Genomic DNA, 288,358 nt, shown 5'->3' with positions numbered 1-288,358 from the left:
GCAAGGGTCTCACAAGATTTTTGGCGCCTGCAAATCAGTGTAAATCAGGGGCAGCCGGTGGCAATTCGATGAGCTGAGGTGATGGGATGGAGCGCTGGGGAGCTGCCTAGATGAGGCTAGAAGATCTTTGCCTAATTTTAAGACTGGAGGGAGAGGGAGCTCCTCCCTAGCTGGGGGTACTACAGACAGTTTATTGAAAGAGGCTTCAAAATATGAATAACTATTAATCATGGATTAGCAAGAAATCTATTACTTAAATACTAGATGAGTCCTAAGCAATGGCTCTGATACCATGTTAGAATGCAAGCAAGAGTGGGCTATGGTGGATCAAATTCTAGAATCAACATAATTAGTAAATGATTAAATAATGATTAACAAGAGATTAGTGAGCAATTAATCTAATCAGATAATGTAGGCATGGATACTTAAAAACTAGCAAATACTCAGTCATTAGACCAATGCCTCAATTTATAGGGTTTACATCCACAAGATGCCAAGCATCTAATCCTAGTGATTTTCCCTTGATTTATGCCACCTCCCCTAGGGGCACCTTTTCCTAGAATCTTTTCACACCCCTATATTCACTCATGCTACCCTTGATTATCTCATCAGTAGATTCCTCTCACCTTTTCACTACTACCCACTTAATTACAGACTCCCTTTTACAGTCTTTTGCTAAGGGCTTATTCCCGCACACACCCATTCACTTGCATATTTCAACATACCTTTGCCTTTCTGATTGGCAACAAAAGCTTGGTCACCAACTCGCATAACAGATCTGTTTTGCCTAGACTACTCTTCTTGCAAGAGTACTGAAACCAGCTCATCAAATAATGTAAGGGCATTTGGATTTTCCTTCATCATGAGTTTAAGGGTAGAGGCAAAACTCTGATAAGAATCCGACAATGCATTGAGAACTATGGGCACCAATGTACTATCAGGATATATCTCGTCCACACTAGCAAGCTGCTCCTTAAAATCTTTGATCTTGGTCCAGAAGCTGTCCATTGAGTCTCCCTCATTCATGTGCTCAGACTCCAATTGTTTGTGCAGATATGCAATACGTGCTTCATTATTTTGCACCTGGTATAATGCAGTACATGTATCCCATGCTTGTTTTGAAGTCTTACATGACCGAATATGAGGAATAATGCTTCGCTTCACAGAAAGTGCAAGCAATGCACGTGCTTGTGCATCTCTTCCATTAGTGGGAGGTACTGGTGTGGTGGTACATGTGGAGGAGCCATATCTGTATTAGATTCTATTTCAGATGGATCTGCAGCACCTGGTTGCACTGGTAGTTGTGAAACAGGATGATTTTCACTACCACTTGAGCACATTCCAAAGGCCTTTAGCAACCAGTACATGCCTCATCATACAGGACCACAATGGGTAGTTAGTTTCATCAAGTTTTTCCTCAGCAGAAAACATGTTGAATACATCACTACTGCCAGCCATGATTGTCTACCAAATGCAAAATCTTTCAACACAGTGCAAGTACTCATTTAATATTCACTGAATGTAATGCTGGATGGCTGCCAAATGGACTGAATCACGTGCAAAGTGTATGAAAAATAACACAGAGTAGAGAATAGAGTGTTACTAGCAAAAGTATGATGGTTGATATTGTTGAAGACACTTTAGATGCTGCTATACACCAAATCTTTGTCGCTGCATAGTCCAAACACCCAAAATCAAGTAGAACCAATCCAAAATGATGCCTCTCTAGAATGTCTATAGAAACCTTGCGGTGCCCAAAATGTGCCCCAAAACGTGCCGAATTGCACCGCGGACCCCGAAAATTTTGTATACAGCACACTATAGTATGTACCTTCTTCTCCTAATAAGAGGGTATCTCAATCAAAGACAGAAAAACAGGATTATGAGGAGGGAGACAGACTACTAGATCAAGTGTCAAGGAAGCTAGCTCTGATACCAATTGTTGGAATTAGGGTTAGGGTTGCAACAATGCACACACACAAGATAGAGAAGCTTGAGAGCACACAAACTCACTAGATTAGAATGAACAAATGTGTGCCAGATACAAAAGATAAGTACACACCCCAAAATAAGTAAGAGGGTGTACATACACACGTGGAAAAAAACCTCCTAGTGAGGGAAAAAGTACCCCAACAGTCCTAAGTGTGTTCACACACATCACTACCATATAACGCTACAATGTTAATCATACTATGGCGTCCCTGCCGCCGCTGAGGATGAGATCTAAATTAGGGAAGGAGGTATGCTAGTTAACATTACTTCTGATGCATGATTGTGCTTTTTTGTAATACTTTTTATAGTTGTGTAATGTGCTTCATGCTATATAATTTTGGGATTAGCTCGAGCTTGAGACGTGTGATGCCGACTAACTCATTTTTCATACATTCATAGGCTCTCTATCAGTATACATGACACCATGATTGGGCACATACAGGATGCCAAGTCCCCCAAGGAGGCGTGGGACACCTTGGTAAAACTCTATGAAACGAATACCAAGGTGTGAAAGATACAGTTAAAGAATGAACTTCATACTGTGGAGAAAAAGAGTATGTCTGTGAATGACTATGCATTAAAGATCAAGGGTACTATGGAATCCCTTGCATCTATTGGCGTTTTAGTAGATGATGATGATAAGGTGGAAGTCTATCTACGTGGTCTCGGGCCACAATACAAGGCGTTCAAGACGTCTATTCAGACTCGGAAAAACATTCCCAATTTTACAGATTTGGTGTCTATATTGATTATAGAAGAGAAGAGCTTGGGTGAAGACTGTTGGTCTTCACAAAACAAAAATAGTTTAGAGAGCAACATGCCTTCTACACAAGTTGAGGAAGAGGACGAGGTAGAGGAGGCCGTGGACGCGACCAAGGAGGTGGCCGAACAGGTAATCAGAATTATGGCTAGCAACAACAACAACAACAGTCCCATAATTCACAACAACAACAACACGTAGGTGGAAGAGGCCAATTCAGAGGCAGGGGAGTCAAAGAGGTGGTGGAAATTGGCAAAGGCCGTATAATGATACACGTGGATGCTTTTATAATAGTAAGCCTGGACATGTGCACGCAGATTGTTATAAGAAGCAGGCTGACATGCAAAATGGAAAATTGCAGCAAAACAACTATGCATCCTCGAGTGGAAACAATGAGGATAATGAAAGGTTGTTTGTTATGCAACATGTCATTAATGCCATGTTTAAAAATGTTGAAGCAGCACATATAAAGATGATGTATGATATGTTGATTCAGGTGCTTCGAACCACATGACAAGTCATGGGAAGTGGTTCAAGGAGATGAAAAACCTTGAAAGACCAGGTTTTGTGGAAACAGGGGATGACATTGCTCATCCAATTGCCCATGTTAGAGATGTGTCATTGTCTATGCAGGATGGCAAAGTGAGGTACCTTGCAGATGTACTTTATGTTCCAAACATAACAAAGAATCTGGTTTTAGTTGGCTAGATGATTGAGCAGGGTTTGCAGGTTCGGTTTAATCCTGATGGTTGTTATGTTGAAGACTATAAAGACAAGTGTAGGTTGGTTGCAAAAGGCAATAGAGTGGGCAGAATGTTTACATTGACATGCCTGAAGTGAGTGCTGCGATATTTGCAAATGGTTCAGGAATTGTTGCAGACACAGACATTTGGCATAAAAAAATTAGACATGTGAATGTGCAGAGAATGAAGTCTATGCAGACTAAAGGAATTATGATGACAGGGCTGCCAAAGTTTAAAGTTGAAGGTATGCAGAAAATATGTGAAGAATGTCAATTTGGAAAGCAAACAAAGCATGTATTTCCACGTGATAGAAATGTGAGAAGAAATGCACTAGATGTTGTGCATTCAGATGTATGGGGTTCTACGAAGACCATGTCTATGGGAGACTGCAGGTATTATGTGACATTTATTGATGACCACACAAGGAAAGTGTGGGTATACTTCATGAAGGAGAAGGGTGAGGTGTTCACTCATTTTCAAAATTTCAGAGTTATGGTCGAAAAGCAAACAGGGAAACATGTAAAGTGCCTAAGGTTAGATGGAGGGGGAGAGTACTTCTCCAATGAGTTCTCTGAATTTTTGAGGAAGAATGGTATTCAAAGACAGTTTACATGCAGATACACTCCGCAGCAAAATAGAGTTATTGAGCGGAAAAATAAGTACATTGTTGAGATTGCACGAGCATTGATGGGAGAGAAGAATATGCCACATAGCTATTGGGCTAAGGCTATTTATACAGCAGTTTACATCATGAACATGGCTCCAACTGCAGCCATACATGATGTAACTCTAGAGGAGAGGTTTACTGGCAGAAAACTTGATTTGTCTCATCTGAAAGTCTTTGGATGCATTGCATATGTGCATGTGCCAGATGAGCTGAGAACTAAGCTGGATCCAAAAGCTAAAAAATGTGTGTTTATTGGGTATTCCCTTGAGCAAAAGGGATACAGGTGTTATAACCCTGTTACACGTGAGTTGAGGGTAAGCAGGGATGTTGTTTTTGATATGCTGCTGAAAAAGAAGCTGTTGTTGGGACTGATGTGAGTGGAAATGTGGTTGCACAGAATGCAAGTCAACAATCACAGTCTTTGAGTGGACCAGGAGAGTCCTCATCTAGTGGTTCAGTTGATTGACCATGGAGTGGCAGACCGTGTCATAATACCAGTCCTGCAAATGTGATTAGTACATCACATAAAGATAAAAAGAAAGTGATTGAGCCCCTTAGTATGCATGACATTTCTGCAGGGCATTCTCATGTTGATGGAGATTCTAGTGGCTCAGAGATGAGCCTTGATGAGGATCTTGGGATACCAGCTATGAGAACACCTCGTGTAAAGAAGGCTATGGAAGCCATGAATGCAAGCTACAAAGATCTGGGAGAGTGAAGAATCCTGTGTAGAGGTTTACCTATGATGGTTATGTGGCACATCACTATGCATACATAGCAAAAGTTGTACACGTTGTAGAGCCCACATGAATTGATGAGGCTGTTGGAAATGTGTGTTGGAAGAAAGCTATGGATGAGGAGATGGATGCACTATGGAAATGAGACTTGGGATTTAGTGCATCCTGAAGGCAAGAAAGCCATTGGATGCAAGTGGGTTACAAAAAGTAAAACATAATAGTGATGGAAGCATAAGCAGGTATAAGGCTAGATTGGTAGACAAAGGATATACGCAGACATATGGCATTGATTATGAGGAAACTTTCAGCCCAATTGCCAAGATGGCAATAGTGAGAGTTGTGATAGCAGTGGCTGCATCAAAGCAATGGTCTTTACATTAGATGGATGTAAAGAATGCATTCTTGCATGGGGATTTGCAAGAAGAGGTGTATATGTTGCAGCCACCTGGTTATGAGGATGTGAGTCACCCCGAGCATGTTTGCAGGTTGAAGAAAGCCTTGTATGGGTTAAAACAAGCACCAAGAGCATGGTCTGACAAGATTTCTGAATTTCTTGTCACTATTAGCTTTCATGTAGCCAATGCATATTTCTTGCTATATATGAGACACAGTGATAGAGGGGTTGTGCTTGTTGTCATCTATGTAGATGACCTGATCATTACGGGGGACCATAATGTAGAGATCTTTGATGTAAAGATCTTGCTTAGACAGAAGTTTGAGATAAAGGATCTGGGGGGGCTCAGATATTTCTTGGACATTGAGGTGATTAGGTCACCACATGGTATTGGATTACTACAGAGAGTATGGCTTGGACATGTTGTCCAAGTACGGTATGACAGGCTGTAAGCCTATCTCAGTGCCATTGGATCAGAATGGCAAGTTGAGTGCAAATTCAGGAGAGATTTTGGAGGATCCTACTATGTATAGGCACATAATAGGAAGCTTGATCTACATGACGATCACCAGGCCAGATTTGAGCTATGCTGTTGGGTTGGTGAGTGAGTTTATACAGGTTCTCTCGGAAGCCGCATTTGGATGCATTGAGACACATATACTGAGGTATGTGAGGTCTACTCTGCATTGTGGACTATTTTATGAAACTGGGATAGAGATGTGTACATGGGTACACCTATCTACTTTGCATTGTGGACTATTTTATGAAACTTGGACAGAGATATGTGTACACAAATGCTGATTGGGCTGGTAGTATCTTAGATAGAAGATCTACTCTAGTGGCATCATGTTTTCTTTGGGAGTGCTGCTGAGACTTGGAGTAGCAAGAAGTAGCCTACGGTTGCTCTATCTAGTACAAAGGCCGAGTATAGAGGTGCTGCTATGGGAGCATGTGAGGTAGCTTGGTTGAGAAAGCTACTTGCAGATTTGGGTCTATCAGTGGATAGACAAGTTGTCATTTTCTGTGACAACATTAGCAGTATACAGTTGGCAAGGAACCCAGTTTTTCATGCTCGCACGAAGTATATAGAGGTCCACTAACATTTTGTCAGAGAGAAGGTTTTGGCAGGAGACGTTGACCTTGTTTATGTCAGCACACAGGATCAGGTCACTGACATCTTCACCAAAGCATTGAGTACAGAGAAGCTCCGCTTCGCTTGGTGTACATGAGTTGGTGTACATGAGATGGAGTTGAGCTCGAGGGGGAGTGTTGAGATATTGAGCTCATCTGTGAGGCGGTGGACACTGATGACCCACTTGGGGGATAAGCCCCACACTTACACCACTGGCATGGTTGGTGAGATCATAGGTGATATGCGACCAGTGGGATGACAGGCTGTGTGACAGCATTCTAGAGACTGGCATAGTTATAGCGCCAGCTCATTTAGTTGGATTCACACTATAGAGAACCCTAGTATGTATTTGGTTGAGTACCTTTTCATATAGTGTGTACTCTTATCTTTGTATATGGTGTGTTGAGTGTTGTGTGAAGAAGAAGAAGATTTTTAGCCTCACCTTGTGTGTGCTCTTTTAGGGTTTTGTGAGTGTGCGTGTGCTTGCAAGAGCTCAAGCTCTCTTCTCCCCTGCATCTTTTCAGTGCATACTAGTATTGACCATTGTATTCTCATTTCTTTCCCTCATGCAAGCTAGATTTTTCTTGAGAAACAAGCAAATAATGTAGCTCCTTCAAGAATGGGGCTCTAAAGGTACAAACGTTTATCAAGGCCCTTTTTGGAGTTGAAGGACTTGTGAAACATGACAGAAGAGGAATGTGTATGTTTCAGGTTGTAGGGAATGCCAAAAGCAATGCTAGAAAAAAACTGTCCTTTAGTGTGTTTTGCATTGGTTAAAATTATAAAAAATCAATTGAATTTGCTCTTGTATTTACAAAAACCTATAGAATTCCTAGGTTTTTAGTTATAAAAACTGGTGAATAATAATAGGGAAAACCGATTGTACTCCAACTTCTCTTTTTTCTCATTGACTGGGAAAAATGTTTTTCTCTAGCAGTGATGTTAAGCCCCTTTACCAAGCTCACTTGGACAAGACAAAAGGTGCTCCTTCTCTTGAGATTTTAGAGGGTAGCAAACAAAGTAGCAACTAAGCAAAATTGAGGTCTTTTTCCTCCAGAATTAGAGCCCTGACCCACGCTGGTCCCACTAATGTAGAAGCAAAATTTGTACCGTTTTTAAAAAATTCCAGTCTCACCCTTCCACGAAAATCTGACCCACGACTTGCAAACCTGTAAAAGCAAGAAATAAATAAAAACCTTCTCATCCCACTGAGCTAGTGTGGGCACCCACTTAGGGGCCAAGGTGGGGAGCCCCACTTAAGTGAGTGTGGGGTTGGGCATGGTCACCTACCCACACTAATCACCCACATGCAAGCGTGGAAAACACTAAGGTTAAGCTTCACTTTAATTTTTATAAAAAAAACCTTCTCCTTCAAGCATAGAGATCACCGCTTTCACCTTGTTACGTAAGACAACCGGCGCTTCATCTCTTCGCTCCTTGCTTGTACTCAGTCAGGCAAACTGCTTCTGCACTTCTGTACGGACTCCTTCACAGGCTGCACTACCCTCCGTACAGGTGACTGTACTTGCAGCAGGTGTTTACTCTGCAGCAGGCGGCCAAAATAGGCTGCGCATGCTCTACCTATTCAACAGGCGGCTGCCCCACGTGAAGCAGCCAGGCGGCTGTGGCTGTGCTCCTCCAGACAAGTAGCCAATACAGTAGCACCTGTGTGTGTACACGACTCCAGACGGGCAGTCAAATAGGCTGCACTGCCCACCACAGCAGGCGATTGTGGGCTCATCTCCCGCGGCGGTGCTTTTACAGTTAGGTGACTGGCGGCCGAACTCTGCAAACTTTGTTAACAAGCGGCCTCATCTCCATCTTCTGCAGGCTGCTCATCCTCTCCTCAGGTGGCTGTATCTTCCATACGTGGTTGCTGCTCCTCTTATTGATGTTTGGGCTCCTGTAGCCAAAAGGCTATAGTCTATTCCAAGCAGTCACTTCCCTCGACATGCTACTATATCTCGGTATCTTTCTCAAGTGACTGCACACATGGGTATTGGACTTCCTTCTGTCATCCACAACAAGTAAGTGAATTTTCAGATTTAAATAAAGTACTGTGTGTTAAATCTGCTAAGGGATTCATTCCCCACGATAACACCCGTTCGGTGCCGGGTTGTCCAAGCTCTATTGGAGAACCTCGGTCCAAAGGTGTTGAGATCGGGAGAGCCAGGCGTTAGTACAAGAGCGCCTGTTTGTGCGTGGTCTCGGAACACAAGTGAGGCGCTCTCTGCGGTGTCCAGTGAAAGCACAGGACCGTAGAGACTGGACCATGCTAGTGGTCATTCTGCTTTGAGCATCTACATTGAATTTTGACTTCGAGCCTATTTGTTTGGTACTGTTTTCATATGTACATGGACATCATCTGGTTCTTGGAACCCATGGAGCATTGTATTTGTTAAATACTCCCAAAAAATATATCATATATTGAGGGGGGGTCGGCCCGTTCTGGCCCCAGTGCTGGTGTCCATCTTTCCATTTCATTTCATTTCAATTTCAAGTTGTATTAAGTTGTCCATTTCAAATTTGTGGTTTTAAAGTTGTGCTATTAAGCGTGTGGGTGTCCAATGTGGGTGTCCAATGGAGTCTTCCCACTTGATGGGATCAGTTTCATTGGTATCAGAGCACAGTTGTTTTCCTCTTTCTAGTGGGGAAACGAACCTGTGTAGTGGACATCCTGCTTTTAGCAAACTTTAAACACAATGGACAGCCAAGGCAACCCTTTGGAAGTGCCAAATTTCGAGGGGTCCATCTAGTGCCTCTCGTGGGTCTGACGCCCCTGCGAGGAAGACACAAGCCCCTTGAAAGGATTAATGATAGTGAATCAAAGGCTCAACTGTCTCCAGGAAAGACAGTCATGCTTGAACAAGAGCCTGATGTTATGAGGGCTGAAATGGAACATATGAGAAAACTTCTGCAGGCTCAAGAGCAAGAGTTAAAGTTTCTGCATGAAGATCCCCATGTGCAAAGTGCTATTGAAGGCTGATGCTATGGTAGATGTAACTTTTGAATCAATGGCACGGGAAGTGGGCAAGAAACCAAGGGAGTTGGCACTTGCCTATCTCCTCCGCAAAGGTGATATCAAAGAGGGGGATGATGGAGAGCTGAAATTCAGAAATCCACCTCGTTTGAAGCATGGAGATCCCACATCTCAAAGGCTGAAATCTTTTATGCAAAAGGAAGAGGTGACAGTAACCTCTCGTCATGCATCTTCTCCACAAGGCACTAAGCCTGACAGATATATGTATGCCAGTGCTCATGGAGGGCATGAAAGTCACATGCATGCAAGACATGTCTCTCATGGTAAGGGTGACAGGCCTGCTTCCAGAAAAAATTTGCCTTCTGAGTTGTCTCATGGAGAGACATTGCCATATGCAGGTAAGTCACATGCATTTGAGTTTCGAGTTCGTGGAGCACATGCCACCGTGCCCCATGAAACTTCTATAACGGCCCATGAAGCCCATGCAGATAGGGCTGCCTCATTGGATAAGGGGAAAAGAAAAAGAGAAGACCATGAGCCTCATGTCAAGAAGCTCAAGGAATTCAAAGCAGGTGACAAATCTGTTAAATTTGATGTCTTTCATGGTGAACATGATGCTTCTAAGGTGTTAGCATTTGTGGCACAGTTCGACATTGCTTTTAGCGATGAGGACTTTACTGAAAAGTCAAAGGTACGCCATGCTAGCATGTTTTTGAAAGGCACTGCTGCTCATTGGTGGATCACGGAAAAGATCACCAAGGATCCCATTTCCACTTGGAAGGAATTTAAAGACAGATTCTATGCTCAGTTTTTGCCACTAAATGCGGAGCAAACTCTCACTCAAAAGTGGGACAGGCTGGAACAAAGAGACAATGAAAGCGTGCAACAATATGTTAACAAGTTCTGGAAAGTGTTGCTGGAAGTGACTCCCTTTATGCAAATCACTGAGGATGAAAGAAAGAGGAAGTTTCGTTTTGGACTGCAAACCAACATATAGATCGGGCATTGAATTGCACCCGAAACATATTTTGCAACAACTCACAGCTTTTGCTCTTGCTATGGAGCAATTGGTGCTCAAGATTAAACAGGATCAAGGAGGTTCCAAGGGGAAAGACAAGGCTGTCCTCCCAAATCAGCAAAAGGGTGGACAGCCACCTAAATAGAACTTCCGGGGAGCCCTACCAGGGTGGTAAAGCTGAAAACAACACATCTAAAGATAAGGGCCCAAGGAAGAACAAATTTGGCTTAACCCCGGAGCAAAGAGAGCAATATGCCAAGGATGGAAAATGCTTTTCTTGTGGTAGCAAAGACCACATGTTTCAACAATGCCCAGATCGCAAACCAAAGCACGAGGACAAGCACACCAAAGCTAATGTACATGCAGTTCCTGATGTGCAAGGAATTGATGTGCAAGGAAATATAGGTCATGATGCAAAAGAGCGAATGGTTTGCAAGGCTTGGGGACAAATCAAGTATCAACCCGCACTATTCATGTTTGATGACTGTGCAACTGACAACTTCATCTCTATGCAAACGGCAGCTGCATTGGGTATTGAGGTTGAGAACATGGGACCTCAGATTGAAGCCGAAGCTGCATTTATTGGTAAAGAGGTGCAGGTTACCCCATTGATAGGGAAGTTGCGTATCCATATCCAGGGCTACCTTGATAATGAGCATTTCCTAGTTGCTCCACTGAATGGATGTGATGTATTGTTGGGCAAGCCATGGCATCATAGGCTTGAGCCCCGCAAAGACTACAAGTCCAATATGATTTCTTTTATGCATAAAGGCCGCATGCATTTTATTGATGCTGGCAAAGAAGGGGATTCCATCCCACTTGTATCACACATCCAAATTAATAAAGCAATGAAAAAGAGTCTTTCAACGTACTTGGTTTTTGTTCGTGATAGCCTTATGCCAAATCATCAAAATGTGGATGCTATGTCTAATGATAGGCTGAATTTTCTTTATGCATTCAACGACTGTTCTGCTGATTCATTGTGCCAAGTGAATTACCTCCCCAAAGGCCCGAAGATCATCGCATAGATCTTGTGCCAGGTAGTTCTCCACCCAACAAACCCGCATACCGAGTGAGTGCTGCATAACAAGAAGAAATCATGAAGCAGGTAAATGAGCTTTTAGAGAAAGGTTTGGTTCAGCCCAATTCCTCACCTTACTGCTCTTCTGTGCTTCTTGTTCAAAAGAAGGACGAATCATTAAGTATGTGTGTGGATTATAGAGCTTGAACAAGCTTACCATCAAGAACAGATTCCCAATTCCACGAATTGATGATATCTTGGATAAGCTTGATGGCTCAGCTTGCTTTAGCAGACTTGATTTGAAGAGTGGTTATCACCAAATACGCATGGTGCCACACGATGTCCATAAGACTACATTCAGGATAGCCTTCGGATTATATGAATTTTTGGTAATGCCTTTTGGTCTTACAAATGCTCCTGCTACGTTTAATCGTATGATGGATAGGATATTCCAACCCCATCGTAAGTTCATAGGAGTATTCTTTGATGATATCTTGGTTTTCTCCAAGAATGAGCAGGAACACAGAACTCATTTGCTCACAGTGTTCGAAGAGTTGCGAAAGCATAAACTTTTCATCAATGCCAAGAAAAGTGAGTTTTTCCTTTCAGAAATTCATTATTTGGGACACATTGTAGCCAGAGAAGGAGTAACAATGGATCCTGCAAAGATAGAGAGACCATTCGAAATTGGCCCGAATTGCAAAACGTACATCAAGTACGTAGTTTTCTGGGATTATGTTCGTATTACAGGTGTTTCATAAGGCATTTTGCTATGATTGCCACTCCTCTACATGATCTCACAAAGAAGAAAACTGCTTTCAAAAGGACTTCAAAGAAACAGGATGCTTTCTTGCAGCTCAAGCATGCTATTATATGTGGTCCAGTATTGATTGTTCCTGACTTGCACAAGTCATTCGTGGTTGAATGTGATGCTTGTGGTGATTGCATAGGAGCTGTCCTAAATCAAGAAGGGCATGCATACGAGAGCCGTCGTTTGCATGATGCTGAGCTTCATATGGATATCTATGAGAAAGAGCTCTTGGCTATAATTCACGCCTTAAAGATATGAAAACATTATCTTCTTAGGGCTGAATTTGTAGTCAAGACAGATCATCAAAGCTTGAGATATTTTCTATCTCAAACAAAGCTTTCAGAGAAGCAGATGAGAATGGCAAACTTTCTTTCCATGTTTCATTTTCAGATTGTGCATACTCCAAGAAAGAAAAATGTGGTGGCCGATGCACTATCTAGGAGGCCTTATGTTGCTATGCGAGAATTATATCATTTGGATGTTGATTTTTGCCATATATGCACTGATTTGATGGTTGGTCACTCACATGCCTCTTATGTTATCAACGAGGGTTATCTTATGAAGGATAATTGCCTATGTGTGGTGAAGGATTTGCGTCCAAAGGTTATGGAGGACAAATGTCACGCTCCACCTTATGCTGGTCTCATCGAGGTATTATGCCTACTACACGCATGATTTAGAGGTATTTCTTTTGGCCAAGCATACGTAAAGACATTGAGGCTTATGTGCGTGCATGTATTACTTGCCAAAAGGTGAAATTTGATAGGCAAAAACCTCTAGGTTTGCTTCAGCCATTGCCTATTCCCTCGCAACCTTGGGAAAGCATTACTATGGATTTTATTATGGACTTGCCTAGATCCCAGCATGGGAATGATGCTATATGGACTATTGTAGACAAGTTTAGCAAGCAAGCTCATTTCTTGCCTGTCAAGAAAACCATGGTAAAGCTTTTTCTTGCAAATATTTTCAAGCATCATGGAATGCCTAAATCCACTGTTGGGGATAGAGATCCCAGGACTATGAGCCTCTTTTGGAGGGCTTTATTTGATAATATGGGTACTAAGCTTGAGTTTTCATCAGCTTATCATCCCCAAACGGATGGCCAAAGTGAAGCTGCAAATTCAGTCGTGTTGGATTTGTTGAAATGTTATGTGGCAGATCAAAAGACTGCATGGGAGAAGTATCTTCCACTTGTTGAGTTTGCCTACAACAATACGATCCATGCTTCCACGGGAAAGGCTCTATTTGAGATTATCTATGGCAGAGTGGTATTGCCACCCATCCTTCGTACCAAGGATGAGATTTTTGCAGTTGTTCGTGACTTGGATGTTTGCCTTTGGTCAGGTGCGGACAGCCATTGCAAGATCTCAGGATAAGCATAAAATGGCTGCTGACAAGCATAGAAGGGACATGTAAGTCAAAGAAGGTGATTGGGTATTGCTGAAATTTGAGAAGGCTAGGCTTCGGAAGAGCCCATGATGAGAACGATCATATCCTAAGCTTTCTCCTCGCTATTATGGACCCTTCAAGGTGATTCACAAGATCAGTGAAGTGTCATACCGGCTTGCTTTACCTAGTCATTGGAAGATTCACAATGCTTTTCATGTGAGTTTATTTCGGAAATATGTGGAGCCAGATCCTGATGAGCCTGTCACAGAAGATCCGCCAGAGATTGAAGAGCTTGAAGAGATCCTCCAGCCAGAACAGATTGTTTTTCACAAGGAGAGAAAGCTACCTGCAGGAAAGCTTTCCAGGAGATACCTTGTGAAGTTTAAGAATTATTTGCCTATTGATGCCAAGTGGGTAAATGAGGATTATTTTGTTGATTATCCACAGTTGTTGCAGGCATATCTTGAGGCTTTTCAGTTGAGGTCAACTCTTTAGAAGCCCGAGGGGATGTCACCAATTGGCCGACCATTTGGTCCATCTCCAGATTTTGAGTCTCGTTCACTTGAGGCCAGGCCGGTGTCTCATGTGAAGAGGCCAGTATTTTGCTGACATGGACGGGAGCCAGACTGGTGCCACCCGTGTATGACTTGGACTGTGTTCGACCCATGGGATTGTCACGCCATGGAAGAGCTAGTATTCGTGCTGTGTTTTGCCTATGGGATTGTCACACCATAGGGAGATTCGTGCTTGGAACTGCGTCTTACCTATGGGACTGTCACTCCATAGGAAGACCAAGTTTTTATGTTTTACGTCATGCCAGTTTTGTGCCGACAGATATTTTGTACTTGTTCCATGAACGGGAGATATGTCCATGTTACTATTTGCACATGCACACATGTTTTGCATGTTTGAAACTGTTTTCGCATGACATGTATTTGTGTGTTTGCCTACTTGACGTGTTACTTACTGAGCGACTGCCAGTGAGTCATGAAGTCTGCTCTGTATTCTGACAAGTTTTGGTGCATGTGAACAGGTGGTAAGTATATCACACATGTTGTTTTAATGTTTCATATTCTAACCTTTTATTTTATAAGGTTTAATGTTCACACACACTTAGAAGTGGGCACCCCCTTTGGGCACCCACGTAGGGGCCAAGGTGGGGAGCCCCACTTAAGTGAGTGTGGGGGTGGGCATGGTCACCTACCCACACTAATCACCCACATGCAAGCGTGGAAAACACTAAGGTTAAACTTCACTTTAATTTTTATAAAAAAAACCTTCTCCTTCAAGTGTAGAGATCACCTCTTCCACCTTGTTACGTAAGACAACCGGCGCTTCATCTCTTTGCTCCTTCAGGCTGTGCTTGTACTCAGGCAAACCGCTTCTACACTTCTGTACGGACTGCTCACAGGCTGCACTACCCTCCGTACAGGTGACTGTACTTGCAACGGGTGTTTACCCTGCAGGCGGCCAAAACAGGCTGCGCATGCTCTACCTATTCAACACACGCCCACCTGAAGTAGCCAGGCGGCTGTGGTTGTGCACCTCCAGACAGGCAGCCAATACAGTAGCGCCTGTGTGTGTGTACACGACTCCAGACGGGCAGGCTGCATTGCCGACCACAGCAGGCGGCTGTGGGCTCATCTCCCGCGGTGGTGCTTTTATAGCTAGGTGACTGGCGGCCGAACTCTGCAAACTTTGTTAACAAGCGGCCTCATCTCCATCTTCTGCAGGCTGCTCATCCTCTCCTCAGGCGGCTGTACCTTCCATACGTGGCTGCTGCTCCTCCTATTGATGTTTGGGCTCCTGTAGCCAAAAGGCTATAGTCTATTCCAAGCAGTCACTTCCCTCGACATGCTACTATACCTCGGTATCTTTCTCAAGTGACTGCACACATGGGTATTGGACTTCCTTCTGTCATCCACAAGAAGTAAGTGAATTTTCAGACTTAAATAAAGTACTGTGTGTTAAATTTGCTAAGGGATTCATTCTCCACGGTAACACCCGTTCGGTGCCGGGTTGTCCAAGCTCTATTGGAGAACCTCGGTCCAAAGGTGCTGAGATCGGGAGAGCCAGGCGTTAGTATGAGAGCGCCTGTTTGTGCATGGTCTCGGAACACCAGTGAGGAGCTCTCCGCGGAGTTCAGTGAAAGCACAGGACCGTAGAGACTGGACCACGCTAGTGGTCATTTTGCTTCGAGCATCTACATCGAATTTCGACTTCGAGTCTATTTGTTTGGTACTGTTTTCATATGTACATGGACATCATCTGGTTCTTGGAACCCATGGAGCATTGTATTTGTTAAATACTCCCAATAAATATATCATATATTGAGGGAGGGGGGTCGGCCCGTTCCGGCCCCAGTGCTGGTGTTCATCTTTCTATTCCATTTCATTTCAATTTCAAGTTGTATTAAGTTGTCCATTTCAAATTTGTGGTTTTAAAGTTGTGCTATTAAGCGTGTGGGTGTCCAACGGAGTCTTCCCACTTGACGGGATCGGTTTCAAGTACCCTTCCTACTGTAGGCTGCTCTGAAACAAGTCTAGTTCAAACAAGTGAAACAATGCTGTAAACAGCCCCATACATGAGTTTATGCTGTACATTCCCTTGACATATGTTGTAAATGCATGCTTAATGCTTGTTGATCATGAATGCTATCTAATAAATGCTTATGAATGCTATTAATAGCCCCATGCACATGCTCATGCTGTACATTCTCTTGTAATATGCTATAAATGCATGATTAATGCTTGTTGATTATGAATGCTATTTGATAAATACTTATGAATACTGTAAACAGCCCCATACACAAGCTCATGTTGTACAAACTTAGGCATGGTATTGGAAAGTAGACCCAAGAAGAAGTTATATTAAAAGTAAAAACAAATCAAACTACAACCACAAATATTTCATCACATCTTCTCAACCATTTCCATCAAAGAGACCAAAAGCCCATCGATTCCAGCTGTTGTGAACCTTTCCCCAACCATAATTTTCCTGCACTCAAGTAGCATTTGGTCTTTGTGTTGTGTGGACTTGCCTTCCTCTGTGTTCTTGTGCCTCACGGCTTTGGACTCCTCAGTTGCTTTGAGGGCCCTGGACATGTCCTTTGCTGCGTCCTTCAAACCCACGTCAAATGTGTGGGTGCAAATGGAGCCATGGTAATTTTTTTTGTAAATCAACTCCAATTTTTTCGGAGGTTGTATATATAGAATCTATTGATATATAACATGATGGGGTTTGGACATGACCCATGGAAGATGTACAAAATGTAGGTTCAAAAGTGATGATGTGGACCGTTACGGTAGCCTTTAAACTTGATTTTGAGGAAAATGGTATATCTTGAGATTAGCAACTCCAAATGTTTTGAAGTTTGAAATTATAAGATCTACTTTTCATGATCTTTCTAATGATGTTATATGATAGAGTTTTAACCTAAGGTAAGAGTGGCCCCATTTTCAAGGCAAAGATGGTAAAAAATCCCTTATAGGGCAGCCCAAACACCACCAGCAAACACGTGTACAACCACCCACCACACACCCAAACGTTTGTGTGTTGAAAAAAGTGATAAATCTTTTGATATCGCTTGTTTGGCTGTTCATTATTCCAGGGTGACCAAAAATCTCCAGGGATCATATCCTGTGGCCGTGAAGGATGTATTTAGCTTTATTTAGGGGGGAGAGGTAGAAACACGAAAAATGAAAAAGTGAAGGATGTTTCAGTGAGGCCATGGCGTACCTGGTGGTGCGATTGAGCAGGAGGAGCAGAGGAGTTTGCACGCTGTACTGACCTTCTGAGGCTTATGTAATGGCGAGCAGACACCATAGCGCGTTAGGCTGCAATGGGCGATGAGGAAGCATGTTATCGTTTGTGCCACCATCAGCACCATCGTCTGTGCCAACAGTAGCGCGGGTTGCATACAGGTGACCTGCAGTAGTAGGGAGTAGCCCCCCGAAAATGCGAAGTGTCAATGTCCTCGCTAGTTCCCCGGGCAAGTCGCCTTTGATAGTGTGGGACTACCCACTTATACGATTAGTGGCACCGCCGCTAATCGACCGTGGGTCGGGGCTCTTGCTCGGAATCTCCAAAATTAGAAGGTGCTCCTAGTGTTCAAATAAGTATAAGCTAAAACAATGTCAATATTTAAATTAGAAAATTGTTCCAAAATCTTTGTTACCATACCCCTTTCAATAAAGTGGAAACTATTAGCTTGCACTTGGAGGTCAAGCGAGCACACCACAGCGCTGACATCTTTTCCACTTTTCTCCCTCCAATCAAAAGGAGGCTGCCAGTGGAGGAAGAATACAAACTGGTTTCCACAATCTCTCTTTTACGCATGGAACTATTGTACTCAACCTAAAGAGAAAGGAGGACTGGGACTCACACAAATGGTTTCCTCTTTAAAAAAAATATGCATTTCTATATAGTGCCAGCGCACCGTTGGAGTTTAGACGTTGTGTATGACACAAAAAGAAGAAGAGAGAGCCGTTGGCGAAGTTCAAATTCCAAAAATAAGGCACCACACACCTCCTCGGCTCTTGCTAGTTGTGGAGCTGCTTACAGGGTAGCAATCTCTGTTGCAACTGACGAAATGCATAAATCTCTCTCCCCCCCCCTGTCTCTCTCTCTCCACGCTGTGGGCAGCGTACTGAGCTTGTAATTGATCGCTTCTGCAGACTGCGTGTCGGCATTCTATGCGTGTAAGCTTATCCCAGGATGCACGAAGAAGGTTTCCTGGCGCAGACATCGCCTAAACCAATCGCCACCAGGTAATTTATGCTCTCTCTTATTCCTGCATCTGCGAGCTCCATTGGATCAACACTGGCACTTATTGCAAGCTTGTTTCCTTGCAGCTACCAGGCGCACCCAACCGCCAAAACCATGGTCAAGGGAGCCCAATCCAAGCTTCTCTCGCCTTCAAATGCTGGTTCGGAGAACTGCAACCCAAACTTCAGTAGTGGCTCCTACAAGCGTAAGGTGAACAATCGCCCCAAGGCCAGCGCCACAGACACTTCTAATTCACCGCCGTTTGAGAACGATGACCCATCCACGACGCATACTACGGGCCAAGCCTGCGAATTCACTCTGGTCTCGCCTCCCCGCAAGCACATGTGTAGCTCAAGAAGATGCGCTTCCAAGAACCCCGATTACGCATTGCCCGTGACTGTGCATCCAAGAAAGTACTTGGTTTCGAAGGGACACACCTTGCCGGCACAAGAGGCGGGGGTGTGCACATGCTGTCTTCGAAAAAGGACGGGAGTAGGCAGTGCTGCTGACGACCAAAGCAGCACAAAATGCTGCAGCAGATGCTCTGAAGCTCATCTACAGCAATGGAACTCTGATGACAATGGGTCCACGGCGAAGAAAGATTCAGCAGGTGTCAAAGAGAGCGAAAAACAGACGGTGATTTCGCTATGTTCTTCAGAGGCACGTGGTTCGGAGGAGGAGCTCCCCTCTCCTTCTGCCGGGAATTGTATACCCAGCGCCGACGCTCCAGAGGTACATGCTTCCAATCCTGCCGTTTTTCTTCCAGCAGCAGAAACTGCTCATCGAGTTGGTCCGACTGACGTTCCGATATCTCGGAATCGCTCGATCGATGTGCCGGAGTTGGACCAGACACAATTCCGACAAGAGCATTCAGAAGGCAATCCTCTGGAAACGGCAATCGATGGTCAGCTTGTAGAAGAAGAATCGAGCTTACCGGCAGCCATGGTCGACAGCTTGAAGAAATCCATCGATCGGCACCATAGCCCGATGGATGGCTGTTGCGACTCTGACAGAATAGGGTTCTTGGATAATTCTGGATTGCAAGCGTCTTCCTCGCCCAATGGCGAGTGCAAAAGCTACGAGGCAGAACGCCTTCTTTCAGAACCGGAAGAGCGATTTCGGGTAGATGACACGGCCGATCTACAGGACGGAAGCCCCGGGCTGATGCGGGAGAAAGACGAGGCATCCCCGACGACTGCGGCAGTTGCTTCTGCCACCCCAGAGAAAACAGGAAACTGGAGGCTTAACGCCGTGCTGGAAGCATTCGAGAACCTGTCTCCGACAAGGGAAGGTCGGGTAAAGACGCTGGTAAGAGCGTTCGAGAGCATCATGTCCCTCTCAGAAAACAAAGACGAGCAGCAGCAACGTAAACTGCGAGGCCAGTTTACCTATCTGAGCTCAACTGCAAACTCGACCCAAGGGGATAAATCTCAGGAAGATGTCCTTCTCCTTCCTGAAGGAGCGGAAGATGAAGAAGAGGAAGAAGGGGAGGGAGAGGAGAAGCAGCCGCTGCAAGAGCAAGAAGAAGCAGGGCACGTATCTTGTCAATCAGTTGAGGAGAGTGGGGCGTCCTCCGAGGCCGAGACTGGAAAACAGATTCAAGATGAAGGAACCCGCAGTGATCTGCACAAGCATCCTCTCCATGAATTTAGAGTCGGCGATTTTGCATCCGCTGCTGCACGGTTTGCTTCTAACAAATTTGACCTCTTACTAAGCAACAAACTGGCACACGTGCGTTTCCTCTTACGTTTTTGCTCTGCTGACATCTCTCGTGGTTTTTTTGCCTTCTTCACTTCCGTGCAGGAAAAAACCAAGCAACAGAGATCGCAAACCTCAGGTCAGTCCCAGCTTCCTTCCTCTGACTGCATTTGGGATGCATCTGAGTCTCTTGTTTTGAGAAGCTTCAAACTTCTCCTTAGATGCATTTTACAGGGCTCCAATCACTCGATTGCTCCCAGTACACGGCCGCTGCTGAAACCTCACACACAACCTGCCCAGCTGAAAGCCCATTTTTCAAAGCCACAGCCTTTCAAGCTGCGCACTGAGGTATGTAGTGATGCTTTTTGCTTATTAGAACCTTTCTTCAACAACAGTGCTTGCTTCGTGCGCTGTTCACTGAAGTATTTGCTTTGTTGTGCAGGAAAGGGGCCATATGAAAGAGCAGGAGTTTTTGACGAGATTGAGAAGAATGTTGGACGAGGAAGAAAGGCTTCGGGTTCCTCTGGCACAAGGGCTCCCCTGGACTACAGATGAGCCAGACGTGAGCCGCTTTCTGTCTTCAAATAGCTGTAAATGTAAGAAGGTAGTGCTGATGCACAACTGTGAATGTGTGCAGGTTCCTTACAAACCACCAGTGAAGGAGCATACGATGCCACTCGATATTCATCTGAATTCTGATTTAAGAGCCATGGAACGAGCAGAATTTGATCACTTTGTAAGCCATAAACTCAAGAGTTATTATCTGGATTCTTACCTGACCTGCTGCGCTGTTTCACCACTATACTTGAAGAGATGCAGCTTCATAACAATTTCCTTTTGTCTTTGAACTTCTGGACAGATTGCCGAAAAACTCCTATATTTGGAGCAACGAAGATTAGAAGAAGAAAGGCTTCGCAAGGTGAGACTAATTCAACCCAAGTCTTGAAAAACACCTTAAACCTTAAATTCGAAGGTTGCGGTGTATATCTCCAAGCACCCTGAGGATGATCTGACGAGGTCTCTAATTCTAGCAATTTCAAATGGATTCGAGGCCCAAAGAGAAGAATGAAGGAACCTTGATTTTGAATATTGAGCGATGTACATTCAAAGGTCGAAGTGATGAGATTAGATTTGCGATTCTCCTGCTCCTTAATCTAACGTGTCAATTCCAACAATGATCTTGTAGATAGCTGAGGAGGAGGAAATCAAGAAGATGCGGCATGAGATGGTTCCCAAGGCACAGTTAATGCCGTACTTTGATCGACCTTTCCGCCCAAGGAGGTCCGTGTGTGGGTGTGTGTGTGTGTAAACATGACAAGCAATGACGGGCATGTTTTGACTTTAGAGTTAATCTTTCAGGTCCTCTAAGCGCCCAACAATTCCAAAGGAGCCACAGTTTCATCAAAATAAGCAACTCAAACGACGAAAATGTGTGGCCACCGATCAGTAGTTTTTCTTCATCCGGGCTCCTCTCCCACCTTTGCAGTGTCTTGACCAAAATATTATTGTCAGCTGCAACCTTGAAGCTCAATATCCTTATCCGATGAATTTGCCATTTTGCTGAGAACCCTCTTTGGCATCCGTTAATATGAAGAGAATTTCTAGTGCGACCTGTTGTACGAGGAAGTGGAATCTTTTTACATTCTTGTTCTTAAACCACCATAGCTGTGTTTTGCCTTCAGTTATTTATACCGAGTACAACGGTCATTGCACAAGCAGGTGAGTGCGCATCCAGGATTGCAGGTGTCAGTTAGCCTTTCCGGGTCTTAACTTTTCTAAGAGCATGTTGTATTACGATGCTCTGGTGCCTGGCACGGTGAATTGAGGACCATGGGATCAACGGTGTGGAGGGGCTGGGAGAATCGGGTAGAATCTGGGCCGTCCAACTGTGTAAACTAAGCCTTCATATAGTAAACTCGGCCTGTTTCCTGACGTGGCAGAAATTGGGGTGGCTAAAAAGATTAAAATGTGGCAGGAAGGCAAGCCAGCTTGGCAGTTTCACAACGGGGATTTGGAGGGACCTGGGGAGAGATTTGAATTTGAATCAGAAATGGCAAGGAGAGGAGTGATGAGACAGAGCGGTTCAGGGAGGGTAGGGTTTGGGGCATCCAGCAACCATTGAGCAACTATGCAAGGTAGGTGCATGCTTGAAGTAGAGAGGGATCACACAGCCTGCAAGAGGGCTTGCCTAACATCCTGAGCCTTACCTAATTGAAAGCATAAGAGCGAGCATAAGGCCATGGACTTGTTGAGGCTTCCAACAGGATTTAAGATATAAATCGGGTAAGCTATCTTTCTGTCTCCTGCTTTGTCCACACATCTCTCTCTCTCTCTCTCTCTCTCTCTCCCCTGCGTGCGCTTGTGTCCCTCAACCTTCTGTTCAATTTTGTTGATGGCTGCAATGAATGCCAATGATGTCTCTATCCCCATTTTGAATGAGATATGCATGGTCAACGCAGAGGGCTTTGAGATCTTATGTTTTCCTATAGTGTTCAACATCATGAGCTTCTGTAGGCAAGGCTCCGCATACCTAGTTAGGTGTGGTGGGGGGCAAGGGGCGGCACCTAGCTAGGTATGTGGAGCCTTGCCTACAGAAGCTTATGGTGTCTCTATCCCCATTTTGAATGAGATATGCATGGTCAACGCAGAGGCCTTTGAGACCGTGCAACTATTATGTTGGGATAGTAATCCGGCTTGCTTTGTAGGTTCCTATAGTGTTCAACATCATGAGCTTCTGTAGGCAAGGCTCCGCATACCTAGTTAGGTGTGGTGGGGGGTAGGGGGCGGCACCTAGCTAGGTATGCGGAGCCTTGCCTACAGAAGCTTATGGTGTCTCTATCCCCATTTTGAATGAGATATGCATGGTCAACGCAGAGGCCTTTGAGACCGTGCAACTATTATGTTGGGATAGTAATCCGGCTTGCTTTGTAGGTTCATTGCAATGCAACAACTGCTGCCAACACTACGGACTTGCTGATTGTTGCAATGAATGCAAACAAAGTCTCCATCCCCAATATGAATGAGGTATGCATAAGAGAGCTTTCACAAGAAGTTTTGGGCATTTTTCCTTGTTGAAAAGAGGCCCCCTTTCCCTTATGTTTCCCTACAGTGCTCAACATCATGAGCTTCTGTAGGCAAGGCTCCACATACCTAGCTAGGTGCGGTGGGGGGCTAAATTGAGACCATGCTTCTATCACGCTAGGATAGTAATCTGGCTTTGCTTTGTAGGCTCGTTGGAATGTAACAACTCATGCAAACGCTACGAGCTTGCCGATATGGTGGCTACAAAGAATGCAAGCAAGGTCTCTATCCCCAATTTGAATGAGGTATGCATGGTCAAAAGAGAGGGCTTTAAGACTGTGCATCTATCATGTTGGGATAGTAATTTGGCTTTGCTTTGTAGATTCATTGGACTCAACTCAAGCAAACGCTATGGACTTGCCAATGGCTACAATGAATGCTAGCAATGTTTACATCCCCAATCTCAATGAGGTTATGCATGGTCAAATGAGAAAGCTTTGAGACCATGCAAACTATCATGATGGGATAGTAATGTGGCTTTGTTTTGTAGGTTCATTGGAATGCCAAAACTAATGCAAACGCTATGGACTTGCCAATGTAGGTTCATTGGACTCAACTCAACAAGCAAACACTATTATGGACTTGCCAATGGCTACAACGAATGCTAGCAATGTTTACATCCCCAATCTCAATGAGGTTATGCACGGTCAAATGAGAAAGCTTTGAGACCATGCAACTATCATGATGGGATAGTAATGTGGCTTTGCTTTGTAGGTTCAATGGACTCATGCAAATGCTACGGACTTGCCAATGGCTTCAATAAATGCCAGCAAGGTCTCTATCCCCAATTTGAATGAGGGTATGCATGGTCAAATGAGAAGAGCTTTGAGACCATGCAAATCTCATGGTGGGATAATAATGTGGCTTTGCTTTGTAGGTTCATTGGAATGCCACATCTGATGCAAAAGAATTCAACTTGGAGTTTTTTTCAGATAGTACATCGAGCGGCAACACATCAAGCGACGACATGGACATCGATGAGTTCATTCAAGATGAGAAAGTAGTACATCCCTTGGCATAGTGTAAGGGATATGCTTGACCCACATTGCTACATCTCTAGCACCTTTTTCTCTTTTGATGACAAGGAGAGCTACAAGTTGATGGAAGCAGATCTTCGAGGGGAAATTCTGGTGACCCTTAGTACATTAAAGGCCCATGATGTACAAGGTGTGCTGAATTTGAAGAGGTGGAAGCGGATGAAAGAGGCCCTCTCTTACTCTTAGCAATGATAGCCGTCAATGCATTTTCTTGAAATCACCACCCAACTTAAAGATTGGAGCAATTGAAGAGGCCTTCTCTCTTACTCTTAGCAATGATAGCCGTCAATGCATTTTCTTGAAATCACCACCCAACTTAAAGATTGCAGCAATTGAAGATTGGAAGCACATTGTTTGGGCATCCCATTTCCATCTAGATGATGGAAAACACCTAGGAGAGAAGGACACCATTAGTTCAATCAAGACCCAATGGTGCATAGATCTTCAAAGCCATGGAATCCCAATCAACTATATCAAAGACTGGATCATTTCTTGTGGATGCCAATTGCATGATAGACATCAACAAGAGGTTGTTTCGGTACACGCAAGTGGGAAACAAAGAAAAACCTCACCAACAATTATAGTCACAAAAATGTCCGGTGTTCAAGAAGACTTGACTGACATCATGATCAAGCACAAGGTAAGGCTTGTGTTGCTTCGCTCTACCAGGCACACTGGGTCTTCCAAGTTGGTGAAGGAGTACATATGCCATCGAGGGCAAAAGACCCATCGAAGTGGTGATGATAAGCGAAGATTGAGAGAGTCTAAGCAGTGTGGTTGCCCTTTCAAGGTTGTCTTGGAGTATGCTAATGACACAGACAATGTCAACATCTTTATACACAGTGTCCATGAAGGACATGTTCCAGGCTCTCGGGGTGACCTTTATTATTTACCTATCCACCCTTTTGTCATAGCATGTTGCATGGATGACTTGTTTGACATTGGAATATGTCGCCATGTAGCCAAGATGTCCAGAACAAAAGAGAGCTTCCATCTACAAAGATCCTCCCCCCTAGATCGTGTGATCTTTTGCTTCTTCAAGATTCCCAAGGAGGTTTAGATGCTCCCCTACCAAATGCACACTCAAGGTAACATGCTTGATAATGATGATGCATTTGGGAGTCGTGGGGCCTTGGGGTATTGTGCTTATTATTGGTTATACATGTTGCTTTTTGCAGGGAAAAGCTCACCTGATGATTGGGCATCAAGCAAAACAAGGTAGCTTATGCCCTGCAAATTTGACCAACACTATCTATGTTAGAAGTATGCTCTTATGTGGCTTGGACTTGTTGTAGGTCCATGTTCAGCTATATAATCCACTAGGAGACGAGGAAAAAAGGCCTTTTGTCCTTATCATTCAAGACAAATGGATGTTGGAGATGGCAATGCGTTTTTCACGACATAATTCTTGGGCTGTGGACAAACACATTTAAGACAAATGTTTTTGGTCTCCCTCTCTATGCAGCTGTTTTGCCCAATCAAAATGGTGTCAGTCTTCCAATTTGGCTGATGATGTGCACGACATATGTTGGTAGTAATCAGGAGAGCATAGCTTTGGAGTTTACTTTTAAGATTAACTTTTCAAGAATGTGTGAAACTCGCCCTGCTGCCATTGTCATCGACAAAAACCTAGTGGAGTTGCAAGCCATTCAAAAGGTTGTTGATGCGGATCCTCATTGCTGGGCTCATGACCAACAAGGACAACGTCAACAGATTGCTTGTCATGTCCTTTTATGTTGGTTTCATGCCAAGAAGGCATGGGTAGAACTATTGTGATTGTCCAGATTGGATGCCCGAGTGCAAATATGTGTATGGGATTTGGCTGATATTGCAGCATCACTTTCCACATCTGAATGATGTATTGCCCACAGTTGATAGTGTGTGTGCTATGAGGCAAATGATGTATTGCCCACAGTTGATAGTGTGTGTGCTATGAGGCAAATGCAACACAATACTGAAGTTGTTGGAAATTATCATAATACAGGACTAAACATTGAAGGGCATGATCTTGATGTTGGTGGAAATGATGACGGCATGGGGCTAAGCAGCGAGGAGGGCAGCTCAAAGGGCCAACTGGTATTGATGAACAAATACATATGTGTCTTCAGCACTTCAAAGGGCTGCTGTGCAGGATCTCCAAGAGAGTCTCCCTACTTGCGACTCCCTCCATACGAAAGGGGCTAATTTCGGAACAGTTAAAGATATCAAAGGAGAGTGTTGCTACCTTGTTAGCTCCAAAGAAGATAGATCTACCTTTAAAAGGCTCTGTTCGCCAGATTCAGGCTCATGTGACACTCACTTGATTTGGTCATGGGAAATGAAAAGAGATGACTACCACTCCTATTGAGGAAAGGGGAGCCCTATCGCAGCCACCACAACATGGAAGGTTCACAGGAGTGCTCAGACGTAGGCATCAGCATGGTAGATATCGGGTGTGGTTCTCGAGAAGAGGGTTCGAATCATTTGCCCACATTGCTATAGCAAGACTTTGATGATTGACCCTCTACAGACACACAATTGCCATACATGTCATGCATTTCTCCCCTTGTCAAGGAGGCATGCCCCAGTTGGTTTTGAAGCCCACCTTATTAACAAAGTTGTCAAGCTATGTGCTGACACATCCGAGAAGGGTGTGATTACAGCTTGTGTATATGGGCTGCAAGAAGATGATGAGAGGCACTTTAGCGTGTGCCTCCAGAATGGAATTGTGCTTCAAACATCCATGCATCTCAACATAGGATCATCCTTCTATATAGTGGTTCTTGAACAACAATACCGCTCTTGGACTGGAATAATATTACTTAATTGGGAACCTCAATAACCTCTTTAATTCTTGTTTCTTAATAATGCATTGGTTGCGATTTTTGCCATTTTTTTTTCAAATATGTATGTCTACCGGTTTTCAAGTGTTGGAAACCGCATTTCATCTAAAAAGAGTGCATTTATTCATGCTAGTGTCATTTGAACTAGTGGTGGTAGTTTTTTGTGAATGCTACGAATTTGTCTCACTTTTTGTAAGGACAAAGGTGTCTTTTGTGAAACACAATTGGTTTGCAAATGCGTTTTGAGCATGAATCAATCTAGGGGCCCTAATGAAAGTGGGTATATATACAAGTGTCTAAGGACTATTGAGAGGGTTGATTTGAGAGCTTAGGAGTGCCAACCTTAGTGTAAGCAAGCAAACCATTGACCTAGGCTCTAGCATTTTTGCAAAGGCTGTACCAGAAGGGTATTTAGCAGTGAAGGTGACCATATAACCTAGCTTATCTCATCCTCAATGTGGTAGCATAAGGGAAACTTCTAAAGGAGCCATTGTCAAACTTTTAGGGTAGCTTTAGTGCACCGCCCGAGGGCTGTTTATAGCCTATAGAATTCATCTTCATCATCATTTTCAGGGTAGCCATCAAGGTGATCCTAAGGGAGCAACAATGAGGGCTTTTAGGGGCCAAGACAGGCACTCATCCAAGGCTGAACATCAGCATTTTGAAGGGTTGAACATCAACGTTTTTTAGTAGCCTAGAGGATTTATTCATGCTAGTGTCATTTATGGTAGTTTTTTGTGAATGTTACGAACTTGTCTCACCTTTTTTAAGGACAAAGCTGTCTTTTGTGAAACAATTGGTTTGCAAATGCGTTTTGAGCATGAATCAATCTAGGGGCCCTAATGGAAGTGGGTAAATATACAAGTGTCTAAGGACTATTGAGAGGGTTGATTTGAGAGCTTAGGAGTGCTAACCTTAGTGCAAGCAAGCAAACCATTGACCTAGGCTCTAGCATTTTTGCAAAGGCTGTACAAGAAGGGTATTTAGCAGTGAAGGTGACCATATAACCTAGATTTTCTCATCCTCAATGGGGTAGCATTAAGGGCAACCTCTAAAGGAGCCATTGTCAAAGTTTTAGGGCAGCTTTAGTGCACCACCCAGAGGGCTGTTTATAGCCTACATAATTTATCCTCATTAGCATTTTCAGGGCAACCATCAAGGTGATCCTAAGGGAGCAACAATGAGGGCTTTTAGGGGCCAAGACAAGCACTCATCCAAGGCTGAACATCAGCATTTTTTAGTAGCCTAGAGGATTTATTCATGCTAGTGTCATTTGAACTAGTGGGGCTTCTTATGGTAGTTTTTTGTGAATTCTACGAATTTGTCTCACTTTTTGTAATGACGAAGGTGTCTTGTGAAACAATTGGTTTGCAAATGCGTTTTGAGCATGAATCAATCTAGGGGCCCTAATGGAAGTGGGTATATATACAAGTGTCTAAGGACTATTGTGAGGGTTGATTTGAGAGCTTAAGAGTGCCAACCTTAGGGCAAGAAGCAAGCAAACCATTGACCTAGGCTCTAGCTTTTTGCAAAGGTTGTACTAGAAGGGTATTTAGCAATGAAGGTGACCATATAACCTAGCCTTTCTCATCCTCAATGGGGTAGCATAAGGGCAACCTCTAAAGGAGCCATTGTCAACGTTTTAGGGGAGATTTAGTGCACCGCCAGAGGGCTATTTATAGCCTATAGAATTCATCTTCATTAGCATTTTCAGGGCAGCCATCAAGGTGATCCTAAGGGAGCAACAATGAGAGATTTTAGGGGCCACGAGACAGGTAATCATCCAAAGCTGAACATCAACGTTTTGAAGGGTTGATCATCAACGTTTTTTAGTAGCAAGTTGGCAAGTCAAGTGGACAAGGATTGGCAACAAGAGATCCTTGTTGCACTTGGGACCTCACACTCATTCGAGGAGTTTGCCAATCGGGAGATGCTTAGCTCAGATTTAGGATGCCTGGTGATTGTGTGAGATGTCATGTGTCGGTTGAGGAGACCTTGAGCCATTGCATATGGCCATGTGGTTGTGCACGTTTAGTTTGGAGAGACATTTGCAGGATTTTTAAGATAGTCACCCCTGATTTAGGTTACATAAGTTGGGTACTTTTTGGTTGATGATGCCTAGATTGGGGAGACATGTTTTGTATAAGGCACACACTTTGGACGTAGTTTTCTAGCTTTGGCGAGGTTCTTGTGCCTTTGAGGATATAGACAGCATTTCCTAATCAGCCCGCCTAGAGGACCGCTCAGAGAGTGCACATAGAGAATTTCAGCATATTGGTCAGCATTACAGGGTGGTGTATGTGGAGAGATAGGTGCATGTAGTTTTGGGAAGGCAGTCTTCCTCTTGTCGCATGTTATTGCTGAGATCTTGGGAGAGAACATTCATACTCTCCGTGTGGGTAGTGGGACTACATGTTGAATCTTTCTTCTAGAGCAAGGGAGGTTTGTTTTGGGAGCAGTTCTTATAGATGCAGTAGCACGATAGCTTCTCTTCAATCGTGCGATTGGATTTGCACCCTATGGGTCATATTAGTGCAACCTCAGAAGGATTGCCGCAACTCTATTGTTGTTTATGCCAAAGAGAATTGTAGCTCATGAGTTTCATAGGCAGCTTGATGCTATACTCAGCCATCAATTTAACCATGCACTTACATAATTTCTCTTCATAGATCTCGGCTAAAGTCATAGCCTCCTTGTTGAGAGTGGTTGGCTGTTGAGCTTTGACATCCTCTCCAATATTGTTCTTCAAGCCTTTTGTATACTTCAAAATTTTGAACTCTTCACTAAACCCTTTCACATGAAGCATAACCTTGAGAAACTTGTGAGTGTACTCCTTTACACTAGAATACCTTTGTTAAAGGTCATCCCACTCACAAACCAACTTGTCTTTATGCAACTTAGAAGTGAATGCATCCTTCATGTCATCCTTGAAAGCATCCCACATTGTAATCTCATTATCTTATGATTGAAGATGCCTCCACCATCATGCATGAGCATACACATCCACATATATTCATGTCACATCACATTCATACATTCATATCTATCACTTAATATCCACATATATTCATGTCACATCACATTCATACACATCCATCCAATCGTTCACCTGTACGACCACGCACATCTATTCATACATTCATATCTATCACTTCACATCCACATATATTCATGTCACATCACATTATTTTTCATCACATCACATTCCTTCACATACACATCCACATCACATTCTTTTACATACATTCACATACATCCACTCACATCCCATATCATTCATTTACATCTTGATTCACATGACATCACATCTCATCATATCTTTTCACCTCACATCTCTTCACCCCTATTTACATCACATCCATCCATCCATTCATGCACATCTATCTGATTCACATCACACATCTCATCACATCTATTCACCTCACATCTCATCACCTCTATTCTCATCACATCTATAAATCCCTTCATTCACATCTATCTGATTCACATCACACATCTCATCACATCTATTTACCTCACATCTCATCACCTCTATTCACATCACATCTATGCATCCCTTCATTCACATCTATGTGATTCACATCACACATCTCTTCACATCTATTTACCTCACATCTCATCACCTCTATTCACATCACATCTATTCATCCCTTCATTCACATCTATCTGATTTACATCACACATCTGATCACTTCTATTTACCTCACATCTCTTTCTCTTCCTGAATTATCTTTCTCAAAAAGGGGGTGATATTTCAATTACTAATTTACTGAATTTCATTCATTGAATATTCACTTAACTGATTTCTAAATTAATCACGAATTTCGATGAGGAATAAGTTAATCATTTATCTGAATATTTTGACTTCGATAGATTTCTTGAATTTTCTCTTTGCAAACCAAGTGAATATGAAACGATAGAATTTTTCCTCTCAGAGTATTTACTTTATATTCATTTATCAAATATTCATGGAATTTTTCACATAGAATTAAAGATAATCTAATTTTGATATAAAAATTCTTTATGCATCTATTTATGCATAAAATCAATTTAATAAGAATAACACTTTTAAAATAAAAAGATTTTCAATATGCATCTTTCTATGCATAGAAATTGAATCTAAAGAAAATAACACTTTTATAATAAAAATATTTCTATTATGCATCTTTCCATGCATAGAAATTGAATCTAATGAAAATGACACTTTTATAATAAAAATATTTCTATTATACATCTTTCCTTGCATAAAAATTGAATCTGATGAAAATGACACTTTTATAATTAAAATTTCCAATATGTATCTTTCTATGCATAGAAATTGAATCTACTGAAAATAACACTTTTATAATAAAAAATATCCAATATGCATCTTTCTATGCATAGAAATTGAATCTAATGAAAATAACACTTTTATATAAAAAAAATATCCAATATGTGTCTTTCTATGCATAGAAATTGAATCTAATGAAAATAACACTTTTATAATAAAATAATATCCAATATGCGTCTTTCTGTGCATAGAAATTGAATCTAATGAAAATAACACTTTTATAATAAAAGAATGCAAAAACGGTGGGGATTATTCTTTTTGAATAACATAAAGATAAAACTTATTTCCACAAAATTTAAGAAAATTTTGCCATAACCTCCTTTTTATGGCTGACCATTTCTCAATTTTTACATTCTAAATTTACTTTAAAATTTATCCCAAGATGAAATAAAACACTCTAATCTAATCAATTTTTCACTTCTAAAGAGTAATCAATAGGAAAAGTTTAACTCAATTTATTTGTTACTCATTTTAGGATAATGAAAGGCGAAAATTCTTAATGAAGAGAAGGGGGAAGCCTTTTCATCAAGGCTTATAATCCATAATCTAATGAAGAGAAGGGGGAAGCCTTTTCATCAAGGCTTATAATCCATAATCTAATCCATAATCAGAAAACCATAGATTAGAATTAAAAAAAAGTAGAATTAATAACTTACATGGAGTTTTGTGAGCTTTCCTTTGGCTTGAGGGATTGAGGGTTCTACTCTTGTTTGGATCAAGAGTGGCCACCAATTCTTTGTAGAAGAGCGATTAGTCAAAAACAAGTGAATTCAATGTTTTTGGCTCTGGGGAGGAGTAGAGTCACAATGCATAAACACTATTAAGCTTTTACAAAGGTAGAGGCTTTTATTTATAGGAAAAAGTGAGCCTCAAACCAAGCAAACTGATTCTAAAATTTTTCAAATCAGTTTGGTCAATTTTTGACTATTTTTGGGTCAGTTCAGCTTACTTTTTGAACCATAACCTCCTTTGTATGCCTGACCATTTCTCAATTTTTACATTCTAAATCTACTTAGAATTTACCCCAAGATGAATTAAAACACTCTAATCTAATCAATTTTCACTTCTAAAGAGCAATCAATAGGAAAAGTTTAACTTATTTTATTTGTTTCTCATTTTAGGATAAAGAAGCTGAAATTCTTAATGAAGAGAAGGGGGAAGCTTTTCCTTTAAGGCATTACATCCAATTTCACATTTAAAAAAAACAAGAAATCCGAAAACCATAGAATAGAATTTAAAAAAAGTAGAATTTCTAACTTACATGGAGTTTTGTGAGCTTTCCTTTGGCTTGAAGGATTGAGGGTTCTACTCTTGCTTGGATCAAGAGTGGCCACCAATTCTTTGTAGAGGAATTAGTCAAAAACAAGTGAATTATCAAAGAATTCAATGTTTTTGGCTCTGGGGGAGGAGTAGAGTAATAGTGCATAAAACACTATTAAGCTTTTACAAAGAGGGAGGCTTCTATTTATAGGAAAAAGTGAGTCTCAAACTAAGCAAACTGATTCTAGAATTTTCCAGATTAGTTTGGTCAATTTTTGACATTTTTGGGTCAGTTTAGCTTACTCTTTGGAACGAGACTTGAATTAGGAGAGAGGAGAGACTAAATATCTCATTTTATTGATTTGAAATTGAAAGCAATGATGAGAAAGAAAAGTGCCTCCTTCATGAGGGGGAATCCCCATTTTGAGGTGTCAAAAATTAGTTTTTTAACTATTTTCCTTGGTCCTTAGTCCACTCTTCATCTTATGTGAGTATTTACTCATTTTTAGGGGGTTTTTCTTTATTTCTTCAATTTATCTTCTCCTTACATTTGGATTATTCTAATTGGTCCCTCAGAACCTTAATCCAAAATTTTTAGAAAATCTGGACCCTTAAGCTAAGGCCTTTTAAGCAGATTATAATTTATTTCTAATGCACCTTAGGAAATTCTTTTTAAACTTCTATTTCGGGGGAATTTAGTTTAATAAGAAAGGATATTTTTCCATCCAAAGATATCTAAAAATTGAGTTACCTCTCTCTAGAACATTTTCTCTTTAAGCCAACAGATAGAAATAAGATCTTTTATTATTTTGAAAAGGGGATTGATTATAGGGGAAGAAACTAGACATCTTGAGGGGCTGGGGAGGAATCTTACATTCTCTCCCACTTAAAAAATGTGAGATGTCCGCATCTCGCAGGTGGAGTATGATCTCTTTCTTCTTCTTCTTCTTTAATTACTTCCAGCGTTACTGCCTTGGAAGTGGATGATCGATTTGGAAATATCTCTTTTTGCCTTCCCCTATTCTGAGGCGGAGGTCTTGCATTACTTTGGATTGAGACTGCGGGTTGGTTAGAGGGTCTACCTCTAGGATCTTCTTGATTTTGGCGGAAAGAGACCTGATTACTCTGGAAGGAAGGAGCTAGAGTCTGGAATCTTGATCCCTGATTTCTCGACCCCGAAAACCTTGATCCAAAAGGTGTTGGGCAATCTTTACTGTGATGTCCAAATCCTTGACAGTTATAGCATTTCACTCCCTTGTTCAAGGGTGGAACTTTTGAAGTTGAATTCTAGGGAATTGAGTTTCGGGAAAAGGACATTTCTTCCATTCTAGAACATCCCATATCCTGAACCCCGATATCTTTTAGGCGGCGGAAGGTTAAAATCACCTTCTAGAATTAAAAACCTTTTGAAAGGTGATGGTGTTCGCGTCGGCGAGACTTTGACATCAAAGGCCTTGGTGAAATCCTTCGCCATCTGCACTACTTCAGCCCCATGGAAACTGGCTTGGCATTCTTCACCGGGATATTCAAAGTTCGTTCAACAGCGAATGAACCTGGCCATCAGCTGTTCTTCATCCAAAGGTGGCGAGAATTTGAGGAGGAGAGCGAACGCTTGGTGATATAATTCAATAGTTCTGCTTCCCTGGGTTAACTCTAAGAATTCGTTCATCTTTGTTTCCAAAAAGCAGGGAGGACAGAACCTCATCCTTAGGTAATTTTTGAGATCATTCCATGTCTGGGTATTCTGATCCACACGGTTTGTCTCGCAGTGGTTTCTCCATGCCACTCTGGCTGTTTATACTATCTTCAGTCTTGCAAGAGCCATTTTACTCTTCTCATTATACCTGGTGACATCAAAGTACTCTTCTCATTATACCCGGTGACATCGAAGTACTCTTCCATTGCTTTGATCCACTTTTCCACAGCCTCACCCAAGTTTTCCCCTTCACCCTTGAAAGGTCCAGGCTACGATCTATGAAGAGTTTTACGAACATCCAAGTCGAGCCCTTCCTCATCGAGTTGGGGGTTATCATTTCTACCACGACGACCTTGATCCATGCTCCTATCAATACAAAAATTCTTGTTAAGTCCCTTTATTTATGACTCAAATCCGATTTTAGATTCAACTCATACTAGGGTTCTTTAGATTGGTCAATTCCTCACAGAATCATGGGATGAAGATATTCATATAGAACTCATTATCGAATAACAATTCATTCAGAATATCCCATTCATATCTTTAACACAATAATGGTTCATTAGACCAAAATTTCCATCTGAACAGTCCTCCATGGGGATTTCAATTATACAAATTTTTAATTTATCATCCCTTAACTTGATCCACTGGGTCAAGTGTTAACAGTAGCAATTTGTCAGCACAATCCACTAATCTCATAGTGATTTGCTAAAGTCATTATTGTCATTCCAGTTATGAACATCATCACAGGGACTCTTCCCATTCATCCTCACTGAGGTTTTTGCTCAGCTTATTACATTTCAACCAAAATTCAGGAATCATCAATTTTCAATCAAAATCCAAATCAACTCATCAGTTCTCAACCATAATTTTAAAATCATATCAACCACATTCGAATTCATCATCTAGATAGCATTTATGCTTATAATTTCAAGGTCTTAGATTTACTCGTATATACTGCCAGTAAAGAGCTGCAGTTATACCCTCCGTATATATGGGTAATCACGGCCCTTGGAATTATAAGGTAAATACCATCATTTCTAGGCCTCAAGCAAGTTAGGGATTCCATATAATTGCGATATTTCTATCTGAAGACCCAATTACCAATTTATGAATGTCAGTCTGTATAACAATTTGTATGAATTTATTACACAATTTCAATCTTTTACTGTTACTTTATCAATTTTTGACATTTTTGGCTTCTCAGTTGATCCACTTTAGCCATAATTTGCTCTGATACCAACTGTAGGGTCCCTGTCCCCACCGCGCAACGAATTCAGGGTCGCTAACAGTGGAAGTAGCACTTCTTGCGCGGGCCAGGGTCCCTCACTCGGGGCCTCGCCCCACGGATATCATGACAAGACACTAATCCATCGGTTCGGTTCTTCAAAAACCAAACCCGAAAAAACTTCCCATTACCTGAAAACCATGGGCGATTCCTCCTGGATAATTTTTCTCTAACGTAGTCAAAAAAGTCTTAACTAACTGAACTGATCTGACCGAACTCATAAGTCCCATAATCAAATCAGGAAAAGATTGCACTTGGATCATAGAGACCAATGCTTTCTTCCTCATTACGAGGCACAGCCGTTGATTCTTTTCCATAGAACAATTTTTGTCCGGGATCTACTTCCTCTATCATACAGTTTCAGGGAATCAGCTGTCTTCAAAACAATCATTTAATGAAATCATAGTGTCACTGATCATAATCCTCAAAATCTCCAGTTGAATCCTTATTTCCAAACATTCTTTCATCGATGTACCTATGGCATCATTGGCAACTAAAACACTCACCACCTATCCACTTAGGGGCCTTTTCGATGGTTCCTAGCTCATAGTACTCGACAATATATTCACATATCAAAATGGAATCTCCGTTGAAGATCAGTAAGATCAACCAACGGATCCGTATAAAAGAGCCATGGACTCATCCGTTGAGGTCCAGCAAGGTCAATCAACCAGATCCATGCCCGAATTCAGAAAACAACTCTTAGTCCTTGTTCCAATATCTTCCACGACGCACGTGTGGATATCTTCGGCGACCCAGAGCACGAGCACCGTATGGTCAGCACCCTCTAGGATCCTTCGCAGGTGACCTAGCACTTCACTCATAGACCGCTTCCTTGGCCGAACCTTGCACATGAGACGTCCTCCATTGACTCTCTGTTAGCTATTGTAACTTAATCAAATTAGGTCTCCACGACATCAATCACAAGACGGTCAATATGCTTCCCCAGACTTCTTGACATAAAATAGTCATTTAAAAATTATGTCATAAATACAGTTTCTATAACGAACTCTCGTCTTTCGACATTGTTCCATTATCAATCCACATTATTTAATTCCACAACCATTTCATAAGTATTCCTATAATTCCCATCCAATCATAATCATTCACATCACAATTCACATGACACCACATCAGTTCTTGTCCATCACATTCAATTACATCACATCCATTTACACCCATCACATCTCATTCATTCATATCCATCACATTCGTTTATTCATACCACCACATACATTCTCATAACCATCCCATCACATACATTATATCCACATTATATCACATCACTTCTGTCCACACCATATCTCATTCATACACATCCATCCAATCGTTCACTTGTACGACTACCCACATCTATTCATACATTCCTATCTATCACTTCACATCCACATATATTCATGTCACATCACTTCATTTTTCATCACATCACATTTCTTCGCATACACATCCACATCACATTCTTTTACATACATTCACATCCATTCTTTCACATACATCCACATCACATCCATTCTTTCACATACATCCACTCACATCCCATATTATTCATCCTGATTCACATCTCATCACATCTATTCACCTCACATTACATCCATCCATCCATTCATGCACATCTATCTGATTCACATCACATCCATCTATCCATTCATGCACATCTATCTGATTCACATCACACATCTCATCACATCTATTCACCTCACATCTCATCACCTCTATTCTCATCACATCTATCCATCCCTTCATTCACATCTATCTGATTCACATCACACATCTCTTCACATCTATTAAGCTCACATCTCATCACCTCTATTCACATCACATCTATTCATCTCTTCATTCACATCTATCTAATTCACATCACACATCTCTTCTCTTCTATTTACTTCACATCTCTTTTTCTTCCTGAATTATCTTTCTCAAAAAGGGGGTCAATTACTATTTTACTAAATTTCATTCATTAAATGATCACTTAATTGATTTCTAAATTAATCACCACGAATTCCGATGAGGAATAAATTAATCATTTATCTGAATATTTTGACTTCAATAGATTTCTTGAATTTTCTCTTTACAAATTGAGTGAATATGAAACGATAGAATTTTCCCTCTCAGAGTATTTCCTTATTCATTTATCAAGTATTCATGGAAATTAAACATAGAATTAAAGAGAACTCTAATTTTGATATAAAAATCATTTATGCATAAATTCAATTTTGATGAAAGTAACACTTTTATAATAAAAAAATTCTTTTATGCATCATTTTATGCATAAAAATCAATTTTGATGAAAGTAACACTTTTATAATTAAAAAAATTCTTTTATGCATCACTTTATGCATAAAAATCAATATTGGTGAAAGTAACACTTTTATAATTAAAAAAAATCTTTTATGCATAAAAATCAATTTTGATGAAAGTAACACTTTTATAAATAATAAAAAAATTCTTTTATGCATCACTTTATGCATAAAAATCAATATTGGTGAAAGTAACACTTTTATTTAAAAAAAACTCTTTTATGCATCATTTTATGCATAAAAATCAATTTTGATGAAAGTAATACTTTTTTAAAAAAATCTTTTATGCATCACTTTATGCATAAAAATCAATATTGGTGAAAGTAACGTTTTCAAAATAAAAATATTTCCAATATGCATCTTTCTATACATAGAAATTCATTCTAATGAAAATAACGCTTTTATAATAAAAATATTTTCAATATGCATCTTTCTATGCATAGAAATTAATTCTAATGAAAATAACGCTTTTATAATAAAAATATTTTCAATATACATCTAATAACACTTTTAGAATACACAAACGGAGGGGATTACTCTTTCTGAATAACATAAAGATAAAACTTATTTCCACAAAATTTAAGAAAATTTTGCCATAACCTCCTTTGTATGACTGACCATTTCTCAATTTTTACATTTCTAAATCTACTTAGAATTTACCCCAAGATGAATTAAAACACTCTAATCTAATCAATTTTTACTTCTAAAGAGCAATCAATAGGAAAAGTTTAACTTATTTTATTTGTTTCTCATTTTAGGATAAAGAAAGGCTGAAATTCTTAATGAAGAGAAGGGGGAAGCCTTTCCATCAAGGCATAACATCCAATTTCACATTTTAAAAAAACAAGAAATCTGAAAACCATAGAATAGAATTTAAAAAAAGTTGAATTTCTAACTTACATGGAGTTTTGTGAGCTTTCCTTTGGCATGAGGGATTGAGGGTTCTACTCTTGCTTGGATCAAGAGTGGCCACCAATTCTTTGTAGAGGAATTAGTCAAAAACAAGTGAATTATTAAAGAATTCAATGTTTTTGGCTTTGGGGAGGAGTAGAGTAAGAGTGCAAAAACACTATTAAGCTTTTACAAAGGATGAGGCTTCTATTTATAGGCAAAAGTGAGCCTCAAACCAAGCAAACTGATTCTAGAATTTTCTAGATTAGTTTGGTCAATTTTTGACCATTTTTGGGTCAATTTAGCTTACTTTTTAGAACTAGACTTGAATTAGGAGAGAGGAGAGATAAAATATCTCATTTTATTGATTTAAAATGGAAAGCAATAATGAGAAAAAAGGCACCTCCTTCATGAGGGGGAATCCCCATTTTGAGGTGTCAAAAATCAGTTTTTTAACTATTTTCCTTGGTCCTTAGTCCACTCTTCATCTTATGTGAGTATTTACTTATTTTTAGGGGGTTTTTCTTTATTTCTTCAATTTATCTCTTCCCTACATTTGGATTAATCTAATTGGTCCCTCAGAAGACTGTGGGTTGGTTAGAGGGTCTACCTCTGGGATCTTCTTGATTTTGGCGAAAAGAAACCTGATTACTCTGGAAGGAAGAAGCTGGAGTCTGGAATCTTGATCCCTGATTTCCCAGCCCCGAAAACCTTGATCCAAAAGGTGTTGGGCAATCTATACTGCTGTGATGTCCAAATCCTTGACAGTTATAGCATTTCACTCCCTTGTTCAAGGGTGGAACTTCTGAAGTTAAATTCTAGGGGATTGAGTTCCGGGAAAATGACATTTCTTCCATTCTGGAACTTCCCATATCCTAGGCTTGACCCTGATATCTTTTAGGCAGCGGAAGGTTGGAATCACCTTCTGGAATTAAAAACCTTTTGAAAGGTGATGGTGCTAGCTTCGGTGGGACTTTGACATCAAAGGCCTTGTTGAAATCCTTTGCCATCCGTACTGCTTCAGCCATGGAAACTGGCTTGGCATTCTTCACTAGGATATTCAAAGGTTCATTCAGTCCCCGAATGAGCTTGGCATTCTTCACCAGGATATTCAAAGGTTCGTTCAGTCCCCGAATAAACTTGGCCATCAGCTGTTCTTCATCTAGCGGTGGTGAGAATTCGAGGAGGAGAGCGAATGTTAGTGATATAATTCAATAGTTCTGCTCCCCTAGGTTAACTCTAAGAATTCGTTCATCTTTGTTTCCAAAAAAAAGCCGAGAGGACAGAACCTTGTCCTTAGGTAATTTTTGAGATCATTCCATGTCTGGGTATTCCGATCTAGATGGTTTGTCTCGCAGTGGTTTCTCCATGCCACTCTAGCTGTTTCTACTATCTTCAGTCTTGCAAGAGCCATTTTACTCTTCTCATTGTACCCGGTGACATCGAAGTACTCTTCCGTTGCTTCGATCCACTTTTCCACAGCCTCACCCAAGTTTTCCCCTTCACCCTTGAAAGGTCCAGGCTGCGATCTATGAAGAGTTTTACAAACATCCAAGTCGAGCTCTTCCTCGTCGAGTTGGGGGTTATCATTTCTATCAAGACGACCCAGACCTCAATCCATGCTCCTATCAATATGAAAATTCTTGTTAAGTCCCTTTATTTATTTTATGATTCAAATCTGATTTTAGATTCAACTGATACTAGGGTTCTTTAGATTGGTCAGTTCCTCACAGAATCATGGGATAAAGATATTCATATAGAACTTATTATCGGATAACAATTCATTTAAAACATCTCATTCATATCTTTAACACAATAATGGTTCATTAGACCGAAATTTCCATCTGAAGAGTCCTCCATGGGGATTTCAATTATACAGATTTTTAATTTGTCATCCCTTAACTTGATCCACTGGGTCAAGTGTTACCATTAGCAATTTGTCAGTACAATCCACTAATCTCATAGTGATTTGCTAAAGTCATTATCGTCATTCAAGTTATGAACATCATCACAGGGACTCTTCCCATTCATCCTTATTTTGAGGTTTTTGCTCAGCTTATTACATTTCAACAAAAATTCAGGAATCATCATTTTTCAATCAGAATCCAAATCAACTCATCAGTTCTCAACCAGAATTTTAAAATCATATCAACCACATTCGAATTTATCATCTGGATAGCATTTATGCTTATAATTTTAAGGTCTTAGATTTACTCATATATACTACCAATAAAGAGTTGCAGTTATACCCTCGGTATATACGGTTAGTCACGGTATAAGGTAAATACCATCATTTCGAGGCCTCAAGCAAGTCAGGGATTCCATATAATTGCGGTACTTCTATCTGAAGACCTAATTACCAATTTATGAATTTCAGTCTGTATAATAATTTTATGAATTTATCACATAATTTCAACCTTTTACTGCTACTTTATCAATTTTTGATATTTTTGGCTTCTCAGTTGATCCACTTTAGCCAAAATTTGCTATGATACCAGCTGTAGGGTCCCTGTCCCCACTGCGCAACGAATTCAGGGTTGCTAGCAGTGGAAGTAGCACTTCTTACGCGAGCCAAGGTCCCTCACTCAGGGCCTCGCCACACAGATATCTGGACAAGACACTAATCCATCGGTTCTTCAAAAACCTAACCCAAAAAAACTTCCCATTACCCGGAACGCATGGGCGATTCCTCCTGGATAATTTTTCTCTAACGTAGTCAAAAAAGTCTTAACTAACTTAACTGAACTGATCTGACCAAACCCGTAAGTCCCATAATCAAATCAGGGAAAGATTGCACTTGGATCAGAGACTAACTCTTTTTTCCTCATTGAGAGACACAGCCATTGATTCTTTTCCATAGAACAATTTTTGTCCGGGATTTACTTCATCTATCGTACTATAACAGAATTGGGTCTCAATTTAGGGATCCATCAGTCCAGCCTAACCCCATCTAGTCCCATGGGTTAGCCAACCGCCCAACCACTGTATAGTGATGGGATCCAATTAGGAATTTGGTTAGGTTTTGTCCCGGGTACCAGAGAAAAGAGTTCCCAGGCCCCCTAGCAGCCGGATATTCATGCAAAGTTAAAACTAGTCACACCACTAAATTACCAAAATTAATTTAAAGATATCGATTTCATTTTTTCCAAAATGAATGGATTTTTCCAAATTTCCTAATATGGACTTAATAGTTTTCTTGCCAAGTGGTAGATCCACTAAATCCCAAGTTTCATTTTTTTAAATGGGATAAATTTCATCTTGCATCACTTTAACCCAATTTGGATCTTCTTGAGCCTCTTCAAAAGACTCAAGTTCATATCTACATCATGTAGAGAACTAAGAAATAAAAACTTAGAAATAGCTTCTAACCTCTTTAGGCATAACCCTATATTTATTTATTGTTGATCTTTCAATATTAATTGCATCTTCTTGTTGATCTGAAGTTGGTGCATCAAATCTTTGAGCATTCCCCCCCTTGCAAATAAACAAGGATTGGAAAAATTTGCTCAGGATTAGCAAAAACTAGCACATGTAATAAACTATCAAACCCCGAGAATTTGCATAGACATGCTTATTGAATTCCATCAAACCCCGAGAATTTGCATAGACATGCTTATTGAATTCCATCAAACCTCGAGAATTTGCATAGACATGCTTATTGAATTTCATCAAAGGATATGTAGAATTATCTGCAAAAGCAACATCCATACTAATAATAATCTTCTTAGTGAGAGGATTATAAAGACAATAACCTTTGCTTTTGGCACTACAGGTAGATAAAAATGCATTACAAAATGTCTTGTCACCATCAAGCTCAAATTTATTTTTTGCTGGCACGTATGTAAGCCAAACAACCAAAAACATGTATTATATGATGGTAGTGATGTGTGTGAACACACTTAGGACTGCCGGGGCACTTTTTCCCTCACTACTAGGAGGTTTTTCCCCCCGTGCGTATGTACACCCTCTTATCTACTCATTTTGGGGTGGTGTGTACTTATCTTTAGTATCTGGCACACATTTTTTAATTCTAATCTAGTGAGTTTTTGTACTCTCAAGATTCTCTATCTTGTGTGTGTGCATCGTTGCAACCCTAACCCTAATTTCAACAATTGGTATCAGAGCTAGATTCCTTGATACTTGATCTAGTAGTCTGCCTCCCTCCTCATCATCACTCACGACCTTGTTTTTCTGTCTCTGATTGAGATACCCTCATAGGAGAAGAAGTTATATACCGTAGTGTGTTCTATATGGTGTATACAAAGTTTTCGAGGTCCGCGACACGATTCAGGCGCGTTTCAGACACCACAAGGTTTCTGCAGATATTTTGGAGAGGCATCATTTTGGATTGGTTCTACTTAATTTTGGGTGTTTGGGTTGTCTAGCGACAAAGATTTGGTGTGCAACAACATCTACAGTGTCTTTAACAACATCCACCATCATACTTTTGCCAGTAATACTTGATTCTCTACTCTGTGTTATTTTTCATAAACTTTACAGGTGATTCAATCAATTGGCAGCCATCCAGGGTTACATTCAGTGAATACTGAGTACTTGCAATGTGTTGAAAGATTTTGCATTTGATGGACGTAGTGATGTATTCAACATGTCTCTGTTGTTGCTGCTGCTGTGCTGAGGTCAAACTTGATGGGACTAACTACCCATTGTGGTCCTATATGATGAGGCATGTACCGGTTGCTAAAGGCCTTTGGAATGTGGTCAGTGGTAGTGAAACTCGTCTTGTTTCACAACTACCAGTGCCACTGGTGCTGCAGGTACATTTGAAGTAGAATTTGATACAGATGTGGCTCCTCCACATGCACCACCAGTACCTCCCACTACTGCTCAAACGATGAAAGAGACGCATAGACACATGCATTGCTTGCACTTTTGGTGAAGCGAAGCATTATTCCTCATATTCGGTCATGTAAGACTTCAAAACAGGCATGGGATGCACTTACGGAATTATACCAGGTGCACAATGAAGCACGTGTTGCATATCTATGCAAACAGTTGTAGTTTGAGCACATGAATGAGGAAGACTCAATAGATTAGCTTCTTGACCAAGATCAAAGATTTTAAGAAGCAGCTCACTAGTGTGGATGAGATATATCTTGATAGTACATTGGTGCCCACAGTTCTCAATGCATTGCCGGATTCTTATCAGAGTTTTGCCTCTACCCTTAGACTCATGATGAAGGGAAATCCAAATGCCCTTACGTTTGATGAGCTGGTTCCAGTACTCTTGCAAGAAGAGCAGTCTGGGCAAAACAGATCTGTTATGCAAGTCAAAAAGTTCAATGTGACCAGGCAAAGCCCTTGTGTATATATACAACTTTTAATAACGTGAATAGGGAGAATCAATCATTTTTTAGTCAGAAAGGCCAAAGGTAAAGCTTCTTCGCATGGTGGCTATAAGCCAAAATCAGAATCCTCAGGTAAGGACACAGAGAAAGAAGGTGATAAGCCTAAAAAGAAGGGCAAGTGTCAATATTTCAAGAAACCAAGGCACTATATAAATGAGGGCAAGAAAAAGCTAGAGAAGGAGAAAAAGAAAGAATCGGGCATGGTTGTTGGCTGATGCATCTGCACCAGTGCAGAGAAGAAAGAATTTGAAAGTTTTGCTCAAGATGATTGGGCATGGACTATACATTACAGTTTTGCTCAAGATGATTGGGCATGGACTATACATTACAGTTATGACCCTTCTGTTCATGATGTATGCATGTCAGTGGCAGAATCGGATGCTTGGTACTTTGACAGTGGTGCTAGTAAGCACATTACTTCACACAAAAAAATCATTCTCATCTCTAGAATCTGTCCCAAGTGTAGGAACTATCACATGTGTAAATGGTTCCTCATATCTTATCAAAGGAGTTGGTAGAGTTGTGCCCCACTGCTACAAATGGGGACACATTTACTCTTTCAAAATTTTTATATGTGCCAGGCATTAAGAAGAACTTGTTGTCAATTTCAGCCTTAGCCTTGTCAAGCTTGATGGTGAAATTTATGGGACAGATGTACAATTTAGAATAGAAATGATGGTTATTCTATCATTTCTTCAGGTACCTTGTTTCATGGCCTATATAAGATGGATGTATTTGATAAGTTGCTGCATGATGCTTGCTCAGTCTCTATGACTCGTGCTATGAGTGATGCAAAATTATGGCATGCACAGTTTGGCCATTTGAATTATGGCAGTTTGTTATGCCTTCAAAGGCATGATATGGTGTCTGAGTTGCCAACGCAATTATTGAGGATGTAGTGGATGAGGAGAGAGTAGCCATAAAAGAATCTAGGTGTATGCCAAAATGGCTTGTGTGCAGACATTGAAGGATAGCAAGTTGGCAACTCCTTTACTTAGCAGAATTCATGCAGGTTCTCATCGTCATACACACATCTAAACACACACACACACACACACACAAACATATATATGTATATATATATATACATACATATGTATGTATGTATATGTAAATGTAAATAAAAACACACACACACACATGTATGTATGTATGTATATGTAAATGTAAATAAAAATACACACACACACATGTATACACATATATACATATACGTTTTTTATTTAAGTTATATTTTATTAAAAGATACTTTTTATTCTCTCTTTCTCTCTCTTTTCACCCTCCCTCATTACATCTCTCTCTCTCTCTCTCTCTCTCTCTCTCTCTCACACACACACACACACACACACACACACACACACACACACACACACATGTACACACCACACATACACTAATCTAAACGCACACTCTCTCCTCCCACACAAACTATCTCCTACATAGAAATTATCTCTCTCTCTCTCTCTCTCTCTCTCCCTCTCTCTCTCTCTCTCTCACACACACACACACACACACACACACACACACACACACATGTACACACCGCACATACACCAATGAAAACACACACTATCTCCTCCCACACAAACTATCTCCTACAAGAAATAGATAGTGGGTTGCAGAGAGAGCTGTTGTTTTCCAACCCCGAAAAAGAGATTGGAGCAACACAAGATGCCACTATCAAGAAGCTGGCTGAACGGGTGTCTAAAACAACAACTGTGCAGCATGACAACAAAACAAAGAGATTGAACTTGTAGAATATTTAAAACAAAAAATGATGCAACCAAGGGAAGAAGAGGGTGGGTGTGTTGGGCTACCCACCACAAAGCGATCACAGAGAGATTCGAAGTCTAAAGGTGTAGCAACATGGGAACGCAACAGCAGCAGGGTGAAGATGTGGGATAAAACCCTGTCTGCACAACGGCCAAACTGATTTCCTTCGTGCTCTGATACCAGTTGAAGGAGTTATGGAAGCTCAGCTGTAGAGAGTTAGGGTTTCATGTGGGAGACACACACACAGAGAAGAAGGGAGAGAGAGAGAGAGAGACATGTGGGGATAAGTCAACTCACAAGTATGAGTGTGTGACTCCCCTATCACACATGTATATTTGCTCTAGTACACAGTGCACTTAGTACATTAAAAGTACTAAAGTGTACTATGTACTATAAAACTTATGGGCTTGTACACACTATAAGGGTGGGCATAATGCCTTTACCCCAACATTGGGGTCCAATCAGGTGAAGGGACATGGGGAGATGCCCATTTATGAGTAAAAGGGAGGATCAGGTCCTGGACATTGAGTCTTGTCCGCCTCAGGCGCTTCCAGGCAAGTATATGCAATACCAGACCTAGTGGAAAGCCAATCCTCCAGGCGTTTCCGGGCATGTACACAAAGGCACAAGTCCCAGCGGAAAGCCAAGTCCTCCAGGCGTTTCCGGGCATGTACACAAAGGCACAAGTCCCAGCGGAAAGCCAAGTCCTCATATTCCGGGCATGATAACATCAAGTCCCAGCGGAATATCATATCCAACTATACAGCATGACATGTGTCAATCACATGCATAGGCACATTCCATAAGCCATGGACACCAATCCAATATGTACATAGTGTGAAAGCAAGAGTGAACCATTCGGGTGGCCAAATGGTGACATTAACCCTGACACTAAATACTCTCTCTTCTTCTCTCTCCTCTGTCTTAACTCATTAATTAGCATCAATGTTCTTAATCATGCTTCGGGCTATGGATCAGTCCATAAGGCTTCCACACATGCAACATTGGTATCACAGCATTCAAGCTCAGCCCACTAAACTATGTCCCAAGGAAGGTGCACAGTTCCATCAAATTGGATGCAGCAAGGTAGTAGCAGGAGTGGTCTGCAAAACAGGTGAAGCTAAAGGAAGCATCCCCTGAGAGTAGGTACGCATACCCAGTACCTCATTAAGCTAAAGGATCATTTCCAAAGGCCTAGCAAAATAGACATGATCAATTTCGACAGGTGACCCATCGTTGTGTCAAGGTTAAGGGAAGGCAGGCATGGGGACAGCAGTGAACATATGCTCAGTTCTTCATAAAGACTTGGAAGTGGAGATCAAGAGTGAAGGTGTTCAGACCAGAAATATCAGTCAATCGGTAGAAGTCAACGTCAATAAGCAGTAGCAATTCAAGGTCAATAGAATTCCAGGGAGGAATGATGACAAAATATTCACCCTGTCATCAAGTTTAGTAGAAGGGAATGTCACGTGCACGCCGGTACCATGGCTAACCCTATGCAGGAACAGTCTTAATCCCTGATTAGTCAACATTTAAGTCAATATCAGAAGCATCAATAGCCTCAACATCATCAGTAGCTAAGCATCAGGACCATCAAGAATTAGTTGTCTTTAAAACAATCATTTAATGAAATCATAGTGTCACTGATCATAATCCTCAAAATCTCCAGTTGAATCCTTATTTCCAAACATTCTTTCATCGATATACTTATGGCATCATTGGCAACCAGAACGCTCCACCTGTCCACTTAGGGGCCTTTTCGTCAATGGTTCCTAGCTCATAGTACTCGACAATATATTCACATATCAAAATGGAATTTCCATTGAAGATCAGTAAGATCAACCAATGGATCCATATAAAAGAGCCATGGACTCATCCATTGAGGACCAACAAGGTCAATCAACCAGATCCATGCCCGAATTTAGAAAACAACTCTTACTCCTTGTTCCAATATCTTCCACGATGCACGTGTGGGTATCTTCGGTGACTCAGAGCCCGAGCACCATCGTATGGTCAGCACCCTCTAGGATCCTTCGCAAGTGACCTAGCACTTCACTCATAGACCGCTTCCTTGGTCCCTCATCCACCATTCCGGGAAGCTCACCATTTTAATTGAACCGAGGCTGGTCAAGACCTCGGCCGACCTTGCTACGCGCAAGAGGTTATCCATTGACTCTCCGTCACAGCTATTGCAACTTAATCAGATTAGGTCTCCACCACGACCTCAATCACAAGACGGTCAATATGCTTCCCTAGAATTCTTGACATAAAACAGTCATTTAAAAAAAATGTCATAAATTGGAAAAGGGGCCAGAGGGAAAAGAGAATGTGTTGGGAAAAGGGGTCATATTGTTGGTCTTTCCATATATGAGGCCATTGGTTTTTGAAGTTTTTAGGGGGAGATGATGTGGCGATGGTGGTTGATCAAGCCATCCAACAAGTTCAGTCATTACTACGCTCTTCAGATAATGGTGTTAATCTCATTAGGTGGCATATTAAAAGACTCACATTTGAGGATGGTTCAATGCTTCTCGTTAAAGAGGATTTCAATTCATATGGATGGCCAATTCATCGATAAAAGTCTTGATGCTCCAACTAAGAAAAGGAGGTACTAGGTGGTGAAGAGGAGATACTAGGTGGTGAAGAGGCAGCCCAAAGTGTTGGGCATAATAGGGAATTCAAAGAGGACAAAACTAGATGTTATTTTCCATGTATCTATAATTGATTATTGTAAGGAAAAATGTTGCCAATTGCTGACCATGATGCAATGATAGAATTGCACAAAGATTTTTAGAAGCATTGCTTACAATCTCTTGATTATGTGTATGATTCCATGGAAATGACATGTTGTATAGCTTCACATTCAATGGTGTGGAAGTATGTTCAAGGGTATGGTATGACATGCATGGTATTCCAACTATAACATTTTATAGGTATAGGGGTCAGTTTGAGAATGGTATCATACAAAGATCAATGTGCATGAAAACAAGGGGATTATAAGAAAGGCATGGGATCACACTAAACTAGGAAGGGAAATAATTAAAGAATGTACACAAATAAATTCTAATAATATGCCTCATAGAAGCAAGACAATGGCATGTGGTTCTAGGAAAACTCTACTAGTAATCCTAGATGTCTACAAGTAGGTGGACACTTTTTAATGAGGTTAATATGACATTGAAGCATATCAATTAGAAATAAATATCAACATCAACATTTGTTAGGATTTGGAATATAGCATTCAAACATGTTAGCCTTTCCAAAACAAGCGAGTTTTCAAAGTGCACTATATACATTGGTATAAAGGATCAGTTGGGAGCCACAAAGTGAGTTTTCAAAGTGCACTGTATGCTATGGTATAAAGGATTAGTTTGGGAGCCACAATTTTCCAAGATGAATGTAATAGATTGATGCATCAAAGAAAATCCCACATGTTGCAACAAGTTGCAGGAACCTCTACTAGGCTTGGAGACTGACCTCACAATTAAATCCTAATAAGTACTTATGCATAATACATGATAATATGGACCAGAAGAAAACAATGATCCCAAGATTGAAGGTGAATTCCAAGAAGACTCACAAGTTAACATAATTTCTAATGTCACTAACGGGAATGATAACCCATGGACATGGACAAGGGCACTAAAGACATTTTTCTATGAGCTTCTGGCCATCTGATCCAAATTTCACAATAGTTTCTCTTGCCTTGTGTCTAAGAAACCTTGAGTGGTGTGATAGATTTCCATTGTATGGAGATCTTGCCAATGATGGTATGCCCAAATCTACTAGCACATTGTTGAATGCTTTCAACTCTAGAAAGACTCTTGATCACCATTACCTGCATGTTGGATACATGGATGCTTGTTCAACTACATTTAATGATGTTGGGATGCAATAAAAGTATTGAACATAAATCCTAGTTTAGAATTCAAGAAGTTGCTAGAGAATTTGATGTTGTAATTGGACAATTGTGTCTTAGAGAACAAGAATTGATATTTGTTTGCCTATCTATCATTATTGGTTGGCCAGAGGAGTATTTAAGATGGTCCAGTTAGGATTTCTGACGGTTGGTCCTACACATGAGGATATTGATACAATGTTTAGTAGGCTTTCAGACTAAGAAATTGAGGGCTAGCTAGATGTTCACTTTCCCACATTTAATGAAAATATTCAAGGATAGCGAAGTATTTGCTCCAATCCCATTCTTGATGAATGTCCCAAAATTCTATGGATTCATTCGATGGGTACTTGTCTAATGTACAAGTTGTGCTAGAGGGAGTTACTCAAGGCCATTAAAATTTAGATTCTTTCATATAGGAAACGGTGGTGGTATTGAATTATGGAAGAAGGACAGTGATGGTTTATGGAGACTAGTATGGTCAAGGACAACCTATATGCAGTGTTGAAGGCATGTTTTACTGAACTATAAAGATCCTTTTTTGGGGATATTTTGCCACAAGAGAGATGCCAGGTTGCACCATTCACCTTGAGAGTTGTGACAAGTATCCCCATCTCTAATTCCACAGACAAACCAATATTTTTGAAGGTGATTAAGGATGACTTCTTGTTATGGCACACCCACGGTTTTCTACCCAAGAAACTTTGTTGATCGATGACACATGGTACAAAAGCATGAAGAACCCCTGGGAAGCGGAGGCTGAATCTCAAGAGCTAGAATTTTTTACAAGGACCTTGTTTCCATGGATGGTCAAGTGCTAAGGATCCCTGGCGTTATGCATGAGATAATATGATGTATAATCCTAAGGATAAGGTATCTACTACTATCATCGAATACTATGTACACTCATAGCAATGAAGGCAATGAAGGCAATGAAATATGCAAGCGCTAACCAAACCCTGCATGGGCAGGCTTTTTGTATACACCCCCATTATCCTTTTTGTATACACACTCATTTTTGTAACAGCCATTAACTTGAATATAATACAACTAGCAAAGTTCTTATACGATTTATGGCTCAACTAGAATTGGACACAATACTATGACACGGGTTTCTTGTTTTGTTCTAATGTTTGAGTACATTAAAGATCACTTAGAGGTGGTAAAAGTAATTAAGGCTTACATACGATATTGGAAAAATGGTCTCAGTGTTCAAGGATCTGATGTAGCTTTCTCCTTGTATATATGTCCTATGATTGAGTATTGGGAGACCATGCTTCAGGCATTAGAGAGACCAAGTGTTCTATTAAATGTTTTGGCCAAGAACTCTATGCAGACATGTGCATGATGATATAAATATTAATATTTTTGATGAATTCTTGGGATTGGAGGAATTTAAAGATCACTATTGTGGAACACAAAGTAAAAGGCCGAAGTAAGCTTTTGAGCCCATAGTTGATGTTAAATAGGGAGACTTTGTTCTTGTTTGACATTAAAACCAATATATCCTATATGGTTGGGTGTATCTTATAGTAACATAGATGTGAACAAATCATTTGAAAATTATAAGAGGATTTTAATATAATATATTGGTAACTTTCATGCAAAAAGAGAAATTGTTAGTGATGCTGAAGAAGAATTCTATGCGTTGGGAACTATTAGACACGATAGTTTTTACATAGATCACTAAGGGAAAAAATTACCACAAAAGAATAGGATTCTAGCAAATGTGTGTGCTAAGACAAAGGAGAGTTTAGCAACATCTCAGGATTATGATGAAGGCTAGTGAGTTTAGATTTTTAGAGTACTAGTTAGGATCTATGTTGGTCACTTTTTGTTTTATAAGTTGGTGTATGTTAGTCCCCTACTATTTAGAATTTGATTATTTTTTATGCTTTTCTTTCAAATTTTATGGATCTTTTTTGGGCTACATTGTAGCTTAAATGGTGTTTGTAAACACCCCATATATGTTATTATCAACCTTGAGTAACAACACTTTCTATATTATCATGTGGATCATGTTCTCATTTCTACTTTATGTAATGAGAAGGAACCTATTTCCTTTGAGAAACCACAGAATGATCATTGATGCATACTATGCAGGATAAGTATAACTCTATACTCAATAATGACACCTGGTATTTAATAGATCTACCTCATGGCAAGAAGGCCATTGGTACTCAGTGGGTTTACAAGTTGAAATGCATACCAGATGGTAGTATTGATCGCTACAAGGCTAGACTTGTTGCAAAGGGGCATGCCGAGCAAAAGGGCAATGGTTATGCGATGAGATCTTTGCACCCACATCTCGTATGACTACTATTAGGTGTCTCATTGCTTTGCAGCACATCATGGGTAGAATGTACATGAGTTGGACATTAATAGTGCATTCTTGATGAATGGTGATTTACATGAGGTGTATGTATCATATCCTCCTGGCTTTGCATGTGAAAGGAGAAGAGTCTAAAGTATGTTGGTTGAAAAAGGCTCTTTATGGCCTTAATAAGGCTCCTAGAGCATGGTATGAGAAGATTCATGAATACTTGGTAGTTGCAAATAATTTTTGCAACAGTTCAATAGAGAGTACTCTCTATGTGAAGAGGAGTAAGGACACATTTTTGGTCATCTTTCTATACGTTGATGACATGTTACTCATGAGACTCGATATAGATCAAATTTGAGCCTTTAAGGCTGATTTGTACTCATCATTTGAGATGTCAGATTTGGGGCCCTTGCATTACTATTTGGGGATTCAGTTTATGCAGCGTAATGATCGCATTGTTATGCTGCAGTCTAAATATATACATAAGCTATTGAAGAGGCTTAATCTTGAAGACTGTAAACCTGTGGGCTACACCTATGGATACAAGTACTCGACTTAGTCTTCAAGATGCAGGAGACTCTTTTGATGCTAGTTTGTATCCAATAGGATATTGGATCCCTTATTTATGTGTGCAACATGAGGCCAAATATACAGTATGCAGTCTCATAATTGAGCAGATTTATGCATAGCCCAGGTATGAAGCATTGGTAAGATGTTAAGCGATGGTGATTCTGATTGGGCTGGATGTTATGACACATGAGTGTCCACTAGTGGGTTTTGCTTTCGCCTTCGTGATTCATGTATATCATGGCTCAGCAAGAAGCAGCCTCCTAAAGTGGCAACATCCAGCTGTGAAGCAAAGTACAGGGTAACTTTTATAGCTACAGTTGAGTGTGTGTGGCTCAGACGTCTTATGGCTGATTTGGGTGTTGGTGGACAGTCGTCTAGCACTATGATTTTCACTGACACCTAGAGTGCATTAGCAATTGTGCGACAAGGAACCAGTGTTTCATGCTCACATTAAGCACATTGAGGTGCATTACCACTATGTCAGGGGGGAAAGACTCTCTACAGCAAAGATTAGCTTGGTCTATGTGCCTACATGACAACATGGCAGATTCACAAAGGCTCTTCCTCGAAAAGTTTGAAGCTTTTCATAAAGCTTTGGGCTTACTTCCTTTTCAGGATTGATCGGCCATAGCCTGTACATGTTCACATCATCACTCAAGGGGGGATTTGTAGCATTATATGGTTGTGATGTGTGTGAACACACTAGGGCACTTTTTTCCTCACTAGGAGGTTTTTTTCCCTGTGTGTATGTACACCCTCATATCTACTCATTTTGGGGTGTGTACTTATCTTTAGTATGTGGCACACATTTGTTTATTTCTAATCTAGTGAGTTTGTATGCTCTCAAGCTTCTCTATCTTGTGTGTGTGTGCATTGTTGCAACCCTAAGCCTAATTCTAACAAAACATGCATGTGTCCAATTGTAGGTTTTTGATTAAACCAAATCTCATAAGGAGTGATAGTATTCAAAGATTTAGTGGATCACATATTCAATACATATGTAACACATGGAACTGCTTCCATCCAAAACTTGTGGAAGTTGTTGACCTTTAACCATGCATCTATCATCTCCATGAGAGCCATCTTGTGGAAGTTGTTGACCTTTAACCATGCATCTATCATCTCCATGAGAGCCATCTTGTGTCTCTTAGTAACACCATTTTGCTTTGGTGTATAAGGAGTTGTATATTGATGCTTAATTTCTTTTTGTGCCAAAAAAATCTTTGATATCTTGGACATATATTCCCCCCCTTTGTTTGAACAGAGTTGAAATTATTAAGCCAATTTTATTTTCACCATAGCAACAAAGTGTTGACATGTATAGTCCTTATCATTGGACTATACATGTCACTGTGTATGAGCCACAATTTGTGATCAGATCTATCAGTTGCATTCTTTGGGAAAGGTTGGCGAGTAAGTTTGCCAAGGATGCATCCTTTCACCAAAAAAAAATATTGATAGTGAATCAAGATGAGGAAGATCATCTAACATCCCATGGTGCTGCAAAAGCATCAAACCACCAATAAAAGAGTGGCCAAACCTAGCATGCCACAACTAGGCATCTTTCCAAGAAACATGACACTTTTCATACATGTCTGATTTGTACAAACCACCTATAGTTTGTATGATCCAGTAAGCATAATTTGTTTATCATGGATAATGCATTTATCATCTGTAAATTCAACATTAAGACCCCCTTGCTAGAGTGGGTATAAAAAATAGATTTTTTGTGAATTCTTGGAACAAAAAGTATATTTTTAAGACACAGATCCTAACTAGTAGTGAGAAAAATCTCACCATTACCTTTGATAGGGTAAGAGGCATTATTGGCACACATAGTTCAATGTGGTCAGTTTGTGCATTCTCCAAATTTTTGACCAAACTTCTTTGAGAAGTTATGTGCTTAGAAGCACCCATTGTCAAGAAAATAACTATTAGCGATACTCTTGCACTCAGACATGCATCCTATTTACTCATATTAACTTTGCAACCAATCCATCATGGCACAAAGCATAGAACTATCACCATATGTGGATATGCCCACCACACACTGCAAATCAATCCCTTTTGCATTTAACACCTCATTGACAAGAAAGGCATTGCATTGGACACTAGGGGAGGAGATATGATGTGTGACTTTGGTGAAAGAATTTGTGCAAAAGGTTGTGGATTGCATCAATGATAGGTTTCTAGACATACACTGCTCCAATGCAACCAACCTTTTTAGTTGTCAAATATTATCCACAACCAGGAGAGGAGAAAACTTCTCTTACGTTGAATAGACTATTATAGAAATTTGGAGGTCATGTGGTGGATGTTCAAGGATACAAAAATGAGTTGAACACATTTGTGAACACTATGTACTTGGGACATGATGGAATGGCTTTGAAGGATGTACAACATGCATTTTCTTGTGCTTCACATTGGCATGATGGAAGGTTGTTCTAGTTCTTCCCATTTCGTCCATTCCTTGTAAAAGGGGCTTCTCTAAACAAAATATCATCAAAGATGATCGTCATCAGTGCTTGAAAGTTTCTATATTAGAAGCACTAATGACGTTAAGTGAAAGTTTCTATATTAGAAGCACTAATGACGTTAAGCAAACCTAGAAATGGCAAGCTAAGTGAACCTAGAAATGTACTCAGCTTCAATGGACGATTTTTGGGATCGTTGTTTGTAGGTTGCTGAAACTCGAGTTGTTTGAGCCTTTTTGAGAGAAGAGAAGCCAACGGAGAGGAGGTCATGGTTTCATTGTTTTTTTTCGACTAGCCTTAGGCCTTGGCCTGCAACAAGACAAAAAAATTACCCTAAAGAGGCTAGAGATTAGAAAACACCCACTACCTCCTAACGCGGACGTTTGAAAATCTTTTCATGGCAAAGACGGTTTTACTTGCATGGTAATGGTCCTTAAGAAACCATCCCAATCTAGGGGTTAATCTAACTCTATGGCATCCTTAGTTTAATGGTCAAAAGGTGAGACCCTCTAAACTTCATGTTTGGATTGAGTTCCCAAACCGTCCTATCCCTATTTTGAAATGCTTTGTTAACAAATTTCTTGGTTGAAAAACTTGACAATGTTTTAGTTATTAAGTTTGACTAGAAATTAATCTTTAGGATACATTCTCAAGTATGTGTAGACATTAATCTTTATGAGAAGTTCCATGATTATCTCTCTATCAATTATGGGTCTAATCACAAACCCCCGTCCCCCCAACCCCCTCCCCTTGTAAAGAGAAGATTATTCATAAAAATATTCCCAAATATTGTTTCTTTTGTAGCATCACAAAGGTCACTTTCTTAAGTGTAGGGACCAAGGGCTTCAATGAATTTAAACATAGGCCTTAGTATATAGGACATTTGTAAATTTTTAATCATAATTAATGACTACTAATCATATTTACAAGCTTTCAAGCTCTCATGGCCTTCTTGGCTTCCCTTCTCCTTAGGATGGTGAACTACACCCATTTCTACTCCATGCCATGAGTAGCCCCTCTCTTGCATAGAGTCTATCTATATTAAAAGCCTCTCATTGTATGGTTTACAACTCTCTCTCTCTCTCTCTCTCTCTCTCTCTCTCTCTCTCTCTACTTCAATGCATGTGTAGAAAGATACATCCAAAACATCCTCTTGGAACTTTTTATTCAATATATCTAAGTCATGTAACACATCAACAAGCATGTAGATAAAAAACAAAACATTATATATTCGCAACTTCTCATACCAAGCATGTCCCTCCTTCCAAAATCCCAAAATAGCAAGCATTGATTTTGTCAATCTAACCATGAAACGTCCTTGGGCTAACCATCTCACATAATGCACTTGCAAAAATTCTAAAAATTAAATATTCCTTTCACGAAGAAGGTTGTGAAAATCTGTCTCAAATTAGACCCATTTATCCATGAGTAAATTTTGTTAGCAAAAGCAAAACCAAAGGTTCTCTATGTGCTACACAATGGATACTAATGAGATGAGGAACTACTCATGTTAACTTTGCAACCAATCCATCATGGCCATATGTGGATCTGCCTACTAAGCACTGCAAACCAATGTGTTTTGCATTTAACACCTCACTGACAATAAAGGCATTGCGTTGGACACTAAGAGAGGAGATATGATATGTGACTTTGGCAAAATATTTTGTGCAAAGGTTATGGATTACATTACTGATAGGTTTCTAGGGATACACTTCTCCAATGTACCCAACCTTTTTAGTTGTCAATACTATCCCCACGACTAGGAGAGGAGAAAACTTCTCTTTGGTTGAATAGACTATTAGAGAAACTTGGAGGTCATGTGGTGGATGTTCAAGGATGGAAAAATAAGTTGAACACATTTGTGGACACTGTACTTGGGATGTGATGGAATGGCTTTAAAGGATGCACATCATGCATTTTCTTGTACTTCACATTGGCATGAAACATTTTCAAACTTGATGAAGTTATGGAAGGTTGTTCTAATTCTTCCCATTTTGTCAATTCCTTGTGAAAGAGGCTTCTAGTGCTTGAAAGTTTCTACCTTAGAAGCATTAATGAGAGTCTCATTGCTTGGACCATAATTGGCAAGTATTGATTGGGAGAACATCTATGGAGAGCTTATAAAGGTGAGAGAATATATGATTTGTAAAGTTTCTTGGCAAGGTTTTTTTTTTTTTTTTGTAAGAGAAGCATTTATTTGTTGTTTAAAATCATTCTTCACTTTAAAAAATTATGTCTTAGGATTTCCTTCGTCTGTCATTGTGAATTCATGAAAAAGTGTAATTAGCATCCATAAACCCAAGAGTGAAAAACAATTGGAGATTTGAATCGATAGCAAAGTGGCATATTGATGCCCAACTTTAAGGGGGGAAATCGAAAAAAAAATGAAACCTTACCTTGGGCTTCAAATTTAAGCACTAGCTAGGAGCTCAGGGAAACTATGAGAGTCTTTCATCGAGACGTTTGGGAGCTTTTATTTATTAACATTGCAAAGCTAGTGAACTCGTGTTGCTTTCAGAATGATTTCTTTTTTACCATAAAGTTAAAGGCTTTAGAAGACCCTCAAGTGGCTCAAATATGTCTGAAAATGGCAAGGTAAGTGAACCTACAAATGCACTCAGCTTCATGGACACTTGTGGGGATCATTGTAGATTGCTGATGCTCCAACTGTTTGAGCCATTTTGAGAGAAGAGAAGCCAATGGAGAGGTCGTGGTTTCATTGTTTTTTTTTACTGGCCTTAGGCCTTGGCATGCACACCTTAACCTGAGGAAGGGTACAAGACAAAGAAATCACCCTCTAGAGGCTAGAGAGTAAACCCCCACTACCTCCCAATGGCTACATTTGAAAATCTTTTCATGGCAAAGAAGGTTTTACTTGCATGGTAATGGTCCTTAAGAAACCATCCTAGTGTAGGGGATACTCTTACTCTATGGCATCCTTAGGGTTACTCTAACTCTATGGCATCCTTAGTTTAATGGTCAAAAGGTGAGACCCTCTAAACTTCATGTTTGGATTGAGTTCCCAAACCTTCCTATCTCTCTTTATCCTTGTGTTAACTCCTAGGCAAAGTCCTTGGTTGAAAAACTCGACAATGTTCTAATTCTTAAGTCTGTATAGAAATTAATCTTTAGTATGTGCAAACATTAATATTTATGAGAAGTTCCATTATCATCTCTCTAACAATTATGGGTCTAATTACAACCCCCGCCCCCCCGCCCCCCCCCCCCCCCCTTTTTGCAAAGAGAAGATTATTCATAAAAATCTTCTCAAATCTTGTTTCTTTTGTGCATCACAAAGGTCACCTTCTTAAGGGCTATCCTACGAGGATAGCAATTCAAAATGATGGGAAGGAAAAATGTTCAAACTATTCCCACTCCACAATGAAGAGGACTTAACATTATTAAGAGGCATAACACCCAAAGAACTCAAAAAGATTGCCTCTAGTATCAATGGCAAGAAACGTAAACCATCTAAACTTAGGAAAGAAATGGAAATAAATCTCATAAAAAAATAATCCCCTTCTCCTAGTTTAAAAGTGAGAGAGCTACTCCTTCCTCAGCCAAGCATTAATGATGAACCCTCTTTCCATTGACTTACAACACTGCTAGCTATTGTTTATTATTTTTGGTTGAATCAATGTAATGTAGCCCCACACTTGATATATTTTCAAAGAGCTTAAAGTAGGGGGGGAATGAATTTCATCAAAGACTTCTCACTATCATGATTTACTATATCTAGTTCTACACTAGCCATTTAGAAGGGCAAAGGGGGGAAGGGCTACTCTTAGGATTTGCCCCAACAGGAAGGACTTTATCACTCCCATGGGATTGTGTTTTTATTGCCATCCCCAATAGAGTGTTTTGCCTATTTTTCTAATAAAGTAAAATTAACCCAAAAAAAACAAGAGAAATCCCCAATAGAGAGGTCTACAGAATATTACGACCAAAACAAGAGACATCCGCAAACTTGTTTGGAAGGTTCATGGACAAAAGTTTCTTTGTAGGGACTGCACAATTTTAGTGTTGATAAAAGCATTGTTATCATGGGATGGATGGGCTGCATTTTGGTTTATTTAGAATCAATCCAACGAGTATTTGTCAACTATGCACCCTTTCGCTTTTCATGCTAAAAAATGAATAGAGCGGCTAGCCTTTTCTTCAGCTTGCAGTGCAAAATGTGGGGGCAAAAATAAAATAAAATAAAACTTACCAAAATTTACAGAACCATGTGATGTTTGGTACATCTGGAAGGCATAATTTATCAGTGTCTCATATATATCTTCAGTATGAATTCTACCATCGAAACACCACTACACTAATGCTAGAAAAACCTAGCAGTCAAATGTGTTTTCCCTCGACCAATTAAGATGGGTTAAAAGTCGGGCTTCTTTCCACTTAAAAGTGAGTGTTTTCTGTCAGCTGCCGTGGTTGCTACACTGATGAGTTTTGATACAGGCAATGAATATATATATATATATATATATATACAACAAAGAACGAAAAAGAGTTACGTGTCATATGTTTGATCATATGAAAGTTTAAGAAACAATCAACGTTCATCGTGATTTCTCAGGAGCCCTTGGACCCGACCCCCTATTACCTACATGCATTCACACCCCCACTTACACACACACTTTTTTTTTTTTGGTAAAACCAGTTGAAATTGCATAGAACTTTTTTACTACTGTTTTTAAGTTCTAGGGTTTAGACATCCTCTTTATGTCAAACCCCTTTGTACACACACACACACAAGCACACACAATAAAAAAAACCATGTTGAGACACTACAGTCTGCTCCTGATTGCTTTTGGGGTACATTATCTGAAAAAAAGCATCATTGTTGTACATTTGATTACATATTTCTCAGGTGACAACATATGAAAACTGATCTTATTTTGGTTTGAATGTGATAAGTAGTGTCCTTAAAAAGCGTTCCACCCTCATGCAACCTTCAAGCTACTCCCTTGACAAAACTGTGAACTTCATGTTCAGTGACTTTTTTGTGCTCTTTTAATCAGTGTGTCTATGCTCTCAGCCTCCTTTCAATACAATATGGCTTTCCCATTGTCATTCTCGGTCATGGTACCTTTCTACCGTCTCACTACCAAAAAGGGTTGCCATCCATAATGGCAATGCTTGATCAACACTCCATTCAGCAAGCATTTGGTGCACCCAGGTAAAGGTTTGGGAAGCTTACTGGAGCAGAGGTGCAAGTACTGAGAAGATGATAAACCTTCGAGAGATCTCTACGAGACAATTCAATGACGATAAAAATAATCCCAAGCCCCCAGAGACAAACATGACTGATGACCTAGGTAATCTGGTGCCTCTTAGCATGAGTGCAGTGGAGCTTGCCATATATCCAATTCTTCATAGCGCCCAACACTGTTGTCATCATCATCTGACTGTTTCTGAAAAAATACAATGTTTAACACACCAATCACAATCATATACAGCATCCCACTTGCAAGAAAAGCTCTTTCCATCATATGAGATTATCCTCCCATTATACAAGGTTCTCTTGTGTTAAACATCAAAAACAGCATATATTCAAACATGAGATGCCTTGTTTGCAATGTTTTTCTTCTTTTCTTTGTTTTCCTTTTTTGGAGAGTGGGGTAAGAAGGGAGACGGAAGAAGGGAGCGGGGATGAGGGGGGGTGGCGATGTGCACCGTGTTAAGGGTTTAACTTTGATCATTATAATGGCCTATTCATAATAAAAATACATTACTTTAACTACAAAATTTACCAAGGACTAACAGATATTACTGCTTCAGTTATGAACTATATGAATATTAAAGAGAGAATTTACCACAGGATCTGTCTCCAGGTTTCTTGCCTCCAAATAATCCGGAAGCATTATAGGATTCATTGAGTTAATTAAGTCTGCAATCTCCTGTTAAGGTGGTAAAAACAATCCAAGTTTGGGATATTTAGAATAATACAACAAGGAGACGTGCTGCATGGCCATGAAAATAATGCAATAAAACGCAGACCCATTGTCATGAGAAAGATAAAGCACTCAACAAAAAAAACTCCCTGAAGAAATAAAAACAAGAGAAGCCTCCTCCCCGTCCCCCTTCTCAATTTTCTTGCCAGGAGAAATTGTGCCGTTGTTGGGGAACTTAAAAATGCAAGAATATCAGAGAAACAAGCTCAATTGTTCAATTTCCAAGTGGATGCATTGATTTTTCAAAGATGGTAAGGTTATGTGACGATGATATCATCCATACATCCAGCAGACAGGAATGCCTCAGTCAGCCAAGGCTTATGAATGATTGGGATGTGTAGAGAGCTGCGTTTAGTGGACCCTGCTTGCCACCCACCTGGAGGTAAACAAAGTGTTGTTGACTATTTTACTGAGTCCTCTGCTTCATGGAAGAGCTTTCACAAAGCAAAAAAGCATAGCTCTGCTACCAACTAAAAAATCTCAAAGAAAAAGAATAACACATCAAAACGTGAACTGGAAAACCCTTGACTGGTGTATGGTCCCCATCCCCCCCGAACCCTTGTGCCTTCTGCCCACCTGTTGCAAGTTCACGTCCACTACCCTTCTTTGTTTGCCCTTTACTCCTCCCCTGTGATGTGCTGAAAGCCCTCACATGCTACCCCCTCAGCCATTCTCCATCTCAGCTGCTCCCTTCTTCCCATCTCTGGTGTGACGACAGCATGATCCCACTGCCCTGAGGGTGTCGGGTGCTGCTGCTTGCACCCCTGTGCAGCTGAGGTGAGCAGCCCCCTCCTAACGCATAGCTTGAGCAATTTTTCAGTGCCCATTCCCAGCTTGTGGGCCCCATCTGGTGGTTTTGTAGCCTTCATCCATCATTCAGTTCTTTGGCATCTTCAGCCCCTTGGCTCACAGACCCTTCCCTGCTGTTTGTCCTTCTCTCCCGCGCCTTTTCAGTTTTTTCTCTTCTTTTCCTTCATAATACAAAGATGACAAGGCCATGGCTGACATCATCATCACATGGCCTTATCATCTTTGGAAAATCAATGCATCCACTTGGAAATCCAACAAGAGAGCTTGCTGGATCTCAAGGTGGATGCACTGATTTTCCAAAGATGATAAAGTAATGTATCAGCCTTGCATCCGGCAGACAGAAATACCTTAGTCAGCTGAGGTTTATGAATCTTTATCGGAATGACTGGACAGCTGCATTTAGTGGAACCTACTTGACACCCACATGGAGGTAAACAAAGTGTAGTTGACTTTTTCATTTGGGTCCTCTGTTTCATGGAATAGCTTTCACAAATTAAAAGCTCACTAAGGTATTCTTGCAAAGGTCCCACGCTTACACTCCACACATCAGAGAGAGATCCACGAAGGATAATAACAGTTCTCGAAGGGTAGCTCTGCTACCAACTAAAAAATCTCACTGGAGAATCTTAAAGAAGACGACTAACACACGAAATTGCCACCTGGAAAACCCTCGACTGCTGCACGGTCCCCATCCTCCAAAAACCCATGTGCCTGCTGCCCACCCGCTGTAAGTTCACATCCACTACACTTCTTTGTTTGCTGCCTTGCTTCCCCTTTAGTCCTCAAATGGTACCCCCCAGCCATTCTCCATCTCAGTTGTTCCCTTATTGTCATCCCCGGTGTGATGCAGCATGATCCCGCTGCCTTAAAGCTGTTGTGTGCTGCTTCTTGTACCCCCCTGCAGTTGAGGTGAGCAGCCCCCTCCTAATGCATAGCTTGAGCACTTCTTCAGTGCCCATTATAAGTTTTTGAGCCCCACCTGGTAGTTTTGTAGCCTTCACCATCCATTCAGCTCTTTAGCATCTTCAGTCCCTTGGCTCACAAACCCATCCCTGCTGTTTGTCCTCTCCAGCCCCCTTCCATTTTTTCCCTTCTTTTCCTTTACTATGTTATGCCCTTTCCCAAGGCTCTTCGCCACTTCCTTTTCAGGTTTTTAAGACAGCCCCTCAAGGTTGCATTCTGTACGTGTACGAGACAGTTCATGAAGGCTTCCATATGGGTAGGAAAACAGCACAAAAGTTCAAAATATTAAAAAAATAAATGGCTGCCTTAACCCGTACGCTTGGTTCTTGGTCCCTGCAACTGACCCAAACGCATGCTCCAGCCTGCTCGAAGCTGCTCTATGTGCTATGCAGCTGCTCGCCACCTCTCCAAGGCATGTCCCCTCTGTCTGCGTCGCTTTCTCTCAGACGGTGGTGCCCATCTTGCTATATGCAGATGACATAGTCCTGATTTCCGATTCTGCAGAGAGGTTACAAAGACATCTAGGCGCATTGCAGTTTTCTTGTGCCAAGAGAGATCTCACGGTCAACCTCACGAGAGGATACGCACCCCTAGCATTCCTAGATAGACTGTTTACAGGCCCACTACCACGAGTGTTGCACCAAGTGTTGGTTGTTCAACACTTTGGTACACCCTGCAGGGATACACACTGCCCCTTTTGAGGACCAAATCTCAGAGTGGATATTTCACAGAGTACAGAGAGACTGCAGGTGACATGAGATCCGGAGTAAGCCGTCGGCACCGCATAAGATCATCTTACCTGAGTTCGGAACATCCCACTCTTGTCATAGATGCACGCTTTCAGACCATCACTTACATACAGCATGTATATACGCTGGCTGCCAGATCCTCTCCCATGCTTGGCTCTCCATTCCCCCATGCAGCTTACCCGAGAGGGGTAGAGGTGGTCTTGGTATTCACACGTGGTTAGCTGGCTTGACAGACATTACCTTCAGATGGAAAGCCTCCCCCTTCGTGTACAGCCTTGATTCACCATTTCCTGATCTCTACTGGCAGGCAGATCAACTGCCTTTTCTGCCTTGATCTGTCACGGCTTTACACGAGCCGCACATGGGGGTACAAAACTCCATTTCTACACAGAATTTTTTTACATGTTTCAAAGAACAGATTTATTGTGAGCTCTGGTAATCTTAAGAGGCACAAGCCACATGCCATACCGATTCCCATTGGTTAGCTGCGGGTATCATCCCATTGTCTACGGATGGAGTCTGGTAGAGCAGACCACACCCCTCATGAGGCGGGGATATGTAGGGTATGCACGACAGATACCCATCTTACTATGATATTGGGGGGGGGGGGGGGGGGGGGGGGGGGAGGGATTTGCCATGGTGACACCATGCTCAAACAGCACCTAGGGTGTCAAAGCCAGCAAGATGCCTCTCAAAACTGTTGAGAGCTTTGATAGCCCAAGCTCATCTACATCTTCATCTATGGCAATACATCATGAGCTTGAGAGGGGCTGTTGAGATTCAAGCTCGATGTCAGCTTGTGCCAGTTGCACTATGTGCTGGCATGTTAGGTAGTAACATGTGTGAGACATAAATGACCGCGTCCAGCTGGTCATAGTGTGTGGACATTAGCTAGGGTTAGCTGTGTGTGGACACAACACAAGTAGTGTGCTGTAGATTATGGATTATGGCTTTATGCATTGTGTGAGATGGGATGTGCTTCCCTCTTTGGTTAGGGTTTCCTTAACACATTAGGGTTTGCTTCTGTAGGTGTGTCTCCTCTCCCTCTACCTGTTTTTCATCATGGTATCAGAGCCTGGTGCTCTCTATTAGGATTTATAAGTGAGTGAGAGAAGAGGAAGAAGAAGCTGTGGAGCTTGCCATTGGAGCTGTGAAGCTTGGAGCACACCGATTTTCACCAAATCTGAGAGCTTGGCCTACCGGGTAAGGAATACTAAACATCCTTGAGCGGATTGCAGGTGCAAACAACATCAGATTTGAGTTGCCCAAAGTAAAGAAAAATTATGTTTTGCAAGCTCTCCATTGAAGCTTGAGTGTAGTGAACGTATGAGGCAAATGGATGCAAATCTGACAAAGAATCATGTATCTGGCAAATGGAAATGTATTGGCAACTCATGTGCAAGCCCTACAATGAATTTGAAGCAAGTTTGATGCATTTGAGTGATTGAAAATTCACTGTTTTAAAGCCCTCACAAAAACAGAGAAAAGAGACCCATTGTTGATGAAATTGGAGCCGGTCTTTTGCAAAAATCATTACATTGGTAGCTTGGGTGCATGCCTAGGAGTGTTGGGAACCTACACATGCAATCAATAGCCACAACAAACCACCCAGATCCCTCCTACAGCAGGCGGCGCAACATGAAGGCCAGAAACAGAGCAGAAAATACATTACATTGCAAAGTGGAGGCCAAATTCAGACTTGGTGCTTGATTAACTTCAAAGTTTGCTTAGCAATTTTGTAGTACACACATATGAGAAGGTTGCTATGTGATTGGTTGGAGCAATTATGCATTTTAGAGCTGATTATGAGCTGATTAAACAGGCTGTATACAGTGATTAAAGAAACAGAGGATCATTAATTGGCTAATTACTCTCAACTTTTACAATTGGTCTAATTCCTTTTACATGGAGTTAGTAGACATCATTGCTAAGCTAATGAATGCCTAGTCTTCCAATTTGGACAAGAATTGAAGAAATTAGAGCACTTTTTCTACTGGTTTTACTGGTTTTTCTCAAAACAAAGAAGGGGATTTCATATTTTTGGTATGTACGCACCTTGGTTGGTGTTAATATGCAACATTGAGCTTGTTTAAGTGTCAATGCAAGTTATCCACACTTGATTGAATCACTACATTGCAATTTGAAGCCTTGGAAAGCACGCCAAAACAGGATACTTTGGACTACGTATACCAGTTCAATTTGAATGCAATTAGAGTGATTTTCTACATCAACAGTGAAGTTCATTGAGTACTTTGGAGTGTCTGGAACACTTATTAGTATGTGGTTGAGCTGAGGAACGCTCATTTACAGAATTGGACGAGTGCGGAAGGTGCATTTGCATTGAGCAAATATGTAAGACAACCCAGTACAGATTGTGGATGAGAAGTTGGATAGAAAGAACTTCCAAGCATGGAAGTACAGGATTAAAAGCTTTCTGAAAGGAAAAGGTTTTTGGAATCTTGTTACAGGTGCGGAGCTAGAGCCGGAACTACCCCGACAACCTACACAACAACAAGTTGTAGCTCATAAGCAACGGTCAAAGAGAGCATACAAAGTTTTGCATTACTTGTCTATATGTATCTCGGATGCTATACTCATACATATACATGATGTTGAGAATCCCAAGGATGCATGGGATACGTCTCAGTTGAGACAACAAATTCATAATGTGAAGCGGAAAGGAAGGAGTATTCATGATTTTGTACAAGAGATAAAGAAGTATGCAGATGCATTGGCAACTATCAATGCCCCCATGCCTGATGATGATTTGGTAGACATTACCTTGCGTGGTCTTAGCAAGGAGTACAAGTCTTTTGATACATCTATCTCTGTTCGGAGTACAAGTTTACTACATTTTGATGAGTTGGTTTCACTCTTGCTTGTTGAGGAAATCAAACTTAGTGACTCTTTTCATGCTGTATCCTACTAGCCATGATGATAATGACAAGAATCAGGCTTTCTATTCACAAAGGGGATTTAGAGGCCAGGGGAGATTTGCATCACGAGGTCGTGGTAATGGTCGTGGATGGCCGGATAGGTCACCACAACAGAATTTTCAACCTGCATATGGTGCTAGAGGTGGTCGTGGATATACACCTCAGAGAGGCAAAGGTAATTCTCGTGGAAGAGGACGTTGGCAAGGCCAACAAGCATCTATGCAAAATGTGGAATGCCATTGCTGTGGAAAGCTTGGTCATATGGTACGTGATTGTTACCGCAAACAAAATGATTTGAGAGGGGGTAGAGCACAACATGGTGGACATTATGCACAACATGGTGAAAATTATGCAAATGGTGAAAATTTTGCATCAAGCAGTAATGATGGCAGTGCAAATCACTTGTTTGTCATGAAACATGTCGTGGGATCTATGATGACAAATGGTGACAATGATGACACTTGGTATATGGACTCTGGAGCATCAAACCATATGACTTATCATGGCGAATGGTTTGAACATATGAAGCCAATGGATGTGAAAGGCTATGTGGAAACAGGTGATGATTTCCAACATGCTATCACTTATGTTGGAAGTGTACCATTGGTGATGCACAATGGTGAAACAAAGTCTATGGCAGATGTCTTGTATGTGCCTTCTATTACAAAAAGTTAGTTGGTCAAATGGTTAAGCAAGGTTTACAGGTTCATTTTAATGAGCATGGTTGCTTCGTTGAGGATTTCAAAAATGGATGTAAGAGTCATTGCCAAAGGCAAGAAAGAAGACAAGTTATTTAAGTTGGATGCTGGGATTCCTGAGTTGAAATCAGCCATGTTCTCTAAAAGCCGAAATGTGGTACAAGACATTGACATGTGGCATAAAAGGATTGGACATGTGAACATACAAAGGTTAAAGAACATGCAGGCAAGAGGCATTGTTAGTGGGCTGCCTAGATTCAAGTATGATGGGAATATGCATGTCTGTGATGCTTGCTAGTTTGGAAAGCAAGCAAGGTTGCCATTTCCTAAAGAAGGCAACATGAGTAACATGCCACTTTAGATAGTTCATAGTGATGTATGGAGTCCTGCTTGCTCAAAACCCATCCATTAAAGGGGCAGCTTGTATTATGTGACATTCATTGATGACTTCAGTAGAATGACTTGGATTTACTTTCTCAGAGAGAAAAGTGAAGTGATGGGAAAGTTTATAGACTTCAAAGCTTTTGCAAAGAAGAAATATGGCTCTTGGATAAAATGTTTGAGGACAGATGGAGATGGTGAATACACCTCACATGCTTTTGAGAATTTCTTGAGAAAGCATGGCATAAGAAGGCAGCTAACTTGTAGGTACACACCTCAGCAAAATGGTGTTGCTGAGAGGAAAAATAGTCATTTGTGATGTGGCTAGGACAATGCTCAATGAAAAGAGCATGCCAGACTATTATTGGACGGAAGCATGTGCCATAGCGGTGTATGTACTTAATAAGACACCCACAACAGCCATACAAGGAAGTATGCCAAAGATGCATCTTACAGGTTTTAGGCCAGACATTGGACACCTCAAAGTGTTTGGTAGCATAGCTTATGTGCATGTGCCGGATGAGAGAAGAAGGCAGAAAAGTGCATTTTTGTTGGGTATGCACAGGATCGCAAGAAATATAAATGTTAAAATCCACAAACTAGGCAAGTGGTTATCTCACGAGATGTGGTGTTTGATGAACTTGCTAGTTGCTACAAGGCAAAGGATGAGGGTCATTGATTCTGTTGATGCTGATGTGCATATGAACTTGCCACAAGCAAGTTCTATTTCTATGTCTGGGCCAGCAGAGTTTGAGAGTAGCACTATACGTCCATGGTCAAGACGCTTGAGACATGAGAGTGTGAGCACTGGGAGTAGTGCTGTGGATAAAGGGAAAAAGAAGGTTGAAGGAATTGGCATTACAGGTTATGAGTCGTCAAGTTCAGAAAGTTTGGATGAGAAACTTGGCATACCAGAAGCTTCCGCTCCCCCCCCCCTTGCTCGCGCTGTAGCCTGTACGCTCACCCCTTCCTCGCCTCCTATCTGCCCTCGCTTCTCCCCCGCCTCTGCGCTTTAGCGCCCCCCTGCATTTGCTCTCTGCCACCTGTGCCCCCCGCCAGTACTCATCTCCCCCCCCCCCCCCCGGGCCTGTGTTCTTTCGCGCCCCCCCCCCCCACCTTTGCTCGTTCGCGCCAACCCCCCCCTCCACTGCTCTCTTTATTCACGCCAGCAGCCCCCCCCCTACTCCGTCTCTCTTTCGCCTCCCCCTGCCCTTGCCGCCTGTATCTGTAAGCCCCTCCCCTCTTTTTCTTTTCGCCCCCCTTTGTTCTCCCTCTCCTCCGCCGTTCCTCACTCCGCCGTTTGTGCAGCTCGGTTCCTGCACGGTTTTTCGTTTCCGCTTCACCTTCGACAAAGCTTCAGACACTGATGGAGGCTCCTCCTGCCTCACCTCAGAGGGACTCTTCCGCAGCCCCCTCGCCCGCCCCTGAGGATACCCCCATCAGGCTTTCTCTTTCGCCGAAAGAGGAAGCGAGCCTCGCCGCAGAGGTGGAACGCCTCTAGGCACATTCCACCATCTGCCGTATAGTCGGCACTCGCCCCAGCAGAGGGGAGATCCAGGATCTTCTCCAGGCCCGCCTTCTCGCAGATGTGGACAAGATCCTGGACGTTCAGCTACTGGGCCGCGGACACTACCAGATCGAGTTCGAGACAGCCCAGAGCGCGGCCCAGGTCCTAGCCATGAGTCCCCTGGACATCAAGGGCACTCGGGCCTTCTTCAGACCTTGGCAGCATGGCTTTGACCCAACAGTGGCCGAGCAGGGAGAGCGCCTTTTTCATGTCACAGTTTGCTTCCCTGGACTCCGCCGCAAGTACCTTCCGCTCCTTTCTAGGATAGGGGCATTGGTGGGCTCGGTGCTTGAGACTGGCCCCACAGCAGCTTCAGTGGTGGCTAGAGCAGCTGGCCTGCCTTCAGTCAGGGTTTTGGTTCCTGACATCTCCTCCCTTCCGAAGGTCATTCAGCTACCTAGGATAGGGGGGGATGGATTGATTAGAGAGTGGAGTTCTCGGGGCTCCCGAACCAGTGCTTTATATGCAGGCAGGTCGGTCACCTGGCCAAGGCCTGCCCTCGCAGGAGACCCCGACCTTCACCACGGCAACAGCATGCCCGCGATGGCCCGCCCACAGATGCGGCTCGGCAGGCAGCCTCCGGGACACCTGCTCAGCCCACGGAGACCTCAGATTGGTAGCTTGGACAAGGGCGTCGTAGAGGGAGACAGCCAGAGCAGCAGGCCCAGAGGCCGATGCAGCAGCAGTCACAGTCTCAGTATCACTAGGTTCCAGTGAGGAACAGTTTTGCTCCCCTCCATGAGGAGACCCCAGCGCAGCCTGAGGATCTGGAGATGCCAGCACCCCCTCCTTCGCCCCCACCCCCACCCTCCCGCCTCGCTTCCGCCTTCGCCTCCTCCCGTTCCCACTCCGGTTTTGTCAGCGGCTCCTTCCCCACCCCCTTCTCCCCCCCCCCTCCCCCTCCGCTCGCCTCAGCTCCCCGGGAGGCCCTGGCAGTACCCTGGCGCTCACCTGCTGTCCGGGGGGCATTGAGCACCGACCTTGCTCGAGCTCCGCAGAGGAGACCTACCATGCCGATTCCGGCTTCACAGATATCTTCTATCCGCAGTCGGCTGAGTAGGCTCGACGCTCGACAGCGCTCGGAGGCTTTTGACTACTCCTTCACACGGCTTTTTGGAGCGGAGGGCCCCCATGAGCCAGCACCCATCAGAGTGCATGTGGTGATTCCTCCGGCCCGAGGGGAGGAGGCACTTGATTCAGCGGTGGCCTTCTCCTTCCCTCTTTGCGGCACTAGTGACCGGGAGTGGACTCTGGATCTCGCTCTTAGCATTCTGAACACTCAGGCAGTTGAGTTTTCTCACCATGTGAGCGATCAAGAGGTGACAGACGTGATAGGCCGACTCTCGGAGCTGGCTCACTTCTTTGATTCCGGGAGTGCGGATGCCTCCGGGGTTCGCCACTTAGTGGTTCACATAGTGGCGGACCTAGCATGCGACCCTGGATATGTATGTATACACTCTCTCTGAGCGGGAGGCAGTCGCCATGGGACAGCCAATGGCGCCTGATCCAAGATTCTTGCAGCACACCGGGTGGGCAGATTCGTAGCCGCTCGGATGGGGAGTATTCTCCATCCAAGCCGCTTGCGAAGGCCCGCCGTATGGCTCAGACAGCCTCCACCTCAGCAAGTCATCCATGAGGATCATCTCATGGAATGTACAGGGCCTTGGCGGCGCACACTATGTACGCTATCGTGGATGCTTGAGGCAGGAGCTTCAGAGATGCCTGGTTGGGGGCAATATTGATATTCTGATGATGCAGGAGCACCATTTGAGTGAGAGCATGATTCGGAGATATGGTTCCATGATGCCTGGCAGATGGGACACATTTTGTTCTGCAGGGTTTGGCCCCTTGGGTGGGCAGGGAGGAGTATGTATGGTCATTGCAGATGCATGGCGGCAGGCCATTGTGGATCGTGGGGTCATTGTGCCGGGTAGAGCATAGTATGTTATTCTGAGGATATATGATGAGCTCTTTGGCGTGCTCAATGTCTATGCGCCTAACTATGCTAGTGCCAAAGCAGAGTTCTGGACCCTTGTTACAGATGCATTGCCCGAGGCCGCACGTTGGTGTGTTGGAGGAGACTTCAACATGCTTGAGGACCCAGCAGATAGGATGGGAGGCAGTCATGTTACTGTGCACGGCACGGAGCTTGCAGCTTCGGAGCAATTCTGCATGACACTGCGGATTACTGATGCATGGCAGCATGAGGCTTTCTCTCACTCTCAGGACAATCTTAGTTTCTCTCGGTCGGATCGCTGGCAGGGAGGGACTAATCTATCACGGATTGATCGCTTCTATGTGGGCGACAGGTTCGCGGAGTGTGGGGGCTCCCCGTTGGCATTTTCGCTAAAACTTCTTTTTCCGACCATGCGCCAGTTATTTTGACACTCGAGGAGGGGACTAGGGAGACCAGCTTGCAGTTGAGGATCCCAGAGAGGATACTCACAGATTCCAGTCTTTCTGATGACATTGAGAGGATATGGCATGATAGCCAGAGCTCTGACGTGGATGCAGCATGCCAGTGTGCCCAGGGACTCATTGAGCTCAGCTCTTTTTTGCACGCTGTAGCCTTGACACGGTTGGGAGAGACACGAGAGCGGGAGCATCGTTTGAGGCGTAGCCTTGCTTCGCTCCAACACCTTCAGGAGCAACAACCTACAAGTGAGTGGGTAGCGTCCCAGCTGAGCCAGGCACGCCAGGAGGTTAGAGAGGCAGAGGAGCAGAGACATGAGTTCTACTATCATCGCCAGGCCTCACAGTGGACGTAGCTTGGTGATAGAATGACTGGGAGTTCTTTGAGATTACCAAACCCCGCCATGCTCGAGTAGGTGTACAACAGCTCAAAAGACAGGACGCCTTGTTAGCCACTGAGCCCGGGGAGATTAGAGCCATTGCCACTGAGTTCTATAGAGACCTGCTCTCAGCGGAGTCAGCTCTACGGAGGCACGTGATGCTTGCAGACAGACTGTGTGGGCCCATGTACAGAGGAGGGTCACAGATCGTATGCGCACAGTTCTGGGTGAGCCTCTTTCAGAGGATGAGCTTGTGAGTGTGAGAGACGGTGTGGAGCACACGAAGAAACAGAACAAAACGTGTGGAGGCAAGGAGCAAAACGATGGAGCTCAAAATAATGAAGATAAGTTTGTTACAAAACTTAGGGCATATAATAACCCTAACTGGTGCCCGTTTCACATAACGGTAAGTTGGGCGCCTTATTGGGCGCGGGGAAAAAACCTCACTTAAAGTGAGTAAAAAGTGCCCGGCCGGTCCTAATACATTGGCCACTGCCCATAATAATGTCAGGACATTATTTCTAACACCCCCCTGCAGTGCCAATGTGGGTACAAGGCATGATGTCAATCACCAAAAGGAAGTAAGCCTAAAGCTTTGCGGAAAGCTTCAAACTTTTCTCGAGGTAAAGCTTTGGTGAAAATGTCTGCGACATTGTCATGTGTTGGACAATAGATCATGCTGATCTCCCCTGCATGAAGTCTTTCTCTGACATAATGATAATGTATCTCTATGTGTTTCGTTCGTGCATGAAACACAGGATTCCGTGCTACTGCAATAGCACTCTGACTGTCAGTGAGAATCGGAGTAGGCTCCTCCAATAAAGGATGAAGATCTGCCAAGAGTCTGCGTAGCCAAACACATTCCACTGTCGTCGTGAAAGCTGCCCTGTACTCAGCCTCACAAGACGAGGTAGCTACTGTAGATTGTTTCTTGCTCAACCATGAAATGCATGAGTGTCCCAAAAAGAAACAATTACCACTGGTAGACTGCCTTGTGTCGAAGTCACCAGCCCAATCTGAATCACTGTATGCATGTAAATGCAAGTCACCCCCCCTGGGAAACATCAAGCCATAAGACTTGGTGCCTTGCAAGTAACGAAACACACGCTTTACAGCTTGCCAATGAAGCATCCGTGGGCTGTGCATATATCTGCTCACCTGGGATACTGCATACTGAATATCCGGTCTTGTGTTGCACAAGTAAATCAGGCACCCAACAGCCTGACAATAGAGAATAGCATCAAAAGATTCACTGCCATCATGTACTGTAAGTTTCAGCCCTGGTTCCATAGGAGTGGAAATAGGCTTACAATCTTGAAATTTGAATCTTTCCAACAGTCTCTGTACATACTTCGACTGTAACATAAAGATACCCTTCTCACTTTGTATGAACTGTATGCCCAAGTAATAGTGCAACATACCCATATCTGACATCTCAAAAGCAGATTTGAGTTCGGACTTAAAATCTGAAATTTTATCCGCATCAGTACCTGTGAGCAACATATCATCTACATAAAGAATGATTATCAAAATATCCCCCCCATCTTTCTTGATGTAGAGGGTGCTTTCAGTTGGACTGTTGGTGAACCCCTGGCTAGTCAAAAATGCATCAATCTTTGCATACCAGGCACGCGGTGCTTGTTTTAAGCCATACAAAGCTTTCCTCAACTTGCACACCTTGTGCTCTTGACCAGACATAGCAAAACCAAGAGGTTGTATCACATAAACCTCTTCCTCAAGATCACCATTCAAAAAGGCTGTTTTTATATCCAACTGATGTACAAACCAGCCATAATGTGCAGCCATAGCAACAACACGGATGGTGGTCATCCGAGAAGTGGGGGCAAAAGTTTCTTCATAATCTATGCCCTTTTTCTGAGCATAGCCCTTAGCAACCAGCCTTGCTTTGTACCTGTCAATGGTACCATCTGGTTTGCGTTTAACCTTATAAACCCACTTTGTACCAATTGCCTTCTTGCCAGGAGGCAAATCCACCAAATCCCATGTATGATTCTTAACAATAGAATCCAATTCAGCTTGCATGGCTTGCATCCAATGCTGATTTTCACTTGCATCTTCAAAACTCTCAGGTTCCTCTTCATCCATAATAGAACTCACCCAAGCTGACTCTGAAAAATGAGAGCTTTCAGCCTCACGTGTACTCCTACGTGTCCTACCTGGTAATGGAGCAGCAAGTCTACTCTCTTGAAGAGTCTGTATAGCCCAACGAGGAATGGTTCTAGCTTCTTGCAAAGCTGTCCTCTCTTGTACAACAATATCCTCTTCTGCTTGCTGTATGTTAGGCTCAGCCTGGGGCTGATTTAAAGCATCAAACACACGAGGTGGTGGCTGCAAATTCTGAAATTCAGCCGGTATATCAGCTGTGGTTCCTATGCCAATGGGTATCAACCCTTCAAATACATCAAAAGACTCCTGAGGTTGCTGAAATTTAAATCCAGCAATGGGTTGTGCTGAATTCTCTGCAAAAACAACATCTCTGCTCACAAAAATCCTGCGTGTGACAGGATTATAGAGACGGTACCCTTTACTTTGACTGCTGTAGCCAACAAATATGCACTTTATGGCTTTATCATCAAGCTTCCCACGAAGCTCCTGTGGTACATGTGCATAAGCCAAGCAACCAAACACACGAAAATAATCAACACTAGGTTTCCGATCAAACCAAGCTTCATAGGGTGTAACAGATCTGAGTGCCTTTGTAGGGCACCTGTTCAACACATGAGTGGCACACATAAGAGCTTCCACCCAAAACTTATGTGGCAATCCCTTTGCTTTCAGCATACACCTGGCCATCTCCATGAGTGACCTATTCTTTCGTTCGGCCACACCATTCTGCTGAGGTGTATATGGTGTAGTACACTGGTGTACTATGCCCTTCTCTAAACAAAAAGCATCAAATACTTTAGATAAGTATTCCCCCCCTCTGTCAGTTCTGAGAGTCTGCACTTTTTGTCCTGTTGCATTTTCAACCATGTTGACATAATGTCGGAAATGCATAAAGACATCAGATTTGTTCTTCAAAGCATACACCCAGGCATATCTGGAAAAGTCATCAATAAAAGTAACAAAATACCAATGACCTCCCAAGGATTGTGTCCTCATTGGACCACATACATCACTGTGAATGAGCTGCAATTTGCGGACAGCTCTAACAACTCTATCCTTTTTGAAAGCCTGACGATGCATCTTTCCCAAAATACATCCCTCACACACATGTCTGGGAGGAGTCTCTAAATTAGGTAGGGCATCTACCATTTTCAGCTTCTGAAGTGCCATGAGACTGCCATAATTTACATGCCCAAACCTGGCATGCCACAACTCTGCATCCTGCATAGCAGATGTAAAGGTAGAAACAACACATGCACTGTGCCTCTCATAAGGATCAAGACGGTACAAACCGCGACATAAGGTCCCTGTAGCAACCAAAGCAAAGTCACTTTCCCTGTCACGGACCATACATTTAGTATCCTCAAAGGAAACAACCAGCCCTCTCTTTGCAAAAGAAGACACTGAGAGAAGATTCTTCTTTATCCCAGGCACATACAATACATCCTGAAGGAGAAATTCTGAGCCATTAATGGCTGTAAGCATAACATCCCCTGTGCCCTGAACTGGATAAGAAGCATTATTTGCACACGTAACCTTTCTGCCACATGAAGAAGGTACCATCTTGCCAAACAAATCCTTTCTGGACGTGATGTGCCTTGAGGCACCACTGTCAAAGAACCATACATCACCACTTTCACTCACACTGAGTGAATGAACCTCATTTAAGGGATCATAGCTGCAAGTAAAGAAGCACCAATCCTCTTCCACAAGATTGACTGTGGCATCATCTTTCTTGTTATCCACATCTGAAGAGTCTTCAACTGAATTACCAGACTCTTTCTTCTTTTCCTTGGCTATCCTCTTAGGACATTCATGAATATAGTGACCTGTTTTCTTGCAGTAATGGCACTTACCCTTCTTTTTAGGTTTCTGTGCATCATCCTTCTCTTTACTAGATGGCTGTCCTGATTCTGACTTAGGCTTATATGCACCAGATTTTCCTTTGCCCTTGTTCTTGGCAAAGAGTGCTTGCTCACCACTTCTTTGCATGACATTTTTCCGAGTCTGCTCTTCCTGCAGCAGCAAAAGTCCAACCAAATCCTGAAAGGATAGAGGGACTGGATTACCCCTCATGGACAAGTGAAGAGATGTATGAAAACCCAAATAAGAGCTCGGTAAAGAGTTAAGTGTAGTGGTGACCATCTTAGCATCAGAAATGATTTCATCAATATTCAAGAGCTGTTCTCTCAAATCCTGAATCTTCGTAAGATGATCCTGCATAGAATCACCCTCATCCATGCACAAGTGTGATAGTTCCCGCTTCAAAAAGGCAACTCTAGCCTCATTGCGAGCCTGATACATGTGCTCCAAAGTATCCCATGCAGCCTGAGATGTCCTGCATGAACGGATATGCGGAATAATGGACCTCTTAACTGAAAGTGCAATCAAAGAGAGTGCCTTAGCATCCCTGGAATCCCACCTAGTTTGTTCCTGTGTAGGTGCCTGAGGAGCTGGTAGTACAACCTGCTGCCTGCCATGTTGTGGAGGGGTAGCTGGGGCCACATGCATAGGCCTTGCCTCAGCTCCACTTACATAATTCCACAAATTCTTTGCAACTAGCAGATTCCTGAGCATAAAGCTCCACAGGGAATAGTTGGTTCCATCCAACTTATCTTCCTGGGCTAAAAACCCAAACACATCAGCAGTGTTCTGTGCCATGAGAGCAAACTGTAACCTGCAAAAGAGACTGACTGCACAAGAGTCCACAAATATTGCTCGAGACTGTCTGTTTCACACAGATAGACAGCACAGCAACAAAAGCCCCAAATTTCTGGTGGCTCAAATTTCTCTGATTCCCACAAAAAACCTGTGGGAGCTGTCACAGATTGTGCAGCAACACAAAAACAGCAAAAGCCCCAAATTTCGAACTTGATTTGCTGACAAAATTCACAGTTAAGCTCCAAAATACAGCAGGTAGACTCACCCGAGTTGCTGCTGCAGATTGCTGAGTACGAACTGATGCAGAAGACGGTACAATGCTGTACGGAAGGCTGTACGGTCAGCAAACAGCAACCAGCAGGTGCTGTACAGAACTGTACGGACAGAAAACAGCAGATAGAGCTGTACGACAGCTGTACGGCTGCTGTACTATCAGAAAACAGCAGCAAAACTCGTCGTACAGACCTGTACGAACAGAAAAACAGCAACCAGCAGCCACACGTGCTGCACAGATGCTGTACGGCCTGTAGAAAAACGACCAGCACTGCTTTTTGCACCAGAACAGTGCCCGAGACACACAGAAAGCAGTCGCCCAGATCTGTAGAAGGAGGGCGACCTGTTTTTCAGCACCAGAAGCAGGCGACCAGCACAATAGAGGTGTTTCTTCGCGACGAAAGTGCTTCACCAGCAGTAGGGAAGGCGGGAGCAGGAACAACAACCTGCTCTGATACCAATTGTGAGTGTGAGAGACGGTGTGGAGCACACGAAGAAACAGAACAAAACGTGTGGAGGCAAGGAGCAAAACGATGGAGCTCAAAATAATGAAGATAAGTTTGTTACAAAACTTAGGGCATATAATAACCCTAACTGGTGCCCGTTTCACATAACGGTAAGTTGGGCGCCTTATTGGGCGCGGGGAAAAAACCTCACTTAAAGTGAGTAAAAAGTGCCCGGCCGGTCCTAATACATTGGCCACTGCCCATAATAATGTCAGGACATTATTTCTAACAGAGCTGGTTGAGGCTTCGAGGGTCCTTCCGCGCCATAGTTGCCCTGGGGAGGACGGTTTGACGCCAGCCTTTTTTATGCGTTATTGGGACATTTTGGGGCTAGGTCTCCGCACGGGCTTTCAGTATGTTTTGGACACTGGGGTGATGCCACAGAGCTTTTCAGAGGGCTTGATCTTTCTTATCCCCAAGGGGGAGGAGTGTCTGATGATATTCGGCAGTGGAGACCTATTACGATCCTCAATACTGTCTACAGGGTCCTGGCCAAGGCCTTGAGTTTGAGGATCTAGCCCTTCCTTGGGGAGTTGATTCATGCTACCCAGACAGGATTCGTGAAGAAGCGCAGTATCCTTGACAACATTTTCACCTTCTGGGAGGCGACGGCCCGAGCTAGATTTCTCGGCGAGGACCTAGTCGTTATGCTTCTCGACTTTGAGAAGGCATACGATAGAGTCGATTGGGGTTTCCTAGAGGGCACTATGCTTTGCCTGGGTTTTGAGCCAGTCTGGATTCGAGGGGTGGCGGCTCTATATTCCACAGCCCGTAGCCAGGTGCTGATGGCAGGAGGACGGGGGCCGAGTTTTGAGTTGACCAGATCAATCCGTTAGGGATGCCCTCTCGCGCTGTTTTCTTTTTCTCTTCTTTGCTGAGGCCATGAGTATGTATCTGACAGCAGAGGAGGTTGGTTTGAGAGGACTCGAGCTCCCAGTTCGAGGAGAGGACCTGCTCGATTCTGAGTTTGCTGATGACACGGGATTATTTTTGCATGGCCAGGAGGCCAATCTTCAGAGGGCAAAGCAGTCGCTATAGGTTTTTGGGACAGCTTCGGGAGCATTGATCAATTGGCGCAAGACAGTGGCCTTTTGGATCAGTAGCGCTCCCACTCCGGCATGGAGCCCAGACCCGGGTTTTAGATGGATTCCTCCTGGCACAGCAGTGCTGTATTTGGGATGCCAGATTGGACTTGATTTGTCTCCTGAGCAGCAGATCGCCCCGCTTCTTCTGAGTATTCGGAAGAAGCTTTTGTATTGGAGTACAGCTCGGCTATCCTTGGCTGGGAGGGTGGTGGTGACTTTGACAGATAGGTCTCCATGACCTCATTCACAAGACGGTCAAAATGCTTCCCTAGCATTCTTGACATAAAACAGTCATTTAAAAACAGATTTCACATACAAATACAGTTCCAACAATATTTCCATCTTTTCTCATCACTCCACATCGTTTCACATTAGTCCCCCATCTTTTCTTATCTTCCCATAGTATGAGATCCAGGATGAGGGCAGACTTCAGAGAGTGGAGGCGGAGTCGCCTTTGGTTATAGAGTGCATCTTTCAGAGGATACGGGTAGTGGCCGCCGCTTCCCGGAAGTGGCATATTGATCCAGACCCTGCAGATGTGGACTCTGATTGGCGCATTTGGGTATATGATGCGCGCCCTTTGGCCCGGCTCGAGTGGGACCCTGGCGAGTACGAGTGGCATGATCCTTATGCGTCCCCCGGGGCCACAGAGATTACCTTTTTCCAGTACACTGTTCGGTTGGGGAGGCATATTCTGATTGCGAGGAGGATGGTCTCTCCAGCCGCAGCGGAGCATTGGCGGCTGTAGGGACTCTCACAAGAGTTCCTGGAGGATTTCTGGACCAGGCTCTGGGCTAGTCGACAGGCACGCAGGATCTCGACTTTTCAGTGGTTGGTTGCCCACACGGGCTCTGCAGTTGGCACCTGGCTTGTCTACAGTGGTCTTCCGGTGGCTTGTGGCCAATGCGGCCACCCTTTGGACACACAGAGACACTGCCTATGGGACTGTCCACAGGCGCAACAGATTTGGCTGAGGATGGTGCGCATTTTGGTCCTCCTCTCTCCAGAGGGCATGTATACGTGGCGTGCCGCTGCTTGGTCGTCATCGTCAGGGCCTGCTCTGGGATACGAGATGGAGCAGGACAGCCAGGCTATCAGATTCATTAGGGACCAGCCTCGCCTTATTCCTTCACTTCTCGTCCGTCGTCTGGACACAGGAGAGGAATCTACGATGGGAGCTCCTCAGTAGCCTCACCATCTGGTTCACCTGGAGAGTCCGGTGTTTCAGGGCCTTTGAGGGGAGACTGGAGCCACCAGCAGAGACCGTTCGGGGGATTTGGCAGGAGCTGATCCACACCCTGCGCGGACATCCGGGGCGACTCGGATGCAGTGATCTTGCGGCGCCAGGCCTTCCACACCACTTGGCGCAATGGCCTCTTCTATATGCTACACGCGGGACTCCCCCGCTGGCATTACAGGCCACCTGTTTGGCTTTTTCCCCCTCCTATTGTATGATATAGCTCTCGGTTTTTTTGTACTGATCTTTGTACCCTCTTTGCACCTACTACGGAGAGTCTCCCTAGCTGCCTTGATTGGATCTCTGCTCTGCCTTCTTATGAGCCAGAGAGGTTTTTTTGTAGCCCAGTGGGTGGGTTTTTTTAACTAATGAAAGGATCTTTTCTTGGAGGGGGGAAAAAAAAACTTGGCATACCAGTTTTACACACACCAGGTGCCAGGCAGGATAGATATGTGCCTCCACATGCTAGAGTGACAAGTATTCAAAGTCATCCGTGTGCATTGCGGAGGTTCCAAAGGGTCAGGTATCCAGTTTTGACAGGTTTATATATCGTGACTTTGCTATGCATTACGCATATATAACCTCTTTGGTGAAGCATGTGGAACCTACATGCTATATAGAAGCTATTGGGAAGCATGTATGGGGGAAGGCAATGGATGTTGAGATGGATGCACTGGTTCAAAATGAAACTTAGGATTTGGTTGCCTTACTACAAGGCAAAAATGTCATTCCTTGCAAATGGGTTTATAAGGTGAAATGCAAATCAGATGGTTCCATTGAGCGCTATAAAGCGCGGTTGGTAGCTAAGGGTTATGCACAAACCCAAGGCTTGGACTATGATGAAACATTTAGTCCAGTTGCAAAAATGGGAACAGTGAGAGCAGTCATTGCTATGGCTGCAGCAAATGGTTGGGAAATGCATCAAATGGCTATGAAAAATGCATTTCTAAATGGTGATTTACAAGAGGAAGTTTATATGGCACAGCCAGAAGGATATGTACACCCGAGGTACCCCACTCATGTATGCAGGTTAAAGAAAGCATTATATAGTTTGAAGCAAGCACCTGGTGCTTGGAGTGATAAGATAAGTCGATATCTTATCTCCCTTGGATTTCAGGTTTCTTCAGCAGATTCTTCACTCTATGTGAAGAAAACAGATCATGGGATTGTCTTGCTTGTCATTTATGTGGATGACTTGATTGTCACAGGAGATCATGCTACAGATGTTATGCATGTCAAGAAGGCATTGAGTGGGCAGTTTGATATGATATTTTCTTGGGATTGAAGTGATCAAAGATCATGCAGGGATATGGTTAGTGCAACGCCTATATGCATTGGTTATGTTGGCAAAATATGGGATGACAGGGTGTAAGCCAATGAGTACATCTTTGGAGCAGAATGTGAAGCTGCGGGCTGATTTTAGTGAAGAGTTGGATGATCCATCTATGTATAGAAAGATGGTTGGCAGTCTTATTTACATGACTATCACACGACCGGATCTCAGTTATGCTGTGGGGCTAGTAAGCCAATTTATGCAAAGCCCCAGAAAACCTCATTTGGATACAGTGAGACGTATTATGTGCTATGTAAAGACCACTGCACATTATGGTCTTCTTTATGAGCATGGTAAACGCTTGGATGTACACGGCTACACAGACGCAGATTGGGCAAGTAGCTCGTATGACAGGAGGTCTACTAGTGGTTATGCCTTTACATTTGGAAGTACAGTGGTGAGTTGGAGCAGTAAGAAGAAACCTACTGTTGCTTTATCTAGTACAGAGGCTGAATACAGGGCTGCAACCATTGCTACATGTGAAGGAGTATGGTTAAAGAGTCTCTTGGTTGATTTGGGTGAGCCTATTGATGGCAAGGTTGTCATTCATTGTGACAACATGAGCAGCATACAGTTGGCCAAGAATCCAGTTTTTCATGCACGGACCAAACGTATAGAGGTCCACTATCATTTTGTCAGAGAGAAAGTGTTCGATGGTACAGTGGATTTAAAGTCTCTCTCTCTCTCTCTCAGGACCATTTTCTGTCACGTAGCCTGTAATGGCATGTGTGCGTCGCCCATAGCGGCAGCAAAGCACAACTAGACACGGAGTCCACACGTCGGAGCGCGTGGCGAGTGTGCCCAGGGTTCAGGGGTGAGGCGCCCGGGTCGGAGGACCGTGGGCGGCCGGGCTATTGTGGGCAGGCAAGCCACTATATAAGCTCGGCAGTGTGGACACTTATCCACATTCCTCTATGGTTGGGTAGTGACCACGAGCTCAGAGCCCTCCTCGGCTATGGCGGGGTATGCAGCGACGTAACATTGGTATCAAGGTTGGTGTAGTCCTCTCTCTCACTTCTTCTCGTGCGTGATGGAGCTCCGGAAGAGATAAGCCTTACCTTATCTTGGTTTTTAAAATTGTTTTATTTTGGATCTCTCGTTTTTTTCTCTAGCTGTGTGTGGAAGCTCACTTAAACGAGAGCTCTCTCGACGGGAGGGGGGTGGGGGGTGAGAAAAGGCAATAGCGCAATTCTGTGGATATGCGCTACTGTGGATAAAAGCATTGCAGAAAAGACTGTTTGGGGAGACGTCAACCACATGTGGCAAAGCATACGCACACGGGAGCGTACGGGACCCAGGCACCGTAGATCCGAAGGACACTGATCTGGCAAGAGCCTCTACTACGATCGGTGGTGCTCCCATCTCGGCTCGGATAATCTCATGGGGTACCGAGGCCTTAGGCCGAATCATCCTGGAGATCATGGACACAAGTGGTCTCTCCATCGATCTCCATCCATCGTATGTGCGTCCTGATCCACTGTGACGATCTAGGCTAGGCCCCCAGATCTGTACTCCATATAGCATAGCCGATGTGACCGTGTCAAAAAGCCACAGCTTAGTGCGTGGCTCCTAAAACTGTACCTGTGAGCACATCCTCTCTCGACCTCCTAGTGTTGTATATCCTCTAGTCAATCTGGCCTCTGCTGCGCCCCTCATGGAAAATGTGGGCCCAATAAACACCACTCCAAGATATGTGTATGAGTCAACATACTCCACTGTCTCCTGCTCATATGTGAAAATAGGCACTGATCTCCAGACCCACTGAGCTGTAGTGTTAAACACCATAACCTTGGTCTTACCAAGGTTAACTGAGAGCCCAGTGTCCTGTGCATAAGCATGTAAAGTATCCAAGTGCCTCTGCATACCCTCTGGTGAGTCTGCTATAAGCACAATATCATCAGCATATAAGAGCAGAGGTATCCAAGTGCCAGCCAACTGGGCTCCTCTATCCCCTCGTGTCCCAATATAATCAGAGATCTCATCAATGTATAGTCCAAATAGAGTCGGAGAGAGCGGGCAGCCTTGTTTCACCCCTATAGTGGAGTGTATTGGCTGGGAGAGACCCTCTGAAGTCCGCACCTGCCCAACTACTGTCTCATAAAGTGCCATAATACCCCAAATGAGCTCACATGGAACCCCCAAGTCTTGCAGCCTGCGCATCAGTCTAGCTCTGGGCACTGTGTCAAAGGCCTTGCGGAAATCCACAAAGCCACAGTAGATCCTCCTCCCATGTGCTCTGCCCTCCTCAATGATAGCCCTGAGGGTAAAGATATGATCCAAAGTAGAGAATCTCCTCCTGAAACCGGCCTGTCCCTGAGCTCGGACCCCTTGTCTCTCTGCCCATCTACTCAACTCATGCTCAAGAGTAGAGGCATATAGCTTGACCAGCAAGTGACCAATCATAATGGTGCGGTAGTTAGTCGGCAGGCTCGGATCTCCAGACTTGAGTACCGGCACAATCGTGGAAGTACTCCAAGTCCCAGGAAACCCCTCACACATGGCTCTATTAAACATGAGAGATAGCAAGTCTGCAATCATATCTCTAGCATGTATGAAATGCTCGGCTACAATGCCCTCATGATCCTGTGCCCTCCCTGTATGCAATCTGTTGATGGTCCTCCTCACCATCTCTGCTGTGAAAAAGGCAGCAGTGGGTGGGCAAGGCTCTGGAGGGTTCGGTAGTGGTGGCTGCTCTGGTACTGTGTAGAGGGAGGCTGCATACTCGCCCCATGTATCTGGAGAGGTAATGGCCGGAGGCGGGGGGGTGCACTCTAAGCAATCTCCAGGCCTCCCCAGAATCCTGACTCAAAAACAACTGATAGATGTCTCTCTCCAGCCGAGCTAAGAATGCTCTCTTCTTCCGCCGAATGAGGGATCGGAAGATGATGCGTGACTGTCTATATGTAGTAACACGTGTGGCCACCTCTCTCTGTAGCCGGGCTCTGAGATCCCTACAGTCATCCTCATACCAACTATTCTGGGGCATGCTCCCAGGACGTGGTCGTACTGTGGGCTGCGTGTGGGAAGGCTGTCGCTGCAGCTGTATGTAAAGCCTCTGTCAGGATCTGTGTGAGCTCTGCTAATGGCTCTGCTAATGGCCTGCGTGTGTGGGAAGGCTGTCGCTGCAGCTGTATGTAAAGCCTCTGTCAGGATCTGTGTGAGCACTCAACAAGCTGTAGATCTCTGCGGTGTATACTCCATCAGTCTCTCTACAAAAGGTATATCTCGGGTGATAGGAGGACTGCCCAACCTGGCAGAGGTATTGTAGTGGAAATCCACCGTAAAGGAGAGAAGTGCATGATCCACCGTAACTCCGATGGGCTTGGGGCCAATCGCAAAATCCTGGATAGTCGGGATGAAGGTTGGCGAGGCTAAAACATAATCCAATGTGCTGGCCCCATGTCTATGTGGAAAGCAAGTAAAGCCACTGGCAAGTGGATACCTCTCTACGCCATTTAAAATGGCCAGCCCATGTGCCGTCCCCATCTCCAAGAGGTATCTCCCATACTACCTCATCCTGTGATCTCCGGGTCAAACACATCTCCTCCACATCTATCTCTCTCAACATCTCCTCCGAAGTGTCAAAGAAGGAGGTCTGGTACTAAGCCGTTCGAGCATTAAAGTCCCCAAGTATGATAACATCTCCCTCCCTGGAGAACTCCCATATGTCCTCATCTAGAATCATATATGGAGATTGCCCCTTGGGCGCTGCATAATGAGATGTGCTGGGTGGAAAGTAACATATAGCAATATATAGGGGTCTACCCTCATCTGCCCTCACTCTGACCCACATGTACCTCGCGTTCTCATCACGGCGCATAACATGGATGAGTGGCTGAAGCTCCTCTCTAAAAAGAACTGCAACTCCTCCGAATCCGCGACCACCATGCTTCGAACGGGCCTCGTGTCTACAAGTCGTCTCCCATCTGTATCCCGCCACTCTGGGTAATGTGCTGCCTGGGGCCTGATGTGTCTCCGAGTAGAAGATGAGAGAGAGACAGAGAAATGAAATGAAATGTTATATTAACATCTTCAAAAGGCCAAAGTGACCTATGAGACCAAAGTTACAACCATGTGACATCTGATACACTGTCTAGAAAAGAAAAGAAAGAACTGAAGGTAAGTATCTAGCCCCACAATACATCAGTAGGGGGCATCCGGAAGCAGCAACTAGGGGAGAGAGAGAGAGAGACGGGAGAGAGAGAGAGAGAGAGAGAGAGAGAGAGAGAGAGAGAGAGAGAGAGAGAAATGAAATGAAATGAAATGTTATATTAACGTCTTCAAAAGGCCATAATGACCTATGAGACCAAAAGTTACATCATGGTGGATCTGATACAATGTCTGGATAAAAAAACCCAGAAAATGAAAAATAAAGATGATACTACTGGCACCTAGAAAATGAAACTGGAACTGGAATATAGCGAGGGGGGGGTACGCTATGGAGGTGAGTGGAATATAGTGAGAGGATACAATATCATGTGGGACGGAGGGGTACACTATGGAGGTGCCTCCATCTCATAATATGTGCCGCATCGGACACTGGCGGACTCCTCAATATACTCTGTGGTCAGCACCGTGACTGGGTGTCCCGCATGCCTCGCAAGAATAATCCGAATCTACCGCTGCAACCTCCGTCTATGCTGGGATGCCCCCTCCGTAGTCGTGGGCATCTGGACCACCCAAGCTCAATCGCACGATCAATCAGTGTACCCCTGGTGTGGGCGGTATCCATGTCCTGCTGCTGCTGTGGTCCATCTGGCGCAGTGATGGCTGGACTAAAGAAATCTGTAATGTGCCTCTGAGTCTGGCTCTCTGTGCGCCTAAGCAGGCTATCTCTATGTCTCCGCAGCTCAAGCAAGAACAATCCCAAACACCTCTGGTCCTGGTATCCCATGACTCTGGAAAGTGGTCCAAAACCCTCTCTCAATAAACAGTGGAAACGACCACGCATCTCATAGTATGCAGTACAATGGCATATATAATGCAGCTCTGTCTCTAGCTCCCCATGGCATACTCGGCATATCCTGGCCTCAGCTGGTATACCTCTATATCGGCCAATCTCAATCTCAAGCTGGTGTGAGGATGTGCGAATCTGACCAATAGCACATCGTACTGCATGAGACAAGTGTACATCCATGTAACTGGGTCTGATCACAAAACCATCTGCTGTGAGCTGAAGAAAATGCTCTCTGTAGAAAGCCATCTTCGTGCCCAGCTCCTCAGTCGGCTGTATCCATGTCCTCCTAATGTCTAGCTGAACTAAATCCTGACGGATGAGTCTGGTAATCTCTGTCCATGTGAGAGTGAGAGAGGGTGCCTCCAGAGAATACTGGAAGGGAGGCAATCTGTCCATGCTAAAACCATGTGCCTGGAACCAAGATGTCATCTGTCCATACCAACAAGCCGTGTCTCCCTGTAAAGCTAACTGTCGGGAGGACTCCAGGGCGAGGCGTGCATATCTGTCTCGGGGGAGATCCCACAAGCCATGTATGTAGGAGACTGATCTCGTAAGAGCCTCAATCACCAGAGGGGCAGCCGCCAGCTCTGCTCGAATAATCTCATGAGGTACCACGGCCTTGGCTCTAATAATCCTAGCAATCATAGATACCAAAGGCCTCTCCATACCTCTCCACCCGCCTGCGCTGTGATGGCCCACTGAAGGTTCCCATATCTGCACTCCATAAAGCATAGCTGATGTCACTAGTGTCAAAAAGCCAAAGTTTTGTTCGAGGTTCCTGAAACTGAACCTGCGAACACATCCTCTCCAAACCACCCAGGGCTGCATGTGCTCTAGTCAATCTAGTCTCTGCTGCTCTCCTCATCGAAAATACCGGCCCACTGAATACTACCCCAAGATATGTATATGCATCTGTATACTCCACAATCTCTTGCCCATATGTAAATGTGGAAGCTGATCGCCTAACCCACTGTGGCGTGGTGTTAAACACCATAACCTTGGTTTTGCCAAGGTTGACAGACAATCCACTATCATGTGCAAACTTATGTAAAGCATCCAGAGAGAGAGAGAGAGAGAGAGAGAGAGAAAGAAAGAAAGATGTATTAAGTGTCTACTAAAGACCCAATGGGCCTATGAACCAAAGTGGTACAATAATGTCCATGGCATATCTCATCATGGAATGGAAAATAAAACAGAATGAAAACATAAATGTAGCTATCTCACAGGGGTGATACAAAACTGTCCATGGAAACTCGTCATGGAATACTAAGAACATAAAACATGGGAGCAACCTCAGCTCCGAGTAGATGGTATACCACTCTCCAAAATGTCAAGCACGGGAGAGAGAGAGAGAGAGAGAGAGAGAGAGAGAGAGAGAGAGAGAGAGAGAGAGAGAGATGAAATGAAATGTTATATTAACGTCTTCAAAAGGCCAAAGTGACCTATGAGACCAAAGTTACAACCATGTGACATCTGATACACTGTCTGGAAAAGAAAAGAAAGAACTAAGTATCTAGCCCCACAATACATCAATAGGGGGGGCATCCGGAAGCAGCAACTAGGGAGAGTGGGAAGCTAATGCTACTAGTCAAAATGGGGTACATGAGTACATGAGTACATGGATACATGAATACATGAATATGGGGGAGTACAAAAGTGACAGTGAGTACAACAGTATATGGCTAGAGTCGTAATCATCCTAGGAGCTCTAGCATGGATCTCTGCCGGATGTCCTTGATATCTGCCATAGAGAGAGAGAGAGAGAGAGAGAGAGAGAGTCGAGCCGCGAGCGTGTGCGGGAGGGGGGGAGGGAGGGAGGGAGAGAGAGACAGAGAGAGTTGAGCGTGTGCGAGAGGGAGAAAGAGAGAGAGTTGAGCCTAATGGCCTGTGCGGGGGGGAGAAAGAAAGAAAAAAAGAAAGAAAGAAAGATTTTATTAACGTCTTCCAAAAGACCAAACTCGGCCTGGCTCCACCCAATCTTCCGAGCTCGCTGAAGCTTTCCCCTCCCCCCCCCCCTCTCCTCAAGTTGCCTTCGCCGTTTCCCCGCCTACTCGCACCCCCCCTCCCCGCCCTCGTGACTTCGCTCTCCCCGCCTGCTTGCACCCCCCCCCCCCCCTCTGCGCCCCTGTGCTTCTCGCGCCCCCCGCCCTCCCTCTCGTACCCATCGCCCCCTGCCCGCCTGCCCCTGTCTCCTTCGCGCCCCCCCGCTTCCCCCCTTCTTCTGCGTCCCGCCCCCTTGCCTACCCCCGCCCTCCCCCCCCCCCCCTTCCCCCCCTTTCGTGTTCTTCCCGCCCCCCCTCCCCTTTCTTTCCCCACTGCCCCCCCCCCTTCTTTTTCTCCGCCTCTGCCTTCCGCCCCCCTCTATCCTCCGCCCCTCCCCCTCTGTCTTCCACCTCTCCCCCTTTGTCTTCCGCCTTTTCCCCCTCTTCCCCTCCCTGCTCCGCTTTCTCGTGCAGCTTGGTTCTTGCAGGACCCTCCGTTTTTCGCTTCGCCCTCGACTCAGCTTCAAACTCTGATGGAGGTTCCTCCCGCCCCACCTCAGAGGGACTCTTTCGCAGCCCCCTCGCCCACCCCTGAGGATACCCCCATCAGGCTTTCTCTTTCGCCAGAAGAGGAAGCGAGCCTCGCCGTGCGCAGAGGTGGAACGCCTCCAGGCACATTCCACCATTTGCCGTATAGTTGGCACTCGCCCCAGCAGAGGGGAGATCCGGGATCTTCTCCAGGCCCGCCTTCTTGTTGCAGATGTGGGCAAGATCCTGGACGTTCAGTTACTGGGCTGCGGACACTACCAGATTGAGTTCAAGACAGTCTAGAGCGTGGCCCAGGTCCTAGCCATGAGTGCCCTTGACATCACGGGCGCTTGGGCCTTCTTCAGACCTTGGCAGCATGGTTTTGACCCAGCAGCGGCCGAGCATTGAGAGCGCCTATTCCATGTCACAATTTGCTTTCCTGGACTTCGCCACGAAAACCTTCCGCTCCTTTCTAGGATAGGATCATTGGTGGGCTCGGTGCTTGAGACTGGCCCCACAGCAGCTTCAAGGCATTATAGATCCAGCTGATCACAGCAGAGCCTTGTTGGGGAAGCTTGTTGTTCGGGGGCTACTCCCAGGCGCTAAGCCATGGAAGGAGCTTCTTTTTCAGCGGCTGCAGGCTAGAGCTCCCCCAGCAGGGGGCACTTGGGCACCAGAGATATGGTGGATCTTCATAGAGATGAGGACAGGCCTCAATAGAGGATGGCAGGACAGATTTGCCTTGAGCATCCTGCGAGCTTGGGAGCTGCTGCGACCGGGGCTTTCTCAAGGACCTCCCACTTGTGATGAGGAGCGGGCCAGACAGCCGCTCATCTGGAGCCCCGCAATACGCACAGAGCAGGGTCATATGCTGGGTTCTCGGCCTCGTCTAGCCTGGGGACCATTGGCGGCAGGCCCAGCACGCAGTTTTGGAGATTGGCAGGCCTTTTGCAGTCTCCCGGAGGAGATCCAGGCGGAGAGGCTGAGTCACTTCAGAGGGGGGCTGATTATGAGGGATGAGATTCAGGAGGCACTCTCACTGAGGAGTGGTTCATGCCTTTCGAGCTAGCGGCCCCACAATGGATGGGAGCCTCTACACAGGTTGAGATCCTGATTACTGTCAGAGCTTGCACTGAGGATGGTAGATGCCTCTACTATGAGATACAGGATGAGGGCAGACTTCAAAGAGTGGAGGCAGAGTCGCCCTTGGTTGCAGAGTGCATCTTTCAGAGGATACGCGTAGTAGCCGCCGCTTCTCGGACGTGGCATATTGATCCGGACCATGCAGATGTGGACTCTGATTGGCGCATATGGGCATATGCTGCGCGCCCCTTGGCCCGGTCCAGTGGGACCCTGGCGAGTACGAGTGGCATGATCCTTATGCGTCCCCCGAGGCCACAGAGATCACCTTTTTCCAGTACACTGTTCGGTTGGAGAGGCATATTTTGACTGCGAGGAGGATGGTCTCTCCAGATGCATCGGAGCATTGGCGGCTACAGGGACTCTCACAGAGTTCCTGGAGGATTTTTGGACCAGGCTCTGGGCTAGCCGACAGGCACGCAGGATCTCGCCTTTCCAATGGCTAGTTGCCCACAGGGGCTCTGCAGTTGGCACCTGGCTTGTCTACAGTGGCCTTCTGCCGGACTGCGTCCGATGCGGCCACCCATTGGAGACACACAGACATTGCCTATGGAATTGTCCACAGGCGCAACAGATTTGGCCGAGGATGCTGCGCATTTTGGCCCCCCTCTCTCTAGAGGGCAGGTATACGTGGGGAGCCGCTGCTTGGTCGACCTCGTCAGGGCCTGCTCGGGGATACGAGACGGAGCAGGACAGCCAGGCCATCAGATTCATTAGGGGCCAGCCTCGCCTTGTTCCTTCACCAGATTTCTCGTCCGCCGACTGGACACAGGAGAGGGATTTACGATGGGAGCTCCTCAGCAGCCTCACCATATGGTTCACCTGGAGAGCCTGTTGTTCCAGGGCCTTTGAGGGGAGACTGGAGCCACCAGTAGAGACTGTTCGGGCTATCTGGCAGGAGTTGATTCACACCCTGCGAGGACACAATGACCGCATCCGAGGCGACTCGGATCGAGCGACCTTGCCGCGCAAGGCTTCCCACACCACTTGGCGCAGTGGCCCTTTCTATACTCTACACGCGGGTACCCCCCGCTGGCACTACAGGCCACCTGTTTGGATTTTCCCCCCTCCTATTGTATGATATAGCCTCTCAGTTATTTGTACTTTTTTGCACCTAGGGAGAGTCTCCCTAGCTGCCTTGATGGATCTCTGCTCTGCATTCCTATGAGTAGGAGAGGGTTTTGTAGCCTAAGGATCTTTTCTCGGAAAAAAAAAAAAAGACCGAACTCGGCCTATGAGACAAATCAGTATACCTGTGTGGGGTATCCTCTGTCATCCCAACAAAATGAAAAAGTACTGAACTAAAAAACAAAAGCTGAATCTGGGTGTGCAATAAGTACAATGAGTGGGGGAGGTGATGGAGCTCTACTACTAGGAGAATGCAAAGCTATATGCATGGAGTATACAATCATGATATGCAACCTAGCTAGCTCCATCCTGTACCATACTGGGGGTATAGAATGGTATACATCAACGAAGGGGGTGTCCACAGCTCCCTGAAGAACATGCCTAGGTCTGCTCTGAAGCAAGCCAGTCGCTCCGCACCCTCTGTGAAACTGAGCTCTCATCTCTGTCATCTCTCTCTGGTATAGGCGTGGTGTCCGAAAGCCAGGTGTCCTCTGTCTCCTGCGGGCTCTGAGTGTCTCTGCTCTTTGGAGAGTAATTCCCTGCTGTGTAGGGGCTCGGAGTGGGGTGGATCTCTGAAAAAATGTAGCAATCTGTGTCTGTCGTCCCCCCTTTGGAGCTGTCTGAGCCTGTAATGATGTCTCTCTGTGACGCTGTATGTCTAGAATGAATCTCCCTAGTATGCGCTGGTCTGCTGCCTCAAAGATCTGGTGTAGGGAATGTGGCTCTCTGAATAAAATGGGATATCTCTCTCTGATGGCTGTATATGCTCTGCATCTGCATACATAATGCTCCTCACTCTCCACCTCCTCTCTACACAATCTGCATACCCTCTCCTCACGGGGGATCCATGCTGCTCTGCCAGTCTCAATCTCCAATCGATGTGATGAGAGTGTGCAATAAGCTCAAGCGCAGCACGACCAGAGAAGCCCCCTCAAAGTGCAGCACAACCAGCACGAGATGGTTGAGCGCCCGCCGCCGAACAGAGGCTGCCACACACACATAAGGAAGAGCGAAAAAAAATTCGATTTTGACGTGCGTCGAATTTTAACCTACATAATCATAATGCCACATTCACTAACGTTTCCAAACGTTAGTGAACGTTTCAACGTTCCGAACGTTTCGATCAAATCCAAATGGCGTTTGGATGCAACCTTGGTGGGTGATGGCTGTCCAAATGGCAGAGAAGGCTGCACATAGCCCATACATTGATGATATGGCTGTGAGTTTTGAGAGAAATCAGAGTAAAGATTAGGATCGATACCAAAATTTGCCATATACTCAGATGGTACCTAAGGCGTCGAGGTCGTGTACTTCAGGGCCAAGAGGTACCTCTGTAGACTGCACGGTAGTCACAAGGTCATAAATAAAAATTTCTGCTGCTTATTGGACATAGAAGTTGATTACTATGATCATAGTGATTGGTTATTATGGTGAGAAACCAAAACCTCTGGTTGACGCCGTCATGGGCTGGCCACCAAAAGCATCCGCATGCACCCCCGAAGTTGCGTGTTGTTCCGCCATGGAATAGAGGATAAAGAGATGTCAGCAACCGTGCAGGGAATCAGAGAGTGCAGAAGGCTAAAGATGGTCGCTTTGAGTGGGTAGAACACGTAAGCTTCAGCTTTTAGTTTAGACACAACTCACAGAGGTCGACTTTCAGCCCACGCTTTAAGCATGCAGGCTTTTATGAGCTTGTACCCCCAAAAAAGCAAGTAAACATCCAATAAAGGAAGTATAGCCCCAAAATAACAGGGCGCCCAGGTTTTCGGCTTTCTTCTCCCCCCTTTTCTAGCATACAGTCTACACATGGACAGTTGCCCAAAATACTGTATCCACTTGCTTTTTATCTTTTGGATTAAAAACCGTGTACCCCTCCCTGTAGTGAAAGCACGTGCCCATGCTCCAGCCCATTTCAGCTCTGCTGTCCGCTATGGAAATACACGTGTGGACATGTACTGCACACCCACATGTCTCAGACCTCCATACCCATGTGTCTCAGGGAGAGTGCTCTGCGGCAGCCACACAGCAGACCACAGCATGCTACAGTTCACAGTTTTTCTAAAAAATCCCACCCAATTCAGGCATGCGTTAGGGTGTTTGCCCCCTCTTCTCTCAGTCAGCAGCCCATCCCAGATAGTGTTGTTCGCAGCTGTATACAGGAAAAGGCACACAGAAGTGTCCCAAAAAGTATGACCTCTTGCGCACAATTAAAAGCAAACCCTTCTGCAGAACTTGACCAGTTCTCTGTATCGTACAGCCAACAACCACAAAGTGTCTTGAGCATTAAAAAAAGGACTAAGATCTAGGGTTACACCCTTAAAAATGTGGATACCACAACTGTGAGGGAACAAACATCACACATAAACACTCCTGTTTTTTCAATAGATATGCAGCGATTCCAAGAATCATCTGTTCACATCTAACCATGGCGTCTTTCCCGTTCACCTCTTTTTTTTTTTCATGAAATGGTGTTTTATATTATATGTAAAAATGTACATCAGCCACATGGCTCACACAGAACCTATGGCCTAAAAAAAAACCCCACAAAAGATCCTCTAAAGGATCATGCCCATGCAAGCCTGTACACTAATAAGAAAGCCTCCTAACCAAATAAGCATCCCAGATAAAAGCATCAAAGATGAGCCAGTCGAGCCGCCGTGGACCATAACAAAATAACATCTGCATCCAGTAGCTGAGCTGAGAGAAGAGAAGAAAACTGCCAAAGCAGCAAACCGCGGATATGTAGAATGTGCCCATGTATTCCAGACAAGGAATCAAAGATGAACCCATTCCGTGTAGTCCAAATATAACAAAGTCCTGTACATCTAAGGAAATGGAATATCACAAGGTGACTGTCCGAAGTAATGAATTGAGGACAAATCCCAAATATCCACTGATGAGCCGAAACAGTAGACCTCTCTACTGCCTCCCAAACGCGAGAGACAAAAAGACCAAATCTGACGGGCCACTGGACAACTTATGAACAGATGCATAACTGTTTCAGTGCATGTCGTGCAGAAGAAGCAAGAGGCCAATGTAATTTTACGACGGCTGAGCTGATCCCGTGTAGGTAACCCTCCCACCAACATCCTCCAAATGAAAACCTTACCTTGGTAAGGGAGTTTAGACTGCCAACCACGCATAAGAGTTTTCTGCCACCATGATTTTAGACTTGTGCAATCCCCACACCTTATTGGCCTTGGCTGAAACCCAATCTTTCTTTGATACGAGCTTATGATAGACCTGGTTAGCTGAAAGTGATATCAAGTCACCAGATTTACATAGTGCCCAATCAAGCCAAGGCTGATCTACAAATGGCCGAGGCAATGGAGTAAAAGGCTCAACTGCATTCATGATGTCAACCCATAGTGGCTGAAATGTCCGAGGAACCCTAAAGTGCTGCCGAATACGACGAAACGAATTGCCCTGTCACTTACGACCAGGTATCACAGCATCTCGGATTCTAACCAAGCCTAACTTGACCATGCGGTTGAGTCGTATGCGTGAAGCATCTCTGTCTGGCCAAACAATGACACGCGACTCCACAAATGTTTCGAACTGCAAAGAGTTCAAAAGTAGTCTTTCATAACCAGGATCCCACCGAGCCAATAAAAGAACTTCATGCCAAGAAAGGAGAATATGCGATAAAATGTGAGATGAGCGAATACGGACAGGATAGGCCGCATTCACAATGTCCCACCATGAAGCCTGCACACGTGTCCGTCTATGTGACAATCTCTCCAACTCAATCAAGTCACGAGCCATGAATACCCAAGGCTGCTCCTGCAAAAACATATCTTGAAAAAGCGCCCACCTACGTGACCCATAATATTTCCTTGTCTCCTCCACAACATAAACCGAATGGGAGAAACCAAACGGAGAAGAGATTTATGCATCCAAGGTAGCAAAGGCAAAAAATAGGAAATCATGCTAAGCATAATAACATGAGCTACCTTAACCCTCACGTGCATAGGCCACCCCTGAGCTTTCCAATACACAAATTTATCCAAGATCCGAGCAGAAACCCAAGCAAGAAGCGCTTGGGGGTCCACATCCACACCCACCGGATACCCAAGATGACGAACAATGTCTCCTGTATGCACCACACGGCCTTGCCACCCTAATGCCTCAAGATCAAATTCCGTGCATACAATGAGGGCTGATTTTGTTGAATTTATTTCAGCCCAGAAGCCAATGCAAAATTATTCCAAGCTTCCATTGCTCGATCTATATTGGCTTTTTCGGCCCTGAGAAACATAAAAGTGTCATCCGCAAGGGCTTGACCAACCAATTGCGTGCCATAAAGGAGATGCAAACAAACCACTTCACCATGAGATGCCATAGCATCTAGGCGAGATAACATAGGATGAGTGCCAATTGCGTGCCATAAAGGAGATGCAAACAAACCACTTCACCATGAGATGCCATAGCATCTAGGCGAGATAACATAGGATGAGTGGCAATGGCAAAGAAAAGAGGGCTAAGAGGACAGCCCTGCCGGAGAGAACGGGTGAGAGAAATACCATCCGAAAGTCCTCCATTGAGCATAATCCGCGTGATAGAGCCACAGCCAAGTAAATGCACCAAATTAGCCATTTTGGGACCAAAGCCCATGGCTGTCATTAACTGAGAAAGGAAAGACCAGGTGACATTATCAAAAGCTTTTTCAAGATCCAGTTGCACCATCACGATCTCTTGCTTCTTTGCCTTGGCATAATCCACTCCAATTTGAACATTAAGAATATTATGCAAAATATTCCTGCCATGCACAAATCCACATTGATATGGATAAATAAGAGTAGGAAGCACCTTCTGCAAGCGATTGGCAAAAATCTTTGTAAAGATTTTATACATAATACCCATAAGTGAGATCGGGCGCCATTGAGCCAAAGAAGTAGGTGAAGGGACTTTGGGCAACAAACGAAGTATGCCCAACTTCCAATCGGCAAGCATATATCCCTCATCCCAAACCCTTTGACAAATAAACGTCAAAGGCTCTGCAAGCCGATCAGCATATTTTCGGAAAAACTCATTTGTCAAACCATCCCAACCAGGGCTCTTTCCGATGGGAAGTTTGGAGAGAACAGCTTCCACTTCCCCTTGAGTAACAGGAGCATCAAGCTGAACCGCCACATCAGGGTCAACTTGATATCGTACCTCAGCAAACAATGACTCCCTTTTGCAGCCAGGACAACCGGCGAGACATCCTCTCGAGGGGCAAGCAAATCTTCATAAAACCTGATTCAATGCTGAATAACCTCAGAAGGTTGAGTAACAAGGTTGCCTTGAGCATCCATCAGCCCAACAATATTCTCACGCATATGTTTTTGATGCAACTTATCATAGAAGCGATGAGATTGACAGTTAGCATCCTGCAAAGCATCAGGACGTGCAAGTAGTTTAAAGCGAACATATTGTGCTTCCTGCACCCTAGATAGCTCCTTTTTCAGCCATTTTATGGCATCCACAACTTCAGCATCCATAGAGTCAGTAAACATGAACGCCTACAAGCCCTTTAAAAGCGACAAAAGAAGAGCCACATGCTGTTTTTGTATAGAGGCATTAGCAAGACCATAATGCCGCGCTAATTTCCGAGTGTTGGTAAGGAACATTGGCCAAGCATGATAATCAACCATGGACACTCTTGTGGAGAAATGTCGTATCAACTGACGCATATAAACATCATGCTCCAAAAAAGTGTGATTTAAGCGCAAAGGCAAGCGTCCCAACAAGCCTTTATATGTATCCACAGGATGATAGACCATTTCAAACACAAGCGGCCAATGATCCGAGAAAACCTGTTGCTGATCAACCATCATAGTAAGAACCTCTGGCAAAAAGAGATCTTGATGTAAAATATACATCCTATCCAATCTAGCATAAGTGCCCCGAAACTGTTGTGAGGCATAAGTGTAACCCCTTTCATCTAGATGCAACCAACACCACATGTCTTGTTTTAGCGACCTTGCTGCAAAAGCTTCCCACGCCATTCTCTCCGGGCCATCCATTACAAAATGAGGCAACATGGCTTACTCGCTGGAGACACACATATTAAAGTCTCCCATCACAAAGCCAAGATGAGAGATTGAAAGAGCACACAAGTCATTCCACAACAAACGGCGTGCACGAGCATTATTTGGAGCATACACCCCTAACAACCATAAAAGCGTATCATCCCAAACAATCTGTATCACTAGAAATCTTCCATGAACATCTTGAATCACAAGAGAAGACTGAAACTGCGAACGAACAGCAAACATAACACCTAACTGCAAAGCAGGATGTCCGCTGTAGAAAACGTGAAACCCCTTATATACAAGGGCTTTGCCAACCAACTTATGCTGCTTATGTTCAACTGCACAGAAAACATCCCAACCATGATAAAAAGTTGTACGCCAAAGCCTGAACTGCTTTTGGCGCGAAGAAATACCCTTTACATTCCATTGTACAATTTTCATAAGCCTTCCCAGAAAAGAAATTAACAAGGCCGTATACTAGGCCCAGGACAATCTGCCAAATCACGAATCTTTTGAAGCATTGCATTTTTAGACATGGTATTTGTGATCTCAGACTGCCCTTGGAGTTCCCGAGCACATGCCGAAGGGTAATGACCATCCCATGGCGAGATGACCTCACCCTTCGAACCAAACACAAGAGGCAATTGTTGTTGTGCTTCTTTTGTTAGGCAACTTCTAATAGGATAGCATTCTACTCTATCCACCCCAAGAGCCCCTGTACCTTGAGAAAGTTGGCCTCCCGGCCTCTCAATCCTGGTCTGTTGCTAGGCACCTGAACCCAAAGGGCGACGAGCATATGTATGTAAGGGCCCTGATGAGTACGCAAAGGCCCCCGCCAAACAGCATCTGAGAAACCCCCCCGCGGGGCAGCAAATCGTGTCTTTTTACCACGTACTTCCACCCATGGTTGCTCAACCTCATTCTAAATATCCACATCTACATCCATGTGCTGGGCATCATGTAAAGGAGCATCATGCTCATCTTCCACGGGCAACTGCCCATCAACGATATCCTTGGTAGCAACAACTTGTTCTTTCTTAGGACATTCGGAGACAAAGTGGCCCATCTCACCACATTTGAAACAGTGGCCAACAAATGTATCCCACCTCAATTCATACATTAAAGGTTGCAGCTCAGCCATATTGACACGCAAATGTGTCGGCCTAGGTCTCCCAGTATCCCACAACATGCATAGACGATTTCGGTTTCTAGATGTCATTCGGGGCAACACCAAGACATCACCGATACCTCGCATGAGACCTGGTAAAACACGCCAAAACATTGGTGGGAATTGTTTCACTTCAACCCAAACTCGGCAAGCCTGGTGCAACATATCTTAGTACTCTGCCATAGGCTTCCACGGAACCACATGAACCAACTGCCCATCCAAAAAGAGTGGCTCCTACTCCAAGACTGCCCTACGGGGTTTCGAAGTGCGAGAAAGTATTTCATAGTTGATTTGGACACCATTTCAGAGTACAAAGGGGATAGTTTGGTCAGACTAAAAACCCTAATTCAATAAAAAATAGTGCAGATTGAATTCAAGGTGTTTACATAGCTCAAGAGCACTATCTAATGGCTTCCAAATTAGCCAACAAGTTTCCAATTACGTTACTGTTTGGATTGTCAACCTCACATAGTTGACTTTCAACTAAAAGTCAAAACAGAGAGGTATAGGAGTACTCAAAGTGGCGATTCAAGGTGATAGAAGTGTCTCGGACCATCATAAATCTCCTCAAGTGCCTCAGGCGACACCAAGCGGCCCAACCATGCTCTAAGACGAGGCAACAACGGAATACGTCCAGTAAAGAAGAAGCTAGCAGCACGATCATGAAAATTTGCTAGCTGTTGTAGCAATCCCAGGTTGATCTACTTTCCTTTTGTTGACTGCCACTTTACCTTAAAGGTCTCAACTTTTTACTTCATACCTAGTGATGAAAAAATAATGTCACCTAAACTATCATGTGTTTTTTGACATGGATAGCTAACCCGATGTTGCAAAACATTGGGGGCACCATACGAATCCAGATACAGGGCTACAGCTCGTACTTGTAAAAATCTTGAAGGTATATCTAAAGTTCTATGACCAAATAACAGTTTTTCAAAACCCAGCTGCAAAACCCAAGAACTCCAAGAAGCCTTGGAGAATTACCATAATATCCAGATATGAGCTTGAAAAGCAGAAAAATAAAATGTCTATACTTCTAAATTAAAACCCAAAGGAAATACTTTAGGTACCAGCACATCAAGAACATATTAACTCCGAAGCAAATTTTACCAGTCCACTGATCTTTGTTCGATTAAGTAGCTCTGATGCTAATTTGTCAAGAATATGCCGATTCATAGACAAGCCTCTCATTGCCTCCTCTTCTGTTTCATCTGCATACTGCAAAACAGTAAGAAGAAGTGTCAGCAACGAAGCATTAGTAATATTTTGACTAAACTAAATTATGGTGGTTATTGGTTTTTCTGAGACATAGATGTCCCCAAAACCCAAGAAAAAGATCCTTCCATTAGAAAAAGAAGAAAAACACCTGCTCAAGAGTACATTACAACCCTCTACGGAGGTGATGTACAAAGATTGGTGGTGGTTGTGGGGGGCCCATCCATGGCTGGCCACTCCCGGAGGAAGGCTACATCCAAGGGGGTAGGGGAAAAGGCCACACTAGAGGCCAGTATTGTCAGGCAGTACCACTACCAACTTGGGTGAAAGAGTCCCGGGCTCCAAGTGTAGAGGAAAGCTGCCTGATGTTCCTGCATAACTTGTGAATCGTCCCACCCTATAGGCACTCACACTGGCGCAAGATGGTGTGAATGATGTCTGTCATGGTCTATGTGGGAGAGTGATATGCCCCGTAGAGCCTTACAACAGTGACTCCCCATGGGCGTGAGAGGGAAACCTGATAGCCTCAGCTCCGGATCCATGCCATCATCCTCAAAAAGAATTGCTTATCCCACTTCGAGGCTGCGGTGCCCTAGCTAAGCAGACCTCCACTCTGCATTATGAATAGACAAAAAATCTGTCATCAGACCAGCAAAGCCTTCAACTAATCCCAGGGGCAACAGCACTACTACTCCAGAGCAGCAACACATCTGCAGGAGGTCGCTAGGCTGCCCACTATCGCAAGCTACATGCCCACCGCGAGGCTTCTTTGAGAACAAGAAAAAAAAGAGGGGGGTTATCTTCTGCCAACAAAAGCTGCTCCACAACTGCTTCCAGAATTTTAAAAAGGACATGAGAAGATATACCATGAGCCAACAAGTGTAGGGAAGCTGTAGGTGCCGCACTTACATCATGAAGCTATATTCTCCAGCCCAAACGAGTTGAGTAGGAAGAAGGACCCAGGGGCCGGGGAGCGAGCTGGGGAGGGGAGGGGGGGGAGGGTGGGGGATTGTTTCCGTGCTAGTGCTACTCACCTGGGCCCCATAATAACTAAGTTAGGGGGGGAGGCAGTCCTCTCACACCAAGGCCACAAAGACTTTCAGTAAAGAGAGAAAACAATATTCCACAGATGTAATGGTTGTACAAGCCCAACTGGGCACTTATTAGACCCATCGGTCAGGTGTCCAGGAAGGCTAAGTCTTCGTCAAGTCCTTGTCCAAGTCCCGGGTGATTAGGTCTGGCCATGCACTTATATGATTACTAATAATGGTCATTTTTGGGGCAATGGTTGTGGAGAGCACATGGGCACCCTTCAAAGTGAATCACTTGGGAAGAAGGGACCAAAACGAGGGGCACTATAGGGCGCCTAGAGTAACAGCGCACACCTTCTGAGGCTACGTATGCCAACCCTAGCCCTCTGGAAGCATATATATAGGGCTGATCTGAGGCCAAAGAAATCATCTTGATAGCCATCATCTTGTGGGCATTACTCTCAGCCAAGAAGCTAGTGGAGTTATACTCTCAGCATCCAGGCCAAGCTAAGGAGGGAAACGCACCATAGCAAGAGAGCGATCAGGTCATGCTTGTGCAGAAGGAGTCTCAGCCCATTAACACACTTCATCATCAGCTCCCCATCATCAAAATGCATCCCATTTGAGTGGTGCAGTTCTACACACAATAGGTGGTCAGGATAGCAGCATAACACACTGGCAGATGCAAACAAGGGCGTCACAGGGAGGCCAATGTACAGCAGTAGGCACCCAAATCAAGGGAAGGGTGGCGGGGGTTTGTTCCATGTTACTGCTGCTCACCGGGGTTACATTATAAGTAGGCCAGGGGGGCAGGCAATCCTCCCACAACAAAGGCCACTAGGAGGGATCGCAAAGACTTTCAGTGAGGAGATAACAATATGCCGCACTCACCTCAGAAGCAAACAAGTCAGCCCCAATGGAGTAGAGCACAACAGCACACCTCTGAAGTGATCCCAACTGCACATAGGCCACAGAGGGGGGGAGGCATGGGTTTGTTTCAGATGAGACCAAAGATCAAAAGGTGGATGACATGACGGAGGAGATCACCACCTAGACTAGGGAGGAAGCGAGGCAACAAGGGTCCGCCACTCCAGGGGGCGGTGAAGTCAATGCCATCAATAAGGGTGCCTCCCACCAGCAGCCCATCAAGTGAAGTCAATGCCGTCAAGTCACTCTATTTGTGTCTCTATAGGAAGGTGGGAGAAGTGAAGCCAAGATCTGAAAGATTGTGCTGGTCCATGATCCCAAGCCACACCCAAAAATATGGGTGCGGGACCCTAGCATTCCAAACCAATGTTTTCTGTAGATGACCATGTTCCGTAGTAAAGGGATACAAGACGCGAAGACCAGTTCATGATAGCCCACGCTGGCTGCAAATATGTTATATACCTAGATGAATCCAGCAACATGCCCAAATTAACCTTTTAGGAACGTGCATGTTATATACTCATGGTAGTCAACCCACAAGACTGTAACTATCAACTCCATTATGCATAGTATGGACTAGATACTACGACATCCCCACTAACATCATCAGTGCCCAATAGTGGGTGTTGAACTCTGTATCAAGATATGCTCTCACACACGCACTCCACATACACACACACACCAAAAATAAGAGCATACATTCACACAAAGCCGTTCGTGATGAGTTTCTGTCAAACCTCCAGAGATGCAGCGCAAACTCAGCCATAATGAAGCCTAGCCATAATGAAGCCTAGCACTAAGGGAAGTAGCAAATAGAAAAAATTAGTATAGCAGATAAGTAGTTGATAGGGCAAATCCACCCTCTAAAGATAGAAAGAATAAGCACAATATCAACTGGCCGCAACTCGGACGAAAACTTCACAATGTGAAATCTGTTCACCAAAGAAGTATTAAACTTGCAGACGAGGGCCAAAGTGAAGATCCATCTAAGTGATCTAACTCCTCCTCTTTTTTTTTTTTTCCGGAAAAACGATCCTTCTATTAGTTAATGAGAAAACGCCATAAGGCTACAAAGCTCACCTCACAAGGAGGGATAAAACACACAGTGAACACCTGAGCTCCACCCCCGTGGCTGGCCGCTCTCTGGGGGGGGCTACCTAGTAGTACATGTGGGAGGTGAGAAGAGCCAAACTGGAGGCCTATAGTGCCAAGTGACATCCTCGCCCCTCGCGATGAGGGAAGGGCCAGGCTGCCAAGTGCGGAGGAAAGCCTTGCGGCGACCTGTCATGCGATCCGAGTCGCCCTGAAGTTTCCCCTAATGTCCTCTCAAGGTGTGAATGATGTCCACCCAGAGGGCCTGTATGACCTCCGCCGGTGGAGTCGCCTGGCGGTCAATGGCCTCCCTGCATCGGGCGCTCCATATGTGCCAAGCCGTCATGCTGCTGATCAGCTCCCATCTGTGCCCGTCCCCCTCCTGGGAGACTGCCGAAGAGAAGTCTGGTGTCGGAACCACCGCCATCGCCCTGTCAGAGACCTGGATGGTCGCACTGCCAGGGACGTCCTCATATCCAAGGGCCGGGCCGCTGTCCGTGGCCCAAGCCACCGCACCCCACGTCACCATCATCTCACCTGGCGAGCCTGCAAAAACCATCCTGAGAGCGCGCTGCCAGACCTGCTGTGCCTGTGGGCAATCCCATAAGCAATGCCGCTGCGACTCCTGTGCATGGCCGCACCGAGGGCAGGACGCTGGGTGTCTGCCAAAAGCTAGCCAGGCCCCCACAGCCAGTCCTCTTTGCGCTGTAAGCCAGAGAAAAAGCGTCACCTTCCAGGGCCGGAAGCTAGCCCAAAGGCGCTGCCAGAAGTCCCTAAGAAAGGCAGGGGAGAGCCCCTGTCTCGCCGCCAATGCTCGGCCGCCGCCGGGGTGCCCGCTATCCTGTGCCTCTGAATCTGCCGCCCCAGCCTCGTTGTGTACTGAAAAAAGGGGATGCCTGGGCTGGTAGGGGCCGAGTAGGGATCTCGCCAAAACCACTCACCTGGATCCCACTCAAGGCGAATAAGAGGCCTGCTGTCCCAAGCCCATAATCTCCAAGAACAGTCCTCCCCTATCGAGGCCGGTGAGGGGTCTACATGCAACTGTCTCTGATGAAAGCCGACCACCCGCACCCTCTGAAAAATACAACCCTGGAGCTCATCCAAAGCTAGTCGTGTCCTCTGAAGCTGGCCACCCTCTCCCACCTCGAAAGTGAGTGGGGCGACTCTCTCTGCTGTGCCGCAGACCGCTAGAAGGATCTCATGCCGAGTAAAGACGCCCATCCACTGTGGAAGTGGAGGGTCCTGTACTGGGGTCCGCCACTCCCGGGGGATGGCCGCCTCAATGTCCTGTCTCATCAACTCTCTGCCCCTCATCTCGCTGAGTCTCCTCTCCTGAGCCTCTAGAGGCAGCTGTTGAAAACATATCCAATCGTCTAGGGACTGGGCTGGGCCGGAGCTCAACGGGCCCCACGACACGTGAGACCGCGATCCAACCATATGACCACTGGGAAGTCGGATCAAGGGATTCCAGATCAATGGCTGCCTCAGGCGCTCCTCATCGGTGCCCGGGGGAGTCTGGAAGAGTGACGGCCTCAGATGCGCCCAGACCCTCAGAAGGCTAGCTGCAAAACGCTCCTCGAAGCCAAGGCCCACTCCTCTGGATCGCTGCTCTGTAAAGATCCACCTGATGCTGGGGGTCCAGGGGCCGCTAAGAGGAGGAGTGCGGCTGAGAATCCTGGAAACAAGAAACTCCTTCCACGGCTCAGCGCCTGGTAGGAGGCCACGAACTACCAACTTGCCAAGCAAGGCTCGGCTTTGGCAAATAGGATCAACAATGCCCAGGCCGCCTCTCTCCCTCGGCTGAGTGATCACAGCCCATGCCACCTTGGCCCTGGCGGGCCGCCCGTCGCCACCGGACCAAAGGAAGTTCCTGATGAGCCTCTGCACCTGGCCAATGCATGCCCGAGAGAAGGCCCAGTAAGAAGTGATGTACCACATGGTAGCAAGTAGAACCTGGTTGGCCACAACCACTCGGCCAGCCAGAGATAAACGAGCGGTACTCCAATACAGAAGCTTCTTCCGAATGCTCAGAAGAAGGGGGGCTATCTGCTGCTCCGGAGATATGTCAATGCCCACATAGCATCCCAAATAGCGCACTGTAGTGCCGGGGGGCAGCCACTAAAAACCATCAACTGGCCTCCAAGTCGGGGGAGGCATAGAACTGACCCACAACCCACACGACTTGTGCCAGTTGATCAAAGCGCCCGAAGCTCTGCAAAACCTGTCCATGGCTGAGGCGAAGCGGCGGAGGTTCTCCTCTCCTCCTTGAAGATAGACAGCAGTGTCATCCGCAAACTCCGAGTCTAGGAGCTCCTCCGAGGTGCGGATGGGGAGCTGGAGGCCCCGCAAACCTGTATCCTGTGCCGTCAAAACAGTGCTCATGGCCTCCGCCACAAAAAGAAAAAGAAAGGGCGCCAAGAGGCACCCCTACCGCACCGAGCGCGAGAGCTGGAACCTCTCTCCGCGCACGCCCTGTATCAGCACCTGGCTATGAGCCGATGTGTAGAGTGCAGAGACCCCACGGATCCAGTGAGGGGGGAAGCCCATCCTCTCCATAGTGCCTTCCAAGAAGGCCCAGTCCACCCGATCATATGCCTTCTCGAAGTCGAGAAGGAGCACTGCCAGATCCTCCTGCCGAAATCTAGCCAAAGCCGTAGCCTCCCAGAAAGAGAAGATGTTATCCAGGATGCTCCTATCCTGGATGAAGCATGTTTGCGTGGAGTGGATGATGTCCGGAAGGTGAGGCTGAAGCCGCCTGCTGATCGCCTTAGCTAGGACCTTGTAGGCCGTGCCTAGCAAGGTGATCGGTCTCCACTGTCTAATCTCCAGTCTGTCTCCTCCCTCTTTGGGGATCAAGTGAATCAACCCCTCTGCCATGCTGTCCGGCATGTCTCCCGACTCCATAATCTCCTGGAATGCCAATCTGAAACCCCTATGTAAGAGACCCCAGTACCTCTGGAAGAAAGCCACTGAGAGACCGTCCTCTCCTAAGCATTTGCCCCGAGGAAGTGCCTGAAGAGCCTCCTCCAGTTCCGTATCCGAGAAGGGGGAGAGAAGGGAGTGCTGCAAATGGGCCGGCACAACCGGTCTTGTGAAGCTCCAGACTGCCTCCCGAGCCTCTCTCACCCTGTCATCTGCTGGCTCTGCAGAGAGCAGATCCCTGTAAAAATCTGTGGCTATCGCCCGAACCCTGGGGGGATCCACCACAACCTGGCCATCAGCCTGCCGAAGACGCCTGAGACCCTCTCGTCTGAAGCGAGGCCCTGTCGCCTCAAAGAAATCTCGAGTCACTCTGTCTCCAGCCTGTGTCCAAAAAGAAGCCCGAGCATGGAATCGGAACTCCACCCTCCGCTCCTCGATGGATCTGATCTCTGTGCGAGCTGACTCCATCTGCTCTGAGATCCAAGGGCTCCTAGGATCCCTCTCCTGGAGTCTCTAAAGGGACGCTAGACTCCTCCGCAGGCTCCTCTCCTGCTCTCTGAAGGCCTCCAGACGGTCCAGGGCAGCCTGTCTGAGCATCCTACTGATCTCCTGCAAGCCCCTGGCAAGATCGCTGGCTGCCGATCCTCTCCTGAACTGCAGCTCCTGCCACACCTGCTCAACTCTGGTCGCAATCTCGGGCTCCTCTATGAGACAATCTGGAATCCGGACGCTCTGGCCTCGCTCTCCTCTCGTAGGGTCCTCGATCTGGAGAAGCACTGGAAAGTGGTCTGAAAACGAGGAGCCTGCAAGTATGCCCACAGTGCCACCTCTATCACAAGCCCACTCATCAATGTAAAACCTGTCGATGCGGGAAAGGTTAACTCCTGTGGCTCGTCTATCCGAGCGCGAGAAAGATAAACTCCCCTGCAACCTGCCAAACTCCGAGAGAGTCCATGGATCCTGGCCTCTCACCTAAAGCACTAGTTCCTCCCACGCAGCGAGCTCCGGCCCATGAATGGTCTCCTGGCTGCCCCCCATCCTGTCCTCTGCATCCTCCAACATGTTGCAATCCCCCCCCTAGGCACCAATGGCCTGCCATGGGGAGGGACTGCCTAATGGTGCTCCAGAACTCGGCTCTCTCGGTCGCCCCATTAGGGGCGTAGAAGTTGAGGAAGCCAATGCGGTCTTCCCCAACCCGAAGGATGATCCACTGCGCTTGACCCTGGACCAGAGTGCCAGAATCCACAACCTCGGATAGAAGCTGCTCGCTGACTGAGATGCATACTCCACCCTGGTTCCCCTGGGAGCCATATGCCGGTGACCAAAAAGTGTGACTCCTGCCTGGCAGGATCTTCCCGCAGGTGCGGGTACGCCTGGACGAAAGGTGGTGTTCCTGGATGAAAAGGATATCTATGGGTCCTCCAACGAGAGCCCTCTGGATCTCCTGGCGAATTCTGCCCCAACCAATGTAGCAGCGATGTCCACCGAGACCCTGGATATTCCATGAGAGGATCCTCATGGATGAGCTATGGCAAGTGAAGCAGCTGCCACAAGCTCACCCCTCTCAGCCGGCCCGGATGATCTGCCCTCCACTCTGTGAGTCTTGGGCGCCGGCTTGGAGGGAGAATAGTCACTGTCTGTCCGGGTGCGGAGTCTCTCCAAAAAAAGGGTGACCTGTCTCTGTGTCCAGCCCCACTCCGCCTTCGCCCTGTCCAGGGCATAGGCGTGAGACCAATCCTCTGCATATATGTATCTAAAGGTAGGCTGCACCCTCGGGGCGGCATGGAGGAGAATCAGTAGCACCGCCTCAACTGAGGTGTGGACCGGATCCGCCGCCAATCTCCTATACCAAACAAGCTCATGCGGGCTGAGTGTAATCAGGTCTGCAATAGGTCCGTGAACCCCAAGTCACTGAAGTGGTGAGAAAACTCCAGTATCTGATCACGAAAAACTTCCTCTACAGAGTTGCAATCCCATGCTGTGTCTGGGGCAACATTGAGAGGAAAGGAGAAGGCCACCAGGCTGCTCACCACTGAAGGAGAACGAGAGGGATGGCACACCACGCAAACTCGCAAGGGCGCGACCAGTGTCTTGAACGGGCCAGCATCCAGCTGGAGGCACCTGAAAAAACCGTAATCCACTGGGAGCCCCATCACTCGCGGGGGCCCCCCAGGGGAGGCTGGAGAGAACTCTGTGGGTGGCGGGCGAAGCTAGGATCACCATCTCCACCGGCCCGGAGTGGCGGTGGAACAGCCGCTGGACTGAACTCTGGCCTACCCAGCTGCGCTGCCCGGGGACAGTGGGTGGTCTGGCGAAGTATCCTGGAGAGGCCGAGGGGGGGATGGGGGCTCGTGGAGAGGAGGGGGGAGAGCGAGGAGAGGATGGAGAGGCATCTGCCAGAGGATAGGTGTAGGGGGGGCCGCCGGGGGAGGCTGGTGGGGGGGAGGGGAGGGTGGAAGGAGTGCTCTCCGGGTGAGGGGAAGAGGAGCCGGGGGTCGCAGAGTGCGGCCCGGGATCCTCAGGAATCTGCTCCATGGAGGGGGCGGGGCCCCCCGCGGGGGGGAGGCGGGAGCGGGGTCTCCACGTGGGGGGCTCCACCGGCGGCCTCAACGGGCACTGAGTCTGAATCCTCGTCCATCGGGGTGGGACCTGCTGGCCGCCTATCCCTGACTGGAGCATAAGTGCGGGTAGGTGCCTGGACGCCAGCCAGAGTCGCCTGTCCGCCAGCCTATGCTGCCTGCTGGCGTCCGACAGTCCCTGCGGGCCGGGCGTTTCCGCCGGCGAGCCTCCTGCCATCCGCCAGCCTCCTGGGTCAGCGCGGCCTCCTCCGCCGGGGCCTGCTCGTCAGATGATGGCGCCTGCTGAGACGAGCCAGGGATGTCCGGTCTCTGAGGTGGATGGCCACCCCTTGGGTCTCCTGCTTGGGGGTCCAGAGGCGGCAGAGCGTGAAGGATGAACCCCCTTGCGGGGACAGGCGCGGGCGAGATGGCCCATCTCCCGACAGGTATAGCACTGGCCGGGGACGCCTGAATACTCCACGCGCTGTATCAGATGTCCTCCAGAAAGACAAGGGAGGAGGATCGTCTTCGGGGTCAAAACCGTGAGTCCATCGCGCCAGGAACGCCCGGGATGAGCGGAGGGCAATGGGGCTCCGAGCCAGCACCATCTGAGCTGCCTGGGGGGACTCGAAATCCACTTGGTAGTAGCCACGTCCCAAAAAATCGACGCTGACGATCTTGGCAGGCACACCAACGAGGCTGCCTTGCAGAAGGTCGCGAAGCTCTCTCCGCATCGGACGGCTACCCACTATCTTGCAGACCAAGGAGGAGGCCTCAAGAGCGGATACTGTGGAAACAAACAGCTGATGATCTGCAGCTGTGAACTCCAGACGGAGACCGGAATCGGCAGGGGTAGTCGGAGCGGCTTCCATGGAGTCCTCCAGAGGGAAAAGGCCAGAAACCGGGGTCACCAACGGGAGGGACACAGCCCTACGAGGAAACGGAGGGGCGAAAGGTTAGAGGATAGCGGGGGCGGGGCGGGGGGGGGGGGAGGGGGGGGGAGGGGGGAGCTGAGGCGGGGGATAGCGGTGGGGGGAGGGGCGAGACGGAAGGGGAGGAGAGGGAGAAGGCGGGGGGGAAGAGCCGCGCAGCGGAGGAGAAGGCGGGGGGGGGAGAGATGGCGGGGGAGAGAAGCGAGGCGGAGGAGAAGGCGTGGGGGGTAGAGATGGCGGAGGAGAAGGCGTGGGGGGTAGAGATGGCGGGGGAAGAGATGGCGGGGTGAGGAAGAGATGGCGGGGGTAGAAAGCGAAGGCGTGGGGGGAAGGAAGAGATGGCGGGGGAAGGAAGAGAAGGTGAGGGGGGAAGAGATGGCGGGGGAAGGAAGCGAGGAAGGAGGCGGGGGGGGAGAAATGGCGGGGGAGGAAACGAGGAAGGAGGCGGAGGAGAAGAAGGCAGGGGGGGGAAAGAAGGCGGGGGAGGATGCGAGGAAGGAGGCGGGGGAGGATGCGAGGCAGAAGGCGGGGGAGAGATGGCGAGGAAGGGTGCGAGGAAGGAGGCGGGGGAGAGGACGGAGGAGAAGGCGGGGGACATGCGGGGGGGAGAGGGGGGCGCGACGGCGAGAAGCAGCGGGAGGGGGAGAGGCGGAGCTCGCAGGCGCAGATCCGTGATCTAACTCCTTCAATGCCAACGTCCTCCATAAAAGGAGGTGTGGTTGGCGATGCAAGAAAGCAAGAAGTCCTTCTTAAGGCCGTGGACAATTAGCTTGCCATGAAGTATCTTTCTCTATATCAATGTAGCGTGCACCATCTGTCCTAAGGTGCTGCATGTAATAGCCTGAGGGTTAGCCGCAAACCTAAGCTAAGGAGGATTGAAGATGTTCATGATGGGGATGTATGCAGAGAGAGAGAGAGAGAGAGAGAGAGAGAGAGAGAGAGAGAGAAACTCAACTCAATGTTCTAGAGAGATGATTGCACTACTCAATGTTGATTAGATTGATTATAGATGTGTTTTGAAGTACACCAAGTACATGCTTTTATAGGTTGCAAACCTTATCCTTTGATTCACACAAATCAGACTCACATATGGGGACATATGGCACACACTTATCCAGATAAGAGGGTGTTCACACACCTATAGGCACACTTACATATATATGAAGTGTTCACAACTATACAAACATTTTTTTTAGTAAAAAACTAGTGTTCTATTACCAATGAGCAATATACATGGGGAGGATGTACTTGAGAGAGAAGTCATCCAAAGAAGAAAGCTAGAAACAATAGAAAAAGACTTCAAACTATCAGGTATCAATAGCCTTGAGCCGTCCATATTAGATAGTCATGTAGGGACTGGGAAGATTGGCACGAAAGAAAGCATAAGCATCTACAGAAGGCTGTCAAAACATAATATGCTTCCTAGCCTTCCAAATAGTCCATAATGTCCAGTATCTCATCCAGATCATGAAAGTGTCGAATCCAGCCATGCAAGATGGCAAACACCAAAAATCCAGAATAGTTTTCCTCCTTTGAAGGATGGAAAATGTCCTCGGAGATTGGGAGTCAGTGCTTGCAAGAAAATCCAAGAATCCGTGCAATGCCAAAGAAGATGCGGAACGGACTCTGCGTGTGATCCACATCTACAACATTTATCATTGGAGATGTGTCGTTCTGCCAAAAAAGTGGAAACTGGAAATATTCCACAAGGAATCTCCATAAGAATAGACGTGTTTGAGAGGCAACTTACAACCCCAAATTAGTCAAAGCCTTTGTTTCCACCATTTAGTATTCTCATGCAATCCCCATAAAGTATCGGCATGACGCTCGATCCACAAGGAAGGAAGCAACAAGTTGTACATGAAAGCGCATCCAATCGAAGAGAACTGGTATGACCAACAAGTTGCCAATCATCAAGTCTATCTTGATTATCCAAGGGTGGGATGGGTTCAAAAGGCCGCAACAGCGTGGTTATGGTTTTCCACACTCATCTGTGATGCAGACCCAAGTCTAGGTACATGAGCCGTGAGTCTGGGCATGTAAACCTGTAGACGTGAGTCTACATGTCTGAGCCTAGAATGTTTCAGACAGGCTGGTGGGAAAGTCAACACAAATCCCTCATCTGTTACTACATCCGCCACAATGTTAACTCCAATGAAGGCAAAAAAGAAGGCCTTTCGTGATTCCTATACTGCAAGTGGTTGAGGAAACATCGAAGACCAATGAATGCTTTCCAATTGAAAAGAATTCCCAATCACTGCAGCTCTATCATGCTAGAGAATAAAAGACAGATAACTTCCAATGACAAAGAAGGGATGATGCATAAGGGCTTCCCGAATTTTCCCTTCAAATTTACTAACCACTGCTTCCCGGTGAGAAACGTGCCAATTGCCATAAGCTCTAGTCTTGATTGAAGCACACATGTCTACAAGTATTATGGCCCATGGCTGCCGAAGTTGAAAAAAAAGTGGGAATCATGGTGGCCTTTCTCGCCAAGACATGATAATGGAGATGAAGTATATTTAATCCACCATGCATTTTCGGTGTGCAAACCAAAGATCATCTCAGAAGACGCAACACTCTCGTATGATGCTTGGTTTTCCACAACAATTCAAAGGCATCAGACATAAAAGTATCAATATCAATTTTGCGCCAAGTCAATAGCGACAAATAAACTTGTGCATAGGCCATAATGATCGATTGAACAATTATGAGCCGCACATGTAAAGGCTAGGGAGAAAGCTTCCAATATACTACCTGGGCCTTCAATTTCTTCAATACCCAATGAATGACATCCTATACCATGCCAGTGGATATCCCAAATGTCTAACAACGTGGTCAGGTGAAATAATTTATCTTGACCATAACAGTGCATACCAATCACAAGAAGTCAACAGAAGTAGTTGAGACTTAGAAAAGTTGATATAAAGACCAGCTGCTTTACCAAATAATTCCAAAGTTCTCATGATGCACTTAAGATCATTTGGATCATTTTTGGGCATGAACAAAGAATCATCTACATAGGTCTGGGCGACAAAATGCGAACCATTGGGTAGCTGCAGACCATGTAATTTCCCCTGTGCAGTCGAGGCATCCATGTACATCAAAAGTGAGCATGTGACAATCGCATAGAGTAATGCACTAAGAGAGCATCCTTGACGCACAGATTTTCGCAATGTCCACTTCGATGAGGGATCACGATCCAAAACATACTAGCCATACTATCTTGATATAACCAAAATATAGCTTGTTACATTTTACGACCAAATCCCATTGCAGCCATGACCTCAACTATGTAGTCCCATTAAATTGTATTGAAAGCTTTTGCCACATCCACTTGCATAACAAGGACGTCTTGATAAGTATATTTGAAATATTCCATCGCCAAATATACATTAGCAATATTATCCATAATTTGTCTTCTGGAGACAAAACCATATTGTTGTGGATGCATACCATGAAAAAGTAGTCTACCAATACGATATGCGAGCATTTTAGTTGCCAATTTGTAGATAACTGGCATCAACGTGATTGGTCACCAATCATTAAAGGATTCTCCTAATGCTTTTTAAGGTACCAAAGTCACAAGGCCTTCCTTCTAGGAAGTAGGCATACATCCGGTCTCCCATGCAACATTAATCATGATCAAGATCGGAAGTTTAAGCTCATCCCAGAAGGTAACAAAGAATTCAACCATCAGACCATCCCAACTAGGTGACTTCCAACTTCCCATGCCACATAACACACGTGTCAGCTCTTCCTCAATGAAAGGCAAACCATATCTCAAACTAGATTCATTGTCTACAATGGGATGCACAATTTGAGAAAATTTTGCGAGCATCATGAACATCAGCATCCACAATAGATGAACTCTCAAATATGTGCTGATAATGATGACACATTCAATTGCAAGCTCCATTTTCGTGGATGTCCATGTGCCATCAGATTTCTTAACACACAATTTTGTGTCTCTGCCTATCAATATGCAAGCTTAGCAACTTTTATCTTGGATTTTCTTACATCTCAATCGAATTTGCCATTTTTGTATCTTTCCTTGTTGATTCACAGAGACACGCGCTTTGGCTTCACACAATACATTTAATTGATCTTGTAAAAGAGTTTGAAGATGGCTCAGTGTCGTGAGTATGTAAACTCATGGAAGGGTGGTAACCCTAGTAAGTATGTGAACTCATTGAAGGGTGGTAACCTTGGTGAGTTATCTGAACTCGTGCACGGGCAGTTGCTTTGGTGAGTACAGTACTTAGATCGTGTATACAAGATGGAAAGTTGAGAGATTTGAATCATTGTGCACAAGCATTTGCCTATGAAATGTGCTTGCATGTGTGACTTGTTTTGTTGCCTGGACATTGCCCGGTATTTTGCCTGCTAATGTCCACGGGCATTGGGGACACCTAGACACCCCATGGAGGTGTGTGTGCACACGAGTTTGGGACTAAGGCAATCATTTTATGTGTTTTGCAGGTGCTAAGTGTGCACACTTAACCCTATTTAAATATTATTCCTTTGTTTACTAAAGTTTGCAGGTTCGTACTCATTAAAGTTTGGGCGGACAAACTTATAAGTTAAAAGAGAGTTCACATCGTGCTAGACTTTATTAATGTACCACGGCCATTTACTTGTGATGGGCACCCTGGCACTTGGACTAAATCCCACGAGTTACTAAAAGAGGCTGGTGGAGGTATTTTTGAAGCCCACGAGTTGATTTTCTAGGAGCCTGGTGTGCTGGGCAACGCGTGGGAGCCAAAAAGGGCAGGAGAAAAGCTGGTCGACGCCTTCAAGAGAGAGCATAGGGCTGCTGGACAGCATACACAGGTGCCATAGAGCTGGTTGACGGCTTCAAGAGAGAGCAGAGGGCTGCTGGACAGAATACAGAGGATCCATAGAGCTGGTCGCTCCCTCTACAGGTGTCAAAGGGCTGGTCGACTTCAATAAACAGCTGCTGTAGGACTGCTCGATTAGGGTTTTCCTCTTCTATACTGCTGGTCGAGTTGCTTACAAGCCACATGTAGCTAGTCAACTTGCATACAGGTTCTCTAGGGCTGGTCAACATCTTCTCGTGATTCTCTACAGGTTGGTTGCACTGTTTTCAGCATAATTCCAGGAGATATCAAGGATTTCATTGGTCGGAACAGATACAAGATGTGCCTGGCTACTACTCTGCTCTCTGGCTGCTAAACCATTTGGCCGAAGTACTGTCCTGGACTGTTATGGCCTGTTTGGGACTGTCTGGACAGCAAGCAGATTGTTTTTCAGTCATGAACACAAAAAGGGTCTTGTTCCAGGTGAGCCTGGTGAACTCATGTATGATCTGGTGGAACCTTCAAGTGGCCAGGAACATTCCGGGTCCTCTACCCTAGCTCATGAGCCTAAAACAACGGCCCAAGCTTCCACTGTGGAAGAGACACTGGAAAAGGTGACACCACCGGCATCGAGGGGGGAATTTGTCACAAGCGGGCGCGTGAATACAGAAACTAATTGCCAAAACACAGCATACATTTAGCATCCATCACATCATAGGCATATGCCAATACATCTGTCACAAGTATCAAAAACAAATACATCCTAAAAAACACCAACAGATAATCTTGCACATGACACAGCACTAGGGGCTGAAGTTGGGCCAGCGCCCCCTTGAGGTACCTTTATTACCAACAGAGTATTCCCAAGAGATCACACTGCTCGGCCAGCACCAGATTTATCCAAACCAGTGAAATATAGCAAAGAAAATAGGCCCTCGGTCACCAACCCAGGGCAAAACAATCACCAACTGCTCTCTCTTGATTACCTCGGGGCATCTGTCAGGCCCACCCGAGTGCTAGTACGTGATCACACCCTCAAGTCATTGGTGTCTATTATTCTCACAGCTTTACTGGATTCATAACAAGGTTTTGCATCCACACTTCCCCTGATGATGCAGGGTAACCCCAATGCCCTTAATGTTTGATGAGTTGGTTGCAATGCTCTTACAAGAAGAGAAAACTTGACAAAACTGAACTAGTATGCATGTGGGAGATCAGGCGCACAAGTTTGAAGTAGAAGAGAGAAATTCATGGATTTTCGTCGATGCGCAGGCTTCAATTTGATGTAGGAGGACCAATTTTGACAAAGCCCCAAAATTGGGTGGCTGTTAAACCTCCAATTTGAGGATTTTCTCCATGATTGAGAAAAGCTCCAAATTACTAATATTGTAGGTGCTCCAGATTTGATGCATATGCAGAGCTTTGATTTGAAGATTTTACCAAAAAATCAAAAAAGCTGCAATTTTAATTAATTAGAAGATTTTTTAAAAGCCCCAAATTTTATGCATATGGGGGACTTTGATTTGAAGATTTTACCAAAAAATCAAAAAATTCGCAATTTTATGCATATGCAGGGCTTTAATTTGAGAATTTTACCAAAATTTCAAAAAGGCCCAATTTTAATTGTTGCAAGAGTTTCAATTTTGGGCAATTTCTCTGATTTTTTAGAAATCCCCATTTTTTGTGAAAAGCAAGGCTATAATTGACTGATTTTCACTGAATTTCTAAAAAGCCCTCATTTTTGTGGGTTACAAATTTTCCAAATTTGAGCATGAAATAAAAAGAGCCCAATTGATTTACTTTTTTTTAACCTATGTTTGCTGAAGTTGTAATAGGCTGCATTCACTGGTAGGCGCTCAGATGGACTCTGAAGGTCTAGTCAAAGAGAAGCAACAATTTCTGGTTAGGGGACAGAACTAACGTCAGTGAGACTGGCGTCCGTTGTTGCAGGTCGTCGAGCAGCAAGTGACGGTGACGGGCAGTAGAAAGGGCGTTAGATGGCAGCTGGAATGTGTCATTTGCCTGGCAATAAGCTTCAACAAGCATAGCTGAAGGCGGTTAGTCGCCTCCTCAAGTGACTCCACTTTAAGCACCATCGAAGATCGAAGCGGGCAGTAGCGCATCAGTAGCATTGTCAAGCAACTTCAACGATAGAGCATAGGCACACAGCAATCGAAGAATTTGGAAATGGGCGAGAAGCTGATCAGCAGAAGGGGAGAAGAAAAAAAAACGTTGAGAGAGAGAGAGAATCCATGTGAAACTATGTTGGGTCCGCAGGAGGCCGTATCTCCTAATGTCATTGCAGCTAGAAAGTCTTTGTTTCACTTGGTTCGTCACCAAGTATCATATGTTTCTACAAATGAATTGAAAAGAGGTATTTTTGAAGGTGGAAGCTATGTTGAAGCATTTGCCTAAAGGGAAAAGTCCTGGATGGGATGGGCTCCCCAATGAGTTTTTCACGAAGTATGTTGATGAGTAGAAGGCCCCTCTTGCTTCTATTTTTCCGGAGGTTTGGAATATAAGTATCATGCCTGCGAGTTGGAAGATTGGGCGTGTACGTTTATTGCCTAAAGTTCCATCCCCAGTTAATCTATGTCGATGGAGACCAATCACATTGATGAGGGCCATGTATAAGATATTTGCAAAGATCTTAGCCAATAGGTTGCAAGGATTTCTTCCTACTTTGATTAATCCAAGGCACTATGGAATTATTAAAGGTCGGAATATTTTGCATAATATATTAAATGTACAAATTGGAACTGATTATGCAAGGGCTTCGAGGCAAGAGGTGGTTATGATTCAACTGGATATTGAAAAGGTTTATGATCACGTTAGTTGGTTTTTTCTTTCACAGCTTATGCATGCTATATGGGATTTGGCCCTCGCATGTCTTCTTTGATTTATACTATTAGCCAACATGCAGTGGCTATAGGCATATGATTAATGATGGGGTGACTAAGCCCATTCATTTGATGAGATCGGTCCGGTAGGGATGCCCACTTAGCCCTCTCTTGTTTGCAGTTGTTACACATCCAATCTTATATCGACTAGATAAGCTACGAGAGGATGGTGAAGTTGTAGAGCTTACACTACCAAGCGAAGAGCAAATGGTTGACCACGCATTGGCAAATGATTCTTTTATGTTCCTTAAGGCTCAAAGAGATAATGTTCAGAAGGCTAAGACTGTTTGGGATACTTTTGGTCTTACTTCAAGGTTATGCATTAACATGCAGAAATCTGCTCTGATAAGCTATACCAAGAGCGATTTGCTTGGCTTGGGATGGAATGGGCGAGTCATACAAAGGGGATACATCACACACCACTTGGGTTATCCGATTGGAGTTGATGTTGATTCACAAGCTTTGTTGGCATGGATTTCTGCAAGGATAAATGATAAGTTTGTGTATTGGAAATCTCAGGGTTGGCCTATGCGTGTTCAGCTCAAAGTGGCACAATCCATAATGAATAGCATGATATCTTTTTTCTTGCCTTTATTGCCATGGACGGGCAAAGCTTTGCATCAGATACAATAGCCAATTACATTTATGCTTATGGAAAAGAGCAGGAAAGGCTTATAGGTTACTCGAGTCTTACCGCCTCCATGGATTGAGGATCATGCAAATCGCCTCTAGTATATGTCAAAATCTCTTGCTTGGTGGAAAGCTACATTGAAAAGAATTTGGAAGAGTGGATTGCTTCTCAAGCAACGACTCTTTCTATGGAGATGTCTAGTTGGGGTATTCTCAATGGAATCTCTTTTGGTACAAACGCATAATGCCACTGCTTCTTGTAGGTGGTGCTCCCTTCCTACAGAGAAAGTTCCTCACCTTCTTTGGTATTACTCTCACTCTCGGGATTTTCTTGATAATTTGTTCAGACATCTTCGAGCTCATTTTCTGGGAAGGCGTTTCGGACGAATATTCTGGCTTTTTGGTTGTCTTTCTCCTTCGCTACCAAAAAGCCAGGCTTCCTTGATCGGACTAGATTCTCAGCATTGTGGACTATCTACCATGCTCGGAATCAATTCCTCTTCTCTAGAGGTTCTGTTCAGCTCTTTGCTTACTTCCGGAGAGCCCTTTTACAATCCCTCCGAGATTCTCATGAAATCAGAGGCCTTTCCTTCCAGCAACTAGAAGTTTCCCAGTGTTTCTGAACCGAGTAGTAGCTGCCCTGCGTTGGGACAGCTTTGAATGTATATTTGTTTTCCTTAATGAGACAGTGGTTTCATTTAAAAAAACTGTGTGGACGGGGTGAGTGGAAAGGAGATAAGGGGGGTGGGTCGCGTAGAGGGTAGGTAGGGGAGTTGTGGGTAGGCAATGTAGAGGGTGGCAAGGGGGTTGTGGGCGGCTGCATAGTCGGTGGGGGGGTTGTCAGTGGATGGCATTGGGAGGTGGCAGCTTGGGTGGAGTCGATGTGTGAAAAGAGAGGGTGGAGGATGGGTGGTGTAACCAATTCAATGAAGAGATTCTCTAATATTGTTTCTAAGTAAACGTTTCTTAGGGGGAGGAAGTGTTACATGTCCTGTATTGACGGGTTCCCCTAGGGGAGGGTGCGTTAAGCCAATGCTTGGAGTGGTCAATGTGAATTTGAAAGGCCTAAGGGGATGCCCGAAGGCATATATATTGAAGGATTATGGTGAAAGCCCCAATGAAGTGTATACCCTAAGAGTTTTAATTGGCCACATGCAAGTATTGGGCAAGGGGGTGTGTGGTCTAGCACATGGTAATTGCACGATTGAGGAAGTTCCATATCTAGCCTCAAGGAAATTGTTATGCATGAGAGAGAGGCCATACTAGGGCTAGGAGGTGAACAAAGAAGCAAGCCCTCCGATTTAATTAGGGTCTTTCCCTGTTTATGTGAATATCTGCTAACCTATTAATTGTAATAATTAGGATGTAGAGGCTGCATAACTAGAAAAGAACAAAGCGAGCACCTAGGTGAAGAACCGTGGGGAGATAGGTGAGATCGTTCCACACTAGGGGCTGTCTGGATCGCTCTTCCTTGCACGAGGGCAGAGACTAGAGGAGCCTCTCGTGCTCGGAAGAGATTGACCACAAACTTGTCCATGATGGAGATACTACAATTGCAGAACCGAGAGGCAGAGAAGATTTAACGGATGCCAATGGACCAAGGGCTGCCGAGATTTTTTGGGTGGTCTTTTTTCTTGGTTTGGGCGGAGAATTCGGGCTAATAGGAAATCCATTCACGGCTCCCCCCAACAGGAAGCCCCCGACAAGGAGCTTGCCAAACAAAGCTCTACTTTTGTACCACACAATTAGTGACGGCAAAGCCACCTTTTATGAGAGGCTCGCTAATAACTCGCCAAGCCACCTTCGCCCAGGCTGTTTTTCAAAATAAATACCTTTGAGAGTAAAATTACAATAAATCTTAGTCTGAAGTCTTGTAGGCAGTTCTGGAGCAGCACAAAGAAGTCTAAAAGTTATGTAAATATATTATGCATGCATGATCCACAACAAGGTGTGGTGCGTCAGGGACATTTGTAACAAAAACTGGATTACACTATGCTCGAGCCGCCTTGAGGAGGTGACACCTCTTGAGTCAAGCCCATCTATGCAGTCCATTGCAGATAATCCCATGAAACTTCTAACTCCAAAAACCATGATTTGCCCATGAAACTTCCTAGTCCACAAACCATGATTTTTACTTCATTGGATTGGATTTTTACCAAAAAAAAAAAAAAAGCGTGCCCAATGTAAAGAGAAATATAAGAAAACGCAATCTTGTTATCAACGTTTTCGCATACCCTTGTAACCTCTCGAGTGAACATCTCGGAAAGCTCCATTGTCATGTTTGCAATTCTATTGCCAGGTTTATTCCACTGCACAGAACATTTGAGACTTTTTTGGATAAAACATTTGAAATCCAAAGAAGAAAAAAGAGATTATAACAGTCTCACTGGGCAAGCCATTAAAATAGTTTCATTCACATCACTTACGTTGTTTGGTATAAGATCCACTTCGTCTGTGGGGACAGGGGGATCGAATTTGTCTTTCCATAGCATGGGATACAAGCCCAGACGAGGACTAGCATGACTAATGGTAATTTCTCTCGCAATCTGCACATCCACTGGTCAATGCATTAAAAACCTGTGGCCGCTATTGAATTTTCTTGCTGCTGCAATGCCATGCTACATGACTTATGCTATGAAGGCCCTTTTGCTGAGGTGCCTTGAATAATTGTCCTAGATTAAGTAACAAACGAAAAGGTAAAGAGTTACCACACAGCATAAAGAGTGAGCAGGAAAGGGTAATAGCAGTAACTAGTAAGAAAGAGCACCTCATGAAATAGAATTGCGTTAGATTTTGCATTGAAACAGACCTGGAGCTGTAGGAATTAGGTGGCCTTTGAACTTTAAGACCAAAAAAAAAACTTCTTGTCTGGCAGCAACGATGGGTATAAGGGACCAGACTGAGAATGACCTCTTTCAGGAGAAGACCGTAATCTTAATCTCAAAACGATGTCTTTCAGGATAAGACCCCCGGTCTTGATTTTAGAATACTGAAGCATCTAGCTAACAATATTCTAGGTTGTCCACATGATATTGCTATCCTGTCCAAGGAAAAGAAAGCTTTCAATACCCATAGTCCTAGGGGCCTTATCCACATTGCCTGCCTGAACCTCTACTGAAGCTGGATTAACAACCATCTCTGCCAAGCTAGGTGTCCCAAAGAAAAACTAAACAAGCATGCCACTGCTTTACAACAATTTCCAACCAGCATTCAGGGCTTCTAAGAGTTGGGTCTAGATCATATCTATCACCTATGGGATTGCTGTACCAGTAGAGCATGAGCCAACAGGAGACTTTCCATTGTAATCTGTCCAAGCCTCTATTTGAGCTGGGGCTATTGAGCCTTCACCCCAAGCTCGGTGTCTGGAAGAATGGCATGAAAAGCATGGCCCCTACTTAGATAGGCAAAATGCATTACAATTTCATTCCAAGCTGGGTGTCTGGAAGAATCACTTTAAAAGCATGCCCCTGCTTAGGTAGATGCTGTATTACTGTTATACAAGATCCAAGCTCGAAAAGGTTACGATAAAATCTATTTAAAAGCCTCGGGATCCTGAACTCTACAACTGCAATTAATTGTAAGATATCTTGGATTAGGTTAATCATGCATTAGCGAATATGCAACCGTCTAAAATCATCTATTAGCTGTTTGGTACCGCTGAGGCAACTGATGCTGCACTTACACATACACGCATGCATGCGTACACACATGGTACACACGCACACGCACACGGGCTCTAGAGATTACACTGCCATCAGAAATATGCTATAAGCTGCACTTTTCATCAGAAATATGCTATTAGCTGCGCTTTTCGGTATGCAACAGTAAAATGCATCTAGCATAGGGGATGTAATGCATACTGAATTTAGAATGATTTGATAATTACCCTGGAAATCCGTGCCAAATCATCTTGTCCGCCATCAGTTATGTCATCACCATAAACAAGTCTCTCAGCACAACGACCACCATGGGCAACAACCATTTGCATCTTCAGATAGCCAACTGTAGTGTAACCTTTCGCAAGAGTTTCCTCTCGAGGATAAAACAAGGTTAACGCAGATTCCTGTTGGCATAACAGGGTATGCTCATGAGAATGTTGGTTTTAAAAATATAATTGAATTCAATGCTGCCACCCACTTTTGGAACATAATTATCTTGAAACCTTTCTACTTACCTTGCCTCCAGGGAGCAAATGAGTAAGTGCATGCCAATCATAGCGTGGAAACAAGTGAGCCAAAAGAACATGTCCAGCTTCATGAACAGCTAGCAAACGTCTCGTATCTACAGGAACCTACAAGCAAAGACAAGTTTCCATACAAAATTCGAGCATGAGCATTGCAGTCAATACAAAAGGTACAATTACTGGCATACATACTGTATCCATAATCATAAAGGCAAACATGCTGCTTGCTCATAATGATAGATATTCATGAATGCTTCAAAACCACCAACCAGTAAAGAAACTGCAAAATGATCAGTACATATATGCTTGAAAAACTTTAAAAACTGCAAAATGATGTTCTGTGATTGATAAATTTACCATGCACTGTTGTATTACGAACCTTGACAGAGTATCCCTATACTTGTACAAAAGTACGCTCAAACTTAAAAAGAATGTATACAAGACCGAAATCAATCTTTTTCGTCGGCTTTTTCAAGGTCAAACAACAGACCCATACTCACTACCCCTCGAGACTAGGAGCTTACCCGTTGAGAATATCCAGAACCTAACCCCTGACAGACTTCCAAAAAATGTGTGGGAGGCAAGTGGTGAGGTGCAAAAGACCAATAAGAGTAAAATCTTGGACTCCGAATTGATTTATGGAAAACAAACACTGGTTTGATGGATGGGAAGTCCTAAACCTCCTCGTCCACCCACCACAAGATTTGGATGTATTCGTGGCTTGAGATGCCACCCACCTCTTCCTCTCACAAGCAGCAAAGACTCTTTCCATCGCTGCCTCGTGAAAGCGGTGCTGCAGTGCCGAGAAACACTACAATGCATCAGTACCTAGCCATCTCACTTCTTCTTGTTGTGCATAAAGAAAAGCCTACAGACAAGTTCATTCAGCCCTTAAGGCTATGCACTCGTCTTCCTACATTTTCTGTTTACCACGGTACGGCTGTCCCAAATGTTCGTGTTCCCTCGTATGCATCACATGGTAAACCATTGGAAGCATGCATTTCATTGTCCCCACCTCTTGTGTTGACATCTTCAACATTCACTGTACAGTTGTCCATAGTGTTCTAAGTGTAGAGATAGCTAGTGCTCGCAAATGATCGTCTTTCACACGATAGAAGTGAAAGAGAACCGTATATTCTAATACCAATGTGGTGTGGAATACTTTGATGAGCACAATGCGAATCGATACACTTAAATACACGAAGATTTAATGGACAATAAGCATAATACAAGATCTAATTTGTTGAATTGACAAGAGATGCACAATGAGCCGGAACGGCTGATCCCTCCCTCAAATAATGTTTATTGATCTTGGGAGAATCAAGTACATAGTGTCATGGGCATTTCTAGCCAGATTTCCATACCAATGCATATGAATAAAGTATTGCAAACAATATGGTTGTCGATGAAGATTTACAACTCACACTACCCACTCAAGTACCCACGTTCCCTACCATCTGCTCTCTATTGTTCCAAGAGACAATCTGCAAGAGAATACATAGGACAAGAGAACACCACAGAGGGTTTGTGAACATGGAGTCCTACTTCTCCCTCTTGCTACTTGCTTCCATAATTGAGCATTAAAGGTTACCAATTGCAAGAAGGGTCAATGACAGCGGAAGTCTTCGCGAGATGGAAGCGTTTGGAGTGTTGAAACCTTCAATCTGTCGCGATCCTTCGCAACAAAAGTGTTCAAGTAGATGAAGGGAACCCTAAAAAGCTTCCCCTAGGGTTCAACTTCAAAAACCAATGCTGAAATTAGGGTTTTCAACCAACAGTCCCAAAATTACAGAAAAAGAAAGGACTATTTCAGTCATTGGGAGTGTGTAGAAAGGTGAATACTTCCTGGAAACACTCTTGGAAGCTTGGAAAACACACTAGGGAGCTTGCAAAGGGAGTTGGGAATGAGAGTGCAAAAAATACAGCCAAGGAGGCTCATGAAGGAGGGCGCCAACTTCTAGAGAGAGAAGGAAGAGAGAGATGATGTGATGTCTAGCCTGAGTGTCAAGCAAAGAGGGCAAGTGACTTGTGGTGCAAGCTGGGATGGACACATGGTTCATTTCTCTCTTTGAACAAAGAGCATAAGGTTGTTGACTACTGTCTTGAGTACTAGCGGGGAGAAGAGAGATGATAATCAGCACAAGATTAAAGGGATTGAGAAAGTACAAAATGTAGTGGAAAGCATGAATTCATTATAGAAGTAGGTCCTTTTTATAGGAAAGACCTCATATGGCATGCAATGCTGAGCATCAAGGGCACCTTCCTCTTAACGAAAATTACCTCAAATGAGTACTTCACACACATGGACTGCCTCAACTTGAACATGGTCAAAACTGCCTGGATTTGCTTCATATGCTTGCACAAGTTCATGTACTAGTTTTTTTAGCCAAACAAAATCCTTCTAATAGTTTAAACAAACGTCTACCCAGAGGGGGACTACAACCCTCCACAGAAATAAACTGCTAGAAAAGAAAGGAACATGCTCCATCAATTGCTGGCAGCACTCGGAGGGAGACTACATCTTGGGGTTGGGGGGAGGGTGGAGAAGCCACATTGGGGCCTGTAGGGCCTCCAGTTGGAGGGAGGGAAGCGGGGGGGGAGGGGGGGGGGGGGAGAGAGAGAGAGAACCCACACTGGGAAGCCTGTACGGCCAAGTGATGTCGCCATCCCTGCTTGTGAGGAACAGGCCACTACTCCAAGTCCACAAGAAGGCCGTGCGGTGTCGCCGCATGCAGTCTGAGTCTCCAGTGAATCGATCCCCCTGTCCACGCAGGGTGTGGATAATGTCCATCCAAATGTAGCTGATGTCTCTGCTGGAGGGATGAGAGTACCCTCAATGGCCATGCTGCAGGGCGCTCGCCGGATGTGCCAGGCCGTGATGCTGCTATGATCTCCCACCTCCGGTCAGTGTGGGTGTTAGGGGTCCAAGGGAAAACCCATGGCCATAGATGATGTGATGGCAGTGATCCAGAGAGTGTAAGCTGAGGTGCAATGCCATCACCATCCTCCTCATAAAGTAGGGCTGGACCTGCCTCAATGGCCCACTTGATGGGCCCCCAAGTAATGGCCCGGGCTGAGGATCTGCACTAAACCTGTTGCGCCTTTGGGCAATCCTAGAGGCAGTTAAGCTGAGAGTCCTGATGAGATCCACAGTTGGAGCAAGAGGCCGGTTGTCAACCGATAGCCAGCCAAGTGCTCACCGCAAGGGCCCTGTGAGCAAGCTGTGAGAGGAAGAGAGTAACCTTCCTAGGTCGACAACTGTCCCACAGTCGCTTCCTTAAGTCGGAGAGGAAGACGGGGAGAGGGGTGGGGAGAGAGGGGGTGATCATGCCATGAGAACTCCAATAGGTGCCACACCCTCAATCCCAGCCACCTGAATCTGCCTGCCCAGTCTGACTGGGTACCCGAAGAAAGGAAAACCTCAGTGCTTGGGTGGAAGAGTGGGGTCTCTTTAGATCCACTCACCGGGGTCCCACTACAGACGAGACAGGGGGCCAATTCTCAGGGTCACCTGCAACTATGTCTAGATAAGGGATGGAAGCTGAGGATCTGCCGCTTCGGAGCACCTGCCTTACCCTTACCTTGAAATGGAAAAGACAGTGCGAAGCTGAGGATCTGCCGCTTCGGAGCACCTGCCTTACCCTTACCTTAAAATGGAAAAGACAGTGCCCATTCTTATTGTCTGTAATGACTTTTTGTCCCTTTACACAGATCACATTAGAGCATTTTTCATCCCTCCCCTGTCCTAGCATGCTCACATACATAAGGGAGATTTTCTGATTACCTTGAATTAGGGTTAAATACAATCCCTACTACCATCTTTAATTGCAATGGAGTAATATAAGTACAGTGGGTGTGTATTTGATCAATGGACTTCTACATATCTGGCTAAAATATGTTTTCTGCTCTCTTTGCTTACAAATCTACTGCTGTTCTTTGCAAGAATAACAACCTCCAGCTTTTATGTATGCCAAAATTATGTTCCTCTTGCTTACAAATCTGGTTCTCTCTCTTTTTTTTTTGGTCTCCCACTAAATAAACAGACAATCCTCCTCTGAAGGGGGGCCTGCACGCTAGAGGCGGCAATGGCTACCTGCCTCAAAGTCTAGAGGTAAAAGACCACTAAAAAAACAGACAATCATCCTCTGAAGGGGAGCCCACACGCTAGAGGTAGCAATGGCTACCTACCTCAAAGTCTAGAGGCAATAGACCCCCTCTGATAGCAAAGACTGCAAGACGAATGTCATGACGGGAGAAGAACACCACCCACTAAGGCTCGGAAGGGTCTGTCAGGAAAATCCGCAAACCCCAAAGGAATCGCCGAGCTGATATTGAGGATAGGCTTTCGTCCTGCCTGGAGCCCAAAGAGACACTCAGATTGGATGGCGAGAGGAAGCTATCTGAAGGAGGAACAGTCACCAAAAGACTATGCAAGTCCTGAACAAAAGAGAAGCGAGCCATGACCTTACAAACGTGAGCTATGAGTTAGCAGATGTGAGATGTGTCTCAACCAAGGCTGACACTCACGACGTGCCTGAGGGTGACCGTTTCGCATTTACATCACTGGCGCATTTGCTAGCCAACACAACGGATCTTCGTTGTCAGTAATTCTACAACTGGACTATACCTACATAGTCCACCCACAGAGTTATGGCATACTTATCTTGCTAACTCACCTACTTAGTGTGTTCACATTATGGACCGCTTGTACATAGTACTCTAGTACTTACGTTGGTTTTCACTTATCTTTTGAAGACTTCTTTTGAGTAAAGAGAAGAAGAAGATTTCAGCCTTCCATCTTTGTGTGTGTGTCATCCATTGTTGTGTGAGTGTGTATGTGCTTTGCAAGAGCCGATCAATGATCCCCAAGCCCCCTTTGTTGAGGGGCTAAATATTAACTTCCAATTTAACTTTGGCACGGGCAGCCCTGCCATCGCCCCCTGCCCAAAGGAAGTTCCTAATAAGCTGTTGGACCTAGCCTATGCAAGAACACGAGAATGCCCAACAAGAAGTGATGTACCACATGGTGGCCAAGAGAACCCAGTTGTGGCCACAACCACTTGCCCAGCCAAAGAGAGCCACATGAAGAGAGTTCACATACTAGTCTCCCTGATGATCTTCAAAATTCCTATTTCTTTTTACTCTTTGGTACTCGCTCTCCTCTTCATATCTTGGTGGCGCATTGTTTTCTGCCCATCCTTATGGAGCAAGTAAAGAGGCAAACAGTGCTGTATTACAACTTGCCATGGTCGTGAAAGAGAAGGCATTACCATGAATATTATAAGACTTTATATACCCCCTAGTTTGAAAAAGTAATAGCATCAGACAACAATTACACACTTCATGAGATGATTGTGCTGTGCGTGCAGCTTGCAGAGGTAAAAGATGCAGCAGACACAAACTGGGGGGAAGCAAGCAAGGGAAACCAAAATCCTAAAAGGTACAGAACATATCATATGGTCACAAAAGTACTATAATATATAGGAGGTTTAACTTTTAAATATGAGTAAGGAATCTACCATGAGCAAAGGCAATATTTGTATGTTGACAAAGAGTTTACTTATTCATGTAAAACCATTGCACTACAATATTTAACTTTTAAATATGAGTAAGGAATCTACCATGAGCAAAGGCAATATTTGTATGTTGACAGAGTTTACTTATTCATGTAAAACCATTGCACTACAAGTCGTGCAAGATATTAAGAGCCACCCATATGGTCTACTTCTACAACTGATATACACCAATCTGGTAGCAAACCATCTTTTCCAAATGACATAATACATTGACTATCTGGATCTACCACAATAGTTTAGTTGGAAGGAGAATAAAGTTGCTATTTGAATGTAAGTGATCCTAAATATGGGCTTGATTAACAAGAACAAGGAGAAGCTTCAAACCTTCTCCTCTGCACAAGTTTGCTCTTCATCTGTCAGAGACATCCCCAAGCCTTCAAAGAGCTGTTTGTCAAGCACATCAACAAAGTCCTGTTGACAAATCTCCAACCTTCCTCGCCGTACCTGGCAAAGCAGATCATTTGAGCAAAGCAGAAGTGTAAAACAAACATAACTGGCTAAAGTTATCAGTGACAATGTATGAGCTAAAGAATTCTAAAGCCCTGAGAAAAACTACATACTGCCATAATGCCTGCTTCATTGATCAGATTTCTAATATCTGCTCCAGAGTATCCAACAGTCCTGAAAACAAGCTGCAAAGAACACCCTTGTTTATGAACCATTTCTGCCAGGCATTAAGGCCGTTATGAATTAATAAACAGATAACATATAGTGATAGGAAGTGACCATCAACCATCTAATCTATAACCAAACAAAAGATCAAAATTAGAAAAGTATAATCTTTGAAACATACAGACACCCACCTTGTTGAAATTCACATCTTTTGCAAGTCGCCTGCCTGCACTGTGAACAGCGAAAATACCTATGCGTTCTTCCTCTGCAGGAAGACCAATGTGAATTTCACGATCTATACGCCCAGGCCGAAGAAAACTGTCATGCAATTCATCAGGACGATTCGTTGCACATATAAGAACAACAGCTTGTCGCTTTGAAAACCTGTCCATATCTGTATCCTCAGGCCTGCATTAAACAAGTAAAACTAGTCATCATGTTTTGCATCAGAGTATCAACTTATTCACAGAAGAGTGCAAACACCATTCGAAAAATGGTGATGTGCATGTGAAATATCTGACTGCTCATCCTTTTGCAATCAAAAGAGAGAATTACAACATCAATGGAATGTGAGAAGCCAATACAACAATAAGGAGAACTCCTTTGAGAAACCCAGCAGCAAGAAGCCGTTTACAAGCAAAATACAGAAACCATAGCTTCCCAAATACTACAAAATGATGGCTAATTTCATATTAGACAGCAAGCTAGGCAGCAGCCTAATTGCAACCCATTGAAGTCTTAAAAGATAACTGAATGCTTGCACCTCCACTACTCCACAGGAGTGGATCACTTGTAGCCCAGGCCTAAAACTTCAGCAAGAAAAAACAAGGACCAAAGTTCTAAAAGCACAGATCGCAGGCACACTACGTGTGGGATGCTACATATATAATCTCAGGCTCTCATGGGAGAGGAGAACCACCGAGCACGACCAATTATTGGCTTTTACAAGGGATCACAAGGGCATTTGTAAAACCTTTACTCAGCACATGCACACGTCATTAGTACATTTCTTACTTCTCATGGCAAGAGACTGGCCATAGCTTTCACATCAGAGGCAGGGCTAATTACCTGGCCCTTAGTTCCATCCTTACAGTCGACTCATGGCATCTTTGAAAGACTGAGCGCCTCCGTATGCTGGAGTTTCATGCTTCATAAGCATCTAGATGCACCGAAAACACATCCTTAAAGAATGGGACAAGAGTTACACTGACACATTTCTTTGTGAACAGCAGCGCTCTCCTTGAGACTTCTCTTGGCTATTTTCTGTGTACAGCATAAAATGGGGATATCATAGGTTATGGCATTGGTTAATTTTGTCCCTGCCACACTACTACTCATCTCAGCATCCTTTCTTCTTTTGTTTTGGCAAGAATTGAGACTTCTATTAAGAGTTACACACTGACACATTTCTTTGTGAACAGCAGCGCTCTCCTTGAGACTTACCTCTTGGCTATTTTCTGTGTACAGCATAAAATGGGGATATCATAGGTTATGGCATTGGTTAATTTTGTCCCTGCCACACTACTACTCATCTCAGCATCCTTTCTTCTTTTGTTTTGGCAAGAATTGAGACTTCTATTAAGGATGAACAAAACAATACTACTACTTAATTAGATGTTTGCACTGTGAGACCCTATCACCATTTGTTCCATCTCCATTTCTGGAGCCACTTCTATGGGATTGTCACTCCATAGAGCGGCCAGATTTGTGCCATGTTCACATGGGGCCAGGCCAGTGTCCCATGTGAAAGGGCCAATTTTGTGGTGTCACATGGACGGGAGCGAGATCAGTGCCACCCGTGTGCGACCAGTGCTGCTTCACATGGACGGAAACCAGTTTCGTGTTTGCTTCGTGCTGTATGGACGGGAGCCTGTTGGTGCCACCCGTGTATGGCCAGGATGGTGTCTTACCTATGGGACTGTCACTCCATAGGAAGACCAGGACATATTTATTTATATTTGTCGCGCCAAGTTTGTGCCGGACAGGAACCTCTTGAGCAATTTTCATGAAAGGGAGATTTCGTCCACTATTTGTGCACATGCATTTATGCCTACATGCATAAATTTGTTTTTGCATGACTTGTTTGCGTGTGTTTGCTTGTTATGCCGTGCCAGTACACTGGACGCGGACGCCCCCAGTGTACCATGGAATACTGTTTGCTGACTTGGTAGTGTGGCATGTAAACAGGTGGTAAGTATATTCATTTTCCCCTTTTTAAAAGGTGAAATCCTTAATGTTTATAAGCTAATCTGTTCACACATTTAAAAGAAGGGCTGGACATTTCCTTTTGTTGGTGCCCATAGTATTAAATGGAACCTAAGGTTTTAAAACCTTTGATAAGGCTTTTGCATGGAACATCTATTGAAAATTCCCCACGTGGTGGGTTGGTGGTTTCTTTCTCTCCATCGCCTGCAGCCTACTCTCCATCGGCTGTATACACCTGTACCTGCTGTCCACGCCTGTACCTGCTGTGGTGTACCTGCTGTCCAGGCCTGTACCAGCCCTTGTGTACTTGCTGTCCACGCCTATTGGCTACTAAACCTGCAATACCTGTTGTACCCGCTAGTACCAGCCCCTAGTGTACCTACTGTATCTGTTGGCTGTACCTGGAGTACCTATTGTACCTGCTGGCTACTCTTGTGTACCTGTTGTACCTGCTACAAGTACAGGTACCTGTATAGTACCTGGCTGGTTGAACTTGCACATTTGTGAAGTACCTTAAGTGCTTGTTTGTACCTGCTACAAATAGTACCAGTTGTATTTGGATTGTACTCACCGTACCAGGTGCTCTCATATTCTTTCTCATTTGAATAAATCTGAAATTTGCTAATTTAACTTCAGAAAATGCTTTAAGTTGTGTAGTGCAGGAGCATGGCATGTATATGCTTGACCATGTTCAGGAAATTCTTCCTGGTGTGGTTAGTATATTCCCCTGTGTGGTGTTGTTAACCGCGCTCTCAAAGCTTTTGACAGCCTGTGAAGGTTAGACTCACCAGGGAATTTTAGAGCAAAGCTCATTGGGGAGAACCAGGCCACGTTCCCTCCGCGGTGTACTCCTTGGCATGCGTCAGTACGGGCGTGCCTGTTGGTGCACGGTCCCGGAAGACCAGTGAAAGGCAAGTGTGCTCCCACTGAAGGTGGGAATGAGCCTATGATTTGGGGCTACTCATTCCCACTGAAGGTGGGAATGAGCCTATGATTTGGGGCTACTCCACCCAACACCTCTTCATCGACTTAAACCAGTTCTTTTTGGTTGTTTTCACTCCCTTGTGGAGAAATCTGGCCAGTCAGGCCCGTGACACTTGTACAAATATAAATACTCCAAGAAATACAAAAAGTATTGAGGGACCGGTCCCAGTGCAGGTGTCATTTGTATTTTCAGTATTTCCAATATTTGTGTTGCTGATGTTGTCTCCACTGTTTAATAACAGTTAAATTAAGTGTTCTAAATATGTGTATATTGTCTTCCGATCTGTAGGCTTCCTGTAGGGAGCGGTCGCATTGGTATCACAGCCCGGTCGTCTCTCTTTCTCAATAGGAGACACGGAGTTTGAGATCGGAAGCAAGTATGAACACTTAATTCAATGGACAGCCAGGGCAACCCATTGGAAGTGCCGAATTCGAGGGGCCAATCAAGTGCTTCACGGGATTTCGATGCATTGTATGGAAGGCATAAGCCTCTTGAGAGAGTCTATGACAGTGCATACATGGGACAGCCATCACGTGGTAAAGAATCCATGCACGAGGAAGAGCCCACTGCATTGAGGGCTTAGTTGGAGCACATGAAGAGTCTCTTGCAGGCAAAAGAGCAAGAGCTGAAATTCTTAAATGAGGACCCCCATGTACAAAGTGTCATAGAAGCCAAGAAAGCTGATGCTATGGTGGTCATGACTCTTGAGTCTATGGCTCGAGTAAGAAGCCAAGGGAGCTGGCACTCTCTTATCTTATCCACACGGGTGACCTTAAAGAGGGAGAGAATGGACAGCTTATGTTCAAGAATCCACCCCGTTTGCAGCATGGAGACCCAGCCTCTCAAAGGTTGAGATCATATTTGCATAAAGAAGAAGTATCGGTCACCTCTCGCCATGCATCCACTCCTCATGGCACAGGAGGAAACAGGTTTATGCATGCTCAAGGCCATTTGGATTCTAGGTATGTACATCATGGGGACAGTGGTCCGCATGCAAGCCAAAAGACCTTGCCTATTGAGTTGTCTCGTGGCGAGACAAGGCATCTTTCAACGAGGTCACATGCAGTCGAGCCACTACGATCAAAGACCCATGTCACTTTGGCTAGTGGAACACCTATCATTGCCCATGAAGCTCATGCAGAGAGAGCTACCCCGTTGGATAAGGGGAATAGAAAAAGAGAAGAACATGTACCACATCCCAAGAAGCTCAAGGAGTTCAAGGCAGGGGACAAGTCCGTGAAATTTAATGCCTTTCACGGAGAGTACGATGCCTCTAAAGTGCTAGCATTTGTGGCATAGTTTGATATTGCTTTTAGTGATGAGGACTTCACTAAGAAGTCCAAAATTCGTCATGCAAGCATGTTCTTGAAGGGGACAGCTGCCCATTGGTGGATCACTGAAAAGACCACCAAAAACCCCATTTGCACTTGGAAAGAGTTTAAGGACAGATTTTATGCCCAATTCTTGCCTCCTAATGCGGAGCAAACTCTCACCCAAAAGTGGGATAGACTTGAGCAAAAAGATAATGAAAGTGTGCAACAGTATGTCAATAAGTTTTGGAAAGTGTTGCTTGAGGCAACTCCCTTTATGCAAATCTCCGAGGATGAAAGAAAGAGGAAGTTTCGCTCCGGATTGCAACCAGCTTATCGTTCGGGCATTGAATTGCACCCGAAACACACTCTGCAAACAGCTTAAAGCCTCTACTCTTGCTACATAGCAATTGGTGCTCAAAATTAAGCAAGATCAAGGGGGTTCAAGGGCAAATATAAGGCTGTCCCAAACCTGCAAAAAGGTGGACAGCCACCTAAAAGAGCTTCCAGGAGGTCCAGAAAGGAGGTAAAGCTGAAAATACCTCATCTAAGGATCATGGGCCAAAGAAGAACAAATTTGGCTTGACCGCCGAGCAAAGGGAGCGATATGCCAAGGAGGGGAAATGCTTTTCTTGTGGCAGCAAAGAGCATATGTTAAGACAATGTCCTAACTGCAAACCAAAGCATGAGGACAAGCAAGCTAAGGCAAATGTGCATGCAGTTCCCGACGTGCAGGGAAACACAAAGCATGACAGAAAGGAGAGGATGGTATGCAAAGCATGGGGTCAAATCAAGGATCAGCCCGCCCTATTTATGTTTGATGATTGTGCAACAGATAACTTCATCTCTATTGAGATGGCAGCCGCCTTGGGTATTGAGGTTGAGGACATGGGGCCTTAAATTGAAGCAGAAGCTGCCTTTGTTGGTAAAGAGGTGCAGGTTACCCCACTTATAGGAAGTTGCGCATAAATATACAGGGTTACCTTGATCATGAGCATTTCTTGGTTGCACCACTTAATGGATGTGATGTATTGCTTGGCAAGCCATGGCATCACAGGCTTGAGCCCCGCAAAGAATACAAGACAAACAGGATTTCCTTTATGCATAGAGGCCGCATGCATGTTATTGATGCTGGCAAGGAAGGAGATTCTATCCCACTTGTATCTCACATCCAGATTAATAAAGCAATGAAGAGTCTTTCTGCGTACTTGGTTTTTGTTCGTGATAGCATTGAACCAAGTCATCAAAATGTGGATGTTTTGACTCAGGATAGGTTGAATTTTCTTCATGCATATAAAGATTGTTTTGCTGATGCATTGCCAAGTGAACTACCTCCTCAAAGGCCCGAAGATCATCGCATAGATCTTGTGCCAGGCAGTTCTCCACCTAACAAACCCGCATACCATAGAAGAAGAGATCACGAAGCAGGTTAATGAGCTTTTAGAGAAAGGTTTGGTTCAGCCAAAGTTCCTCACCTTATTGCTCTCCCGTGCTTCTTGTTCAAAAGAAAGATGGATCATTCCGCATGTGTGTGGATTATAGAGCTCTAAATAAGCTCACCATCAAGAATAGATTTCCAATCCCGCGTATTGATGACATTTTGGATAAGCTTGATGGCTCGGCTTGTTTCAACCGTATTGATTTGAAGAGTGGTTATCACCAGATACGAGTGGTGCCACATGATGTCCACAAAACTGCATTCCGGATAGCTTTTGGATTGTATGAATTTTTGGTGATGCCTTTTGGTCTCACCAATGCCCTAGCCACATTCAATCGCATGATGGATAGGATATTCCGACCCCATCGAAAATTCGCAGGTGTATTCTTTGATGATATCTTGGTTTTCTCCAAGAATGAGCATGAGCATAGAACTCATTTGGCCACAGTGTTTGAAGAGTTATGGAGGCATAAACTCTTCATTAATGCCAAGAAAAGTGAGTTCTTTCTTTCAAAGATACACTATTTGGGTCACACTGTATCCAAGGATGGTGTAAGAATGGATCCTGCCAAGATAGAAACCATTCGGAATTGGGCAGAGTTGCAAAATGTACATCAAGTACGTGGTTTTCTGGGATTATGTTCATATTGTAGGCGTTTCATAAGGCATTTTGCTATGATAGCCACCCCTCTACATGATCTCACGAAGAAGAAAGCCACTTTTAAATGGACTCCAAAGGAGCAGGATGCCTTCTTGCAACTCAAGAATGCTATTATATGCCGTATTGATTGTTCCGGACTTGCAAAGGTCATTCATAGTGGAATGTGATGCTTGTCGCGATTGTATAGGGGCTATCCTTAATCAAGAAGGTCATGCAGTTGCATATGAGAGCCGTCGATTGCATGATGCCGAGCTTCATATGGATATCTATGAGAAAGAGCTCTTGGCTGTAATTCATGCCTTAAAGATATAGAAACATTATCTTCTTGTTGGGACTGAATTTGTAGTCAAGACAGATCATCAAAGCTTGAGATACTTTCTATCTCAAACAAAGCTTTCGGAGAAGCAGATGAGAATGGCAAACTTTCTTTCCATGTTTCATTTTCAGATTGTACATACTCCGGGAAAGAAAAATGTGGTGGCAGATGCATTATCCAGGAGGCCTTATGTGGGTGCAGTTTCTGTGGCCTCTCATGGGGACTTATCTGCCATGCGAGATTTGTATCATTTGGATGCTAATTTTTGTCATATATGGACTGATTTGATGGCTGGTCACTCGCATGCCTCTTATGTGATCAAAGAGGGTTATCTTATGAAGGAGAACTGCTTATGTGTGGTGAAGGAAATGCGTCCAAAGGCTATGCAAGAATGTCACGCTCCACCTTATGCTGGTCATAGAGGTATCATGCCTATTACACACATGATTGAGAGATATTTCTTTTGGCCAAGCATGCGTAAAGACATTGAGGCATATGTACGTGCATGTCTTACTTGCCAAAAGGTGAAATTTGACAGGCAAAAGTCTCCAGGTTTGCTTCAGCCATTGCCTATTCTCTCGCAGCCATGGGAAAGTATTACTATGGACTTTATTATGGACTTGCCTAGATCCCAGCATGGGAATGATGCTATTTGGACCATTGTGGACAGGTTTAGCAAGCAAGCTCATTTCTTGCTTGTCAAGAAAACCATTAAAGTTGATCATATGTTGAAGCTTTTTCTTGCTAACATCTTCAAGCATCATGGTATGCCTAAGTCCATTGTTGGGGATAGAGATCCCATGACTACGAGCCTCTTCTGGAGGGCTTTATTTGATAACATGGGCACTAAACTTGAGTTTTCATCAACTTATCATCCCCAAACGGATGGCCAAAGTGAAGCTGCAAATTCAGCCGTGTTGGATTTGTTGAATGTTATGTGGCAGATCAAAAGACTGCATGGGGGAAGTATCTTCCACTTGTAGAGTTTGCCTACAACAACACAGTTCATGCCTCCACGGGAAAGGCCCCGTTTGAGATTATTTATGGCAGAGTGGGCTTGCCACCCATCCTTCGTACAAAGGATGAGATTTTTGCAGCTGATGAATATGTGCGTGACTTGGATGTAGCCTTTGCTCAGGTGCGGACAGCCATTGCAAAGTCACAAGATAAGCATAAAAGGGCTGCTGACAAGCATAGGAGAGACATGCAAGCCAAGGAAGGTGATTGGGTATTGCTGAAATTTGAGAAAGCTAGGCTTCGAAAGAGGCCAGGACGAGAGGGATCATATCCAAAGCTTTTTACTCAATATTATGGACCCTTCCAAGTGATTGACAAGATCAATGAAGTGTCCTTCAGGCTTGCTTTACCCAGCCATTGGAAGATTCACAATGCTTTTCATATGAGTCTTTTGCGGAAGTATGTGGAGCCAGATCCACAAGAGCCTGTCACAGAAGATCCGCCGTAAGTTGATGAGCTTGAGGAGATCCTTCAGCCAGAGCAAATTGTATTTCACAAGGAGAGAGAGTTACCACACATGGCAAGCTTTCCAAGAGATACCTTGTGAAATTTAAAAATTATTTACCAATTGATGCAAAGTGGGTAGATAAGGATTATTTTGTTGACTACCCTCAGCTTCTACAGGAATATCTTGAGGCTTTTCCATTGAGGTCAACTGTTTAGAAGCCCGGGGAGATGTCACCATTTGGTCCATCTCCATTTCTGAAGCCACTTCTATGGAATTGTCACACCATAGAGCGGCCAGATTTGTGCCATGTTCACATGCAGCCAGGCTAGTGTCCCATGTGAAAGAGCCAGTTTTGTGGTGTCGCATGGACGGGAGCCAGATCAATGCCACCCGTGTGCGACCAGTGCTGCGTCACATGGACGGGAACCAGTTTCGTGTCACCCGTGTGATTTGCTTCGTGCTGTATGGACAGGAGCCTGTTGGTGCCACCCGTGTATGGCCAGGATGGTGTCTTACCTATGGGACTATCACTCCATAGGAAGACCAGGACATATTTATCTATATTTGTCGCGCCAGTTTTGTGCCCAACAAGAACCTCTTGTACAAGTTTCATGAAAGGGAGACTTTGTCCACTATTTGGACACATGCATTTATGCCTGCATGCATAAATTTGTTTTTGCATGACTTGTTTGCATGTGACTACATGTTATGCCGTGCAAGTACACTGGACGGGAACGCCCCCAGTGTACCGTGGAATGCTGTTTGCTAACTTGGTAGTGTGGCGTGTAAACAGGTGGTAAGTATATTCATTTTTCCCTTTTTAAAAAGTGAAATCCATAAACTAGAGTAAACCTTAATGTTTATAAGCTAATGTGTTCACACATTTGAAAGAAGGGCTGGACATTTCCTTTTGATGGTGCCCATAGTATTAAATGGAATCTAAGGTTTTATAACCTTTGATAAGGCTTTTGCATGGAACATTTATTGAAAATTCCCCACGTGGTGGGTTGGTGGTTTCTTTCTCTCCATCGCCTGCAGCCTTCTCCCCATCGGCTGTGTACACCTGTACCTGCTGTCCACGCCTCTACCTACTGTGGTGCACCTGCTGTCCACGCCAGTACCTGCTGTGGTATATCTGATGTCCATGCCTGTACCTGCTGTCCACGCCTGTACCTGATGTGGTATACCTGCTGTCCACGCCTGTACCAGCTCTGGTATACCTGCTGTCCACGGCTGTACCAGCCCATGTGTACTTGCTGTCCACGCCTGTTGGCTGCTGAACCTGCAGTACCTGTTGTACCTGCCTGTACCAGCCCCTGCTGTACCTACTGTATCTGCTGGCTGCCCCTGGAGTACCTACTGTACCTGCTGGCTGCCCTTGTGTACATGCTGTACCTGCTGCAAGTACAGTACCTGCATAGTACCTAGCTGGTTGTACTTGCACACTTGTGAAGTACCTAAAGTGCTTGATTGTACCTGCTAACTACAAATAGTACCGGTTGTATCTGGATTGTACTCACCGTACCAGGTGCTCTCATATTCTTTTTCTCATTTGAATAAATCTGAAATTTGATAATTTAAATTCAGAAAATGCTTTAAGTTGTGTAGTGCAGGAGCATGGCATCTATATGCTTGACCATGTTCAGGAAATTCTTCCTGGTGTGGTTAGTATATTCCCCTGTGTGGTGTTGTTAACCGCACTCTCAGAGCTTCTGAGAGCCAGTAAAAGTTAAGACTCAACAGGGAATTTGGGAGCAAAGCTCATTGGGGAGAACCAGGCCACGTTCCCTCCGCGGTGTACTCCTTGGCCTGCATCAGTACAGGCGTGCCTGTTGGTGCACGGTCCCGGAAGACCAGTGAAAGGCACATGTCCTCCCAGTGAAGGTGGGAATGAGCCTGTGATTTGGGGCTACTCCGCCCAACACCTCTTCATCGACTTAAACCAGTTCTTTTTGGTTGTTTTAACTCCCTTGTGGAGAAATCTGGCCTGTCAGCCCGTGACACTTGTACAAATATAAATACTCCAAGAAATACAAAAAGTATTGAGGGGAGGGCCGGTCCTTTCCGGCCCCAATGCTGGTGTCATTTGTATTTTCAGTATTTCCAGTATTTGTGTTGCTGATGTTGTCTCCCTTGTTTAAATAATAGTTAAATTAAGTGTTCTACATATGTGTATATTGTCTTCTGATCTATAGGCTTCCTGTAGGGAGTGGTCGCAGCCCCACCCTCCCCCCCAATGCTTGTGGCATCCCCCCCGCCCCTGCACATTCTCTCGCTTGTGTGGCCAGCTCCCCTTCCGCCTTCGCTCCCATTCTTCCATTCCACCTCGCCTCTGCCGTCTGCAACGCTCGCCACCCACTCCCCTTCCACCCTCACTCCCATTCCTCCTTTTTGCCTCCCCTCTGAAGTCTGCAGCCCTCACCTCTTCCTCCCCAGTAGCCCTAGCCTCCCACCCTTCCGCCTCCCATCCCCCCTTGCTTGGAGCCCTAGCTTGTCCTCTCCCCCCGCCCTAGCCTCTCAAGCGCCACCCCCCCCACCCCCGCAACGGCCCCTCCTTCACTTCCTCAGCCTCATACTACTTCCCCGCTTTTCCCTTTTCCTCCCCTCCGTTCCGATTCAGGTGTTCTCCCTGGTAGGGTTTCTTATCCTGTGACAAGTTTCGGCCTCTTGTGGTCTTTAACCCCCAAGAGGACTCCATGGAAGCCACTCCATCATCCCCGTCCGAGGCTACCATCCCTTGCCTCTCTTTCTTAGAAACAGACCTCCACCTTGGTATGAAAGATTTTGGGTAGCCGCCCGGCACGCGAACAGCTCAGGGATCAATTTACAAGCAAGCCTCCTATGTGCACCCGGAGAGATCACTAATATTCATTCTTTGGAGCATGGCTACTACTAGGTTGAGTTCAACTCACCAACAGCTTCGAATAGAAGCATGCAGCTGAACCCCGTCACAGTACGTACGGCCCAGGCCTTCTCTGCGAGGTGGCAGCATAGCTTCGACCCAGCATCCCTCTAGCTGGCATTTCAAGCTTTCTCATGACAATCTACTTCCCAGGTCTTAGGAAGGAGTACCTTCCACTTCTCTCGGTGATAGGTGGTGCTATCAGGAGAGTGATCGAATCCCTCTTCACCGCTGCTTCAGTTCTGTTGGATGTTAGGGTTTCAGAGAAACAGAGAGCACACACACACACACACACACACACACACTAAGATGGTACACAGCAACAAGCTCTCAAGAGTGTGAGAGAGATAGTGATTGCTACTCAAAGTAGAAAAGATACAAGGATGTGTGGAGCTAGGGAGTTGACTCCACAATATCATAATACAATAAGTGTGTTGTCCTTTCACACCTAATATCCAAGGGGAAAAACCCAAATGGAGAAAAGTGCCCTTGGTTAGCCCATGTTCATATGTGGCACTACTCATAGCATATGTGGCATAACTCATAGAATATATGCCAATAAACCCCCTTATAGTGGCAATGTGAACCTATACAAGGTCGGCAGCAGATCACTCTCTGTGTAGGAGAGTAAGCCTAAAGCTTTGCGGAAAGCTTCAAACTTCTCTCGAGGCAACGCCTTCGTGATTAGATCTGCAACATTGTCCTCTGTAGAGCAATAAGATAATGTGATCTCCCCTGCATGAATCCTCTCTTTGACAATGATAATGAATCTCTACGTGCTTAGTGCGTGCATGAAACACTGGGTTTCGTGCCATGGCTATAGCACTCTGACAGTCAATGAGTACAGTGGTGGGTGTCTGCTGACACTCACAAAGATCAGACATCAATCTCCTTAGCTATACACAATCTATTGTGGCTATAAAGGCTACCTTGTATTCCGCCTCACAAGTAGATGTGGCAACAGTGGGTTGCCTTTTGCTGAATGCCCCAAAAAGAAATAATTCCCACTGGTGGACTGTCGTGTATCATAGTCACCACCCCAGTCTAAATCACTATAAGCATGTAACTGCAAGCTACCCCCCCCCCCCCCCCCCCCCCCCCCCCGCGGGATATACCAACGCAAGATCCAGGGAGCCCTAAAGATAGCGGAAGATCCGCTTCACTGCTTGCCAATGCTTGGTACCTGGGCTGTGCATAAATTTGTTACACTGGGAAACCCCAAACTGAATAGGACGTGTGGCATAAATATATGAGGCAGCCCACTACTTGGCTGTAAACACTCGTATCAAAAGGCTCTTCAACATCATACATGCTCAATTTCAGCCCTCGCTCCATCAAAGTAGAGATAGGCTTACAATCTTGAAACCCAAATTTGTGCAACAGCTTTTGAATGTACTTCGATTGGTGCACAAAAATCCCAACATCTGTCTGCACAAATTGTATGCCGAGATAATAATGCAACAATCCCAAATCTGTCATCTCAAATGACCATTGCAATTAAGTTTTGAATGCTGAAATGTTAACCATATCATTCCCAGTTAGCAACATGTCATCCACATAAAGAATGAGCATACTCAAAGTGCCATAATCCTCTTTCACATAGAGGGTGCTCTCCGTTGGACTACTATTGCAAAATCCCTGCGTGGTCAGATAAGTAAGTATCTTCTCATACCAAGCTCGAGGAGCTTGTTTGAGACCATAAAGTGCTTTTCGAAGCTTGCATACTTTCCTAACCATGCATCACAAAACCAATGGGGTGATTTACATACACTTCTTCTTGCAAATCCCCATTGAGAAAAGCTGATTTTATGTCCAATTGATGCACTTTCCATCCATGATGGGTAGCCAATGCAACAACACATCTAATTGTGGCCATACATGAAGTGGGTGCGAAAGTCTCATCATAATCAATGCCTTTTGCTCGGCATATCCTTTGGCAACTAGCCTTGCCTTGTACCTGTCAATGGTACCATCAGACTTTCTTTTTAACTTGTAAACCCACTTTGTGCCAATGGGCTTCTTGCCAACAGGCAAGTCTACCAAATCCCAAATGCTGTTTTTATGGATAGAATCCATCTCATTTTGCATGGCTTGCATCCAATGCTCATCCTCATGAGCCTCTTCAAATGAATCTGGCTCATCTGCATCACATAGTGTACTCATGCAAGCAACATCTGTGTGTTCTCTTGCATTATGTGAACCAGCCCGTGTCCTGCTACCAAGTGGAGCTAGAAGTTTGCTCTCCTGTAAAGTACGGAGTAGCCAACGAGACACAACTCTAGCCTCCTCCGTTGTTGTTTGCTCTTGCTCCACTGCTTCCTCCACATTTTGAGGTGTAATGAGCTCATTCATAGGCTGATTTGGAGCACCCAAATGCTATCCATTGGGCAAAGTTGATGGCTGATCTATTGAGCCATCAATTCCCAATGGGAGAAGTCCTTCAAACATGTTATGTGGGCCCGAAGGTGGCTGTCCAAAAAATTCAGCCAATGGCTGGTCTGAATTTTCAGCGAATACAACATCTCTGCTATCCAAAATCCTTTGTGTGGAAGGATTGAAGAGACGGTGGCGTTTACAACCACTGCTATAACCCACAAATATGCACTTAATTGCTTTGTCATTAAGCTTACCTCTCAGCTGCTAACGTACATGTGCATATGCTATACATCCAAAAACCCTAAAGTGATCAACTTTAGGTTTTCTTTCGTGCCAGGCCTCATATGGTGTGATGGTTTTCAATGCTTTGGTAGTGCATCTATTCAACACATGTGTGGCACACATTATTGCCTCCATCCAAAATTTGTGAGGCAATCCTTTCTTTGCCTTTAACCATGCATCTAGCCATTTTCATCAAAGACATGTTCTTTCTCTTAGCAACACCATTTGCCGAGGAGAATATGGCATCGTGCATTGATGCTTTATGCCTTTCTCTGCCATAAATGCTTTGAAAACAATGAACATGTATTCCAATTCCCCCCCCCCCCCCCCCCCCTCGATCTGTACGGAGAGTCTACACTTTGCAGCCTGTTTGATTTTAAGCTTGAGCCACTAAATGCTGAAAACATGCAAATACATCATATTTGCCCTTCAAAGAATAGATGCTTTCCAAAAGATGGTATCTGCATAGGACTACACACATCACTGTGCACAAGCTATAATTTCCAGACAGCCCTTGTTGTTCCATTTTTTGGGAATGCATTTATGTCCATCTTACCCAATATACACCCTTTACATACATGTTTTGGTGGCAGCTACATGAGGTATATCTTGTACCATATTATGCCTTTGCAATAGCATCAAACTGCCATAATTAACAAGCCCAAACCTGGCATGCCACAATTCTGCCTCGTGCATGGCAGGTGTAAGAGTGGTAACCACATGAGCATCATACTCTCTCCTGTCAAACCTATCAAGCTGATATAACCCATGGTACAATGTGCCGGAAGTGACCAATGCATAGTGAAAGACATAAGTTTGCACCATATGCTATTGTGAGGATCACCTCACCAACACCCTGAACTAGATAAGAAGATTTTTTTGCACATGTTACCCGCTTGCCTTCTGGGGCAGCCATAAGCTTCTTAAACAAATCCCTCTATGAGGTGATGTGTTTAGAAGCACCACTATCAATATACCATGTGTCATGAGTTTCATTGACACTGAGAGACATATGCTCCAAAGATGCATCATAACTACAAGTGATGAAAGTCCACTCATCTTACACAAGATTTACTGATGCATCATCTTTCCCTGCAGGTGATGAAGAAGAATCTACAGCCATGCCGCTTTCCTTTTTCTTCTCCTTTGCAAGCCTCTTTCTGCACTCTTTCAAGTAATGACCTGGCTTCTTGCAACAGTGACATTCGCCCTTCTTTTTGGACTTGCCTGCATCATTTTTAGCCTTTTGTGAAGGCTGTCCAGAATCACCCTTCGGCTAAAAACTGTGTTTGGCTTTTCCCTTGCCCTTGTCTTGGGCAGCAAAAGCCCCATCACCACGCATGCTGAAAGATTTGTTATTCCGATTCTGCTCCTCCTGTAGCAACAAACACACCAACTCTTCAAACAAGATTGGTTGAAGGTTACCCCACATAGATAGAATGAGCGATGTGTGGAAATTCAAGTAGGTTTTTGGCAAAGATGATAGTGTCCTGGAAACCAACTCCTTTTCGGAAATGACCTCATCAATGTTGAGCTGCTGCTCCCGAAGATCCTGGATCTTCGTAAGATGATCGGCCATACTATCACCTTCATTCATGTCCAAGTTCTCAAGCTCTTTCTTGAGAAATGCAACCTTGGCCTCATTCTTTGCCTGATACATGGTTTCAAGTACATCCCAAGCTCGTCGTGAGGTCCTACAAGGCCAAATATGCGGTATGATTGATGGCTTTACTGACAAAGCAATCAAAGCCATTGCTTGGGCATCTCGAGTATCCCATCTTTTCTACTCTTGTGAGGGAGGAGTGGGTACTGCTACTTGTTCAGCACCACGGCCAGGCGTGTTAGGTGCTATGTCAACACGGCGTACATCTTCACCTGACACATAACCCCATAATCCTTTGGCCACAAGTAGATTTCGGACCATGAAACTCCATAGGGAGTAGTTATTCCCATCCAATTTATCCTCTTGGGACAAAACCCTGAATATATCAGTTGTATTTCTAGCCATTTACTCAAATCTCTTCACCAAGAAATATGCAAACACGTGCAGCCAAATATGCTGTAAAGAGCACCTACAGGAAAAATCTAAAATGCACCAGAGTGCAATGCCAAGCAACCACAATGTCCTGTGCAAATGTTTTGCCCAAAATTTCAGGTTGCAATGCTAAAAATCCCCAAATTTCTGAGCACCAATGGACTAATTTATGTGTCAATTGCACATAATTGACAAAAGCCCCAAAAATCTATGTACCCATGAGCTTCAATTTTGCGATTAAGCAATGATTTCACGAAAGCCCCAATTTTCTGTCCTATAAATGCAATTGTGCAAATTCTGAAAAATCCCCAAATTTTTCTTCAATCATGTACCGCCCTGCACTGTTGCCTGCACTTGAATCTTGCAATGAAGCAATGAACTCACAAAAGCCCTTACATTCGACGAAAAAATCAGTTACCTGAGTAGCTGGAATCCTGAATTTTCAGGTTTTGGTAGGCTCTAGACCCCTCTCCACAGTGCTGCTGCTGCTGCTGCTGCTGCTGGGTGGATGCGACAGGCTGCCAGCTCATAGCAAGCACGAGCCGGGTAGGCGGGAGTAGTGGAGGGGCTGCAGCAGAGCAGGTGGGAAGACCAATGCGTAAAGGCGAGGAGGCGACATGTTGCAAGCAAAGCCGGCGACACGACCACGTGCTGCTGCTGCTGCTGCTGGGTGGATGCGACAGGCTACCAGCTCATAGCAAGCACGAGCCGGGTAGGCGGGAGTAGTGGAGGGGCTGCAGCAGAGCAGGTGGGAAGACCAATGCGTGCAGGCGAGGAGGCGACATGTTGCAAGCAAAGCCGGCGACGCGACCACGTGTTGCCAACGAAGAGAGTAGGTGCTGCCGGCGACGGGACAGGCCGTCACGAGCGAAGATGAGTTGCAGTAGGTCACATGTGAGAGACGAGGCAGGCCATCGCGAGTGAAGACCGAGTTGCAATAGGCCACATGTGAGAGACAGAGAAACCCGGCACGTAGAAAACGGGACAGCGATGGACGCATGACGGAGATATGTCCCCAAAAGAACTCCAAGCTCCATCAAATGCCATCTAGGGTGCAAAGGTGGTTGAGCCCCGCCAGGGGCCGCCTCTCCTAGTGCAAGCACCGCTCCTGGGCGGGGCTGTGGTGGAGCCCTCTCCACTATCGCCATCCGATTGGGTGGCTAGACATGGCGGCGAAGCGCAAGCTGAGCGGAGCAGTGGCGACGGGAGCGTGGATGGAGATGGCGACAGATGGACCGTGACTGCCGCACGGACTACGACCAATGAAACTGCAGCTGTCGACGGAGGAACGCAGGAAGCTTCGCGCCGGGAACTCCAGAGGTAGGGATGTGCAGCCAAGCTCTGATACCATTGTTGGATGTTAGGGTTTCAAAGAAACAGAGCACACACACACACAAACAAAGATGGTACACAGCAGCAAGCTCTCAAGAGTGTAAGAGAAATAGTGATTGCTACTCAAAGTAGATGAGATACAAAGATGTGTGGAGCTAGGGAGTTGACTCCACAATATCATAATACAATAAGTGTGGTGTCCTTTCACACCTAATATTCAAAGGGAAAAACCCAAAGGGAGAAAAGTGCCCTTGGTTAGCCCATGTTCACATGTGGCACCACTCATAGCATATGAGGCATAACTCACGCAGCCGGGATTACATCCCTTCGTATTTGTGTAGCCTATCCGGAGAAAGTGCCTCACGCCGTATCCCTTCCTTGCCTCCGGGGAACCCCTATTCTTCAGAGAGTGGAGTACTCTAGCCTCCCAAGCCAATGCTTCATATGCAGACGGCTAGGACATCTCGCTAGAGCTTGTCCTCATCATCAATCTAGGAGGCAGCCGCCAGTGGTCTCCCCCCCACCCCCCCCACTCCCCCCGGGTCCGAGCTCAGATCCTTTTTAGGGGGGTGGGAGGGAAGCTGGCTCCCAAGCAATAGAGCACTAGGATCTGACCATGGCCACCACAGAAGCCGGATAGTGGCCAACTGTTGGCATGAGATGGAGCCGCTAGTAGCAAACTTCCAGAGTAGAGCGACGCCGTCGGGTGCTCTAAGCTGGCAATGCACAAGAGGATACGATTTCGTCAAAGAACCGTTCCGAGCATTTATCTCAGCTTCCCCCAATGGCGAGGAACCCACCTCCGGCCTCGCCTTTATGGAGGTCATTACCTCGCCAAGATCCCCGTTTCCTAGATTCCCACAGGCCCTCATGTCCTACCAAGCCATCGGCAGGACCTTCCTCGCATCCCCAGTCTCCCCCTCCCTCCCAAGCGAATTCCTCTCCTCTAAGGAGGGATGAGAAGTGTGACTGCAGTATCTTCCCGCATCGGCGGGGTACATCCCTCTAAAAGATGGTGGTCCTGGAGGAAGAGGTAAGCAATGGGTCCCCCAACTGCTGCTCTATGAAGCTCTCCTCTAAGGACGCCACACCTATGAAAGCATTGAGGCCCCCCCAAACCCTGAATGTTCCATGAGACAATCCGCATATCTACTCTCTATGCGAAGCGGAACTATCAAAACTGCCCTCCATGCGAACAGTCTTGGGCTTGGGTTTCTAAAGAGAGTAGTCATAGTTAGTCCCGAGCCAACAGTAGTGGGCTCGACAGTAGTGGGCTTAGGCATCATTGACGCTAGTCAAGCTCAGTGGGTGACCATCAAGATTGGAGAGGACTATGTGGGCTTTTAAAATGTATATGTGCCGAACACCGCAGCAGGCAAAGCCACCTTCTGGAGTCAGACCCTTCCACACGCCGACTTTTGGTGTATGGGTGGAGAGTTCACGATGATAGAGTCAACAGAGGATAGACTTGAGAGAGGCATGGCTACAATTTCTGGCTCTGAATACTCTGCTTGGGAGGAGTTGATCTTGGCACTTAGGGGGGGACAGGACCCTTGGCATTTACTAGAGTTTGGGCGCTGTGCTTCTCAAGGTCTAACAGGAGGAGCACTGGCCCCAACCTATCCAGACTCAATAGGTTCTATGTGGATGAGTGGGCTTGCAGTCATGAGGGCATGATTGGTATTCTGGCAGGCACTACTTTCTCTAATCGCTTGCCAATTATTCTGACTCTGGAGGATCCATGAGGCAAGACAGACACTTGAGTACTCGGATACCCGACAACCTCATTCAGGACTCGAAGATATGCAACACAATAGAGCATCTTTGGGAGGGGCTGGATTTTCTCTCAGGATCAACTGCATGCACCTTGGATGCAGGCCTAGGTGAGATTAGTCGTTTACTACAGGAGGCAGCACAGAACCGACTGGCTAGATCCCGTGAGTAGGAGAGGAGCATCCCCCGAGGCGTTGCTTCTCTTCAACGACTTCAGGATAGCACCCAAGATAGCCCGTGGATTGAGGGTCAATTAGCTGCCACCCGTACTGAGCTCGGATTCATAGAGGAGCGGAGAGTGGGGTACAAATATCATGCCAGAGCTTCCTTTTGGACACATGTGGGAGATAGGGTCACAAGGGATTCCTTTGAGATTGCAAGCCCCCCAACCGGAGAGATGGCATCCGCAGGTTGCGAGACCAAGATGGATCTACAGTATCAGAACCCCCGATGTGAGAGCCATAGCCAGTGACCTCTTCAAATCCCTCCTCATCGGTGTTCCCATATCGTCACAGATGGTGGATGCGCGAGAGCGGGCCTCGTAGCATATAACAGAGCTGGTTTCCCTTGCTCTCTAGACCTTCCGACTGACTCCCTTCACAACTGAGGAGCTGGTGAAGGCCATGACGGCACTTCCTAGGGAAAAATTCCTCGGAGCAAATGGACTTCTAATCTCCTTGTTTCTTCGTCACTGGGATCTCATGGAAGGCGGCCTTAGAGCAACTTTCAACGAGATTATGACTACGCGTGCCATGCCAGAGAGGCTTTCAAAGGGCTTGATCCATTTGATTCCCAAAGAGAGTGGTGACAGACTGGAGATTCCGCAGTGCAGACCCAACACCCTCCTCACAATCGCTTCAAGATTTTGGCTAAGGCCATCAGCAGGTTTTGTTCCGACTCGACAATGGAGATTCACCCTCCTCGGGACTGCTTACAAGATTTTGGCTAAGACTACAGCCTTTTCTCACCAACTTGATTCATGATACTCAGACAAGTTTTGTTCAAGATCGGAGCATTCTAGACAACATCTTCACTTTCAGGGAGGCGACTGCTTTGAGAAAGCCTATGATAGTTGATTGGGGCTTTCTAGAGGGGACGATGTGCCGGATGGGATTTCAGGAGGAGTGGATCCATAGTGTTTCTGGACTTTACTCGGCCTCCCACAGCCAGGTTCTCATTTAGGGAGCCACAGGTGACAGATTTCCCCTCTCATTCAGCCCGGTAGGGCTGCCCATTAGCACCATACCTTTTTCTGTTTGTAGCGGAGGCCATGAGCAACTTTCTCTCAACTCAGGAGACTGGGCTTCAGGGATTGCGTCTCCCCATCCATACAGGAGGAGTTACTTGACTCCGAGTTCGCAGATGATACAGCATACTTATCAAGCGACCAAGGGAACCTTCACAGATTTGCAGAGGTGATAGAGATCTTCTGTCGTGCATCCGAAGTGCAGATCAACTAGCAAAGTCGTGTGGATTTCGGGTTGGCTCTTTGCCCACCCGACTTGGCGTCCAGTTGATGCTTTCCGGTGGATCCCGAGGGGAACTCTGGTCCATTATCTTGGATGCCAGGTGGGCATCGATATCTCCCCAGAGAAGCAATTAGCCCCTCTTCTTCTGAGCATTTGGAAGAAGTTACTATACTAGAGTTCAGTGAGGCTTCCCTAGCCGGTCGGATGGTGGTGGCGAACCAGGTTCTTGCCACCATGCGGTATATCACTTCTTCCTGGGCCTTCTCACGGGCCTGCATTTGTTAGGTTCAGCAACTGATCCGCAACTTTCTGTGGGCTGGCAGCAACGAGAGGCCTACTTGGGCCAAGGTGGCCTAGAGAGTGATTATACAGCCACGCCACAGAGGGGTCCTAGGCAACATCGACCCCGCCATACAGAGCCGTGCCCTTCTAGGCAAGCTAATTGTTAGAGGCCTTCTTCCAGGCGGCGAGCCTTGGAAGGTCTTCCTCCTGGCCACGATTTCAGCCCCTACACCGAGTCCAGGAGGCCCTTGGCCACAGAGCACTAGATGGATCTTCTTGGAGATGCAAGCTCGTGGCTTCAGCCCAACCTTTGAGGACAGATTTGCAGCCAGTTTGTTATGAGCTTTGGATCATCTCAGGTCGACCCTTCAACAGTCTGTTACAATAGCCTTCGAGGAGCGTCTTCGACAAGCCTTGATCTAGAACCCCCTGATTTTGCTTGCCGAAATCTGCCGTTCTCCCGAGAAAACGCTCCACGCTCAAAGGGGTCCTTAAGGACACTCGACTAGCAGAGCAAGTTTATGGCCGTAATAGAGAGGCACCATAGCAGTACTATGGATCATTTCGAAACATACAGAGCGGATTCTATGCCGTGAAGTAGCCCAGATGGAGGGAGGGTTCCTTCAAATTAGTGCTAGAGCAATCACAGAACATGCCTATTGAGGAAAGGCCTTGGACCGCCGCCCTAGCCATCGATTGACTGCTCGGAATGAATCCTTGTTCCAAGGCCGTTAGGCCTACCTTGGCAGCTATATAAATATTGCGCTTTGCTGGCTCCTCATCATCCTATAGTTGCGGATTCAATCAGCTCCCCAGCTTCCATGTATTCTCCCTTTCATCAATGGCTAAATGTAATCGCTTTCTGGGATGCTTCAATATAGCAGGCTTCTAACTGAAGGCAGAGCCTCCAATGAGAGCTAACAGCAGTTATGCTCTCGGTTTCTGTGGTTAGTGCTACGGAATAGTGCCAAGTTGGTCGAAGGCCTTGGTATCCGTGCTGTCATTGATACCTTCGAGTGGTCACATGTTAGGGGCTCACCCACATGTATCTTGGGGAGCTTTGAGCACATGCCCTGCTAGGTCACTTGCTTACATTCAGACAGCTGCCCCCAACGGCCCTCGACAGGGGCCTGACTGGGATTCAAGACAGGGACAGACTCAACCTCAACATCAACTCTGCCATTCCTCCGAAGTAGCTGACCCTGATCCCTGACCCTACACCCCATAGTGGCTCAGAGTATTCACCAGGCATGATATTCTCCTGGCAATTCATGGCGCAGATGAGAGCTCTGTCTTGCTCACCTTTTAGATTGGACCTCATTGCAGATTAGTGAGAGCAGAGCCCCCCGTGGAGGACTTCAAGGGATGCACGTTACAGCGGGTGAGGGTGACTGGATTCCATGCACAAGTGGCACATTGACCCACCACCGACTAAGGTGACCAAGGAGAGACTCGCGCGTTTATGGATATGGGAGAGCCGGCCCATGACGTGCCTCCAGGGGGAGTGGACTTGGTGTAATCCGGAAGATAGGGAGGAGACTCCGAGTACCCCTTTTTTTGCATACACCGCATGGCTTGGCCGTATGATCCAGATGCCCAAGATCAAGGCACTCCGACAACAGTAGGACACCGGCACTCCCAAGGCCTTTCATCGCACTTTCTCTCAGATTTCTGGAAGAGGCTATGGGATAGTTTTCGACCTCAGAAGATCTCTCTCTTTTTGTGGTTGTTGGCACATAGGAGTTTGGAGGTAGGCACGTGGTTGATCATTGGAGGTAGACAAACATCATGTCCGAGATGCGGCCATCCGCAGAAGTCTGCGCGACATTGTCTTTGGGATTTCCTGAAGGCTCGGGAGGTTTGGCAACGAAGCCATCGAAGGCACCCACACTCTGCCTACAGAGACCATTAGGAGCATCTGACTCAACATCGTTCATACCCTCTACGGACAATGGGGGAAGCTTCAGGGTGGTTCTGACCGTATGTGAAAGCGTCCAGAAGCCTTCCTAAGGCTGTGGCGACCTGGTCCTTTTCTCACAGATAGTGGTGGTCAGCCCACTTGGCACTATCGACCACCTGTGTGGTTATCCCCACCCCCCCCCCCACCTTTTCCTTTGCTCTTTTATCCTCGCCCCATACTCGGAGGCGCGTTTGTACTTAGCCTCTTAAGGCCGTCTTTCGTTAACTAATAGAAGGATCTTGTTTCCGGGGGAAAAAAAATGAACAGAACAATACAAAACCACCGCCGAAGGCCAGTCAATATTCATCCCAGAAGGGAAGGTGTGCACAGCCAGTCTAAAATTTGATGATTCCAAGAGAGTCTCCAGGGAGTGGAAGAGAAGAAGATCCCATGATCACATTCCCTGAAAATGGCAATGCCCCTAAAATGTGCAGATTTTGAAGGACCTTGGATACGTGCCTAAGTGGCCATAAAAGTATGTATAATATCTGCCCAAATGATGCATTTGAACCGAGTATACAAGGTCTGACTGCCATTCATAGCCTCTAAGCCTCTAGCCCTCCGAATCTGCCAAGTTTTGATTCTGACAATGCTGCAGGGTGGTACAAACTGTCAACTCGGGACTTGCCTCAGATGAACCACCCCTCTATGAACCTTGAGGGCCAAGTCTGTGTCACCACCCTCATAGCAAATCTATGGAACAGACAGAGCTAACATAAACCATGTCTGACCTGAAATAGCCAATGAATGGGGGCACTGAACACCAGATCACACATGCGTCTCTGCAACTCCAAATGAAGAGCGTCCTTTCTTCCACTTCATACTAGAATAGAAGCTTGTTTGTTACAGAAAAAAAAATTGTGAAAGTTAACCAGTAAAAAAAAGCATACAAGCCATCTAGCTCCACAATGAGTTGATCAAAAGTTGCCCTTCGTTCTGGATCATCATTTACACCTTTTCCAGCTAGTGCATCAATTTCGTCAATAAATATAAAAGAAGGAGCCTGAAAGAATAATAGACATTCACAGGCAACCATGAGCGACCACATGCATAGTGCACTTCAAAAAACGATAAGAATGGTGTGAGTGTCACATACATTGGCTCTAGCTGTAAAAAATATGTTGAAAACTTTCTCAGCCCCATCTCCTGTGCTTGATTCCACAAACTCTGCCCCCGAAGCAAACACAAATGGCAACCCACTTTCTCTGGCTATTGCTCGTGCAAGTAGGGTTTTCCCAGTTCCTGGTGGACCACTGATGAGAATTCCCTGAGAAAAACCAGCATTCGGCATCTTCAAAAGAATCACTAAGACAATGTTGTTCCCAAAGTAGAAAATGTATGACATCAAAAAGTCAAATCTACAATCTCGTGAGTACTTTGAAATTCATCACTCAACATTCCACTCGCCTATAATGAAGATTTTTATGAGATGTGCTAGACAGGAAAGACTTCCTGGCATTCAAACAGTTTTGTATGCAATCCATCTTTGGGCTACTTCATCTAGTACATATGCTGGCATCTGGAAGAAGACATAGGAACCACAGTAATTTACCTCCCAAGACATAGTGGGCATCGTACACATGCATGCCTTGACACTAATACCCAAGAGGCATCTGAAAGCATTGAAAGTGCCAGCACAAAATAATCACTTTGTTTGCGTGTGGCACACCCTTCAGCTTAGATGATGCATATTCATGGATAAATGAGGTTTACAATGCAAGTAGAGCTTATTCACGCAGCACTTAGTCCCGTGGAGGGTGGCTTAGACTCTCTAACCGTCTATAACAATGTATAATTGATTAGATAGCAAGCATATCACCAGTCTATTTTGCAAAGATGTATAAGAGAAAGCAAGGTCTTGTTGAGATGATGGACTGCACTCCAATGTAAAAAGGTAATGTATACAAACGACCAAAGATTTCTAAGATTTTGCAAAATCTGCAGACACTGAAGAACTTCCTTTTAGTAGTGTGCCATCAACAACTTGATGTCAAAATAACATTAAAAAAGTGCAAGACAAGGTTATCCTAGGGTTTGTTGCCTGCACAGGCTATGGTGGATTGAACTGAAACATTGCTATGGCATTGGAGCATAGAGAGAGAGAGAGAGAGAGAGAGAAAGAAAGAAAGATATATTAACGTCTACGAGAGGCCAAAGTCGGCCTATGAGACAAAAAATAATACAACTGTGTTTTTTTTTTCCGAGAAAGGATCCTTTCATTAGTTATATAAAAACGCCCGAAGGGCTACAAAAGATCTCTCCTGCTCCTAAGAGAGAGAAGAGCAGAGAATACATCATGGCAGCCCGGGAGACTCTAGGTGCTGCAAAATACAAGCATCCGTATATAAAACTGCGCGGCTAAATCATACAATAGGGGGGGGGGAAGAGCCAAACAGGTGGCCTGTAGTGCCAACGGGGGGATCCCGTGTGTAAGGTGTAGAACGGGCCACAGCGCCAAGTGGTGTGAAAGGCCTGGCGCCGTAAGATCGCCTCATCCGAGTCTCCCCGGATGCGGTCGTACTGTCCTCGCAGGGTGTGGATCAACTCCTGCCAGATCCCCCGAACAGTCTCTGCTGGTGGCTCTAATCTCCCCTCAAAGGCCGTAAAGCACCGGGCCCTCCAGGTGAACCAGATGGTGAGGCTGCTGAGGAGCTCCCATCGTAAATCCCTCTCCTATGTCCAGCTGGCGGACGAGAAATCCGGTGCCGGAACCAGGCGAGGCTGGCCCCTAATAAATCTGATGGCCTGACTGCCCTGCTCCATCTCATAGCCCATAGCAGGCCCTGACAAAGTCGACCAAGCAGCGGCACCCCACGTAAACATACCCTCTGGAGAGAGGGGGGCCAGAATACGCAGTATCCGCAGCCAAATCTGCTGTGCCTGAGGGCAGTCCCAAAGGCAATGTCTCTGTGTCTCCATGGGGTGGCCGCATCGGACGCAGGCCGCCGGAAGACCGCTGTACACAAGCCAAGTGCCAACTGCTGAGCCCCTGTGGGCGACCAGCCACTGAAAAGCCGAGATCCTGTGGGCCTGCCGACTAGCCCAGAGCCGAGCCCAGAAATCCTCCAGGAACTCCTGTGAGAGTCCCTGCAATCGCCAATGCCCCGCTGCCGCTGGAGAAACCGTCCTCCTCGCCGTCAAAATATGCCGTCCCAGCCGAACAGTATACTGAAAAAAGGTGATCTCTGTGGCCTCAAGAGATGCATAAGGATCATGCCACTCGTACTCCCCGGGGTCCCACTGTAGCCGTGCCAAGGGGCGCGCTGCATATGCCCATATGCGCCAATCCGGGAGCACATCAACAAGGTCGGGGTCAATATGCCACTTCCGAGAAGCGGCAGCCACTACCCGAATCCTCTGGAAGGTGCACTCTGCAACCAAAGGCGACTCCACCTCCACTCTCTGAAGTCTGCCCTCATCCTGAATCTCATAATAGAGGCATCTGCCATCCTCAGTGCTAGCTCTGACAGCAATCAGGATCTCCAACTGCGTAAAGGCTCCCATCCACCGTGGGGCCACTGGCTCGAGAGGTGTGAACCACTCCTCTGTAAGTGCCTCCTGAATATCATCCCTCATAATCATCCCCCCTCTGAAGTGACTCAGCCTCTCCACCTGGATCTCCTCTGGTAGACTGCAGAAAGCCTGCCAGTCTCCAAAACTACGAGCTGGGCCTACCGCTAAAGGTCCCCAGGCTAGACGAGGCCGAGAACCCAGCATATGACCCTGCTCCGTACGAACCGCAGGGCTCCAGATGAGCGGCTGCCTGGCCCGCTCCTCAACACAAGAAGGAGGCCGCTGGGATAGCCCTGGTCTCAGCAGCTCCCAAGCTCTCAGGATACTCAAAGCAAATCTGTCCTCCCATCCTCTACTGAGGCCTGTCCTCCTCATCTCTATGAAGATCCAGCGAATCTCTGGTGCCCAAGTACCCCCTGCAGGGGGCGCCCGAGCCTGCAGTCGCTGCAAGAGGAGCTCTTTCCAAGGCTCAGCGCCTGGAAGCAACCCCCGAACAATAAGCTTCCCCAATAAGGCTCTACTCTGATCGACTGGATCTATAATGCCCAAACCGCCCTGAGCCAGCGGAAGTGAAATAACTGCCCATGCAACCTTTGCCCGAGCTGGCTGACCGTCCCGCCCAGACCACAGAAGTTCCTGATCAGCCTCTGTACCTGGCTGATGCAAGAGCTCGAGAAAATCCAGCAAGACGTAATGTACCACATGGTCGCTAACAGCACCTGATTTGCCACCACCACCCTCCCAGCCAAGGATAGTCGAGCTGTACTCCAATACAATAGCTTCTTCCGAATGCTCAGAAGAAGCGGGGCAATCTGCTGCTCAGGTGACAAATCGAGGCCAATCTGGCATCCCAAATACCGCACTGCTGTGCCAGGAGGAATCCATCTAAAACCGGGGTCCGGGCTCCATGCCGGAGTGGGAGCACTACTGATCCAAAAGGCCACTGTCTTGCGCCAATTGATCAATGCTCCCGAGGCTGCACTAAAAACCTGGAGCGACTGCTCAGCCCGAATAAGATTGGCCTCTTGGCCATGCAAAAATAAGCCTGTGTCATCTGCAAACTCAGCATCAAGCAAATCCTCCCCCCGGACTGGGAGCTGAAGTCCTCTCAAACCAACCTCCTCTGCCGTCAAATACATACTCATAGCCTCCGCAAAGAAGAGAAAAAGGAAAGGGGCGAGAGGACACCCCTAGCGGACTGATCTGGTCAGCTCAAAACTCGGCCCCCATCCTCCTGCAATCAGCACCTGGCTGCGAGCTGTGGAATACAAAGCTGCCACCCCTCTGATCCATCCTGGCTCAAAGCCCAGGCGAAGCATAGTGCCCTCTAAGAATCCCCAATCAACTCTATCGTATGCCTTCTCAAAATCAAGAAGCATCACGACCAAGTCCTCGCCAAGAAATCTAGCTCGGGCCGTCGCCTCCCAGAAAGTAAAGATGTTGTCAAGGATACTGCGCTCCTTGACAAATCCTGTCTGAGTAGCATGAATCAACTCCCCCAGGAAGGGCTGGATCCTCAAACTCAAGGCCTTTGCTAAGACCTTGTAGACAGTATTGAGGATCGTAATAGGCCTCCACTGCCGAATGTCATCTGATACTCCCTCCCCCTTGGGGATAAGATAGATCAAGCCCTCTGAAAAGCTCTGCGGCATCACCCCAGTGTCCAAAACATGCTGACAGCCCCTGCGGAGGCCTGGCCCCAAAAGGTCCCAATAGCGCAAAAAAAAGGCCGGCGTCAGTCCGTCCTCCCCTGGGCAACTATGTCGCGGCAGGACCCTCAAGGCCTCGGCAAGCTCAATCTCTGACAGAGGCGCACCTAGAACTGTACGCATATGGTCTGTGACCCTCCTCTGCACATGGGCCCACACAGTCTGTCTGCAAACATCTCGATCCTCAGTGGCTGGCTCCGCTGAAAGCAGGTCACTATAGAAAGCAGTGGCAATGGCTCTGATCTCCCCGAGCTCAGTAGCTACTGAACCATCCGGTCTACCAAGCTGGCGGACTCCTGCTCGCGCATGACGGGGTCCAGTGATCTCAAAAAACTCCCCAGTCACTCTATCACCAAGCTGCGTCCACTGAGAGGCCTGACGCCGATAGTAAAACTCATGTCTCTGCTCCTCTACCTCTCTAACCTCCTGACGTGCCTGGCTCAACTGGGACGCCACCCACTCACATGCAGGCTGCTGCTCCTGAAGGCGCTGTAGCGAAGCAAGGCTGCGTCTCAGCCGTTGCTCCCCTCGCGAATCTCTCCCAGTCGCGTCAAAGCTGCAGCGTGCAAAAAAGAGCTAAGATCAATGAGTCCCTGGGCACACTGACCCGCTGCATCCTGGTCAGAGCACTGACTATCATGCCAGATCCTCTCAATATCCTCAGCGAGACTGGGATCTGCAAGTACCCTCTCTGGGATCCTCAACTGCAAGCTGGGCTCCCGTGTCCCCTCCTCCAATGTCAATATAACTGGCGCATGATCTGAAAATGAGGTGCCAGCGAGAATGCCGACAGAGCCTCCTCGCTCCCCTAACCAATCGCCCACATAACAGCGATCAATCCGAGATAGATTAGTCCCTCCCTACCGGCGATCCGACCGAGAGAAACTAAGACTATCCTGAGACCGGGAGAAAGCCCCATGCTGCCATGCATCAGTGATCCTCAGTGACATGCAAAACCGGTCCCAAGCTGCAAGCTCCGTGCCGTGCACTGTAACATGACTGCCTCCCACCCTATCTGCCGGGTCCTCAAGCATGTTGAAGTCTCCCCCAACACACCAATGTGCGGCCTCTGGCAATGCATCTGTGACCTGAGTCCAGAACTCTGCTCTGGCACTAGCATGATTGGGCGCATAGATGTTGAGCACACCCAATAGCTCATCATGCATCCTCAGAATGACATACTCTGCTCTACCAGGCACAATGATCCCTCGATCCACAATGGCCTGCCGCCATACATCTGCAATAACCATGCATACTCCTCCCTGTCCACCCAAAGGACCAAACCCTACAGACCAAAAAGTGTCCCATCTACCAGGCATCACCGAACCATATCTCCGGATCCTGCTCTCACCCAAGTGGTGCTCCTGCATCATCAAAATGTCAATGCTGCCACCAACCAGGCATCTCTGAAGCTCCTGCCTCAAGCAGCCTCGATAACGTATAAAGTGTGCTCTGCCAAGGCCCTGTACATTCCATGAGATGATCCTCATGGATGCCCTGTTGAGGTGGATGCTGTCTCAGCCGTGCGGCGGGCCTTCGCAAGCGGCATGGATGGAGAGTAGTCCCCATCCGAACGGCTGCGAATCTGCCCACCCGGTGTAATGCAAAAATCCCGGATCAGGCGCCAGTGGCTGTGGCCCATGGCGACTGCCTCCTGCTCTGACAGAGAAACCTCGTGTATACTCACATATCCAGGATCGCGTGCCAAGTCTGCCACTATGCGCACGACCAAATGCCGAATCCCTGAGGTATCCACACTCCCGGGATCCAAGAAAAAATGAGCCAACTCCCAAAGTCGGCCTATCACATCTGTCACCTCCAAATCGCTCATGTGGTGAGAAAACTCAACTGCCTGAGTCTTCAAAGTGCTGAAAGCGAGCTCTAGAGTCCACTCCCGATCACAAGGTCCACAAAGAGGGAACGAGAAGGCCACCGCTGAGTCTAGTGCCTCCTCCCCGCGGGCCGGAGGAATCACTACATGGACTCGAATGGGTGCTGGCTCATGGGGGCCCTCTGCTCCAAAAAGCCGTGTAAAGGTATAATCAAAGGCCTCCGAGCGCTGTCTAATGCCAAGGCGACTCAGCCGACTGCGGATAGATGAAATCCGCGAGGCCCTAATCGGCATGGGTCTCCTCTGTGATGCTCGAGCGAGGTCAGTGCTCAGCGCTCTCCGGACTGCAGGTGAGCGCCAGGGAACTGCCAGGGTCTCCCGAGATGGTGAGGCGGGCGGAGGGGGAGGAGGGGGAGGCGAAGGAGGTGGAGAGGGAACCGCTGCCGAAACCGGAGCGGGGGCGGGAGGAGGCGAAGGTGGAAGCGAGGCGGTGGGAGGGGACTGGGGTGGGGGGGGTGAAGGAGGGGGAGCTGGCATCTCCTGGTCCTCGGTCGCTGCAGGGGTCTCCTCCTGAAGAGGAGCAAAGCTGTTCCTCACGGGAACCCAGTGAGGCTGAGACTGTGGCTGCTGCTGCGGCGGTCTCTGGGCGTGCTGCTGTGGCTGTCTCCCTCGGCGGCGCCCCTGTCCAGGCTGCCACTCCGAGGTCTCTGTGGCCTGGGCAGGCGTCCCTGAGGCAGCCTGCCGAGCCGAATCTGTGGGCGGGCCATCAGAAGCCTGCTGCTGTGGTGCGGGTCGAGGTCTCCTGCGAGGGCAGGCCTTGGCCAGATGACCGACCTGCCTACAAATGAAGCACTGGTTCGGGAGCCCCGAGAACTCCACTCTCTGATCTATCCACCCCCCCCCCTATCCTAGGTAGCTGAATGACCTTAGGAAGGGAGGAGATGTCAGACACCAACACTCTGACCGAAGGTAGCCCAGCTGCTCTGGCCACCACTGAAGCTGCTGAGGGGCCCGTCTCTAGTACCGAGCCCACCAATGCTCCGAGCCTGGAGAGGAGCGGAAGATACTCCCGGCGGAGACCAGGGAAACAAACTGTAATATGGAAGAGGCGCTCTCCCTGTTCCGCCGCTGCTGGGTCAAATCCATGCTGCCAAGGTCTGAAGAAAGCCCGAGCACCCCTGATGTCCAGAGGACTCATGGCAAGGACCTTGGCAACGCTCTGGGCGGCCTCGAACTCGATCTGATAATGGCCCCGGCCCAGGAGCTGTACATCCAGGATCTTGCCCACATCTGCAAGAAGGCGGGCCTGAAGAAGATCCCTGATCTCCCCTCTACTGGGGCGAGTGCCGACTATACGGCAGATGGTGGAATGAGCCTGGAGGCGTTCCACCTCTGCGGTGAGGCTCGCTTCCTCTTCCGGCGAAAGAGAAAGCCTGATGGGGATGTCCTCGGGGGCGGGCGAGGGGGCTGCGGATGAGTCCCTCTGAGGCGAGGCGGGAGGAGTCTCCATCAGAGTCTGAAGCTCAGGCGAAGGCGAGGCGAAAGCGGAAAAACCTGCAAGAAACAGGCTGCACACCAAGAGGCGGAAGTCCGGATGAAAATGGAGAAAAACAAAACCCCCTGGGGGTGAAAAAAACGAAAGAGGAGGGAGGGGGCGAAAGCGAAGGAGAAACCCCTAAGGGGGTGGCGGCAAAAGAAAAAAAAGAAAAAAAAGAAAAAAAAGAAAAAAAAGAAAAAAAAAGAAAAAAAAAAGAAAAAAAAAGAAAAAAAAGAAAAAAAAAAGGGAAAAAAAGAGAAAAAAGAAAAAAAGAAAAAAAAGGCGGGTGCGCAAAGGCGGCGAGGTGGGGGGCGAACAGGCGACAAAGGGGGAGGGGGGTGCGCAAAGGCGGCGGGGTGGGGGGCGAACAGGCGACAAAGGAGGCGGGTGCTGAAGGGAGGCGGGCGCGCAAAGGCGGCGAGGTGGGGGGCGAACAGGCGACAAAGGCGGCGAGGGGGGGCGAACAGGCGAAGAGAGGGGGGGGGGGGGGGGGGGGGCGAAAAGGCCAAGAGGCGGCTAGGAGGGGGGGGGACGAAATGGCGAGGAGGGGGGAGGCGCAGCAGCGAGGCAGGAGGGGGGCGCAACGGCGAGAAGAAGGCAGGCGGGGGGTAAAGGGGCGAACAGGCGGAGAGGAGGGGGCGAACAGGCGTCAGAGGGATGGGGGCGAACAGACGGGTGCGCAGAGCAAGGTGGAGGCGGGAGCTTCAGCGAGCTGGTACGTTCCTGGTCCAGGCGAGCTTCTGACTCTCGTTCCCTTGCGGTATTTCTTTACTTGATCAAAAAATGAGTACACAGTACAACTTGTCTAATACAACTGTGTTCTTCCGGTCATCGGAAGAAAAGAAAGAAAAGAAAAAGTGTGCATGTGTTTGGATACAACTGTGAATCATCATGGATCGGTGGAGCCCATATACAAACAATATAAGTGGGGGTGGGGATGTGGATGGAGTGCTAAGGCAAAATGCATTTCTATATGCTGAAGGGGTAGTACAAGCATGCTATGCAGATCTATGTCTAACTCCATCAAGTGCCATAAGAGGGATATAAGATATCATACATCGCCGATGTTGAGGCTGTGAATGGCGTGAGCATGTACCCTGAGTCTGAATGAAAGCGAGCTAGCCTCTCCTGTGTCTCCATCTGGTCTCTCATTCGGATAGCTGCTATCTCTCGGTGACGGAGTTGGGGTGCTCTATGTCCAGTCTGTCTAGGTCTCCTCCTGGCTCTCAATTCCTCTGCTCTCTGTGCGGTCACCCCACGTGGTACATCAGCTGGCACTGGCATAGTTCTCTCGAAGAAATCTAAGCTGGGACTGTCTCCCACCCCTAGTGGGAGTGGGTGTCTGGAGGAGTCTCTCTCGAGAACTATGAAGCTCTAGTAGTAGTCTGCCAAGCTGTCGCTGGTCCGAGGCCTCCATCAACTGATGTAGTGAAGAGTGCTCCTCAAACAATCCTGCATATCTATCTCTGACCCCCTGGTGGGCTCTACATCTACATACAAAGTGATCCTCAGTCTCCACCTCCTCGCGGCACAATCTGCATATCCACGCAGCTCTAGGAACCCGTGCCGCTCTCCCAGCCTCTATCTCTAGCTGATGTGATGAGACTCGTAGCTGCCCAATAGCAACGCGAGAGCTGTGTGGCATGTATACATCCATGTACCGCGTTCGATGTATAAACCCATCCCCTGAGATGCTCATAGAGTGGTTGCTGTAATACAAGCTCACCACCTCGACCCGCCCTCCTGCTAATGTGAGAGTAGTGTGGCTCCTGACTGCGGGTGAGGTGTGGAAGATCATAACCTTGGTTTTCCAAGGTTCACTGTGAGACCCTGCTGTGCGCAGAAGTCATCAAGAGCCAGAAGGTGTCTTTGAAGCCCAACCTGCTTGTCGGATACCAAGACGATGTCATCAGCATAAAGCATAACATGGATAGTAATACCTGATAGCTCAACCCCAGAGCCTCCTCCCTATGTGATGTAATCGACCACCTCATCAATATAGAGCCCAAAGAGCGTGGGGGAGAGCGGGCACCCCTGCTTCACACCAATGGTGCTAGCAACTGTGTCGCACAAGCCTCCTGGGCATCGGACTCTCCTAAAGACCTGCTCATATAGCCTGTATATGCCCCACATCATGTCTGAAGGTATGCCTAGTGTCTGTAGTCGCCGAAAGAGGCACTCTCTGGTCACAGTATCAAATGCCTTGCGGAAATCCACAAAGCAACAATAGAGCCGTTCCCTCCGTGCCTTGGCGTGCGCAGAAGTCATCAAGAGCCACAAGGTGTCTTTGAAGCCCAACCTGCTTGTCGGATACCAAGACGATGTCATCAACATAAAGCATAACATGGACAGTAATACCTGATAGCTCAACCCCAGAGCCTCCTCCCTATGTGATGTAATCGACCACCTCATCAATATAGAGCCCAAAGAGCGTGGGGGAGAGCGGGCACCCCTGCTTCACACCAATGGTGCTAGCAACTGTGTCGCACAAGCCTCCTAGGCATCGGACTCTCCTAAAGACATGCTCATATAGCCTGTATATGCCCCACATCATGTCTGAAGGTATGCCTAGTGTCTGTAGTCGCCGAAAGAGGCGCTCTCTGGTCACAGTATCAAATGCCTTGCGGAAATCCACAAAGCAACAATAGAGCCGTTCCCTCCGTGCCTTGGCCTGATCAATCAGGCACCTCAATGTAAAAATGTGGTCGATGGTCGAGAAGGCTCGACGGAAGCCTGCCTGGCCTGCTGCTCTCAATCCCCCAACCTCTGCATGAGTGCTCAACTCTGCCTCCAAAACTGCCCCGTATAGTTTGGCCAATATATGGCCAATCATGATGGTCTTGTAGTTCCCGGGGTCTAGTACATCTCCCGCTTTATGGATCGGCACAATAGTGTGCATCGTCCACTCAGCCGGAAACCCCTCTGACAGAGCTCTGTCGAAGAGATGAGCAAGAAATGGTGCCAATGTATCAATAGCATAGATGAGATGCTCTCCCTGTAATCCTGTATGATCTGTCGCCCGTCCATGTTGGAGTCGGCATATGGCCCTCCTAACCATAGGTGAGGTGAAGAAGGTGGAGACTGTGGAGCATGGCTCTGTGGGCTGTGGAAAAGGGGGCTGTGCAGGCACATCATAAAGTCTCTCTGCATATGTCTGCCAGGTCTGAGGATCGGTAATAGGTGTGGGAGGACGCGGCTCTCTGAGTCTCCTCCAAGCAGCAGCAGCATCTCTGCTCATGAGCATGTGATATGTGTCCCAGTACTGAGCCTCCTCATAAGCTCGCCGCTTACGGCGGGTGAGAGTGCATCCTCCTGCCTGCCTGCCTCTGGGTGATCTCCCCGCGAGCCCTCTGCACTCGGAGACTGCGGTAAAGGTTTCTGCACTCATCATCATACCATCGGTTCTGGGGCATGCTCCCAGATGTAGGTGGTTGTCCTGTCTGTATGTGGTATAGGAAACTCCTCGCGGCTGCGGAGTGCAGTACATGTGAGAGCTGGGAGGTGAGCATAGCCATGGGTGCCGATGGATCTAAGGCAAATAGCTGATCATGAACATGATAGTCGTACACATCGACTAGGTCCTGAGTGAAGTGGAAAATAGTGTGTGGTGGCTGTATGATGGGTGGGTGGGTCTCCAGTAATCTCCTGAAAGTGAGGGATAGGTATGTATGATCCGCCCCAATGGGGCATGGTGGTACGGTGAAGTGAGACACCATATCCGCTGCCTCCCGGGATCCCATCACATAGTCCACTGAACTACGGCCACCTCCCACTGGAAAGCAAGTCAACCCACCTGAATCTGGCCACTGAGTCATCCCGTTATAAATAACGAGATGGTGTCGGGCCCCAAGCTCCAGCAAATGTTGCCCATATCTAGTGCTGTCAGCTCCTCCGTCAGCGGAGATCCGAGTGGTCCCTGTATCCTCTGTAGCTAGCGGCTCTAGTCTCAAGGGATCCTCAAAGTCATAGATCTCGCACTGTCTGCTCTGAGTCCATGCATTGAAGTCCCCCATCAAGAAGACTTCTCCCAGTGTCGAATAGTGTGAGATCTCCTCAGATAAAACAGAGTATGGAGACTCACTAGCCTCTCCTCCACCCGGCTCCTCGGTGGTGGCAAACCGCGACCCCTTTGGAGGAAAGTAGCAAAGGGCGATATAAATCCATCTGGTCTCTGAGAGGCATAAGCTAATCCACATCTATCTCGCCTCCAAGTCTCGTGCTACGACTCGAACATGCTCATGTAACCCATGTCTGAAAAGCACTGCAATACCTCCTGAACCTCAGGAGGTGGCCTGTCTCATCCCCTGTCAGTGAGCTGACTCCCACTGATAACCCTCAACCCGTGGTAAGCCCCTCTCCGGGCTCTCATGCGTCTCTGTCATCAAGATGATATCCCGGGCCTCCATCACCTCCTCAAGTCTCCCTGGATGTGTCCACAGGACTCCATTACAATTCCAGACTGCTATGTGTATCTCTCTGTCTTCATGTTGTTTCCTCCGTGTCTCATAGGCCAGATGGCGCTATTCAACCCTCTTCCCATCAATATAGATGTGACCATCCCTATAATGTGCCTTCTTCCCTTCTTTGCGTGCCGCCTTGATCTTCAGCATGCATAATCTTCTGTGCTCCAGCTGCATCCATGTGAGGTCATCATCGAAGTAGATGGGGTCCCCTGGCAAGCTCCTCAAGATAGCCCGTCTTCTCATAAAGCTCATCCTACTCTCCTCGTCTGGGAACTGTAGCACTAAGGCCTTGCCTTTGGTGGAGTCCTTTGGGGTTGTCCTCCATACTCTAGTGAATGGGAGCGGCTCATCCTCCTTTAGTCCGAGCTTGGTACATAGGTTCCGTCCGTCAATCTCGAGCGTGGAGGCAGTGCTCTCTCTGGTATCCCTATGACTCGGATGTTGAGGCGCCGGATCCGTCGCATCTTCTCTCATCAAGAGTAGACTGCATCATGTGTACATCTTCTTGTACCTCCTTCTTGATGTTTTTCTTCATCACTTGTACATCTTCTTGCACCTCCTTTTTTATGTTCTTCTTCATCACCTTTACCCATCCTTCGCGGGCCGCCTCCATTTTCCCCTCGATTGTGTGGGTGAGGGTTTTGGTGATCTCTTCTTTGATTGCCTCTTTGTCCACCTCAAGAGTCTCTCCTTCCTCCCGTGGACGATCGCGTAGGGATGCCACTTCGCCCTTCAATGATTTCCTCCTGCATGGCGAGCTTTTCCTTCTCCCACTCCTCTTGCATGGTAAGCTTCTCTTCCTTCCATATTTCCGCTTCGGCCTCCAGCTTCCCCATGCGCGTCAATAAGTCCTTCTTGATGGCGGTGATGGTGTTGTCCAGTGTCTTCTTCTGGTCCTTGATAAGATCCCTAAGGATATGATCAAGCTGGCTGATTTTGTCATCTACAGATCCTCCCATTGTAGAGGGAGGGAATGTTTGAAAGGAGCAGGTAGATATGTGGGAAAGAAAGAGAAGAAATGGATGAAATAGGGTGGGGGGTTCAAGTCCCCATTAGGGCCCAGGGATGGTGATCGGAGTTCACAGGTAGGGAAAGGGGGAGGATGAAGTGCATTGGTATGGAAATCTAGTCGTCAGAAATGCCCATGACACTATGTACTTGATTCTCCCAAGATCAATATACTTTACTTGAGGGAGGGGTCGGCCGTTTCGGCTCATTGTGTGTCTCTTGTCAATTCAGCAACTTACTTCTTGCATTTGAGCAAGTGTCCATCAAATCTTGGTGTATTTAAGTGTATTGATTAGCATTGTGTTCAACCAAGTTACATGCAGTGTCAGAGCTTTTAATAAAGCTTACCAAACCATATAATATAAGGCTTATTAAGCCTTAGACAAGGCTTTTGGGGCTTATGGGGCGTGTAGGCCACACGACGACTTAGTTGTGATGCTATTGGGCAGCGACTTCAGGTGAGGCAGTGCAACAGTAGTCGACGGGTAATAGCAAGCCGATAATACCACAAGAGAGGCAACGCAATGGTAGATATTGAAGACAACGCAAGAGCACAGCAAAAGAGTGTTGGTAGCACATGTCGCTTTTGAGATGTAAGGTTTTTAAAACCTTAGAAGGTTGCTTCAACACGTTGGGCAACAAAACCAAACAATGTTTGTGAGCTGTTGCCAAGCTACGAGCTGGCGTACCATGTCAAGCACATGAAGACTCCACCGCCAACACATGCGTGGATGATTGAGAGGACAAGCCTAGCAGGACATAGCAATGCTCTGATACCAATTGAAAGACAAGGTGATCCTAGTGTTTGCTACCTGCACACGCTATGGTGGATTTAACTGAAACATTGCTATGGCATTGCAGCAAAGAGAGAGAGAGAGAGAGAGAGAGAGAGAGAGAGAGAGAGAGAAACTATGCTCAACAGAGAGAGTGATAATATTAAGGAAACCCTACCCAAGGGAAGTTGCCTATCCGCCGAGCTCAAGCATGGCTCAAGCGCTCCACCGTAGCCGCCCGTCACCGCCACCCTCCCACACTCATTTTCACACCGACACACTCTCTAATCCAACGAGTGATGCAAGCTCTCTGGCGAAGATCGTGTGAGATCTCCGCGGAAGAGGATCACGTTGGTAGCCCTAATCACGAGAGAGAGAGAGAGAGAGAGAGAGAGAGAGAGAGAGAGAGAGAAATGAAATGAAATGAAATGATATATTAACGTCTTCAAAAGGCCAAAATGACCTATGAGACCAAAAAGGTTACAACAATTGGTGGATCTGATACAATGTCTGTGTAAGGAAAGCTAAAAACAATTAAACAACTAACTGAAACTGAAACAACTATGAGGAAAAGTACGGTACCAGGAGCTCCTAATGGAGAGAGAGAGAGAGAGAGAGAGAGAGAGAGAGAAAGAAAGAAAGATTTTATTAACGTCTTCCAAAAGACCGAACTCAGCCTATGAGACAAATCGGAGTACCTGTATGGGGTATCCTCAGTCATCCCAACAAAATGAAAAAGTACTGAACAAAAAAGCTGAATCTGGGTGTCCAATAAGTACAATGAGTGGGAGAGAGAGAGAAAGAGAGAGAGAGCTGCACGAATAGTGGGCATATCCTCAACCTCTGAGAGAGAGAGAGAGAGAGAGTGGAGCATGGCAATGGCGAATCTTGGTTTCCTGTACATGTTTTAGGGTTTCGTCTGCAAAACAGAGCTACTGTTTTAGGGTTTTGTCTGCAACAGAGCTGCTGATTTAGGGTTTCGTCTGCAACAAAACTACTGTTTTAGGGTTTTGTCTGTAAACAGAGCTGCTGTTTTAGGGTTTTGTCTGCAACCTAGCTGCTGTTTTAGGTTTTTGTCTGCAACAAAGATGCTATTTTAGGGTTTCAATCAGAAATTTTGTTGCTGTTTAAGGGTTTACACGTGCTGTTTTAGGGTTTTTCTTGCAGAAAAACAGCTTTTTAGGGTTTCGAACAGAGGTTTTGTTGCTGTCTGCGGTTTACAGCTGTTGTTTTAGGGTTTCGCCTACAGCAAAGCTACTGTTTTAGGGTTTTCCTTGCAGCAGCAGAGAGAGAGAGAGAGAGTGGGTTTTCTTTGCTTTTGTACATGGATTTGGATGACCCGGCTGTTGCTGTTGGTGGCATGGCTACCAATAGCCTTAACATGGATCTTATTGAGGAGATGATCGAGAAGGATGTGGGTTATGCTTCAGATGCCTCGGAGCAACAAAAACGTCAAAGGCTTGATGTTGATGCAAGCTACACTCCGGTGAATGTTGGAGACAATGCAGAGGAAAGTTCTCAAGTACCTTCTCCGGAGTTTGCACGTTTGCTGCAGATCACTGCTGAGCTTCTGCAAGAATATGTGAAGGCAAATAGCGTGCAAATGGCTGCAGTAGATAATGGTGGTGTGGCTAATGTATGCATGGAGACTCCTTTGTTGCTACAACAGCTAACAGATTTTCATGTTCGTGCTGCTATCTTCTTCTTTATTGGACGTATTCCGTTGTTGCCTCCTCTTAGAGCATGGTTGGGCCGCTTGGTGTCACCTGAGGCACTTGAGGACATTTATGATGGTCCGAGAGGCTTTTATGAAATACTTTTTCGCACTTCGGAACCCCGTAGGGCAGTCTTGGAGCAGGTGCCACGGTTTTTGGATGGGCAGTTGGTTCATGTGATTCCGTGGAAGCCTATGGCAGAGTACCAAGATATGTTGCGCCAAGCTTGCCCAGTTTGGGTTGAAGTGAAACTATTCCCACCAATGTTTTGGCGTGTTTTACCATGTCTCATGCGAGGTATCGATGATGTCTTGGTGTTGCCCCGAATGACATCTAGAAACCGAAATCGTCTATGCATGTTGTGGGATACTGGGAGACCTAGGCCGACACATTTGCATGTCAATATGGCTGGGCTGCAACCTTTAAAGTTTAATGTATGAATTGAGGTGGGATACATTTGCTGGCCACTGTTTCAAATGTGGTGAGATGGGCCACTTTGTCTCTGAATGTCCTAAGAAAGAACAAGTTGTTGCTACCAAGGATATCGTTGATGGGTAGTTGCCCGTGGAAGATGAGCATGATGCTCCTTTACATGATGCCCAGCACATGGATGTACATGTGGATGTTCAGAATGAGGTTGAGCAGCCATGGGTGGAAGTACGTGGTAAAAAGACACGATTTGTTGCCCCGCGGGGAGATTTCTCAGATTCTATTTGGTGGGGCCCTTTGCGTACTCATCAGGGGCCCTTACATACATATGCTCGTCGCCCTTTGGGTTCAGGTGCCTAGCAACAGACCAGGATTGAAAGGCTGGGAGGCCAACTTTCTCAGGGTACAGGGGCTCTTGGGGTGGATAGAGTAGAACGCTATCCTATTAGAAGTCGCCTAACAAAAGAAGCACAACAACAATTGCCTCTTGTGTTTGGTTCGAAGGGTGAGGTCATCTCGCCATGGGATGGTCATTACCCTTCGGCACGTGCTCGGGAACTCCAAGGGCAGTCTGAGATCACAAATACCATGTCTAAAAATGCAATGCTTCAAAAGGTTTGTGATTTGGCAGATTGTCTTGGGCCTAGTACACAGCCTTGTTGATTCCTTTTCTGGGAAGGCTTATGAAAATTGTACAATGGAATGTAAAGGGTATTTCTTCGCGCCGAAAGCAGTTCACGCTTTGGCGTACAACTTTTTGTCATGGTTGGGATGTTTTGTGTGCAGTTGAACATAAGCAGCATAAGTTGGCTGGCAAAGCCTATGTATATAAGGGGTTTCATGTTTTCTACAGCGGACATCCTGCTTCGCAATCAAGTGTTATGTTTGCTCTTTGTTCGCAGTTTCAGCCTTCTCTTGTGATTCAAGATGTTCATGGAAGATTTCTAGTGATACAGATTGTTTGGGATGATACGCCTTTATGGTTGTTAGGGGCGTATGCTCCAAATAATGCTCGTGCACGCCGTTTGCTGTGGAATGACTTGTGTGCTCTTTCAATCTCTCATCCTGGCTTTGTGATGGGAGACTTTAATATGTGTGTCTCCAGGGAGCAAGCCACGTCGCCTCATTCTGTAATGGATGGCACGGAGAGAATGGCGTAGGAAGCTTTTGCAGCGAGGTCGCTAAAACAAGGCATGTGGTCTTGGTTGCATCCAGATGAAAGGGGTTACACTTATGCCTCACAACAGTTTTGGGGCACTTATGCTGATTGGATAGGATGTATATTTTACATCAAGATCTCTTATTGCCAGAGGTTCTTACTATGATGGTTGATCAGCAAGAGGTTTTCTCAGTTTATTCGCGGCTTGTGTTTGAAATGGTCTATCATCCTGTGGATGCATATAAAGGCTTGTTGGGACGCTTGCCTTGGCGCTTAAATCACACTTTTTTGGAGCATGAAGTTTTTGATGTTTATATGCGTCAGTTGATACGACATTTCTCCACAAGAGTGTCCATGGCTGATTATCATGCTTGGCCAGTGTTCCTTACCAACATTCGGAAATAGCGCGGCATTATGGTCTTGCTAATGCCTCTATACAAAAACAGCATGTGGCTCTTCTTTTGTCGCTTTTAAAGGGCTTGCAGGCGTTCATGCTTACTGACTCTATGGATGCTAAAGTTGTGGATGCCATAGAATGGCTGAAAAAGGAGCTATCTAGGGTGCAGGAAGCACAATATGTTCGCTTTAAACTACTTGCACGTCTTGATGCTTTGCAAGATGCTAACTGTCAATCTCATCGCTTCTATGATAAGTTGCATCAAAAACATATGCGTGAGAATATTGTTAGGCTGATGGATGCCCAAGGCAACCTTGTTACTCAACCTTCTGAGGTTATTTAGTATTGCATCAGGTTTTATGAAGGTTTGCTTGCCCCTCGAGAGGATGTCTCGCCGGCTGTCCTGGCTGCAAAAGGGAGTCATTGTTTGCTGAAGTACGATATCAAGTTGACCCTGATGTGGCGGTTCAGCTTGATGCTCCTGTTACTCAAGGGGAAGTGGAAGCTGTTCTCTCCAAACTGCCCATGGGAGAGAGCCCTGGTTGGGATGGTTTGACAAGTGAGTTTTTCTAAAAATATGCCGATCAACTTGCAGAGCCTTTGACACTTATTTGTCAAAGGGTTTGGGATGAGGGATATATGCCTGCCGATTGGAAGTTGGGCATACTTCGTTTGTTGCCCAAAGTCCCTTCGCCTAATTCTTTCGCTCAATGGCACCCGATCTCACTTATGGGTATTCTGTATCAAAACTTTACAGAGATTTTTGCCAATCGCTTGCAGAAGGTGCTTCCTACTCTTATTCATCCATATCAATAAGGATTTGTGCATAGCAGGAATATTTTGCATAATATTCTTAATTTTCAAATTGGAGGGGATTATGCCAAGGCAAACAAGCAAGAGATTGTGATGGTGCAACTAGATCTTGAAAAAGTATTTGATCATGTCGGCTGGTCTTTCCTTTCTCAGTTAATGACAGCCATGGGCTTTGGTCCCAAAATGGCTAATTTGGTGCATTTACTTGGCTCTCACTCTATCACGCGGATTATGGTCAATTGAGGACTTTCGGATGGTATTTCTCTCACCCGTTCTCTCCGGCAGGGCTGTCCTCTTAGCCCTCTTTTCTTTGCCATTGCCACTCATCCTATGTTATCTCGCCTAGATGCTATGGCATTGCATGGTGAAGTGGTTGGTTTGCATCTCCCTCATGGCAAGCAATTGGTTGCTCAAGCCCTTGCGGATGACACTTTTATGTTTCTCAGGGCCGAAAAAGCCAATATAGATCGAGCAATGGAAGCTTGGAATAATTTTGCATTGGCTTCTGGGCTGAAAATAAATTCAACAAAATCAGCCCTCATTGTATGCACGGAATTTGATCTTGAGGCATTAGGGTGGCAAGGCAGTGTGGTGCATACAGGAGACATTGTTCGTCATCTTGGGTATCCGGTGGGTGTGGATGTGGACCCCCCAAGCGCTTCTTGCTTGGATTTCTGCTCGGATCTCGGATAAATTTGTGTATTGGAAAGCTCAAGGGTGGCCTATGCACGTGAGGGTTAAGGTAGCTCAGGTTATTATGCTTAGCATGATTTCCTATTTTTTGCCTTTGCTACCTTGGACGCACAAATCTCTTCTTCGTTTGGTTGCTCCCATTCGGTTTATGCTGTGGAAGAGGCAAGGAAATATTATGGGTCAAACATGGATAGCTTGGAATCACATTACAACGCCCAAAAGAATGGATGGGGCTGCTTTACTGGATGTCCGCTTGCATATGGTGGCACGTAGGTGGGCGCTTTTTCAGGATATGTGTTTGCAGGAGCAGCCTTGGGTATTCATGGATCGTGACTTGATTGAGTTGGAGGGATTGTCACATGGACGGACACGTGTGCAGGCTTCATGGTGGGACATTGTGAATGCGGCTCATCCTGTCCGTATTCGCTCATCTCACATTTTATCGCATATTCTCCTTTCTTGGCATGAAGTTCTACTATTGGCTCGGTGGGATCCTAGTCATGAAAGACTACTTTTGAACTCTTTGCAGTTCGAAATATTTATGGAGTCGTGTGTCATTATTTGGCCAGACAGAGATGCTTCACGCATACGACTCAACCGCATGGTCAGGTTAGGCTTGGTTAGAATCCAAGATGCTGTGATACCTTGTCGTGAAAGGCCATATTCGTTTCGTCGTATTCGGCAGCACTTTAGGGTTCCTCGGACATTTCAGCCACTATGGGTTGACGTCATGCATGCAGTTGAGCCTTTTACTCCAATGCCTCGGCCATCTGCAGATCAGCCTTGGCTTGATTGGGCACTATGTAAATCTGGTGACTTGATATCACTTTCAGCTAACCAGGTCTATCATAAGCTCGTATCAGAGAAAGATTGGGTTTCAGCCAAGGCCAATAAGGTGTGGGGATTGCACAAGTCTAAATCATGGTGGCAGAAAACTCTTATGCATGATTGGCAGTCTAAACTCCCTTACCAAGGTAAGGTTTTCATTTGGAGGATGTTGGTGGGAGGGTTACCTACACAAAATCAGTTCAGCCGTCGTAAAATTACATTGGCCTCTTTCTTCTTCTGCACGACATGCACTGAAACAGTTAATGCATCTGTTCATGAGTTGTCCAGTGGCCCGTCAGATTTGGTCTTTTGTCTCTCGCGTTTGGGAGGCAGTAGAGAGGTCTACTGTTTCGGCTCATCGGTGGATATTTGGGATTTGTCCTCGAGTCATTACTTCAGACAGTCACCTTGTGATATTCTATTTCCTTAGATGGACAGGACTTTGGCATATTTGGACTACACGGAATGGGTTCATCTTTGATTCCTTGTCTGGAATACATGGGCACATTCTACATATCCGCGGTTTGCTGCTTTGGCAGTTTTCTTCTCTTCTCTCAGCTCAGCTACTGGATGCAGATGTTATTTCGTTATGGTCTACGGCGGCTCAGCTGGCTCATCTTTGATGCTTTTATCTGGGACGCTTATTTGGCTAGGAGGCTTTCTTATTAGTGTATAGGTTTGCATGGTCATGATCCTTTAGAGGATCTTTTGTGGGGGTTTTTTTTTGGGGCCATAGGTTCTGTGTGAGCCATGTGGCTGATGTACATTTTTACATATAATATAAAACACCATTTCACGAAAAAAAAAAAAAGAGAGAGAGAGAGAGAGAAAACAAGTGATTAGCACTAATCACTCCCAAACCCTAGCTAGTCTGATGGGCTTTTATGAGTTTACTTTCTTGGATATACCCAGTAGTACTCTTTAATTTGTTTTTGGGTTTTTCTTTTTTGTCGCCTTTGCGGCGGGACATCCTCATTAGAGGAGTCAAAGTACTTGAACGATTAGACTAGCACGAAATACTTAATGACCAGTATCCGGGTTGGTCCGTGGTATGATGAAAGAGGAGTTAGTAAAACAATGGTGTTAGTAAGCAAGTGACAAGGGGCGAATTTCAGAGGGACAAGGAGGCAACACACATGGAGACCGCTTGCGCTCCGAGATGCTGATTGTCGATGGCGATATTCATGAAGCTCTAGCATCTGTGTCAAGACACAGTGATTGGTATCTTGGCTCCCACGGAGGTATCGGTTTGCGGTGTTCTCATTTTTTCTTTTTGTGGGTTGTCTTCTTCTGTCTTTGGAGCTCATGGGACTGGGATCCTGTGTGGATAGGAGTGGTAATTGATGGCAAGGATCCATAGATGTGGAGCCGAAGAAGAAGTTAAGGATTGGATTGATTACGCATGAAGCGTTATTCCGGTAAAGTGGAGGTCCTTCAAAAAATCTAGGCGATGGGTCGTACCATTGACCAGGCTTGCACCCACCATGGTCCCCCCATCCAGAGATGTACCTAGATGGCTACCGACGATGAAGCTTTGTGCGGTGTGTGTGCATAGGACAGATCCAAGTGAGAATTGCAAGTATCGTGCATGGGTGAGGACAAAAGGTGTGTCCGTGGTCCTAATCACCTAGATCCTAATAACCTAGAGACTCTTTTTTTTTTGTGTTAATTGGTCAACATCCCTAAAAAGGGTTTTGTACTAAGTGGCCCATATGGCTAGACTTGTCAGCTTACCTTTGAGTTTATCTTTGAGTGGTTGGAGAAGCTCAACCATTTGTAGCACTGCCCCTTGGTTTGGTGACGAAGTCGAGGGGCGGGATAGAGCTTTGTGAAGGAGACTCCACGGGGGAAAAAGGGAGGGCAAATTGAGCTTTTGAGCGCCCATGGGCTGGGTCTGGGCAAGTCCATAGAATTTTGTCGAGGAGGAGGGGACTTGCTTACCCGTTGGTCGCCAAACCATCTTCGTCGATTGGTCAGGTACTGGCTTGGGTGGTGTGGTTTGGGCAACATGCTGAGGGGTATGCCTTGGGAGCCAAATGATGAAATTGCCAATATGGAAGCCTTGGGCTTCTAAGAAAAAATTGGGCACCAAACCCTGTCAAGTGATGAAGATCTGTGGTTGTCGAGGCTTCCGGCTTAACAGTCAAGGAGGCTTTGATCTATGAGGTGGTTTCGAACACGGAGGAGAGGCTTTTGATTGTGGCTTTGGGAGCCACAGGTGTGTGTTGACTTCATGGAAGCCTTGTGCTTTGAGCACCTTGGTAGGCACCTAGCATTGTTGGCTTTGTTGTGCTTGGGGTTGCTGAGCCCGTGGTTGTGGGACCTTTTGTCGCGGCTTCCCAAGAAGTGACTGTGGGGGGTGAGCACATGCGGCATGCTTGGGTAGCCAAAGACGAGTGTTGCCTTCATAGTAGCCTTGTGCTCATAATAGGCGGTCAGGGACAAGCCAACATTGAAGTTGTGACTTAGGGTTGATTTTTGTTGATTTAGTGGGCTTCTTACGCTTGGGTGGTGGAGATGGCCGTTTGGGGATCATAGTTCTCTGTAGCCATAGTGAAATCCCTAAGCAGCAAGAAGATTCTCGGGCACCCACCATTGATTGTCATGATAAAGATAGAAGATCGCAATGCGGATGGTCAAGGTAGGGTCACCGCGAAACGCGTTTCACTTCCCCTAAAACGCGAAACACGAAACGTTGTTGAAACGTTTCATGCATGGAGTGAAACGTAGAACGTTTCAAAGCGGGCAGTTTCCCCCCCCCTCCCCCCCCCAAAAAATGAGACTTCTATTAAGTATGAGAAAAACATACAAAAATCACAGCTATAAGCCCGTCATCTCAACATTCAAAAACGGGCATTCAATTCGATGCCCAAATTTGGGGGTTTTATCGAATTTGGGACAAAATCCCCTAATTGGTTGCCCAATTTGAGCAAATCTCAATTAGGATCTCCAAAATGGTTGCCCAATTCTTCCACCAATTCAAGGGTTTGGGCAAAAACCCCTAAATTCAGGTTTAATACCGGTTTGGGCAAAACCCCCAAATTGGTTGCCCAATTCTTCCACCAATTTGAGGGTTAAGATTGATTGATTATTGAACCGTTGGTGTGTATACTTTCAGCTCTTTTGGCACCATGCCCAACCTTCAGATTTTATGTATATAATCGTTTCGGTCCATCGTTTCACTAGCCACCTTCCAGTGGTGAAAGGTTTCATTCCAAAATGAATCGTTTCAGCAACGTTTCATTTCAGCAGTGAAACGTTTTGTGGTGACCTTGGGTCGAGGATGTAGAGTTGAGGAGAAATGTCAACGACGAGGCTTGATTGCCATTTGTGGATGGTGTCGATAGTGGCCGATCGACTAACTTGGGTAATGTATGGGGTGTGGAAACAGCGGAGATTGCCGGTGATGAGGATGGGACTTGAGGGCCAAGGGCAATCGGGGGTGAGGGTGTGTGTATGTTCTCCTCTTGGAGATACAAGAGGATGGTGCTCTTTTTGCCTTTGATTTCCATGGTGGCCGTTTCTTTGTGCCACACTTGATTTGGCAGTGAGTGGCATCAATCCACTCTTTTCCAATGATAATCTCGCCTTGGAGAGCTGCTACATCGATAACATGAAATCTACACTCCAATTGGTTATTTCCAATAGAAATTTTAGGAATGAAATACCCAACACTCATTAGTCGCATTTCGTGTGATATTTGAATGTCAGTATCTCTTTTGTTAGTGTGGGTTTTCCAAGTGTTTTTCACACCTCCAATAATATGAGATTAGTGTGGACCATAGGATAGATGTGGGCTTGCTACCGTTGTAGACCATTTGCGGTCGATAGACCAATCCATATTATTGGTGGGTTGAGTTATGGTGGTAGTTCAAGGGCAGTGGAAGACTTACCAGTTATTATGGGGGGTATGAGAATACCCTTTGTGGAAGTCGTTGGTGGGGGTAGAGGATCAGAATCGAGACACTCCCTGTCCCAGAGGATCATAGTTACCTTGCCCTGGGGGAGCTTTAGGGTAGCTGTGTTGTCAACGGAGTTGAATGTACTTGTAGCATTCTAGACCCAGCTTCCTCCAAGGATGACTGCTTCTTTTATATTACCTGTGGGAACCCCATAGAGCTTACAAGCCAATGGGTTAGAGACAGTTTGGACAGTTTGTGTAAAGGACCCAAGGCTTTGTATGCGTTGTCCACCTGGCAATTGAACTTTAGCAAGGGCAGTTAGACGAGATGGTTTGCCCAAAGAGACCCATGTTTCCCATGGCAAAAGATTGTGGCTAGATGTGGGTGACAGCAAAGCACGTTTTCTTTGCATATTTCAACCAAAGAGAAAATCTATCCAAACCTGTAGCGTGGTTGTTTCAAGTTGGGGAGCTACACTTACACTAGGGGTGTTAGGCGAGGCAATGGCCTTGTAGGGTTCGAAAATGGTCTGGCCATTTGGAAGCACGAATTGTGTGCCGAGTTTGCAATCTGGGAGGGTGTCAAGTGCAGCAAGGACTTTCAGCCAGTCATGGTCGACTTCATCAATCTTGAAAAAAGCGGCCGTGCATGGCACCCGCGCGTCATCAAGGGCTTGATGACAAGCATCGCAAACCAAGAGACCATTGCTCCAAACGGTGGTCATAGAGTATTTAGCAAAGGGAGCTTTGGCCATGGCATGTGAGTGCCATGTATATAAATTAACCTTAAGCGTTTGAGACCCTTTGCAGAGGTAGACATGATGCATATCCCAGTCATGGATCAGTCGACCTACGATGGCATCATGGGCGGCATTACGAAAGTCCATGACTACAAATGTGAGGTGCAATGTCATATCTCAGACTTTGACCTTGAGGTCATGTGCTATGGCTAAGGGTTTTACAGATTTCCCGTCCGCAAGCTTGATCACCAATGTGGTATGTTCAAGGCATGGTTGGCCACTGTTTTCCCAGCACGTTTGTGTGAGGATGCTTATGCCACCACCTCCATCCATGATGTCTTTGACCACATGTCCATTATAGGAAATGGGCAAAGTGACATTGGTGTTATCACCCTCAAAGTAGTGGGCCAGCGCATTTATGCGAATTGTGGGTGCACCTTTGGGTTCTAGGTTGTGGTGATCGAGTTAGTCTAGATGATGGGGATCAGATTTATCCGAGGAATTTGAGTTAGCGCCCTCCTCCATAGAAGCCTGCAGTTTTTTTTCCATCCAATCTCGAAGGTGATTCCATAAATTTAGACTACCTTTTAACAAGGTTCCAATGAGTATTTGGATTTGGGAGGAAAGGAAGGTACAGAGGCTGGCCAAGTCGAGTTGATGAGTAGGAGCTTTTGGAGGGGCAAGGCCTTGATCATAAGGTGGACCAGCAATACTATATGAAAGTTCAATTTGGTCCTTATTTGACAAATGTGGAGGTCGAGAGTTGCTTGCCGTAAGAGGATAAAATACCTCAGTAAATTTGATGTGTGGACCTTGTGAGTCGCTGTAGGACTCTGTGTCATTATTCGCATCGAGTTACTCGATGTGAACATGGGATTTGGACTTGGTCGTTTGTGGAATAGGCATTGGAGGATGAGGAGGCGCATGAGGGGCAAAATCGTCCTTTGTTAACATCATGTTGGGGAACAGATTGCCCTCGGCCTGGAGCGGTTGCGGGGGCTCCTGCCTTACCTAGTGCGGAAGTTCAAGTTCAATGGGGGACGGCACGCACTCAGGCACTAGTTTAAAAGTTACAAAAAAGGGTGGTGGTTCAAGTTGAGCCTAATATTGCTCTACCAGTGCTTGGGCCTCCTGAAGACGTTGCTTCTCAAGGATAGCATTGGGTTCTGTGGCCACCCGTTTTTTCCATTTAGTGAGTTTTTGTTGGGCTGCATGGGGGAGTGGCAGTTCGGCACGATCATCGCTCCCGAAGAAGGATGATGTGATCTTGGTTGAGCCAGTGCGGATGCTAACCCAATCTTCTCCATGGCCAACATGCTTAGAGCGTTGTTTGTTTTGAGATGTGGCCTTCTTTAGCTTGGCCTGCAACCGTGTGACAACATTCAATGGGACAATCGAAATCTTCCCATGTTGAATCCTCAACACGTTGAGGGATGGCATGCCTTCGAGTGTGGATTGAGAAATTGATTGCAAAGAGCAATCCTTGTAGTAATGGTCAATTCCACAGCCATGACATTGTAGTGTCACTGGCAAGCGTTTCTTCTGAGGGCATTCAGTCACTCTATAGGGTCCGTGGCAGAGAAAACACGGAAGAGGTGGTTTCCCTGCGGGTGCACCTATAGCGTGCACAAGTAGTTTAGGGTCCATGTGAGGCACCGGCAAAGGGAGATGATGTGTTAGGGGTGCCGTGGGGATGGCGGAGCGCATGGGCTCCTCAAGTTTAGCAATGGACTTGGTTGGGATCTTTCCATGAGCAATAGGGTTTACCTGGAGAGACAACGATTGGAATGGAAACACTGGTACCAGAGAAGGTCGAGGTGGTGTTGTGTGTGAGTAGTTAGTTTGGGATGGTGCCACCAGTAACGCTTGGGACCCGGGAGGAGAGGAAGGTAATGTTACAAATGAGCTTTGGGTGGTCATTGGCACGGTGGTCATTGGCACGATGGTCATTTGCGTGGAATAACTTTCTCGCATGTTATCATCGAGAAAGATTGCCCATTTGCAAGCCTGATCAAAGGTGGAGAGGTCCTTGACCAACATATGGGCGTGTAGTCTTGGATTGTGCAGCCCCAAGAGGAAACGGTCCATTAAGTGTTTATCACTCAATGTTTCTCTTCTCGCAACACGAATCAAGGTACTTAATGTGTGCGATGTAGTTGCGTAATGTTTCCTCGGGTTTTTGTTCCAATTGGAACAATTGGATGATGGGAGTCCATTTGGGCCCGTAGGGTGCAAAGCCAAGTATAAAGACCTCTCTCACTGTTTTGAAAGTGTGTTTGTGCCAAGGGTCCAAGGATTGAAACCATTTCACGGCCTTGCCTTCAAGGCTGAGTCCAAGGAGATGGACTTTGGTTGCATCGTCGAAAATTTCAAATACTTGACAGATTTGGTTAAAGACCTCGATGTAGTATACGGGGTCTCCAACTCCGTGGAATTTCGGCAAAAGTTTAAAAATTTTCGCCCACATAGGTTTTGTATGTGATGTTTTTGGGTACAAGTGTTGTGATACTCCCCTTCCTAGAGCTTGTGCTAAGCTCGGAATGTCAAGTTGTGGCACAAGGGACGGTGGTACAAGGGTGGAGGTGGGAATAGATTCGTGGTGGATATAGGAGGAGATACATGAGCATGCGCGGAGTATCTATCCACGCTGAGGTGCATGTGTGGAGGGGCCCCACTAGATGAGGGCTCTTCAAAAATCGTTTCACCCGTGCGGCCCAACATGTGTGGCGTGGCAACCGCATGTGAATGTACAATTGAGGCCGGCGTACCGCCGCATGGAATGCAGGCATTGGGGGCATGCAACGATGACCAAAAGATGTCCATGCTGTGCAGGAAAATTTAGAAAAGCTTCAACGCTACGCGTACAAGCTAGAAAATAAGAGTTTTAGCTCGCTTTTGCCTTGCACGTGAACACACCCTTAAGATTAAAAGTGGTCTTTGGAGGCGTTTTATGCGTGTAAAACAACCCTAGTGAGTCGGAAAGATAGACCAAAAGCACCTTTAAAGATTTGGAAATTTTAAAATTTTTTAAACCTTCTTTTTTCGAGAATGGTACGTCCGTACACTTAGGTTGGTACCGTACGGCCGAGGCTTAGGTACAATACGGCCAGGGCACTTGGGAATGAAACGGCCATGGCACTTGGGAATGCAACGGCCATGACACTTAGGAATGGAACGCCCGTGGCAACAGCAATTTGGAATGGAACGGCATGGATTGGCCACGACACTTGGAATGGAACGGCCACAACACTTCAAATGGGATGGCCACAGCACTTTGGATGAAACGGCCACGGCACTTGGGATGGAACGGCCACAGTAACTTTAGAATGGAACAGCCACGGCAACTTTAGAATGAATGGCCACGCCACTTTGGAATGGATCGGCCGTGGCACTTGGAATCGAACGGCCATGGCACTTAGAATGGAACAGCCGTGACAACTTTAACTTTAGAATGGTACGACCACGGCACTTGGAATGGAACACCCACAACACTTAGAATGGAATCGCCGTGGCAACTTTAGAATGAAACAGCCGTGGCAACTTTAGAATGGAACGGCCATGGCACTTTGGAATGGATTGGCCAACACTCATTAGTCACATTTCGTGTGATATTTGAATGTAAGTATCTTCTTTTGTTAGTGTGGGTTTTCCAATTGTTTTCCACAACTCCAAGAATATGACATTGGTGTGGACCATAGGATAGATGTGGGCTGGCCACCGTTGTAGACCATTTCGGTTGGGAGTCCAATCCATATTATTGGTGGGTTGAGTTCTGGTGGTAGTTCAAGGGCAGTGGAAGACTTACCAATTATTGCGGAGGGTGTGAGAATTGTGGAAGCCGTTGGTGGGGGTAGAGGATCAGATTTGAGGCACTCCCATCCCACAAGATCATTGCTACCTTGCCCTGGGAAAGCTTTAGGGTAACTGTGATGTCAACGGAGTTGATTGTACTTGTAGCGGTCTAGACCCAGCTTCCTCCAAGGATGACTACTTATTTTATATTACCTGTGGGAACCCCATAGAACTTACAAGCCAATGGATTACAGACAGTTTGGGCAGTTTTCGTAAAGGACCCAAGACTTTGTATGCATTGACCACCCGGCAATTGAACTTTGGCATGGGCAGTTTTAAGAGATGGTTTACCGAGAGAGACCCATGTTTACAATGGCAAAGATTGTGACTAGCTGTAGGTGACAACAAGGCACATTTTCTTTGCATATTTCAACCAAAGAAAAAATCTATCCAGACCTGTAGCGTGGTTGTTTCAAGTTGGGAAGCTACACTTACACTAGGGGTGTTGGGCGAGGCAACGGCCTTGTAGGATTCAGGAATGGTCTCGCCGTTTGGAAGCACGAATTGTGTGCCGAGTTTGCGATCTAGAAGGGTGTCAAGTGTACCAAGGATTTTCAACCAGTCATGCTCGACTTCGTCACTCTTGACAACAACGGCCGTACATGGCACCCCCACGTCATCAGGGGCTTGATGACAAGCATCACAAACCAAGAGATCATTGCTCCTGGCGGTGGTCATAGAGTGTTCAGCAAAGGAAGCTTTGGCCATGGGATGTCAATGCCAGGTATATAAATTGACCTTAAGCATTTTAGACCCTTTGCAGAGTTAGACATGATGCATGTCCCAGTCATGGATCAGTCAGGTTTGTCTCATGAAGGGTCAACCTAAGATGGCATCATAGGCGGCATTACGAAAGTCCATGACTACAAATGTGAGGTGCAATGTCATGTCTCAGACTTTGACCTTGAGGTCATGTGCTATGCCTAGGTGTTGTGCAGATTTCCTGTCCGCAAGCTTGATCACCAATGTGGTATGATTGAGGCATGGTTAGCCCCAGTTTTCCCAGCAGGTTTGTGTGAGGATGCTTACGCCAGCATCTCCATCCAGGATGCCTTTGACCACATGTCCATTATAGGAAATGGGCAAAGCTGCATTGGTGTCGTCACCCTCAAAGTAGTGGCCGAGCGCATTTACACGAATTGTGGGTGCGCCTTTGGGTTCTGGGTTGTGGTGATGGAGTAAGTATGGATGATGGGGATCAGATTCATCCGAGGAATCTGACTTACCGTCCTCCTCCATATAAGCCTGTAGTTTTTTTCCCATCCAATCTCGAAGGTCATTCCATAAATTTGGACTACCTTTTAACAAGGTTCCAATGGGCATTTAGATTTGGGAGGAAAGGAAGGTAGAGAGGTCAACCATGTCACGTTGATGAGTAGGAGCTTCTGGAGGAGCGGGGCCTTAATCCTAAGGTAGACCAGCAATAGTATATGGAAGTTCAATTTGGTCCTTATTTGACAAGTGTGGAGGTCAAGAGTTGGTTGCCATAGGAGGATAAAATACCTCAGCAAATTTGGTGTGCCGAGCTTGTGAGTCGCTATTGGACTCTGTATCACTGTTCGCATCGAGTTGCTCGATCCGAACATGGGATTTGGGCTTGGCCGTTTGTGGAATAGGCATCAGATTAAGAGGAGGCGCATGAGGAGCAAAATCGTCCTTTGTCAACAACATGTTGAGGAACGGATCGCCCTCGGCTGGGAGCAGTTGCGGGGGCTCCTCCCTTACCTGGTGCTGGTGAGTTTTTGTTGGGAGGCATGGGGGAGTGGCAGTTCGGCACGATAATCGCTCCCAAAGGAGGAGGATGTGGTCTTGGTTGAGCCAGTGCGGATGCTAACCCGATCTTCTCCGTGTCCAACATGCTTAGAGCGTTGTTTGTTTTGGGATGTGGCCTTCTTTAGCAAGTTGGCCTGCAACCGTGTGACAACATTCAATGGGACAATCAAAATCTTCCCATGTTGAATGCTCAACGCGTTGAGGGATGGCATGCCTTCGAGTGTGGATTGAGAAATTGATTGCAAAGAGCAATCCTTGTAGTAATGGTCAATTCCACGGCCATGACATTGTAGTGTCACTAGCATGTGTTTCTTTTAAGGGCATTCAGTCACTCTATAGGGTCCATGGCAGAGAAAACACGGAAGAGGTGGTTTCCCTGCAGGTGCACCTATAGTGTACACAAGTGATTTAAGGTCCATGTAAAAAAAAAATCGAGAATGGTACGTCCGTACACTTAGATTAGTACGATACGGCTGGGACTTAGGTACGGTACGGCCGTGGCACTTTGTAATGGAACGGCCACGTCACTTGGAATGCAATGGCCACAGCACTTGAAAATGGAACGGCCACAGCAACTTGGAATGGAAAAGGACAAGATCCCCTCATTAATGCAAGTAGATGGGAAAGGACTAAAGTTAGAGACTACCTCTAAATTAGTTGATTTCTACTAATTTACAGGTACACTAACTTAACTAAAAATTAATCTCCTTAATTCCATTGTTAATCACTCCTTAACCTTCTTCTTTGCTCTCTTATTACTCCTAATTTGTGAGGAGTTTAAGCATGGAGATTTGATAGGTGAATTAGCAATGTTTAAGCCAATCCAAAGATGTGATTATCTCAAATTAATTCCCCTAAATAGGTCTCTACTTAACCCACTCAAAAGAGAGAAAATTAAACAAAAGAGACTAAAATTGTACTAATTCTTGCTAATTAATACTTGATGGGAGTGGACTAAACATAGATTTGGATCAAGGCAAGTGTTGAGAACACTAATGCCGCTCTAATTAGTCTAATTATAAGCAATAATAAGTCTCAAATTTTTGGTTTTTTGCTCTCTTTAAGTCCACTAATTACACTAACTAATAGATTAGTGATAATTAGCGATAATTAGTGATAATTAGTGACAATTAGTGATAATTAGTGATAATTAAGAGATAGTTTATGGTTTTTTGGATTTTTTGATAGATTAGGGTTCTATTTAACAATGCAAAAGAATTAAGCAAAAGAAACAAGATTAAGCTAAAAATTAAGAAAAATGGTCTAGGTTTAAGCAAAAACCCTCTTGATTAGGCTCTATAATCACCCAAATCTCAAGTTTTTTTACTCAATAAGTAGTAATCCTACTCTAAACACAAAGCTATACATAAATCACAACAAAAACCATGCAAAACATCAAAATACATCAAAAAATCAAAAAACCGCATGCCAAACAGCTTACCTAGCACCGAGCTATGGAGGCTCCGTTGGATTCGAATCAAAGATGACCTAGACAAGTAACGGATTGGCGCTCCCCGGCAGCGGCGCCAAAGATGTTAAGAAAACCCTACCATAACGTGTCGTGGAAAGTTATCTATCTGCCAAGCTTAAGCATGACTCAAGAGGTCCACCATAGCCACTCGTCAAGGCCGTCCTCCCACACTCGTCGTCACACCACGGTAGTTACTCTAATCCAATGGGTGATGCACACTCTCTTGCGAAGATCGTGTGGGATCTTCGCGGAAGAGGATCACGTTGGTAGCCCTAATCACGAGAGATAGAGAAAGAAAGAAAGAAAGAAAGATTTTATTAACGTCTTCCAAAAGACCGAACTCGGCCTATGAGACAAATCGGAGTACCTGTATGGGGTATCCTCTATCATCCCAACAAAATGAAAAAGTACTGAACAAAAAAGCTGAATCTGGGTGTGCAGGGGATGGAGCTCTACTACTAGGAGAATGCAAAGCTATATGCATGGAGTATACAATCATGATATGCAACCTAGCTAGCTCCATCCTATACCATACTGGGGGTATAAAATGGTATACATCAGTGAAGGGGGTATCCACAGCTCCCTGAGAGAGAGAGAGGAAACAAGTGATTAGCACTAATTACTCCCAAGCCCTAACCCTAAGCACACCACACATGCTAGATTAGAGTTGCAAGAGAGGGGGAGAGAGAGAGAACACTCCACTTCTATTGCACAAATGGGAGAATGAGTTACAAACAAGAGAAATTCACTTTTATAGTTCCAAGCCTTTTTACACTAGGTCGCCCAGGAGTAAGTGACTTGGGGCGCCTAAAACATGATTACAAGGCTTTTCTTTATGGTTTGGCCAACTTATCGAGGTCCTCCTGTCAGTCCTTCGAAGCTCAATACTTGGGAGCATCTTTAGGGTGTTTCCCTCATCAAAAGACAGGATTTATAATATATAGTGTCAACGCCCATTACATAAGGGTGCGGACATAATTGTCATAGAAATGTGTTAACCAATATGTGGTTAACACATAAACACGACTAAATAATGTCGATTGTTACTTGACAATTTCACTGAAAGTACAAGTACCTTTATAGGTTACAAAGGTTGCCTCCTAACGTCACTGCTTATGTCACTCACACACAAATATCTAGATATTATTGTGACCCCTCTAAGAGGTGGTTCACAGACACATACACAAACACATTAAGTGACCCCTCTAAGAGGTATTTCACAGACACATACACAAACACATAGGTGACCCCTCTAAGAGGTGGTTCACATGCACAGAGAAGACCTTGATTCCCAACAAAAAGCTTCCTCATATCCTATATTTTGATCTCTATCTCTATTATTCTCTCACTCTATATTTTGACTTTTGTAAGGTGCTGGTGTCGATGATCTCAAGGACAGAATTTTCAAAGTAGCACCATATCCTTTCTGCAATCCGAAAAACTGAGAGGAGATTTTTAGAGAGCTTGGGAACATGAAGCACATCCCGAATGGTAGAGAACTGGCCCGGGAAAGAGTTAAGTCACACATTACCAACCAAAGAAGCCTCCAAGTTGGAAGCATCACCAATGGACATCGTCGAAGAGCCAAGATGAATGTCATGAAGAATGGTCCTGTCACGAGTCATGTGAATAGTACACCCACTATCAGCCACCCAGCACAAGCAATAATCAACCTATGGCATAACAGATTAGGGGATCAATGGCCCCTTACTGTGTTCAAAAGGCTAAGATAGTTAATGCGCTGAATCCTATTCACCTCGTTATGCTAAGCAACATCGCTAGCCACCCTTCCTACCACTCTACAGTGATATCATGCAGTTCTCTTGTCTAGGTAAAGTCCTTCTACTGGGAGAATTCAAAGCCAAGACTAGGGGGCACGAGGTTCCTCGACTTGATTTGGATGATCCCACCAAATTGCAAGAGTTGGACATCAGTGGCACGGGCCTCATGAGATCATCACAAGACTGGAAGGTGACACCATCTGAGAGATATTTCATGGAACTCGGAGTGACACACGGTCTCGTTATTTATAACGGGATGCCCCACTAGCCCTCCTGAGGCGCCTTCACCTTCTTTCCACACCGAGGCAACTCCGACACCATGGATTAACTACCAGGATCTGTGGCTTTGGCATGCCTCATCCCTGACTTCTTCACCCTGCCACCCCCTCGTCGACACCGACCACACCTATCTCCACTTCACACCCCCCTTGCCACCCTCACATCCCAACTCACCACCATCCTTTGCACATCTGCCATCACCTCCTTCGTCTGCACACCCCGCTTGTAACGTCCACACAAGACCAAGCCCAAGGATTATCACACAGAGAACCACTATGGATCAAGGTAGAGGACATACGTGAGAAACCATAGCTAGGTTTTCATCAACCTGAACGTCAAACTCATCGCGTGACTGCAAATAGATTGTGGCTAGCAACTCACCATCCAACCATAGGTTCACTTATATAGTAATAACCTTGCTATAAGTGGCTTGATTTTATTTATAAAGCTTTATTCATAAGCTTTTTGTAACTTCCAAGGCACGGCACGCAAGGGGGGTGTCACAAAACAATTATGACTATTAATGAAATTAAACACTAAAATTGGCACAGCCTTAAACATATGCCACTTTCACCATAAAACTATAAAAGAGAGATGTGCAAAGCTGACAACGCATAGAGGTTGGAATGGGCCAACCCCCCACTCCCCCCCTTTGAGTATTTTATTACCCAAGGAGAATATCATGTACAAGCTTTGAGGGCCTTACCCTCCCCACACAAGATGCCGGATTATCCATATACAAATGCCATAACACAGCCCAACACGAGGCAACCATAAAATTCAGCTGGTACACACATTGTAGAAATGCCGAGCCAATGTTATAATCCATATACCTCCCTATGGGTACCGATTCTTCCCCAAAAACCATGGGTCTTCATGCAATAGAGCTGGTACAGCAGGTACAGCTCTCCATTCAACCGGTTAATGGCAATAACATGGGCTGGTATAGCAGATACAGTCCTCAAATCAACTGGTACATCACTTAATGCAACTGGTATAGTACCTAAATCAGCTGGCATAGCTCGGTATAGCCATAAAAAGGCTATAGAAATAGAGAAACCTTCTGTTGAGGGGAGTGAAGGAGTGCAGGAACTCTCAATAAGTGTTTTAGAGACAAGAATGTGAGCAACCATCATAGTAGAGGCTAGTCTGCAACAAGAGAGCTTCCCCAAATGAAGAAAGAGGGCTTCAACTTATACATTTGGGGCTCCCATGAGTTGTCACGTGCACAAGGCAGTGCCATGTCTAATCCATGATCATATCCCTCATTAGGCAGCAGTAGTAGGTGCATTTAGGGCATCTTCATCAGCATGCATCGGGTCGGCAGCAATTCAGCACACATATATCGGGTCAGCAACAATAGATTATTGGTCGGCAGCCTTGTGTGAGAGTCGGCAGCATTTATCACTATTTTTGGTGAAGAGTTTGGCATTTTATGTCACATATTTTATGTCAGAGGACAAAACAGCTGGCCGAAAGTAGTTGAAGCGGGCCGACCAGCTTATCAGCATCATATATAACATTATAGCATACAAGCTCAGAAATCATCTCTCCATCTTGGAGCTGGATCATGTATAGCCAGTAGTAGTAGTCATTAGCCCTTTTGGGAAGGCCTATGGCCTATGTAACCTTTTTCTATGTACATAATACATATACTGAAAACCAGTCTATCTCTCTATCCTCTCTCATGCGTTTTGCGTTAATGTTCCTACAGGGTGCTTAAGGGCTGTGATTAAGGCATGAAGGCTTCTACTATGGCACATTGGTATCAGAGCATCAGGTGCAGCCACATCACCAAGCACTGCAGGTCCCACAACTTGACATCAGAATATGTAAAGTTACTATACCTGGACTAGTAGTCATTCCTTGACTAGTAGCCACACCCACCCTACCTTCATTGCGCAAGGACCAACCCCACCCTAGGAGCATCATACTTGTACCACAAGGGCATTGTCTTAGGAGGAGTACAATTCCAAGCAAGGTAAGCGCAAGCAGTTATGAAGCATCAGGAAGGTCGAGCATGCATTACGTGAATCCTTAGCATTTAGCCCATGGAAGTTACGTCCTCAAAGGAGTACCTCAACGGCTTTCCAAGAATAGGAGCCGCCGCCTCAATTAGGTGCCTTGATCAACCTCAGTCATCAATCATAAGTCAATGCGTTCAAGGACAAGGGTATGCATGCAAGGGGACAGCATTGGAACAAATGCACAGTCATGGATTGGAATTAGAGGCTAAACAAGAGATTCAGTTAAGTTGCCAGGGAAGAAGTATGACAAAGTTGGAATCCCACAGCAAGGGATCAAAGAAGATGCTACCACCTACCCCATCCACCCTGCCTAACAGCTAGAGCCTGGACTCACCATCTCCCACCTCCACCTCCCATGCCATGGTAGTTTCTCATATTAGGGTAAGACTAAGGTAGCGAGGCCACCACATAGTCACCCCCCTTGCTCGTAACTGGGATAAGAGAAACATGAAGCCTTTTATAAATCAAGGCACATAAAAGAACATATATACTATCACGTTTTCAAGGGACTACCCGGGGTAGAGAGCCCTTATTAACTCACACACATAGGGTAAAGGACTAAAATGCCCACTCTTGGTCTACCTCATCAAGGGAGACCTGGACTGTTGCTACATAGTTTTCTTCTACTTTCTCCTCTTCAGTTGATTCCTCCTAGTCCTTTGCAACAACGTTAGCATGGTGCTTGGCTTGCTCTTTCTCGATATTCTTGAAGTAGTTGGACTCCTTGTGCCCCATCCCATCCTCTTGTAGTACCTGCACTATATCTTCCTATTATTCTTCCAATTCTCTACTCCCACAAAGGCTTTGTCGGTCTTGTTTGATTCTTCTATCCTTTTCGAGGAGCATGGCAACTAGATCTTCAAACTTTGATGTTGCTACACGAAGGATCTCCAAGGTTTGTTTGAATCGTGTTATCCCTCGCATGCTCTTGATCAGCACAGCCACTTTGTCTTCATCTTCTGGCTCATATTTAAGGCCAACTAATTGTTGGACTATTGACCCAAATGTCGCTAAATAATCACTTAACTCCTCATTTTCATGCAATTTGAGACCATAAAATTTGAGCTTTAAGCTTTTAAGTTAGTGATTTTGTTACCAAAGATGCTTTCCAGCTTTGCCCAGATTTCGTCTACTATTGAATTTTTTTTAGGTATGCATGAAAGAATTTTTTTTAATTATGAAAGTGTTACTTTCATCAAAAATAGATTTTTGTGCATAAAAGAAATTTTTTTATTATAAAAGTGTTACTTTTATCATTATTAATTTTATGCATAAAAGTATTCTTTTATGCACAAAAATCTATTTTTGATGAAAGCAACACTTTCATAATAAAAAAAATATTCTTTCATGCAAAAGTGTTACTTTTATCATTATTGATTTTATGCATAAAAGTATGCATGCAAGAATATTTTTTTATTATGAAAGTGTTACTTTCATCAAAAATAGATTTTTGTGCATAAAAGATTTTTTTTTTTTATAAAAGTGTTACTTTTATCATTATTGATTTTATGCATAAAAGTATGCATGAAAGAATATTTTTTTTATAATAAAGGTGTTATTTTTATCATTATTGAATTGTATGCATAAAAGAAATTTTTATATCAAGATAAGAATTCTCTTAATCCTATGACTAATTCCCATGAATATTGGTAAATGATTAGTTTTAAATTTAGTAAAGTAGCAATTGAAATATTACCATTTGATAAAGATAGTTCAAGAAGAACCGTTCCAGACTCAAAAACCTGAATCAGACTTTGACCAAGATATAATTCCTTCGTTAGTTTCAAGAAATGATGATGCGACTAGTTCCTGAATTTATACTCAAATCATTTCAAAGAAGAGACTTCTATAAAGAAATACAACAATCGTAGCTACAAGCCGGAATAAAATAGAATCACCCCAATATGTAAGGTGATCTCACCCACTGAGAAGCATCATGGTGCCATGAAAGACCTCTGGGACTAAGGAAAAGAAAATGCCATGGTCCCACTCCCACATAAATACAACGTGCTTTGCTTGCGCGGAATGAGAGGAACCCTGAATACGAGCCCAAGTAGCCATGAGAGTATGGATGATATCAGCCCATATAGTGTTTATGCACTGAGACTCAAAAATCTGAACTCCCTCAATTGCCTCCATGCATCTAGCCCTCTAGATCTACAATGCTATAATATTGGCAACAATCTCCCAATTGGTGTCAATCTGTCTAGGGGGTGTATAATGTGAGTGAGGAACATCTTGCAACAAACCCTACTAGGCAATCCCTCTACGAATGAAAATAGCATTGTCTGTATCAGTGCCCTCGTAGAAAAGTTGTGGACCAAGCCAAGCAACTCCCCCCAAGTAACATACATAGCACAGTCACTCAATTTGCCCATAAGTTGGGCTATAGAACCCCAAATACGTTGTGCAATGTTGCATCCCCATAAACAATGATGTAGAGTCTCAGAAATTGCCGCACATCTCACGCAGGTACGTGCTACACCAAAAACCGATCTCCACAGGAGACCACCATGTAAAAATAACCAAAATACATGAGAGATGTGGCTCCTCCTGTATGAGTGCCAAAGCCTAAGCCAATATCTGCGTTGTATCACTGCAATGATGTCATAACTCTCCCAATGAGGCCTGAGAGTAGGGATCCTATGCATCTATCTAGTGATGACAAGCCTAGCATTCTGGACCGTGAAACTCAAAAAGGGAAGGCTAACAGCCACAAACACCAAGAGCCATGAGTCACTATCTAAGGACATAGATCATTGAACCAGTGCTTTTCCAAATGACCAACAATCTTCACTGGACTAAGCCTGGTGTCTGGGATGATCCCCTCCATGCTACATCTCAATCTCCATCCAGGCATGATAGAATAGATGATGCAATCTGTAGCCTCCTAACCCAGGACAACAATGACCTGCAAAGGTACTCCTATCCTAGAAAAAACTCCCAACCATTTCGGATGATAATCTCCATGAAGGATCCCACAGAGCCACTCATGCGGTATAGCTACATCAATCTATTATTGATTTGAAGTCAATATGGTGCACCAAAGAATCTGAAAGGCTTAGGCCAATCAAGGGAGTAGCTCGCTCATTGCGTTGTCGCCATATCTTGTGCTTTTCTAGCACAATGTCGCCTAGATTTTCTTCGTCGCCCAAGACTATCTCCCAGACTCCCTCACACATTAATAAAAGCGTGCGATATTGGCTACACACACGAGAGCAACAGCAGACGGGAAGGAGAGGCGAAAGGCTTTGAGCAGTCGCACGGGTGCGATACGGGCTAAGCAGACGGGAATTGGCAAGACGGCAGGCAAACAAAAAACACGAAGCTGGAAGGCAAAAAGAAGGGTTGGCCATGTACAGGCTCACGAGGGCTAGGGCTGCCTGGAGGGTGGGCGGCTCAGCCAAAATTCTTGCCCCCACGGTCCACCTAGCCGGCAGCAGAGGCGGTGGCGGTGCTCAGCTCAACCCCACTGGCACTCTATCATGGGCTCCGTTAGGCTGGCGGTGCTAATGGGCTGAAGCCAGCCAAGTCAGTAGCGCGAAGGTGGATGAAGCGGCGAACCCGACCGAGAGGCGGACGGTGCGCAAGACACACAGCGGCTCTAATACAAATTGAAGCGTGCGGGGTTAGGCTATGGCGGGTGGAAGACCACCATGGTGGAGATGACAAGCAGAGAGAGAGAGAGAGAGAGAGAGAGAAGATAAGATATATTAACATCTACGGAAGGCTAGATTGGCCTATGAGACAAATCTGTATACAACAAGTCCATGTCCTGAGTATCATGGAAAGAAAAACTGAAATGAAAAGCTAATCCTAGTCATATGCAGCTCACTATGCAGTCACTGTCTAGCATGCTATAGATGTACAATCATGATAGGTGGTATACTACTAATTCAACCCAATGGAGATGGTGGGGTGTAGTACATCATACATGCAGCATGGGGCGAGGAGGACTCTCACATTTGTTGTGCCCTGGTGTAGCCTCTGGACTCTCTCCTCCATAGCTCTGCAGTATCGTGTCTAGATCTGGGCAGACTGGGCCTAACGGAGTAGTGGTGGTCTGCATCCGGGTAGTCGCGGTCTCTTGGCAAGTCTGATCTCCCAGGCTCTTTGTAGTGTGAACCCTCGTCAAGAGGTAGATGATACAAGGGGTGGGGGTTGTGGCTCACTAATAGGCCTGAAGAAGCTGGTGATCTGTGGCTGGGATCTCTGGCTCTGCACCTATAGAAACCTCTCTCTATGTCGGTGTAGCTCAAGGAGGAAAAGGCCTAAGCATCTCTTGATCAGGATACTCCATCACCCAGCTAAGTGGGCCAAAACCCTCTCTGAACAAGCAGTGGTATCTCCCTCTGATCTCATAAGATACATGGCATCTGCATATGTAATGCTCCTCTGTCTCTACCTCTCTGTGGCATAATCTGCATACTTTGTCCTCTCTAGGGGTCCGTGCTGCTCTCCCTGCCTCAATCTCCAGATTGTGAGAGGAAACTCTGATCTGACCAATAGTCACCCTCATAGCATGAGACATGTGTACATCCATATAGCTTGGGTGTCTAACAAATCCATCCTCTATGAATCTAAGAAAATGATCTCTGTAGTACTGCATCTTGGTGGGAAGGGGACCCGACCAAGTCTCCCTGGTGTGCAAAATTCTGTCTCAAAACTCTATTCCTCTCCTCTCGGGTGAGTGTAAAGTATGGGGAGTCATCATCATACTGGAAGGGGGGTAATCTATCCATGTCAAGCCCATGTGCTGAGAACCACTCATCTACTGCAGCATACCATGATGGGTGATGGCCCTCTGTGGCAATACTCTGTGAGAACTCCATGGCCAAGCAGGGTAGTCTCTCTGGACCCATGCCTCTGATGCCCCTGATGTAGGCTATGGTCTGAAATAGAGCTTCTACCATCATGGGGGGCACTGCAAGCTCAACTCTCACTATCTCATGTGGTACTGATGGTTTTCTGCGAATCATCCTAGAGATCATGAGGATATGCAATCTCTCCATCCGACGCCAATCATATGTGGAGAGGTTAGGGGCCCATACCGGTGCTGCATACATCATAGCTGGGGTGACTAAGGTGTCAAATAGCCATCCTGTGGTGCGAGGTTCCTAGAAGTGAGCCTGGTGACACTGCCGCTCCATCAATGCAAGGGCAGCATAACCTCGGGTGAGCCTGTCCTGTGATGCCTGTCTCGTCGAGAAACGGCTCCCATTACTAGCGAACGTAATACCAAAGTATACATATGATTGTGTCACCTCCACCTAGCTGCCTCTATATGTAATCATTGTATCTTTCATAACCCGTCTGGAAGTGTGAAAGATCATAACCTTCGTTTTCCCAAGGTTCACTAAAAGGCCCCTCTGTGTACAAAAATCATCTAAGGTGTCCATGTGGCAATGCAGTCCCTCCTGCTATTAGATATCAGAATTACGTCATCCGCATAGAGTAATAAAGTAACCAAAACCCTTGAGTGTGATGCACCACTCCCTCCTCCTCTGTCTATGAAGTCCGTGACCTCATCTATGTACAGGCCAAAGAGTGTCTGGGAGAGTGGGCAGCCCTGCCTCACCCCCATTGGATATATAAACTTTGTTTATACTTTCAATGCTGCTTTCATGGTCCACAGTATCTTTTACACACACTTTCACTGTATATGATGATCTAACAGGTGACATAGCAATATACAATTGTCCATGTGTGAATACTTGTGTGGTCAAATAAAGTCCCAACACACTCAATGTTTGTCCTTGGGACTTATTTATTGACATACCAAAAACTAGCCTCACAAGAAATTGTCTCCTTCTCATGTATTGAAGTATAGATGGTATGAATGATATCCTAGGGATAAAAACCATGTCTCCAATGTTTGTACCTATAATAATTTTTACTTCTATCACTTTTGAGTGAAATTGCGTGCATATCAATCTAGTACCATTACAAAGTCCTCGCCGAGGGTTCAAATTTCGAAGCAGAATAATAGGAGCATTCATCTTTCGAAGCGAGCAGTAAGGAGATAGTGCTACGTATCTCCTCCGACAGACCACCTAGGCATCTGGCACATCCCGTCACCCTCTCGTATAAAGCAATGATCCCCCAAATCATATCTGACCCTTACTATCGGGGATTTCTTTAATGCTCATATCACTGTGTTTGGCTAACCATTCAATATATATTTGGACAATTATCTAAATCTAACTACAATTAATATCTTATTGTTATTGTTGGGGACTTCCGGAATTCTCCTCTCATTAGGCCTCAACCCTATGGGAGACCTTGACTAAGGCTAACCCTTTCTCATTGGATTTAGCCACAACCATTCCTTGATATATATTTGGACAAATCTATATACATACATACACCAGTCTTATTGGAGATTTGCCTAATTCTCCGGCACCCCAAGAGTTTGCGATCTCTGTAGGAGCCGGTCTCATGGCAGTGTCGAATGCTTTGCGGAAATCAACAAAGCAACAATAGAGTCTCTCCTCTTGTGACTTGGCCTGCGCAATCAGGCTCCTCAAGGTGAAGATATGATCCAGTGTGCAGAAGTTACTGTGGAACCCAGCCTGTCCTGGAGCACGAAGACCCTCCCTCTCGGCTAGAGAGCTGAGGAATGTCTCAAGTACTGAGAGAGAGAGAGAGAGAGAGAGAGAGAGAGAGAGAGAGAAATGAAATGAAATGATGTATTAACGTCTCTAAGGCCATAGTGGCCTATGAGACCAAAACTGAGAGTACATCTGAAGTTGGTGTCTCATCAAAGAGAACAACTAAATGAGACTAAAAAGTACAATAAACTGATTGTCCTACAGTTATAAGAACAGAACTGTAAGACTCAGAGATGATACTGAGTAGAAAATACTGGAAAATACTGAAAACTGTATAACAAGTAGATCCATGTATGCTAATCAGTTGAAGTGTTGCCCTCTCCTTAGATCAAGTATCTCCGCCATGGGGCTGTCTAGAATGGAGAGGTCGTAGAAGCGAGGTAGGCGCCTCCGATGCCGAGCAATAATGGCTCTGATCTGGCGATGGTGAGGATGCCGTGGTCGGGATCCTAGTGGGCGTGGCCGACGAGCACGACATAAGATAACTGCTCTATCAGTGGTAACTCCCTGGGAGCGTGGTTGGTGCCCTGATGGCCCAATGGAGGAGGTATCAGGAGGTGTGTGGACTGGGTTGCTGGTGCTGGTGCCGAAGAAATCTGTCAAGGTCCTCTGTCTAGGTACATCATGGCTCGGCCTCCTGTCTGCCAAGAGGGTCTCTCTGTGTCTCCTGAGCTCAAGTAGAAACAATCCCAGGCATCTCTGATCTGAGAGAGAGAGAGAGAGAGAGAGACGTTGTAGGTATGAAAAGAGATATTGCACAACTCAATATGGTGATTGGATTAATTGATAAAATGAAGAACAAGTCCTTGTTATATAGGCTTTTCTCACACCAAACCACTTGACCCTTATTTGGATTAATTGATAAAATGAAGAACAAGTCCTTGTTATATAGGCTTTTCTCACACCAAACCACTTGACCCTTATTTAATGCATGCTTATCCACCCTCCTAAGAGGTGGTCCACACCACTTGACCCTTATTTAATGCATGTTTATCCACCCTCCTAAGAGGCGGTTCACATGCAGACTCATATATATACACTATCGACCTGTTCAAGGGCTGTTCACACACTTACACACATAAGCTCCAATTTATGCCAACATCTAAAGAGTTTGACCCACGAGAGAAGCATGTCTTGACTTCCGTCGAGAAAGTAACAACGCCGAGGGTTCTCTGTGCTAACTATATTGTTGCCAGCATGGTGAGGTTGGGCCGTAGTGCGGCGTGTTTTTATCTTGAGGTGCACTAGGTTTACTAGTGATTATATTGGTAATTGTAAAATGTGCAAATTTTGGTACTGTAGAATAGATATCCCCTTTCAAGATTGGATGACAGAGGATAGACCTAAGTTCCGGTTTACCTTAAGGAGTTGGATGGATACTAGGCTTTAGTATCAAAGATGTTAACCGAGGGGGAGATGTTATGCATATGTGTGATATACACAGCATGACGGTATGAGCCATGCTTGAATTTCCAAATGCCTTTCGCTCACGTATGTCCTCTAGCCAAGATCATCGCAAATGTTGAATGGCATTTGTTCTAGAGTTTTCTTCTTTTCTTTTTTGCATGATGTGATGATAACGGTTTCCTTAGGGCATATTTCAGATGCACCTTTGTTTCATCTCAAATTTTGAGATGAGAGATGCTATCACTTACTGTATGTGAGATGGAGTTCTAGATAGAACTTATCATCCAGCGATTTTATCTGTTGGATGGAGCTTGAGTTTCTAGTGCGCAAATACAAAAGTGGAAGTGAATGTATAGTCTATTCCTTGGGAGAGTTAAGCAACTTCGTATGGGATTTATTGTTTCTTTCGAGAAATGGTACTATTCTAGGTTTTTTTGTTTTGTTTTATGGAGCTGGGGTCAACTTGGCACAAATGTGCCTCGTTAAACTCGAAAGGCCAAACGCTTTTGTCACTAGTGTCGACATATAGCCCCTCATGGAGTCTAATCCGCCTATGTCCACTCCCTTAAGATTACCCTGAGAGACTCCTATCTAGGCGTGACAGCAACCAAGCACCCCGGGTAGGGGTCCAGATAGAGTGGGACTTAAAACGCAGCTCACCTACTAAAAAGCCCTCGTACCCTCGGGACTTCGGAGCAAACAATGCCATACCCCTTGGTTGTCGGCTCATGGGTGTCCCCGTCCCGCGTGGGGATTCTGCATCTCCGTTTCACTTAATCCCCACTTTAGGCGAGAGAAGCCGTTATCCCGTACTCATACTCTTAAGGTTCTCGGTCATTTCCAAGGGTCATGATAAGGAGAATTGTCTTCATTTCCCTCACTGGGGGGGGGGGGGGGGGCGATTTGTACTCCTAATATGATCTCCCCGGAGGGTATCGTCCGTCTAGCTCTATGAGTAGTAGCTCCCATTACCAGGCCCTGCTTTCCCAGTATGATTTCCGGTCTATACAAGATTCCTATTCTTGCTGAGCTCATTCTCGCCTACCCCTGCCACTTATATCACATAGGTTCAGACAGAGGAGCATTAGATATGTTGCTGCCCACTATACTATGAGATCTGCAAGAGGTTTCACTTTCTATTTAATGAGGGGTTTGGCCCAATTTCCACGATCGTTGACTTCCCAAACCAGTGTTGCCTAGGGATCTTCTTGCTCGAGCTCCACAAAAACAAGGACACGTTCTTGAGAGAGCTTAGGCCCCAGCCACCTAGCCCTCTCCCTAGCCAGCCAAGTTGCCAACCCATAGTTACCAAGAGTTTCAGAAACGCCTGATTCGAAATGGGTGTCAAAAAGGTTTCAAAAGTTTCATATTTTTTTGAAACGTCCAAAAAAAGTTTCATACAAAAAAATACAAATATATATATATTTTTCAATATAGAATATACATGAAAATATGTATTTAGCCCATGACCAAGGCTCAAGCGTCCTTATTGAGATGGTCAACTAGTCACTACCAAGCCAAAAACAAATGACAAAAAAAAGTTTCATACAAAAAATGCAAAAAATTAAAGTTTAGAATATACATCAAAATATGTATTTAGGCCATGGCCAAGGCTGAAGCATCCTTCTCAAGATGGTTAACATCGATAGGCAAGAAAGGACGTGCTCGTGCAAGTCGAGTAGCAAGCAACAAGAAAAAATGCGCTTCGGAAATGCATATGTATGAAACTGGCATGTAAGGTTTTTGGGCCTTAAAAATTTTAGGTGAATAAAAAACGAGGTTCATGTTCTGAAACGTTTCGTAAAAGTTTCGGTTGGTTTCATATGATTTGAAATGGGTTTCGTTGCTACTATGAGCCAACCACTACTACCGTCTTCCGGACCCAGGAGGAGGGCACCCACATAGTGGATCCCATAGACCAAACTGGGGCTGTTATGGACCCACCTCGCCCGAAAGGAGTTGTTCTATTTTAGTTTACGTTCCATGATGAGATACGCCATGGACATTAGTATATCACTTTGGTCTCATGGACCCATTGGGTCTTTAGTAGATGCTTAATCTCTCTCTCTCTCTCTCTCTCTCTCTCTCTCTCTCTCTCTCGGGTGTCATAGGTAGGGATGTCATTTTTTATACAGAGATTCATCATAGCCCTAAGAGGGGCTTACCATACATAGCCGGGTATGAGTGGGAGTCAGCTTTTCGAGGCGAGACCCACACATCAGGAGGAATACGTGGCTCTGGCGGGGTAGCTGTCCTTTTTAGATCCCATCTCCGACAGATTCTCAGAATCGTCCGGAAGGACGAGGATGCATGATATCCTTGGGTGCAGATACAGCTTAGCAGTGACAGAGTCATCCACATTGCTGTGTGTTATTTTGCACCACGCCACTCCCCTTACGCCGCACAGCATAGGCAGTCACCGTACTTACCATTATATGAGGATATCATGGAGTTCTCACAGTTGGGAGAAGTCCTCCTGCTCAGGGATTTCAACGCCAGGACGGGAAGTCAGTAGGTCCCACTACTTAATCTAGACGACCCTATCAGACTACAGGAGCTGGACATCACTGACACAGGGCTGAAGCGATCATCACAGGACCGTGAGGAGGTCACAATGTATGGGAGATATTTCTTAGAGCTGGGAGCTGCACATGGTCTCGTTATCTATAACGGGATGTCCCCATGGCCCTCCTCCGGCGCCCTCACCTCCTTCCCTCACTAAGCAAGTACTAGCACTGTGGACTACCTTATGGGATCTCCGGCTTTGGAACACCTTATCCCCGACTTCTCCATTCCGCCACCCCCTTTTGAAGCTGACCATGCCTACCTCTCTTTCACTCTTACCTGTACACCACCCGTCCCTCCACCACCCCCCCCCCATCTCACATTACACTCAGGTCCTCTTTGATCACGAGCTTGACCTTGTTTACTCCAACCACATCTACCGCCAACTCCAAGATGTGGAACCTACTGTCCCCCTATCCACCCTCACAACACAACTCACCACCATACTCCACACATCCGCCACAGCTTCTTTCATCTGCACCGCCAAGCCACCTTGCGGTTCCATGCCCCAGAATGGTTGGTATGATGACGAATGTCAGGCCACACGCTCCCGTCTTAATTATGAGGTATGGATTGGGCAAATCACGAAACACCAAGCACAACAGATTTCTCAACGGCTCACCCAATGCAAGAAACGGGAGTTCTACGCTCGGAAAGAGGATGAGTTATACTGACTTTTCTTAGGGCCGAACTGCAAAAAGGCAAGAAGGAAACTCCGACAACATCGCCCTCCCACACCTATCACGTGCTCGGACACATGGCACTCCTATCACCTGCCCGGACACATGGCACTCCTATGCACGCTCCCTCTATCATATCCCCCATCAGCCACCCCTACCCCCACCACCAGATCCCCGCCCCACCACCTCCACCTTCTTCACAAGGGGCATGGTCCTCAAGGCCATTCTTACACTAAGCAATGGCGAGCCCAAGATCATGAGGGACTCACTACCGAGTACATCTCGCATGCCCATGATACCCTAGCACCCCTACTAGCCTACATGTTCAATAGAGCCCTTTGTGAAGGATTTCCACCCTCTTGGGCCACCAACACCATCACCCCCATCCTCCAAGTCGGAGATCCACTTGATCTTAATAACTACAGGACGATCATGATTGGCCACACATTGTCCAAACTCTATGGATCAATGCTAGAGGCAGAGCTCAATTCTTTTGCAGAGAGCCAGAATGCAGAGCCTCAGGACAGGCTAGCTTTCGGAGGAGCTACTCTACCCTTGACCACATCTTCCCCTCCGTACCATCATCGAGGAGGGTAGAGCACGACACCACAGGATTTACTGTTGCTTTGTGGATTTCCGCAAAGCTTTTGATACTGTACCCCGAGCCCGCCTCTTACACCGTCTACAGGAGATCGGAGTCCCATCTGACATGGTTTGGAGCATCATCGCCCTCTATGAGTCCGTCACAGGACGACTGAGAGCCCCAGGAGGTACATTACACGAGATTTCAAACACTATTGGGGTGAAACATGGCTGCCCTCTATCACCCACTCTTTTCGGCCTCTACATTGATGAGATCTCGGCTTCATTGATGGATTAGGCGGGGCTGGTCCCACACTGGCAGGCATATTGATCCCCATACTACTTTATGCAGATGACATCATCCGCCTCTCAGACTCAGCCGAAGGGCTTCAAAGACAGTTGGATGCCTTACATGACTTTTGCACTCAACGGGACCTCTCTGTTAACCTTGGTAAAACCAAGGTAATGGTCTTCAATACCTTTCGCCCCGTCACATCCAGATTGAGCTTCACATATAGAGGGGATCCTGTGGAGATCGTCTCATCCTATGTCTACCTTGGTGTCACTTTCAGTGGCCCACGCTTTACCATGCTTCCCGCAGCACATGCCAGAGTGACGCGGGGATATGCAGCCTTGAGCTTACTTGAGCGGCAGTGCTTCCAGGCACATTTCCAAGAGCCCAAGACGAAGGGCTGGCTTTTTGACACCCTCGTCACACCAGCCTTGATGTATGGAGCAGCTTTCTGGGGGCCAGATTTATCCAATGAGGATTGGCAGTGAATTGAGAGGCCCCGGGTCATGATGTTCTCCCGTATGATCCGCAACAAACCATCAATCCCACACCAGATTATTCAGGCAGAGTTTGCTACAGCCCCGATGGTAGTGGAGGCACTCTTCCAAACAGTCACATACCTCCATCGCATCAGTCACATGGATCCCCACAGGTACCCAAGGCTTGCCCTGGAGTCCTCTAGACACTTAGCACTTGAGGGTCACTCTGGAGTATGGTATGCACTAGTTTCCACTTGGTTCTCAGTATATGGGTTGTGCACGGACCGCCTACCCCACCTTTGGTACAGTTTGGTCTCCCCTTTTCTCTGGCTGTCTCACGAGGATACCAATAGGGTTATCCAGTCAAATCTTCTTAGCCTCTACAGACATTGCACATGGATCACACCCCCGGAGCTCCCCACGAACATGCACTTTTACAGAGACCACTTCCTCACACTCACTGAGGATGGATTCATCCAGCAGCCGGTCTACTTGAGTGTTCACATGTCCCATGCCATGCGGATTGCGATTGGCCAGATACGGGTTTCTTCCCACCGCCTCTCAGAGTGGAGACAGGTAGAGCTGAGCGCATCTTTAGAGCCGAGAAGATCATACAGACACCTAGCGAGGAGAGGATCTGCCGACTATGCCACATAGAGGTTGAGACAGAGGAGCATTACATATGCCGCTGCCCAGTATACTATGAGATCCGCGGGAGGTTTCACTGTCTATTTCGTGAGGGATTCGGTCCACTCTCCAGGATCGTTGACTTCCAGGACCAACGTTGACTGGGCCTCTTCCTGCTTGAGCTCCACAAACACAGGGACACCTTCTTGAGACACAGGCCCCAGCCACCCCGCCCCCTCCCTCGGCAGCCAACCATCACCAGTTTCTTCCGGACCCAGAAGGTGGAGGACACCGACATAGTGGATCTTGTGGACCCTCCACGAGCTGCTCTGGACCTACCTCGCCCGAGAGGAGTTACCTCGGACCAAGCCTCTGCACTCCAGCGTGCCCGACGCCCTCGACCCCCCCGTCAACCACGATCAACTGCAGATCCAATACATGCACCACTGCCATCGAGCTACCTTTCCACGTGAGATAGTTGAGGGAGACCTCTCGGCCCTACTCGTCAGCCCCATGCTTGACATTTTGGAGAGTGGTATACCATCTACTCGGAGCTAATGTTGCTCCCGTGTTTTTATGTTCTTAGTATTCCATGATGAGTTTCCATGGACAGTTTTGTATCACCCCAATGAGATAGCTATATTTATGTTTTCTTTCTGTTTTATTTTCCAATGCCATGGACATTATTGTATCACTTTGGTCTCATAGGCCTGTTGGGTCTTTAGTAGCACTTATTGGTATGATGTTTAACCGAGCCACATGTGAGGGTTTTCCTGAGACTTGGAATATGTCCACGATTGTGCCTATCTTCAAGTCAAGGGATCCCATGCTTCCTGGGAATTATCGTACCATCATGATTGGTCACACATTGGCTAGATTATATGCATCTATTCTTGAGCAGGAGTTGAGTAGATGGGCAGAGAGAGAGGGCATACGTGCATCAGGGCAAGCAGGGTTCAGGAGAGGTTTCTCCACTCTTGATCATATCTTGACACTCAGAGCTATTATTGAGGGCGGCAAATTATATGGCAAGAGGATTTATTGTTGCTTTCTGGATTTCCGCAAAGCTTTTGACACAGTACCGAGAGCCAAACTGATGCGCAGACTATAGGAGATGGGAGTGCCCACAGAGCTGATTTGGGGAATCATGGCTTTATACAGGACAGTTGTGGGGCAAGTACATACTACTCAAGGTATATCTGAGATGGTTCACTCCACTATTGGGGTGAAACAGGGCTGCCCCCTTTCTCCCACCTTATTTGGGATGTATGTGGATGAGGTTTCGGACTATGTAGAGCAGGAGGGTGACAGAGGAGCACAGCTAGCAGGGACATGGATTCCGCTGTTATTGTATGCTGATGATATTGTGCTAATCTCAGATTCTCCAGAGGGGATGCAGCGTCATTTGGATGCATTGCACACGTTTGCACAGGACAGTGGATTGTCTGTTAACCTTGGTAAAACCAAGGTGATGGTGTTTAACACCACAGCACAGTGGGTTAGGAGGTCAGTACCCACCTTTACATATGGTCAGGAGACAGTGGAGTATACAGATGCATATACTTACCTTGGTGTGGTTTTTAGTGGCCCACTATTTTCCCTGAGGAGAGCAGCGGAGACCAGATTGACGAGAGCTTATGCAGCATTGGGTTTTTAGTGGCCCACTATTTTCCTTGAGGAGAGCAACGGAGACCAGATTGACCAGAGCTTATGCAACATTGGGGAGACTAGAGAGGATGTGTTCGCAAGTTCAGTTTCAGGAACCTCGAACAAAGCTCTGGCTCTTTGACACTTTGGTCACTTCAGCCTTGCTGTATGGAGTGGAGATATGGGGACCCTCAGTGGATCACCACAGCCGAGCTGGTAGCACTGATGGATGGAGACGTATGGAGAGGCCCTTGGTTTCTATGATTTCCCGAATGATTAGGGCCAAGGCCTCCGTACCACATGATATTATCCGTGCAGAGATGGCTGCCCCCCCATTGGTAGTAGAGGCACTCACTCGATCAGTCTCCTTTATACATAGCACTTGGGCTCTCCCTAGAGACAGATATGCTCACTTAGCCCTGGAGTCTTCACGACAGTTGGCATCACAGGGAGACGGATCATGTTGGTATGCACAGATGACAGCTTGGTTCCAGCTGCATGGCTTTAGTATGGACAAGCTACCTCCATTTCAGTACTCCCTGGATGCACCCTCCCTCTCTCTCACACAAGCAGAGATTACCAGACTTATCAGGCAAGACTTGATTCAGCTGGACACTAGGAGGACATGGATACAGCCGACACACGAGCTTGGTACGAAGATGGCTTTCTATAGAGATCATCTTCTCTAGCTCACGGAGGATGGGTTTGTGATTAGACCCAGCTACATGGATACTCATCTTTCTCATGGGGTACGGTGTGCTATTGGTCAGATGCACACATCCTCACACCAGCTAGAGATTGAGACTGGCAGATTCAGAGGAGTACCAGCTGAGGCCAGGATTTGTCAGCTATGCCAGATGGAGCCAGAGACAAAGTTACATTACATATGTCACTGTCCAGTATATTATGAGATACGAGGCCGTTTCACTGCCTGTTTAGAGAGGGTTTCGGACCACTTTCTAGAGTCATCAGATACCAGGATCAGAGATGCCTCGGATTATACTTGCTGGAGCTTCGTAGACATAGAGAGGGTCTCTTGAGAGGGAGGGGATCACAGAGGGAGAGACACCTACAGAGGCAGATTACAGACTTCTTTCGACCAGAGATTGAGCAGTCAGGCCAGCAAGCATTGCAAATAGCCTCAGAGTATAGCCGCACCAGAGGTACACTGATTGATCGGGCTATAGAGCTGGGGCGGTCCAGGCGCCCCAAGATGAGAGGCCCATCTCGACATCGGCGGAGACTACAACAGAGGATCAGGACCATACTAGCACGGCATGGGAGACGTCCAGTCAGAGTACTCACCATGGAGGACATTCAGGATATCCGCCATCGACCGATGAGAGACATCTTTGGATAGTGATGTGTATGATGCTTACCTTTGTTGCTGGAGTTTTCCTCCCAGATGTTATCCATTAGGAGCTCCTAGTACCGTACTTTTCCTCATAGTTGTTTCAGTTTCAGTTAGTTGTTTAGTTGTTTTTAGCTTTTCTTACACAAACATTGTATCAAATCCACCAATTGTTGTAACCTTTTTGGTCTCATAGGTCATTTTGGCCTTCTAAAGACGTTAATATATCATTTTAGTTGTAACCTTTTCTGACAGAGGATACCCCATACAGGTACACCGATTTGTCTCATAGGCCGAGTTCGGTCTTTTGGAAGACATTAATAAAATCTTTCTTTCTTTCCTCTCTCTCTCTCTCTCTCTCTCTCTCTCTCTCTCTCTCTCTCTCTCTCTCGTTAAGAATGGGAAGAACCTGTTAACTTACTCTTGGAAGATGCAACCCCCTGCCATAATATCTCATGGGTTCTCGCATATATCCCATAATTTCTTCCAACGCTTGCCAAACATTTTCTCCTATCACGACATCTTTGTACTCTGATTTTGCCTTTTGAGCAGCATCCTCAGGCTACAAACCAAGCTATGAAACTGATGTTAGAAAAACTCACGTCATCCCTTGACATGAGAACAAAAGACCTTTTTCAACATCATCAGGATAAAGGAAAGATTGTCACCAAAATCAGATGTTCACGGTCCATCTTCAAAAGATCAATGATTTTTTCAGCAGTCATCTCCATGGTGCGGAGAGTGAAATGTCGAATCTGAAGAAGAATAAGCACACTGGGAGCCAGAATCATAAATGCCCTGGAGTAGTAAGACCATTCACTTCTTCCAATCACATCCATTTCCACATTACAGTTCTTCATTAGTTCATATAAATAAGGATCAACTGGTATATCAACCTGCATCACAATCAAAATTTAGATATATGACTAATATAAACAGTTCATCCAATTCTAGAAACACAACAAGACCTTATAAAGCAAAGAAAAAAGGTGAACATACAGTATATTCTGCAGGAAAGCCTTCTCTCATTTTTACATACAACTTCCTCGTGTCTTCAGTGTATAAAGCTGACTCAACCTGTAAAGATCATTCAATAAGCACGTGGATAAGTGAAGTTCAAAAGTCACAAGTATAAAGAGTTAAAGTTGTTCTACGTTAACAATCAGACACATAATCACTAGATTGTTTTAAAGAGCCATCCATACCTCCAATCTCTGCACCTTGGAGAGAAAGTACATATATGGCAATTTTGGTCTGTACTGCCACCATTTTCTTGACACTAGAAATGCCCTTGGTGGCCTTGGTTCCAACTGCCCATCTCTTTTCTTTGAGATGACGCTTCTGACTTCATTCAAATCAACAGGAATGACAAACTTGCTATCCTGTGCCATAAGACGATCCTTCAACTCTTCCAATCTCAAAATCTTATCCCACTCCAGAAGCCTTTCCTGCCAGGACATTTTCGCTGCAAAGAAACATTGCAACTCATGAAACAACTTCCCCTTATATCTGTATGGTTTATTTGCAATGCTCTTAATGCTTAACTATATGATAAGAAACTAATCGATAACTTATGACTACAACTTGGCTTACCCCTGGCTTCTTCCCTTTTCCTTTGCATATCAAAAATCTCTGATGCTTTGCCTTTCAATTCCTTTTTTTGTTCTTGTGTCAGATTGGGATTTTTATCTATTAGCTCATCCACATTAGAGGGAAACTCTTCACAGTCACTCTCGTCCCAAGGATTTTCACCAACAAAAGATAAGTCATGGTGCAGCTCACCATCCGATCCATACACGTAACGCTGCATTCGAAACCCCTTTGGCATTTTCTGCCGCCACATTGCCTTGCGTAACCTGCAAAACTTTCAACATGAGCAACAGCTAGCAACCTGAGCAATATTTCAAACAAGAATAAAACATGTTGAGGATACTTGCATATTCTTGAAATTCTTGAGAGAATTTAGGAAGCCAAGGCTGTGTTGACAGAGAGAGAAAAAGCTTCCTGTGTGTGAGCTGACACAGAGTATTTTCATGTGTGGGTTCTTCCTCGGTGTGAGGTGCTTGCAGCAGCAGGTGTGAAGAGGAGCAAATTGTCCGTGTGCACACTTCCGTCAGAGCTGCAGAGAATTTCCGTCGCTGTCCGAAAAGTCCGTCGATGTTTGTCCGCTGCCATTGCAGTCCAGCAAAGTCTTTCTTGGCTGCTGAATATAGTGATTTTTCTGGCGAGTCTACAGTGGTGGCCAAGCTGTAGGCTGGGCCAACTGAGGCCTTATGCAAGGCATCTGCAAGGTACATCTGTGTGATGTCTGCTATTTGCTGGGTACGGGTGCACAACGAAACCGCTCGTAGCAGCCGCAGCTTATGTTTCTGTGAAAGCTTTGCCTTTTGTCTAATGGGAATCAACAGTACGATTTCCATATTGGTTCTAGTCTGTGCACTGTAGATCTTTGTGCAATGCAGTCGAAGTGCAAAAAGGGCGACAGTGAGCTTTGAAAAAGGCAAGTTGTGCACAGCACATATTGTGATTAAGATTTTAGAGATTAAGTTTATAGACCTTACGTGTTCCAATGTTGGGCGACCAAAGAGATGGCCATATTCAAGGATATGTTTTCATGCTGTGTGGTCTTTCAAGAAACTTGTGTGGATAGTTGTGCTGGGCAACTTCTTTGTGGTGAACAATTCTGTGCAGACAATGATCTCTCTACTACAGGCAGCATTACTCATCAGGGGTGGCAACTTCAACTTCAGCAAAGATCTCGTCATGCAACGAATCTTAGTGGCTCAACATCATGTGATTAAGGGGAGATTCTGCGGAGCATCTCTTCAAGTGTCTATGTGCCATCTATGCGGGATACTTTGTAAGTTGTTTGACCTTATGTAACTATGTGAAAGGCTATGTGTGTGAGCCCCTGGTCACAAGCACAACATGTGTGTTATGGAAGCTTGAGATCAAGGGAGGGTGTTGAGAATTATGATCAAGCCTTTTTGTGCTTAAACCTTAGTGGGATCTTTGTGTTGTGTAGATAAGCTCAAGGGTTTATATGCAAGGGCTTGGAGCAAATGTAGGAGTACTTTACTCATAGCCACACGGGTGAAGGATGTTTTGAGACACTCCTATATATGGAGGCCTAAGTAAACAAGTATTGTAACACATGTATTAATGGAAAGCTGTGTGTGCTATTGCTTTGTGGAATCATATGGTTGTTTCCTAAAAATTGCTTGGGCCTCTTCTTCAAGATAGCCACAGTATCTCTTGGTGCACCAACCACAATGCGAGCCTTTGGGGAGGCCTGGAGATTGCTTAGAGTGCACCCCCCGCCTCCGCCCATTACCTCTCCAGATACATGGGGCGAGTATGCAGCCTCCCTCTACACAGTACCAGAGCAGCCACCACTACCGAACCCTCCAGAGCCTTGTCCACCCACTTCTACCTTTTTCACAGCAGAGATGGTGAGGAGGGCCATCAACACATTGCATACAGGGAGGGCACAGGATCATGAGGGCATTGTAGCCGAGCATTTCATACATGCTAGAGATATGATTGCAGACTTGCTATCTCTCATGTTTAATAGAGCCATGTGTGAGGGGTTTCCTGGGACTTGGAGTACTTCCACGATTGTGCCGGTACTCAAGTCTGGAGATCCGAGCCTGCCGACTAACTACCACACCATTATGATTGGTCACTCGCTGGCCAAGCTATATGCCTCTATTCTTGAGCAGGAGTTGAGCAGATGGGCAGAGAGACAAGGGGTCCGAGCTCAGGGACAGGCCAGTTTCAGGAGGAGATTCTCTACTTTGGATCATATCTTTACCCTCAGGGCTATCATTGACGAGGGCAGAGCACATGGGAGTAGGGTCTACTGTGGCTTTGTGGATTTCCGCAAGGCCTTTGACACAGTGCCCAGAGCTAGACTGATGCGCAGGCTGCAAGACTTGGGGGTTCCATGTGAGCTCATTTGGGGTATTATGGCACTTTATGAGACAGCAGTTGGGCAGGTGCGGACTTCAGAGGGTCTCTCCCAGCCAGTACACTCCACTATAGGGGTGAAACAGGGCTGCCCGCTCTCTCCGACTCTATTTGGACTATACATTGATGAGATCTCTGATTATATTGGGACACGAGGGGACAGAGGAGCCCAGTTGGCTGGCACTTGGATACCTCTGCTCTTGTATGCTGATGATATTGTGCTTATAGCAGACTCACCAGAGGGTATGCAGAGGCACTTGGATACTTTACATGCTTATGCACAGGACACTGGGCTCTCAGTTAACCTTGGTAAGACCAAGGTTATGGTGTTTAACACTACAGCTCAGTGGGTCTGGAGATCAGCGCCTATTTTCACATATGGGCAGGAGACAGTGGAGTATGTCGACTCATACACATATCTTGGAGTGTTGTTCACCGGGCCCACATTTTCCATGGGGGGGCAGCAGAGGCCAGATTGACTAGAGGATATGCAACACTAGGAGGTCTACAGAGGATGTGCTCACACGTACAGTTTCAGGAGCCACACACTAAGCTGTGGCTTTTTGACACGCTAGTCACATCGGCTATGCTATATGGAGTACAGATCTAGGGGCCTAGCCTGGATCATCACAGTCGATCAGGACGCACATACGATGGATGGAGATCGATGGAGAGACCACTTGTGTCCATGATCTCCAAGATGATTCAAGCTAAGGCCTCGGTACCCCATGAGATTATCAGAGCCGAGATGGCAGCACCACCGATCGTAGTTGAGGCTCTTGCCAGATCAGTGTCCTTCATTCATAGCACCTGGGAGCTTCCCCGACACCGGTATGCACAACTTGCTTTAGAGTCCTCTCATGAGCTTGCCATGGAGGGAGACACTTCATGTTGCTATGCGCAGATAGCATCCTGGTTTGAGCTCCACGGGTTCAGTTTAGATAGACTTCCACCCTTAGAGTACTCTCTGGAGCCACCCTCTCTCACCTTGACACATTCTGAGATTAGTAGAGTCATCAAACAGGACCTCATTCAGTTGGACACTAGGAGGACATGGCTAGAGCCCTCACAGGAGTTGGGGACGAAGATGGCTTTCTATAGAGACCATCTTCTCCGCACCACTGTGGATGGCTTTATACTTAGACCGAGCTACATGGATACCCATCTGTCTCATGGATTGAGGTGCCCCATTGGGCAGATTCGCACCTCTTCACACCAGTTAGAGATAGAGACAGGCAAATTTAGAGGCATACCTCCAGGGGACAGGATTTGTAAGATTTGTTGGATAGAGCCAGAGACGGAGGAGCACTACATCTGTCGCTGCACAGCATATTATGAGATTCGAGGGCGCTACCATTGCCATTTAGAAAATTTTGCCATAACCTCCTTTGTATAGCTGACCATTTTTCAATTTTTAACTCACTAAAATTAATAAGGTCCTGCACGTCACATCTCTCCAACTGCCATCCATCCTGTACAGAAAAAAAGACCGGTACATCATCCTCCCTAGGCAAGGGGATACTCATAACCTGAAGAGGAACACCTGTCCCAGAAAAAACCCCAAACCAAGAATGATGACGGTCTTCCAAGAAAGATCCAGTAATCCAGTGGTTGGGAATGGCTGCGTCAATCTGTGCAATCCTCCGACTAGAGCCTCTCAAATGCTGCATGAGATCCAATCTCTGTACCTCGGTGAGGCTCTAAAACCTCTTCCAAGCCAACACTATGGGGCAAAGCGTCTCCCAGCCAGCCCAAAGAATATGCATAGCTGCCCCAAGAGGCCTACCATGCACATCTAAGATCAAATCATTCCACAGAATGGGCTGCCGGTTAACTTCCTCCGCTGAACGCGGGGGGGTGTGTATCAAAAAACACCTCAGGCAGTCCCAGGCCCGTAGGAGGGACCTAACCAGGGGGGATGAAGGGGAGCGGTGAACTGCATCCGAAAAAATAAAGCGTGAGCTGAGAGTCCAGTCACCTCCGCAAACAGGGACACACTTCATGATCTGCTGCATGAGAAAGTCCTTCCACGGCTCAGGGCCTGGAAGAAAGCCCCTAACAACCAGCTTACACAGCAAAGCCTTACATTGCACCTCAGGGTCAATGATATTCAGTCTGGAGGCCAAGTCGAGCTTCCTCCTACTCCAGTGATGAAGTTTGCTTTTAATGCTTAAGAGCACTGGAGCAAACTGTTGTGCAGGGGAGATGTCAACACCCACCTGACAACCAAGGTATCTAGCAGAGCATCCTCTCTCAATCCAAGTAAAACCAACATCTGTACCCCAATCTGCAAGAGGAGAATCACTGATCCAAAAACCAACTGACTTATGCCAATTGATAGTAGCTCCTGCTGCCAAACAAAAGGCCTCCAAGGCTGTCCGGAAAGCACATAAACACGCATGTGAAGCCTCAAGGAACAACACCGTGTCATCTACTAACTCAGAGTCCAATAACTCTTCCTCTGTACATAAAGGCAGCCTGAGACCCACAACACCAGGGGCAGCCCGAAGAAACCTGCTCATAGCCTCAGCTACAATGAGGTACAGTAAAGGGGCAAGGGGACAGCCCCGCCTCACTGAACGGGAAATCTGAAAACGCTCACCACGCCCCCCACAAGCTAAAACAGTGCTATGAGCCTCCCTGTATAGGCAAGACACACCTCTGATCGAGTTTTGGGAAAACCCCATGTGTGAGTTAGTGCCCTCCAAAAAATCCCAATCCACTCTGTCATAAGCTTTTTCAAAATCAAGCAAAAGAATGGCAAGAGGCTGCTGACTAGCCTTTGCCCACTCGACAGCTTCCCAAAAAGAAAAGATGTTATCAAATATACTCCTTCCTTGGAGGAACCCATTCTGGGTATCATGGATAGTCCTTTGGAGAATCGGCTGCAACCTTATACTCAAGGCTTTAGCTAAGATTTTATATGCAGATCCAAGGAGGGTGATGGGCCTCCATTGCTTGATGTAAGTCTTGTCCCCACTCTTGGGGATAAGGTGAATCAGCCCCTCCGTGAGGTATGGAGGCATCATACCCGACACCCACATTTCCTGAAGGGCAACAGTGTGAGCATCTCCAATATGATCCCAAAAAAGAATAAAGAAGGCGGGAGAAAGACCATCATCCCCGGGGCATGAGCCATTGGAAAGAGCATGCAGAGCGTGAAGGAATTCATCCTTCGAGAAAGGGGCATCCAGGGAAGAACACATAGCATCTGTAATGAGCCTGGGCATGCACTCCCAAACTTTCTGCCGTGCCACGTCTCTCTAAGGGGAGGACACCTCTGCAGTCAACAAAGACCGATAAAATTCTGAAGCAATATCCCTCACCTTTTCAGGCTCAATCTAAACCTCACCCTCTGAATCCTGCAAGTACCTCACAGAGTCCCTGCTATGGGAAGGCCGGTGTGCTGAAAAAAACTCTTTGTTGCATCTGCCACCCATCTAAGTCCAAAAGGCCTCATTCGCATGAAAGGCGAACTCAGCCCTCCTGTCCATGGCCAACTGCAGCTCTGCTCTAACTGTGGTCAAGAGGTCTGTAATCCAAGTCGCATGTGGATGCTTTTCATGTTCCCTCTGAAGAGCAGTAATCCTACGCCTAATAGCTCTCTCCTTGTCCTCAGCCCTCCTGTCCATGGCCAACTGCAGCTCTGCTCTAACTGTGGTCAAGAGGTCTATAATCCAAGTCGCATGTGGATGCTTTTCATGTTCCCTCTGAAGAGCAGCAATCCTACGCCTAATAGCTCTCTCCTTGTCCTGAGCCTCCTGCTTCTTAGACAGGGCAATGCTATGATAATGATGGCTGGTCCTCTCGAGCTAGCGCAATATTATGACGAGGATCAGCACCGTCACAAGATCTCCATATCTCTCTGACCTCAAGGGAAATGTCAGCATCTAGATAAAGAGAGTCAGGGATACGGATACGGGGAGAGGCCGAGCGAGCCCCAGGCTCCCTGAGACACAAAACGACGAGGCAATGATCGGATTTGGTGGTGCCAGGCATAATAGCAATGATGCCTCCTCTGTCCAAGGACCAATCATCCACATAAAACCTGTCCAGACGTGCAAAGATGCTCTCATCCCCGCTCCTACGGTTATGCCAAGAGAAAGATAAGGAATTTGGCCTTCTCTGGAAGTCATCCTCGGTCCAGGAATCCCTGCCAAAAAAGGAAAGCGTGAACCTCTCCCATGAGGCTCACTCCAAAGGGTGTAAACCCCCTTCGTGTCCACCCTTCTTGTCAGAAGGTTGCTCAACCATATTAAAATCTCCTCCCACTATCCAATGATCAACCTGGGGAATGACATTTGTAATGGTGTCCCAAAAGGCCACCCTTTCACCTCTCACGTTAGGTGCATAGATATTCAAGATTCCCAATTTCTGACCCTCATGCATGATCAAGATCCACTGCGCTCTAGCAGGGATGATAACACCGTGCCCAATAACATGAGGTATAATAGATGCTGCCACTGAAATACAAACACCCCCTCTAGTCCCAACTGCCGAGGACCAGAAGGTGTGGCCAGAAAGCATCTTACCAGTTTTGCCACACTGAGATCTATCCAATTTGTGTTCCTGCAACAAAAGCACATCCATAGACCCTCCTGTAACAGCAGGGTGAAGCTGGTCCTTCAGAAGGTGCTTCCTACCACGGGTGGGAAGCCCTCCAAGGCCCTAAACATTCCATGAGACGATTCTCATGGAAGAGAAGAGAGTTTGACCCCCGATCTAAGAAGACGATGGGCAGCCTGAGGGCGCCTCTCATAATGCTGGAGGACGGGAAAATCCACAAGGCAAAGTCCCCCGACATGCCCTTGTCCAAGGCCCTGGCACCATGCCTGCATATGTACCAAAAACCTGTTCGCCCTGCGGGGCATCAAGGGCAATGGCATCATGCTGAAAATACAGCAATACATGATCCCCACTGTGCTGAACATCTTGCATATCACCCCCTAGTAGAGAGGACTCCACAAAGTCATCCTGATCTAAAATATCATCTCTCTGCAAAGATGCATCAGCTGACACATCCCTCTAACCAGAAACATCATCTATCTGTACATGATCCGAGGAAGCCTTCCCATCAATCGCACCAAGGGGGCGGGCGTGAGAGACAACACGCCACACCTGGCGGACTGAAGGACGAGAAGGAACCAAGGGAGGTGGCGCCTGAGAGGCACGCTTACGAGGCCTCCTGCGACCTCGAGTCCGAGGACAATCTTGAGCAAAGTGACCCTGTTGGTGACAAACCCGGCACTGATCAGGTTTACAAAATATCTCCATACGTTGCTTCAAAGGGCCACAAGGGCCCGGAAGCAAAACATAGTCCTCAAAGAGCTCAATGTCACGGGCAAGAACCATGACCCTGGGGATAGCATCCGCGGAGGCAGTGACCACCTGGCCAGAAGATGTCGGCAAGGCGTGAAGGGGGGGCACTTGAAGAACAAGCCCAAAGGCAAACCCGATGGCCTCTAACATAGGCCAATATGTGCACGGAAGACCTCAAAATCTGAGAGAACGCTTCCGGTCTTCCTCAACAGGGTCAAAATAGCTGGAGTAGGGAAGAAAGAATATCTTCCTCGGGCCCAATGGCAAAGGGCTGCACGTCAAAACCTCTGAGGCTGCGTCCTCAGAATCAAAATCCACTTGGTAGAAACCTCTTCCAAGCAACCTGACATCTCGAAATTGTAGAGAGAGGTCGGAGGGCAGAGCCGCCAGGACCCAATCCCGAGCCTGGAGACGGGACGGGTGAGATCCAAAGATTTTGGCAATGAGGGTCGTTTTGGAGTCTTTCTCAATTTCGGCATAGAGGACCGCGAGCTCGGCTTCGGAGAAAACAATGGTTCGCCCGGCCGAGGAAGAATGATAGCCATGATGCTAATCGAAGAAAAAGGCCGATTTGAACCCGGATGAGGAGCAATCCGAACCAAGGGGAAGAGGAAGGCGATGAGGCGGAGGAAAGGAAAGGAGGGAGGAAAAAGGAACAGCAAAAAAAAGAAGAGGGAAGAAAGGGGGAGAGGCTGGACACAAAGCGAAGAGGGGCGGGGGAGGGGCAGCACAGCAGCACTGCGCTAAGGGAAGAGGCGGAGGAAGGATGGGAGGCGATTAAAGGAGGGGAGGCAAAATGGGCGGGCAAAGGCAACGAGGGGAGGCGGAGGAGGAAAGGGGGCGAAGCAGCAGGCAGCGATGGAGGAAGAGGGGCCCAGCGAAGGAGGAATGAGGGGCGCAGCGAGGAGGAAGGAAGCGATAGGAAGGAAACGAGGAAGAAGGAGGGGGCAACGAGGAAGGAAGGAAGCGAAGGCAGAGAGGATCAGAAGCGGAAGGGAACAGGCAACGATGGAGGAAGAGGGGCGCAGCGAAGGAGGAATGAGAGGCGCAATGATGGAGGGAGGAAGCGATTCAGGGTTCGGGGAGCTCGCGGTATCCTGGACAGGTTGGATGGATCCAAAGTGTTCAGCAAGATTGACTTGAAGAGTGACAATCATCAAGTAAGGATTGCTCTAGAGGATGTGCACAAAACAGCGTTCAGGACTACCTTTGGGCTATACGAATTTCTTGTGTTACCCTTTGGTCTCACCAATGCCCCTGCTACATTTAATAGGATGATGGATAGAATTTTTAGAGCCCATCAAAAATTCACACGTACTTTCTTTGATGATTGTTGGGTAGGAGGGTAGCTAGCCTGCACACACACACACGAGCTCAAGCACACCAAGAAACGTGAGGGAGCTAGAAAGATGTATTCATTTAATGAATAAAATGAAAGTACAAATGAGTACTAAAAAGCCTAGAGCTGAGTGCCCAAAACACAAGAGTGCGTTCACACAGGGAAAAAAGTGTCCAGCCACAGGGAAAAAGTGCCCGTGAGTAAGCTGGGTTCACACCTGAACTAGCCGAGAGTGGCCGGGTGGACATGCACAACAAACCCCCATAAGTGAACAGTGTGAACGGGTAGCAAGGTGATAAAAGCTACGAATGTTGCCCTGCACTATGCTCCACAATAAGAGTCATCGAGAGAGATCACGATGATGGCAAAGATGAACTCCAGTGCCAATGGGAAAAGCAAGCACTATACAACAGAGAAAATGAGAAACCCCAATGCCATGGTGCTAATGGTAGAGCACAGTAGTACATAAACGCATCACCTGAAATGTATGTCAAAGATCATGTGGACATCAACTACATCAAATCAAGAGGCATCGCATAATACCCCCCCTAAAGGCAAGCATCCAAATGCCAAACTGAACTGCATGTAATCCACATCAATGACAACAAGAGAGCAAAGCATAGCTCTGTAACTGCACCAACGATAAGCATAAGAAGATGTAGTAGATATACGCATGTGTAAAGGCAACAGGATCCAGAAGTCATGCCTGTGAGACATGCAATGTAAGCTGCAAGAGAAAAACTCATCAATGGAGGGTCCGATGATGAAAAATCAGCAATGGTAGGGTTGATAAAAGTAAAAATTCAGCAATGGGGAAAGCTGAAAATCGGGAGAAAAAGTGGGGGCTCAAGGCGGGCATCAGCCAATGCTATGAGAGGATGGGTAAACTCTCAGCGATGCCATGATCAATGGAATGTATGGCACGTGTAAAGATGCATAATCCCACAATGAGTAATATACATGTCAAAACCATGAGGGCAAGCCAACACTGGCCAAGTGTGTAGAAGGCACTCCCAGTAAACATCACATGTGAGAAAGTGACAATGTCAACCTTGTAGAAACAACTCGCTACAAGGGAAAACAGCATAAAAGGCATCTCCAGTAGACATCACGTAAGAGAAAGCGTCTAGCATAGACAAGCACAAGGGTCAACAAGCATAAGTGACCATGAGGCATCACCAACTGCATGTGGGCAATTAAAACCCCCCCTGAAATGCATCTGCCAAACAATGCATACCAAGAAGTACTGACTATAGAGCATAGTCATCAAAAGCAACAGCATCAAAAGACATCTCTGCAGGTGATGAAGATGTAATAGTCAAGGCTGATACATGTGTAGCCAAATTGGCCTGATCTGCACCTGTGGAAGAAGATGCCAGCTTCTTCTTTTTTTCACTCTCAATACACTTCCTACATTCCTCCATGGTGTGCCCTGTTTTCCTGCAATAATTACAACGCTTTTTCTTTTCAAGCTTGTCCTCTGATTTGGGAGGATCTGATGGGCTAGGTTTAGGCCCAGATCGATTCCCACAAAAGAGAGCAGCCATTACTAACTCAGCAAACATCATGTTGTTCATGTTGGAACGGGATTTCTCTTCACCGAGCAAGAGAGTCACAAGGTTGAAAGTGACCGCATTAGATACATTGCCAGCCAACAACCACAAAGTGGTGCCAAATGTCTGATAAGAGTCCGGCAAATTACGCAAAACTCTCTAAACAAGATAGCCATCTGTCAAGACCTCATCAATTTTAATGAGCTGCTCTCGAAGGCCTTTCACATGTGTAAGGTACTGATCGATAGAGTCACCTTCAAGCATGCGGTCAATCTCAAGCTTTCTCCGAAGGTAAGCTACACGAGCCTCATTGCAACTTGAATACGCCGCCGCCAAGGTATCCCAAGCACCCTTTGCGGTGTTGCAGCAACAAATGTGCGGAATGATATGCATGCGGCACGAGAGAGCAATCAATGCATGGGCCTGAGCATCCCTAGCATCCCAAGTACGCTGCTGCTAGGTAGGAGGTGGACCTGCAGGAGGGTAAGCAGGAATCACTTCACCTTCCGCTGGAACAAGTGCGAGAGGATGCTCCTCAGTGCCATCCACATATAGCCATACATTCTTGGCAACCAATACATGACGCATCATTTAAGCCCACATAGGGTAGTTATCCCCATTGAGCTTGTCCTCTTGAGACAGCATGCCAAAGAGGTCATTGTTATTGTTGGCCATGACAAGAGAGCAAATCTATCACACTTCACCACAAGAGTAGGCAATGCCCAGCAAAACTGTAAGAATGCAGGAGATGAATAGCAGGATAATCAATGGACTGAAAGGGAACTCCTTCACCACAATAAATACATATGCATGTCCCAAATCAGCAAGTGTACTGCATGATAATGCAAATCTATCAAAGTGTCCACAATGGCATACATATACTACAGCAAACCATAAATGTATACATGTGTCATGAAAAACACAATCAGCTAACACCTGTAAGAGCTACAAGTGCTCAAATCTCGCTAAAATTAAAGGTAAATGAATCGAATGCTGCAAAAATGGGCTCAATGTAGAAAAGCCCCAATTTTTAGGCAGCCAATTAGACCAAACCTAAACCGGCACCTATAAATCTGCTAAAGTTTCCAAATGTGCAATCGTCACCTGTACTAAATGCTGTAATGGCCAAAAAATTGGGGAAAATGCCCCAATGCCAAGTTAATGTGCCTGTAACACCCAAAATGCCTACAAATGTCTCTAATAGACCTGCAAATAGTGTCAATTTTTGCAAAATCCCCAAATTTCTAGTGCAATCACGGACCAAATCTGCTGAAATCAATGCCAATGTGTGCCAATGTTGCAATTGCAGGCTCAATGGTGAAAAGCCCCAAAATTTGCTAATTTTTTAGCAATTTCTGAATTTTGAAAGAAATGCCAAAAATGCCCAAAAAAAAATCAGTAACAAATTACTGAGCGTGCATTGGGCGGCTTCAACAGGTCGGGTAAGCAGGTACAAGTCGACAGCAGGTACAGGCGGCGGCACACTGTCTGGCAATAGGTACACGCTACGCAGGGCAGTGCAGGACAGGTACAGTCGGCGGCAAAGGGCACGTCGACACAGGTTCCAAGGAGGTGCAGAAGGCAGCAGCTTCAGTCGGGGTGCTCGATGGGTGGCAGTAACGGAAGGTGAAGGCGGCAACAGCTTCGAAGTCAACGATTTTGAGGTTTTTAAAACCTTACGAAAGTCTTATTAAAGGACTTTTTAGTAAGCCTTTTACACTGGACTCTTGAGAATAGGGAACAGGCGGCACAGGGCAGCAACAAAGTACAGTCGACGTGCTTCAAAGAGGCGGCGCACAGCAGTTTGGGCAATGTTCAGTGCAGTAGACTCAAGCTAGAGCAAGAAGGGAAAACCCTAGCTCTGATATGTAACCCTAACCCTAACCCTAACCCTAACCAAGCTCTGATACCAATGTTGGGTAGGAGGGCAAGTAGCCTGCACACACACACACACACAAGCTCAATCACAAGAAGAAACAAGAGGGAGCTGGAAAGATGTACTCGTTGAATGAATGAAATGAAAGTACAAATAAGTACTAAAAAGCCTAGGGCTAAGTGCCCAACACACGAGAGTGTGTTTACACGGGGAAAAACCTGTGTCCAGCCACACGGAAAAAGTGCTCGTGAGTAAGCTGGGCTCCCACCTGAACTAGCCGGGAGTGGCCGGGTGGACATGACCAACAATGATATCTTAGTACATTCTGATGATGAGAAAGAGCATAAAATGCATTTGGATATTGTTTTCGAAGAATTGAGAGTGTACAAGCTTTATGCAAATGGCAAGAAGAGTGAGTTCTTCCTGTCAGAAATTCATTATTTGGACCATATAGTGTCCAAAGTTGGGATTCGAATGGATCCAGACAAGGTCAAGGCTATTATGGAATGGCCAACGTTGACCAGTGTGCATGAAATTAGAAGCTTTTTGGGACTATGCTTTTACTATAGAAGGTTCATCAAGTGGTTTGCAATGGTTGCGGGACCATTGCATGATCTGACAAAGAAAGCAGTGGGGTTTAGGTGGGCCAAGATGGAGAAAGAAGCTTTTGAGGCTTTGAAGTTTTCTGCCAGTAAAGCACCAGTATTAATTGTTCCAGATTTGTCAAAGTTGTTTATTGTAGAATGTGATGCTTCAGGAGATTGTATTGGTGCAGTCTTAAACCAAGAAGGGCATGCAGAGTCTTAAACCAAGAAGGGCATGCAGTTGCCAGTAAAGCACCAGTATTAATTGTTCCAGATTTGTCAAAGTTGTTTATTGTAGAATGTGATGCTTCAGGAGATTGTATTGGTGCAGTCTTAAACCAAGAAGGGCATGCAGTTACTCGTCGTCATCCATGCTTTGAAGATTTGGAAGCATTACCTCTTGGGTGGTGAGTTTATTATAAAAACCGACCATCAAAGACTTAGGTATTTTCTATCTCAACCGAAGATCTTTGAAAAGCGTCTTAGATGGGCCAACTATTTGGCACAATTTCATTTTAAGATTATGCACACACCTGGGAAAGAAAATAAGGCAACTGATGCTTTGTCAAGAAGGCCCCAAATACATGCTGGCTCCATAATCTATCATACAAATTTCATTGTTATGAGGAATATGTATCTTTTGATGAAGATTTTCGGCTTGTGGGGGATAAATTGCAGCATGGTGAAATGGTGACTTCTTATGCCATCAAGGATGGATTTATGTTAATGCAAGCCAGGTTAAGTGTGACAAAGGATTTCAAGTCTAAAGTGATGGAGGACTATCATGCTCCTCCTTACATGGCTCATCGTGGTATTTTAACCACAACTCAAGCCTTGGAGATGTATTTCCTTTGGCCAAGTATGAGAAGAGATATTGAGCAATAAATTAGGGAATGCTTGATTTGCCCAAAGGGTCAAATTTGATCGACGGAAACCAGCTGAACTTCTGCATCCACTAGCCTTGAGAAAGTATTGCTATGGATTTCATTTTTGATTTGCCAAATTCAGCCAATGGAAATGATGGGATATGGACCGTCATTGACACGTTCAGCAGGCAAACCCATTTTATTCCAGTGAAGAAATCTATCAAGGCAGAGCATATGACTAAACTGTTCATCCAGCAAATCTTTAAGCATCATGGATTGCCACAATCCATTGTGGGAGACAAAGATCCGAGAACTACTTGTCTTTTCTCAAGGGCTCTCTTTGATAACATGGGTAGGAAGCTGACTTTTTCTTCTTCTTATCATCCCAAACAGATGGACAAAGTGAGATAGCCAATCTCACATCTTGGATATGTTGAAGTGTTATTGCTATGAAGCCAAAGTACAATGGGAGAAGTACCTACCATTGGTGGAATATACTTACAATAACACGATACACACTTCTACTCCATTTGAGATCATTTATCCCAAGCCACTCTTGTTACCTGTACTTAGAACCAAAGAAGAAATTTTCCACGCTGATGAGTTCGTGAAAGATATGGAAACAGCTTTTGCTCAGGTCAACAAAGCAATACAAAGGTCTCAAGCCAAACAGAAGAAAGCAGCTGATAAGCATAGAACTCCTCTTACTTTTGAGAAAGGAGATTGGGTTTAATTAAAGTCTGATAAAAAACAGCACCAAATTCCTAAATTAGCCGCTAGAAACTATGGACCTTTTCATGTCAACAAAAAGATTAGTGTTGTTTGTTACATGTAGCAACTTCCAAATCATTGAAGCATTCATAATGCCTTCCATGTTAACCTTTTAAAACCCTATGTAGGACCACCTCCAAAGGAGCCTATTATGAAGGAACCACCGGAAGTGGATGAACAGGAAGAGATATTGCAACCAGAACACATTATTTTCCACATGGTTAGGAAGAAAGGAAGAAACATCACAAGAAAATTCCTCTTTAAGTTCCAAAACTATTCTCACATGGATGCTAAATGGATGCCAGAGGAGTATTTCAAGGATTATCTTGAAATACTCACTACTTATGAAGAAGTTGTCGAGCCAGAAGCACTTCATTCATTGTCTTGAGGCCAAGATAGATTCTAAGGAGGAGGGATGTAACCAACCTCCTACTTGGTTCTTCAAATTGATTCTAAGGAGAAGGGATGTAACCAACCTCCTACTTATGAAGAAGTTGTCGGGCCAGAAGCACTTCATTCATTGTCTTGAGGCCAAGACAGATTCTGAGGAGGAATGTAACCAACCTCCTACTTTGTTCTTCAAATTGATCATTGTTTTGCTCAAAACTGTTTCATATGTGAGTTGGTGATTACCAGATAGCTCATGGAGCACGAATTGTGATTTATATATCTTTTGAGTAGCTAATTAAGCTAGAATGCTCATTTTTATTTACAGATAGCCATTGGCCAAATGCCGGTGGTTATAGACCAAATGCCCAAATGACTGAATTTAGCACTCGGGTGGTCAAATTGACCAGAATCCAGATGAGTAATGAGTAGTTTCGAAGGCAAAACCAGATGCTCAAATCATTTGAACAAACCATGAACAAGTGAATCTTTACAACAAAGCCTTCATGGACCCTAAGCAAGCGACTCCTAGAATCTAAGAGAGTTGCTATTTTTGGCAGACTCTGATGGTAATTCCGTTCACGTCAAAACCTCCAGATTTTCACAAAAATTAAAACTTACTAAAGCATCTTTGTCAAATTCTTTATGAGTTGGGATATTTTTAGCATAGAAGGTTATGGAAGAATCACCTCTTAAATTAAGACGTGGCATCTAGAATGAGACATGTGACATCTAGAATGGGACAAGTGTCCCTGCACTTGTTATTTCACCTCACACTTGTCAATTTAGCTTAACACTTGTCAATTAAAGTAGCCACTTCTTGTCATTTGGAGCTTACTCTTTCCATTCTAGAGCACTGAAGCCTCAAACCTATAAATTGGAGCACTCTCTCTTCACTTGATGAGAACTTCTCATCTAATGTAAAGATTCAGGCACTTTGTGCCCGTGGTTTGATTCAATAAATTCGTGCAAAGGGGGAGGAGCCTATTCCGCTCTCAGTGAGGTCTTGTTTCTCTATTCTCTAAATCCTACTTTTTTTCATTATTTGTGATTGTTGGTTAAGTGGGTTTATTACAAATAATTCATCAATTTTGTCACTTTCATGTATCCCCATGTTACATCGCCTACTGGGCTGGCCCACTAGCTGGTCAAGGCCATATAGGCTGGCTGACTGGCTGCCCAGGCTGTATGACCTAGCCGACCAAAGCCTGGCCCCTTCTTGGGTTGGCCAGCTGGGCAAAGGCCCTTTTTTTGGGGACTATTATGCACCAACGTCATGACCCATGGGCTGCCCCCGCTGGAAGTCCAAGAGTAGGGCAGTATGGGTAGTCCCATCCCTACTCTTCATGCATTCCTAAATGCAACTATATGCTTCCTCAGATACCTAGCATCTGGCTACAAGCCGAATACCCGGAACACCTGTCATCATTCTAGAGGGTGACTCACAGTACGGACCGGCACTGCTTCATGTGCGGGACTTGCACACCTGACCTTGGATGCTTAGAGTGGAACCCTCGCTGACTTGTCCCAGACTGGGGCTCACAAGGGACCAGTTTCCACTCCAAGTTCTGCACCTGCTTGTTCAGATATGTCCACGTGGCATCCAAGTGCGGGATGCACATGACAACTGTGGTGGAAAATGACATGAAGCACTATGTGGTGGAGGACTAGGATGACTACCGTCATGCAGTTTTGAAGGAATTTACTCCCATGGACTACCCACGCAATTTGCAGAAGCATGGGAATATCATGCAAGAGTACTGTGACACACCTGCCCCTACAGACATGGTCAACCAAAAGGGCTATGTTTTGGGCAGCCACACTGATTGGAAGTGGACGCCCATGTGCGGACAGCAAGGGAGGACAAGACAGATATCAAGTGGACCACCGCATGTGTGAGAATGTTGGGCAATATGATCATGGATCAGGGTGAATAGCTCATCGACACCCCCCACCCCCCCCCCTCCCCTTGTAAGAGAATACATCATGCAATGTACACAAGAAATAGGATCTTTCATAGCACAAAACTTTAAAACTTCAATTGCACGATAACAAAGATAGAGAAGAATATCGTATTACTGAAGTGATACAATAGATGGCAAAGCCCCACTCCCTTGTGCTCCAGTGAAGGGAGCTTTGATGGTTGATCTGGAACTGCTAAGACAAAGGCTACATGCTAGTAGAAGCTAGGGATTAAACTCACCGTGATGACTAACGAATCGTGCGGAGCAAGGGGCTGGCCATGTATATATATAGGAATGTATTACGTGGGGTGGCCATGACATGACCGCATATGTCCGCAGTCATAGCCGATGCCACCCTCCGTGGTGTAGACTCGCCCCATATAGGTGTACTCATGCTTCTATAGCCTGTAGCCTATTTGGCCTTGTGCCAAATCTAACCCAAGCTATCTCTAAATCATTTTGTTCTCCTAGGCCACTTCCGTGTGAATACGGAGATGCTAGGCGCTCGGGCTACTCAACCATGGTTACTCCTCATAATGGGTGCCATACAAACATGAGCTAGCAGGTGCCTAGACAATACAATATGAGGGTGGAGTATTGATATCCAACGCCCCCTCGCCTTGTCAAAGAAGTGTATGGGTGGTATTCACTCCAGTATCTCACAATTCCAAGAGTCATGCCAAGAGGAGCCTAGCTATGAGCGATTGGAGAGCTGGAATGTAGCTAGAGTTTTTCTAAACGACATGAGTCAACAATACTTGGGCTCAGATCTAGAGAGATCATCTTTTGGACATCTTTTGAGAATAGGCTACAGTAGATGTACAGAACCATTAAAATAAACAATAATTAGAATAGGATGCTTGTGAATAAGCTTGTGTGTTGTAAGTCTTCCCCTTCTCATTCTATCTTTGTGCACACTTGCATTGCATTAGTAGTCCTCCGGTTGGTATCAAAGCCTAACCTTGCTTTTGCTAGAATTGCGCTTTTTATAGGAGCAAAGAACGGATAGTGCAGCATCCCAGATGAACCACACCAAAAGTCAACATCAGTGTCGCCACAACGGCCAGTATAAGAAACAGTCCTATGATAGCTATTCCCATTGTGAGAATTCTTCCGATTCTCGTCATGGGAGCCATTCTCACACTTGAAAAATCCCAAAGACCAATGCGTGGAAGTGAAACTTAACATTATGGTTCACTCTGCACTTTAGCCTCTTCACTTGACCTGCATTTAACACAGACTTTGTCATTTAGCATAGCCATGTGCAAACATGCTAATTCATGCATCTAACCCTAAACTCGATCAAATCAAGTATCAGTTAACTAAACTAGAAGCATGCAAAGAGCTCTTCAATAGACCTGCATTCAACATAAACTTTGCCATTTAACACAGCAATGTGCAAACATGCAAAACCTGAAAACATTACAAGTTTGTTCAAGGAGCCATATCACCAGCCCCATGACAATGCCTAAACCTCAAAACTAAAGCTGTCTAGATTTCATATTGTACAAAGCAATCAAGACTTCAGACATTAAAATGACTCACAACATTTCCTTATTCTGAAGTTATAATCTTACAACTCAGCATAATATCAGAATGAGACGTCTCAGTCTTGACTCCACAAGAATCTACTTACAAAGCTTCAAATCATCAACTCATCATGCATAACATAGACTATGTGCTATGACCTCCCCACTCACGTCATCGGTGCCCAAGAGTAGGTGCAGCTTCATACATAAAGATATGTCACCTTAGTAGACAAATCCTCATAGATAAACCATCGAACTGAGTTTCTATGACTTCTCCAGAGATGGACAGACCCAGCTGTGATGAAGGCTAGCACCAAAGAGAACACACACATAGGCAACTCAGCATGATATGTGGCTGATGCAAACCACACCTACAACACCTTTTCATTTTAATTTTTTTTCCTCGATCTCATTCTACAATATTGGTCTATCAAAACTTTCATAAAAGAAATAACCTACTTCTTTAGGTTGTGAGAGGTGGGATCAGGAATGACTGCCTCCATGTATGAATTTGCCAATTGCTTGACAATCCGTGGTTTGACAAAAATAATGTGCAAACCACGTAGAGATGCTGCAGCCACTAGTATATATGCTACCAGGGCACCAAACCGTTGGGCATCCCACCCTTTTACATCCTGAAAGCATAAAGCCAAGCCACAAGAAATAAGCTGCAATCAGTTATAAGAACCTGTAAAGAGCTTCACATTCCAAAAACGAAGTCCCCTCCTCTCTCTATACCTCTCTCTCTTAATCACACAACCAATCCCCTCCCCAACTTCCATGCCCACCACCATCTCTCGCTCTCTCTCTCTCTCTCTCTCTCTCTCTCAGATCAGCAGCAGGATTGGAGTCAAACAGGGCTGCCCACTCTCTCCTACTTTATTTTTTATATTGATGAGATTTCAGAGTTCATTGACAGATCAGGGTGTGTCGCTCTTAACCATTAATGTAATCAAACTCTAGAGCATTTACGCACAGGCACAAACCAAATTCACACACAAAGCTGAAAATGAAAAATGTTCAATCCAACAAGAAATAAAACTGTACAAACTTTGGGGCTTGGTAGTTCCTTGACAAAGAACTACCAAATTATCCTAATACAGTACAAGATTTTCCAATAGAAATCCATTGGTTATCACATATCCATGATAGTTCTTCCAACTGTGGGTACTGATCTTCTGTACACACACCCAATAGTCCCGGTACACTTGCAGGTACAAACTCTCCACGCAGGCCAAATCAGAGAATATCCAGTACATTTACCACTAAACAGTAGGTGCAATCTCAGCACCACCACCAATAGGAATTGTACGGGTTTTTTTTTAGATGACATCAGCAAGGTATGCTGCACGTACAGTTCAGCACAGCAGGTACAATTCAGCCGATCAGGTGAGTAGGTACATTGACCGATTGGGTGGCACGGGCTCGTGGCTAGCACAGACAATGATACCCATTCTCTTATATGCAAATGACATAGTCCTCATATCAGACTCACCCAAGGGGTTGCAGTTGGAATGGGACGCGTGATCTCAAAACACTTACGTAGTAAACTTGATTAAGCACACCGACACCCCCCCCTGGGCCCCGTGCGCGATTCTTAAGGTCCTTTTTGACCATGGCAATACTCATAACTTCATTAACGTAAAACTTGTGCACAAGTTGGGAGTTCACACGCAGCCAAGTGATCATGTGTACCGTGTGAACTAGGAGTGGGACATGGACAAATCTGGGACCGACGAGTCTCAGTGATTGATAATTATCGAGGATTATGGAGAGTCCCTAGATTTTTTTGTTTATGAATCTAGATAGGATCGATGTTATTCTAGGAAAAGTATGGTTTTACAGCCATGATGTCCATGTGGATTGGAAGGGTCACACTTTGTTCTTTATTATGGATGATGCTTCAATTTGTCTTAAGAGTGATTTTGATGCCCCACCCGCCACTACTCTTGTAAATTCAACAGAACTTCATAATATAAGTAAAAATTCTACGCATGAGGTGTTTCAGTGTGTTCTTCATTTCCTTTCATCGAGCATTAGTTGTGAACTAAATATGGTTAAGGTAGATACTTGGAAGACAAAGGCTTCATAAAACATCAAGGCAAATTTTCCTCGTGTTTTCCCTACTAAATTGGCTCATGCTCTTCCGCCCAATCAGTCGATAGATAATAGGATTGATTTGACTCCAGGGTCTCAACTCGTCAGTATTGCACCTTATAAGATGAGCCACCTCGAAGAATATGAGATCGCCCCACAATTGTCAGAATATCTTGGGATGGAACAAATTTGCAAAAGTATATCTCCCTTGGGAGCTCTTGTGCTTTTGAAGCTTAAGGACGGAAGTTGGATGTAGGTATCCCCTTCCTAGAGCCGATGATTTGTAGTTATCCCCTTCCTAGTGTTGGAGGTGACAATTCTCGTAGCTACTCTCCGGTTATCGCATGACTAGAAGTTGTGGTGGATTATCCCATATGCAAGAGCATGGGAAGTCGAAGAGCCATATATAGGGTGTGGTAGCACCTTGTCATAGATATCTCCTCCGGCCGGGATTTTGGGAGGGAGCAACGGCTAGGAGATGGGAGCCTAGCCACCGATGTTGCTCAGTGCCCTAGGGTGGTGTGCGTGCTGCTATTGCGTGACTTCGACACCTGGAGCCGATGATTTGATAGATAGGTTGTAGGGTGCCGCCTATTTTACAAAGATTGATCTTCATACTCATTATCACTAGATACGCATAGCTGAGGAAGATGTCTTCTAGACATGATTTTGTACGCGGTATGGCCATTACGAGTTTCTCATGTTACCTTTTGGGCTCACGAATGTTGTTGCTACTTTTCTAGTTGAATGTAGGGTTTACGTTGCATCTCCACTTGTGAGCCTCCTAGACGGGACATCGGAGTGCATACATATAGTGTTATAAGAGTAGTCTCTTAAGTAAGTGCAAGGTTAGTGTGATTACACTTTAGTGCACTCACTTTGAGGCTAGGTCTAATGCCTATATAAAGGACTCTCATGCAACATTATTTATAAGTTCCCTTGTGCTCTATCTCTCTCTCTTGTGCAAGCGTGTGTGTTCATGCAATCAAGTGTTTCTCTCTCTTCTCTTCTCTCCCATAGCTGTGTGTTTTACTAACATGGTATCAGAGCTTTGTCTATGAGTTGTCTTGGTGTTTGTTGCTGCTCTTTAACAGGAAGAATCGATTCCCATTCATCTCGTGCTCCAACAAATGCTCGTGGAGCTATGCATGTGCAATCCCATTGCAATTCGCATGACCTCTTTCTTGTTTTGTTGTTGTTGCTACCTCGTTGGAGTCGCGTTTTTGCTGCCATAGCAGAGTTTGTTAGAAGTCATCTCCTGTCTATTTGTATACACCAGGGCCTCTGTTGTGGGTGTGCCCGCCCGTATATCATTTTTCCACACTCCCCGTATTTTTTCCCTATTTTTCCCATTTTTTCCTAGTGGTGGGAGGGCTACCAGGTGATGCCAGGAGCACCCCAATGCTGGCCGACTGGACTTTCTTCAGGCGTGGGCATCTGGGCTACTGGTCGACTGCTCTTGCACCAGTCGTGGGCATCAGGCTGCTGGCCGACTGCTATTTTATCAGTCGTGGGGTTTTTCTCAGTCGCGGCGGGCACTATCTGTAGCTGACCGACTGCCCTCACGGAGTTGTATATATTGCCCCTCAGCCCCCACCAGTTCCTCATTCAGTTTTTCGAGATCTTGTGTATAGAGAAGAGTTTACACACCTATCTCTCTGTGTTTCTTGTGCTGATTATTTTCTGCAGTCTACTTGCTCTTGTCTACCCAAGTTTGGTTATCATTTCCGCTGCATATTCTGACATGGTATCAGAGCCCTAGGCTCTAGGAGATCTTGGGCGTTTTTCTAAGCAAGAGGGGGAGCAACAGGTTGCTGATCGGTGGACTGTTTCGGGCTGAACGGGAAGAGAAGGTGCAAGAGGAAGGCGGGCAACGGGGCTGGACAGCCACTTGCATATTTTAAGATTTTCAGATTTTTCCCACCCACCCACCCTTTCAGGTTACTCTCCGAGATGGCAGATTTACTAGAGATGGCTGAGAAGCACATGAAGATTCCGACTCTCCCCACGTTCCCACTGGATCGTCAGTTGGACGGGTCCAATTACGACATCTGGAAGGTCATGATGGAGTCACTTCTGGAGTCATATGACCTTGCTGATTTTATTATCATAGGGGTGCCACGGCCGGAAGCTGAGGAAGGGGAGTTATTATCGACAAGGAAGGACCGAGAGGCACAGGCACACATGTGGGACCGTGTCAACACCAGGGTCCGGTCGTTTATATTCCGCAATTGCACACCACAGGTGATCAACCATGTGAAGCACATGACGCTGGCGAGAGGCATATGGGAGCACTTGGCTTCTTTGTACAACAGGGTGTCACCCATGAAGCGGATATCCTTGGAAGTGCAGATGCGGGTTATGAACCCTGCAAAGTCTTCGACGATGCGGGAACACATTAACAAGCTGCAGGCCCTTCAGCAGGAAGTCCTTCAAGCTGGGAAAGAGATATCATCCGAAGATATGGCCATCACGTTACTTTCGCACTTGCCTGGCCAGTATTCCGCTTTCTATTCCTCGTTGATCACGAGTGGCAGGCTCAGCACCATTACTTGGGAGGAGCTTGTGCCAATGGTCTTGGACCAGGAGGAACGTTTCACGAACCCTCCTCACGGCGGAGGTTCGGAGGCCTTAACTGGCCAACGGTCGAAAGGCCGTAATACCAACAAGGGCAAAGGGAAGGCTTCACCGGAGAAGTCTTCTAAGAAGAAGCCTGATCCAGAACGAGAGAAGCTGAAGGCCGAAAGATCGTGTAATGATTGTGGCGAGAAAGGCCACTACTGGAGGAAGTGCCCTAAGCGGACAAGGAAGAGTGCTGATTCCTCAGCCTCAGCTGCGAAGACTCCGGCATTTGTGCACTTGGAGATGGTGGACTCCGATGCTTCATCATCTTCGAGCGAGGAGGCAGTTGGTTTCACCGCGAAGGATACCCGGGAATGGATTCTCGACAGTGGTGCTTCCAGACACATGACTCCATCCCGTGACTTCTTTCTGGATCTGAAACGGCAGTCAGGTCGTATCTTCATTGGCGATAACTCCACTATTCCGATTCATAGTGAGGGCCGGATGGAGATTATTCCCGACGGCAAGGGGGGCAAGCATGCTTCCCGTGTTCTTTATGTCTCTGCTCTAGGTTTTCATCTTCTGTCAGTGCATGAGGTATGCAAGACTGGCTTTCGGGTGGAATTTGAGGAGCATTCGGTTGCTCTAAGGGACCGTGAGACAGGCAAAGTTGTTTGGGAAGGCGGTGTGGAGAATGGCATCTACAAGCTCTCTGCACTCTCCTCATTGACAGGCTCTCAGGTCGGAGATTTGTGGCACTTTCGTTTTGGCCACTTAAATGTGGATGCTTTGCGGCGCGCCTTCCGGGACCAGATGGTGGTTGGCTTGCCAGATGTTGAAAATAGGCAAGGTCGCTGCAGTTCTTGCATACGTGGTAACCAGCACAGGGAATCCTTTCCGAAGCAGGCTTCCAGGCGGGCTTCGAAACCATTGGAGTTGATTCACACTGACTTGTGTGGACCACAGCAGATACCATCCTTGGGAGGATCTCTCTACTTCATGCTGCTTGTTGATGATTGTACCAGATTCACGTGGGTCTACTTTCTTTCTCAGAAGGACCAAGCTTTTGCTCGGTTCAAGGATTGGCACGTGATGGTGGAGAAAGAGTCTGGATTTCAGGTCAAGACTCTCAGGGCTGACAAAGGAGGTGAATTCTCCTCGACTGTATTTTTCCGGTTTTGTGCAGATCATGGCATCAAGATGGAATTGGCCAATACTGGATCGCCTTCGGAGAATGGAGTTGTTGAACGTAAGAACAGGACTGTGGTGGAGATGGCGAGGACCATGCTGGAGCATCGTGATCTTCCTCGTCCACTTTGGGGTGAGGCTGTGGGCAACAGCTGTCCATACCATTAACCGCTCTCCGACGACTTCTGTACCCCATATGACTCCATTTGAGGCATATTTAGGCAGGAAACCCGATGTCTCGCACTTCCGTGTCTTTGGGAGTGACGCGTATGTACATATTCCGAAGAAGCAGAGGGGGAAGCTTGACTCCAAGTCCCGCAAGCTGGTATTTGTGGGGTATAACTCTCTTTCCAAGGGATACAGGTTGTATGATCTTTTTAGAGTGTCATTTTCCAATCTCACAAACCATTAATCCCTTCATTGATCTTTCTATTGGGAATGATCTATGTATATCAACTAGTGATTATTTAACATCTCAAAAATGAAAGGAAGATGTTTTTTTAAAGAATGAAGGATATATATTAGTCAAACAATTATAGACTTGTGTTTGTTAGTTTATTCACTTAAGAGGTATGTTGTCTAGTACGTGCACTATTTTCTTGTGTTTGTTAGTTTATTCACTTAAGAGGTATGTTGTTTAGTATGTGTACTATTTTCTTATGGCTAAAGATTTTTTTTCTTTTATTATATGTTGAATAGAGATGATTACACGCTTTCTTATCTACATGGAGTGTTGATTTTGTTATAATTTTACCCATGACATTTTTCATGCAAATAAAAAAGACATACACTTTTAACAATATCTAAAGTATGGTCCTATGTGCAAAAGGCTAGAAGTAAGCATGGCAAACACTTTCAACTATATCCAAAGTATGGTCTTATGTGCAAAATTATAGAAGTAAGCATAGCATAATATGTAGCAATGTAGTAGCATAAAGTTTCATGTAGGAAGAATATTGGTCCTAGGTGAAAAGGATTCACTAAATACCACTTATTAACCTTGTCATTTTTTTTAGATTGACTGTTGTGAGGACCATAATGGATTATTGAGGTAAATTAGAAGGTTTCTTTATTAGTTGTAAAGATCTGTGTGCATTTTCAAATTCTACTACATAAAAGTGACACAAGAATTAAAAAACTTGTACAAGAGCACATGAAGTTCTTACACTCATTAAAGAGAAGGAAAGAGAATGCAATAATTTACAAGATATGGTCAATGAGGTGCAACTTCAAAATGCCCAATTGTTTGCTAAAGTTAATAAAAGACCCATAAGAAGTTACAAGAAAACTTGAATCATTACATATCATAGGTGGGCCTTATGAGCATGTGGAGTGGCAAAAGCCAATTGAAAGACTTGTCATTGGAGGTGGTTATTAATAAAAGTGTTAAATTACAGCCTACGATAATTTTTAAACTTTCCTTAGTGCTTAATTACATGAAGAAACTAGAACTCTGAGGAACGTGACAAACTCTTGGATCTCGGCCATGCAATTTGAGCACGTGTGTCAGCCATGGATGCCTCGAAGTCAATGTAGAAGAGATACTCAAAGTACTTGGCCACATTCATACTACTACTCCCATCCACATTGTTGTCGACGTCGTCCATGGCCACCACCCTGAGTGGGCGCTTGCGGTGCGGGCGACTCTCGATTTTGGTGAGATTGATGCTCCGGAAGGCAAAGGCGGCCACCACTTTGAAGAGGATGCATGTGGAGTCCTCGTGTGCAAACACGATACTGGCCTTGAAGGGCCGGTCAGTGTGTGAGACAATGGGCTCGCAGCTCCGACCCCGGCTCTAGGTGCTCATATTAGCATGGCCACGATGGACATTGGACATGGCATACATTGGCCTTCTTATGTGTAGGACAGAGTGGTCCATTGTAATCTATAAAAAAAGGGGGCTGGAAGCGGCCCGCGCTGGTCCCGCACATAAGAAGCCCAATGTATGCCATGTCCAATGTATCTTAGACTCATGGCATCTTGGCCACAACTTTAGTATGATCTACATCAATCCCACCAATACACTTCACCTTGAATCACGTACCTCAAGGCATGTACATTGTAGACAATTTCCTTGTTCAACCTTTTTGAGTAATAATCCATTGTTTCTCCAAAGCATGTAAGACACTACGCAAGTGTTGAATTCTCGGAGAAAAAGCTAGAGTATGCACTCTAGACCCTCCCCTTGCAAGTGCATGACGGCTGGCCTTTGGGCAACCTTCAATCAGGCCATGACTTGGCGAGGGTCACATTTATTTGATCCCACGATAAGGTTTCTTGTTGCGGTCGAGCTTTTTTTTCCTATAAAAATTATGGTTGTGGTTAGACGATCCAACGACGAAATATTCACGAAAACAATACTACAGGTTTCTTCATGTTCATTACAAATAATTGCCCCTCGCCTCGGAATGTGCTCTCGCTCGTTCCCTCTCGCTCGTGAAATGGCCATCCTCTGTTGGATTGATCCAACTATCCATCGTGGAAAGTAAAGATCCGGGGTCAGTTTATTGCCCGCAAGCTGTGGAAAATTGTCGAAAGCAAGGAGTTGAAAACATGAGGGCTAGAGAAGAGTCTCACATCCAGGTTGAGAAGGAAACTTATCATTCAAGATGACGAAGGTGCTATGATGAAGAAGAAGTAATTGACCCACAGTTGATCGCAGATTGGGAGGAGCGTGATGCTCAAGCCTTTCTTGGCGACAGCAGCTAAGCATCTACGGAGGCCGCTTCCCATCTCGGAGGAAGAGAGAGAGAGTAGCGAGAGAAAGGGAGAGAGAAAGTTGCACAATTCAAAGCTAATTTGATTGATTGATATAAAATGAAGTACAAGCCTTTAGTTACATAGGCCTTTCCCAATAAACCATTTGACCTTATTTAATGCATGCCTTTCCACTCCCTAAGAGGTGGTTCAAACACAACTACAAACGCACACACTAACAACCTTTTATGGGGCTGTTCACACATGGTTTACACACATACACGCTCCGACTTATCCCAACAATCCCCCCTTCACAGCGAAGGTGATGAGACCCAAATGCAAAAGACAGATACTACCTTATTGTTGGTCATGTCCACTCCCGACTAGTTCAGGTGTGAACCCAGCTTACTCACGGGCACTTTTTCCCTGTGACTGGACACAGGTTTTTTCCCGTGTGAACACACTTATGTGTGTTGGGCACTTTGCCCTAGGCCTTTTAGTACTCACTTGTACTTTCATTTCATATCATTATTGAGTACATCTTTTCCAGCACACTCATGTTTCTCTATGCTTGAGGTTGTGTGTGTGTGTGTGTGTGTGTGTGTGTGTGTGTATGCAGGCTAGCTTCCCTGCTACCCAACATTGGTATCAGAGCTTGGCTAGGGTTAGCATTAGGGTTTTCCCCCTGCTGCCCGTCAGAGCTTGAGCCTATTGCACACATCACGGGACTAGGGTTTTGCTGCATTAGGGTTAGGGTTAGGGTTTTGCCTTCAACCGCCCTCAACCGCTTCTGCACGCCGCCGCCGCTCTATCTATACGCCGTATTGTACGGCCCTGCCACCGCCCTCACCTGCACCACGCTGCCGCCATCGCCCGACTGTATCTGGCACCGCCTCTGCCCGCGCCGTCCGCTCCTGTGCACCGCTGCCGTTCGCCGCTCAGATCTGGCCCTGCATCGTACGACTTCTGACGCCGCCTCTGAGATCCGCCGCCGTCGCCCCTTGCGCCTCATATCTATGCGCTCCTCGCCGCCTGTGCCTCCGCCGCCGCCGACAGATCTACCCTCGCCGCCGACAGATCTGAGCTCGTCGCCTCTCAGATCTGTGCGCCGCCTGCGCCAGCGTACGACGCCTTGCCGTCGCCCCCTGTACTACCCATACTGCGCCCACTTGCTTCACCCGTGTGCTACCCGTACTGCGCCGCCGACTTGCTCTGTCCCTGTACTTTCCTGTACTGTTGTACCCGTCGATTGTGCTTCTGTGCCTGCACGATTGAAGCTGCTCACAATTTGGGATATTTTTGCAATTTTTGGGGCTTTTCAACATTGAGCTCAAAATTGCAAATTTTGGACTTGAAATTGCACAAATTGCTTGTTGAAATTTGGGGCTTTTCACCATTGAGCTTGCAATTGCAACATTGGCACACATTGGCATTGATTTCAGCAGATTTGGTGCATAATTGCACTAGAAATTTGAGGATTTTACAAAAATTGACTCGATTTTGCAAAAATTGGCACTATTTTGCGGAAATTGGCACTATTTGCAAGCAATTTTGGGTATTGTATTGCAAGCACATTTGGTTGGCATTGGAGCATTTCCCCCAAATTTTTGGGTATTACAGACACATTTGGTTGGCATTGGAGCATTTTCTCCAAATTTTTGGATATTACAGGCACATTTGGTTGGCATTGGAGCATTTCCCCCAAATTTTTGGGTATTACAGGCACATTGGTTGGCATTGGAGTATTTCTCCCAAATTTTTGGGTATTACAGGCACATTTGGTTGGCATTGGGGCATTTCCCCCAATTTTTGGGTATTACAGGCACATTTGGTTGGCATTGGGGCATTTCCCGACACTGCAGCACTTGGTACAGGTGACAAACACATTAGCGGATTTACAGGTGCAGATCCAGTTCAGATTTGGTCTAATTGGTTGCCTAAAAATTAGGGCTTTTCTACATTGAGCCCATTTTTGGAGCATTCGACCAATTTACATTTGATCTGCCAGGATTTGAGCACTTGCAGCTCTTATAGGTGTCAGCTGATTGTGTTTTTCACGGCACATGTATACATTTGTGGTTTGTTGCAGTATATGTATGTCATTGTGGACACTTTGACAGATTTGCATCATCGTGCAATACACTTGCAGATTCGGGACATGCATATGTATTTCTCGTGGTGAAGGAGTTCCCTTTCAATCCATTGGTTATCCTCCTATTTATCTCCCGCATTCTTACGGTTTTGCTGGACATTGCATACTCGTGGTGACTTGTGACAAATTTGCTGTCCTATCATGGCCAACAGTAATAATGACCTCTTTGGAATGCTATCTCAAGAGGATAAGCTCAATGGGGACAACTACCCTATGTGGGCTTATATGATGCGTCATGTTTTGGTCGCCAAAAATGTATGCCTGTATGTGGATGGCACTGAGGAGCGTCCTCTTGCACCTGCTCCAGCGGAAGGTGAAGTGATTTCCGCTCATCCTCCTACATGTCCACCTCGTCTTCCTCCTACTCAGCAACAGCGTACTTGGGATGCTAGGGATGCTCAGGCCCATGCATTGATTGCTCTCTCGTGCCGCAGGCATATCATTCCGCACATTTGTTCTTGCACCACAGCAAAGGGTGCTTGGGATACCTTGGCGGCATTGTATTCAGGTCGCAATGAGGCTCGTGTAGCTTACCTTCGGGGCAAGCTTGAGACTGACCGCATGCTTGAAGGTGACTCTATCGATCAGTACCTTACGCATGTGAAGGACCTATGAGAGCAGCTCATTAACATTGATGAGGTTTTGACACATAGCTATCTTGTTCAGATAGTTTTGCGCAACTTGCCTGACTCTTATCAGACATTTGGCACCACTTTGCGGTTGTTGGCTGGCAATGCACCTAATGCGGTCACTTTTGACAACCTTGTGACACTCTTGCTCAGTGAAGAGCAATCTCGTTCCAACAAGAACAACATGATGTCTGCTGAGTCAGCAATGGCTGCTCCTTTTCGTGGGAATAGATCTCGGCATAAACCTAGCCCATCGAATCCTCCCAAGACAGAGGACAAGCCTGAAAAGAAAAAGCGTTGTAACTATTGCAGGAAAACAGGGCACACCATAGAGGAATGCAGGAAGCGTATTGAGAGTGAAAAAAAGAAGAAGCTGGCATCTTCTTCCACAGGTGCAGATCGGGCCAATTCGGCTACACACGTATCAGCCTTGACACTTGCATCTTCATTGCCTGCAGAGATGTCTTCTGATGCCATTGCTTTTGATGACTATGCTTTATAGTCTGTACTCCATCGTATGCATTGTCTAGCAGATGCATTTCAGGGGGGGATTCTACTTGCCCACATGCAGTTGGTGATGCCTCATGGTCACTTATGCTTGTTGACCCTTATGCTGGTCTATGCTAGAAGCTTTCTCTTATGTGACGTCTACTGGAGATGCCTTTTATGTTGTTTTCCCTTGCAGCGGGATTGTTTCTATAGTGTTGACATTGTCACTTCCTCACATGTGATGTTCACTGGGAGTGCCTTTTACACACTTGGCCAGTGTTGGCTTGCTCTCATGGTTTTGACATGTCACATGTAATTGTGGGATTATGCATCTTTACACTTGCCATACATGCCACTGATCATGACATCGCTGAGAGTTTACCTATCTTCTCATAGCATTGGCTGATGCCCGCCTCGAGCCCCCACTTTCTCTCCCCATTTTCAGCTTTTCCCATTGCTGAATTTTAACTTATATCAGCCCTACCATTGCTGATTTTTTTTCCTCATCGGATCCTCCATTGATGAGTATCACTTCTGCAGCTTACACTGCATGTCTCACAGGTATGACTTCTGGATCCTGTTGCCTTTACACATGCGTATATCTACTACCTCTTCTTATGCTTATCACTGGTGCAGTTACAGAGCATTGATGTGGATTACATGTAGTAGTTCAGCTTGGCATTTGGTACTTGCCTTCAGGGGGGTATTATGCGATGCCTCTTGATTTGATGTAGTTGATGTCCACATGATCTTTGCCATGCATTTCTGGTGATGCATTTATGTACTACTGTACTCTAGCATTAGCACTATGACATTAGGGATTGTCCTTTTCCCCGTCATATAGTGCTTGCTTTTTCCATTGGCACTGCAGTTCACTCTTACTGTGGAGCATAGTGCAGGCAGCATTCACAGCTTTATCACCTTGCTGCTACCCGTTCACACCATTCACTTGAGGGGGGTTTGTTGGTCATGTCCACTCCCGGCTAGTTCAGGTGTGAACCCAGCTTACTCACGGGCACTTTTTCCCTGTGACTGGACATAGGTTCTTTTCCCGTGTAAACACACTTATGTGTGTTGGGCACTTTGCCCTAGGCCTTTTAGTACTCACTTGTACTTTTATTTCATATCATTATTGAGTACATCTTTTCCAGCACTCACGTTTCTATGTGCTTGAGGTTGTGTGTGTGTGCAGGCTAGCTTCCCTCCGACCCAATACTGATAACCCCATCATTGTAACATGCAACGGAATTATGCGTAGATGATGTTGGAATATATTAGCTCCAGAGGGTCTACATCACCTTTTGTCATGCTTGTACTGGTCATTTTATGAGACCCTACATTGGCATATTTAGCAGATATTATTTGGGATTTTTCTACCATTTCTTAGGCATTTTATGCTACTAGATAGCTATCACCTGCTACAGCTGGCCGACCAGCTCTCTGGAGGGATATATAAGGGTTCTCACCCTTCCCCTCATTTTTCATCTCATTCTTGCATATCTGTTGGAGGTCATTGGCTGTAGGAACAGTCTCTTATGCTTGTAAGCACCTACAGGCTTCCCTCGTGCTCATTTTCAGCAATAATCAATTGTTTCCAGCCTTCTACAATTCATGCTTTGGGCCTACAACCTGTGATGCTCTTTCTTTCATGGTATCAGAGCCAAACGCTGATCTGTTAGAAGTCATCTCCTGTCTATACATATACACCAGGGCCTCTGTTGTGGGTATGCCCGCCCGGATTAGGTGTTTTCTCATTTTTCCCCACTCTCCATATTTTTCCCCTTATTTTTCTGTTGTGGGAGGCTGTCCTTGAAACCGGCCTTCAGAAATCTGACAGGCGGTGGAACAAACACTCGCACACAAAACACTTCATCACCCATGATAACCTGGAAAAGGAAAACAAACAAGGGAGCCACAATGCTCCTGCAAATAGTACAAGGACACCGATTGGCCCCAAAACACAGTGGCGGCCCTTGCGGTATTTGTTTACTTGATCAAATATGAGTACAAAGTACAACTTGTCGAATCCTTTACCAATAGGATCCCTTTTAGCTTTTCACCCAGGACTTTCCAAATAAGAACTCTCGCTATTACACCAAAGCATTCCATAGAGAAGGCACACCTGTACAACACCTCCCTGCTTGAAAAGGTCTTCTCCATCTCAACCATGGAACCCACAACCCTTTCCCAAACGACAGTAGGGCTGTACCAAACCATATGTCCTTCCTACAGTCACAACCTGCATGTAACCTCGAGAAAACTATAACCTGTTCACATGAATCCAAAGACATGCTTTCCACACGAAACCAAAGACCTGTATCTGATAAACCATAGACCTGTATCCCATAACCATAGGCCTGTTTCCTCGATACCAAAGTCTTGTTTCTTCTCGAAAGACCAATGTCATGCTTCCATGGCAAATAAACCCACATATGCACCATCCAATCACGATGCCAAAAACCCATAGACCCGCTTCCATCATGCTGGTCTAAGCTTGTCCAGTCTGGCTGTGGAGATGCCTCAGCGATACGGTCTACTCCATGATGCAAGAAAACCCAACCACGTGGCTGTCACATGCAAGTAACTTCCTCCACGACCACCAGTACCTGGCCAAATTCACTGCTGTGTGCCCATCCTCTGCACCGTTTTCCCACACCTAGCGTCCATCTGACTGCCCAACTGGCTGTCCACCTAACTGATCGCTTGCCTGGCTGCCCACCTATCTGGTCGCTGGATGTTGGCAGCCCGTGCATATAGCACTCTTGATATCCATGTGCTGGCAGCAATCCATCTAGCGCCCAGAGCTGTTCACAGCCCACCTGACAGCGTCCAGCATTAGCAGCAAACAGTGGCAGCAACAGCAACATCACCCTGTGGCGGCAGCAGCAACAGCGGCAACAGCATCAGCAGCAACACTCGGTGGCGGCGGCGGCGGCGGCGGCAGCTTTTGGCAGTAGCAGCAACTCTTGGTGGCGGCAGCAGCAACGACAGCTGCTTGGCTCTTGCGCAGCAGCACCACCCGCCGCCTGTAGCCATGTGTGCAACAGCGCCACCCCTGAAGATCCATACGGCGACCACCACCCTGCCTTTTTCGAATCTCCGCCACCTTCCCTTTTATAAAAAAAAAAAGATGCGCTTTTTCTCAAAAACGCCAAAAGCCAAGTTTAAAAGAAATGCATGCTTTTCAAAAAAAAAAAATTTAAGCATCAAAGGTTTAAAAACCTTATAAACAATAAAATTCCCTTTTGTCCCCTTTCACACTTGGACTGGCCACACTTATGTGTTTCCTTTTCACATTCAACTGATGCCTGTCCACACTGTGCATCCCGTGCCTGTGCTCGTGCCCACCTCCTTGTTGTCCAGAGGGAAAAACACAGGGTCGTAACAGTCCTATTGGCCCTGCTTCTCTCTTCTGCTGGCCGACTCCACACGTGTGAGGGCCGACCCTAAGCAGCTGGCCGACTGGTGACATATGCTGGTCGTGGACTTTCTGTTGCTGTCGGCTGTCTCTACAGCAGGCCGACTGCACATATGGGCCCATGGCCCCCCACTTGTTGTATCATATTTTCGGGATTTTCTTGTGTATATAGAGCAGAGTTAAATGCCTCTCTCTCTCCTTCTCCATTGCTGTGTTTTTCTGCAGTGCACTTGCTCTTGTGTTCTCAGATTTTGTCATCATCTCCGCTGCATATTCTGACATGGTATCAGAGCTCTAGGCTCTTGATAGATCTTGGGAATTGAGTGAGCAAGAGGGGGGCTGTTTTGTTGCTGATTGGTGGACTGTTTTGGACTGTTCGGGAAGAGGAGAAGCAAGAGGAAGGCGGACTGATTTGCTGGACAGCCACTTGCAGGTTTAAGTTCTTCTTTTTTCCCACCCACGCACCCTTTTCAGTTACAGCCCCGCAATGGCAGATTTACTTGAGATGGCTGAGAAGCATGTGAATATCCTAACACTCCCCACGTTCCCAGTGGAACTCAGTTGGACGGGAATAACTATGGCATCTGGAAAGTAATGATGGAATCTATTCTGGAGTCTTATGACTTTGCTGATTTCCTTGTTGTTGGGGTTCCACGACCGGAGGTAGAGGAAGGGGAGTTACCCTCGATTCGGAAAGAACACGAGGCACAGGCACAGCTGTGGGATTGTGTCAATGCCAAGGTCCGTTCTTTCATCTTCCTCAACTGCACACCGGAGGTAATCAATTATATCAAGCATATGATGCTGCCCAGAGGTATATGGCAGCATTTGGCTTCTCTTTATAACAGGGTATCGCCCATGAAGAGGATTTCCTTGGAAGTACTTACACGGGTTATGAATCCTGCAAAGTCATCGACGATGCAGGAGCACATTAACAAGCTACAGGCTTTGCAGCACGAAGTTCTTCAGGCTGGGAAGGAGATATCATCAGAGGATATGGCCATCTCGTTGCTGTCGCATTTGCCTTCTCAATACTCAGCTTTCTACTCTTCATTGATTACCAGTGGCAGGCTGAGCACCATCACATGGGAGGAGCTTGTGCCTATGGTCTTGGACCAAGAGGAAAGATTTACGAACCCTCCACAAGGCGGAGGTTCGGAGGCCTTAATTGGCCAACAGTCGAAAGGCCGTAATAACAACAAGAAGGGCAAAGGGATGGCTTCTTCAGAGAAGTCTTCTGAGAAGAAGCCTAACACAGACTGAGAGAAACTGAAGGCCGAGAGGTCCTGCAATGATTGTGGCGAAAAAGGCCACTATTGGAGGAAGTGTCCTAAGCGGACTAGGAAGAGTGCTGATTCTTCAGCTTCAGCTGCAAATACTCCAACCTTTGTGCACTTAGAGATGATGGAATCAGATGCATCGTCATCTTCGAGCGAGGAGATAGTTGGCTTCACCGCAAAGGATACTCGGGAGTGGATTCTTGACAACGGTGCTTCCAGGCACATGACTCCTTCCCGTGACTTCTTTTTGGATCTGAAACGACAATCAGGTCGCATTTTCATTGGCGACAATTCCACAATTCCAATACACAGTGAGGGCGGGATGGAGATCATTCTCGACGGCAAGGGGAGTAAGCATTCCTCTCGTGTTCTTTACATCCCAGCACTTGGTTTTCATCTATTGTCAGTGCATGAGGTTTGCAAGACTGGCTTCCGGGTGGAATTTGAGAAGCATTCGGTTGCGCTAAGGGACCGCGAGACTGGCCACGTTGTTTGGGAAGGCGACGTGGAGAATGGTATCTACAGGCGAGCTTTCTGGGACCAAATGGTGGTTGGCTTGCCAGATGTTGGCAGCAGGCAAGGACGTTGCAGTTCTTGCATACGTGGTAAGCAGTACAGGGAATCCTTTCCGAAGTAGGCTTCCAGGCGGGCTTCAAAACCATTGGAGTTGGTTCACACTGACTTGGGTGAACCTATGCAGACACCGTCCTTGGGAGGATCTCTATATTTTAAATGCTGCTTGTTGATGATTGTTCCATATTCACATGGCTCTATTTCCTTTCTCAGGAAGGACCAAGCCTTTGCTCGGTTCAAGGAGTGGCATGTGATGGTGGAGAAAGAGTCTGGATTGCAGGTAAAGACTCTCAGGGCTGACAAAGTAGGTGAATTCTCTTCAAATGCTTTCATCAGATTTTGTGAAGATCATGGCATCAAGAGGGAACTGGCCAAAACAGGTTTGCCATCAGAGAATGGAGTGGTAGAACGTAAAAATAGGACTGTGGTGGAGATGGCGAGGACGATGCTAGAGCATCGTGATCTTTCTCGTCCACTTTGGGGAGAGGCTGTGGCTACGGCTGTCCATATCCTCAACTGTTCTCCGACGACTTCAGTACCTAAAATGACTCCCTTTCAGGAATACTTTGGCAGGAAACCTGATGTCTCCCACTTCCAAATGTTTGGGAGCGATGTGTATGTACACATTCTGAAGAAGCAGAGGGGGAAGCTCGACTCCAAGTCCCATAAGCTTATATTTGTGGGTATAACTCTCTTTCCAAGGGATACAGATTATTTGATCCAGAGAGGAATGAGATTGTTGTCAGCAGGGATGTGGTCTTTAATGAGCATGTTCCGGTTTCCACTGTTGATGAGCCACCACTTCTTGGAGACCCAGAGGATTCTGATGATGACCCGCAGCTGGAGTTGAGCCCCAAAGCAGCAGGAGGCTCCGCGTTCTGTTCGAGTACCCAAGTGGTTAGTAGACACCCTTCGGGAGTCACGTGTCACGGAGCTTCCCTCCGAATGGACCACATATGACGGACCTCGAAGATCGCACAGAGTCCGTAACAAAAGTCATTCAGCGGAGCTTTTACAGTAAACTATGCTTTGATGTCTCGTATCATACGGGACAAAGAGCCCACTTCCGTCAAGGAAGCCCTTGCATAGGATACTTGGAGGAAAGCCATGTAGGTGGAACTGGATGCCAACGAGAAGAACAACACTTGGTAGTTGGTTCCGAGGCCGTCAAAACAGTCAGTCATTGGTGTCAAATGGGTCTTTAAGACCAAATATGTGTCAGATGGGTCGGTGGACAAACACAAAGCCAGACTCGTGGCTAAGGATTATGCTCAACGGCCAGGCATCGACTATGAGGATACCTTTGCACCAACAGCAAGGATGACCACGATTCGGACCGTTCTTGCCCTTGCTTCTTCTCAAAGGTGGCCTGTGTATCAGATGGATGTTAAATTTGCCTTCCTTAATGGTGACCTGCAGGAGGAGGTGTATGTTGAGCAGCCTCCAAGCTTTGTGGTTCAAGGATCAGAAGGGATGGTTTACACGTTAAGGAAGGCCTTGTATGGTCTTAAACAGGCTCCCAAGGCTTGGAATCAGAGGATTGATTCCTTCTTTCTCCAGACTGGATTTCAGAGATCGGTTGCAGATCCCAACCTATATCTCTTTTGAGAACGCGGCATGGTTACGTTGATCATCCTTTCTGTGGATGATCTCATTCTCACCGGCGGTCATGTGGAGCACATTGGAGTGACAAAGGTTGCCTTGTCAAAGGAGTTTGAGATGACCGACTTAGGCTTACTCCACTTCTTCTTGGGATTGGAGAACTGGCAAACCCAGAGGGGGTTTTTTGTCTCTCAGTAACGGTATGTTCATGAGTTGCTTGAGGCCTTTGGGATGGAGAACTTCAAGCCTATTACATCGCAGATGGACCCAAACACAAAGTTGACAATGAATGATCCTTGTGAGCCAGTTGATGCCTCTCTGTATCGGAAGCTAGTTGGTTCATTGATCTGGTTGCTGAACACCACATTGGACTTGAGCTTTTCCGTGGGGCTCTTGAGCTTATTCATGCAAACGCCGTTGAAGTCTCATTGGGACGTAGGATTGCGGATCTTGCGGTATCTGCAGAGTACGACGGATCTTGGACTCTTCTACACAGGAGGGGGATTGATGGATGGAGTCTGACTCCAAGGTTGGAGTGACTCAGATTGGGGAGGAGATCCAGACACGAGGAGATCTACTTCAGGTTACGGTTACCCCCTCGGCTCAGGAGCAGTTTCTTGGAGCAGTAAGAGGCAGCCAACTATTGCCTTATCATCAATAGAGGCAGAGTACCAGGCTGCTTGCGAGGTTGTGTGGCTGCGGAGGTTGCTTGGCAAGATTGGGTTTCCACATAAGGAGCCCACAGTCATCCAGTGCGATAACCAGAGCTGTATAGCTATTGCTCAGGACCCGGTCTTCCATGCCCGAACCAAGCATGTAGAGACACAATATCACTTTGTACGTGAAGATCTTGGCTGGTGACATCTTGCCTACTTTATTGTACGACGGAGGACAATGCGGCGGACCTCTTCACGAAGTCTCTACCTCAGGCTATGCTCCGAGCTCCCTGGGGTTGGTTCCACATCCAGGAGCTGAGAGGGAGTGTTAGAAGTCATCTCCTGTCTATACATATACACCAGGGCCTCTATTGTGGGTGTGTGTGCCCGCCCGGATTAGGTGTTTTCTCATTTTTCCCCCCTCTCCATATTTTTCCCTATTTTTTCTGTTGTGGGAGGTTGTCCTATTGATCCTGCTTCTCTCTACTCCACACGTGTGAGGGCCGACTCTGAGAAGCTGGCCGACTGGTGACATATGCTGGTCGTGGACTTTCTGCTGCTGTCGGCTGTCTCTACAGCAAGCCGACTGCACATATGGGACCATATAAAATGGCCCTATGGCCCCCCACTTGTTGTATCATATTTTCGGGATTTTCTAGTGTATATAGAGCAGAGTTACACGCCTCTCTCTCCTCCTTCTCCATTGCTCTGTTTTTCTGCAGTGCACTTGCTCTTGTGTTCTCAGATTTTTTCATCATCTCCGCTGCATATTCTGACATGATCTACATGTAAGAAACTCCTGCGTTTTTCTGATTGGAGCAGAGGCTTCATCATTGTACTGCGTTTTTCTGCATCTGTACTGCTCAACTGCTGCGTTTTTGCTGTTGGAGGCTGAAGCTCTCTTCTAGGTGCTGAGGACACGGTTCCTGAGAGATTTGCTTTCTCTATTTCTCTTTTCCCACCCTTCCTCCCTTTCTTCTTCCTCTCCTGTTGCTGTGCACAGCTTGAGAGGAGGCTATTTGCTGTTTTTTTTACAGCCTTATTTCTTCAAAGAAGGTTTCTTGTCAAAGGACATGACTTCTCAAAGCAGGGCCACCAAGTGAGGTGTGGAGATAGCCATCCACACACCGGCTCCTTCCAGCAATAACTGAGTGTAGAAAGACCATGTATGATAGCTGGTTGCTGGAAACATTGACTTGGGGAGGATTGTAGGATGGTATATGGATAGGGGTAGGAGAAAGTGTCATGTGAACAGGCACCCCTGTCATGTTTGTTTCGTTTGTTTGCAGGTTTCCAGTCTTGTACCAGGAGCGTTCTACAAGGAGATCCTATGGGGATTTGACAGTGGTATCAGAGCATGCCTCGTGGACGAGCAAGTCGGTAGGTAGAGAAAAAGAGGTCGAAGAAAGGTATGAATTCGAGAAGCTTGCTGTTTTTTCTCTAGATACTGCTGTTTTTCAAAATTTATCATGTTGTGTTTCCATCATTAGGACTTAAAAGTAGTGGTCATAGAAAGGGTTGTCTTGTTAAGCTAGAAGAAGGGCTGTGTTTTTTTGAACAAGTGAAAGAGGTGTATAGTCTATCGGCTGTGCGAATCTGTAAGAAAGAGAGAGAGAGAGAGAGAGAGAGAGAGAGAGAGAGAGAGGGGGGGGGACCGCTGTTAACGATTGGGATGCTGGTCGGCTACTGTTTGGCTGCGCAGCCCTTACGAGGGAAGAAGGTAGCCTTGGAATCATTCACACAGAGGCGGATATGCGCATGCAGGCAAGCAGCTTTGCGCACGCAGGCGAGCACGAAAAGCTACTCCAGACAGCGCCGTTTTCAGAGGAAGCGTGGTAGGTGACGGGCCTTGTAGCCGACAGGTGGCAACCAGCCGACAGGTGGCGACCAGCCGCTTTTCGTTTTTTTTTTAGCTCTCGTTTTTTTTTTAATACACGTTGCTCTTCGTTTTTAGAACCTGCAGTGGGGGGTTTTAAAAAATTCAAATCGAAGAGCTGTTTTTTTTTTAAATTAAAAAACAAATAAACATGTGGCTTTTACAAGCTTTCTATGTGGCTTTTCTAAAAGCCATCTAGCATGTTTTTTTTAATTATTTAAAAAAAACCCACACTTTGGTTAAAAAAAGGGTTTAAAAATCCAAGTATTGCTTTATAAGTGTTTTTTTTAAGAAAACATAATATATATATTTTTTATTTTATTGTTTTGTCTCCAAAAAAAAACACAAAAGCAAAAGCTAAAGTTAGCTTTTGGGGAAGCCTATATATTCCCCTTAAGCGGGCTTCTTGCCACACATCTCTCGAGCTCTCTAGCACTCTGCTTGTGCAAGATAAATATTTTCTCTCACCTTGCCCTCTTCAAGATGTCGACCCAAGAATCCGAGTTGGAGCCCCTTATCGAACGTGAAGACATGCCGGCTACGGAAGACACCGATGCCGATCTTTTCGACGATTATGTGTCAAAATCATATTTCCAAGAATTTAAAGTTGCTCTCGAAGTTTCTTCCTCGGAACGTCAAGCACAAATCGCCGCGCAGATGCAAGCTTTACAGAACTCCATCTCTTTGTTGACCACTACCCTATCTACTCTTTCGGGTATGGATACCTTGGCATCTGCTTTGGGCCCCAATATTACTCCGGAACAGTTTGGGGGCGAGCAAAAGCAGCGTACCAAGGAGATAATGGACACTTGGCTACATAAGTGACAAGTCCATTTTCAGTTCCATCCATATGACGATGGGAAAAAGATCCAATTAGCAGCGGGTTTCCTCTCAAGCAAAGCTTTGCTTTGGTGGAAGGAACTCAACCCTAAACCAACGACTTGGGCACAGTTCGAAGACGTCTTCAAGAAAGAATTTCTCAAGAAGGAGGATGACTATGATGTTGTTGCCCAGTTTACTACTTTGACCATGACCTCACAAAACCTCACTTATGAGGTCTACCTCCAGAAATTTAGGGACTTGCAGATGAAAGCTACGAAGATGGATCCCACAACTCTTTTGGGGTTCTTCATAGCCGGTTTACCCGACTCATGCCGTTTACAGGTTAAAAACAACAAATGCAAAATTTTAGATGAAGCCATTCATTCCGCTCGTATCTATGATGATACAATGGTCTCTTCCAAGTCTAAACCTGTTATCGAGCAGGGGAACAAGCACAAAAGGAAGTTCTCCGCACCAATGGCTAGCACGACTGAAGGAAAGTCTTCGGACCAACCTTCGAATAATTCAACTTCGACACCAGCGAAGAAGAAACATCTCCTTAAACCTTTGAAGCTCAAGAAGGAGGGACGTTGCTTCATTTGCGAAGAAAAAGGACACATGCATAACGAGTGCCCGAAGCAGAAGGGTGCAAAGACCAACGCAAGACCCAAGCCAAAGACAACTAACCATTTGTCTTTGACAAGTATGTCAGTTACTGTACTTTCTCGCCCTAGTACATGTTCTGATTGTCTGTTCAACTCTAAAGTTTTTGGCTTGCATGATCTTCTCCGAGTTTATGGAGAAGTGAATGGCCATCCACATTCTTCTAGACCCTGGCAGCTCACACAATTTTGTAAACTACAAACTTGTGCAGAAATTGGGTCTTGACACAACACCCAACGATCATACCTATGAGGTTGTCAGAATACGTAGCGGAGATGATGACCAGATCTGGGAACACGAGCAAAACACAATGCAAAAAATAACAGCACAAGAGATAGAGAGGTAGAGGCGTGTAACTCTGCTCTATATACACAAAAGAATCCTGGAAATGATACAATGGTGACAAGGGGACTGGGGGCCATTTTATATGGCCCCCCAACAGCAATCGGCCTTCTGTAGGGCAGCCGACAGGGCCTGGAGGACTCCATGACCAGTAGCATCATCAGTCGGTCAGCTGAGCATTTGCCTCAGGGCTGCCTCCCAAGCCATAGAAAAATAGGAAAAAACTGGGAAAAAATACGAGGAGTTAGGAAAAATGATAAGACACCTACAGAGGGCGGGCACACCACAACAGAGGCCCTAATGTATATATATAGACACGAGATGACTTCTAACAGAGGTACGCCTACCTGCGGGTCAGCAAGTATGGGATCGAAAGGTGGAGATGCTACCGATCCGGATTCAGGACTACAAAGATACTCTGGAATGCTATATGATGCAAATAGAACATGTAGACTTGTTATTAGGGATTGAGTGGTTTAAGACTCTTAAAGTCCATATAGATTGGTCTAGTCATATTTTTTCTTTTGAACATAGGAACACCCAATATAGTATCTTAGGTGATTGTATACATCCCTCTCAGAGACCTCTTGTAAATACAGTTGATTTTGGTAATATAATGGATTCTTCCTTATATATTGGTTTCCATTGTGTATTGATTCCACTTTCTTCATTTCTCATACCTTCTATGGATGTCAACGATCTAGATATGGCCTTCAGACTTTTGAAAGATAAAGTCAAGGAAGCATCTATCTTAGCATTACCTGATCCTAGTCGGCCTTATGTTCTTGAAACTAATGCCAGTGACTATGCCATCGGGGCTGTTCTATTTCAAGATGGTAGACCTGTTGCTTTTGAAAGTAAAAAGCTAGACAACACTCAAACTCGTTGGCCAACCCTTGAGAAGGAGCTTTATGCTGTGATTCACGCTCTCAAGGTTTGAAGACATTATTTATATGGCTCCAAGTTTGTGGTATTGACTAATCATCAGTCAATCAAGTATGTGTGTGATGCGAACGATTTGAGAGAAAGGAAAGCTCGATGGGCTGAATTAATGCAAGATTTTGATTTTGATATTCATTATAGAAAAGGGTCCATGAATAGTGTTGCAGATGCGCTTAGTCGAATTAGAGAGATGAATACTTTGTCGTTCACCGAGATTTCTACTGACTTAATTCAGTCATTGAGAGGACTTTGCAGGACTGATAGTTATTTTGGTTCATTTTGGCAGAAGATCCAGGATGGAAGCTCATTGATTCACCAAGACTCGATGACCGAGCAGCCTACCATTCAGGCTGCAGGAGGTCAGTGGATGATTCGAAATGGTTTACTATGCCGTAATGACAAAATTTGTGTACCACAGATCCCGGACATTAGGTCCAAGATTCTTAAGGAGTGTCACGACGCCCCTTCTGCTAGACACCCTGGGATATACATGACACTATCATTAGTGAAACACACTTTTTATTGACCAAAGATGAAAGGGTATGTAGAAGATTATGTTCTCAAGTGTCAAGTTTGTCAAGCAAATAAAGCTGAAAGCTTTAGACAGGCTGGGTTGTTGCATCCTTTGCAAATCCTAGGTAATAAATGAAAAAGTATTTCCATGGATTTTATTACCGAATTGCCAAGAACACATCAAGGCCACGATTCTATTTGGGTTGTGGTAGATCGCTTGACAAAAATGCCTAGATTTTTACCGACCCGGAAGACCATTACAGCTACGCAATTAGCAAGGCAGTTTATCGAGCAATTGTTTAGACTATACGGGTTACCGCAGGACATAGTCAGTGATAGGGACTCTAAGTTTACGAGTGATTTTTTGAAACTTGTTTTTAAGAAGTTGGAAACAACTTTGAATTTGAGTTCCTCAGATCATCCTCAATCTGATGGCCAGACTGAAAGAGTGAATCAGATTTTGGAGGATATGCTTCGAGCATATGTATCCAAAAGGCAAAGTTCATGGGAGGATTATCTTCCTATGTTAGAATTTGCATATAACAGTACTAAGCATACGAGTACGCGTTTTATTCCTTTCATGCTTATGTATGGTTTTCAACCTAGATCAACTGTTACAGTGGGATTCTCAGGACTTCAGCATGATGCAGCACGTAATTTTTTGCAAGATATGCAAGAAATGTTACAAGTTGCGAAGGAATCTATTAGAAGTGCTCAAGACCGAGACAAATTTTATTCTAATAGACATCGTTCACCCAGACAGTTCTCTGAAGGAACGATGGTGTATTTGCGAGTTCCGAAAGATTCCGAGACTTTACAGACACGTCGATCTCCGAAATTATCCCCTAGATATTGTGGACCATTTCGTATCACACGACGGATTGGTTCAGTTGCATATGAATTAGATTTGCCTTCTCATGTGAAAGTTCATCTTGTATTTCATGTCAATAAACTTAAGGAAGTACTGGGTGGAATAGACCAATTAGTTACTCCTCAAGAAATCATAGATGTCGAGGACATGACATTTGTTCCACACGAACCTGAAAAGATTCTTGGATTTCGTGAAAGAAGATTGCGTAATACGCTTATCACGGAATACAAGATCAAGTGGAAGGATCGTGTTGAGGAGGACGCTACATGGGATACATTGACTACTCTTGTCATGTGCATGAATATGCCATGGACATTCTCAGAGATTCTCCAGCAGAGGTAACCAGAAAAAAACTATTAGAGCTAGGGTTATGGAGCACAGAGTGCAGATTGGTTAGAGGGGACTTGGAGAATACCAAGATGTTGTTGGCTGAATGAAAAGGGGTACTTTCGGAAAGCTCACGCCCCCCCTGCTCGCGCTGTCTGCACGCTCTCCCCCTCTCTCCCGCCATTGCATCTGCCCCCCCTGCTCTCGCGTCTGGCCCCTTCTCCCCCGCTTGGCTACGCGACCCTGCGCTGCAACGCCCACCCCCCCTTTCGCTGCCGTCACCTTATCTTTCCCCCGCCCCCTGTTTCGTGTTGTTTCCGCCTCCCCCTAGGGGCTTTTTTTTTTGTCTTCGCCACCTTGCCTCCCCCCCCTTTTTTTTTTGATTTTTTCGCCCCCTAGGGTCTCCTTCTTTTTGCCTTTCGCCTTCCCCCTCCGTCCTTTGTGTGCAGCTCGGCTCTTGCAGGACTTTCCGCTTTCGCTCCGCCTTCGACTTAGCTTCAGACACTGATGGAGGCTCCTCCCGCCCCACCTCAAAGGGACTCTCCCGCAGCCCCCTCGCCCGCCCTTGAGGATACCCCCATCAGGCTTCTCTTTCGCCAGAAGAGGAAGCGAGCCTCGTCGCAGAGGTGGAACGCCTCCAGGCACATTCCACCATCTGCCGTATAGTCGGCACTCGCCCCAGCAGAGGGGAGATCCGGGATCTTCTCCAGGCCCGCCTTCTTATAGATGTGGGCAAGATCCTGGACGTTCAGCTACTGGGCCGTGGTCACTACCAGATCGAGTTCGAGACAGCCCAGAGCGCAGCCAAGGTCCTAGCCATGAGTCCCTTAGACATGAGAGGTGCTCGGGCATTCTTCAAACCTTGGCAGCATGGCTTTGACACAACAGCGGCCGAGCAGGAAGAGAGCCTTTTCCATGTTACAGCTTGCTTCCCTGGACTCCGCCGCGAGTACCTGCCGCTCCTTTCTAGGCTAGGAGCATTGGTGGGTTCGGTGCTAGAGACTAGCCCCACAGCAGCTTTAGTGGTGGCCAGAGCAGTTGGGCTACCGTCGGTCAGAGTGTTGGTCCCTGACATCTCCTCCCTTCCGAAGGTCATTCAGCTACCTAGGATAGGGGGGGGATGGATTGATCTGAGAGTGGAGTTCTCGAGGCTCCCGAACCAGTGCTTTATTTGCAGGCAGGTCGGCCACCTGGCCAAGGCCTGTCCTCGCAGGAGACCCCGACCCTCACCGCAGCAGCAGGCCCCTGATGGCACGTCCACAGATGCGGCTCGGCAGGCAGCCTCCGGGACACCTGCTCAGGCCACCAAGACCTCGGATTGGCAGCTTGGACAGGGGCGCCGTCAAGGTAGATAGCCTCAGCAGCACGCCCAGAGACCGATGCAGCAGCAACCACAGTCTCAGCATCACTGGGTTCCCGTGAGGAACACCTTTGCTCCCCTCGAGGAGGAGACCCCTGCGACGACTGAGGACCAGGAGATGCCAACACCCCCTCCTTCACTCCCCCCACCCCCGTCCCTGTTGAAATTTGAGCAAAATGATGAGCTATGGTGGATCAAACACTAGAATCAACATAATTAACAAAGTGATTAGCAAATGATTAAGACGTAATTAGTGAATAATTAGCACATAGATTAATGTAGGCATGGATACTCAAAAACTAGCAAATTCTCATTAGGGCTATGCCTCAATTTATAGAGTTTACATCAAGCATCAAATCCCATTGATTTCTCCATGATTCACTCCCAGAATATCTCCACCTCTTGCCTGATTCTCTCCACCTCTTCTCTTTTCCCTGAATATCTCCCAGAATATCTCCACACTCCTAAATTCCCTCATGCTACCCATTATTCTCTCCCAGTAGATTTTTCTAACCTTTTCACAGGTTCTTTCACAATTACATCTCCTCTTTTACAGCCTCTATCCAAGAGCTTGTTCCCACACACACCCTATTCACTTGTATATTTCAACACCTCCCCTCAAGTGAATAATCCTAGCACACCTGGACCCTGTATCAAGTTTCCCTCTTACTTGATAGCCCGCGACCAGTGCCTCAAGTCCCTAAACTCCATAGTCCTTGACACTCTCTCTCTCTCTATGTGTCCAAGGCTACTATAAGTGCCCGCGACCTTGACTAAAGTGCTCACACATACATCTACCACTTGGCCTACATCATCGGTGGCTCAGAGGTGGTTTTACTTTATTGGGGCAGGTTACATTGGGTTGTGGGGTCTCTCTCTCTCTCTCTCTCTCTCTCTCTCTCTCTCTCTCTCTCTCTCTCTCTCTCAGAAAAGATGATCCGACTCCACTTCCTTTGGAGCCTCCATGAAGTTTGCCGATGTCGTTCCTTCTTCACTGGGTTTGCTGTAGCAGTCTCTCGCCATGTGTCCTGGCTTTCCACATTTGTGGCAAGTGAAGGTCCTCCCTCCTACTCTGCCTCTTCCTCGTCCTCGTCCTCGAGAGAATCCTCCTCGGGTGAAGAATGCTTTTTCATCTCCTGCTGTTAAGTCGAGCCCTTTCTTCTCTTTGCCTCTGCTCTCTTGCTCCAGTAGAGCTCCTTCTATCTCATGTATCTTCAATTCAGGTACATTCTTTAGTGTTGCTACAATGTTTTCATAATCTCCTTTGTCCACACTCTTCAAAAGTACAGCTAATGCTTCATCATCTTCTACCTTTTTGCCAATAGCTGCCAGCTGTTGCTTAATGCTTTTATATTTGTTCAAGTGTGTGATTAAAGGTTCACTTTCCTTCATGTCCAATTTGTAGAATTGCATTAATAGATTTATCTTGGAATTTTTTGCTTGTGTACCAAATAATTTATTGAGTTCATCCCATGCATCTTTTGCCCACTGTATCCCTATGATGTGATGAATGATTTCATCATTTAAACTGAGTGCAATAAGTCCCAATGCTTTTTCATTCCTACTCTTCCACTCATTTTCCCCTCTCTCTGGGCATTCATCTCTCCCTTCAACTAATCCCCACAGATTTTTCCTCATCAGCAAATACATGGTTTTTGTCTGCCATGTATAAAACTGTTCCCCATTAAATTTGGCTATTTCCTGTGCTGAACTCATGGTGATGTGAAGGGGGTCTTACCTCTTGATCCAAATTCAAGATTCAAGGGCAGTGTCTACCCTTTTACAACTCAATCTGGTGTTTAATAGATGATTACAACAATTTTATCAGCATAAAATCACCAGAAATTACATTAAATTAAAGGTAACCAATTTGTACGGGATGGTTGGAGTATCAAACCAACTCCGATTTGCAATATGAAGCTTTAGGGATCTGTATCAGATACCTAATGGTTAATTTGAACCCTCAATTGCACCAAAATACAGTGATTAGCATTGATTAATCACTGATTAGCAAATTAATGCTCTGGTTTGTGTGCAGAAAACAGAGTATGCGGGGAGTCCAGATCTGGTGCCTTCCACTTCAAATGAGCTCAAATGCTTTCAAAGGCATCAATAGCAATGAGTCTAGTAGAGGATTAAGCCAAGAAACACAAGATTTGACCAAATATTGAAAGCTTAATCTCTGTTTTACCAAAGTCACCTGCAGATTTGATGAAGAGCTTGGATCTCACTGTAGACTTGATGAAATTGATTTCTGTCTTCACCAGCTTGTAGAGCATGCTTGATTACCCCTTGGGCTAAGAGGAATTAGAGAGCTTTGATCTGTGGAAGTTGCAATGTCCAATTCACTCAGAAAAACAGGCGCCAGCGATTTTCGTGATTTCTCCTTTGTTTCTACGCGGTTTGATGCGCCGTCTTGCTGAGCATGAAGCTAAGAGTGTTAGCTAGCTTGTGTTAAAAGCTCAAGAACTAATGTTGACTGTGCAAGAGGAATGGAGTCCTCCACTGGCTGGGGGTGAAGGGGAAGGTGAAAAACTCACTAAAAATTTGATTTTTTTGCTAATTATCTACTAATCCTAATTAATTAACTAATGGGCTCATAATCCTAATTGATTCTAGGCAAAGCTCTGATACCATGTTGAAATTTGAGCAAAATGATGAGCTATGGTGGATCAAACACTAGAATCAACATAATTAACAAAGTGATTAGCAAATGATTAAGACGTAATTAGTGAATAATTAGCACATAGATTAATGTAGGCATGGATACTCAAAAACTAGCAAATTCTCATTAGGACTATGCCTCAATTTATAGAGTTTACATCAAGCATCAAATCCCATTGATTTCTCCATGATTCACTCCCAGAATATCTCCACCTCTTGCCTGATTCTCTCCACCTCTTCTCTTTTCCCTGAATATCTCCCAGAATATCTCCACACTCCTAAATTCCCTCATGCTACCCATTATTCTCTCCCAGTAGATTTTTCTAACCTTTTCACAGGTTCTTTCACAATTACATCTCCTCTTTTACAGCCTCTATCCAAGAGCTTGTTCCCACACACACCCTATTCACTTGTATATTTCAACAGCCCCCCCCTACCGCCTCGCTTCCAACCTCGCCACCTCCCGCCCCCGCTCCGGTTTCGGCAGCGGTTCCTTCTCCACCCCCATCGCCTCCCCCTCCTCCCCCCCCGCCCGCCTCAGCTCCCCGGGAGGCCCTGGCAGTCCCCTGGCGTTCACCTACAATCCGGAGGCTCTGAGCGCCGACCTTGATCGAGCACCGCAGATGAGACTTACCATGCCGATTCGGGCTTCACGGATATCATCTATCCGCAGTCGGCTGAGTCGCCTCGGCACTAGACAGCGCTCGGAGGCTTTTGATTACTCCTTCACATGGCTTTTTGGAGCAGAGGACCCCCATGAGCCAGCACCCATCCGAGTTCATGTAGTGATACCACCAGCCCGCGGGGAGGAGACACTTGAGTCAACGGTGGCCTTCTTGTTCCCTCTTTGTGGCCCATGCGACCGGGAGTGGACTCTGGAGCTCGCTCTTAGCACTTTGAAGACTCAGGCAGTTGAGTTTTCCCACCATGTGAGCGATCTGGAGGTGACAGATGTGATAGGCCGACTATGCAAGTTGGCTCATTTTTTCTTGGATCCCAGGAGTGTGGATGCCTCAGGGATTAGTCATTTGGTTGTTCGCATAGTGACAGACTTAGCACGCGACCCTGGATATGTATGCATACACGAGGTTGCTTTGTCTGAGCGGGAGGCAGTCGCCATGGGACACAGCCCACTGGCGCCTGATCCGTGATTCTTGCAGCACACCGGGTGGGCAGATTCGTAGCCGCTCAGATGGGGACTATTCTCCGTCCAAGCCGCTTGCGAAGGCCCGTCGTATGGCTGAGACAGCATCCACCTCAGCAGGTCATCCATGAGGATCATCTCATGGAATGTACAGGGCCTTGGCGGAGCACATTATATACGCTATCGTGGTTGCTTGAGGCAGGAGCTGCAGAGATGCCTGGTTGGTGGCAGTATTGATATTTTGATGATGCAAGGAGCACCACTTGGATGAGAGCAGGATCCAGAGGTATGGTTCGGTGATGCCTGGTAGATGGGACACCTTTTGGTCTGCAGGGTTTGGCCCTTTGGGTGGACAGGGAGGAGTATGCATGGTCATTGCAGATGTATGGCGGCAGGCCATTGTGGATCGAGGGATCATTGTGCCTGGTAGAGCACAGTATGTCATTCTGAGGATGCATGATGAGCTCTTGGGCGTGCTCTCAACGTCTACGCGTCCAACCATGCTAGTGCCAGAACAGAGTTCTGGACCCAGGTTACGGATGCATTGCTAGAGGCCGCACATTGGTGTGTCGGGGGAGACTTCAACATGCTTGAGGACCTGGTCGATAGGGTGGGAGGCAGTCATGTTACAGTGCACGGCACGGAGCTTGCAGCTTGGGAGCGATTTTGCACGTCACTGAGGATCACTGATGCATGGCAGCATGGGGTCTTCTCCCGCTCTCAGGACAGTCTTAGTTTCTCTCGGTCGGATCGCCGACAGGGAGGGACTAATCTATCACGGATTGATCGCTTTTATGTGGGCGACTGGTTAGGGGAGCGAGGGGGCTCCGTTGGCATTCTCGCTGGCACCTCATTTTCAGACCATGCACCAGTTATTTTGACATTTGAGGAGCGGACACGAGAGCCCCAACCTGCAGTTGAGGATCCCAGAGAGGGTACTTACAGATCCTAGTCTCGCTGAGGACATTGAGAGGATCTGGCATGATAGTCAGTGCTCTGACCAGGATGCAGCAAGCCAGTGTGCCCAGGGACTCATCGAGCTTAGCTCTTTTCTGCACTCGGCTGAGAGAGACTCATGAGCGGGAGCATCGGCTGAGACGCAGCCTTGCCTCGCTTCAGTGCCTTCAGGAGCAGCAGCCTGCATGTGAGTGGGTGGCGTCCCAGCTGAGCCAGGCACGCCAGGAGGTTAGAGAGGCAGAGGAGCAGAGACATGAGTTTTATTATCGTCGCCAGGCCTCTCAGTGGACGCAGCTTGGTGATAGAGTGACTGGGGAGTTTTTTGAGATCACTGGACCCCGCCATGCTCAAGCAGGAGTCCGTCAGCTTGGGAGGCCGGACGGATCGGTAGTTACTAAGCCCGGGGAGATCAGAGACATTGCCACAGGGTTCTATAGAGACCTGCTCTCAACGGAGCCAGCCACTGAGGCTCGGAATGCTTGCAGACAGACTGTGGGCCCATGTGCAGAGGAGGGTCACAGATCGTATGCGTACAGTTCTGGGTGAGCCTCTTTCAGAGGTTGAGCTTGCTGAGGCCTTGAGGGTCCTGCCGCGCCATAGTTGCCAAAGGGAGGACGGATTGACACCTGCCTTTTTTATGCGCTATTGGGACCTTTTGGGACCAGGCCTCCGCAGGGGCTTTCAGTATGTTTTGGAAACTGGGGTGATGCCACAAAGCTTTTCAGAGGGCTTGATCTTTCTTATCCCCAAGGGGGAGGGAGTATCAGATGATATTCGGCATTGGAGACCCATTACGATCCTCAATACTGTCTACAAGGTCTTGGCAAAGGCCTTGAGTTTGAGGATCCAGCCCTTCCTGGGGGAGTTGATTCATGCCACCCAGACAGGATTCCTCAAGGAGCGTAGTATCCTTGACAACATTTTCACCTTCTGGGAGGCGACGGCCCGAGCTAGATTTCTTGGTGAGGACTTGGTCGTGATGCTTCTCGATTTTGAGAAGGCATACGATAGAGTTGATTGGGGTTTCCTAGAGGGCACTATGCTTCGTCTGGGCTTTGAGCCAGGTTGGATTAGAGGGGTGGCGGCTCTGTATTCCACAGCTCGTAGCCAGGTGTTGTTTGTAGGAGGACGGGGGCCGAGTTTTGAGCTGACCAGATCAGTCAGTCAGGGGTGTCCTCTCGCTTCTTTGCTAAGGCTATGAGCATGTATTTGACGGCAGAGGAGGTTGGTTTGAGAGGACTCCAGCTCCCAGTCCGGGGGGAGGACCTGCTCGATGCTGAGTTTGCTGATGACACGGCCTTATTTTTGCATGGCCAGGAGGCCAATCTTCTTCGGGCAGAGCAGTCGCTCCAGGTTTTTAGTGCAGCTTCGGGAGCATTGATCAATTGGCGCAAGACAATGGCCTTTTGGATCAGTAGCGCTCCCACTCCGGCATGGAGCCCAGACCCCGGTTTTAGATGGATTCCTCCTGGCACAGCAGTGCGATATTTGGGATGCCAGATTGGACTAGATTTGTCACCTGAGCAGCAGATTGCCCCGCTTCTTCTGAGCATTCGGAAGAAACTTTTGTATTGGAGTACAGCTCGGCTATCCTTGGCTGGGAGGGTGGTGGTGGCAAATCAGGTGCTTTTAGCGACCATGTGGTACATTACGTCTTGCTGGATCTTCTCGAGCTCTTGCATCAGCCAGGTGTGCAGAGGCTGATCAAGAACTTTCTTTGGTCCGGGCGGGACGATCAGTCAGCTCGGGCAAAGGTTGCTTGGGCAATTATTACACTTCCGCTGGCCCAGGGAGGCTTGGGCATTATAGATCCAGTCGATCAGAGCAGAGCCTTATTGGGGAAGCTTATTGTTCGGGGGCTGCTTCCAAGCGCTGAGCCTTGGAAAGAGCTTCTTGTGCAGCGGCTGCAGGCTCGGGCTCCCCCAGCAGGGGGCACTTGGGCACCAGAGATTCAATGGATCTTCATAGAGATGAGGAGGACAGGCCTCAGTAGAGGTTGGGAGGACAGATTTGCTTTGAGCATCGTGAGAGCTTGGGAGCTGCTGAGAGCTTGGGAGCTGCTGAGACCGGGGCTCTCTCAGAGACCTCTTTCTTGTGTTGAGGAGCGGGCTAGACAGCCGCTCATCTGGAGCCCAGCGGTTCGCACAGAGCAGGGTCTCATGATGGGTTCTCGGCCTCGTCTAGCCTGGGGACCTTTGGCAACAGGCCCAGCACGTAGCTTTGGAGACTAGCAGGCCTTTTGCTATCTCCTAGAGGAGATCCAGGTGGAGAGGCTGAGTCACTTCAGAGGGGGGTTGATTATGAGGGATGACATTCAAGAGGCACTCACAGAGGAGTGGTTCACATCTCTCGAGCTTGTGGCCCCACGATGGATGGGAGCCTTTACACAGTTGGAGATCCTGATTGCTGTCAGAGCTTGCACTGAGGATGGCAGATGCCTCTACTATGAGATTCAGGATGGGAGGTGGAGTCGCCTTTGGTTGCAGAGTGCACCTTTCAGAGGATACGGGTAGTGGCTGCCGCTTCTCGGAAGTGGCATATCGACCCAAACCCTGCAGATGTGCTCCCGGATTGGCGCATATGGGCATATGCAGCGCGCCCCTTGGCCCGGCTACAGTGGGACCCTGGGGAGTACGAGTGGCATGATCCTTATGCATCCCTTGAGGCCACAGAGATCACCTTTTTCCAGTATACTGTTCGGCTGGGGCGGCATATTTTGACGGCGGGGAGGATGGTCTCTCCAGCTGCAACGGAGCACTGGCGGCTACAGGGACTCTCACAGGAGTTCCTGGAGGATTTTTGGGCCCGGCTCTAGGCTAGTCGACAAGCCCGTAGGATCTCGACTTTCCAGTGGCTGGTCGCCCACAGGGGCTCAGCAATTGGCACCTGGCTTGTCTACAGCGGTCTTCCGGCGGCCTGCGTTCGATGCGGCCACCCTATGGAGACACAAAGACATTGCCTATGGGATTGCCCTCAGGCGCAGCAAATTTGGCTGTGGATGCTGCGTATTCTAGCCCCCCTCTCTCCAGAGGGTATGTATACGTGAGGTGCCGCTGCTTGGTCGACTTCGTCAGGGCCTACTATGGGCTATGAGATGGAGCAGGACAGTCAGGCCATCAAATTCATTAGGGGCCAGCCTCGCCTTGTTCCTTCACCGGATTTCTTGTCCGCCATCTGGACACAGGAGAGGGATCTACGATGGGAGCTCCTCAGCAACCTCACCATCTGGTTCACCTGGAGGGCCCGGTGTTTCAGGGCCTTTGAGGGGAGACTGGAGCCACCAGCAGAGACTGTACAGGGGATTTGGCAGGAGTTGATCCACACCTTGCGAGGACAGTATGACCGCATCCGGGGCGACTCGGATGAGGCGATCTTGCGGCGCCAGGCCTTTCACCCACCTGGCGCAGCGGCCCTTTCTATACCCTACACGCGAGGTCCCCCCGTTGGCATTACAGGCCACCTGTTTGGCTTTTCCCCCCTCCTATTGTATGATTTAGCCCCTCAGTTCTTTGTACTGATGCTTGTACTTTTCAGCACCTAGGGAGAGTCTCCCGAGCTGCCTTGCTTTGTTCACTGCTCTGTTTTCTTGTGAGCAGGAGAGGATCTTTTGTAGCCCTACGGGCGTTTTTATATAACTAATGGAAGGATCTTTTCTCGGAAAAAAAAAAAGGGGTACTGTCGGCTACTTCCAGGAGGGGTCGGCTATACCAAAAACCAAGGTGGCTGAAGGGGCATCCAGACATGGCAAGGCGGCTGCAAATAATAGCATGTTGGGATTTATTAGCCAGTCGGCTGGCCGACTGCTGGTCGACCAACACTTCTCTTTTCCCAAGGGCCTGTAAAAGGCACTCAAGGCTCATCATTCTTTTCATTCAATCCGCTAGGGATTGGGTCAGTAGAAGTCCTATAGTAGGACCAGATTTTTGGGTGTTTACACCTTTTTATGAAGGCAGCCTAGGGCTGTGGCAAAGTACCCTTTTTGTACTATATGAAATATACTGAATTTCCAGCACATCTCTCTCTCTCTCTCTACTCTCTCTCCATATCTGCGTTTTGCATCAGCATGTTGCCAGGAGTGTTTAGGGCTGAAAGAAGACTCCCAGAGCTTCCGCGTGTTACATTGGTATCAGAGCATCAGGCTCAGCAAAGCTAGACACTGAATCAGTCCCATATGACGGTGTACAAGTCCAAGGTACAGGAAAGTACACAGATGCGAAGCCCAAGGCAAGGAATACAGAATCGAGAAGAGCTCCCAAGAGGTTTGTTGGTGGTGTTCCACAAAGCCAGAGGGGATGGTAGTCCTGTGCGCCAGATAGGTTCTCGGGCAACGGTCCCAAGGGAGGATTATCCTCCAAGGGGTGATGTGAGAGTGCTAGACTCATTTCTCAGGAATGCAAACCAAGACAGTGTTCAGAGTCAGGGCAGGAATGGATTGTGGACTAGATGGAACAAATGCATAGATCTTATTCTGAGATAGAGTGGTTTTGGAGACCGGGCTGGGCTTTCAGAGAAAAGGGTTGTGGGGGATGGATGGATGACAGAGGGACTCCGGGAATACAGTGCGATGATGATAGTCATCCAAGAACAGGTTGGAATCTCGTCATCAAGTTTAGCAGAGGGGGATGTCATGTGCATGAATATGCCATAGACATTCTCAGAGATTCTCCAGCAGAGGTAACCAGAAAAAGACCATTAGAGCAAGGGTTATGGAGCACAGAGTGCAGATTGGCTAGAGGGGACTTGGAGAATACCAGGATGCTGTCGGCTGCATGAAAAGGGGTACTGTCGACTGCTTCCAGGAGGGGTCGGCTGTACCAGAAACCAAGGCGGCTGAAGGGGCATCCAGACATGGCAAGGCGGCTGCAAATAATAGCATGTTGGGATTTATTAGCCAGTCGGCTGGCCGACTGCTGGTCGGCCAGCATTTCTCTTTTCCCAAGGGCCTATAAAAGGCACTCAAGGCTCGACATTCTTTTCATTCAATCCCCTAGGGATTGGGTCAGTACGAGTCCTATAGTAGGACCAAATTTTTGGGTGTTTACACCTTTTTATGAAGGCAGCCTAGGGCTGTAGCAAAGTATCCTTTTTGTACTATATGAAATATACTGAATTTCCAGCACCTCTCTCTCTCTCTACTCTCTCTCCATATCTGCATTTTGCATCAGCATGTTGCCAGGAGTGTTTAGGGCTGAAAGAAGACTCTCAGAGCTTCCACGTGTTACAACTCTTCAGAGAGATTACCCTCGCTTTTTAGTGAGCTCAGGAGTGAGCTCTTAGAGGAAGGGAAGTATGTCATGTGCACAGTGTGTATCTACCGTGTGCTACACGCACACAAGACTAGCTTCGAGGTTTTGGGAAGCTTGGAGCTAGGCAGGCTGATTGGCGAGCTGAGTTAGGGATACACTAACGGGTGGACACCCAAGTATGGACGGGCAGGCGCCCAAGTGTGGATGCCTGACAACCGGCCAAGAGCCTATAAAAGGGTGGCCAAGGTTAGTCATTAGTCATATAGTCTCGCATGTCTTTGTGAGAGCTCTATGGTCAGGAGCCTGGATCTAGTGCAGACGTGCACCTGCTTCATGCAGCCGAGGCCGGTAGCAATCTCGAGGCCCACGAGGGTAGCTTCGTGGCAGTATGGGACGTATGAGGTAGAGATTGGTCGGTACGTCCATCTAGTTAGCTCAGCTCGTGGCTCGGTGGGGACAGCCAAGACTTGTGGGCTTGCCCACACGACTGTCAAGGTTGGGAGGTGAGTCAGACCTGCACCTCCGTCATGTTTGTTTCGTTTGTTTGCAGGTTTCAAGTCTTGTACCAGGAGCGTTCTACGAGGAGATCCTATGGGGATTTGACAGAAAGACCTGGATGAGAGAAACTCAAAGAAGAAAGATTGGGAAGAAGAACCACTTGGGGGGGAGCAAGGGATCCAGGCAATGAAGGAGTTGGAGAAGCTTACAATCAATGAGTTAGATAACTTGATTGAGAAGATTGGAGAGTTCACCCGTATCAAGCTACAGCTTGAGGAGTACGCGAGCACCATCAACAATCCCATCCATAAACTTGTTGTTGGTAAATTGCCTGCTTCCTTTGATTCTTTTAAGGATAATATTTATTTCCGTGATCCTCTCTCCTCTTTTGAGGAAGTAGTGACTCGTGAGTTATCTCCATGACAAGTGCATGCTTCGCGGAAAAGGCAAGTCGGAGTCTGCTTTTGTTGCCTCTGACAAGCGCAAGGGCAAAGGCAAAGGTGGAAAAGGGACCTCCAACAACAAAGGCAAAGGCAAAGGCAAAGGCAAAGGCAAAGGCAAGGGTAAACAGGATTCAAAGGAGTCCAAGGACAAAAGCAATGAATGTGATAATTGTGGCAGGACAAATCATACTGAGGCTCGCTGCTTTGCTCGTCATGAGATGACTCTCAGGCAGCCAAAGCCAAGTATAAAGCCCAAGATGCTTCGAAAGCATCTAACAAGGACAACACCAAAGACAAGGGCAAGGACAAAGTTCGAGAGAAGGGATCTGCCAAAGTTGCATACATGGCAGTCACAGATTCATCTACTTCTTCACAGGATTTACTCCTCATGATCACAGCGACGACTTCTCCAAAAGAGGTCAGTCACACACTTGAAGCGGTGGAATGGGTTGGTGATAGTGGTGCTTCTGTCCACATGACCAATCAAGCCCATATCTTGGAGGACTACTAGACTCTCTCTTCTTCGGTTCGTATCGGCGACGACTCTTCGCTTCATGTCACCGGTGGAATGGGTTGGTGATAGTGGTGCTTCTGTCCACATGACCAATCAAGCCCATATCTTGGAGGACTACTAGACTCTCTCTTCTTCGGTTCGTATCGGCGACAACTCTTCGCTTCATGTCACCGGTGTTGGTAATGTTTCTTTGGGTTCCTCTGCCACCTTACATGATGTTTTACATGTTCCAGCACTACCTCAGCTCAGGTCTCTTTCACACATTTGCTCATCCTGCATGATGGGCAAGCATCATCGAGATGCGTTTCTAGAGGAGGCCACTCATCAAGCAACCTAAAGACTAAAGCTTATACATGCAAATCTTGCTCGACCCATGGAGGTTGAGTCTCTTGGAGGGCCTCGATATTTTCTCCTTCTTGTGGATGATCACACTCGCAGAGTCTGGGTATGGTTTCTGGCTCGCAAGTCAGATGCTTTTGCCAGTTTCAAGACTTGGATCGCGATGGTGGAAAATCAGTCCGGCGGTACAGTTTCTTTTCCCCAGACTGATAATGGTGGCGATTTTATACCGTTTGATAACTTCCTTGCGTCATAGGGCATTCACCAATAGACCACAGTTCCTTACACTGCTCAGCAGAATGGAGTTATGGAATGGAAGAACCGGACCATTAAAAAGTTGGCTCGTTCTTTGTTGCATCATGCAGGTCTCCCTCCTGCTTTTTGGGGTGGAGCTGTGGCTACCTCAGTTTATCTCATTCACCACTCTCTCACAAAAGCGGTTGAGGGGATGACCCTGCAGGAGGCTTTTACAAGACACAAGCCTTCTGTTTCTCATCTACGTATTTTCGGTTGTGTTGCTTATGTGCATGTCCCAAATCAGAAGAGGACCACACTCGCACGGTGCACCAAAGTCAAAGAGGATGATCTTCACAAGCTACAGTTTGAGATCCAAAGGGTACCGCTTTTGGGATCCGGAGGTTGATGGCATCATCATTTCTTGTGATGCTCGGTTTGATGAGAGCTTGTTTGGCATTGAATCCTCTGAATCTAATACCATAGTAGTTGAGTACTTTAGGTACGGTATGGTACGTGTACAGTACAAGTACACGTACCATATATGTGTGTGTGTGTGTGTGTGTGTGTGTGTGTGTAAAATAAGAAATATCCAGCATCCATACAAAAATAGCATGAAAGACAATGGTAATACTAAAATAAAACTAATCTATTAACTACTAAGCAATGACCACTGACTAAAACGGGCCAAATAAGTGTCGAACATTGAACCTCATATCTCGTACGAAGACTTTATCCGTGTACAAGGTGCAGTACATATGGAGTGGTGCAAGAAAGTACTGAAAGTACACATCCAATGAGTACAGGTATGGAATGCAACTATGCCTGATACATCTACAGATTTTTTGGATGATCCATTCCCAACGGATGTTAGTGATCTTATACCTCTTCCACATCCGCCGCCGCCTCCTCCTCCTCCTCCTCCTGCAACTCTAGTGCCAGCTGGTACTTTACAGCCACCTGTTCCTGTTGCACCAGCTTCTACAACTCCCAATCCCTCTACGAGTCTTGCTTTGACACCAGGATTACCCCCATCAGTGCTTACTTCATCACCTCTCCCAGCAGCATCAGATGAGTCCTCTACTGCAACTGGATCTTCTTCTTCTTCATGCTTTGAGAGGAAGGCTGGCCTACCTCGGTGGGTTCAGTAACTCTTTAGAGGTTCTGGCCTCACTGATGCATAGATCCATAACCAGATCTCTACCACCACCCCTAGACCTCGCCGTTCATCTCGGCCCTCGGACCTCCACATCTCATCACACAATGAATTATGCTCTCATGAGTTCTCTCCAGGAGATCGATGAGCCTGAGAGTCCAGAGGAGGCTCTTTCACAGCCGCAATGGCGGCAAGCCATGGAAGCAAAGATGTCCTCTATTAAGAGGAATCACACTTGGTCTTTGGCGCCACGGCCTTTACATCGTCGCGTGATTAAATGAAATGGATTTTCAAAGACAAGTTTCATGTAGATGGTACTTTGGATAAGTACAAAGCAAGCCTTGTTGCTCGAGGATATGCTCAGAAGGCAGGTGAAGACTTTGATGAGACATTTGCTCCTACAGCCAGGTATACCACCATCAAGATTGTTTTGGCTCTGGCTGCACACTTCGGATGGCCCGTGTTCCAGATGGATGTGAAATTTGCTTTTCTAAATGGAGATTTAGAGGAGGAAGTTTATGTTGAGCAGCCTCCTGGTTTTGTGATTCAGGGACAAGACACCCATGTGTATCTTCTAAAGAAGGCTCTTTATGGTCTCAAACAAGCCCCGCGTGCCTAGTATCAGAAGATTGATGCCTTCTTGTTATCACTTGGCTTTGAGAGGGCATATACTAACAACAATCTCTTTGTAGTTCTTTCTGATGGGGATATTTGTGTCATTGTTTTGTATGTTGATGACCTTATCCTTTCTGGCTTAGATACTGAGTTGGTCACACAGGTTCAGTCTAAGCTTTCAGAGACATTTGAGATGACTGATCTCAGCCTTCTTCATTATTTTCCGAGGCTAGAGGTTTGGCAGAAAGATGACTATATCTTCATTTCTCAGCAGAAGTATGTGAAGAAGCTACTCTCACTTTATGGGTGGTTGTCACACTGTACACCTCTCTCTTGTCCCATGGATCCCAATGCCAAGTTATCCAAGGAGGATGATACACCCTTGGTGGATTCCACAAAGTACTGCCAAATTGTTGGCTCATTGCTTAACCTTGCCAACACCCGTCCAGATATCTCCTATGCAATGAGTGCATAGTAGCAGGGGAAGTTGGAACGCCGTTTACACCCCTTGGGAACGGTGGAACGCGTTCCCCCAAGGCTGAGATGCCTAAACCGGGTGGAACGTGGATGGGGAAACGATTTGGAATGGGAACGGCCAGGGGAACGTGAGGGAACGGTTACATGGAACGTCTGGCTGCCGTTCCCCCTTTGGGGAACGTTTTTTATGTTTGGCCAAGAAAAAAAAAAAAGAGGAAAAGTGTACCTGCTATCGCGAGCTGCCTGTGGATATCCTTGAAAGACGTACCCTATTGTCGCTTCCTCGCATACTTCCTAGTCTCGTGCGGCGTGCGTACTTGACAGCTCTGAGTCATGAGTGGGCTCCTCTCGAGAGTCTCTTTAGACTTCGACTCCTACTTTCCAAGGCAAGGCAGCAAGGCTACTTACTTTTCCCTCTCTCTTTCTCTCTCGTTCCCCCTTACCATTTCCCCTCGTTCCCGTTCTCCCTGTGGCCCGTTCCCGATCCCCTGATGGGACTTTCGTTCCGTTCCCGTTCCCGTTCTGTTGCTACTATGAATGAGTGTTCTCAGCTAGTTCTCATCAGCTGCTCGAAGGTCTCATTGGCAAGCAACCTTCAGAGTTCTTCATTATCTTCGAGGTACTTCAAATTATGGCATCACTTATTCCAGTGATGTTGATTTGGTTGGTTTCACAGATTCTGATTGGGCAAGCTGCATTAATACTTGGAAGTCTACATCTAGATATTGCTTCATGCTTGGTACTGGGTTGGTTTCTTGGAAGTCTCAAGAGCAGACGACTGTTTCTGCTTCTTCCACTAAGGCTGAGTATAAATCCTACCTTCTCTCCTCCACTGAGGCACTTTGGATTCATCAAATTCTAAAGCATTTGACACTTCCCCAATTACCATCTTCTCAGATTCTCACAGTGATATTGCTCTAGCTCAGAATCCTGTGATACGGGGATGATCCAAGCATATTGAGATGCATTATCATTTTGTACGCGACTGGATCGAGTTGGGACTTCTTTGGCTGGCCTATTGTTCTACCAAGGACAATGTGGCTGATCTCTTCACCAAACCACTTCCGAGAGCTACTTTGGAGGTGTTACTTCAACGTGCTGGTATTAGACCGCCCCTCTGGCGCCGAAGAGGAGGTGTAGGAATATATCATCTCCAGAGGGTCTACATCACCTTTTTTTCATGCTTGTACTGGTCATTTTATGAGGCCTTGCATTGGTATATTTGGCAGATATTATTTGGGATTTTTATACCATTTTTTAGGCATTTTATAGCATTTTAAGCTACTGGACAGCTATCGGCCTGCTACAATTGGCCGACCCGCTCTCTGGACGGATATATAAGGGTTCTCACCCTTCCCCTCACTCTTCATCTCATTCTTGCATATCTGCTAGAGACCATTGGCTGTAGCAACAGACTCTTATGCTTGTTAAGCACCTACGGGCTTTCCTCGTGCTCATTTTCAGCAATAATCAATTGTTTCCGGCCTTCTACAGTTTGTGCTTTGGTGCTCTTTCTTTCAAATGAAGAATCCTCTCACACAAAGTCTAAGACCACCTTCTGTATCCTGAGTTTCATGAGTCTTTAGCAATCCACTTTATCACTTCAAGCTTTAAGAGATGAGAGAGTATTTGCTTTATTTCTTTGAAGAGAATGACTGCACGACTGACTTTGGGACTGTAGATAAGCCAAACGCAAGACCTTCAAAAGACCAAACAATGGGCTGACTACACACTGCTGTAGAAGCACCAATGATGACCAATCTCGATGCCAATGCACTCTTCCAAGGGGCTGTAAGAGGACTGCAATCTGTGGCTGCGAGAAGAGCTAAATTGGGAACTGTTCTATGACTATGAGGGACTGTATATGCCTGCGTTTTCCTTCACCAAGAGGATGGGAAGAAAACGATGAAGATAGGAATGCTAGAATCTATTGTAGACTAAGAAGGGCTGATGGACTGAAGCGCTTCTTCACAATGTGGATGATATATGAAATGGATTATGCTAACACATGCTTATATAGTGTATATGGATGCAAGTCAGCTGGGTTAAAGGATTGTCGGCCTGTCCTCCATGAATCCGACCTAGATAAATGCAAACGCTGCTGAATTACATGCGACTGGTCATAAATGCTATCGACTGGGTAAAATGGTTACTAGCTTAGGCTTTATGCAATGAAATAAATGCTTGGAATGCGTATGGCCATATGCAAGGCCATGAATGCTTTCTAATGCAAACCCTAAGGCTTCTAACTAACTTCTATATGCATGAATGATTCTCTTCAAGTGGGTTAAGAGACTTAACTGACGGACTAACACTCTATGGCTGAGGAAAGACCTACGTAGCTCGTGCTTGACATATCCCATACTGGGCTTACAATGGGACCACGGCATGCGACGAAATCATATCCTAAAGGGTACTGCTATACAATGATGCACTGATGATGAGCCATCTTGTCACCATGCACTGATGTGCAGAGTGCATGTGGCATTCCCTCCTCCTTAGCTTGGCGGCAAGTTCATGGCTTCCAAAGTAGTCCGCCAACAACTCAAGGTACTCTTGAAAGAAATCCTCGTCTAGCCAAATGGCTTCGTGGGTACCTTGATCTCGGAACTTTATGTACTGATGACGAAACTTCATAGGTACCTCTCTCTCTCTCTCTCTCTCTCTCTCTCTCTCTCTCTCTCTCTCTCTCTCTCTCTCTCTCTACGCATGTAGCACGCTTTTAATTTTGTTTCTTTGATCTTATGCTCGTTTCTACTCCTATAGGCAAAACCTAGGCAACATATGGCCTTTCAAATTAGCTCATTCTTGGAATATTTCCACATAGTGCTGAAAATTATTTGTTGTACTATCACCACACTACTAGAAAGGCGAAGGCGAGCACTCTGCTCTAAGATGCCTCACTAGAACCATTCAATGTCATGGTGTCTTGTAGAATGTAAAATATCTTTCATTTTTGGTCACTAAATTTTTGTTGTAAACATTATCACCCAGGCCAAACTAGTTTGATTTACTCATCCTGATGGTGCAAGGGATCGATGCTACTATATTGATGTTAAAACCTTAGCTCGCACTAAGATCAAGCACTCCCAAGAGTTGAGAAATCCGTAAGTTTTAAAAATGCAATAAAGCTTCAACTTCAAAGCCTATATGCATAGTTTAATGGTGGAAATGATTTAGGCAAGAATTGATGAAATAAAAACTTCATCGTCATAGCTTCACCTAGTTGCCAATCCACTCTCACTCTCCAGCACATACCTTCCATAATTTCAAGTGATTCCACGAGACAAACTGAGGCCAAAGTCGTTGCCAGATGATGTCGTTGAATTCTGCCGCCCAAGAGACAAGCTCATCTGCTTTCCTCTTTGATGCAAGCAATAAGGGAGCCACTTCCTGCTGCCTCCTTTCAATGTAGGCAAGGCATGCAAGATAAGCTCTTCTTACAATCTCTACATCCAGACCTGCCTCCGTCTTCAGCTCCTTTTGAAATTCGTGCATGTAGCGATGTGTTCCTGATGCCAGGGCATGCTTGAACGATGTAAGGACCGCCACCTGCCCGTCTTGGCGATCTCTGCCGCCAATGCTCTGTTGGTCGTCTCCATCTGCGTTCTGTAATCCATTGCTCTGTTGATGTACTTCTTCTGCATTATCATTTCCACTTGCCCTAGCGTGCAACCTGTGCCTGCACTCCGACCAACGGATATGTGCAGTATTGGGAGAAACTAAAGTGCTTGTAAAGCGTCGCTGTCTCCTTCTTGTCAGCCTGCTTACGCATTGTATTCTGGTGAAGCCATCGAGAAAGTTGTGAGGAGCAACAGATGTTAGCGACCACTGGCAATCCCCGCGCAATGCCGTTGGTTCCATAGTTTTTGTTAACAATTACTTCTCAAAACTTGAGATAGGCGGGGGCCATCTTTCCCCCCACCCCCTGCAGCTCCTGTGTGTGATAGGGTTCAGGGTTCTGGATTAGTCCAAAGTAAAATTTGTTGGCCAAAATATGACGAAGTGGATATCAATTGATTGATATGTTTACGCGCCTTGAGCCTTCCATGTAGAAAGGGCCCTTTGCGTGGCGTGGTATATTTGTGTGTACGTGTGTGCATGTTAAAGTATGTTTGAGCTTTAAAAAAATGAAAATTAATTGATTATTGAAGACTTTCATTTATTTAAAAAAACCCTTGGCGGAGCGAGTGAGCAACACGTGTAAGTGATTAGGAAGAGTGGGTTAGTGGAGTATTTATCTCACATGCGTAAGCGTATGCAACCCGTACGTCGACGGGTGATCGATGACTCGGGCCCTGCATGGCCAATCCAACTAGTTCGTGGAGTCAGGGGTATGAAAAGGGATCAAATGGATGGGGGGACTGGGAACCAGAGGCTGAGGAGGAGATGAAGTGTCGAAGAGAAGAAACGGAGGAGGCGGAGGGCTCTAAGAGGAAATGCGTGCCTGGGTGGCTGAATGAGAGATTATGCTCACATGCAAAACCCAAGGTATGTTTGAAGCTAAACCAAGATTCTGTCAGAAGCCACATCAGGTTGTTCTCAATGTGCAACATCTTCATTTTTTGTCGAGTAAACCTCCGTTTTAAGGGTGGAACTAGGAAGATAATCGAGGAGAGTATTCTGCATGATAGCGTAGTATCTAAGGTTTTCTATTTGGGAAAAGGTTTCTTTAACATCCTCTTTGTCAAAGGTCAAGTTATCTCTGAGCTGTTTGCTAAAGGGCCTCTGTGTCTTGGACAACATCTTGTGCATGTTTTTCCATTCAACCCGCTTTTTGATGCTAACAAGAGCCTGTAGAGTGCATGTCCTATGTGGGTCGAGGTGGCCAATCTTCCCCCTGGCTTAGGCCTGCCCTACGGGATATTTCTCAATCTCTTGGAACAGTGTTTATGTCCCTAATGATGGGATGGGGGGGAGGTAGGGTAACGGTGTTTGTATCACCTGGAATACTTCCATTGAAACCCCAAAGTCAATAGATGTGGATCTTGGTCAATTGGGTACCTTGGAATTTGGTCTTTAATTTGGTGCATTCCCAAGTGCATGCTTCAGGTGTGGAGGATTCGGCCATATTACAAAAGATTGCCCTGACCTGATTGCTACTAAAAGGGAGGAGGTAAAAGAGGATAATCTGAGTGGAGTGGATAAAGCTAAAACCTCTATTGAAAGCCAGAAGAACGGGGAGAAAGGAAAAGAAGTGGTGAATGAGTCTGGGAAAGGCACCTTGGAAGGCAAATGGGTTAAGGTTAAAGGGAAGTCCAGGCTAAGGTAGAAGCTAGGAAGTGGTGAATGAGTCTGGGAAAGGCACCTTGGAAGGCAAATGGGTTAAGGTTAAAGGGAAGTCCAGGCTAAGGTAGAAGCTAGGAAAACTCAACCTAATCAGGGGGTCAGAGGGTAGAAGGTCAGACTCTCTTGGGAATCTGAGTCCCGTCTATCCGTTCAGTCCACTTAATGATAATGATAGCCGCCCCTTGTCTAAACAAAGATTTGATTTCATAATAGGAGAAGCTTGGAAAGGAATCCAAAATGAATAGAATAATACGAGGATTGAGGAGGAGGTTGAGATGGTCCTGGAGACTGCCCTTTCATGAAGAACTATTCAAAGTTTACTGGGTGTGTGTGGAATGTTAAGGGTATCAAAGAGAAAAAGAAGAATGCCTCATTTTGGGGGTTCGTGAAATCTTGGGGCTTCTCAGTTTTTGCTATCCAAGAGCATAATCTTTTTGGGAAAATCCCTAGAAAAGATAGGTTTAGTGAATGGGCGATTTTTTATGGAGGGGTTAATTTGGGCTGCAGTGGGGTAATGACCCTAGTGAGAAGAGATCTTAATCCTAGTGTCAATCACCTTGAGGGTAGGATTTTGGTAGTTGAGGTTTTGGTAAATGGGGAAAGAATATGGATTATTAATACATATGGGGCTCACAATCACCAAATTAGGAGTAATATGTGGAATTGGATTGCCAACCTGAATATTCCAGTTCCTTGCATTGTTCTAGGTGATTTTAACATGGTGGAAAAGGTTGTGGATAGATGTGGTGGCAGTATTGTCCTCTTAGGGAAGGAGCTTAGAAGGGGGTTAGGTCTTAAGGATAGTTGGCATTTAGGGGACTGGAGAGACAATCCGGGCCATACCTATTTTAGCCTTCAATATTTATCCTCCTCATTCAAAATTGACAAGGTTTTTTTTTGTCATCAGGCCTCATGGGTGCCTCACACTCTGAGAGCTTCTGTTGATTGCAGTTTTACTTGCTTCTTAAGGACCCTCTCTTTGTGGATTATATGGAAGAAGCAATTAGAAAACTTAATAGGAGAGGGGGGGCTAAAGGTGCTTGGAGGTAGTTTGCCAATGAAATGCAGGGGATTATCAAAGCTGTGGGTAAATTGAGAGCTAAGGAAAGGAGAGGGGAAAGAAGGAAATGGGCTGCTTTGTTAGAGGAACTCCTTGTTAAGAGACAAACTAGAGAACTAAATGTTGAGGATACTGCCTTGTATTTCAAGTGCCAAGCTAGCATTAAGGAGGAGGAAGATAGATGGGCCAGAGAGCAGGATAAATGGGCTAAATGGAAATTCTTTAATAACAAAAGAAAACCAGACAGTAGCTTATTCAAACTTCCAAAAGGGAAGAGTGATAGTGAGGTTGTGGGGAGCATTTTGGATGAAGATGGTACTCCCTTGAATGATATGAATACTCTTGCTAAGAATTAGGTTAAATTTCTGGGATCTACTCTTAGCCTGAAGGAAGATTGCTCCTTGAGGAGGTTTCAGGCTGAAGATAGGTTGTTGGGCCTACTGAGCCAAAACATGGATCTAGACAAAGCAAGGTGGCTAGAAAGGGACATAGATGTGGAGGAGTGTTGGTGTGACTTGTTAAAGCTGGGGAGAGATAAAGCCCCAAGCTGGGATGGCCTTTCCACAGAGTTTTTGGCATTCCTTGAAGGATTTTATGGGTGAAATTTATAGGAAAGCTTTCAATACATGGCATGTGGATAAGGACTTCAAAGAAGAGCTAGTAAAAGTTATTCCAAAGCAAACTGCTAGTAAACAGATTTGGTCGATGGAGGCCCATCACCTTGCTAACTATGATTTATAAAATTTTGGCCAAAGTGATTGCTCTTAGAATTACCCCAGTGTTGCAAGATGTGGTGTCCAAAAAGCAACATGGTTTTATCAAGGGTAGGTCAATATATGATTACATTTTTACTACATTGTTGGGAAGAGATGTGGCTATTCAAAACCCAACAAAAATGCATCATGCTCCAATTGGATTTAGAGAAAGCCTATGACAAGATTCATTGGTCCTTTGTGGCAAGAGTGATGGAAAAGCTTGACTTTGGGATCAACATAGCAACTTGCATTTACACTCTTACTTGGGGTGGTTACTCTAATGTGTTGTTGAATGAAAGAGTTGTAGGTGGATTTGCGATTAATAGATCAGTGAGGCAAGGTTGTCCATTAGCCCCCCTTTTGTTTGCTATTGCTTCTTATCCTCTAGTGATCTCCTTAGAGAAGGCCTGCAGAGATGGGAACATCACTAGATTAAAGCTTAAGCATAGTGATCAACTGGTTATTCAATGTTTTGTTGATGACTCCCTACTTTTTTCTAAGAGCTGAGAACAATAATGTTAGATTGGCTTTAGTTATAGTGCAGGATTTTGCTAGTGCTTATGGTTCTAAATGCAACATTAAGAAATCCAGAATTATCAGTTTGACTGAGGATAATGATTTTGATATGCAAAGGTGGGGTTGTGAGGTGGTGCAAAGGGGGTCATATTGTCAGGCTACTAGGAATCCCCTTTGGAGTGGGGGTAACTAATAAACAACCGATGGATTGGGAAATAAATAGGTTCTTGGAAAATTTAAAGAAATGGGAGGGTATCAGAGTTCCTTTTCATAGTAGAGTTGATATCTGCAATACAGTGTTGAATGCTTATATTATGTTCCTTTGCCCAGTGTTGGATCTTGGCAGTGTCATTAGAAGAAAATCATAGGACCTGTTAGAGACTTTTTATAAAGGAATGGCAATGGAATTAAAAAAGTCTCAGCTTGGGTAGCCTGGGACAAATTGATAGTTCCAAGAGGAGAAGGTGGCATTGGTATTATTCATATGCCTACTCACTGTATTGTAAGGACTGCCTTGATGCTTCCTAAATGTCTATCTCAGAACACTACTTGGGCACTAATGATGAGGGAATTGGTTGAGTTCTCTGATGTGTTGGCTAAAGGTAAAGGCCTTCCTTGATGCTTCCTAAATGTCTATCTCAGAACACTACTTGGGCACTAATGATGATGAGGGAATTGGTTGAGCTCTCTGATGTGTTGGCTAAAGGTAAATGGATGTGTTGGCTAAAGGTAAATGGATATGTTGGCTAAAGGTAAATGGATGGACTTAAGTTGGAAGGATAAACTGTTTTCCTTTGCCCCTCTTAAGGTCACCAGTTTTTGGAGTTTGCAAAATGCTATGGAAAAGATGGAAAGACTGCTTGGGTCTCATTACTTGGGATGGGGGTTGCAGAGTGACTGGCAACTCTATGTTTAGTTTGGGTATTTGGTGGACACACAAATTTAACCCCCCTTTAGCTTCCTTTACTTGACATATCCTCAGCTAGGAAGCTTAATAACAAAGGCCTTATGTACTTGGATGATTGTTGGGATTGGGATGTGGTAGGGTGGAAAGATGTGGACCACATAACTTGGGAATATCATTTATCTAGTAGGGAGAGAGACCTGGTAGCTTAGGTACTTCATTCGACTCAAAGGGAGATGTGCTCTACTGCTACTAATGACTCAGCCTGGATTAAAGATTGTTCTTGGCTCAATGGTATCGAGCTAAAGGATGGCAAAACTAGAGAACTGTACTCACTCCATGAGAAGGGGGGATGCCAATGTGGATTATTGCAATAAAAATTGGAAAGTCAATTGGAGCCCCTCCTCTTGGAAAAAGAGGTGGAAATTCCTTTGGGATAGTCAGATTCCTAAGAAGTTCCAGGTCTTTATGTGGAAGGTTGGTATGTGGGCATTGCCTATTGGTTCTAAACTTCAAAAGAGAAGTATCTCTAGTGGTATCTGCCCCAAGTGCAGATCATCAATTGAAGATGGTTAAACATGCTTTTTTGGATTGCCCAGCAATCAGAGGAACCTGGTCAAAGTTGTCTGAATGGATTGAGAAGAGCTTAGGCATTCAAACATTCTGGGGGGACTGGATTTAGGGTAAATGGTCCCTCAGTGATGAACATATTGGGTTGCTATTTAACATCATCAGAGCTTGTATTCTGTGGAAATCTGGTCTAACAGGAATGCCATCATTTTTATGAAGGTCTCATGTATTGGTTTGCAAGAGTCGGACTTGATGCATAAGTGTGTGGTCTGTATGCAATGTGAATAAGCTGAGATGTAATGAGATGGATGTGCTGTTTTACTGAATCTGTAGAGGAACATCATCTGACTCCTGCCCTAGTTTTGGTGAAGCTTCAATCATACTATGAGTGAACTCTTAATGTTGATTTGTATACTGCAGATGAGGTGTTGGGAAGGGAAGAAGAGTCTCCCCAAATTTGGCTCGAGAATTCAGAGGTGGTATCGTAAAGAAAAGTAGGTTGATCACACTTTTGTTGCCTTTAAGAGAACCCAGTGGGAACCAGAGACCCACTGTAAAGATATGGTCCAAGAAGAGGGGCATGTTGGAAAAGCAATCCCCTAGAGGCTGCACTACTGAAGCAATGATGGAGGCCTATATCTTGTTGGGCTATTAGATATCTTGGGAGCATTCTTGTTTTTTGATGGAGGAGGAGAGATGGGATTTTCTTTGTAAAATTTTAAATGAAGACAAAAGTGATTTGTAGAGGTCTGTAGGGAAGTTTAGGCTCTACTTTGCTGTACTTCAGTACTTTTGGACATCTTCCAAGTTTATATATATATATATAATTATTATTATTATTGATCCCAAAAAAAAACTAAACCCTTACCTCAATAGGGGCAATGATTTGTGAAATGACATTGCAACCTCTTTCTTCATATCGTAAGCACCGAGCAATTCTCCTCTCTCATGTTCATTGGTCTCTCTCTCCCAAAATAAAAATGAACCTGCAGATGAAGATACAGCTTCGAATATGCCTCCCTTACCTCCCCTCCACTTCATGCGTTTTTTGGTACATGCAACCAAGGCTACCTCCCCTTGCATTTTTTTACTGCAAGTCTTCTATAACAATCTACTAGTCTCCCCTAGTTGCCTTCACCTCCTTATCTGACAAACTCCCATGGTTTCCTTCACCTCCTTTCCTTTCATTTCCTTTTCCCCCTCCTTACTTTCTCCTATTGTCCATCTATCTCGCTCTCTACCCAACTCTCCCGTTTTTTAGACCTACCATTCCCAAGCCAAAAAAGAGCTCCATGGGTATTTGACTCAAAAGGGCTTAACCTTCTCATTTAAGGTTTTTTCTTTTTCTGGTATTAGTAAGGCCTACCCACAACAAACAACCCCTTCATTGATTTGCCTATATCATTTTAAAAAGTGTGAACAAAACTTGACCCTTTGCAATCTTTAGGTCCACACACATGAGCACACCAATAGAAATGATTTTAAAGAGGTGTGTGCAAAATTTGGAATTGCGTCCACCTTTGTGATGTTGCGCCCAAAGGGGGATCACATACTCCCTTGTTGGCACATGAATGGGTGATTTCATAGTGGCCAAGTGTATGAAAGATCCCATATCCCCATCAAGTCTTGAGTCATTTCTCGACTACTTAGAAGTGGACTAAGACCTCATTTAAACATGCTTCTCTTACCCTCCACTACAATAATAACTAAGTAATATCATTTGAAATGAAAATGGACTAAGCCTCATTTAAACTAAGTAATGATCATTTAACTAAGTAATAATCATTTGAAACGAAAATGGACTAAGCCTCATTTAAACTAAGTAATGATCATTTAACTTTTTGGAAGTGGACTAAGACCTCATTTAAACATGCTTCTCTTGTCCTCCACTATGACAATAACTAAGTAATAATCATTAAAATAAAAATGGAAGGATGAGAAAGGAGTGTCTAAGATCATAACTAACTTTGAAAAAAACTGATCACATAAAGAATGTAATATTGTGCATTTGTGGCCTTCTAAAATGTAAAAGCTTTACTACTGCTTTTCTTTCTTTTTTGTTGCTCTTGCTCTTGTCGGATAGCCTCCTTGATGGTACGTCAAATGTCAGTTTCACATTCAGCACTCTGAACTCGTTTCCTGCTAGGGATTAGTTCTTCCAATTATATTCTCTTATCTCGTTCCTCATTTAATTGAGCTTGAATAGATAGGAGTTGCTCTGAAATAGAAAGTGGTTCTGGGTTTTTCATGATGGTAAATAAAGAAGGAAATATATAATTATTAAAATTTAATAATAATTAATGACAAGCAAGAAAATAATATGTGCAGAATAATACTTATGGCTTACTTTGAATTTGATGAAGTCATATGTTGTACCATTTTTTGTGGAGTAAGAACAAACAACTTCGAGTGTCAAAAAGCGCGTAAGTGGTTTTGGGATCTTGGTAGAACTCAAGAAAAAGATGTTGAAGAAGCTCGAAATGTGGAGAAACTTGATGATGAGTTGTCCTTGAAGCCCTTAATTTAAATATCTAACTAGTAACCCTTGAGAGACCTTTGAAAATCCCCTCTTTCCTATGTCACAAGAGAGGCTTTCATAAAATTTTGGCTTGAGGTTTTGCAAACTTAGGTGTCCCCATTGTAAGCTTAAATATTAAAGCTTATAGTCTTTATAAACTTAGCCTATAGCCAAGGCTTTGGGTTAAGCCTTAAAAGAGTTTTAAAGCTATAGCTAAGGCTTTGGGTTAAGCCTTAAAAGAGTTTAAAAGCTTTTGAGTGTAAAGCTTTTGACCCTTTTGAAAACCCTCTTTTTGCAAATATAAGAGATCATGTGTAAGCTTTAGTAGCTAGGCTAGTTAACCAAAGCTAGAACGTAACCGCCCGATAAAAACATCCAAAGTAAAAAGAGGCGGCAATGAGAATTGGCAAAAACAATCCATGGACTTTCTTTTGAAGAAAAACGATGATACGTAAAATCACCCTTTATGTTGTTGATTTTGCTAAAATCACAATCTTGAAGCTTTTGTAATTCTAAAGAGAGGAAAGTAATGTTCAATTCTTGCTTATTGCATCAATGGCTTTTGATCTTAGAGAGGTAGAGAGATGAGGAAGGTGGTTTTGAGCTTGAAAGTGGTTTTGCTAAGTGTGGTGAAGAAAAAACTTTATCCAATGGTCTAAAGCCTTTTGCTATTGTCCAAAGGTTCCCAAAAACATGTATTTTAACCTTTTCGATTCACATGTACTTTTAACAGTGACTAGCAACCTTTTGCCTCTTCGCGTGCAATGATTCCTTGATTTGTTGAAGCCTTTAGAATTTCCCAATAATAATTTCCTTGGCCTCCTTTGTTCCAAAAGCTTGTGAAAAAAAATTGTTTTGAAGTTTTCTCCAAAAACTCATCTCCTTGAGTGGTCCCCCAAAGCTTTGGTACTACTCTCCATGACCTTTATGACACTTGAAGAAGAATTCTATTTCTCAAACACAAAAATCTGAACACACCATAGACTTGAAATAAATTAGTAGCATGAACCTTACGTAAATAAATTTCTACCAAAAATAAAGCTTGAAAATAAGAGAGCGATCATCGTTGACACAAAATTGGATCCACTCACACATATTTATATGTATTAAAGCTTCCTTTTCAAAGGACAACTCCAAAAATAAATCTTAAGAGCTTTTTGAGTTTTTAAGCGTAAAAGCTCTTCCACAAAAATATCGCAATCTACAATTATCAAGTCTTAGGGGGGCTACCAAAAGTATAAATACTAATTGGTATGTACAAAGTTTGAGGCCTTAGCCATCCCAAAATATTAATGCCAAAATATCAATCTACAATTATCAAGTCTTAGGGGGGCTACCAAAAGTATAAATACTAATTGGTATGTACAAAGGTTTGAGGCCTTAGCCATCCCAAAATATTAATGCCAAAATATGTAACCATCATAGGTGTTCACATGCCTTCCAAAATATCTCATTGTAGTCCAGCAAATGTTCCACCCGTGGTGGTGACTAACAAAATAGTCCACCACTCAATCATTGTCTACATCCAAAATAATATTAGTTAACGCACAAAGCCAATTAAACACATTAATCTTGACTATATCTTACCACCGCACACATCTGATTAAACACATTAATCTTGACTATATCTTACCACCGCACACATCTGATTAAACACATTAATGTTGGGAAATGATTTTTTAAAAACGCATATTCCACACATAAGTTATCCCCTGACACATAGATTAATCCTGGAAAATGATATAACTAAAAGGCGTATCCCACACATAAGTTATCCCCCGACACATACATTCCAATGTGTAAGTAATGATCACATAGGTATCCCCATTTGACCATAGAGGTTATGACTAAGAGAAACGCTTGAATACCTTTTACACTGAGGCAATTAACACTATGGTACATATACTTAACAAGAGTTACACCAAGGTTGTAAAGGGGATGACTCCTCAAAAGGCATACTTTGGTAAGAATCCTTTCGTCTCATATTTCAGAACATTTGGATCTATAATTAGATGTGATTATCATGTGCATGTTTTAAACTCATTAAGGATCAACTTAGATTCAAAAAATAGAAACTGTAACTTCCTAGGGTATAGATGAATTCAAAGGGTTACCAACTCTTCGACCCTAAGGCAAGGAAGATATACTATTCTTAGAATAGCCCCATTAGGTGGAGGCAGAGAAGGAGCCTCTGGAGGAGGCTTCATCCACTTTGTCCATCAGCAAAGTACTAGCTCAAAAGACATAGCCCATCATCTAAAAACATGCAAGCTCCCATTCTTCTATGGCAAAGGAGAGGCCTAAACCCTTTTAACAAAAGGTGGAATCAGAAGATGGAAGATGACAAGCTTGCTAAAGAGCTAAAAGGAGAATATGCTACCCAAAGTGGGCGAAGCAACTCTTGGATGGAAAACCTCCCCCGGTTCTTAATGACAAGCCAACCATTGTTTACAAAGTCAATGTAGGGTCCTAGAGAATAGAGGAGCCAAAGGGGGATAATGAACTTATGAGACTAAGACAATGAAGGCAACAAGTTTGGAGAAAGCACATGCACATCCGATTAGAGGAAGGCTACATAATTTGAGCATGACTCTATTATGAAGAACCAGACTTCAGATCTTGTGGATCGTCTATAGAAACACACTTAGAGAAATGCAATGTCATTGGCACCAAGTGGGTTTACAAGGCCAAGTACAAATTGATGGTAAATTAGGGAAGTATAAGGCACATCTCACGGCAAAGGGATTTACGATGGTTGAGTCATCCAAATTTAGGAGACATTTTCTCCCATAGCTAGAGCGACTAAAGGGCTTTGCAGTGGTTGAGTGATCCAAAGGGCTTTGTGCTATTGAGTGATTCAAATTTTAGGAGACATTCACTCCCATAGCTAGAGTGAGCACTATTCATATAGTACTAGCTTTGGTTGCTTATAGGAAATGGCAAGTAATGTAGATAGACATGAAGTCAACCTTTGTTATGGCTCACCCTAATCCTCCTTAAAACACATCTAAAAAGAGATTACCCTAACCCTCCTTAAAACACATCTAAAAAGAGATTACCTGGTGAATCGCAACTATTGTGAGGATCTTTCCAATGGCCGAGCTCGTAACCCTTGAGGTCTCCAAGCTCTACAACTCCTTGAGAAGTAATTCCATCGCGTCTCGCGAGCGTTGTCTCACCGCCGCCATGTTGCACTACGGGTCCTCTCATCTCTCCTCTCACCTCACTTCACTCACACACACTCACTAGCATGCATTAGGGAGAGAGATTAGCAAGAGCAAGACTCAATTATACAATGGGAGAGTATCTTGTATTATGAGAGAAATTCACTTATATACATGGCCATAAGTGTTCACACTCACTTAAACTGTGGCCGGCCGGGCACTTTAGGCTCATAAGAGGCCTGATGCTATTACAATGGCTGCTCTCATAATATATCCATGAAGTACATCACTTAGGACTTCATCCTAACTTGCTACCACACGCTCTTGAAGCGGAAATCGCCATAAATACTTCATCACACCATTATGGACGCCCGTCCAAGTTGTAGCTTTGGACACTATTGCTTCATATCTTGAATGTATGACCCTTTGGTGTATCTACCATGACTCCTTGATGTAAGATAATGGTGGTAGCTCTTGTTAATCCTAGAATTAGATTAACAACATTTTTGAATGGACATTTGAAGGTGTATGTTGAGAAGGCACTAGGTTTTATGATGCTGAGTTCAGAAGGAAAGGCATGTAAACTTTGGAAAGCACTACATGTATGGTTGAAGGCTGCTTATGCAAAATGGCCAATAATGCAAATGGACATGAAGTCAACTTTTTTTAATTGATACCGAAAAGAGGAGGTGTATGCGGGCATGCACCATGTTTCATGATTATAATGTATTTTATGGGTATTAGACTTTCTAAAATCCCATCAGATGCAAATTTATATATTTTACTTTAAAAAGGCAAGGACATGATCATAGTCCTTTATGTGGATGACCTTATTTTGAAGGGTAACTATCTCTTGCAAACAAGTTGCTAAGTTTCGAGTTTGAGTTGATAGACCTTGGGCTTATGCACTTTAGAGATAGAGGTATGGCAAGAGCTAGATTGTATCTTTGTTACTTAGTAGAAGTGTGCATATGCAGGAGAAATACTAGAGGCATTTGGTATGGCCAAGTGTGAGTCAATTGGCACCCCTATGGAGGCTGATATAAAATTGTGCAGGGAAGAAATTGGTGGATGAAAGTTGTGTAGGTAAGACACTGGTGGATGTAAAGAAGTATAGGAAGCTTGCGGGGAGTTTGATTTTCCTGTGTAACACACAACCGGACATCAGCTTTGCAATTGGTGTATTAAGTAGGTTCTCTAATCATAACCATTGGAAGAAGGGAGTGCGGGTGTTGAAATACATTCGGAGTACATCATCACCTATACCTTAGGTAGGACCTTGATTGGATATCACGACTCATATTGGGCAATACATATGATATCAATTATTTTTTGGTTAAGTTATTCACTTAGATCTAAATCTGCCTCATGGATTGGTAAGAAATGGCCTACAACGGCCCTTTCTTCTACAAAAGCTGAGTATAAGCAGTCTACCTTGCTTCTTGTGAAGCAGTCTAGTTGAGGAGAATTCGGAGTGACATGGGAGCTGCACGAGCATCCAACTAAGTTGTCATGCAACAATTAGAACTATATAAAAATTACAAAGAACTTGCTATTCCATGCTTGAAGCACATTGATATACATTATCACTTTGTGTACAAGTTGATCATGGATGGAGAAGTCAAGTTGTCGATACAAGAGATAATTGTGTGGATATCTTCAACAAGGCTCTTGTGAGAGATCTAATGGAGCAATATCTTCATCATGGGCCAAAGACCTAGGTGGTTTACTCTTCTACAAGTGGAAATTGAGGGGGGTGTTAGAAAAAATGCTTCACCTTCATCATTACTATTGTGTGGACAACAGGTGCTCTATTTTATAAGGTCCTCTTTATAAGGATGTGCTTAGGGGGCGATCGAACAATGTCTAATTTAGACTTTAGGGTTGGCCATAGGTGGTTGGATGGTTGTGAGTGTAGACTTGTGACGCTGTGCTAAGTAGGATGCACGTAAGTGCAGTTTGATAGATCGCACTCTACGGTAGAATGAAGTCTTCTCAAGATGCCTTGGGTTACAGGGCTCAAATGGGTGCCTAGACAATCTCATATGTGCCAAGACCTTTTGTTTATTGTTTAGTCTAATATTATCCCAGTTAAGTGATGTGGTCAGTTCTGTTCACCATCTAAACTAGTTGTAATGTGGCTGACTTGGGGGCTGACCTATGATATAAGAAACCCTGGGTATTAAATATAGATGCATCTCTATTATATTTTAAGATCATCAAGTTTATATGTATCTTTATTGCATTGTACACCCTTGCTAGTGCATGACATCTTTTATTTCAATCTATATAGATTGCCATCAAAGCTCCTTGTCAGAGGGGACACGAGTGGTGGGAATACACCATCAATTTATAATTTGGTTTGTAACAATTTTTAGTATTGCTGCATTAATTTCTTTGTCTTGTTGATCATTTAGTTGTTTGTGTGAACACGCGTCATATTTTCTTACAAAAATCCCTTTAGAGGAGGATGTTTGAGTCATACTTAGTTGTTTGTGTGAATACATGTCATATTTTCTTAGTGGAGGTAAGAACCAAGCTATCACCAACCTTTGATGCTATTCTAAGTAGGTCATGGCTCGGTAGTAGAGGTAAGAACCAAGTACAATTGTACACAATTGTAAAATAAAGATAGATCTTGACACTTGCATTATATGGCAAATATCGACTTTAACTTAGCTTTCAACATCATATAGAACCTTGAAATTCTCTAATGACGATGATGAACAAGGACATACATAGGAATGACCATATCAATTGGATGCATGAGGTGCTTGTCTCATAGATATCCCATGCACCTTTAGGTTTTGCAAATAGTTAAATTGAGGAGTATTCTTCATTTAAAATCAAGGTTTCAACAAATCATAGACGAATCAAGAGGAGGTACCCTCAATAATCCAGACCCAACCAATCTCCAAGATCTTATCCTAGTTCTTAACGAAGGAATGCCCTTGGTTAAAGAGTTTGACTTAAGAGTAGCACCACTCGGGCACTTTCTCACAAAACCTTTTGTGTTGACATGGTTCCATGAACTTAATTTTCACCTGATAAATCCTTAGATAGAGATGAATTTAAATCTTTAAAAAGGACACTTCACCAAAGCCAAAAGTGGAGGATGGCTCCCAAGAAGCCTAGTTGTAAGTAAAAATGAATTCCAAGGACACTTCACCAAAGCCAAAAGTGGAGGATGGCTCCCAAGAAGCCTAGTTGTAAGTAAAAATGAATTCCAAGGACTACCCCACTAAACATGGATGATATATAGGAAATAGTTTATTGCATTTTATATATAAGTATAAATGTATTGAAGTGTAAAAGTAAACTGCAAGGGCACTAAATTTGTTCTACAAAGAAAATACCCAATTTTGGTGGTTTAAGCTATTATTGGCTCAATGGGTCACAATTTGGGAATACACAAATTGAATACCCATGTGATGGAGATGGAGTCATGCACATTGGGGATGAGAATGTATCCAAATGCTTGTGTCTTTATTTTGTTATTTCTCTTACTATTTTTTGAAGTTTGGCTATTGTGTTTTGAATCTTTAAAGAATATTCGAAGCTTTGCCAATCTCCATCTCCTTAATATGTTTAGGTCCACCAATAGTCATAATGCTTGGTAAGAATAAGAAGTTGCATATGTGTGAACCAAAAGAATGTAAATTCATACACTAAAGAGGTCATTGTCCCTTACCCTTAAGTAAGGACTTAGTATTGGAAAGAATGTAAATTCATACACTAAAGAGGTCATTGTCCCTTACCCTTAAGTAAGGACTTAGTATTGGAAAGGGTTACGAGACATGAAGTACAACTTTTTAGATGGGTTTAGTGGGTACAATCAAGTTCTCATCATAAACCTAAAGGACCAACATAAGAAAGGTAACTCTTATACAATGCCTCATCACTTTCCAAAGGTGACTTTTTTTTTCTTACAAGCAATTGATGTCAAACTTTCCAAGCAAGAGTTTGGCTAACATAATGTTGTTTTAACAAGCTCTCATGACGACACATGGCCAATATTTTTATACAATAATATGCGATGTGGTAATTACCTTCTGAGAAGGTAATCATGCTTATCACATCATGTCTCCAACCCATGACATGTATGTGGGTGATGCTTGCCCTCATCATTCGTTCATATAGTGCATGCCCCTATGAATCATGCCCATTATGTATGTGTATGTAGAATTCTCTCTCTCTCTCTCTCTCTCTCTCACACACACACACACACATCGTGTGTCCAACCCATGACGTGTATCTGGGTGATGCATACCCTCATCATTCATTCATATAATGCATGCCCCCATGAATCATGCCTATCATGTATGCATATGTAGAATTCTCTCTCTCTCTCTCTCTCTCTCTCTCTCTCTCTCTCTCTCTCTCTCTCTCGCACCTTTGTACATGATTGTTTATCACGATCTAACAAAGGATGGTGGTGTGGGCAATAACATTCTTGTGACACTTGTTGCTACGATGAAGATTCCTTTGCTCTCTCTGACTCAGTATAGTGGCCCATATATTAGAATGGAGGTGGGTTATTTTACTCACTTAGCCTGTCTGCTTTCTTATTGAACATTGCGCGATGTCTCTCACCCTTGCCTCTACTACAGGGGGTCCATCTGCCCAGGTACACAAGTAGTTAAGAACAACACTAGCTGGGTTTTTGCAAGAAGTTAAACTAGTCTACGAAACTATATTCAGGGGCATCATTATGTGTTTTAGCTATGAGTATTGCTGGATCAAAGCCTTTTTTAAACTATTTTGCATGGTAAAAATGAAAGAGTGTTGCTTAGAACTATGAATACACATGATTATGAACATGGGTTCATTTTGGCCTTGATCATCACTCTGTTTAGACTACATCTGCTAGAGTTGCCCAATCCAGGACACACAACAGATTTATAACTATCCTCTAAATCTCTGCGTTGCTCATATAATCCAACACCTTACCCTCTTCAACTTGAGTTAGCTTATCATTTAAAATGTCTTCTTAGGTTAGATATGACTCAAAGCAACCCTGATCTTCAACCCTATCTCCTCAACTGATCTTCTCTAACAACTTGTTGGCTTAAACTGACCCTAGCTGACTACTATTGTAATCTTATTCGGCTAAGTGTGCTGTTATTTGTCAGATTCTTGTCCTCCAAACTCTCATATTTTCCTCCAGAACCAGCAATCTTCAATCCCCAAATCTTTAGTTCTAGGACCCTACTACTGAATATGTTAGTTTTCCTCTATTAACTCTTATTTGACTAAGGTCTGACTAAATTGTTTCATTCAGCTGATTCATATCTCCTTACCTCTATATCCTTTGACACTCACAAAACTTTAAACACTTCAAATCCTACAAAGATTAAACACTATAGTCTCTTACCTCACTTTAGCTGACCTTCAGCTATCCTCTGAATCTGTGTTGATACAATCCGACACCTTACCCTCCTCAACTTAAATTAGCTGCTCCTCTAAAATGACTTCTCAGGTCAGATATGACTCTGAACAACCCCGATCTTCAACCCTATCTCCTCAGCCGACCTTCCTTGATAAACTGCTGATCTAAACTGACCCCAGTTGACTCTCTAGCTAACCACTACTTGACTGAAATTTGATTCCGGTAACTACTGTGTTGACCTCTGTTAGTTTCTTATCCTCTAGACCCTCATATTTTTTCTCTAGAACTAGCAATTTTTAATCCCCAAATCTCTAGCTCTAGAACCCTACTAAAGATGTCAGTTGTCCTCTAATAACTTAGGTATAACTAAAGTTGATTCAAATCTCCCTACCTTTGTGTCCTTTGATACTCATAGACCTTCGAACACTTCAGATCCTATAAAGATTGAACACTACAGTCTCTTACCTCACTTTAGCTGACCTTCAGCTATTCTCTGAATCTCTGTTGATACAGCCCGACACCTTACCCTCCTAAAATTAAATCAGCTAATCCTCTAAAATGACTTCTTAGGTAAGATATGACTCTGAACAACCCTGATCTTCAACCCTATCGCTTTAGCTAACCTTATATGATAACTTGCTGACCTAAATTGACCCCAATTGCCTGATTGAAATCTGATTTGTTTTGCTAACCTCTATTAATTTCTTGTCCTCTAGACCCTCAAATTTTTCTCGAGAACCAACAATCTTCAATCCCAAATCTCTAGCTATAGAACCCTACTGAATATATCAGTAGTCCTCTACTACTAACTCTTATTTGAATCAAGTCTAAATAAACTAATTTAGCTAATTCAATCTCCTCACCTCTATGTCCTTGACACACAGACCTTCAAATACTTCGGATCCTACAAAGATTGAACACTACAGTCTCTTACCTCACTTTAGTTGACCTTCAGCTATCCTTTGAATCTCTATTTTTACTGATACATGCCGACAACTTACCCTCCTCAAATTGAATTAGCCGATCCACTAAAATGTCTTCTCAAGTAAGATATGACTATGAAAAACTCTGATCTTCAACCCTATCTCCTTAGCTGACCTTCTCTGATAACCTGCTGACCTAAATTGACCCCAGCTGACTCTCTACTTGACTATAATCTGATTCAGTCAATTGCTGCCTGCTACCTATAATCTAACTCTCTACTTGACTATAATCTGATTCAGTCAATTGCTGCCTGCTGCCTGCTGACCTCTGTCAGCTAACCCACTACCTAACTATAATCTAATTCAGCCAATTGATGCTAACCTCTGTCAGATTCTTGCCCTCTAGACCCTCAATTTTCCTCCATAATAACAATCTTCAATCCTTAAATCTCTAGCTCTAGGACCCTACTAAATATGTCAGTTGTCCTCTACTGACTCTTATTTGACTCAGGTTTGACTAAATTGATTCATGTGATTCAGTTGGTTTAGATCTCCTTACCTCTGTGTCCTTTGAAACTCACATACCTTCAAACACTTATGTCAGTTGTCCTCTACTCACTCTTATTTGACTCAGGTCTCACTAAACTGATCCAGCTGATTCAGCTGGTTCAGATCTCCTTACCTTTGTGTCCTTTGACATGTATATACCTTCAAACACTTCAAATCCTACAAAGATTGAACACTCCAATCTCTTACCTCACTTTAGCAGACCTTTAGATATGATGTCTGCCTGTGTTCTATCTTGTTCAGTTAATTGATTTGACTCTCACATCTTTCCACTTATAAAATAAGTTATGTACACACCGTAATTAAACATGGTGACTACTTGAACTTGCTCTGATGCTACTTGGGCTATTGGCTTAAGTATTGGTTATGCTATTGATTACTTGGGCTACTGGGTGAAATACTGAATATGCTGCTATAGGTGTTGATTACAGAATTTTTTAACAAAACTATAATACTGTAGCAGATGGGGATACTGACCTTGGATTAGAATTTGCTAACACGTTAAATAAAATCTCTATGGACTTGTTTTTAGCTATGTATATTGTTCTTAAAAAATTATGATGACTGTTGTTGGACTAAATGAACAAAGTTTCTATATGATGGTTGGTCTTATAAAAATAACTAATGTTGAAAGCATTCTGATGCTGCTCTACACCATGAACATAACCTGTGAAGTAATTTAGACTCAGTTGTTTTGGCTTCTAATCTATAGATGAACATTGAGTAATTAATGTATAAGTCTACATTGGTGGGTTTTGCCTCAACATAAATGTCACAAGCTATGTGTGCATGGCACTATAATAAGGGGTTTTGGCTTGCTGTTGATTGGGATGGTCCCATTTGCTGTGTTTCGTACTACGACGTTGTATATTTAGAGCACATACATCATTATGAACTCTACAGTGTGTTACTCCCTGAGTGAATAGCTCATCAAAAATTGATTATACTGGGATGGCTTGATAGCTTGGTCTACTCCGACTGTGAGAGGCTACTCTCCCCTTGTACTAATGGATCTCGATATATTCAAATCCTCCTCATATGGTGTCAGCTATTAAATATGATGACTCATAAAATATTTATAAAATATTCATAAAGATCTTGATAATGTTTGTTCTTTTGGGTAATTACATAACAACATGATCTACCATAGGTCGTAGTTACCTAGACTTACATAATCATTCTCGGTTAGGTTGTTTATTTAATTATTAGAATAGGGTGACATCTGTGGTGTGTGGGTAGGTCCGTTGGTTGATACCTGTGATACACATTCAAGTTAACAAAATATTTTGTCTATTTGTATGGATGTAGGTAACATAACCTACCTTCTCTTGCGGTTAATTTCAAACAAGCTTCTCTTGCGGTTAATTTCAAACAAGCTTCTCTTGCTATTTTAATTTTATTTCCACTAGACGCAACTTGTTATCATTGACCCTAAAATGTACATGACTCATAGTTGAACTTGTCTCATGTATAACATTTCTCTAAATCAAGATGGTATGGCTTTATGAATATTTTTGTCTATTCATATGTGGATATTGTATATGTTTTAAAACTAGCAACATACACACATGTATTTATGTATATGCACACAGACACACACACACACACACACACACACACATACAGCAAAGTATCAGATATAAAAAAAGACATCAGAGAGGCAAAGCCTCTGCCTGCATGGGCTGCATTCCACCATGACCCATAAAAGACATAGCATTATCCCCTTCTTCTGAATCACATACGGGGATGCCCTTCTTCAAAACCCCCACCCAATTTCGAAGAGCTGAAGTAGAAGCATGTCCTGGTAAGGAAGAAGAAGCATCCCATTGACGAGATTAAAGGGGGTGTTGCTTCAATACAACCACCTTCTTAG

At 45.4% G+C, this 288,358-nt stretch overlaps 2 protein-coding genes across 3 annotated transcripts; one reads left to right on the top strand and one right to left on the bottom strand.

Moving 5' to 3' along the window:
- The first annotated feature begins 18,186 nt into the window (after window positions 1-18,186).
- Window positions 18,187-21,715, top strand: LOC147635849 (uncharacterized). 2 transcript variants are annotated; one of them, XM_086801202.1, is made up of 9 exons: window positions 18,187-18,413; window positions 18,498-20,093; window positions 20,215-20,248; window positions 20,344-20,457; window positions 20,552-20,671; window positions 20,747-20,845; window positions 20,969-21,028; window positions 21,296-21,390; window positions 21,469-21,715. In XM_086801202.1, exons 1-9 carry the CDS (start codon window positions 18,361-18,363, stop codon window positions 21,557-21,559), a joined length of 2,262 nt encoding a protein of 753 aa, XP_086657328.1. In that variant the 5' UTR covers window positions 18,187-18,360; the 3' UTR covers window positions 21,560-21,715. The 2 variants fall into 2 exon arrangements, with proteins under 2 accessions (XP_086657328.1, XP_086657329.1); XM_086801203.1 differs by having other exon boundaries at window positions 18,391-18,413; window positions 18,505-20,093.
- A 38,276-nt stretch (window positions 21,716-59,991) lies between these two features.
- FTSH12 (FTSH protease 12) lies at window positions 59,992-268,889 on the bottom strand. The gene is made up of 19 exons (XM_086801201.1): window positions 268,089-268,889; window positions 223,943-224,118; window positions 204,920-205,182; window positions 204,532-204,791; window positions 204,326-204,403; window positions 203,995-204,222; window positions 203,748-203,888; window positions 151,490-151,660; window positions 151,284-151,396; window positions 127,794-128,010; window positions 127,551-127,622; window positions 127,315-127,434; window positions 121,406-121,522; window positions 121,118-121,294; window positions 119,658-119,777; window positions 119,466-119,540; window positions 99,315-99,422; window positions 61,029-61,112; window positions 59,992-60,626 (listed from the first exon to the last, which is right to left on the bottom strand). Exons 1-19 carry the CDS (start codon window positions 268,692-268,694, stop codon window positions 60,546-60,548), a joined length of 3,207 nt encoding a protein of 1,068 aa, XP_086657327.1. The 5' UTR covers window positions 268,695-268,889; the 3' UTR covers window positions 59,992-60,545.
- Between the last annotated feature and the right edge of the window lie 19,469 nt (window positions 268,890-288,358).

The sequence above is a fragment of the Cibotium barometz genome, chromosome 8, assembly GCF_041138505.1.
Source record: "Cibotium barometz isolate CiBa-2024 chromosome 8, ASM4113850v1, whole genome shotgun sequence".
Lineage (NCBI taxonomy): Eukaryota > Viridiplantae > Streptophyta > Polypodiopsida > Cyatheales > Cibotiaceae > Cibotium > Cibotium barometz.
The sequence above is the reverse complement of the archived record's forward strand: the minus strand, read 5'-3'. Positions and strand labels throughout refer to the sequence as shown.

Coding starts and splice junctions, on each gene's coding strand:
- LOC147635849 (XM_086801202.1), top strand. CDS start 18,361: ATGCACGAAGAAGGTTTCCTGGCGCAGACATCGCCTAAACCAATCGCC. Junction 20,094..20,214: donor TTTGCATCCGCTGCTGCACG/GTTTGCTTCTAA, acceptor ACTTCCGTGCAG/GAAAAAACCAAGCAACAGAG. Junction 21,029..21,295: donor AAGAAGAAAGGCTTCGCAAG/GTGAGACTAATT, acceptor ATGATCTTGTAG/ATAGCTGAGGAGGAGGAAAT.
- FTSH12 (XM_086801201.1), bottom strand. CDS start 268,694: ATGGAACCAACGGCATTGCGCGGGGATTGCCAGTGGTCGCTAACATCT. Junction 203,889..203,994: donor ACCGTGAACATCTGATTTTG/GTGACAATCTTT, acceptor CTTGGTTTGTAG/CCTGAGGATGCTGCTCAAAA. Junction 121,295..121,405: donor ATTTGCTCCCTGGAGGCAAG/GTAAGTAGAAAG, acceptor TTATGCCAACAG/GAATCTGCGTTAACCTTGTT.